The 288,358-nt window shown below is 42.4% G+C and overlaps 3 protein-coding genes and 1 pseudogene across 5 annotated transcripts; 3 read left to right on the top strand and 1 right to left on the bottom strand.

The window, feature by feature from the left end:
* Positions 1 to 45,108: 45,108 nt before the first annotated feature.
* SERPINB1 (serpin family B member 1) lies at positions 45,109 to 54,529 on the top strand. 2 transcript variants are annotated; one of them, XM_004476564.4, is made up of 7 exons: positions 45,109 to 45,210; positions 46,731 to 46,911; positions 49,550 to 49,687; positions 50,180 to 50,297; positions 51,290 to 51,432; positions 51,518 to 51,685; positions 53,180 to 54,529. In XM_004476564.4, exons 2-7 carry the CDS (start codon positions 46,744 to 46,746, stop codon positions 53,582 to 53,584), a joined length of 1,140 nt encoding a protein of 379 aa, XP_004476621.2. In that variant the 5' UTR covers positions 45,109 to 45,210; positions 46,731 to 46,743; the 3' UTR covers positions 53,585 to 54,529. The 2 variants fall into 2 exon arrangements, with proteins under 2 accessions (XP_004476621.2, XP_023439875.2); XM_023584107.3 differs by lacking the exon at positions 45,109 to 45,210 and adding an exon at positions 45,594 to 45,776.
* Positions 54,530 to 110,650: 56,121 nt separating this feature from the next.
* Positions 110,651 to 131,093, bottom strand: WRNIP1 (WRN helicase interacting protein 1). The gene is made up of 7 exons (XM_004469796.5): positions 130,165 to 131,093; positions 127,726 to 127,917; positions 126,266 to 126,507; positions 117,223 to 117,440; positions 112,753 to 112,908; positions 111,991 to 112,070; positions 110,651 to 111,403 (listed from the first exon to the last, which is right to left on the bottom strand). Exons 1-7 carry the CDS (start codon positions 130,963 to 130,965, stop codon positions 111,128 to 111,130), a joined length of 1,965 nt encoding a protein of 654 aa, XP_004469853.1. The 5' UTR covers positions 130,966 to 131,093; the 3' UTR covers positions 110,651 to 111,127.
* A 15,615-nt stretch (positions 131,094 to 146,708) lies between these two features.
* On the top strand, positions 146,709 to 146,856 carry LOC111766892 (U1 spliceosomal RNA; annotated as a pseudogene).
* Positions 146,857 to 156,092: 9,236 nt separating this feature from the next.
* MYLK4 (myosin light chain kinase family member 4) lies at positions 156,093 to 260,946 on the top strand. Of its 2 annotated transcripts, none has more exons than XM_058285170.2 (12): positions 156,093 to 156,329; positions 233,208 to 233,286; positions 236,589 to 236,694; positions 239,308 to 239,401; positions 239,479 to 239,588; positions 240,547 to 240,688; positions 243,476 to 243,546; positions 244,488 to 244,616; positions 246,412 to 246,564; positions 249,797 to 249,875; positions 254,011 to 254,083; positions 256,704 to 260,946. In XM_058285170.2, the coding sequence occupies exons 1-11, from the start codon at positions 156,096 to 156,098 to the stop codon at positions 254,056 to 254,058; spliced, it is 1,245 nt and encodes a 414-aa protein (XP_058141153.1). In that variant the 5' UTR covers positions 156,093 to 156,095; the 3' UTR covers positions 254,059 to 254,083; positions 256,704 to 260,946. The 2 variants fall into 2 exon arrangements, with proteins under 2 accessions (XP_058141153.1, XP_058141152.1); XM_058285169.1 differs by lacking the exon at positions 156,093 to 156,329 and adding an exon at positions 165,695 to 166,190.
* Positions 260,947 to 288,358: the final 27,412 nt, after the last annotated feature.

Raw genomic sequence — 288,358 nt, 5'->3', positions numbered from 1 at the left:
CAATTAGTGTAATACACCACATTAATAAATTGAGGGAAAAAAAATACATGATCATCTCAATCAATGCAGAAAAAGCATTTAATAAAATCCAGCATCCTTTCTTGATGAAAACACTTCAAAAGATAGGAATAGAAGGAAAATTCCTTAGCGTGATAAAAGGCATACATGAAAAACCCACAGCCAACATTGTACTCAATGGGGAAAGGTTGAAAGCTTTTTCCCTCTAAGATCAGGAAAAAGACAAGGATGCCCACTGTCACCATTTGTATTAAACATTTTGCTAGATGTACTAGCTAGAGCGATTAGACAAGAAAAAAAAATAAAAGGCTTCCAAATTGGAAAAGAGGAAGTAAAATTCTCACTATTCGCAAATGACATCATCCTATATTTAGAAAACTCTGAAATGTCTACAACAAAGTTATTGACTAAATAAACGAGTTCAGCAAAGTGGCTGGATACAAGATCAACATGCAAAAATCTGTAATGTTTCTGAACACTAGTACTGGACAATCTGAGGAGGAAATCAGGGAAAAATTCCATTTACAATAGCAACAAAAAACCTGAAATACCTAGGAATCAATTTAACTAAAGAAGTACAGGACCTATATTCAGAAAACTACAAAACAATGCTAAAAGAAATCAATGAAGACCTAAACAGATGGAAAGACATTCTGTGTTTATGGATTGGAAGACTAAATATTTTGAGGATGCCAATCCTACCCAAACTGATTTATAGATTCAATGCAATACCAACCAAAAGTCCAACAACCTACTTTACAGAAATAGAAAAGGCAATTACCAAATTCATTTGGAATGGAAAGTACACCCAAATAGCCAAAAGCATTCTAAAAAGGAAGAGTGATAAGGGAGGAATTTCACTGCCTGACCTTGAAATATATTACAACGCTACAGTGGTCAAAACAGCATGGTATTTGCATAAAGATAGACATATTGATCAGTGGAACAGAACTTAGAGTTCAGAAATAAACCCTTACCTCTATAGGCAACTGATTTTCAACAAGTCTACCAAAGCCATGCTAACAGGACAAAACAGTCTCTTCAACAAATGGTGTTGGGAGAACTGCATAGCCATGACCAAAAGAATGTAAGAGGGCCCCCACCTTGCTCCCTGTACAAGAATCAACTGCAAATGCTTCAAAGACCTAAATTGGTCTTTGGGACCTATAAAACTATTAGAAGTAAATGTAGGGAAACCTTCTAAAGAACTTGTTGTAGGTAGTGGTTTCTTGGACCTTTCACCCAAAACACAAGTAACAAAATAAAAAATAGATAAATGGGACCTCCTCAAAATGAAACCCTCTTGCACCTCAAAGGCTTTCTGAAAAAGCAAGTGACTTTATGGGAGAAAATATTTGGAAATCACATATCTGATAAAGGTTTAAAATTCATGATATAGAAAAAGATGCTACAACTCAACAATAAAAAGACAAATGACCCGATTTAAAAATGGGCAAAAGACTTGAACAGACATTTGTCCAAAGAAGAAATACAAATTTCCAAAAAACACATGAAAAAATGTTCAACATCACTAGCAATTAGGGAACTCCAAATCAAAGCTATAGTGACATATCATTTCACCCCTATTAGAATGGCCACTATAAAAAAGACAACAGAACTACAAGTGCTGGAGAGAATATGGAGAGATAGGAACATTTATTCATTGTTGGTAGGAATGTAGAATGGTACAGCCACAGTGAAGGGCTCTTTGGCACTTCCTAAAGAAGTTGAATATAGATTTGTCATGTGATGCAGCAATAGCACTACTAGGCATATACCCAGAAGAACTGAGAACAGTGACATGAACAGACATCTGCACACTGATTTTAATAGTGGCATTATTCACGATTGCCAACAGTTGGAAATAACCCAGGTGTCCATCAACCAATAAATGGATAAACAAACTGTGATGTATTCACATGATGGAATATTATGCATCTGTAAGAAGAAATGAAATTGTAAGGCATATGGCAACATGGATGAACCTGGAGGACATTATGTTGAATGAAGCATGCCAGGCACAAAAGCACAAATACTCTATATGCTACTATGAATTAAATATATTATATACTTTCATGGAGTTAATAACTTGAATTTAGGTCACCAGAAAATAAAATGAGGTTAGAGAATGGAAAGTTGAGGGCTGACTTGTGCAGAACTGGTGAAAAGGGTATGTGTTAATCTTTGGAAATGAATAGAAAAGGTGAAAGCCCAACATAGTGTTTGTAACTAGCAGTACTATTATGTGGGTATGAAAGGAGTTTAAAGGGAAAGTCTAAGGTCATGTATATTACTAAAAGGAAAGCTGAAAAATGTAACGTGGGACTGTATAGTATAGTAAAACCACATGTGAAATATGAGTATGGGTAAAATAGCATATATAAGACTGTTTTTTTTTGAAACTGAACAAATGTATGTCAATACTATAAGATGTTAATAGCAAGCAAAGAAAAAAAACCCCATTATGCTAAGTGAAAGAAACCAACACAAAGTGCTACATATTGCATGATTCCATTTATATAACATATAAATATAAATAAATTTATAAAGATGAAATTAGATTAATGGTTATGTAGGGCTGGGGAAGATCTGCTAAGGGGTGTGGATTTTTTATTTTTGGAGTAACTAAATTGTTCTAAAACTTTTTGTGATGATGAATGCACAATATTGTGATTATACTAAAAGCCAATGATTATACACTTTGGATAGATTGTATGGTATATGAATATATCTCAATGAAACTGCTTTATATATATATATATATAACTGTGCAAGGATAGCCAGAAATAGAGGTTATGTACAGCAAAGGAAGCATAGAGAGATTGAGAGGTGAAGAATTTTCTTGTTGTTTGTTTTTTGTTTATTATCATTACTGAAATAATGGAAATGCTCTAATAATGATTGAACTGATGAATAGACAACTCTGTGATTATACCAAATACCACTGACTGTACACTTCAGATAAACTGTATGCTTTATTAATATGTATCAGTAAAACTGATTTGTTTTTAAAAAGTCAGTTGACTCTATCTGTGTGGGTCTACTTGTGGGTTTTTATTCGGTTCCATTGATCTCTTTGTCTATTCTTTCACCAATACGGTACTGTCTTGTTCCAGCCCAGTTCCTAGAGGACATGGGTTGTGGCAACTGCAAGACCAAAGAACTCACTTGGTACAGTGTCAGGCATAAGCTTTATTGGGACAGGAGAGATTCTCTCTGGTGGCGACAGTCCAGAGACTGAAGATAGTGCTTTGCGAAGAGGCGGGAAAATGAGAGGAAATATATAAGGTCTTAGAACAAAGACATTTCACAGCAGAGTTTCTGCTAGGGTCACATGAAGCACAAGAGTGGGGTATAGTGATGTTACTGTAGGACGGACGTGTACAGCCTGGAGAAAATGACATTCTAAGATACCATCTGTACATTGTTTCCCTTTGGGGAGGTCTGTTACATTTTAACTTGTGTCCTGGGGCTCTACTTGCTGTGGGCTGAGTTTCCCTTAGGGAGCGGGAGCCAAGCCTCGGGACCCCCTGGACTCCTACAATCTAGATCACCACAGTTTTACAATAAGTCTTGAAGTTGGGTTGTTCCAGTCCCCCAGCTTTGTTCTTCTTCAGTATTATGTTGCCTCTTCTGGATCATTTGCCTTTCCATCAAAAATTTAGAAGCAATTTGCCAATATCCACAAAATAACCTGATGGGAATTATGTTGAATTTACATACAAATTTGAGAAAACCTGATATCTTAATAATATTGCATCTTTCTATCCATGAGCATTGAATATCTCTCCATTTATGAAAATATTCTTTAATTTCTTTCATCAGTTTTGAGTTTTTCTCAAGTAGACCTTTGAAAAAAATTTTATGTATTTATTTTTCCCTCTATTTTTAAACAAATGTTACATTAAAAAAATATGAGGTCCCCATATACCCCACATCAACAACCTATTTCATCATCATGGGACATTCATTGCATTTGGGGAATACATTTTGGAGCACTGCTGCACCACATGAATAGTGGTTTACATTGTAGTTTACACTCTCCCCCAGTCCACCCCGTGGGCCTTGGCAGGACATACAATGTCTAGCATCTGTCCCTGCAGTACCACCCAGGACGACTCCAAGTCCTGAAAATGCCCCCACATCACATCTCTTCTTCCCTCTCCCTACCCTCTGCATTTACTGTGGCCACTTTCTCCACATCAATGCTACAATTTCTTCCATTACTAATCACAATAGTTCCATAGTAGAGTATCAGTAAGTCCACTCTAATCCATACGCTATTACTCCATCCTGTGGACCCTGGGATGGTGATGTCCACTCCCCTTCTACATCAAGAGGGAGCTTAGATTCCACATGAGTGATGGATGCAATTCTTCTGCTTGCAGTTGTAGGTACTCTTCTCATGTAGACCTTGTTACATAATTTGTTAGATTTATACCTAAGTATTTCTATTTTCTGCTAAAGTAAATGGTGTTGAGTTGTAAAGTACAAATACCAATTGCTCATTGCTGGTATATAGGAAAGCAACTGACTTTTGTATATTAACCTTGTTTCCTACAACCTTGCTATAACCACTTTGTAATTTCAGAATTTTTTTTTGTGCTGTCTTTGGGATCTTCTGCATAAGCTGTCATATCATCTGTGAATAAAGGCAGTTTTATGTCTTCCTTCACAGTCTGTATATCTTTGTCTCCTTTTCTTGTATAATTGGGTTAGCTTGAACTTTCAGCACAATGTAAAAGGCATAGGGATTGGGGACAGTCCTGCCTTGTTCCCAGTCTTATGTGGGAAAGCATGTAGTTTCTCACCATTAAGTGTGATGGTGGTTGTAAGTGTTTTTGTAGATGTTCTTTATCAAGTTGAGGGAGTACCTCTCTATTGCTAGTTATAATCAAGAATGGTTTTTATTGGAGTGTTTTTGTACCATGAATGGATTTGGAATTTTGATCCATGCTTTTTTATGCACCTATTGATATAATCACATGAGTTTTCTTCTTTAGCCTGTTGATGTGGTGGATTACATTTAGTAATTTTTGTTTTTGAGGTACCAGGGCTGGGGATTAAACCCAGGACCTGATATGCAGGAAGCCGGTGCTCAAATACTGAGCCACATCAGTTCCTCTGAGTTGGTTTTTCCATTTGTTTGCTTGTTGTTTGTTTTCTTTGTTTTTAAGAGGCACCAGGAACTGAATCTGGGAACTTCCCATGTGGGAAGTAGGTGTTCAATCGCTTGAGCCACACCCACTACCTCATTTACTGATTTTTGATTGTTTGAATCAACCTTGCATGCCTGAAATAAATTCCACTTGGTTATTATGTATCATTCTTTGTGTATATTGTTGGATTTGATTTGCTAATATTTTGTTGGGGATTTTCACATCTATGTTCATGAGAGATATTGGTCTGTAATATTCTTTCTTGTAATTTTGAAATGTCTTTATCTGATTTGGTTGTTAGGGTAATGCTGGCCTCATAAAATGAGTTAGGAAGTGGTCCCTCTGCTTTACTTTTCTGGAAGAAATTGTAAAGAATGGATATAGTTTCTTCCTTAAATGTTCGATAGAATTCACCAGTGAAATCATCAGGGCCTGGTGCTTTTATGTTTTGGAAGATTATAATTGTTGATTTAATTTCTTTAATAGAAATAAGCCTATTCAGATGACCTATTTCTTCTGGTATGAATTTTGGTAGTTTGTGTCCTTCATGGAATTTGTTCATTTCATCTAAGTTATCACACTTGTGGGTATATACTTCTTCATAATATATATATTTTTTCATAAGGTAATGTCAAAAATTTTGATTTTTAAAATTCCACCAGCAACATGTAAAATATTTTGTGAATCTACATCAACATCTTATCTACATCTTATCTAACGTTTGGTATTATTAGTCTATTTAATTTTGCCATGTGTTCTTGATTTGCATTTTCCAGATCAAACATGTTGAATATCTCTTCATATATTTATTAGTCATTTGTAATTTACTTTTCTGTAAAATACCTCTTCATTTCTCTTGACTTTTCTATTGGGTTGTTTGTGCTTTTCTAATGATTTTTAGAAGTTCTTTATATGTTCTTGATGTTATTTCTTTGTCATTTTCGAGAATTGTGAAGAGTCTAATTTGTCCTTTCACTTGCCTTAAAGTGTCTGTTGGTGAGCAAAAGTTCTTAATTTTAATAAGTCCTATGAATTTTTTTGTATTCTCGGAAGTTAATAATCATCTCCTTTTTGTTGTTAGATTTGCTAACTTTTCAACGAACACATGGCTAATTAAATCCAAATCCTTCCGAACCTGTGCAAATTTTCTCTTGAGCTACTCAAATTAGGTATTCTATCAAATTCATCTTCCTGAAGAAATCCATCCTGGATCCTTCTGACCTGCTCTATCTGGGATACGTTGCTCTCGAGACATTGCTGTCACCTTGAGGTCTTCCTTCACCCTGATCTGGGGATTCCCCTTGGCTCGCTGTTTCTTGGACCTCAGGTCTTCCTCCTTCTTGCCTTGCTTCCTCTGGAGCATTCCTCCTGTAGCTTCCTTCCCACAGTGTCTAGAGGAAGAGTGCAGCATGCCATTCCTACTCCACCCATAACATTTTCTATTTCCTTTAAAAAACACTTTTAATTTTGAAACAGGCAGTTACAAAAAGAATACAAGCCCCATGCAGAAAGCTCTAATGCACACCCAGACACCTAGATCCACCAATTTTTACATTTTGCCACATGCCATACCATTCTATCTATATATCATCCATCCATCCATCCATCCATTCTATCTATCATCTTTTATCATCTATCTCTATCATCTACTTATGTATGTCTATATATGTATGTCTATATATATACATAATATATATGTCTATATATTATGTATGTCTATGTATCTATTTATCTATCATCTACCTATTAATCATCTATCATCTATCTGTATCATCTGCCTACCTCTGTCTATTTATCTATCTATCATCTATCAATCATCCATCTATCATACATCTATATCTATCATCTACGTATGTCTCTCTATCCATTTTTTGAGCACTTTGAGTAGACTGTATACATCGTGTTCTTCCTTGAATACTTAATACTATGTACATTTCGTAAGCACCAAGTTATTGAGTCATGTAACCACCTTAAGTGTAGTTATCAAGTTCAAGAAACTTAAAATTGTTATAAATCTTAAGTCTATATTCCAACCTTTTCATATATCACAATAATGTCCTTTTAGCCATTTCTCCTTCCTTGCTAGATCCCATTCAGGAAATTGCAGAATTGTGGTACCCTCACCACATTCTGTTACTGAAACTAATGACTGAAACTATTACTAAAGCAATCGCCTTTGCTTTGATACCAACTTAACTTCAACAGTATTCACAAACTATATTCCTATACCCCTCTGTCCCTGCACCTTATGTAGTTCTTGTCACAAATTACATGTTTATACATTATGAGTCTAAAACCATGGATTTATCATTATCTTTGATGCATTTGCATTTTAGGATGTACAAAGTGTAGTCACAAACTAAATATACAGTAGTGTCAGCATTTATATTTACCCATGTCGTTACCCTCACAAGAAATGTTTATTTCTTTAGGCTGCTTCCTTCTATTGTCTATTGTCCTTTCCTTTCAACCTGCAGAATTCTCTTTAGCATCTCTTGTAAGGTCAGTCTAGTGCTGATGAACTCACTCAGCTTTTGTTTATTTGCAAATGTCTTAATTGCTCCCTCAGTTTTTCTTTTTTTGAGGTATTGAGGGTCAGGGATTGAACCCGGGACCTTGTATGTGGAAAGTTGGCACTCATCCATTCAGCACATTGGCTTCCCTGAGTTGTTTTTTGTTTGTTTGTTTTGCTTGTTGTTTATTTTTGTTTGTTTTTTCAGGAGGCACCAGGAACCAAACCTGGGACCTCCCATGTGGGAGGCAGGAGCTCAAGCACTTGAGCCACACCCATTCCTCCCTCATTTTTGAAAGACAGTTTTACTGGCTATAGAATTCTTGATTGGCAGTTTTTCCTTTCAGCTCCTCAAATATGCCTCCATGATTTCCAATGAGAAATCAACACTTAATCTTACTGAGGTTTCTTTGTGTGTGACACGTGGCTTCTCTCGCTAGAGAAGTTTTCAAAATTCTTTCTTTGTCTTTGACATTCAAGAGTTTGAACACTGTGTAAGTCTATTTGGGTTTATTCTGTCTGGAGATCATTGAGTATCTTGGGCATGTATATTCATGTCTCTTGTTGGATTTGGAAAGTTTTCAGCCATTATTTCTTTGTGTATTCTCTCTGTCCTATCTCTCTGTCTTCTCCTTCTGGAACTCCTACAATATGTATATTGGTACACTTGATGCCCCAGAGTTCCTCAAACGCTGTTCACTTTTCTTCACGTGTTTCTTCTTTATACTCTTCAGACTGATGGATTTCAACTGTCTTAACTTCAAATTCTCTGATTCTTCTGTCAGCTCCAATCTGCTGTTGAAGCCCTCTAGGGAATTTTTGACTTACTGTTACTGTGATCTTCAGCTCTATTTGGTTCCTTTTCATAATTTCCATCTCTTGGTTGATAATCTCTTTGTGTTCATCTATCATTTTCCCTAATTCCTTTCATTCTTTGTCCATGCTTTCCTTTAGCTCTTTGGGCATATTTAGGACTTCTTTTTAAGTCTTCATCTGGTATGTCATAAGTCTGGTCATCCAAATTGATGATTTCTGTTGCCTTAATCATCTCCTTTGCCTGTGCCATTGCTTCCTTTGTCTTTTAGACTTGTAGAAGTCTAAAAATGCCTGGGGAGAGGGGATGGGTAGCTCTCTGAAGACTAGTTAACCTATGAAGATAATTTAGCTCACTGAAGGAATTCCCACTTTGCATATACCAGGACCCTGATTTGATTCCTGAGTTGGTCAGGAATGTGATCCACTATTTCCAACTTTTTATTGAAACCTGAGCATTTTGATATTTTAATGTGCTATTGTTGGAATTTAGACTCTGAATCTTAAGATTGTATCCAGCTAGTATTATGTCAGAGCTTTCCTTGGATGCCAGGAGCTAACCAAAAAATAAAACACCTTTCCCAAACTTTGCAGATTGATCTATGTGACTTCTTTCCTTCAGGGCTTATTCATGCAGTGAGTTTCGAGATTAGCTCCAGGCTTAGGGACCTCCCTGACCCTTTCTGTGCTTGCATCTTGTCTTGAGCATCCATGTATGGCCCTAGGAATTCCTCTGTTTACATGATTCTAAATGACCCCTCTTTCCTAAGAAACAATTTCTTCATCGTCCAGGGCACTATACCGTATGTCCTACAGCCAGCAATTCCTTGCCCCAGGTAGCACAATTTGGCGGCTCTCCTGCAGTGGTCTGTGGGAGAGCTCTGTGAACTGCCCTCTACAGGCAGGGCAAGTTCTGGGGTGGCAAGTCCCTAAGGCCACCACTAGACACATTGGAGCAGACACACATGCTCCCAGTATGTGCATGAGGATTACTCCGCTCCCTCCCGATGTGGGACCAGGATTCACACTGGGAGTGAGGGCCAGCTCTGCACCAAGCTGGCAAGGGGTGAGGGAGGAGCCAACCAGGGCGCCATGGGACCCTACCATTTTTAAGTAGCCTTTTCTTGATTTGGCACACTTCCTGTTACTGTAGTCTTTTAACTGTTTTCTTGAGCTCTGAGAAAGATGTTTCATCAAGTTCTTGCTGGTTGTTCACAGCTTCTGCAGGGGGAAGTCGAGCCCCAGAGTGTCTCACTCCACCATCTTGATCTCCTTTATAGTCTTTTAATATCCATGGGACCAGTGTGATGGTCTCTCATTTCTGATACTAGTCATGTGTGTCTTCCATTTTTCTTTGTTAGCCTGGCTAGAAGTTTGTTGATTTTATTAAATTTTCAAAGAACTACCTTTGCTTTCATTGATTTTTTTCTGTTGTTTCCCTGTTTTCAGTTTCCTCCCTCCCTCCATTCCTTCCTTTCTTCCCCATCCCTCCCCCTCTCACATTTTCCCCTATTAACAACATCTTACATTAGTGTGGGACATTTGTTACAGCTGATGTAAAAATAGTGAAGCATTGATACCAACCATGGTTTATAGTTTACTTTATGTTTTACACTTTGCACCAGACAGTTTTATAGGTTTTGACAAAATGTATAATGGCCTGTATCTGTCACTGAGATATCATGCAAAACAATTCCAGTGCCCTAAAACTGCACCATGTTCCAACTATTCTTCCCTTCCCCTTCCCTGAGAATCTCTGGTAACCACTATCTTTATATCAATGTTGCAAGTTCTTCTCTTACAACAATAATAATATGTCTGCCTTGGTCCATGGTTGCAGTCCCCTTAGGTTTTGTTCCATGGTTGCAGTGCCCCCTTATGTTTTGCTCATTCCTCAATCTTGAAGATTTTGGCATGAGATGCCTGCTCTCTTTCAGATTGAGTAGGGGCTTAGGTTTTATGAGGCAGATGGAAGGAACTGTTTTGCTTGCAGTTGTAGATACTCTTTGCTTTTTGGGATGGGGTTGTCCATCATCCTTTTGTTGGTTGTCCTGGGCGAGTTTATCTTTACGTATTTTAAGCATTTTGCTAGGTGCACACACATTAAGGATTGTTACATATTCTTGGAGAATTGACTTCTGCATCATTATTTTATATCTTTATCTCTGATCATTTCCCATCCTCAGAAATTAATATAGGTACTCCACCTTTCTTTTGATTACTGCCCCTTTACTTTTTTCCCCCACTCCCCCTTCATTGTTTGCACTCGCTGTCTGCTTTCCGTGTCTGTTTGTTTGTGTGTCTTCTATTAGGAGGCACCAGGAACCAAGCCTGGGACCTCCAGGTAGGAGGGAGGCACCCAGTAGCTTGAGCTACCTCCTCTCCCACTTGTTTCTCTCATCGTGTTTTCTCATTGTCTCTTCATTGTGTCATTTCGCTGCATTATCTTGTTGCTTCAGCTCGCTGCACCAGCTCATCCTGCTGGCCTGCTGTCTTGCTTATCTTCTTTAGGAGGTACTGGAACAGAATCCAGGACCTCATGTGTTAGTTAGGTGCCCAACTGCTTGAGCCACATCCACTTCCCACCCCTTTACTTTTTAAAAATTTTAATTTAATATTATTTTATTTTTTCTCCCCTTCCCCTGCCCTCCTGTTTTTGCTGTTTGTGCCCATTTGCTGTGTGATCTTCTGTATCTATTTCTCTTTTTGTCTTCTCTTCTCATTGTTCTCCTCTAGGATTCACTGGAATTCGATCCTGGAGACCTCTGTTTTGGAGAGTAGTTCCCTGTCAGTTGCGCCACCTCAGTTCTGGTTTCTGCTGCGCTTCTCCTTGACTCTCCCCTTCATCTCTCTTTTGTTGCATCATCATCTTGCTGCATGACTCACTTGCGCAGGCACCAGCTCACTGTGCGGGCACTCGCTTGCTGCACAGGCACTTGGTTCACCACGTGGGCACTGGTTTGCCACGTGGACGCTGGCTCACCAGGCAGGCACTCACGTGGGCACTTGGCTCACCATGCAGGCACTTGGATCGCCATGTGGCACTCGAGTGGGTACTCTGCTCACCTTGTGAGCACTGGCTCAGAGTGTGGGCACTGGCTCACCATGTGGGCACTCAGCTCATCACACTGCCACACGAACACTTGGCTCACCATGTGGTCACTTCTGTGGGCGCTCAGCTCACCATGTGGGCACTGGGCTCACTGTGTGGGCACTCGGCTTACCGCGTGGACACATTGCTCACCACACAGGCACTCAGCTTGCCGCGTGGGCACTGGCTCATCATGCAGGCAGGCTTTCTCTTCTTTTTCACCAGGAGGCCCCAGGGATCTAACCTGGGTCCTCCCATATGGTAGGCAGCTACCTTATCACTTGAGCCACACCTGCTTCCCTCCCTTTACTTTTTTTTAAAGTTTATTTAAAAGACTTATTTATTATTTATTTTCCCCTTTCCCCTCCTCCCACCCTGCTGATTTTGCTGTCTTGTGTTGTCTTCTTTTCTCATTTTCTCTCCTCTAGAATTCACCAGGATTCGATTCCGGAGACCCCTAATGTGGAGAGAGGTTCCCTGTCAATTGTGCCACCTCAGCTCCTGGTTTCTGCTGCGCGTCACCTTGACTCTCCTCCATCTCTCTTTTGATGCGTCATCATCTTGCTGTGTGACTCACTTGCGCAGGCACTGGCTCGCTGTGTGGGCACGCTTTCTCTTCTTCTTTTTCACCAGAAGACCCCAGGGATCAAACCCGGGTCCTCCCATATGGTAGGTGGAAGCTCCATCACCGGAGCCACATCCGCCTCTCCCCCACCTTTAGTTTAAATCTATGTGTGTCTTTATGTTTAAGTGGTTTCTTCTAGACAATTTATAGTTTGATCTTGTTTTTAAGCTACTCTGTTTGTCTATCTTTTAATATGTGTATTTAGTCCATTCATATTTAAGGTGAATTGCTTATATAGTTGGATTAGTATCTACCAAATTTGTAACTGTTTTCTCTTCCTTGCCTTTGTTCTTGATTTCTTTCTTTATTCCCTTTTGTCTTCTCTTCCCTTTCTGCCCTCTTTAGTATTATAATATATATGAAATAGAATTATAATACTGGGTATTATAATTCCATTTTCTCTCCCCTCTTAAGATATCAATTATACTTCTTTTAAAAATTCTTCTAGTGGTTTCCCTGGGAGTTGGCAATATACATTTACAGTGAATCTAAGTCCACTTTTCAAATACTGATTTACAGGTGCAAGTACCTTATAACAGAGTATTCTCAATTTCTCCCTCCCATACCCTGTAGCACTGCTGTCATTCATTTCACTTATCCATAACCTATAATCAAGCAATTTGTTGTTGCTAATGTTTCGAGAAAAAAAAACTTATTTTTTGGATTAGGTAATCATGAAAAAGCAAAAGATTTTATTTTACCCTCAATTATTCCTTCTCAAACACCCTTCCTTTCCTTATGTAGATCCAGATTTTTTAACTATAATTTAACTTCTCTCTGAAGAATTTCTTTTAACATTTCTTACCAGGCAGATTTAGAGGCAAGAAATCCCCTCAATTGCTGTTTGTCTGAGAAAGTCTTTATGTCTCCTTCACTTTTGAGTGATAATTTCACTGGGTAATGAATTCTATGTTAGTGGCTTTTTTCTTTCAACAATTTAAATATTTTACTCCACACTCTTCTTGCTTGCATGGCTTCTGAAGAAGTCCAAAGTAATTGTTATCCTTAGGTAAGGTGTTTTTCCCTCTGGATTTATTCAAGATTTTCACTTTGATTTTGATTTTCTGAAGTGTGAATATGAAATGCCTAGCTGTGGATTTTTTGGTATTTATTCTGCTTAGTGTTCTCTGAATTTCCTGAATCTCTGGTTTGGTATCTGTCAACAATTTTGGAAAATCCTCAGCCATAATTACTTCTATTATTATTTTTTGTTCTCTTCCCTTTTTTCAAAAGATACATAGATCACTCAAAATGTTACATTAAAAAAATTGTACTACCAACACCCTCCACTCCTCCCACATCAACAACTTCTTTCATTAGTGTGGCACATTCATTGCATTTGGTGAATACCTTTTGGAGCACTGCTGCACCACATGGATTATAGTTTACATTGTAGTTTACACTCTCCCCCAGTCCATTCAGTGGGTTATGGCAAGATATATAATGTCCTGCATCTGTCCCTGCAATATTCAGGACAACTCCAAATCCTGAAAATACTCCCATATCACACCTCTTTTTCCCTCTCCCTGCCCTCAGCAACTCCTGTGGCCACTGTGTCCTCATCAATGATATAATTTTTCATTGCTAGAGTCACAATTATTCTATAGTAGAATACCAGTAAGTCCACTCTCCATCCTGAGGACCCTGGGATGGCAATGCACCTCTAAACTGACAGGGGGCTTAGATCCCACATGGCTGATGGATGGGAATCTCCTGCTTGCAGTTGTAGACTCTCTCAGTTTCTTGGTGTGGTGGTTGATCATCCTCACCTCTCTGTTTGCTGACCTGGGTGAATCCAATGAACCGGAGAGTAGGTATTGCAACTCTGCTGAGGCTCAGGGCCCAGCTGGCACATGGAAAGTCCAGAGATTCAATTCTCCAGGGCATACACCAACCCCAGCAACAACCACAGGTTCAGTAAATGTGACGGAAGAAGCATGTGTACAGAGGTCATGTCTGAGTCCAACTCCATCAGATTCAGGAGCACAAATTCCAAAGTAGGGCCCACTGGCAAGGCACTGAACTCCAGAGCCATCTGTCATGACTGTAGAACCTGCGTGTCTCTGTAGCTCTCAGGAGCACCACTACCTGGGGTTGTATCTACTTTGGCTGTCTCTGAGATCCTGCTGAGATGTGCATAAGCACCATCCCTCTGATGACCTCCTACTCATTTTGAAGTCTCTTAGTCATATAAACTCATTTGTCTTTACCATTTCCCACTTTTATTCAAGGTCTTTTTCTAGTTGAGAGTGCCACATTTTTTAACAGCAGGAAAGAAAAGAAAAAGGAAGGAAGGAAGGAAAGAAGGAAGGAAGGAAATGAAGTGGAATTAATCCAATTTTTTTCCTCATTAGGGGGAGAATTTGATCCATTTATATTATAGAATACTATATGTGATGGTTTGACACTGTATGGAACCCAGAAAATTATCTTCTTAAAGTTCATCCATTCCTGTGGGTGTTGATGCATTGTAAGTAGGATCATTTGATAAGCAGGATCTTAAGTTAAGATGTGGACCACCTCATATAGACCCACTTTGTCTGACAAAAAGAGAAAAGGCCATGGAAGCAAGAAGCTGAAAGCAATGAAATCTGGAGGAAAAGAGAGAGACCAGCAGATGCTGCCATGTGCCTTGCCACGTGGCAGGGAATTCCAGGATTGTCAGCGGCTGGTCTTCAGGAAGAAAGCATTGCCTTGATGCTGCCTTGATTTGGACATTTTTCTCAGCCTCAAAACTGTAAACCTGTAAGTTAATGAACTCCTGTTTTTCAAAGCCAATCCATTTTATGGTGTCTCCATTTCGGCAGCCTAGCAAAATAGAATAGATTTTTGTACCAGAAGAGTGGGGTGTTGCTACTGCAAATACCAAAATATTCAAACAACTTTGTAATTAGCTAATGAGTAGAAGCAGGAAGAATTGAGAGATGCTTGATGGAAAAGGCCTACATTCCTTTGAAGAGACTCTAGGTAGAAATATGGATGCTAAAGGTATTTCTGTTGAGACCTTAGAAATGATAAATGTATCCTTGCAAGCTTGAAGGAAGGTGACCTTTGTTTTAAAGTGTCACAAAATTTGGCAAAATTGAAGTCCCGGTGTCATACGGAAGGCAGAATTTGAAACTGACAAGCTTGGATATTTAGAACAATTTTTAAAATTTATGATAGGTCTATATGTACTTACTCTAAAAGATCGGAAGGCAAATTAAGTGAAAAATATAACTTGTGATACAATGAATATAATATGATCTCATTTCTGTAAACAACAACCCCGTCCATGTATTTGTTAACTCATGCATGTGATTTCATGAAAAAAGGTTTAAAAGTTAACTGCTAACAAAAGTTATCTCTGGATAGGTATGGGGAAGAGCATATAGGAGGAAAACTTCCACAATATTAAAATATTTAAAATTTTAAAAAGAAAAATCTAATCATGTAATCTGCACACAACTTAAAGGAAGTTCAGGACACGACCCTATGTATAATACAGAGTGACATGGCATTGAAATAGAAATAAAATTCACATGAACAGGTTTAAAAATATATGAGCTTTAAATGAAAATAGCAGTTGAAAAGCTTCTCTTTTTATGAGTAAGTTATGTTTCCATCTTTTCCTATGTTCAGGAGCCATTGGTATTTCCTTTTCTGTGAACTGACTTCATATACTTTGCTCAAAGTGTTTCCAAGGTTGTAGATAAATTTACACATGGATGGGTAGGAACATTTTATATATTAAATAAATCAGCCATCAGCCCTTTATCCATGAATGAATTGTAAATATGTTCCTGGTTGGTTATTTGTCTTTTATTTTGCTAATGGTGTTTTCATCATGTAAAACTAAAAAGATTTTTAAGGTAGCCAAATTTATCAGTCTTTTAGCTTCCACATTTTGTGAATGCTTAGATCTATCTCTCCCTTTCAGTATTTTAATTTGATTTTAGTTTTTCAAGATTAAATCTTTATTCTCACTGGGGATAAATTTTGGTAAAAATTGCGAGATAAAGAGCCAACATTTCCTGCAGAGGGCTACCTAGTAAGAGGAAAGATTCTTAAAATATTTTCCTAGACAGTCTTTCTCCATTTCCTCACCAATGACTCTTTACTGATCCAACTCTAATCTGATTTGTGCTCTTGCAATTGCACTAAAGGGCAACCCACACTCTCCTTATTCTTAAATTCAGGACATCCATGGTCTTGGCGATATTTGACAGCACTGAAGACTTCCTCTCTAAAGTACTTTTTGCCTTGGTCATGCTTTCCTTTCTACATTCCTGGCCTCTTTTGCTTAGTCTCATTTTCTGACTCTTTCCTCTGCCCATTCCTTACTGGGCATGATGTCTTGTGAGCTCTTTCAGCCTCTTTCTCCCAGGCTGATGACACTCACTCCAGTAGGCTAATTGTCAGCCCCGAGCTTACAGTGGCAGGTCTGTATGTTTAGCTTGGCACACTACTGAGGTCCAGACCCACATCTCCGGCTTCCCATTTGGTCTTTTTTAAATTTTTAAATTTTTTTAAATTTCTTGTCTTTATTTGTTTTAATATTACATTAAAAAAATATGAGGTCCCCATGTACCCCCACCCCCTTCACCCCACTCCAACCCCCATAGCAACAACCTCTTCCATCATCATGAGACATTCACTGCATTTGGTGAATACATCTCTGAGCACTGCTGCACCTCATGGTCAATGGTCCACATCATAGCCCACACTCTCCCATGTTCCACCCAGTGGGCCATTTGGTCTTTTCATTTGGACACCCAACTAGTACTTCTATCTCAGTTTATCCTAGAAAGTTTATTGCCTTCCTTCCCATCCTGCCCCATTCTTTATTTTCCAGCTCTGGGAATGGTTAGGCTGTAAGATCCATGAGGGCAGGACTCAGATTTGCTTCGTCAAACTCTACATACTCAGCACCAAGCCCAGTGTCTGGTACTCTTCACTAAATATCAGTTGGGTTAACCGAAAGTCAAGATAATCTACCCATTACCCAAACCAGACAACATGACATCTTCTCTTTGCCAATCCAAATGCAAATTTAGACATCTTTCTGACGCTACCATTATTGCTCACCTGATTCCTGCGAAAGCATCCTCACTTGTCTTCCTTCCATTTCTTCTCTCCTCCAAACCTTCACCTCTTCACAGGCAGGGAGATCTTGGCCTTGGAAGGAAGTATATCATTGATGTGGAGACAGTGGCGACTGGAGGTGCCGAAGGCAGGGAGAGGGACAAAGAGGTGTGATACGGGGCATTTTTGGGACTTGGAGTTGTCCTGAATGACACTGAAATGACAGATATAGGCAATTATATATCCTGCCATAACCCACTGAATGGGCTGGGAGAGAGTGTTAACTACAATGTAAACTATAATCCATGCTTTGTGGCAATGCTCCAAATGTGTTAATCAATTGCATGAATGGCCCACACTAATGAAAGAAGTTGTTAATGTGGGGAAGGGTGGGAGGTATGGGGAGTGGGGCATATGGGAATCCCTTATATTTTTTGTGTAACATTTTGTATAATCGAAGTATCTTTTAAAAAAATAAAAAACATAAATAAATAGATTAGATTTTATATATTTTATATTGTATTATATATATTTTATATATATTATAATATATAAATATATTAAGTTAAATATATATATATTAAAAAGAATTTTAAAAAATAAGTAAATCTAGTGTGCACCAGTGTTGAGTGGCATTATTCACAATAGCCAAAACCAAATAGCAAACCAAATATCTATCAACAGATGAACTGGATGAACAAAGTGTGGTATATCCATACAATGGAATGCTATTCAGCCATAAAAAGAAACAAAGTTCTGATATATGCTACAACATGGATCAACCTTGAAGACATCATGTTGAGTGAAATGTCAGACACAAAAGGCCAGATAGTATATGATTCCACTTATATGAAATAACTAGAATATGCAAATTTATAGAGACAGATAGTAGAATAAGGGTACCTGGGGTAGGGGAGAGTGGAAAGAGGGAAGAGGGAGTTAATGCATAATGAGTATAGGGTTTCTGATTGGGTGGTGGAAAGTTTTGGTAATGGATGGTGGTGACTGTAGCACAATATTGTGAATATAGTTAATCTCACTGAATGGTAAGCTCAGGAGTGGTTGAGATGAGAAATTTTATTTTGTATATATGTTGCCACAATTTTTAAAAACAGAGTGAGAGATACTAAGGAGACAATGACAGTTAAATGCAACACAAATCCTGGACTGGATATAGTAATGAAAGAGAATATGCCCCAAAAGACATTATAGGGACAATTTAAAGAAATGGATATAGACTCTATGCTTTATATCAATGTTAACTTTCTTGACCTTCATAGCGGTACTTAACATGGTAAATAAGTGAATATCTTACTCTTAGGAAGCATATATTGAAATATTATGTGTTCAAGGAGCATGATGTATGCAACCTACTTTCAACAGTTTAGAAAATAAATAGATGTAGCTATACATAGATGATAGACAGACGATAGTGTGTGTTTGCCCTGTGTTATTAGAATTCTCTAATTATCCCATATACAGATTTCCTTTTTTTCCTGATTATTAGGATAATATATGCATAGAGTAGAAAATCTTGGAAGCTTCAGAAATGTATGAGGAATAAGTAAACTCAACTGTAATTCCCTAGTCAGAGGGAATAGTTAATAGTTTGTTGCATTCCCTCCCTGTCTTTAAAAATGTTTATATATACTTTAAAATATCTTCTGAACTCCAAAATTCTCAATAGGAACTAAGAAAAACACGAGACTGTGCAGTAAGAATTAGAGGACATAAGGCATAAGAATGTGCCAAGCATATATCTCCCCCAGGACAAATGTTAACTTTCCTCCCCCTTTCCAGTTACTTTCACCCTTTCCTGCTGCACCAACAACATCCAGCAGCAAGCATTTATTGAGTGGCTGCTATGTGCCAGCTGCTGTGCTGAGCAGGCCAGTTTCAAGGGAGTGCAACCTGTGCTGTCACTAAAGGTCCCACGCTCAGAAGGGCCCTGGACCTAATCTAAGTTTCTCTTGTCACCTGACCTGAAGTTTGAACAAGGATCTCCCATTTTCATTTTGCACTGGGTTTCATAAATTATGTAGCTAGTCCTGGGGCTCTAACGGTGGGGAACGCCTGCCCAACGGGCACTTCAGTGGATGAGCAGCTGATTTTAATTCAGTGTAATAAAAACTGAAGATTTACTAGAATTAAACACAGAGAAGGAGTATTTAGCCCTGCCAGCGATTAGTGAGGCTTGGCTAGGTGATGCAGGGTATGGGGCTGCAGAAGGCTGGTGGAGAGGGAAAGAGAAAGAGTTTTCTAGGTAGAGGTGGGAAGTGCGAATAGCCAGAGCACATGGAATATTCGGGAAACTGCTAATAGTAAAACAAGGCTGGAGTTAAGCGCTGCTGTGGAGAAATGGCAAAATGAGAGGTGAATGGGCTACATCAGGAAGGATTTGTTAGTGCTATGAAGGAGTTTTGTTTTGTTTTTTAATTTATTGAAATATATCACTCATACATAAACATACATAAACAATAAGTGTATAATAGTTGTGAACTTACAAAACAAATATAACATCAAACAAACATATATAACATCTCAACCTACCACCAACAACTTGCATTGTTTTTAAAACTTTTTACCTAATGATTGTCAAAATATACTGCTAAACAAAGCATTTTCCCCTAACCAATCTGATAATTATTATCTTCATAGCATTTATATATGAACATACATAAGCAATTAAGTGTACAATGAAAGTTGTGAACTTACGAAGCAAACATGCATAACATCATACAGGGGTCCCGTACATCAACCCTCCACCAACACCTTGCATTGTCATGAGATGTTTGTTACAAACTATGAAAGAACACTGTCAAAATCTTACTACTAGTCATAGTTCTTATCTTACATTTGGTGTGTTTTTTCCCCAACCTACCCGATTATTGTTTTTTAATATATTTTTTCATGACAGAAGTTGAAAACTTATAAACCAATCAGGCACACGTGCAGAATTCCCAAACAACACCCCTCCATCAACACACCACAATGTGGTGTGTCATTTGCTACAGATAAAATAATGTCATCTGATTGTTACCATGTCCTTAGTGTACATTTGGCTCACATTTTCCATACTGCCTCAGTATCAACACATCTTTTGCATAGATGCAAGAATATTATTTTATTACTACTAACCACAGTCCATAGGTCACTCCAGCTGTATTTTTCCCATGCTTCACCACATTCTCAATATCCTGTAGTAGTGATATACATTTGTTCTAGCTAACAAAGGACACTCTTGCATCTGTACCTTCAACCACAATTCTCACCTACCTCTTGGTTTACTGTGCTATCCAGTCCCTAGATTATTCTCAAGCATTTTGTCAGTTGGCATTTATATAACAAGACTACCATTTTCAGTCACAATATAAACTAGCTGTTACTCACTGTGTATTACCATCCACTCTATACATTTCCATGATTTTACAGTAAAGCTAATTAAAACTTCTACATACATTAAACATCAGTAGTCCACTCAGTCCTTCTCTTATCTCCTTTAAGAATCCATCACCTACCACCAGGTCTTAAAGATATTTTCCAATAATTTCTTCTAGAAATTTTAAGGTTCTTGCTTTTATTTTTGTTTTTTTAATCCATTTTGAGTTAATTTTCAGATAACATGTGCGATAGGGGTCCTCTTTCCTTCTTTCAGCTATGGATGTCCAATTCTTTCAGCACCATTTGTTGAGCGGATTGTTCTGCCCGAGCTGTGTGAGTTTGACAGGCTTGTCAAAAATCACTTGACCATACCTGTGAGGGTCTGTTTCTGTACCATAAATTTGGTTCCATTGGCCTATTGTACCTGTCTTTAGGCTAGTACCAAGCTATTTTTACCACTGTAGGTAGGTATTGTGATTTAAAGTCTCGAGATGAGGGTTCACTTTTGCTTTTTATGATGTTTCTGGCTATTCAGGACTCCTTACTCTTCCAAATAAATTTAATGATCGTGTTTTCAATTTTTTCTTTAATGCTGGTGGAATTTTTATCGGGATTGTGTTAAATCTGTATGTCAATTTGAATAGAATTGACATCTTTTTTTTTTTTTAAGATTTATTTATTTCTCTCCCCTTTCCCCCCCACCCCAGTTGTCTGTCTCTGTGTCTATTTGCTGCATCTTCTTTGTCTACTTCTGTTGTTGTCAGCTGCATTGGGAATCTGTGTTTCTTTTTGTTGCGTCATCTTGTTGTGTCAGTTTTCCATGTGTGCGGCACCATTCCTTTGCAGGCTGCACTTTCTTTCATGCTGGGCGACTCTCCTTACAGGGCGCACTCTTTGCACATGGGGCTCCCCTGTGCAGGGGACACCCCTGTGTGGCAGGGCACTCCTTGCGTGCATCAGCACTGCACATGGGCCAGCTCCACACGGGTCAAGGAGGCCCAGGGTTTGAACCGCGGACCTCCCATGTGGTAGACGGACGCCATCCCATGTGGTACACTGAGCCAAGTCCGCCGCTAGAATTGACATCTTGATGATATTTAGTCTTCCAGTCCATGAGCACAGAATGTTCCTCCAGTTATTTAGGACTTTTAAAATTTGTTTTAACATTGAGTTGCAGTTTTCTGATACAAGTGCTTTACATCATTGGTTAAATTTATTCCTATTTGAGTTTCATCTGTCATATTTTATTTTCACCACTCTTTTGATACTTTTAGTTACTTTTATTGATATAACCTTCATTTCTAGGACCCTCTTCCAGGCCCCTCTCTCCTGTCTTTTCTTTCCAGGCTCTAGCACACTCTTTAGTATTTCCTGAAATTCTGGTCTCTTGCTTAGCAATTCTCTCAGTTTCTGTTTATCTGTGAATATTCTAATTTCGCCATCAGTTTTGAAAGACAGTCTTGCTGGATATAAGATTCTTGGCTGGAAGTTTTTCTCTTGTGGTATCTTAAATATATCAGACCACCGTCTTCTTGCCTCCATGGTTTCTGGTGAGAAATCAGCACTTAATCTTATTGGATAGCACTTATATGTTATGCATTGCTTTTCTCTTGCTGCTCTCAGAATTCTCTCTTTATCTTTGGCCTTTGACATTCTGATGAGTATGTGTGTTGGAGTTGGTCTATTTGGATCTTTTGGATGGAAGTGCATTGTGCTTCTTGGACAGGGATATCTATGTCCTTCAATAGGGTGGGGAAATTTTCTACCATTATTTCTTTAAATATTCCTTCTGCCCCTTTTCCCTTTTCTTCTCCTTCTGGGACACCCATGACATGTATGTTTGCATGCCTTTTGCTGTCATTTAGTTCCCTGAGACCTTGTTCAAATTTTTCCATTCTTTTCTTCATCTCTTCTTTTATATGTTCACTTTCAGAGACCATTTCTTCAAGCTCACCCATCCTTTATTTTTTTAATTTCATTGATTGCACCTTTCATTCCCATAAGATCTGCTATATTTCTATGTATGCTTTCAAATTCTTCTTTGTGCTCATCCAGTGTCTTCTTAATATCCTTAATCTCTTTAGCCATCTCATTGAATTTATTAAGGAGATTTGTTTGAACATCCAAAATTAGCTGTCTCAACTCCTTTATGTCATCTGGAGGCTTATCTTGTTCCCTTAACTGGGCCATAGCTTCCTGTTTCTTGGTGTGGATTTTAATTTTTGGTTCATGTCTTCACATCTGGCTTACTAGAGTATTTTTTCTGGGTGCAGTTTTTCTCTCTAGTTTAGGGCTTCCTATCTTTTCTCCCTTGCTGGTTGTGCAGTAGGAGCCAAGCATGTAGTTGGTGCTGTAAGCTGTGGAGGCTCAAGCTGACCTCATTGCACCAGGGACCAATGAAGCTTCTCCCAACTTTCTCCTTTGCCAGGGGTAGGGACAGAGTCACAGCTATGTGGAATAATCCAAGTGCAGGCCTAGACTGTAGTTGCCCAGAGAGACTTGTGATGAAACTTCCCATCCCTTTCTCCCCTGCCTGGGGCTTGGATGGAGCTGTAGGTGTGGGCAGCAATCTATGCAGTGCAGGTATTAAGATGACTGCAGTTGCCCTGGCAGACTTCTGATTTTCAGACTATGCCAGCCAAAGTTCCCTGCAGTTACCTGTACAGGCTGGTGCAGGGCTCCTCAGCCTCCTCCCCTCCAGAGGAGGGGCTGAAGCCTAGGCGGGCTACAGGCTGATCTGTGTGAAAGAAACTGGTTCCTGCAGACACTGAGAGTTTCAGTCAGCCCAGCTTCCCCTCAGGCTGGGGGCAGAGTCAGAATGGTGGCTATTGGCCTCTTTCTCACTTGGGCTGGTTCACACCCCAGCTGTTCCCAGGGTTATCTCTTAGCCAGCCAAGTCTCCCAATCAGTAGCTGAAATCAGCAGCCAACTGTCTTCTCCTCCCCTGTTTCTGGGAAATGGAGCTTCCAATTCCGGTCACAGAGCAGCTCCTGGGGTGGCTTGTGCTGCCAGAGTAGGATGATCACTGGCCTCCACGGCTTGGCCGGTAATTTCCCAGAGAGGCTGGCGCAGGTTCCCACAGCTTCCTCCCTGCTGGAGGTTGTTGGAAACTGAGGCACAGTGGTCTCATAAGGAGAGACGTGCTGTCTCCATGGCTACACTTGCGACATAAGGAATGCAAGGGTTGAATGCTTGATGGCTATCAGGATGCTGCCACAGGCGGAGATAAAAATGAGCACATAGGGAAACGGACTTTGGCCCAGTGGTTAGGGCGTCCGTCTACCATATGGGAGGTCCGCGGTTCAAACCCCGGGCCTCCTCGACCCGTGTGGAGCTGGCCCATGCGCAGTGCTGATGCGCGCAAGGAGTGCCCTGCCACGCAGGGGTGTCCCCCGCGTGGGGGAGCCCCCCCCCGCGCAAGGAGTGCGCCTGTGAGGAAAGCCGCCCAGCGTGAAAAGAAAGTGCAGCCTGCCCAGGAATGGCGCCGCCCACACTTCCTGTGCCGCTGATGACAACAGAAGCGGACAAAGAAACAAAAGCAGACAAAGAAACAAGACGCAACAAATAGACACCAAGAACAGACAACCAGGGGAGGGGGGGAAATTAAATAAATAAATAAATCTTTAAAAAAAAAAAATGAGCACATGTATTTTATGGTAAATAGAACACTTAGACTTTGCACCTTGAGATAAGATTTTTTGAATTCCTTAGATCATGAGTAATAGTACTAGTTAATTGCAAGTTGCGCTAGAGCTGCAATCTGACCTGGAAGGAAAGAAGCTGGTCTCCCCCAGCACTGGGGTTTTCAGACCACCCCGCTTCCCCTCGTGCCAGGCACAGAGTTAAGATGGCACCTCCCAGCCTTTTTCTGGCTTGGACAGGCTCAAACTTCAGCTGTTCTCAGGATTATACTGTAGCCCACGGAATTTACTCTTCAATAGCTGAAACTGGTGCCCAACCGTCTCTTCCTCCCCCGTTTTGGGGAAGTGGAGCTTTCAATTCCAGCCGCGGAACAGCTCCCGAGGCAGCCTGTGGCTCCAGTGAAGGATGGGCACTGGCCTCCGGGGCGTGGAATCTCTCTTGCAAATCTTCTCTGCAGACGGGCAGTCTCCTTCTTCCACTCCCTCAAGGATGTTGCAGGATGCCCTTCTGGCTCCTGGAGCCCCCAGACAGGTGCTTCAGCTAGCTCCAGAGAGCTCTGGGTGTTTGCTGACTGCCCTGTAGCAGGAGCTGATTCTAGGAGCTCCTTCCTCCGCTGCCATCTTGCTGGTTCCTCTATTAAGGCGTTTAATCATTATCCTGAAAGCAGTGGGCAACTAAGCGCTGACACCAAACTTGAGTGCTCTCCTACTTGGGCACACAACTGGACACATTCTTAGGTTCCTTTGCTCCTAAGTGTGGGCAGAAGCCTGAGTCACTTTATTAGTCAGCCAAAGGGGAACTGATGCAAAATACCAGGAACCCGCTGGCTTTTATAAAGGGTATTTATTGGGGGTAGAAGCTTACAGTTTCCAGGCCATAAAGCATAGGTTACTTCCCTTATCAAAGTCTATTTTCACATGTTGGAGCAAGATGGCTGCCGATGGCTGCCAGGGCTCAGGCTTCCTGGGCTCCTCTCTTCCCAGGGCTTGTTTCTCTTCTGCCTCAGCACCTCTGCTCTCTCCATAAGACCAGCCGTAGACTATCAGGCAAATTGCTCATCTCTCTTCCCATGGCCCCTGCCTGTGTCTAATGGAGCCTTCTCTCCTTCCTTACTTCTCTGCTTCTCTGTGTGTTCACTTCCTGGGGCTCCAGGATTAAAACTCTCACTCCCTTCTCTGCTGTGTGGTTTCTCTGTGAGTCCCCTCCCCCTTGGTCCTACCGATGTGGCCCAATCAATGCCTTAATCGTTATTTAATCAGGTAAAAGTGAACCCTCTGAATCCAGTATAATCTAATATGCCTGGAGGAACAGAGCAGTTTACAAACATAACCCTATATCTATTTTTGGATTCATAAACAATACCAAACTGCTACAGTCACACCCACAAGATGTAGGTGGCGTGACATGTGGGGTCTCGCACCCTCTCAATGCTCCTCCTCCTTCCACAGTGACTGTAAAGCCAGGTGTTCCACTTTAGGTCTCTGAGTTGCTCCCAGGAACAAGCAGCTTTGATTCTATGTGAACAAGGACTAGATTTCTGTTGTATTAAGTGACTGAGAGCCTGCAGATTTATGTTGTCACACGCCATGGTTTTAGTAGGCAGGGAGGGGGAGAGAGGGATGGATGGGGATGGAGAAAGAGAGAAAATAAAGAAGGGGAGAAGGGGAGGAAGAGAGGATGGGGAAGGTAGAGAGGATAGGGAGATAAGGAAAATGAGGGAGAGAGAAAAAAGAGAAGAGAAAGGGAGGGAAGAGGGAGAGAGAGGGAGGGGAGAGAGAGAGAAAGAAAATGAGGAAAAGAGTGACTGAGGGAAAGACCATCAGTGAGCTCGACTCGTGCATCCTGGATATGTGGACCTTGGGACACTGCCCAAAGGAAACATCCAGGGAGCTCAAATATTGATCCCAAAGGACCAACCCTGTGAACTGTCAGTAGTTTCATGGGTTTACATTCCATTTAGGGATACTGCAAATAGTTCTCCATAGTGCCCACTTTCGCTAAACCTCACAATGCTGCAATCTGTAACATCTTAGCACAGAGCTGGTGGAGGTTTTTGGTGGACTGAAGATCACTGAGGGCTCCTGTACCCTCTCGCAGCCCACTGGCCCCTGCATTTTGGCGTCCACAGCCCCGAGCCGGAGCCCCGAGTTGCTCCTGTGCAATTGGGGTCCTGGTGCCCTTCTTTTTTTTTTTAAAAGATTTATTTATTTATTTAATTTCCCCCCCTCCCCTGGTTGTCTGTTCTTGGTGTCTATTTGTTGCGTCTTGTTTCTTTGTCTGCTTTTGTTTCTTTGTCCGCTTCTGTTGTCGTCAGTGGCACAGGAAGTGTGGGCGGCGCCATTCCTGGGCAGGCTGCTCTTTCTTTTCACGCTGGGCGGCTTTCCTCACGGGTGCACTCCTTGCGCGTGGGGCTCCCCCACGCGGGGGACACCCTTGCGTGGCACAGCACTCCTTGCGCGCATCAGCACTGCGCATGGCCAGCTCCACACGGGTCGAGGAGGCCCGGGGTTTGAACCGCGGACCTCCCATATGGTAGACGGACGCCCTAACCACTGGGCCAAAGTCCGTTTCCCCCTGGTGCCCTTCTGATCCCCGAATTTGCTGCTCAGTGGCCTCTGTGTTTGCACAAGGCTCAGAGTTGCCATCTTGAAAGCTTGTCTGTCACTAAATCTACTTAGCTTCTTCTCCTTCTCATTTCCCAGATCGGACACCTGAAAAAATTTCCAAAGGAAAGCTTACTCACAGGTCCCCAGGCCGGGCCTGCCTGTGAGTGGAAATGAAAATCCTATCACGCTAGTACCTTCATTCAGTCTTGTTGATCAGATTAGATGTGATTTGTTGACAATGCGTGTGTAGTAAATATTTTTTAAAAATAAGTGGATTGGGGAGTAAATGAGGCTCAAGCAGTTGATAGCCTGCCTCCCATATGGGAGGTTCCTGATGACTCCTAAAGAAGACAAACAAACAATGAGCAGATGAGCAGACATCAAGCAAAACCAATGAGCAGACAATGCACAAAAACTGAGCAAAACAATGAGCAGACAATGTTCAAAAATAAAAACAAGCAGGGAGCAGTTGTAACTCAAGCAATTGAGTGCCTGTCTCCCACATGGGAAGCTCTGGGTTCAGTTCTGGTGTCTCCTAAAGAAAAAAAACCAAACAGACAACAAGCAGACAATGAGCAAAAACAATGAGCAAACAATGAATGCAAACAATGAGCAAAAACGATGAGCAAACAATGAATGCAAACAAGGAACAAAAACAATGAGCAAACAGACAAGGGAGCCATGATAGGGGAAGTAAATTAAAAGTACTAAAAATAAAAGTGGATTTCATCGAAAATAAAACACTTAGCAAATTCATAACTCTTGTATAACTAATATCTGTAGGAAAGAGGTAGAATACACCGGAAACAGCATCATGTAGAAACCAATGTTACTCACACAGAGACCACACTTTGAGAACCAATGGACTAAACCCATAGTTTTCAACCCTGGTAGTACGTTGCTACCACTTGTGGAGGTTCTAAACACTACCAATGCTCAACTGTCAACCAGAACAATTAAGTTGATGTGGCCCAACTCCTCGTCCACAGGTGGAGGTGCACCAGAAGCTCAGGAGAATAAACAAGTTCATGTCACTTCTAGTTCTAGCCAAGATGGCATGACAAGTATTGGACTAACCCTCCTATTATAATTAACCATAAAATTGGGCAAGATTTATGAATTGGGCAGACAGTGAAGAGCTATGCTCTTTGAGAGAAGCAAAACATAAGAGATGAGTGCCACATTCTGCCTGAGTGCACTTTCCAACCTGAAGCACAGGGAAAGGAGCCTAAGCAGAAAGGAGCAGTCTCACCAGGCAGAACATACAGAGATTGGAGTTCAGGATTGCTGAGGCAACTAGTATTTGCAGGTCATGGTGTCACAGAAGAGGGAGCAATACAGAAAAGTGGCTCCAGAAATATGCCTAGGTGCTTTCTTTAGTCTTTGACTGAGTTCTAAATTGTGAAAACCCAGGATGAGATTTTGTGAGACCTGGCAGAGAAAGTCTACTGGGCCATAAGGGCTGAACTGAGATTCCAGGTTGCATAAGACTGGACAATGTTAGAAATCTTGCTTAGCAACTTGGCATTTAGTCGAGAGTCCAGAAAGTCCACGCCATAGGAGTAGGGCTAGTCTAGCCCTAGAATAAAGACTACCCTAGAGTCTCCCTAAGAAAACCAAACCTCAATAGGATCAAGCTCAGGCACCATGTTAGAACAAAACCCAAAACCATTTAAAGAATGTCAGCATAATCGACAATGCCCAGCATATAGTAAAAAGTTACTAAACATACAAAATGCAAGTAAATATAATCACAACCAGGAAAAAAAGCAGGCAATAGAAACAGACATTCAAATGACACAAATGTTTTTGTGGGATTAATGCAAGTTGCTGCACATGTCAGCAGTTTGTTCCTTTTATTACTGAATAGTGTTTTATTGTATAAAACAACAATGTATGTCCATTCTTTTGTTCATGGACATTTGGTACTCCAGTTTGGTACTATTATAAGTAAAGCTGTTGTGAATGTCCTTGTGTTAATAGTTTTGTGGAGATACATTTTTTTCTTGGGTAAATATTTAGGAGTGGAATTGTTGGATCATGGTGTACATGCTGTTTAACTTTATAAAGCCACCATCTGACAGTGTCATAAAATGGTTAAACCATTTTGTTTCTCACCAGAAATATGGGAGGTTTCTAGTTGCTCTACATTCTTCCTGACATTTGGTGGTGTCAATCTTTTTTCCAATTTAGCCATAAATGAGTATGCAGTGGTTTTAATTTAAAAATTTTTTTAAAATTGTGATTTCTCTTAGGATTTCCCTGATGACTAATGGGGTTGGGCACTCTTTAAATGTGCTTATTGGCTTTTTACATACTTCTTTTGTGAAGTGGTTTTTTCAATCTTTTGCTATTTTTAAAAATTGGGCTGTTTGTCCTTTTTTTTGAGTTTTGGGAGTTCTGTATTTTTCTGGAAAAGTCTTGTCACATATTAAAGTGTTTTCTCTGTCCAGTCTTTCTCTTCTTTCCCTGTGGGTCTCCAATCACACTTATGTTAGACAGCTTGATATTGCCCCAATGGTTCGTTGAAGCTTGTTTTCATTTACTCTTTGATCTTTTTTCTATCTGTGCATTAGTTTGGACAATTTTTATTAACTTGATTTCAAAATTGACTGATTTTAAAATGCAATGTTCAATCCAATTTTAAGCCCATCTAGTAAATTTTCATTTCAGATGTTTTATTATCCATTTCTAAGTTTTCCATTTTTTAAAGTTTCTATTGAATTTCCCCATTTCTTTAAATCCTTTAACATATTTGTACAAATGATTTTTTGCCATTTCATCATAGCACAAATTTTTTTTGAGGTACTAGGGCCAGAGGTTGAACCCGGACCTCGTGTGTGGAGGCCGGCGCTCAACTACTGAACTACACTGGCTCCCCTGATTTGTTTTTTTCACTAGTTTGTTTATTTGTTTTGTTTTTAGGAGATGCTGGGAATCGAACCCAGGTCCTCATACATGGAAATCAGGCGCTCAACCACTTGAGCTATATGGAAGAAAATATGCCAAGAACAGTCTCCTGGCACCTCAAAATTACTCAAATTTCAGGTACAAAACTACAGAGGAGACCAAAGATTTGTGTTAAATGCTTTGCCAATAAGTTGAGAGACTATCCACTGTCAGCTGTAAAGTGTTACAGGAGAAGATTGAAAGTAATCAGCAGTAAATTAAAAAATGGAACCAGTTATTAACTAGTAAGAAATCAATCATTTGAAACCAACTCGAACCTCATCTGAAACCAGCTGTTGGGTAGAGGACACTGGAATATTTTGGAACTTCAACTCCATTTTGACTGGTGGCTTACAATGCTATAAACACCTCCCACAGAGCACAGGTGAGAGATGGGGACTTGTGTCAGGTCCCTTGGTGACCCAATTCAGTGTCCAGGCTCTGAAACCAGGCAAAGGGCCGGTGGCTGGGGACCACTTATCTTGGTCCTCAAAAAGGGCCTCAAAATTAGACCATTGAAATTTTTCCCAGTGGGGTCGATAAACTAAAAAGATGGATAGATAGAAGAAAAGAGAAAGATATACTTTTAAAAAATGGCAGAAAATACTTTAATTACAAATTTTAAAGTCATATTCCATTAGTGAAACTATATAAGATATTTTAGAAATCCAATGGTTAGCTTGGGGATAGCACAATTATATTGTCTTTCATTTTTAAAAGCATCTGTTTGAAACTGCCTGAAACCTGGTACCTACTCTTCAACACCTCCTCAGCTTCTTCACCATTTGAGCTTGTTTTGCAAGCAATGTGCAAAATTCAATTAGTAACAGCTTTTTCTCCTTTTGATGTTTTGCAAGCTGATGTAACCTGAGTATGTGCAGAAACCCAGACTGGCATCCTTAGAGGATTTCTCAGACCCTAGGAAAATCTAACATGAAGGGTCCCTCATCAAAGAAAATCCAGTGGAAAGCCTGCCTTACCATATATGGTAAATCTATTCCCAGCCAATCAAACCATACCAATACCCACTTTCCATCCCCATAAAAACATCCTAAGCCCTCAGGTTGCAGAGATAGATTTGAGCCTTGCCTCCTGTCTCCTTGCTGATTGATCTTGCAATAAATCTCTTTATTTTCTCAAAATTCTAATGTCATAGAATTGGCTCCTGTTTGCTTCTACATAGCCCTTTTGTTAAATAGAAGGTTTAAAAACATACCACAATGGCTGGTATATTTCTTCATTAAAAAAAAAAATTAAACCAAGAGACTCCAAAAAAGCTAAAGGCCTGGGCTTTTATGAACCTCCGTGAGGTCCTTCCTCACAGAAAGAGTACTTTTATGCACAGCCCTGGTGGTTTCTGGGAGAGTGGTGAAATTTGAGTGGTTGGACTACTTTGGGATCCTGTTTGGGTCATAGGGCTCTTCCCTCTTCTTCCAGGAAGGAAAAGAGTTTACCTACGAAAAACACAGTGAAAAGACAAAGCCAGGTGTAGTGGGCAATAAAGACATAGAAGTCTCCTTTCCCAGATTTAAAATTGGAAGAAAACTACAAATTGGAGTCTGTTCTCTGCAGTTTGGGAATGACCAATGGCATGGGCAAAGTCAAGACTGACTCTCCAGACTATCATCCTGGAGAGATGTGTTTCTGCCCAAGGTTGTGCATTCATCCTTGTGGACGTTAACGAAGAGGGCATGAAGGCAGCAGCTGTGACCCGGTTGGTCTTGGGGGGCAGTAGCTGGAAACTAACAGAAAGATTTAAGGCAGATCACCCCTTCATGTTCTTTATCCAGTACCACAGCAGTTGACCGTGCCGTGCAGCAGAGAGAACTGGCAAATAAAGGAGGTCATTTGAAATGCTGAGCTCAGACTTACATCTTTAATGCTGTGTGCACTTTCATTTTATGCTGCAGTTTTGAAGCAACCTTACAATGCTCTGGGGTATATTGGAAACTAGAGCAGAGATGGACTGTTATTTGGAATTAGAAAGAAAATGCCCATTATGGATTTGGAGGAGCAAATGGCAGTTCACAAACTCTGTTCTCAAACTTTGTCTCCAAATATCTCACTCCCACTACCAGGGCTGTCCCCTGCTTAGCACTCACACCTGGACATGTGAGGAAGGCTGGGAGGAAGATCAATGGTTTAGGTGTTGGCAGTGTAGCAGGGTGTCCGCAGGAACTGGGCCTTCCCTTCATTCAGGGGGCTCTGGGCCTGTTTCAAGTCTTGGAAATGATCGAGGGGCTGTGACACTCTATTTTTATGATTCAACTTAGACTTGTGTTCACTTGACCTAGAACTCTTCTGCTTATACAGATCAAGTAAGAATTTAGTAGACTTGCCATCTCTTTCACTTTTAGGTACCTCGCAATCAACTAGCTAATACCATAGGTCTCTGCAAGTCAGATTATTCTGATTACTGCTTCGACGCTGCTGTCCATTACAATATACACATCCACCTTGTCTTTGGTGATTAAGTGCCACCACGTGGCTCTTGCCAACCCTGGATCCAATAATTTAGAGATTAAGTATGGTTTAAAGGGATGTGTGTAGGTGCCATGTTGAGACCTGAACTTAAACCATCACAAGGCTGTTTGAAAGGATTGGACATCACAGCATCTTCATCTGGGCTCTCTAGAAAGCAGGAGACAGAAAGCTGTCACTAGAGAGAGGAGGAGGTGTGTGGTTTAAAATGGTCCTAGGCTCAGTCCCCAGTCCAGGTACCTCAAAAAATTTTTTTAAAAACCAATACTGCATTCCTGGAGGGATTGAGAGATTAGTGCTACCATCAAGGACTTGAATGATGCAGAGGCAGTGATTCCCACCACATCCCTACTCAACTTGCCCGTTTGACCTATGCAGATTGTCTTAAACTTCACCGTGTGTTGACTCCAATTGCAGTTGCAGTTCCAGATGGAGTATCATTGCTTGAGCAAATCAGCGTATTCCCTGGTGCTTGGGATGCCCCTACTGACCTGGCAAATATTTATTTCTTGAAACCTGTTAGTAAAGTCCAGCAGAAATAGTTTGCTTTCATTTGGTAAAGCCAGGTCTATACCTCCACTGTCCTACTGCGGGAGTCTATCAACTCTCTAGCCCTATGTCATAATCTAGTCCACAGTGACCTTGAATGCATTCCCCTCTCATAAGATCACACGGGTCCATTCCCTGATGACATTATGCTGAGTGGACCTAGAGAGCAAGAAGTAGCGACTACCTTCCTTTTGAGAAACAGACAGCTTTTGGCCTGCTACTGGGCCTTAGCAGAGACCTGACACTTAACCATGGGCCACCAAGTTACTATGAAAGCTGAGTTGCCTGTCATGAGCTGGGACTTGTCTGTCCCTCTAAACCATAAAGTTGGGTGTGCGCAGCAGCACTCCATCATAAAATGGAAGTAGTATGCATGAGATTGGGCTCAAGCATGCCCTGAAGGCACAAGTAAGTTACATGAGGAAGTGGCCCCAATTCCCATGGCCCCCACTCCTGCCACATTATCTTTTCTTTCCCAACCCACAGCTTTGGCCTCTTGGGGAAGTCCTTACAGTCAATTGACTAAGAGAAAATTCACGCCTGTTTTCCAGATGATTCTGAATGACATGCAGGTGCCACCCAAAAGTGGACATTTACAGCAAGGCAGCCCATTTCTAGGACATCCGTGAAGGACAGTGGTGAGGGGAAATCCTGCCAGTGGCAGCAACTTGAGCAGTGCATCTCGTTCTTCACTTTTCTTGGAAGGAGAAATGACTGGACATGTGTTTGTATATTGATTCATGAGTTGTGGTCAATGGTTTGGCTGAATGGTAAGGAATTGGAACACGATTGGAAAATTGGTGACAAATAGGTCTAGAGGGGAGGTATGTGGATAGACCTTCCTATGTGGGCAATAAACATGAAGATACTAATGTTCCATATGAATGCTTACCAGAGAATGACGTCATCAGAGAAATATTTTAATATTCAGGTGGATAGGATGACTTTTTCTGTGGCTACCAGTCAGCTTCTTTCTCCAGCCATTGCTGTCACAACCCAAGGAGCTCATAACAAAGTGGCCATGGTGGTTGAGATGTATGGGCTGTGACATAAGCAACAAGGCTTGCAACATAGACTTGCACTCACAACATATACCTGGCTAGAGTCACTACTGAATGCCCAACCAGCCAGCAGCAGAGACCAACACTCAGTCCCCAGTAAGGCACCACTCCCTGAGATGACTGGCCTGGTACCTGGTGGCAGGTTATTGCATTGGACCACTTACACCATAGAGAGTGCGGAGTTTTGTTTTAATTGGAATAGACACATTCTCTGGATTTGGGTTTTTTTTCCATGCACACACAAAATGCTTCTTCCAAAACCACCATCTGTGGACTTAAAGAATGCCTCATCCACCATCGTGTTATTCCACATAGCACTGTTTCTGATCAAGGAATCCACTTCACTGCAAATGAAATTCAGGAATTGGCATATGCTCATGGAATTCACTGGTCTTACCAAATTGTTCCCCACCATCCTGAATCAGCTGGGCTGATAGACTGGGGGAATGGCCTTTTGAAGGCACAATTATAGCACCAATTAGGTGGAAGCACCTTGCAGGGCTAGGGGAACGTTCTCCAGAAGATTTCTGTCTGTTTCCCAGAGCTGCTCTACATCAGCATCCACACTATGGTGCTGTTTCTTCCATAGTCAAGATTTGCAGGTCCAGGAATCAAGAGGTTATAAACCAGAGAGGCACCACTTGCTATTTCCCCTAGTGATCCACTAGAAAACACGTTGCTTCCTGTTCCTGTGACCATATGCCTTGTGGGTCTAAAGGTCTCAGTTCAAAAGTGTGGAGTGCTTCCACCAGGAGGCACAAGAACAATTTACTGAACTGGCAGACTGTCACTCAGCCAGTTCGTGCTCCTCAGGACTTAGAATCAACAGGCAAGGAAGGGGATTACAGTACTGGCTGAGGTGACTCATCCTAATTATAAGGGGAAATAGGACTGCAACAACACAGTGGAGTGAAAGAATAATTTTTCTGGAATGCAGGAGATCCCTTACACATCTCTTAGTACTACCACGCCCTTGATTAAAGTCCATGGAAAACTGCAATGACCCAACCCAGGCAGGATTACCAATGGCCCCGAAACCTCAGGAATGAAGGTATGGGTCACTCCATCAGGCCAGGAACCACAGCAGCTGAGGTGCTTGCTGAAGGTAAAGGAAAGATGAGATGTGTAGTGGAAGAATGTTGTTATAAATATGAACTACAACCATGTGACCAATAACAGAAATAAGGACTATAATAGTCACGAGTATTTCTTCCTTGTTTTCTTTATAATATGGTTGTATATGTAAATAAAATAAATATCTCTGTTTTCTTCCCTGTCTTATTCACATACCATATAACATAATTGTATTGGCTTTATGTCATCTTATTTAGGTTACTGGACATCAAGTTTAAGAGTGAATATTGGGGGAAGCAGACTTGGCCCAGTGGATAGGGTGTCCGCCTACCACATGGGAGGTCCGTGGTTCAAACCCCTTAACCTGTGTGGAGCTGGCCCACGTGCAGTGCTGATGCGCGCAAGGAGTGACTGTGCCACTCAGGGGTGTCCCCGCGTAGGGGAGCCCCATGTGCAAGGAGTGCGCCCTGTAAGGAGAGCCACCCAGCGTGAAAGTGCAGGCTGCCCAGGAATGGCACTGCACACATGGAGCGCTGACACAACAAGATGACGCAACAAAAACAAAAACACAGATTCCCGGTGCCGCTGATAAGGATAGAAGCGGTCACAGAGGAACACACAGTGAATGGACACAGAGAGCAGACAACAGGGGGAGGGGGGGAGGGGATAGAAATTTTTAAAAAATAATAAATAAATCTTTAAAAAAAAAAGAGTGAATATTGGAATTCTGTGAAGATGGAGAATTAGAGAGACACAGGGCTCACTTCTTTCCCAGAAAAATAGTTAGAGGACAGGCTGAAATGGCCTGGAAAAAAACGTTCTAGTGTTAAGGGCACCAGGGGAAGGCTGGACACCACCCAAAGGAAAAGAATCTGTACAGGACAACTCTGTAAGTAAAAGCTGCCACTGCAGCGGCTGGTGCCCATCCCTCCACTCTCAGAAGAGACGGCTTTGAATTCTCCATTCTCTGGTTGGTGGCTGTGGACACAGCAGGCTGCAGGGGTTCATCTCCCCAGGAAAAAGGAGAGAGAGGGATGTAGTCTAAGGCTGATTCAGCTTTTGGCCAACAAAATTGGTCTGCTGTGTCCATAATCTCTTCTTGGCCATATGTGTCTATGCCATTGTTTGCCCTAGGAAATGGCATGGGACAAAAGAGAAACACTCTTCCTACTGAAGGGACTGGTGGTTGAGGATGCAGAGGACAGTGGAATTATTTCCTACCTAGGAAAAAGGAGGGGGCTGCCAACAAAGGTTGGAGAACCGCCTCTGAGAAAGTTTGACTTGCCAGGTTCTGAATAGCCCTGAGGCAAGATATTCTGTCACATTGTTCCGGTCAGGGTGGCAGCGAGCACATTTCCATCAGAGTTTGAATTGAGAGGTCTGCCAAAGAGTGCCATCTGCTGGCAGACCAAGGAAGTGCATATGAGAAAATTAAAAGCAAATAGATGAGATGTATTGTTGGGCCTTTACTGCCTCCCTCCCACGGCCCTTGAAAGTAGGTCTAAAACACATTACTGGGTCCATGGCCTGGATTTGAGCAACTACACAGGGATAATCCTAAAGAGCTAGAACACATTGAACCAAGAATCAAAGAACAACAGTAACACACTGTCTCCCACCACTAAATCCCTATGCAAGAGAGCAAAGGTGAGCATCAGAGTAAACTCACCATCATACTCAGATCCCTAGGCATCAGCAAAAAATTACAAACCATTCTAAGGAAATGGAAGATATGGCCCAAGCAAAGAAATACATTGAAGCCCCGGATGAGATTCAGGATTTGAGACAACTAATCAATGAGGTTCATAAAAACCTTCTAAGTCAAACCAATGAGTTGAAAGACAATATGGCTAAAGAGATAAATACATCAAGAGGACACTGGGCAACTTCAGTGCCATGCCAGTTGGCCCTACTCTGGAGTTTGTGTTCCTGTGATGGAGTTGGACTCAGATGTGACCTTTGTTCACAAGTCTCTCCTGTTACTTTTACTGGACCTGTGGTTGGTGCTGGGGTTTAGTGTATACTCAGGGGACCTGAATCTCTGGACTGTCCATGTGATAGCCAGGCCCTGAGCCTCAACAGACTTGCAACTCCTATCCTCTGGTTTATTGGACTTACCTTAGCCAGCTAACAGAGAGGTGAAGAAGGTCAACCACCACACCAGGGAGCCAAGAGTGCCTACAACTGCAAACAGGAGAATTGCATCCATCATACAAGTGGAATCTAAGCACCCTCTTGACATAACCCTCCCAGGGTCCACAGAAGGGAGGAATAGAGTATGGACTAGAGTGGACTTATTGATATTCTAGTCTGGAACTATTGTGATTAATAATGGAAGTAAATGTAGCACTGAGAAGGAGAAAGTGGCCATGGTAGCTGCTGAGGGTGGGGAGTGGGAAGAAGAGATGTGATGTGGGGGCATTTTCAGGACTTGGAGTTGTCCTGGGTGGTACTGCAGGGACAGTTACTGGACATTGTATGTCCTCCCATGGCCCACTGGGTGGACTGGGGGAGAGTGTAAACTATAATGTGGACCATTGACCATTTGGTGCAGCAGTGCTCAGAGATATATTCACCAAGTGCAATGAATGTCCCATGATGATGGAGGAGGTTGTTGTTATGGGAGGAGTGGGATGAGGGGGGTGGGGGGTATATGGGGACCTTATTTTTTTTTAATGTAACATTAAAAAAAATAAATAAAAAATCTAGGAAAAAAAGAAACAAGAAAAGAGTGCATGTCCTAGACATAGACTGCAGGAAAAAAAAAAAAAGGGGGGGGGGGGGGAACGACACGATTGAGCACAAAGAATTTGAAAACCTGAATAGAAAAGTAACAAAGCTTATGGGAATGAAAGACTTGGTGAGATTAAAGGCACATTAAAGGCATACATCAGAAGATTCAAAATGATAGAAGAAAAAATAAGTTATGCAGAAGACAGAACAGCTCAAATTGAAGAGAGAGAAGAACACAGAGAGAAAAGAATGGAAAATCTTGAACAGGGGCTCAGGGAATTAAATGGTAGAATGAAGCACACCAACATACATGTTATGAGAGTTCCAGAAGGTGAAGAGAAGGGAAAAGGGGTCCCCCTCTCCAAGACCCTTGGAAACTACCCTGTATCCCATTACTGGTGCAATCCTAATATCTAGAACAAGTTGAACCATGTCTCACCTAAAACCCTCAAGGCCATTTATAAGGAAACATTTATAGGAAACATTTAAAAACATTTAGAGGGAAAGCAGATGTGGCTCAAGTGATAAGGCCTCTGCCTAACATATGGAAGGACCTGGGTTCGATCCCTGGGGCCTCCTGGTGAAAATGAAGAAGAGAAAGTGCACCTGCACAGCAAGCCAGTGCCCGCTTGGTGAGTCAAGTACCCATGTGGGTGCCCACGCAGTGAGCTGAGTGCTCATATGGTGAGCCCAGTGCCCACGCAAGTCCCCATGTGGAGAGCCAAGTGCCCATGTGGTGAGCCAGGAACACACAGTGAGACAATGCCCATGTGGCAAGCTGAGTGCCTGCACAAAAAGCTGAGTGTCCATGCAGTGAACCAGTGCCCACGCAAGTGAGTCATGCTGCAAGATGATGACACAATCAAAGAAAGATGAAGGGGAGAGTCAAGAAGAAGTGCAGCAGAGACCAGGAACTGAAGTGGCAGAATTGACAGGGAACCTCTCTCCATTTCAGAGGGCCCCAGGATCGAATCCCGGTGAACCCTAGAGGAGAAAGATGAAAAGACAAAAAGAGAAATAGATACAGAAGATTACATGGCAAGTGGACACAGACAGCAAAAACAGCAGGGTGGAGGTGGGGGCGTGGGAGGGGAAGAAAAAAAAAGACATTTAGAGGAGAATCACTCTGTAGAATGATTTTGAGTCATTTTTCTTTTTCTTTTTTTTTTTTTTAAAGATTTATTTATTTATTTAATTCCCCACCCTCCCCCGGTTGTCTGTTCTCTGTGTCTATTTGCTGCGTCTTATTTCTTTGTCCGCTTCTGTTGTCGTCAGCGGCATGGGAATTGTGGGCGGTGCCATTCCTGGGCAGGCTGCACTTTCTTTCGTGCTGGGCGGCTCTCATTACAGAGCACACTCCTTGCGCGTGGGGGGGACACCCCTGCGTGGGGCAGGCACTCCTTGCGCGCATCAGCATTGCGCATGGGCCAGCTCCACAGGAGTCAAGGAGACCTGGAGTTTGAACCGCGGACCTCCCATGTGGTAGACGGACGCCCTAACCACTGGGCCAAGTCCGTTTCCCCATTTTTCTTATTGCCTTAACAAGTTTCACAGAGGTGGCCCCTCTGATCACAGTACTCTGTGTGTTTTTGTTTTTCTCATCTTTTATTCTTTTTAAAATTCATGTTTAACTATTATGGTAGAGAATAACTGTAAACACCTTTAATTAAGAACTACTTTCTTACACTCCACTTTATGCTTTTGGTATTGTTTATCTTAAAAAATTAAATGGTCTTTGATAATGGTTCTATTTTGTACTCCCTTATTAAGAATGAAGACTTCTTGTCATTTCATTCTTTATCATCTCCTTTCATGCAATTGTTTTCTTTAATTAAAACTTTTGTAAACATTAAAAAAAGTTTTTTAAAAACAAGTTTAAAAGGGACAGCCATCAAGATAGCTGCAGAATATGGAGCTCCTAGAATGAACTCATGCTATAGGGCAGTTAGTAATCACCCAAGCTATCTGCAGCACCTGTTTTGGGGCTCCAGGAGGCCAGAAGAATCCTCAACCTTCTTGAAGGAATGGAAGGAGGAGGCTGCCCATCTGCAGAAGAGATTTCTTAAGTAGAGCTCTGCATGCCATTAGGGCCAGTGCCCATCCTCCGCTGGAGGCAAACAAGCCATCTCAGGAGCTGTTCCGTGGTTGGAATTGGAAGCACCGCTTGCCAAAAACAGGAGAGGAAGAAACAGTTGGGCACCAACTTCAGCTACTGATTAGTAGACTTGGTGGGCTAAAGTATAATCCTAAGTACAGATAAAGTTTGAACCTGTACAAGTCAGAAAGAGGATGGTAGCCACCATTTTGACTCTATCATCGGCATGATGGGAATCAGGGTGGAATGAAAATCACAGTGATGGTAGGAACTCATTTCTTTCACCCAGATCTGCCTGTAGCCCTAGACTAGGCTTTAGCCCCCACTCCAGTGGGAAGGAGGCTGGCAGGCCCAGGACCAGTCTATCCAGGTAACTGCAGGTACCTTTGGCTGGCATGGAGTGAATAATCGGAAGTCTACTGAGGCAACTATGGTCATTTTGGACCTGTACTTCAAAGATTGCTGCCCATACCTGCAGCTTCATCCCTGCCCCAAGCAGGGGAGAAAGGGGCATCAAGATTCACGAGTCTCTGTGGGCAAATGCAGTCTAGGCATATGTGACTTGGATTATTCCACACAGCTGTGACTCTGTCCCTACCTCTGGTGAAGGAGAAAGTTTGGAGAAACTTCCTTGGTCCCTGGGGCAATGAGGGCAGCTTGAGCTTTCACAACTTATAGCACCAACTACATCCTTGGCTCCTAGTGCACAACCAACAAGAAAGAAAGGGCAGGAAACCCTAAACTAAAGAGAGAAACTGCACTCAGAATAAATGCTCTAGTAAGCCAGCTGCCAAGACACCAACAAAAAATTACAATCCCCACACCAAGAAACAGGAAGATATGGCCCAGTTAAAGGGACAATATAAGCCTCCACATGACATCAGGGAGTTGAGACAACTAATCACAAATATTCAAACAAATCTCCTTAATAAATTCCATAAGATGGCTAAAGAGATTAAGGATATTAAGAAACAATGGATGCACAAAGAAGAATTTGAAAGCATACACAGAAAAATAGCAGATCTTAGGGGAATGAAAGGATCAATAAATGAAATTTAAAATACATTGGAATCATACAACAGCATATTTGAGGAGGCAGAAGAAAGGATTGGTGAGCTTGGAGAATGGCCTCTGGAAGTGAATATACAGAACAGATGAAGAAAAGAATGGAAAAAATTGAACAAAATTTCAGGGAACTAAATGACAGCAAGAGACATGCAAACATATGTGTCATGGGTGTCCCAGAAGGAGAAGAAGAGGGAAAAGGGGCAGAAGGAATATTTAAAGAAATAATGGTAGAATATTTCCCCACCCTATTAAAGGACATAGATATCCATGTCCAAGAAGCACAACGTACTCCCATCCAAAAAATTCTGAATAGACCAACTCCGAGACCTATACTAATCAGACTGTCAAATGCCAAAGTCAAGGAGAATTCTGAGAACAGCAAGAGAAAAGTAGTGGATAACAAATAAGGGATACCCAATAAGATTACGTGCTGATTTCTCACCAGAAACCATGGAGGCAAGAAGACAGTGGTCTGATATATTTAAGATACTACAAGAGAAAAACTTCCAGCTAAGAATCTTATATCTGGCAAGATTATCTTTCAAAAATGAGGGCGAGTTTAGAATATTCACAGATAAACAGAAATTTCTAACCAAGAGACCAGATTTTCAGGAAATACTAAAGGGTCTGCTAGAGCATGAAAAGAAAAGATAGGAGAAGCCTGGAGGAGGGTCTTGAAATGAACATTATATCAATAAAAGTAACTAAAATTGTCAAAAGAGTGGTGAAAATAAATTATGGCAGATAAAACCCAAATATTCAGGAATAAACTTAACCAACAATGTAAAGCACTTGTATTCAGAAAACTACAACTCAAAGTTAAAAGAAATTCTAAAAAGGCCTACGTAATTGGAAGAGTATTCTATGCTCATGGATTGGAAGACTAAATATCATTAAGATGTTAGTTCTACTCAAATTGATAGACAGATTCAATGCATTCCTGACAAAAATTCCACCAGCATTTTAAAAATAAATGGAAAACACAGTTATTAAATTTATTTGGAAGGGTAAGGGGTCCTGAATAGCCAGAAACATCTTAAAAAGAAAAAGTGAAGTTGGAGCACTCTCATCTCTGGACTTTAAACCATATAACCTAGCTACAGTGGCAAAAACAGCCTGGTACTGCCATAAAGTCAGACACACAGAGCAATGGAATGAAACTGATAGTCCAGAAACAAACCCTCACATGTACAGTCAAGAGAATTTTGACTAGCCTGTCAACCCCACCCAGTTTGGGTAGAACAGTCCATTCAACAAAAGGTGCCGAGAGAACTGGATATCCATAGCCAAAAGAAGGCAAGAGGACCCCCATCACACTTTATCCAAAAATTAACTCAAAATGGATCAAAAACCTAAATATAAAAGCAAGAACCATAAAGCTTCTAGAAGAAAACGTAGGTAAATATCTTCAATTCCTGGTGGTAGGGGGTAGATTCTTAAAGGAGATAAGAGGAGGACTGAGATGGGCTACTGATATTTAATGCAGGTAGAAGTTTTACTTAGCTTTTCTGTAAAAGTGTGGAAATGTATACTGTAGATGGTAACAGACAGTGAGTAACAGCTAGTTTATAAATAGGGGTGTGGCTGAAAATGGTAGTCTAGAGATATAAATGCCAATTGATGGAATGCTAGAGAATAATCTAGGAATTGAATAGCACAGTAAACCAAGAGGTGGATGAGAATTGTGGTTGATGGTACAGATACAAGAGTGTCCTTTGTCAGCTAGAGCAAATGTATATCACTGTTGCAGGGTGATGGGAATGTGGAGAAGCATAGAAAAATACAGCTAGAGTGACCTACGGACTGCGGTTAGCAGTAATAATGTAATATTCCTACATCTATGCCAAGGATCTATTGTGTTGATAATGGGGCAGTATGTAAATGTGTGTAAAATGTACACTATCAACATGGTAACAACTGGATGATGTTATCTTATATTCTGTAACAAATGTTGCACCACAGTGTTGTGTGTTGATAGAGGGGTGTTGTTTGGGAATTCTTCACATGTTTGTGTTTGTTTTGTAAGTTTACAACTCCTGTCATAAAAATATATTTAAAAAATAATAATAGGGCGGGTTGGGGGGAAAATACACCAATATGCTTTCATAATTTGTAACAAATGTCTCATAACAATGGCAGGTGTTGGGACCCGTGTATGATGCTATGCATGTTTGCTTTGTAAGTTAACAACTTTTACTATACACTTATTGTTTATTTATGTTCATATATAAATGATATAAAATAATAATAATAGGGTGGGTAGGGGGAAACACTTTGGTTATTAGTAATATTTTGACAATGCTATTTAATCACTAGTGAAAAATGTTTAACAACAGCACAAGGTATTGCTGGTAGTAGGGTGAGGTATCAGAGTCCTGTATGATATGTTTGATTTGTAAGTTCACATCTATTACTACGCACTGATTGTTTATGTATATGTATGAGTGATATACTTCAATTACAAAAAACTTCATACATTACTGAATATTTTGTTAATATCCACTTTGGCATTTTGGATCTATGTTATATAAGTGTTTGGCCATGTGGTGGAGAGTTGAGAGGGCCTCCTGGGAAGCCACAACCCCAGCTGAGCTAACAGCCAGCGCCACCTACCAGCCAGTTCTAACACACACGTTTAAGACTATAAACTACCTTCTAGGTAGTGATTTAGCTGCATTCACAAGATCAGATATGCAATAGTTAAATCACCACTGATTTTTAAACATGCAGGGTCATTTCCTTTGTGCATGCTTAATTTCAGTTGATACTAATAATTTATCAATAACTTAATTGCTGAGTGATAACTTAATTTCCAGCTCATGAGCAATTTCTAATTGTTGTCGTATTATTGATTTCTAGGCTAACTATTGTGATTTGAGAAAATTATCTATATTATTTCAGACTTCAGAAAGGTACTGGGACTTGCTTACTGGCCCAGAAGACAGTCAACTTTTGTAAGTGCTCCAAGGGGGCCGGAAGAAAAAATACATTCTCAGTCTGCTAAGAGCGATGCTGGTCAGAAGGAGAGACACCGAACACACCAATAAGGCATCCAGTTGCCTGCAGAAGCCTGCCTCCCACGGGCTCTGGTGGAAAGAAGCTTTACTCACATGGAGAAGAGAGGGGCAAGGTCAGCTGGACTCGTGGGCATATAGGAGAGCCCCTCAGAGCCCTCTGTGTGGCCATTACTGTTTAAAGCCTCAGGCGGGACGCGCTGTGGTGTTTTGTCCCACCTGAGAAGGTACCTATGCCTGCAGAAGTCGAGAGAAGTTCAATGATTTGCGTATAGAAAGGCCAGGACTCAGGAATAATTTTGGGAAGGAAAAAAAGATTTATTTATGACCGGCCGGGCTCGGAGCTTCTCATTCAAACCCCAAGCCCTGGAACAAGAGTTTTGAGTTCTCTTTATCCAGGGGAAGGGCCAAGGTTCTTAGTTTCAGTTCTCAATAAGCTTGAATTAGCTTATCTCTTCCACATCTTAGGTCAGCTTTCAGCCTGGACTTCATACATTCCAGATAAGCTTTTAGCACATTTGGTTTGCATTTTCCTTGAATATATTTAAAGTTTATAGAATTTGCACTGCTAAACTGTTCTTGGGACTGGAGTTGTTGTCGTGGTGACCAAGGGCAGGGCTGCAGTTCTCCCTGTCCCAAGCGCACAGCTCAGGACACAGCTCTAGGAGGAGATGACCAGCGCCCCACCCATAGCCCACATCACCTATATTCTCGGATGACTGAGATAGGAAGGTCGATTGGCCTCGGCCTTTTGGGAGTTGATTCTGCCCCTCGTCACCCTCCCAGGGAAGAGTCAGGAGATGGAAGACAGTGACAGGAATGAGATTTGGAGCTCATTCTATTTTGAGCCCCTCTTTTCCCCTATTCAAGGGGCCCCAAATTTGCTCGCCCCTCCCCCACGAAACCCACCAACAAAAATACAACAGAATTTGGAGTGAATGGATGGAATTCCAAAGAGAATAGTTTGCCCTCCAAGATGTGACACCGGCGGTCTTCTCGGTCACTTCCACCTCAGGGAGAAGTCGCTGCTCAGCTCCCACAGCTTAGGGGAGGCACGCACCCAGAGGAGCGCCCGGCGCGGGGTACGCGCGCTCAGCTTGGCCAACGCCCGCAGCTCCGACCGAGAGGAAGTCACCGCGAGGCGGGCGGCCCGCCCAGCGCCACAGCACCCTCCTCTTCCCCCGCCCAGCTCCACGGCACCCTATAAGACGCTGCTCGGGCGCTCGGCCCTCTCCAGGAGCTGAGGCCGGCGGCGGATCCAGCTAGGGCGCGCGGGTAAGGGCCGGGCCGGGGGCTCCCAGGAGAGGAGGGCGCGGGCGGGGCGGGACCTCCACGGCGCCCCGGGCCAGGGCGGGCCGGGTACCCGCCTCCGGGCCGTGGAGAGGAGGGAGCGAGAGCCGGCGGGGCGCCCGGGGAAAGCGCCCCGGACCCTGGCGGCCGCGGAGAGCCCCTGTGCGCTGACGCCGCTCGCTCCGGGAGGCTCGTGGTTTCCCGGCGACGCGGGGCGTTCCGGCTGCGCCGGGGACGGCGGAGGCCAGGCGGGGCGGGCGAGGGACGAGCGCTACGAGTCACCCGGCGTAGGACTCATGATCGAGGCGGCCGGCTCAACTCTTAGGCCTGGGGACACTAAGCTCCCGCGCTCGGAAGGGGGCGGCGGCGCCAGGCTCCCACCCGCGCCTTTCTCCCCCGATCTGATGGCCGAGGCCCCGGCAGGCGCCACTCACCTGCAGGAGGAACCCGGAGGGGGCGCGTCCGCGTCCCCGGGCCGCCACCTTCCAAGGCTTTCCAGCTCTCCGCTCCCGCCCCAGCTCCGAGACTTTGGGCGCTTCACCTCTCCAACGGTAGTGCCTGAATCCCCCAAACGAGCACCATCCTATTATCCTGGAATGCACAGTGGGGAGCTTAGCTGCGCTCTTCAAATGAACATGTTCCTATTTCTGGAAAATTGGGGGCAGTGGAGTCAGAGAATTGAACCACGGGGACAGCAATGTGCGTGCCGCCAGGCGCAGGAGCTTGGAGGCCTCCAGGGCTGGGGCTGGTCAACGTCCTTCATTATTATCATTATTTTTAAAGTGAACTTTATTTCAACTTCAAAAAAAAAAATAAAATAAAATCACAGAGAAAAGGCAGCTTAAGTTATGAAAGCATTACTTTAAAAAATTCAGGCTGGGCACATTTATTTTATTTCATCTTAAAAAAACAGTTGTTTCTCCAGTGCTTGAAAGATACAGCAATGAGCAGAGATTGGTTAAATGACATGACCAGGGTCTATTTGCTAATGAAGAAAATGAAAAAAAAAAATTACTTCATGATATTCATTGCTCATAAAACTAAATTCCATATTCTTTTTATTTTTACCTTTAGTACTGATATACCTTCTTGCCTTTTGCCACAAGAATATACTATTACTGTTCAACTGCAGCCTATGTTACATTAGTTGTAATTTTTGCACTTCTCACCATACTCTTAATAGAGTATGTAATAGAGGAACATTCCTGTATTCATGTTATTAACCACAGCCCTCACCCGCCACCCAAGCCCTGTGATTTACAAGGTCCTTTCGAGCACATCCGGTCCTGGGTGTACGCCCCTCTGAGTCCTCGGCTCGCCATACCTGTCGGCTCGCTGCACCTGTCGGCTCACCGCACCTGTCGGCTCGCTTGGGGGATAGGGAAAGATTGGGTGGGGTCCTGCCCTCCTGGCTAACGGCGGGGGGCAGCAGGCAGAGCGGGGCTCAGGCGCTGCCTGGCTGGCCGGGGGTCCGTGGGCAGCCCGTGGTCTCTGGTCTCTCGTAGGAAGTCCTTCACCATGGAGCCGCTGAGCGCCGCCAACACCCATTTCGCCTTGGACCTGTTCCAGACCTTGAACAAAACCAAGCCGACTGCGAACGTCTTCTTCTCGCCCTTCAATGTCTCGTCTGCCCTGGCCATGATTTTTCTCGGGGTCAAGGGCAACACCGCGGCCCAGCTCTCGAAGGTCAGCAAAACAGTGCCCCCCTCCCTGCTGTCTTCCGTACCAATTTCAGGTTCAAAAGCTGTGCCTTTTTAGCTCTCACGGGGTGTTAAAAAACGAAGCCCTATTTCTCTGTTCGCCAGCTGTAAGCGATGAGGTCAGACTTGCTTGAGAAAGCCTGAAGGATATTCCATTCCTACACAGGATTTCGTTCATGGCCAGTTTCTTAAGGATTTGGGCACTGACGGTATGGCAGTGACAGAGCCGACGAGAGCCCCTGCCCCTCAGCCGTGAAGCTCATAGATGAGTGGGGGAATTTGACAAAGCTTTCCCCAAAGCCCCGGCCTCTTCTCTTGGGCTAGGGTTTCCAGGTTTCTCTCTGCATGGGATGGCATTCTATAGAGGCATCTTCTTTGGGCTGGGGTCTCCCAGGTTCTCATTGCGAGGGATGACTTTCTAAAAATCCCTGTCCCCTCACCTGCTCCCTTTGAGTACCATATACACCGCTGTCGTTTTCTCTCTTCCTTTGTGGCTTTCACCCAGCATACCTACCAGGCATCCACAATCTTTTCTAAATGTGTAGGTTCCGTTTGGATGTTAGAAAGAGGTTTCTAGTCCCAAGAACAAGACTTAGGAAATGCTGCATGATGGAGAAGTCTGCCATGTGGCCTTCTATTTATTATTTATTTATTTTTAAAGGATTTATTTATTTATTTATTTCTCTCCCCTTCCCCCCCCACCCTGGTTGTCTGTTCTCTGTGTCTATTTGCTGCGTCTTCTTTGTCCGCTTCTGTTGTTGTCAGCGGCACGGGAATCTGTGTTTCTTATGGTCCCGTCATCTTGTGTCAGCTCTCCGTGTGTGCGGCACCATTCCTGGGCAGGCTGCACTTTCTTTCGCACTGGGCGGCTCTCCTTACGGGGCGCACTCCTTGCGCGTGGGGCTCCCCAGCGCGGGGCCGTGTGGCCTTTTAGAGGGGTCAAGGGCAGAGGTGATCCCATTGGTTTCCGGGTTCCTGGAGCCTCGCCCCAAGCCTGGCCCTGAGTGTGGCTCACTGGGTTGGGTCGTCTGAACTAGCCTTGTGTGGAGTTCCCAGGAGAGAGCGGCTGCCTGAGCAGGGCGTGTGCTCAGTGAGGAGGCGTCCTTAGCAAAAGAGAAGGGGCGGTGATGCCCAGCTCTTCCTCTCCATTCCGTGCCAGTTACTTTTCAATTCTGAGCAGGAAAGTCTGGTTTTCCTTGAATCTTCGGGAAAGGATTGGCACAAGTGAAGGTGTTTAAACACCTGCCCACAGGTAGCTAGGAAAGGTGTTAGCTCTAGAATCCCATCTGCAGACCTGTTCTAGCTGCAAAGCTTTTATTTCTGTGATTTATGGAAAACCCTCTGTCGTCATAATAAGGAAGCTTTTTAAAGTTTAAGACAACCTCACATTTTTACCACCTGGAACTGATTGTTAGTTGCTTCTTGCAGGGTTATATTAGTGTCGATTTTGAGACTTTCCAGCAAACATATAGCCTTAGGAAACAAGTTTTGAAGGATTTCCCTCCTGCCCCCATTTCCAGTAAAGCAGTGTAAGTGCTGCTGTTTTGGCCCTATTAATTATGCATATGCTCCATATCTCCATGAATAAAGTGGACTTTGTACAGCCACGTGGTTTTGTTCTTCATATCTTAAAAGAAAGGAACCAGCCCAGGCATCATAAAACCATCAGCGGCCTCTTGATTTCTAACTGCCAGGTGGGAAATGAAGCTTTTGCTAGAAATCTAAGTTTAAAAAAGCTGTTTTTAAATTAGGGAGTTACTGATGATAATAAGATCATCAAAGAAAAAAAACCTCGATGTGCAATTTTTTGTGTTCCTGCATAGGTAATGATTCTTTTATTTTTTTATTCCTGAGAACTCTCAAGAAAATTTTATTTGATGTGTAATCGAATCATGGGCATAGTATTTATGTTTTTCTTTGGGAAGAAAGCACAGTTATATAAAGAGTTGTTCATCACTTCTTTGTGGGACATCATTATAACAAGAGATGTAGGGAAGCGGACTTGGCCCAGTGGTTAGGGCATCCATCTACCACATGGGAGGTCCACGGTTCAAACCCCGGGCCTCCTTGACCCATGTGGAGCTGGCCCATGCGCAGTGCTGATGTGCGCAAGGAGTGCCCTGCCACGCAGGGGTGTCCCCGCATAGAGGAGCCCCACGCACAAAGAGTGCGCCCCCTAAGTAGAGCGGCCCAGCATGAAAGAAAGTGCAGCCGGCCCAGGAATGGCGCTGCACACACAGAGAGCTGACACAACAAGATGATGACGCAGCAAAAAGAGACAGAGATTCCCATGCTGCTGACAACAGCAGAAGCGGACAAAGAAGAACACGCAGCAAATGGACCCAGAGAACAGACAACTGGGGTGGGTGGGGGAAGGGGAGAGAAATTTAAAAAAAAAAAAAAGAGCTGTAAAAGCAGTTTCTAATGTTGTAATTATGAAGTCTCATAAAGCTATAAATTTTGGATTCTCTATTGTTTGCTGTCCACTGAAAAATTAAAAGTATTGGGCTGCGGATCATCAATAAAAGAAATTGAAAACCAGATTTTGATTGAAGCCAACACCAAAGAATAATGCTGTCATTTCAAAAATAAATGATTATAACAAGAATGGTTCTTTGTTTTAGGCTCTTCATTTCGATACAGTGGAGGAGATTCATTCAAAATTTCAGAGCCTGAATACTAGTCTCAACAAACGTGGAGCTTCTTACATTCTGAAATTTGCTAATCGATTATTTGGCGAGAAAACATATGATTTCCTCCCTGTAAGTACTTTGTGCTTCATCTTCTAAAACTGCGACCAGACTGTACAGATTTTTCCAGCATAGAAGTCGGTTTTAATATTTATAAACGTTCATTTGCAATATCATCTTGGATTGTTTGTGATTTATGGAATTAGAACTTGCAGAAAAGTGATTCAGAATGAAAACACACGAGCAACAATATTCCCATTGAATGATTTGGTGGCTCCATGTCACAATTTCTGTAGTGAAGCGGCTGCCCTGGTTGTTTTGTTAAAGGAAGAGTGAATTCCGTGAGTGGCTTTGCAGATGGGGACAGTCTGTATTTGTTCATTTATGAAATTACTAGTCAGAGGTCGTTATGAAAAGAATTGGTCCAAAGTAAAAGGGTTTAAATGGAAGTGAGCCTTTTTGGATGATTTCTGTTGCTTTTAAGAATTTGGGGAAAGCTTTTCTGAAAGCAATAGGAGTTATTCACCACGTTTCCTCCCCCCACCTCCTCTTTTTTAAAAACAGGAGTTCTTGGCTTCGACTCAGAAAATGTATGGGGCCGAGTTGGCCAGCATGGATTTTCAACATGCCTTCGAAGATGCGAGGAAGGAAATAAACCAGTGGGTCAAAGGGCAGACGGAAGGTAAGAGAAAATGTCGTTGTTGTGAACAGGTCTTTCTTTCTCTCCCTTCCACTATCTCCCGCTGTGTTTTATCTGCTCTCTCTTTTCCACTCCCCACCGGACCTCCTGACCCATAAGCTTTTACAATCAGATGGTGCTGTGTATATAGAATTCCGCAGTGCTGCTTTTGCCAGGTAGCTTTCAGATGTTCAACATTCACAAAAGTAACAATTTAAACATGATTTCACTGGAGTAGCGCAAGACTTGTTTTCCCACAAGTTCCCCAGACTACATTTAAAGTTTCAGACTAATATTAGGTAGAGAATAAAAAGGAAGAGAATTTTGAGAAAAATCCAACCTGCTCAAATGTGCTTAATACCCATAAGGAAAGGAATACTGTGATACATGAAACCAACATCCCGAAAGCACTGTGGTCATAAATGCCTTTTGCCCATACCTTGCCACGTAAATCAGGCTCTTTGGGGGTGGGGATGGTGTCCTTCAGGCTGTTTATCTATTTAATAAACCTCTCTTCTAACTTAGACAGCATATGAGTTAATGCCCCTACAGAGCTCCTGACTTCCATGGAAGGATTTCTTCTTGGTCACGCACGTGACCCATTGCTGGATGGAGCCTGTGTTTAATGGAATGGCTGTCCTACCTTTGGGACAGTTGATGAAATCTTTTTTTGTGAGCGTAGGCTTCTACGTGGCAGATTTGAAGAAGTGGTGAGGGAATTTTTTTTCCCTGAGAAATAAGGTCTATTCACAAAGTAAGGATCATTGTTTATTACCCAATCAAGGAATTTTTCGTCTTTTAGCGATTTTGCTTCTTAACTAACCCTCCATTGAGGTAGTTTGTGTTTGGTCTCTTTCCTAACTTGATACCATGTTAAAGGGAATTCAAGGAGAAAGCACACATTTGAATTGCACGTGAGTGTTAATAAAATGTCAGTTCGATTTTGGGATTCTAGTATGTGGATTTTTAAGAACTGTCTCACTCTATCTATTTAGGGAAAATTCCAGAACTGTTGGCCTCGGGTTTGCTTGATAGCATGACAAAGCTTGTGCTCGTGAGCGCCATCTATTTCAAAGGAACCTGGGAGGACCAGTTCGCCAAGGAGGCCACGACCGACGCGCCGTTCAGGTTGAATAAGGTGAGGTGACGTCCCTGCCCAACCTTAATTTCTGCTCTAAAATAATACAGATGATAATTTGAGTGATATGTTCCCACCTGTTCAGAAAGATAAAAAAACAGTGAAAATGATGTATCTGAAGAAGAAATTTCCATATGGCTACATCCAGGAAATTAAATGCCGTGTGCTAGAACTTCCTTATAAAGGCAAGGAGCTGAGCATGATTATCCTGTTGCCCGATGACATTGAAGATGATTCCACGGGTCTGAAAAAGGTAACCAGCTCCTGAGCTCCAGGGTTCACTTTTGCTTTTGACATACTGATTTTCCCAGTGTATGTGGTAGGTGCTTAACAAGTGTATACTGATATTATTGGACTTTTCTTTCCAATTCTTTCTAATTCCTTTCTCAAGTAGCCTATCAACATTGACTACTCTAAAGCCTTAGGTTTACATTTTAAAGAAAGATGTAAAATAATAGTGATCAGGGCTTGTGGCAAATACCTAAAGAGCTACTGAATGTAACATTCATTATTGGCGACTAATGGAAACTCTGCTCTTGGATTAACTTTAGAGTTAGCAAGATGAGGATTGCTTTACAGAAGGAAAAAGAAAAAAAGCCCAAAACACTAGAGTCGATAGCTTCATTGCATACTATAAAATTCGATTACACTGCTCATTATTATTACAAATCATAGAGGTGATTAATGAATTTCCAAATGTGACATGTTAGCTTGGGAGTTAGTCCAATTTCCTGGTATGAACTTGGTATGAGGTGTCCGTTCCATTTCATTCAAAGGCTGCGACATTTCTTACCAGGGCTAGAACTAGGCAAAATTGTGAAGATTACAGTGTTTCTTCAGCGTGCCTAGCTTATGGTAAGATTTTTCTCTACATCCTTCCTAACCAAACTTGCCATCAGGAAGGGGTCTAATATTAGTCATTTGTCTTTATGGAGTATGTGTTGCTCCTTTTCTATTGTATTTCCATGTTAGTCTTTTCTCTGATGGTCAAAAGCAAAGTCCTTAGCTTCATGAAAGGAATGATCAGTATCAGTAGAACAAGTGGAATGATGCTTTTATTATCACCCACTAGCAATAATAATAATGATAATGGTAATAATAATAGCTAGGTGCCGAGCACTTTAGATATGCTAACACTCACACAATGCTCACAAAAATACTGGAAGTAACACTATTATTATCCCCATTTGAGATGAGAACTAAGTCCAGTGTCTTGCCTGCCTTTTAAATTTTTATCAAGGAGCTAAAATTACTAGATTTAACTCAGGTCCACAGATCACCCCAGTTTCAGCGGGGCTCAGAATAAATAGAAGAAACGTTTAAAATTTTCCCTTGTACCACACTAATGATTAGGGTAATAACATAGCCATCCCTGCCACAATGATCCTTCGGTGGTAGAGGGTTAATAAGTGCTGGGTGGATGGACAGGCAGAAGGATGGACTGATGGCAGATAGAAGGATGGATGGATGGATGATGGCTCATGGTGGATGGACAGATAGATGAATGGATGATGGACTCATGTCCAAAGTCATTGGGTCCTAGATGACTCAGAGCTCAGCACAGAACAGAAATTAATGAAATCCTCCAGACGGAATCTGTTTTGGCAGAAAGCATGAAAGAAACTAATAGACAACTGGTATTCAGATCCCTTCATTTAAATGCTAGTGTCAATAGTGCTTTATTACTTCACATATTAGTATTGTTTAACATTGATTTCACCTATCTTTCTCTTCATTTTAATTCCAGATTGAAAAAGAATTGACTTTGGAGAAATTGAATGATTGGACCAAACCTGAGAATCTGGAGAGCATGGAAGTCAATGTCAGCTTGCCTCGGTTCAAGCTGGAAGAGAGCTACGACCTCAACGACCCCCTGGCCCAGCTCGGGGTGCAGGATCTCTTTAGTAGTAGCAAGGCTGATCTTTCTGGTATGTCAGGAGGCAGAGATCTTTTCATATCAAAAATTGTCCACAAGTCCTTTGTGGAAGTGAACGAAGAGGGCACCGAGGCAGCCGCTGCCACGGCCGGCATTGCTACCTTCGCTATGTTGTTACCGGAGGAAACTTTCAACGCCAACCACCCATTCCTTTTCTTCATTCGGCACAATAGCACAAAAGGTCTGCTTTTCTTCGGTAGAGTTACTTCTCCTTAGAGACAGCAGAAATAAAGAATAAAGCCTAGGGCTTTATTTATCTGAGTTTTTAATGGTCAAAATTTTCATATATTTTTAACAATAAAACTACCACCTAACAAATCTTTAACTTCCTTTTGAAGTACAACTCTTTTGGCTTTTTATACCCATTACCTTTAGCTTTGGTTTCTATTTTTCTTTTTTTTACATGGAATAGCTCTGGTGCTTGATCTTTATGTTAGAATGCATTAAGTTTTAAAAACAGAAGAAGAATGAATCAGATTCTTGACTATGGAGTAAGCTGTGAAATTGCTGTATTTTTCTAATTGTGATGGGAGGACATGCTAGTATGGTACCTTCCTTCACAGATAGAATTTTGAAAGCCATAGTACAGAGATGCCCTGAATGTTGAAGGGAGGCTTCAAAACTGATATTTAATTGAAATGTAGGAAAGTACCCCATTTAACGGACAGGATTAGGAAGACAAACTTGTGTGGCTGCTGTTTTTGTCTCTTTGATTAGTATTAAGATGAGGATTCTATTACAGCCCTCTATTTTGTAAACTATTGTATTAAAGAGCCCCTTGGTGATAGACTGCAGTTTCTCTTTGGCTCACCTTTATTCTCCCTGATATGCAGAGTTTGTATGGGATCAGTGGAGTCAAGAAATGGGTATCTTATGATGAGATACCTAGAGACTAGAAAAGTAAAAATATAGGAAGAGAGACTGCTCAGCAATAAGGCTTGCAAAGATCTTTCTATGAAACCAGCTTCTCTTGTGTTTTCTGATAAAGGCTCTTGACTTCCATGATATGACAGGCTGTTGTGACAGTGGGAGGGCTTTATGCAGTGCTGTACTTTGTCAAATGTACTCCTTTGTGTGGGGCTTGAAATCCTGCATTTTCTTGCTCCCACAAAGCTTGTGGACATCGTGAGTTAATAAACTTTCCTAAGATTCTATAAGCCAGATGGATGTCAGTCTTCTTATTTCTCCCCCATCTCAGCCAAGCCACTTCTACAAGCCCAGCAGTACAGATGTTCATTATGGAAGTGAGTGAATCCACAGAGTGAAAAACAAAGTTCTAGCAAATCTCTTATTAACAAGCTTTTCTTCCTGCTTTTTTCTTAAACTATTTATTAAAACCTACCACATTTCAGGTTCTCTTAGCAATAGGATAAAAAGACAAGGAAGCAATAGTCACTGCTTTCTATAATTCTTCCCTTTTGACTCTTTACCCTAAAATCCACTCTGTGATTTAAAGTAAATTGTGCTAATCACAAACAAACTGAATTGCAGGGGCCTAACATCTAGCTCGAATCCTTCTTTTTACATATGAAGAAATAGGCCCATAAACTAAATTAATGAGCAGAGACTTGATTCAATTCGTATTTCATATGAAAAATTTCCAATGCTTGTAATGGTGAACTAAGCAACTCAGACCCCTGAAGGCAAATAGAAAAATGAAGCAAACAAACAAAAGAAGCATCAGCCCCAAAGCAAGGGAGAGTTAACTGAATAGTGAAGCATTACTGGGCCCAGATCCAGAAAAAAATTGGAACTCTAGAGAGTAAATCTGGAAATTGGGACCACTTTAGCCTCAGGGGCATTTGTCAGTATAGAAGAGGTAAGTGAGAACCTAAGCAGGGATTCTGGGGTGGCTCAAGTCTAGGTAGACAAACAGAGTTTGGGCCCATCAAAAGCAGGGTTCCCATTTTGCCTTTGTTTCATAGTTACAACATTGGGGTATGAGTGGAAGACCTCAGGATGCATACCTGCCGTGTTGCTGAATAGCCCAGGAAATCCTAATCCCTGAAATTCAAGTATAATCATTTTGGTTTGATATTACCCATTAGCACGTGGTAGAAGCAAATAAAAATTATCTCTGGGAGAAGATGGCCCTAAAATATCAAATTATTCTTACAGTCAGATCTTCAAATACAATATCCAGCATACAATCAAAGATAACAAGGTAAGTGAGAAGCTAAGACACCCTAAAATAAAACCAGCAGAAACAACAAATAATAGAAACTGGTACAGAGGTGCCAAATACTGGAATTAACACATACAAATTAAAAAATAATTTCCATGTTCAAGATGATAAAAGAGAGGTTAAAAATTTCAATAGAGACTTGGAAAATTAAACAAGGCACTGTATATTTGAATAATAATTACATGGAAATTCTAGAACTCAAAAATACAATAACAAACTAAGAACTCAATATATATAATATGACAGCAAATCAGAGATAGCTAAAGAGAGAAATTTTGAATGGTTAGTTTTGAAGAAATTATCCAAAATGAAGCCCAGAATGACAAAAGGTTGGAAAATACAAATGGCAAGACAAGAGACATAAACGATTCAGTAAAAAGATGCTTAACAGGAGAAGAGAGGAGAAGAGATGATATGGGGCAGAATAATATTAAAAGAACTAATATTCAAAATTTTTATTCTAAAATTGATTTTTATAAAAAGATAGCAACCCACAGATCTGAGAAATCCTACTTAAATCCCAAGCAGGATAATACCAAAAAAAATCTGTCCTTAGACATATCATGGTGAATTGCAGAGATCAAAAACATTAAGAGAAGATGTAAAAGTAACCAGATGCAAGCAATTAAAGAAAAGACAAAGTCCCCTCAAAGGTGCAACTGCTAGAATAAAAACACATATATTAGCAAAAGAAAGACAAAAAATCATAGAATTATTCCTTTAATTTTCTGGGAACAAAAAGCAACAAAACTCTGCATATTAGTCAGCTAAAGGGGTGCTGATGCAAAATACCAGAAACCTGTTGGCTTTTTTAAAGGTTATTTATTTGGGGTAGAAGCTTACAGTTACCAGGCCATAAAGCATGTTACTTGCCTCACCAAAGTCTGTTGCCACATGTTGGAGCAGATGCCAACATCTGCCAAGAGTTCAGGCTTCCTGGCTTCCTTTCTTCCCAGGACTCATTTCTTTCCAGGCTCAGCTGCCCTGCTCTCTCCACAAGGCCAGCTGTAGACTATCAGGCAACTGGCTCTGTCTTTCTCCCCAGGGCTCGATTCTCTCTGGATTCAGCTGTTCTGCTCCTCTGTGTTCTTATTTCCCAGGCTCTAGCCAAAACTCTCTGTGTCCTCCTTCTCCATGTCTTTCCTTCCCCAGGCTCCACATCAAAACTCCAGCATCAAAATTCCAAGCTCCCTTCTCTTCTGTGCAGTTTCTCTGTGAGTCCCTGCCCCCCAAGGGGGTGGAGACTCAATGTCCTCCTGACACGGCCCAATCACAGCCTTAATCATTATTTATTCAAGTAAAAGGAAAACCTCTGAATCCAATACACTTGAATTCACCCAGAGGGAAAGACCAGTTTACAAACATAATCCAATATTTCTTTTTGGAAATCATCAATAATATCAAATTGCTGCATCTGCCAACCTAGAATTACTACATATCCAGAAAAAATATCTTTCAAAATATTTTCATACAAACAAAAACTAGAAAGTTCACCATCATCAACTTCTCCTGGAAAACAAATTCTAGGAAATATTCTTTATATAGAAGGAAAGTCAGATGTATAAGAAAGAATACTATAAGGGGAAGAAGTAGTGTAAATATGATAAATCTAAATGAGTATTGACTATATAAAATAATAATGTCTTTAGAATTGCAAATATAAAAAGAATTAAAACAAAATGATAGCAAAGAAGTTGGGAAAGGAAATGGCGTTAAAAGTTCTTCAAAGGTCCTGGTGCTATCTAGGACAAGAGTAAAAGTACAAATTTACATTAGATTTTGATATATCAAGTACGTAAGTTGTAATATCTAGGGTAAATTACAAGAATAGTAACAAGGCTTATCTTTTAGCTAAAAGAAGATACCATGAAATGGGTTGGCTTAACAATGGGAATTTATTAGCTTACAGCTTTGAGGCTGAGAAAAATGTCCAAATTAAGGCAGCATCAAGGTGATGTTTTCTTCCGAAAGACTTGGCTGCCAAGATCCTTGACTCTTCTGCCAGATGGCTGGGACCATGGTGGCATCAGCTGGTCTTTTGCCTTTCTTTTGGGTTTTGTTGCTTTCAGCTTCTTGCTTCTGTCGTTTTCTCTCTCTATATTCATCTGTTTATAAACGACTCCAGTAAGAAAATTAAGACCCATCCTTATGATGTGGGTCAACCCTTAACTGAAGTAGCCTCATCAAAAGATCCTATTTACAATGGGTCCACACCCACAGGAATGGGTTGACTTTAAGCACATGCTTTCCTGGGGTACATACAGTTTCAAACCACCATACCTTACAATTTCCAAACTAAAGAAAAAGAAAAAAAGGAATAATAAAAAAATATGCAATCCAAATAAAGGAAAGGAAGAAGAAAAAAAGATGCATAGAATAGGCATGACAAATACCAAGATGGGAAATTAAGCTCCAAATATTTAAGCACTTACTTAAAATGTAAACTGACTAAATACTCCAATTAAAAGAAAAAGACTGGGTTGAAAAAAACACCATATGGTATTTAAAAGAAACATTAATAAAATTTAAGAACAGTAAGTGATCCAAGATGGTGTCAGAGTAGCTCAGGAGAGGCACAGCTCTCTTGCAAAATAGAGGAGAAGGCATAGAAATAATCCAAAGGAGCTGCTTTGGGGACCCCTGCAGACCAGGAGAGTGCTGCACACATCATCTGGGAAAGACTGGGGATGGAGAGATGGAGAGGCCAAAGTGAAACCTGTGAGTTGATACCCCACAGATGGGAATGCTGCCCATTCCCCATCCCCAAGGGGAATAGCCTTGATAAAATGTCAGGGGAAAGGACAGATTCCTCCCAGGAAAGAGGTAAGGTGCAGTGGAGGGCTGAGTGTGTTTCTCTTTGGGGAATGTAACTACTCACTGGCTCAAAAGAGCTCTTGGAAATTGAAGGCATCATCTCCATGGAAATGTTTCCCAAGGACCACCATTTGCTGACCAACTGGGAAAGGGAAGAATCCTGGTTTCTCAGAATTCTTTCCCGGGCATGGTAGACCTGGTTGGGCCCCATTAGTGGCTCCCTGCCCCTGTTTTTGATAAAATAAAAGAGGAGGTATAAAATAAAACTGCTAAGCAAGAGAGATAAATTGATCAACAGAACAAAGTCAACAACATAAACACATGCCTGGGTATCAACAAAAGATAACAACCCACACTAAGAAACAGGAAGATTGTAGCCCAGTCAAAGAAATGAACCAAGAATCCCAATGAGACGCAGGATTTAAAACAACTAATTGATGTGCATACGAACTTCCTTAATTTAAGAAGATGAGGGAAAATATGATTAAAAAGATAAAAGGTATTAAGGTGACACTGTGTAAGCATAAAGAAAAAATTGAAAGCCTGCAAAAAAAGTAACAGAGCTTTTGGGTATAAAAGATACAATGGATGAGATTAAAAATATATTAGATACATATGAAAGTAGATTTGAAATGCTAGAAGATCGAATAAGTGAATTCTAAGCCAGAACACTTGAGATTGTAAAGATAGGAGGACAGAGAAAAGAATGCAAAAAATTGAACAGAGTCTCAGGGAACTGAATGAAAACATGAAATGCACAAACCTACATATTATAGATGTCCCAGAAGGAGAAGAGAACAGAAAAGGGGTAGAAAAGAATATTTGAGGAAATACTGATTTAAAATGTTTTAACCCTTATGAAAGACATGACTATCAATATTCAAGAAGGACAACATGCCCCAAACAAAATAAATCCAAATAGACCTTCTCTGAGACATCTACTATTCAGATTGTAAAGGCCAACTATAAAGAGAGGATTTTGAGAGCAGCAACAGTATAGCAATGTATCACTTACAAGGGAACCTCAGTAAGGCTAAGTGCCAATTTCTCATCAGAAACCATGGAGGTGAGAAGGCAATGGTATGATATATTTAAGATACTGAAAGAGAAAACCTGCCAGCCAAGAACAAACTATCTGTCAAAAATGGACGTGAATTAAAGTCGTTACAGACAAAAACTGAGAGAGTATATTACCAAGAGACTGAATCTACACGAGATATTAAAGAGTGTGCTACAAACTGAAAGACTGTAGAGTCAAGAGCCCTGGAGTAGAGTATAGAACTGAAGAACAAGTGTAAGAGAAACTGAAAGGGTTAAAAGACAGACGATAATAGAAATGACAACAGAAAGCCAGGGGATCAAGTGGACGAAGTAAGTGATGTCTTTATAGTAGTAACATTGAATGTTAATGGATTGAACACCCTAATTAAAAGACATGAGAGTGGGGTGAGGGGGGTGGGGGGTATATAGGGACCTCATATTTTTTTTAATGTAACATTAAAAAAATAAATAAAGACAAAATTTTTAAAAAACACAAAGCATTTATAAAGCCATTAAAAAAAAGACATAGACTATTAAAATGGATTAAAAGAAAAAACATGAGCCATCTATTTGTTGTCTACAAGAGACTTACCTTAGATGCAAGGACACTCAGGCTGAAAGTGAAAGGTTGGGAAAGATATTCCATATTAGTAACAATTTAAAAAGAGCAGGTGGGGAGCAGATGTAGTTCAGTGGTTTGAGGACCTGCCTTCCATGTGTGAGGTCCCAGGTTCAATCCTGGGTACCTCCTAAGAAAAAAAAAAGAAAGCTGATGTGGGTCAAGCGATTGAGCTCCAACCTATCACATGGGAGGTTCCAGGTTTGGTTCCTGGTGCCTCCTGGAGAAGATGAGCAAGACGGCAGGCTTGGCGAGCTGATGCAACAAGACAAGACAACAAAGAATCACAAAGAGGAAAGATAATGAGAGACACAACAAAGCAGGTTGTGAGGTGACTCAAGGGATTGAGTGCTTCTCTCCCACACAGGAATTCCCAGGTTCAGTTCCTGGTGCCTCTTACAGAGAAGATGAGCACACAGTGAATGGACACAAAGAGCAGACAGCGTGTGCAAACTATGGCGGTGATGGTGGGGATTAAATAAATAAAATAAATCTTAAAAAAAAGAGCAGGTGTAGCAATACTAATATTGGATAAAATAGATTTTAACTGCAAAGGTGTTATAAGAGGTGAAAGAGGTTACTATATATTAATAAAAGGGGCAATTCACCAAGAAGAAATAACATAAATAAATATTTATGCACCTAATGTAGATATCCCAAAATACATGACATGCACACTGGCAAAACTGAAGGAAGAAATAGATGTCTCTACAATAATAATTGGAGACTTCAACACTCCACTTTCAGCATGAGATAGAACATTTGGACAGAGAATAAGTAAGAAAACCAATATGATAAATTAACTAGACCTAATAAACATTTATAGAGCACTGCACCACAAAATAAACATTTATAGAGTACTGCACCACAAAATAGCAAGATATACATTCTTTTCAAGTGCTCATGGATCTTTCTCCAGGATACATCATAAGCTGGAACATAAGTCAGAACTCAGTAAATTAAAAAATATTGAAATTATACGAAATACTTTCTATGATCATAATGGAATAAAGTTGGAAATTAATGACAGGAGGAAAAAAGGAAAATTTACAAATATATGGAGATTCAACAATATACTCTTAAATAGTCAGTGGGTCAAAGAAGAACTTGCAAGTGAAATCAGTAAATACCTCAAGACAAATGAAAATGAGAACACAACATATCAAAACTTACGTGACAGAGCAAAGCTAGTGCTGAGAAGGAAAGTTATAGCCTTCAATGCTTATATTAACAAAGAAGAAAGACCTAAGTCAAAGACCTAATGAACACTTGGATGAACTAGAGAAAGAACAGCAAATCAATTCCAAAGAAAGCAGAAGGAAAGAAATGATAAAGATTGGAGCAGAAATAAATGAAAGAGAGAATTTAAAAAATAGAGGAAATCAACAGAACTAAAAGTGGGTTCTTTGAGAGGATCAACAGATCAACAAGATCGATAAACCCTTAGCTAGATTAACAAAGAAAGAAAGAGAGAAGATGCAAATAAATCAGAAATGAGAGGAGCAACATTACCACTGACCCAGCAGAAATAAAAGAGATCATAAGAGGATATTATGCATCAACGGTGACTCATGAAGAAATGAAAAATCATGCAGACTGGGGTTCAGGGGATCAGAGCAAATGCTACTGACAAGTTTATTGTACAAAGCCATAGTATTTGTACAATTCCAAACAATGTTCTATTTTGCAAAAAGGCCCTTGCAAAGTTATTATTAATAACTTGGCAAACACTATGTACATTGACCTTAACATGTACCCATACAATGAGGAACAAGAAGCCACCATCTCCTTTCACTGACTTCTTTCTGAGCCATTTATTTCCATGCCAAACAGGCACACGTTTCTATTTAAAGCAGTCATTTCAAGTACCGCAGCATGCTTTATGCTGGCTAATACTCCAAGGACTATGAACAACGGTATGCTGATGAACTAAACAATGTTGGTGAAATGGACATATTTCTGGAAACACATGAACAAACCACGGTGACCCTAGGAAAAATAGAGGATCTCAACAAACCAATCACAAGTAAAGAAATTGAAACAGTTATCAAGAACCTCTCCCAAATGAAAAGTCCAGGACCAGGTGGCTTCACAACCATTTAAAAAAGATCTAATAACAATCTTGCTCAAATTCTTTAAAAAATGTGAACAGGGAAGAATGTTATCAGACTCATTCTATGAAGCCAACATTACCTTAATATCAAAGCCAAATAAAGATATTATGAAAAAAGAAAATTACAGACCGTATTCTTTAATGAACGTAGATGCAAAAATCTTCAGCAAAGGAAGAAGATTTGGCCCAATGGATAGGGCATCCGTCTACCACATGGGAGGTCCAGGGTTCAAACCCCGGGCCTCCTTTACCCCTGTGGAGCTGGCCCATGCTCAGTGTTGATGCACACAAGGAGTGCCCTGCCACACAGGGGTGTCCCCCACATAGGGGAGCCCCACGTGCAAGGAGTGCGCCCCGTAAGGAGAGCTGCCCAGCGCGAAAGAGCTGCCCAGCAGCTTGCCCAAGAATGGCACTGCACACACGGAGAACTGACGCAGCAAGATGACGCAACAAAAAGAGACTCAGATTCCCATACTGCTGACAATAACACAAGCAGACAAAAGAAGAAGATGCAGCAAATGGACACAGAGAACAGACAACTTGGGGGGGGGCAGATGGGAGAGAAATAAATAAAAATAAATCTTAAAAAAAAAAACCTTCAGCAAAATACTTGCTAACCAAATCCAAAAACACATTAAAAAATTATATATCATGATTAAGTGGGCTTTATGCCAGGTATGCAAGGGTGGTTCAACGTAAGAAAACCCATCAGTGTGATACACTATATTAATAAATTAATAAATTGAAGAAGAAAAATCACATGAGGCTTTTACAAAATATGATATCCTTTCTTGATTAAAAAAAAAACATTCCAAAAGATAAGAATAGAAGGGAAATTTCTCAATATGATAAAGTGCATATATGGAAAACCCACAGCTAGCATTGTACTCAAGGGTGAAGGACTGAGAGCTTTCCCACTGAGATTGGGAACAAGGCAAGGATGCCCACTCTCTTCCCTGTTTTTCAATATAATGCTAGAAGTTCTAGCTAGAGCAATTAGGCAAGAAAAAGTAATCAAAGTTACCTCTATAGGAGAGGAAAAGTCAAACTTTGTTATTCGCTGATGATATGATCTTACACTTAGAAAATCCCAAAACATCCACACTAAAACTATTAGAACTTAGAGACAATTTCAGCAAAGTGGCAGGATACAAGATTAATATGCAAAAATCAATAGTGTTTCTATACACTACTAATGAGTAAACTGAGGAGGAAATCAGATAAAAGTTTTCATTTACAATAGCGACTAAAAAAAAATCAAACATTTAGGAATAAATTTAAGCAAGAACCTAAAGGATCTGTATTCAGAAAACTATAAAACATTGCTAAAAAAAAAACAACTCCAGATGATCTAAATAAATGGAAGGACATTCCTTGTTCATGGGTTGGAAGACTGAATATCATTAAATGTTAATTCTACCCAAATTGATCTACAGATTTAAAGCAATCCCAATAAATATTCCAAAATCCTTCTTTGTAGAATTGGAAAAGCCAATTATCAAATTTTACCTGGAAAGGTAAGGGCTCCTGAATAGTCAAAATTATCTTAAATAAGAGAGCAAATTTGAGGACTCTTACTTCCTGACTTTAAAGCATGCTATCTAGCTACAGTGGTAAAAACAAACAAACAAACAAAAAACACAGCATGGTATTGGCATAAAGACAGACAGACTGACCAATGGAATTGAATCGAGAGTTCAGAAATAGACCATGGTCAACTCCATGGTCAGATGATTTTTTGACAGGGCTTTCAAACCCACAGTTGTGTCAGAGCAGTCTGTTCAGTAAATGGTTCTTACAAAACCTGATATCCGTATTTAAAGAAAGAAACAGTTCCCTTATTTCACACCTTATACAAAAATTAATACAAAATGGATTAAGGACCTAAATATAAAAACTAGGACAAGAAAAGTACTAAAAGAAAATGTAGGGAACCATCTTCAAGATCTTGTGGTTGGTGGTGGTTTCTTGGACATTACACCCAAAGCATGAGCGAAGAAAGAAAAAAAAAATAGATAAATAGGAGTGCCTCGAAATTAAACATTTGCATTTCAAATGATTTTGTTAAGAAAGTGGAAAGACAGCCAATTCAATAGGGGAAAAAAATCTTCAGACACCATATACCCGATAAGGGATTGACCACGTTATATAAAGAAATCAAACAACATAACAACAAAATGACAAGCAACCGAATTAAAAAATGGGCAAAAGAACTGAATAGACATTTTCCCAGCTGGCAATGCAAATAGCCAAAGGACACGTGAAAAAATGTTCAACATCACTAGCTCTTAGGGAAATGTGGATTAAAAATACAATGAGATATCATCTCAAACCACACAGAACAGTCACTTCAAATAAAACAAAAACGGAAAACTACAAGTGCAGGAGAGGATGTGGAGAAATAGGAACACCCCTTCACTGTTGGTGGGATTGTAAAACAGTGCAGCCTCTGTGGAAGATGATTTGGCAGTTCTTCAGGAAACTAAATATAGAACTGCCATATGATCTGGCAATCCCACTACTAGGAATATATTCAGCAGAACTGAAAGTTGGATGCGAACAGATATTTGCACAAAGAATATTCATAGTGTCATTATTCACAATTGCTAAAAGATGGAAAGAACCTAAGTGTCCAGATATGGTGTATTCATGTGACGGAATATTATTTAGGTGTAAGAAGAAATCAATTTGGAAAGCACATGACAACATGGAGGCACCTTGAGGATATTATCTTTAATGAAATAAGCTAGACACGAAAGGATGAATATTGTAAGGTCTCACTGTTATGAACCACATATAGTGAGTGGACTTAGGAATTGGACTGCGAAGTATAGGGTGGTGGGAGATGGAATGTGGGATGGAAAGGGGGAGATGATGCTGGATGTATGAGAATGTTTAATAAGGTCAAGTGTAAATATGTGGTAATGGATGGAATTGATGGTAACACACTATAATGAATATAACAAACACTCTTTTTTTTGTATTTATTTATTTATTTATTTATTTTTTACAGACGACATTTTTTTAAATTCATTTTTTAAAACAAACACTCTTGATTTATGGATGTGATTGTGGTTGAAACGAGTAGACTAGAGAAATTACTATTATTTGGAAGACAGCTGGAAGGTAATGTGTAAATATAGGAATGTTCTTCTACAAGGTGTTAAGAATGTGGTATTACATGGGAAAAATATAACTAATGTAATTTATAGACTATAGTTAACAACCATCTTGTAATGTTCTTGTAGCAAAAGCAAGCTGGTACTTTATTAATGCTTAAAGTAAAAAAAGAATATGGGGTTTGGTATTGTGAGATGAATATGATTGCACTTTTTTTTCTCTAATTTTTTTATTTGTAAGGAGACCTTGACTATGTAATTTAACTAATTTGTGTTCATCTGTGTATCTTTCTGAACACTGGAGGAACAATTGAGTTAGTGGTTGGAATTACTGCCTGGACAGAACATTTCAGTAGTAATGCTTCCATAACATGTTGAACTGTTTTTTTTCTGTTATTTTATTTTTTTGAATTTGAAATGAAATTATTTTAAAAACTTAAGAATAGAGAGAGTTTAAAAGAAAAAGTCTGTTCTTTTCCATTAAAAATATCATGTAAACACTAACTGTAAAAGTAGGTATAGTTATATTAATATAAGGCAAATATTTAGATCCTAGATATAAAGAAAAACAGATGAGAATTTATGTAGAACAACACCCCCAAAGAGAAGTGATATCTAAACAGTGGTCAGAGAGAATGTTGCCAGATATATAATGAAGGCATCCAGAAAGCTCAGTGAAGGCATCATCAGAAAGCCAAAGAGAACTGTGGCCAACCCCAACGAAGGAAAAGAAGGGAAATCTGGTATCATAATACAAAATTGAGAATGCTTTAAAATCATCAAAGATAACTGTGTCATGTGATTTCTACCTTGGTCTGTTTCTTTAAACAGATTACTGCCATTTCTTTACCATTCTAAAGTCTTCCTTATTCAGAAAAAGTCATATCATTGTAACCTAGAATTCTCATCTGACCATCACTGTTCTTCCAGCTTAAGGCAAACAAAACTCCCTAACATTTAAGGAGGAACAATGTGAGGTGAGCCCTGTGCTCAGTTGGTGGCCTTGGTCTTTTCACTGACTATCAATACCAGCCTCATGAGGTAGGCATTATTGTCCTCATCCTCCAGATGAAAATACACTACCTGTTTGTTATCTCAGAACAGAAATGGGGTTGAGCCACAAAGATGCATTTTCCTCCTCTGTGGAGGGTAGAGCTCATCTTGATAAATCATTACATGAATACCCTGATTTTTGCCATAGAGTCTCATCCAGAAGGACAAGAAGTACATTATAACCTATTGCAAGAGATTCTTGGGCTGAAATATTGATGTTATGCTATTGCTTTCAGCTGTGGATCCTACCCATTCAATTAAAATTAAATCATCAAGAATTCTACAATCTCAGGTAAACTTCTCCAGACAAGGCAGAATATACCTGGAAATTGCTTCAGAATAGGAGGTAGATGGCATTTTGGTTGAACCTGCTGAGTTGTCATTTTTCCTTGCATTTTCCAACCCCCTCCAATGTCACTGCTAAGAGCAAAGATTGGCTGCAAAAATGGTAAATTTGGCTGACATGAGAGTTTGGAGATTTTTGAACTCCAGAAAAGATCATGTACTTGGAGCTAATCTGTTCCTGTGAATGTCGGACCCTTTGATTGAATTGGATTCAGTTGGGGAACTTTGATTGGGTTGCATCAGTGAGGCATGACCCAGGGTGGGTCTTAGTCCTCTTGCTGGAATCCTTTATAAATGGAGGACTGAAACCAGAGACAAACAGAGAAAAAGTGGCAGAGATAGAGAAACCCTGAGAGGCTGGAAGAGACAAGACCTGGAGGAGAGAAGAGAGACAAGCCATATGCCTGATCACCCACAGTTGAGCTCAGGAAATAAGCCTGGTGGCGGGGGCAGAGACCTAGGGTGGCAGAATCACCATTGTGTCTTGCCATTAGCAGGAGCCCAGGATCTCCAGCAACTGCCCTTCAGCAAGACAACCTTGATGATGATGCCTTGATTTGGACACTTCCACAGTCTCAGAACTGTAAGCTTTTAACCTAATAAATTCTCATTATAAAAGTCAACTCATTTCTGGTATATTGCTTCCAGCAGCATTTAGCAAACTAAGACAGTTAGGGATATAATTTGTCATCATAAAAACTATTCAACATGAAGGGAGGGTCTGTGTTACTTCATCCTTCAAGAGGTTGATGGTTCCTAAACACCTACAAGATTATAAAATATGAAAGCATTTCTTCAACTAAACTCTCAGGGTACTAACTATGTATATTTAAAGTGACAGAATTGTGATGTCAGAGAGATTTTATGATCTGAAAAAGCTGTCAACAGTAGCTGTGGCAGTCACCCAATCTGCAAGGTGTGGATAGAGTAGTGTGGAGTAAATAAATCAATCCAGAATTACTCCTAATTTAAGTGAGAAATTTCATATGCTTCATGGAACAAAGGTGCTCTTTTAATATACAAGAGAGACAATTAAAAAACAAAATAAAAACAACCACAGAACAGGAGCAAGCGGATGTCACCAAAAGAGGTTTCCAAAGGTTTCTTACACCAGTTCTTCCTTAATTTCGTAAATACTGTTACATCAAACTCTGCTGAGATATTTTGGCTCTGTGGAAATGCAAGCACTTCCTAGTAAATTATAATTTTAAATATTTCATCATGACACAATATTTTAATGGTCAAATTTAAAAGAATGCATATGCATTGCAAATTTTTTATTTATATGCAAAATTTTATACATTAAGATTGGAAGATGGCAGAGTGAGACACTTTAGGGCTCAGTTTTCCCACAGAACCATCAAGAAATGGCAGAAGCCTCTTTCTCAAAGCTTCAGAAAACAGCTGAAGGACTGCAGTAACAGGGGAAATGCTGAATTAAGAAAAGGGCAACTTCAAAAAGCTCGTGGTGTCCTGGCTCGCCCCTCCTCTGCTTCTCACTCACTTGCAGTTGAGCTGGTACAACCCTGTGCAGGTCCCTGGTCCTGGTTCCAGAGGCAGCAGAGTAACCCTCGTGTATGTACTTGGACCATATATGTCTGGCTCAATATCTCTGGTGATAGCCCAAGGGACTGAACCAGGACCCTTATTGCAGGCTCTCCATCCCAGAACTTGCCCTTCATGTAGAAGGTGGCTCACAGTGTTCCTACAGGACACTGTGGGGCAGCAGTGAAGTCATGCTGCCTGGGGCAAGGGAATGTTGGCTTTGGACATACAGTGCAATACCCAGGACTATGCAAAACTGTTTCTTAAGGAAGAAGGGACATTCCAGTCTATGTAAACTGGGGGATTTTTAATGCCACAAGTACATGTCTAAGACAAGACATGTTCACAGAAAGGATCAGAAAGGCACCTATGCAGTGGCATAGAGCTATTCTCCAAACTCATTGTATGGGTAAGCCCTAAAGAAGACCACTTGCACAGGTCAATCTGCAAAGACTAGGAAAGGTGTTTAGATGTTTTCTTTTTGCCCCCCCCCCTTTTTTTTTTTTTTTTTGGTTATTTGTTAGCTCCAAGGTAAGTGTGATCATAACACTAGCTGGATACAAGATTAAGAAGCAGATGTCTGAGCATCTAAATTCCAGTGATAACACATTAAAATATCAAAACATCCATGTTTCAACAAAAGATTACAAAACATAAAAAGAAACAGGATGTGATGGCCCAGACAAAGGAGAAGATTAAAGTATTAGAAACTACCAATGGAAAGCATCAGATGGGGAACATTCTGGACAAAGATTTTTTTTAAAAATGGTCTTAAATATGCTGAAAGAGCTGAAGGAAAACATAGACAAAAAACCTAAAGGAAATTGGGACAACAATAGATGGACACAAAGAGAATAGCAAAAGATAGATGGAAATTATGGAAAGGAACCAAATAGCAGAAGACCACAGTAATAGAAATTTAAAATTCCCTAGAGGGACTCAACAGCAGATTGGAGCTGGCAGAAGAAAGAGTCAGTGCACTTGAAGATAAGACAATTGAAATAATTAGGTCTGAGAAGCAGAAAGAAGAAAGACTGAAAGTGAACAGAGCTTGAGGAACCTGTGGGATCCCATCAAGCATATCAACATAGGCATTGTGGGAGTTCCAAAAGGAGAAGAAAGAGAGAAAGGGGCAGAAAGAATATTCATAGAAATAATGGCTGAAAATATCCCAAATTTAACAAATGACATAAATATATATATCCACGATGTTCAACAAACTCCAAACAGGATAAACCCAAATACATCCATACCACATCATGTTGTAGTCAAACTGCCAAATGCAAACGATAGAGAGAATTCTGAAAATCACAAAAGAGAGGCAATATTTTGCATATAAGAGAACCTCAATGAGATTAAGTTCTGATTTCTCACCAGAACTTACAGAGGCAAGAAGGCAGTGGGCAGACATATTTCAAGTGCTGAAAGCAAAAATACTGCCAACCAAGAATTCTATATCTGGTAAAACTGTCTTTCAAAAATGAGGGTGGGATTAAGACATTCTTAGACAAACAAAAGCTGAGGGACTTTGTTACCACTAGACTGGCCCTACAAGAGAAACTAACGGGAGTTCTGCAGATTGAAAGGAAAGTACAATGGACAATTAACTGAAGCTATATGAAGAAAGAAAGACTTATGGTAAAGACGAAGATGTGGGTAAATATAAATACCAGTACTATCGTATTTCTGGTTTGTAACTCTACTTTTTACTTCTTACATGATCTAAAAAGCAAATGCATAAAATGCAAGGATAAGTCAATGGTTTTGGACTAATAATGTATAAATACATAATTTGCAACAAGAACTACATAAAGGTGGAGAGATGGAAGGTATAGTTGAAAAATATAAATATAGTTTATATATGGTATTGAATTAAGTGAGTATCAAAGCAAACGAGATTGTTATAGATTTAGGATGTAGCCACAAAGAAAACATCAGAGAATATGCAGACTCATAGAGACAGAAAGTAGAGTACAAGTTACTGGAGGTGAAGGAGGGGGCAAAGGGGAGTTAATGCAAAATGAGCATAGGGTTTCTGTTTGGGGTGAAGGGAACGTTACTAGTAATGGATGACAGGAAACTACTGCAACATTGTGAATATGATTAATCTCATGACAGTATGCTAGGGAGGGGTTGGGATGGGAAAATCTACATTGTATATATGTTTATACAATTAAAAAATTAAGAAAAATGAACTAAAGAGAAAATGACAGTTAAATGCAGTACATGATGCTAGATGAGATCTAAGAATGGAGGTGAAAAGGCTCAAACAAAATTTTTGGGACATAAGAAAAACTGGAATATAGAAGAGTAGCTTTACATCAGTGTTAAATTTCTTGAACTTAACTGTCCTTAATGTGATTACATAAGTGAAAATCCTTGTTTGTAGGGAATGTACATGGATGTATTATGTATCCAAAGAGCCTGATGTTTGCAACCTGTTCTCAAATGTTCAGAAAATAGATAAGATAGATAGATATAGATAGACAGATAAATAGATAGATGAAAGGGAGAGAGGAAGGAAGGGGAAGAGAAAGAAAGAAAGAAAGAAAGAAAGAAAGAAAGAAAGAAAGAAAGAAAGAAAGAAAGAAAGAAAGAAAGAAAGAAAGAAAGAAAGAAAGAAAGAAAGAAAGAAAGAAAGAAAGAAAGAAAGAAAGAAAGAAAGAAAGAAAGAGAGGACAAAGGAGACAGAGAGGACAAAGGAGACAAAATGTTAAAACTGGTGGATCTGGGTATCTAGGGGTGGGATATGTTAGCGTTCTCTGTAGGGTTTGCATTATTTTTGCAACTGTCCAGTAAGTTTGAAATTCTTCAAAATAAATAGTTAAAAAAATTGATATATTAAGTTGAAATATTTAGGATATCCGGTAATATTTTTTCCCCATTTTCAGGTAAACCCAGACGTTTTCTATCAGGATGAAACAGTAGATATTTATATTTTTCAACTGATTTCACGTGACAAATTTATATTAATAGAATATATGTGCTTTTAAAACTCATTAATTTTTTTGCTATACCTTGTGCCCTACTTACTTGCAATAGTTTCTTGCTAAATGAATTTTCAATCCATGTTTTTCAATAAGATGAATTAACTCCAGAAATAGTGTTAATTTACAACAGGTGAGGCTTTCCACATTTAAGGTAAACAATTTTCCACTGAACCTCAACTCTGCATGAAATATCTCTTAAGATTGCCTCAATAAATTCTCTTCGTTCTAATTTCAAATCCATTCATTTGTTTAATGAATATTCATCTACTGTTTAGTATGTGCTAGCCTCCATTCCAGACCCTAAAATTGTATCTGTGAACCAAACAAGACCCCTGCTCTCTGGGAGCTTCTGTATAATTCACAAAACAGTTCCCCAGTAACTGATCTGGTTAATTGATGCCACTGGTGAGCAGTTGTACTGATCCAGTAACTCTTAATTTGAGATCAGCAAAGGGGTGTCTTCAATGTTGAGTGTTAGTGTTGTGGGATGCCTACATGATTTAAGTAAGAGGCATTGTGGATGGTGAGCTGGTCTCTAGTTGCTGTATCTGTTGTATGGTATATTCTGATATATCCTCCCTTCTGAATATATTTACCCTTAAGTGTACTGATAAAATAGAATTGTGGATCTCCAAGACTCAGACAAGTCAAGAGCAGCTAGGTGTTCACTCTGTCTACAGCAGAGGGAAGAGTAGTACAAAGGCTCGGAGGTGAGAAACTACAAACAGGGCAGCGTGTGATTGCAGAAGAGCAAGGAGGATGTAGTTAGGGCGTGCAGATAGACCGGGTCAGGTCAGAATTAGGGATTTTAATATTAAGTGCAATTTCTTAATTCATCCTACTGTTTTACATTCTGAAAGTATAGCAGTCAAAAAAATAATAATAATAAGGAAAAAAGCCATGGGCGCTACTGAGATGCTTTAAGCTAGAGAGTGACATGGACAAATTTACTATTTACGTTTGCCTGCAACATGAAGAATGGATTGGAGGGTAGCCAGAAGGGGAGGTTGGAGGACTGAAGCAGTGAGAGAGGAGAATGGTTTTTTTTTTTTTTTTAGTCTTCAATTTATCAATATGGTTTATTTTTGTTTGTTTGTTTTTTTATTTTATTTTGGAATAATTGTAAATTTACAATAAAGTTCCATAAATTGATCCCCCTAATGTTAATACCTTACATCGCCATGGTACATTTGTCAAACTAAGAGACACACTTGAGAGTGGCACATAGCTGGGGTAAGTTGTAGAGGATGCGAGGCAATGACCCGCCAAGGTTTTTTCCCAGGTTCCCAGCACCTGGGTAAATGGCATGCTCCTGCCGAGGTGAGAGGACTGCGGGATCAACGGGTCTGGGGAGAAGGTCAGGAGTTCAGTCACAAGCATGTGAGTTCTCCAGAAACATCAAGTGGGAGTTGCCTGGAGCTCAGAAGAGGGGTCTGGGTGGAAGTTGAAATATGGCTGTAGACAGCATCCAAAAGATGAGCTGCTGAAGGAGCGGGGGAGAGTACCCGGACGAGAGTGACAAAGAGGAGGAGGGGAAAGCCTTGGAGAGAACCCTGAGCTTGGGACACCGTCCTTCATGGTTAGTGACTAGGACGAACAGCAGGCACCCAAGAGGAGCTGCCTGCGAGACCAGACAGAACCATGAGACAGAGGGTTCCACGGCCAAAGGACGGGAGTATTTCAAGAAGACATGTGGATAAACTGCATCAAATTCTACTGAGAGATCAACTCAAGGGAGGTCTAAAACTGTTGTTTGAATTAGCAACATGGAGGTTATCTGTGACTTTAGCCAGAGAAATGTCTACATAGTGGTAAGGACGGAAGCCAAATTGAAGTGGCTTATTCAAGAGTAAATACCACAACTGCTGGCTGCAAAACTGTGGCAATAGCATAGTTTTTTTTTTATTGATCAACTTTATTGAGGTGTAGTTTACATGTAATCATTCTTTTTTAAACATACAGTTCAATGAGTTTTGACTGTATATACCTGTGAAATCACCACCCCAAATAAATACATAGAATATGTCCTTCACCCCAAGCATCCACTGACGTTTTTTCTGTCACTATAGATTATTTTTGCTTGTACTAGAATGTTAAATAGATGGAATCATACAATACGTACTTTCTGTGTTTGGCTTCTTCCACTCAGTATGGTTTTGAGACTTATTCATACTGATGCACACATCACAATAAAAGAAGAAATACAGTGGTCCTGTGGTTCTACAGTGCCAAGGCAGGCCCCTGGCCAGGACCCAGGTGGAAAGCCCCCTGGCCCACTCCTCCACTCAATGAAGGTTAAACAAGCGTTTATGTGCCTTTTGTTGCCCTAGATGCTGAAGAGAATCCAAATAAGACAGGAAGTGGACTTGGCCCAAAGGAAAGGGCGTCCGCCCACCACATAGGAGGTCTGCGGTTCAAACCCCTTGACCGGTGTGGAGCTGGCCCATGCGCAGTGTTGATGTGCACAAGGTGTCCCCGCAGAGGGTAGCCCCATGCGCAAGGAGTGCGCCCTGTAGGGAGAGCCGCCTAGCACGAAAGAAAGTGCAACTTGCCCAAGAATGGCGCCGCACACCAGAGAGCTGACACAACAAGATGACACAACAAAAAGAAACACAGATTCCTGGTGCTGCTGATAAGGATAGAAGTGGTCACAGAAGAACACACAGTGAATGGACACAGAGAGCAGACAAGTGGGGGCAAGAGGAGAGGAATAAATTTTTTTTTTTAAATCTTAAAAAAAAAAAGACAAGATGATTCCCTACAAAGGTGGCCATCTATTTGGGAAGACAAATACCATAAGCAAATTTTATGATTAAGGAAACAGAGGCAGGGGCCAGATGTTTAGCAGCCCAAAGGGAGAAGGGGCTAATTTTGTCTTGGGGAGTCTGTTAAACCTGTAATTAGGTGGCCCTCCCCGCATTCAGACCTCTTTGCTGCTTTTTGATGGTTTTGCTTTGATTAATGATTGCAATTGCCAGTTTTTCTAACCAGGGATTGGCTTTCTCTGACTTTATATTCTAAGTGACATTAGTTAATTTATTTAGTACCTTCAATATCTTTATATAGTGCAGTTAAAAATTTTTTCATAAAATGAACACACTCATATATTCAGCTTCCAGATCAAGAAAAGGGATTCTAGCAGCACCCCAGATGCCCCCCTCGTGCCCCTCCCAAGTACACAGTCCTGCCAAGGTAATCTCTACTCTACCTTCTCAAGACCATAGGAGAGTTTTGCCTATCTAGTCTCCTAATTTCTGAATGTCGTATGTTGTGTATACACATGTATGGAGCCCATGACAAATCAATTTTGAACTTGTGAAGAAGACAACATCTTTTAGTGCTGAAGATCTGTGTTTGGCTTTTATCTAGAAAAATGCCCAACCTATTAGGTCTCTCTTCCTCATCGGGCTCTTTTTTCTTGGGTGTTAAGAAACCTTTCTAAACATGAGCAATTCTGTTGCCAGTTAAGCAGGAAACCTTTCTCTTCCTGAGCAGTTGAACCACAGTTTTGTTACCACAAGAGATCCAACTCTAGAGAAGGCTTCTTTGCCTGTTATTTTGTAGATGTAAATCAAAATCAGCATTAACATGGAAAATTCCAGAGAAGAAAAGCCAAATAAATTGCCTGTTTTTTTATTGCTAAGCATAACCAATCCAGTGGATTACATAAGTAAGTAAAAACCCCAAAGAAAAGGGAAAATTCTTGGCCTCCCACCACCACCTCCCCAAAACTCTGTCACCTACCCATACACTTTGGCATCGGTGCTGAACAGAACCTTTGCAAGTTCTAATCCTTGACACTAGGGAGACTTTGCTTTGACATAGTTGATGATAGTGACATAAATCAAACTTTAAAAGGAAGACAATAGCTCACACTTCTGTATATATCAGGAACATTTCTAAATTCTGCATGAACTCATTTAATATTCTCAACAATCTGATGAGGTAGGTATGTCCAATAACCTCATTTTATAGGTGGTGATTTGATATAGAATTACAGACATACCTTGGAAATACTATGAGTTCAGTTCCAGACCACAGCAATAAAGCTAATAAATGTTGCAATAAAAGGAGTCACACACACTTTTTGGTTTCACAGTGTATATAAAAGTTATGTTTATGCTATCCTGGAGTCTATTAAGTGTGCATCAGCATTATGTTTCACAAAAACAATATACATACCTTCATTAAAATGCAACACAGAGAACAACCAGCAAAATGGCAGCAGAGTAAGGAGCTCCTAGAGTCAGCTCCTGGTACAGGACAGTTAGTAAACACCCAGAGCTCTCTGAAGCACCTGTCTGAAGGCTCCAGGAGACCAGAAGAGCATCCTGCAACATCCTTGAAGGAATGGAAGGAGGAGACTGCCCATCTCCAGAGAAGATTCGTAAGTAGAGTGCTCCATGTCATGAAGGTCACTGCCCATGCTCCACTGGAGGCACAAGCCACCTCAGTAGCTGTTCTGTGGCTGGAATTGGAAGCTCCACTACCCAAAAATGGGGGAGGAAGAGATGGTTGGGCACCACCTTCAGCTACTTACTAGTAGACTTGGCGGGCTAAAGTATAATCCTAAGAACAGCTAAAGTTTGAAACTGTACAAGTGAGAAAGAGGCCAGTAGCCACCATTTTTACTCCACCCCCAGCATGAGGGGAAGCCAGGCTGACTGAAAATCACTGTAACAGTAGAGACCAGTTTCTTTCACCCAGATCAGCCTGCAGCCCTAGTCTAGGCTCCAGCCCCACCTCTGGTGGGGAGGAGGCTGGCACGCCCTGCACCAGCCTATCCAGGTACCTGCAGTTACCTTTGGCTGACACAGACTGAATAATCGAAAGTCTACTGGGGCAACTGTGGTCATCTTGGACCCACACTACATAAATTGCTGCCCACTCCTGCAGCTCCATCCCCACCACAGGCAGAGGAGAAAGGGGTGTAAAGCTTTATCAGTCTCTCTGGGAAGCTACAGTCTAAGCCTGCATGACTAGAATTATTCCACACAGCTGTGACTCTGTCCCTACCTCTTGCAAAGGAGAAAGTTGGGAGAAGCTTCATTGGTCCCTGGGGCAATTAGGGCAGCTTGAGCCTTGACAGCTTATAGCATCAACTATATCCTTGGCTCCTAGTGCACAGCTAGCAAGGGAGAAAGGGCAGGAAGTCCTAAACTAAAGAGAAAAACTGCTTCCAGAATAAATACTCTAGTAAGCCAGCTGCCAAGACACCAACAAAAAATTATAGTCTATACCAAGAAACAGGAAGATATGTCCCAGTTAAAAAACAAGGTAAGGGTAGTAGCTGTGGCTCAATCAGTTGGGCTCCTGCTTACCATGTGGGAGGACCTGGGTTCGTGTCCCGGTGTCTCCTTGTGAAGGCAGGCTCGCCCGCACACTGTGGAGAGCTGCCCAGCCCGCAGGCACCGTGGAGTGCTGCCCGTGCCATGGAATGCTGCCTGGTCCACAAGCGCTGTGGAGCGCTGAATCAGCAAGGTGATGCAACAAAAAGAGAGACAAGCAACAATGCAGGAGAACGCACAGCGAATGGACACAGAGAACAGACAGCACAGTAAAAAGCCACAAGGGGGGGGATAAAAAAAAAAAAGAACAAAACAAGCCTCCAGATGACATAAGTGTGTTGAGACAACTAATCATAGATGTTCAAACAAATCTCCTTAATAAATTCAATGAGATGGCTAAAGAGATTAAGGATATTAGGAAGACATTGGATGAGCATGGAGAAGAATTTGAACGCACACACAGAAAAATAGCAGATCTTATGGGAATGAATGGTGCAATAAATGACATTTGAAAACCATTGGAATCATATAATAGCAGATTTGAGGATTAGTGGAATTTAAGAAATGGCCTCTGAAAGTGAACATACAAAAGAACAGATGAAGAAGAGAATGGAAAAAATTGAACAAGGTCTCAGGGAACTAAATGACAGCAAGAGACATGCAAACATATGTGTCATGGGGGTCCCAGAAGGGGAAGAAGAGAGAAAAGGGGCAGAAGGAATATTTAAAGAAATAATGGTAGAATATTTCCCCCATCCTATTGAAGGACATAGATATCCATGTCCAAGAAGTACAACATACTCCCATCTGAAAAAATCCAAACAGACCAACTCTGAGACACATACTAATCAGAATGTCAAATGCCAAAGACAAAGAGAGAATTCTGAGAACAGCAACAGAAAAGCAATGCACAACATATAAGGGATATCCTATAAGATTAAGTGCTGATTTCTCACCAGAAACCATGGAGGCAAGAAGACAGTGGTATGCTATATTTAAGATACTACAAGAGAAAAATTTCCAGCTATCAGGCAAGACTATCTTTCAAAAATGAGGATGAGTTTAGAATATTCACAGATAAACAGAAACTGAGAGAATTTCTAATCCAGAGACTGGATTTTCAGGAAATACTAAAGGTTTTTTCTAGAGTTTGAAAATAAATGACAGGAGAAAGAAGTTTGAAAGAGAATCTAGAAATGAAGATTATATCAATAAAAGTAACTAAAAGTGTCAAAAGAGTGGTGAAAATAAAATATAACAGATAGAACCTAAATACTCAGGGATAAACTTAACCAACAATGTAAAGCACTTGTATTCAGAAAACTACAGCTCAATGTTAAGAGAAATTTTAAAAACCTAAATAATTGGAAGAACACCCCATATTCACGGATTGGAAGATTATCATTAAGATGTCAATTCTACTCAAATTGATATACAGATTCAATGCAATCCTGATAAAAATTCCACTAGCATTTTAAAAATAAATTGAAAACACAATTATCAAATTTATTTGGAAGGGTAAAGGGCCCTGAATAGCCAGAAACATCTTAAAAAGGAAAAGTGAAGCTGGAGGACTCTCATCTCCAGACTTTAAATCATATACCTAGCTACAGTGCTAAAAACAGCATGATACTGGCATAAAGTCAGACACAAAGACCTATGGAACCAAACTGATGGTTTAGAAACAGACCCTCACATCTATTGTCAAATAATGTTTGACTACCCTGTCAAACCCACCCTGCTCAGGCAGAACAGTCCATTCAACAAATGGTGGTGAGAGAACTGTATAGCCATAGCCAAACGGTGGAAAAGGACACCTATATCACACCTTGTCCAAAAAGTAACTCAAAATGGATAAAAAACCTAAGTTTAAAAGCAAGATCATAAGACTTCTAGAAGAAAATGTAGGTAAATATCTTCAAGACCACCTGGTGGTAGGTGCTGGATTGTTAAAGGAAAAAAGAGGAGAACTGAGATGGACTAATGATGTTTAATGTATGTAGAAGTTTTAATTAGCTTTACTGCAAAAGTGTGGACGTGTATAGAGTGGATTGTAACACATAGTGAGGAACAGCCAGTTTATAAATGGAGATGTGGTTGAAAATGGTAGTCCAGGGATGTAAATGCCAAGTGACAGAATGCTAGAGAATAATCTAGGAACTAAATAGCACAGTGAACCCAGAGGTGGATGAGAATTGTGGTTGATGTTACAGATGCAAGAGTGTCCTTTGTGAGCTAGCGCAAATGTCCATCACTATTGCAGGGTGGTGGAGAAACAGGAAAAATACAACTGGAATGACCTATGGACTGTGGTTAGCAGTAATAATGTAATATTCTTGCATCTATGCCAAAGATGTACTGTGTTGATAATGGGGCAGTATGTAAATATATGCCAAATGTACACTATCAACGTGGTAACAATTGGAAGATGTTATCTTATAATCTGTAACAAATGTTGCACCACAGTGTGGTGTGTTGATAGAGAGGTATTGTTTGGGAATTCTTCACATGTGCATGATTGTTTTGTAAGTTTACAATTTCTGTCGTAAAAATATATTTTAAAAATAATGATAGGGTGGGTTGGGGGAAAATCCACCAAATGTAAGATAAGGACTATAATTAGTAGTAAGATTTCGACAATATTCTTTCATAATTTATAAGAAATGTTCACAACAATGCAAGGGGTTGTTGGGAGGTCAATGTATGGAACCCCTGTATGATGCTATGCATGTTTGCTTTGTAAGTTCACAACTTTTACTATACACTTATTGTTTATGTACATTCATATATAAATGATATAAAGATAATAATAATAATGTGGGTTTGGGGAAAATACTCTGATTAGCAGTAATATTTTGATGAAGCTCTTTAATCATTAGTTAAAAATGTTTAATAACAATGCAAGTTATTGGTGGTAGGGTGAGGTATGAGAGTCCTTGTATGATGTTATATATGTTTGTTTTATAAGTTTGCAACTATTACTATACATTTATTGTTTATGAGTATTTATGTATGAGTGAAAAACTTCAAGAAATTTTTAAAAATATTTTTTTAAAAAGTGACACAGAGCCATGAAATGAGCTTGTACTGTTGGAAAAATGGTACCCATAGACTTGCTTGACTCGGGTGGCCACAAATTTTCAATTTGTAAAAAATGCAGCATCTGCACAGCACAATAAAACAAGGAATGCCTTTATTAGGTAAGTTGTCTAGGGTCACAAACCAGTTTAACCATGGTTCTCTGCTCAGTATAATATTGGGACTCGGGGAGGGGGTTTCATTTGCTAATATGTTGAACGTGTGTTATCACTGGCTGGTATCATGGGCTAGGACTTACTATTTCACCATGTAAGTATTAAATATAACATGTGCTAGAAGCTGTGCTATTTGCCAAGGACCAGTAATGAGTTACAGCAAACTTCTTGCTGTCAAAGACTCCTTGAACAGGAAAAAGCGAGGAAGAGCTCAGCAGCAGAGGACTCTGGCCATAAAAAACAGGTTCTATTCAGAATGGTAGATTCAAAGCCCAAAGGAGATGGGCATTAGGATCGCAATCATTAAGCCATTAATAGCTCCATGTGTGCAAATGAAGCATTTGAGCTTAAGGTACTGTAAGGCTCCTTGAAGCCTTGATGTCCTAAAACCTTTGCTGGTTCTGTTTATGAACAGGACCTTCAGGCCAAATGTTGGTCCTCAAGCAAGCAAAACTGCCAGGCTTGCAAAATAGATATGTGGCCCCGCTGTGGTGCATCCTGTGACCACAGTACATTGTGCCGAGTCAAAATATTACACACTGGTGGGGATATAACCATAGAAAATACAGGCCACCATATGTTCCAGTTACCAAGGAGACGAAGCTCCTCAAGTACATAGGTCCTTCGTGCCTTACACTTTCAGGAATCACACGGTGCATATTTAGGGAATGGAATAGGAGAGTAGGATGTTTTGGTTCTTAGGGTTAGTGTTTGCGTAAACCTATTATGACATAGGCATTTTCTTCCTCAGAGATTGAGAGCTGTTATCAAAGATTGCTCGTGGGTTATTATTGAAGACTGCTCTACCTCTTTGATAACCCAGGGTGTTGCCTGGCAATGATTTCCTGGTTGATTTCATATCTCCGCTTATCATATTTTATATAACCTCAGCCAATTCGCCCCCATTCTGTTTCCTCCCACAAGGGATAAAGTCCCCTTATGTTCCTATAAAGCAGAAAGGAAGTGACACATTCATCAAGCTCAATTATAAGATAAGAGGCTAGGTTCCACACTGGCAGAATTGCAGTCTCAACTTTCCTTTGAATTTGAACACTGCAGGACAAAATTCCAGTTGACTTAAAACTACCTCTGTAGAGTCTGGAAGATGGTGGAAAGGGAGTAGGGAGTGGTGAGCTGACGCTCAATCGGGGCAGAACCTATGATAAGGTGGATGGTGGTGGTTTGGCAGTGGACAGGGTAATGGGAGGGCAGCAGTGTGAGTGGGGTTTATGGTGCTGGAATGTGAGTGTGAGCGAGTTGGGGAGAGAGGTTGGACCATTTACGGAACCGGGGGAAGGGCTGGAGGAAGGAACAGGTGAACGATGAGGATGTGGTTGAGAACATAACTGTGGGAGTGTTCCTTGGGTGTCTATGGCCGGGGCAGGTTACTGGTGCGGGGGGTCAGTGACGAGGGGATGTGTGTGGAGGGGTACACGAGGGTCATGGGACTATGGACTATGAATGTGCTTGTGTTGTCATGGAGTGTCATCTCAGTGGGTGGAGAAGCAGAATCGGATAGAACGGAAAGGAGAAAAAGATAAGCCTACTATTAGACTCAGAGTTTGTGGCACCCCTCTCTCGATAATTAGTAAAAGAAGTAGACAGAAAATCAGGAAAGACATAGAAGAGTTGAGCAACATTATCAACCAAATTAAGCTAATTGACATTTATAGAGTATTCCACCCAACAACAGCAGAATACATATTATTTTCAAGGCATATGAACCATAAAACAAATCTTGATACATTTAAAATGATAGGAAATATATAAAGTTCATTCTATGACCACCAAGCATTAAATGAGAAATCCTTGTGAAATCTCTAAAATTTGAAATGAAATAATGCACTCTAAATACCCATTGGTCAAAGAAGAAATAAAAAAGGAAATTAAAGTATTTTTTGAATGGAATTAAAATGAAAAAAAAAAGAAATACTAAAATGTGTGGTTGCAGTTAACACAATACTTAGAAGGAAATTAATAGCACCAAACAACTATCATGGAAAATAAGAAAGGCCTTATATCAATGAGCTAAGCATTCACCTTTAGAAATCAGAAAAGGGAAAGCCTAAAATAAACCTAGAGTAAGCTGAAGAAAGAAAACAATAAACATAAGAGAAGAAATCAGTCAAATAGAAAACAGAAGGAAATAAATAGAGAAAATCATGGAAGTCAAAGGCTGGTTCTTTGAGAATACAAATATAATTGATAAACCTCTAGCCAGACTGACCAGGAGCTAAAAAGAGAAGATGAAAATTACTAATATGAGGAATGAGAGTGAGGACATCACAACAGATCTTATAGACAATAAAGAAATATTATGAAAGCATTTTCATACATTGAACAACTTTGAGGAAGTGAATAAATTTCTGGAAAGACATCAAAACTCGCCAGGAACAAACTGATAACCTGATTATCCTATGACAATGAAAGGAATTTAATTTGTAGTTAAACACCTTCCCACAAAGAAAACTCCAGGCACTGATGGCTTTCAATATGAAACTCTAACAAATATTTAAGGAGGAAATAATAGTAATTCTACACAAACTTTCCCAGAAAATTGGAGAGAATGAAACACTTCCCACTAATTCTATGAAGGTAGCATTATGTTGATACCCAAACAAGTCAAAGATATTAGAGGAAAAGAAAACTAGAGACCAATATCCCTCACGATTTTCGATCATAAACAAATTCTAGCAAATGTAGTCCAGCAATATATACAAAAACAATTATCAACAAGAGAGAAGAGAACTTCTTCAACCTGTAAAAGGGATCTTCAAAAAACCTACAGCTAAGCAGGTGTAGACTTGGCCCAGTGGTTAGGGCATCCATCTACCACATGGGAGGTCCATGGTTCAAACCCCAGGCCTCCTTGACCCATGTGGAGCTGGCCCATGTGCAGTGCTGATGCGTGCAAGGAGTGCCCTGCCATGCGACACCCCTGTGTAGGGGAGCCCCATGCGCAAGGAGTGCGCCCCATAAGGAGAGCCGCCCAGCGTGAAAGAAAGTGCAGCCTTGCCCAGGAACGGCGCCACACACGTGGAGAGCTGACACAACAAGATGACACAACAAAAAGAGACACAGATCCCATGCCGCTGACAACAGAAGCGGACAAAAAAGAAGATGCAGCAAATAAACACAGAGAACAGACAACCGGGGCGGGGAAGGAGAGAGAAATAAATAAATCTTAAAAAAAAACAAAACCTACAGCTAACATGTTTAATGGTGAAAATGCTTTCATCCAAAGACTGAGAATAAGGCAAGGATGCCTGCTCTCACCCCTTCTATTCATTATTGTACTGAAGGTTCTAACCAGTACAATCAGGCAAATAAAATAAAATAAAATAGACATTCAGACTGGAAAGAAAGAATTAAAACTGTCTTTATATTTTACCTGTTTTTCCCTTTCCCTTCCCTCAGAACCTCTGGTGGCCTCTGCCTTTATATCAATGATAGAAGTTCTTCCATTGCTAGAATAATAAGTCTATAGAAAAATAATAATAAGTCTACTTTAGTCCATTGTTCATTCCCCAATCTTGAGGATTTGGGGATGGTGATGTCCACTCTGCTTCTAATTGAGAGGGGCTTAGATCCCATAGGGCAGATGGATAGAACTACCTTGCTTGCAGTTGTAGACATTCTCTGTTCCTTGGATTAGACATTGTCCATTATCATCTCCTTGTTAGTTGTCCTGGGTGAGTCCAATGAACTGGAGAGTAGGTGTGCAACTCTGCTGAGATTCAGGGCTCAACTGGCTCATGGACAGACCAAAGAATAAGTCTCTGGGACACATATTTAACAATAATAGTGCTAAGTATAGGTTCAAGTAAATGGGGCGGAAGAGCCGTGTATAGGGAACCTATAAATGAGTCTAACTGTTACACTGGGGAGCATAAACTCCAAAGCAAGGCCCACTGACAGCGTGCTGAACTCCTGAGCTGCCCGCTCTGCTTACAGTGTCTGGATGTCTCTAGGACCCTCAGGAGTCCCGCTATTTGAGACGCTATTTACTCTGGCAGTCAGGGAAGTCCTGCTGGGATGTACGTAAGTGTAAGGACATTGGAATTGCCCTGCATGACATTGCAATGACTGATTCAGGCCATTATATATTTTGTCATAACCTACAAAATTGTTTAGGACAGAGTGTAAACTATAATGTAAACTATAGTCCATGGTTAGTGGCAATGCTTCAGCATGTGTTCATCAATTATAACAAATGCACCACACTGATGAAGGATGTTGTTAAATGGGAAAGTGGGGGAGTGGGAGGGTGGGGGGACATGTGGGAATCCCCATTATTTTTTTATGTAACATTTATGTAATCTAAAACTTCTTTAAAAATAAAAAATAATTTAAAACAACGAAACTGTCTTTATTTAAAGACAACATGACCATGGATGGCAGGGGTTCTTAACCTTTTTTGTTCCACAGACCCTTTGCCAATCAGGTGAAAGCTACGGATTCCTTACTAAGTCCACGCCATACTGTGTATTATTTAATAAATATATCACACCTGCACCAACATATACCCAAACGAATAATGTTTTTTCTTGAATTTTGATTCAAGCCCATGGACCCCTTGTTAAAAACCCCTTTTTCTATGGAGAAATCCTAAGGAATTTACCAAAAACTACTAGAACTAATATGTGATTTAAGTGAAGTTTTGAGATACAAGGGCAATATACAAAAATCATTGCATTTCTATAGACTAACACTGAACAATCAGAAAATGAAATTTAAAACTCCTATGTCATCTATGATAGCATCAAATGGAATACCTAGGATAAATTTGGCAGAAGATTTGTAAGAACTCAACACTGAAAACTACATACCATGGCTGATAGGAATATAGAAAACCCAAATAAATGATAATATCTGTTGTGCTCATGGATTCAATATTGTTAAGATGTCAATTATCCTTGTGGTGATTTGGAACTGTATGTACTGCAGAAAGTCATGTTCTTAAAGGTAATCCAGTCTTGCTGGTGTAAATCTATTATAAGCAAGACCTTTTGATAAAGTTACTTCAGTTAAGGCATGGTCCAGGATGGGTCCTAATCCTCTTTCTGAAGTCCTTTATAAGAGAATGAAAGTCAGACAAAGAGATAGAAAGCCATGGAAGCAAGGAGGTGAAAGCAAGGAAAGAGAAGGGAGAGATCAGTAGATGCCGCCATGTACCTTCCCACATGTCAGAGGAGTCAAGTATCGCGGGCAGCTGATCTTCAGGAAGAAAGCATTGCCTTGATGATGCCTTGATTTAGACATTTTTTCAGCCTCAAAACTGTAAGCTAATAAATTCGCATTGTTAAGCCAACCCATTTCATTGTATCTGTTTTCAGCCTAGCAAAAAAAAAAAAAAACCCCAAATTGATCTATTGATTTAATGCATTCTCAATCAAAATCCCAGCAGGTTTCTTTGTAGAATTTGAAAAGCTGTTTCTAAAAGTTATATGAACATGCTAAGAACCTAGACTATGCAAAACAACTTTGAAAAAGGACTCAAAGTTGGGGAATTAAAATACCTTATTTTAAGGCTTATAAAGCTCTAATAATCATGGTAGTGTGATATTCAGGTTAAGGGTGAAAAAAAGAAAAATATATACAGACACATCATATTTTCATATGAAACAGAATAGCAAGCCCAGAAATGGACTCACACATATTTTGTCAATTGATTTTCTTTTTTTTTTAAATATTTTTAAAGATTTACTTATTTATTTATTTCTCTTCCCTTTCCCCCCACCCAGTTGTCTGTTCTTTGTGTCTTTGTGTCTATTTCCTGCATCTCCTTTGTCCGCTTCTGTTGTCATCAGCGGCATGGGAATCTGTGTTTCTTTTGGTTGTGTCATTTTGTGTCAGCTTTCCATGTGGGCGGCGCCATTCCTGGGCAGGCTGCACTTTCTTCCGCGCTGGGCGGCTCTCCTTACGGGGCGCACTCCTTGTGCGTGGGGCTCCCTTCCGCGGGGGACACCCCGGCGTGGCAGGGCACTCCTTGAGCGCATCAGCGCTGCACATGGGCCAGCTCCACACAGAGGCCCGGGGTTTGAACCGCGGACCTCCCATGTGGTAGACGGACGCCCTAACCACTGGGCCAAATCCGCCGCCCTGGTCAATTGATTTTCAACAAAGGTGCTAAGGCAATTCCAGAAGGAACATACAATCTCTTCAACAAATGGTATTAGAACAATTTGACAGTAATATGCAATATACATCAATCACTACCCTTATTTTTATACATACCTTTAATATACATAAAAATAACTAATAAAGGCATTATTGACCCAAGGATAAGAGTTAAAAGTATAAAACATCTAGAATGAAAGATAAAACTTTAGCGACATTTGGTTGTCTTAAATATGACAGAAAAAGATTATACTTTAAAAGAAAAACATCAATAAATTGGATTTCATTAAAAGTTTTTAAAATTTGCTTTTCTAAAACATGCCGTAGACCTGGAGAAAATATTTACAAACATGCACTTGACAAAGCACTTTATCCATACTATATAAAGAACACTTACTATGGAATAAGAAGACAAACAGCCCAATTAAAATACGGACAAAAGATTTGAACTAAGCGTTGGGGAAGATGTGGAGCAAGTGGAACCTCCACACTCTGCCGGCTGAGGTGTGTTTTTGTGTGTAGACACCACTGTCTTAGGTTCCAGGCTGTTATGAAAAATACCAAACAATGGGTTGGATTATCAGCAGGAATTTGTTGGCTCGTGGTTTTGATACTAAGAGAAGTCCAAAGCTGAGGTGTCAGTGAGGATTTCCTTTCTCCCTGAAGACCGTGGAGTTCTCACGCTCACTGCTGGCAATCTTCAGGTTCCTTTACTCTAATTCTTGGAATTCCCTCTGCCTTTCTCCTTACTGAATCTCATACCTCCCACTCTTATGAATTTTTTCCTTGGTTGGTGGACACACCACAGCCTTTTATCAGGGCGAGGAGAGGAAACAAGTCCAGAGGGTGTAGTGATGAGAGTTCAACATGCTGTGTCTGGGTAGCACTGCCCATTCTGGATTGCTTGCCCTCCATCATACCTAACACCTCTGCCATTCCATAATCTTTGATCATCTGAAGACTTTCATCATCCTGGATATTTTCTTTGCTTTTCTTCTCTGTTGGATTTCCTGTTTTCTATATCCCATGCCTTCTCTTTTCTTTTTTGGGATGGAAGGCATCTTCCAATAACCTCCACAGAAAGGATGCAGGGGAGGTAATTTTTTAAAAAGAATTTGCATATTTGCAAATGTTTTATCCTGCCTTCAGATTTGATTGATAGCTGTGGTTTGAATTCTCTTCGGGAAATCATTTTTCTTATGAATTTTGAAGTCAATACTCCATTGTCTATCTTCCAGTATTATTAATAATAGTGAGATGTCCCTGATCTTTTGTGACTTTTCTCTCTGAAAAATTGAAGATCTTCTTTTGTCTTCAATGCTCTGAAATTTCTATTTGATGGCATGTCCTGTAGTTGTTGGTTATCTTATGATTAAAGGTGGAGGACTAGGGGAGAGAGGATACGGCTTAAGTGATAGAGCTTCTGCCTACCATATAGGAGGGCCTGGGTTTTATCCCTGGGTCCTCCTGGTGAAAAAGAAGAAAAAATGTACCTGTATGCAAGTCAGTGCCCACGTGAGTGCCCGCATGGTGGGCCAGTGTCCCACGCAAGTGAGTCACGCAGCAAGATGATGACGCATCAAAAGAGAGACAAGGGGAGAGTCAAGGTGAAGTGCAGCAGAGACCAGGAACTGAGGTGGCACAATTGACAGGGAACCTCTCTCCATAGCAAAGGTCTCCAGGATCAAATCCCAGCGAATCCTAGAGGAGAAAGATGAGAAGAGAAGACAACACAAGACAGCAAAAACAGCAGGTGGGAGGAGGGGAAGGGGGGAAATAAATAAATAAATAAATCTTTAAAAAAAAGTGAGGGACTAGAAAACTGAACATGAGCTCTGAGTACACGGGTTGGCATTGTCAACTTTAAGCTTACTTGAGACAAGTGGTTGTCAGTATTTTTAGGTATTTCCACTCACACTGGTTAGAATCCCAGCAAAGACTTCCAATCTCCTGCCTGATGTTAAGGGTCTGGCTGCTAATGTTTTGGGCAGCAAGTGGGGGAAGAAGGAAGTGGGCTTCTGCATTGGCACTTGGTATGTAAATGGTAATTTAATCCCGCATTTGGGATAAGGCACCTTGACCAACAAGGCAAGGACCACCTGTTCTACTCTTGCCAGAGATAAAACTCCAGATATCTGCTCAGATCAGAGGGAGAAAATCATATAGAGGCTTGGGGTAATAGAAAGGATCTAAGAATGTAACTGCTACTCCAGTTACCTTTTCCAAAATGTCCTTCTGTGAGCCTCCTCCCTCCATTTGTAGTTCCAGAGGTACCTAGTGCTGTCTGATTCTGAGACTTTTTCTTTTCTGGTAGCAGGAGAATTTCATGCAAAGTGACGGCTATGCAGGCGTGCTCGTTCGAGTTGCATGCGTCTTGTCTTCTAGGTATTCTGGTTTTATTAAGACTGGGCTCCTCTCTTCTTCCCCCTCCATGTAAATTAGAACTTGAAAGCCCCAACATTCGCATTGGTTTAGCCTTATGCAAAAGAGGGATTGAGAACTACAACATTTTACTGGCTCCATATTCCTCGGAATGGGTACGGTCCAGGGGAGAGGTCGGTGAAGCATGTGGTGGCCAGGTGATAGGTGGGCCTTTTGTCTTCTTCTGGTATCTTCTGGTGTTAGACCTCGGGCGGGTGATCTTCCATTGTGGTTAGGTATTATTTGATGGTGATCTATCTTTGGTCCTCCTCCTTTGAGGATTTATCTTTCGTCGACCTTTCCCTGACTCATTCCCTCCTCAGATAATTCCAACCCTTATTCTTAAGGGTGATGAAGGAGGATGATCTGTCTTCCGTAATTACTTCATGCTGTCATTGGGATGTTGTCCCTGCCTATCACGGAGTGGAAATCTCTGACTACTAACTTGAAAGATCCCAAGGGAAGATTGACTGGTAGGTTTTCAGTTGGGTCTGGACAAAATCCTTGCATGACCATCATCCTAAAGTGGAACTGCTGATGTCTGGAAGATACAAATTTAACCAGTGAATAAGCAGGACCTGAAGATTAAATGTACAATGACCAGAACTGATGGTTCAAGGAGGAGAAGGAACCAAGTGAGGGAGGGGAGAATAGATTTTTTAAAAAGATTTTTATTTATTTCCCCTCCCCCCATTGTCTGCTCTCTGTGTCCATTCACTGTGCATTCTTCTGTGTCTGCTTATATTCTCATTAGGTGGCTCCAGGAACCGATTCTGGGACCTTCTGGAGTGGGAAAGAGGTGATCATTCTCTTGCCTCACCTCAGCTTCTTAGTTTGTTGCATTTCTTATTGTCTCTTCTCTGTGTCTCTTTTTTGTTGTTGTTGCATCATCTTGCTGTGTCAGCTCTCTGTGTGGGTGGCACTCCTGGGCAGGCTGTACTCCTGCGCAGGGCGAGCACTCCTTGCACGGGGGGCACCCCTGCGCGGGGCGGCAGTCCTTGTGCAGTACTCGACACGGGCCAGTTCACCACATGGGTCAGGAGGTCCTGGGTATCGAACCCTGGACTTCCTCTATGGTAGACGGGAGCCCAATTACTTGAGCCACATCCATTTCCCAGGGACAGTAGATTTTATGGCCTCCCAGATGGACGAGGAATCAAGTCCTACTTTATTAGTATTTGGCTATTTCTGTACTGCCAGTAGCAATGATAGCAAAACAAGGTTTCAGCAGTTACCTCTTTAGAGGAAGTACTGAGAGAAGGACGTGTATCCAGAAAGAAACAGGGTACACCAGGGGCTGAATAATTATTAGGGGTACGTGAATGGACACGTGTGTGGGAGCCATCACTTCTACCCACGTGGAAGTGCTTGTTAAGATGGTACCAACAGGGACATTACCAGTGAGGTGAAGGTTGGTATGGAATAGCCAACAGTCCAGCTGGTCATGGGATGTTGCTACAGTGGCCGCCCAGTCAAGGAAGACACTAGAAGCAGCCTGTGAATCTGGAAAAGAAGCCAAGGGGCACGGCACAACTGTTTAGTAGGTGCCCAGAGGGGGAGGTTTCTCCAGGAAAATAACAGTGGAACTTTCTTCCACAGGCCCTAGGACATTGGCTTAGAGTTGGCGCGACCCAGGCTTACACTACCACACAAGCCCACCCTCCATAGCAGCGGGCTGTAATGGCAACTGCATTTCTTTAGGCTCTCCTCACAGCGCCCTGGCAAGTACTGCCCCTTTGGTATGTCTATCGTGCAGGTGACGTACTGTGGTGCCATCAGGAAAGGTTGGCTCCATGTTCCACAGGCCTGTTGTTTAGCACCCTCCCGCACTACGAAGCAGAGCCAGTCTGGAGGCAGGATCCACGGCAGGGCTAAGGAGACCGAGCCCTCACTGGCTGGCAAAGCCACAGGAGTCCAGCAGCAGCGTGCTTCCGTCCACTCTGGGGACTTGGCCAGGCGACGTAGTCCATGCCTTTATTGTTTTATGGGCCGTACCAACTGGCCATGCCAATAACTCAAATGGAGAGATGCCACGTGCAGTTGTCAGGGCCTGGTCTACAAGCACGAAACTGTTTTGCCAGTTCCTGACGGGTGTGCTGGTTTTGTGTACATGCCCGCTGCTGTAAGGCACTGAACTTGGCTGGAGTCATTAACGGGCCTCACAACCTCGTATCATTTGAACTAGGTTAGAATATTTAATGGGGGTGTCTAGTGCCTTAGCCAGGGACCCACCCCGTGGCAGCTCCTCTAGGACCACTTTTTTGGTGTAGCCATAGGGCGGCTTCTTCATCATTTTTAGAGCTGGCTAACTTTAAGGCTGGGTCCGGGTGTCACACAGGTACTTAAAAACTCTCAGGAGCTATTAGGAGACACACAAATGGCAGAGCATCTCAGGATTTAGAAATAACAATAAGAGATCAGAGCCCAAGAATAAATGTGACCACTGCAAGTGCTTACTATCTAGTTCCTAATTTCCTTAAATAAAGCTGGTCATTGACTACAGTTTATACAAGAAGTTTTGCTTTGTTTTACTTTTACACTTTTACCAAGATTATGTTAATCAACAGGTAAAACATAACTTTAATTTGCCTTGCTTCTCCTCCAAGTCCCTTTTTGCTGAAGATGAGCTGCTGCATGTTCTTTTAGAGAAGCATCAGAGCAGAAAAGCGTAACTGAGATTTTGGTTGTTTTCACAACATCACATTTTTTTAAGAATAACTAAAACTATAACCAACAATATTATTATGCTGATCAGTAATATGATAGATTAGATGTGAGAACTTTAAGTCTTTAAAAATTTTACATACTCCCCAAATATATAAGTAAATTACACATTTAATCTCTCCTTCATGTTTTCTTTTTTAGAAAGATACTGTTTATCACAAAGAAACTTCAGCAGTACCAGAGAAAACTTAATTTCTAGTAAATTTAACAAGGACCTAAGATTCCCAATGGAATCAAGATTATCTTCCTATTATCATTTTATAAATAATATTTCCCTTAGTAGTAAACATATGTCACACAGTATTTTATGACAAGCCAGTTTAAGAAAAAACAAAAACAGAAGTTTTAACACCTTGATAAAAATTCTGATCAGAATAAAATATGACTAAAATTTAAAACATTGTCTAAATAACATCCCATTTAAACTTTCCCATAGTTCATGCAAGTATTGTATTTTTCACTTTTGGAATATATTTTACATTGTGAATTAAAATATAAATATCTTGATAACGTTAAAGTGAAAGAACAAAGTAAAGATATCTTTAAGGGTTTTATTAACGTATTAAAGATGGTCAGGCCTGAACATTATATTTAAACAGGCTTCTGTTTATCATGGTGACAAATAAGTAAGTAAAATAGTTTGGAAAAGACTCAATTTCCAAAATAGTAGCAGCTAATTTTTTTTTAATCATTAAGGATATGATGAGGCCATCCTGATAAAGCACAGGTTCTTTGTTCTTTATATATATATATATAACTTCAAAAAGACTTTTATATCCTTCCACTGAAAACAGACCAACCATTTAAGAAAACTGTATTACTTTAACAGAAAGAGAAAGTCAAATTTTAGTTTTGCATCAGTACACTATCTGGTAAACAAATCTTAGCATAGATCATAACAGATTGAGATGACATCTAACAGGTTTTTCTGCTATAAAACTACTTTTTGTGATCAATATCAATGTATAGGTTTCTTACTTAAAATTTGGCAATTGGATTATTAATTACTCTCATCCCAATTCCCCATTTTTCTTCATTTCCAGGCCCAGCAGACAGAGTTTTAAGCTGAACGCAAGTGCCCCTTTTTTATTGCACCTACTAGGCCTTCCCCCTTCAAAGAGAAGGCCCTGTGGAGGCACCTCGGAAAAACCTCGCCCCGCCCCACCAATCGCTTCTATATGACCTTTTTATCCTGCCTGGCTTTTCCAGAAGGGTATGAGCCTAACATAAAGGGCAGGTCCCTTGGGAGTCAGGTCTGAGCATAAGGCACCGCAGTCCTTTTTCCCTGTCGCTTACAGAAAAGGTAACTGGAGTAGGGTATTGTAATTAACAGTTCCATTTTCAGGTTATTTTTCTCCTTCCTCCAACTTATACTGGGGTAATACAGAAAAAGATGAACTTTTTCTGTTTTAGGCCATCCAGTTGGCAAGCGCTCCAATGTTTTAAGAGGTACCCAAGTGGGGAGTCTGTGGCTATCGAGGGAGAGCTACCCACATCCTGGTCTTCAGCTGGGCCAGCGTTGACCGATGCAAAAGGAGGATAAGAAAGGAGAGCTATAGTGGGTCCTCGTGGAGCATGGGGTCCCTAGGAGGGCTCCCCCTCTACTTCCTGGGTTCCAGCTTGAGACTGGCATCCTGGATCCTTACTGGCCAGGGACGCCCAGGTGTCGCTGGGGCCCGATGACTGCTCCTGGGGCTGAGAGAGAGACTTGACAATGCTGTGGGTAAGTTGGGTTGGTTCTTGGCCTATTTTGGCATTAGCTTTCTTGGATCAGCCAAGTTGGGTGCACCTCATCTGCTTTCCACACTTGCATTGCTCTGGTCCTCTCGCCTACTCTTCCCATCCTTGTGGGTTCAAGTGAGTTGTGGGAAACCTGGTCCCTATTTGTTGCACTTGCCCCCAATTATTGTAGATGTTGCCATGCTGATGAGGAAACAGCTGCCTTTGAGTTCTTAATAAATATGAACTCAGTTCCAGAAGCTGTCAGCCCCCGGTGCCATCTTTATCTCCTCTCTTGTGTCTCTCTCTCTGACCTTTATTTCGTAAAGTTCTGTGTTGCCTTCCCTTCAAGCCAACCTGTCACTGAGCTGATCTCAGCACAAGTGTTTTAAATCGTTCTTTTATTATATTTGCAGTTATGTTCTGGGAGAAAGTGAAATTATGATGTATATGTTTATTCTGATGTCATAGCCTGGATGTTGTCTCTCGTTCATTTTTGTATCCCCAATACTTACTAATAAATCTTTGCTAAATGAGTAAGGAAGGGAAGCAGACGTGGCTCAATTGATAGAGCATCACCTATCATAGGGAGGGTCCAGGGTTCAAACCCCGGGCCTCCTGACCCTTGTGGAGCTGGCCCACGCACAGTGCTGATGCGCGCAGGGAGTGCCGTACCACGCAGGGGCGTCCCTGTGTAGGGGAGCCCCACGCTCAAGGAGTATGCCCTGCAAGGAGAGCTGCCCCACATGAAAAAAAGTGCAGCCTTCCCAGAGGTGGCGCTGCACACACAGACAACTGACTCAGCAAGATGATGCAACAAAAAGAGATGCAGTTTCCCGGTGCCACCTGATAATGCAAGTGGACGCAGAAGAACACACAGTGAATGGACACAGAAAGCAGACAATGGGGGGAAAGGGGAGAGAAAGAAATAAAATAAGTCTTCAAAAAAAAATGAATAAGGGAGGAGATGAATGAATGAATGAATGAATGAATGAATGAATGAATGAGGAAACCCTGTCTAGTGAACCAAGCAGGGATTTAAACTGGACCTTGTGCTGTGTGGTGAAATGACAGCTGATCCCACACTTTTTTCTTCTACACTTGATCCCAAGGAAGTCTTTCTATACCATTCTCCAGTGAACTTCAAGCATATATAGATGGTGAGGGAATTCAGTTGAATGTCATGGGAATTTGATTAAATGCATAGAGCTAGTAGAAGAATTACCGTTGTTGATCACATACTTACTGAAAGGAATAAGGTCTCAAAATAAATGCTCCACAGCCATAATCCACTGTTAGTATTTTTTTTTTAATGTGATTTTTTTTTTTTGTTTGCAGGCAGAAGTATTATCAAGATGGTTAGGTTGGGGAGTGGTATTTACTAGTTATATTAGTGGAAAAAGTTATGCTCAAGCAAATTATCTCTCAAAATGACTATCATTTTGATCTTTTCTTTTCCAAGCATGGACAAGTTGCTGTCACAGGGACAGTGACTGATGCACGATTAGGGGAGGGAATGGATGAAATGACTCATATGTTCCCGTCTAGTTTTATGACACCACATGAGTCAGTACTGGTTATCTATAAGCCACTGACTCTTAGGGCTAACACACAGATTGTCATCTGGCTCTGTTTGTTTTTGTTTGACCAAAACAAGAGAAAGGACACACAGAAGGAAATCATGGAATGAATGTCTGGCACACCTGGCTTCATAGGTTGAAGGATGAGTCTTCTCTGGACAGGCCCCAGCATGGTGAAACACAATTGGCCACCCCAGACAATACCCATGGTCAGAGACAAAGGGTCTTTACACTATAAAGGGTTATTACATAAGGCACTTTCAAGATCTGTAACAAAAGGCACAGTTTAGGGGCCAGGCATTTTATGTTTATTATTTTGACCCCTCTCTAACCCTACAACTAGGTGTTATTAACCCAGTTTTATAAATGAAGGGACAGAAGCTCAGAGTCTAGATGTAATGAGCCGGGATTCAAGCATGGGTTTGACTCTAAAGCCCCTGATCTCTCACCACTCCTCTCCTGACTGTGGTATCAGAGGATGGGGCCATGACCAAGGACGGGTGTGGAGGGAAGAGGGGCAGTCGTAAGAGAGGGGCAGCAGCCAACTCTAGGGCTGCTTTTGCTTGGCTCAAAAAAATTCCAGAAGAGAAGGCTCCTTCCATCAGACTTTTACAGTTCTTGGAGAGCTGTCAAACTAAGTGTGAAACATGGTTTTGATAGGAAATCAGAATTTCCAACTTACCCATCAACAAAGCTGTCCCAGTGAGTGGGAGGTTGTGAGGGCCGCCATGTGTTTCCTTACCTACGTCACCCTGGGCAGGGCACAGTCGCTGACAGGGCACTGAACCATGATTTACCCCGCTTAGGTAAACTCTACCTTTCCCAGGTCCCACCCTCACTTTAGTCCTTGCTGGTGATTAGTCAGAACTTTTGGCTGCAAATTACTGAAACCCGGTTTAAAATGGATTAAGCAGAAAGAAAGGAGGGGATTATTGTCAGTTTCGAGCTCCCACAAAAATGGCAGGGGTGCATCTGGCCTCATAAATATCTGTAGCTAGGAGCTCCAGTGCCCCAGGCTCTCTCCTACTGGATGACTTCTCTCCATGGGCCAGCTTTATTTGCTCTTAGTGGTTTTCTTCACAGAGTGGGAAACACATCTTCAAGCTTCATGACCAAAGAAACATCAAGACTTGCTCTCTCGGGAAACGGACTTTGGCCCAGTGGTTAGGGCGTCCGTCTACCACATGGGAAGCCCGCGGTTCAAACCCCGGGCCTCCTTGACCCGCATGTGCAACTGGCCCACGCGCAGTGCTGATGCGCGCAAGGAGTGCCCTGCCACACAGGGGTGTCCCCCGCGTAGGGGAGCCCCACGCGCAAGGAGTGCACCCGTAAGGAGAGCCGCCCAGCGCGAAGGAGGGAGCAGCCTGCCGAGGAATGGCGCCGCCCACATTTCCCGTGCCGCTGACGACAACAGAAGCGGACAAAGAAACAAGACGCAGCAAAAAGACACAGAAAACAGACAACTGGTGGAGGGGAGGGGAATTAAATAAATAAAAATAAATCTAAAAAAAAAAAAAAAGACTTGCTCTCTCTGGCCCTTGGTTCAAATACTCCCAGGAAGAACTTGGTTCAAGTGCCTGTACTTGGTCCAAGAAACTGAGGTCTGAAGATGGGCACCCAAAGAAGCTGATTTGAGAAATAACTATCACTGGGCCAGGGGGGTGGGTGGCCTGAATCTGCAAGAGGGTTACAACTCCCATTTGTACCTCATGCTTATAGCAGAGGGAGTGGTAAAGAAATGGGTTGGTATTATGGCTCCACAAAATCATAGATGTGATCCCTAGCTGTCCAAAAAAGTCTACAAAAATGAATTCCTGCCCACTGCTAGGGAGAGGGGTCCAGTTATTGGAAATTTATTTATTATTTATTTTTAATAAAACTTTTAAAATCAAAGTTAATAGATCACATAGAACATTACATTAAAAAAACATAAGAGGTTCCCATATAACCCACACCCCACTCCCCCACCCCCATCATTTTTGTAAATTGTATCTTTTTGAAGATACATACATCACAAGAAAGGGTTACATTATAAAAAATATAAGAGGTTCCCATATACCCCCATCCCCCCACCCCACTCCTTCCACACCAACATCCTCCATCAGTTATTGGAAATCAAGCCAGTAGTTATCCATACAGCATCATGTTTATAAGTAAGGATTGTCCCCTGAGTGCAATGGCTAAGACCAATAAGGAAGGGTGGTCCAACAATGAGCCCTTGATGCTAATGACTATGCTTGTAAGCCTGTGTGCCTGAAATAAGAAGTAGGCCTAGAGCTGCAGGGTGCCCAAGAGTTACCTTCTGGGAGCCTCCATTTTGCTCAAATGTGGCCAGTCTCAAAGCCAAACTCAGCATGTAAATACATTGCCTTCCCCCCAGCGTGGGATATGACTCCTGGGGATAAGCCTCCCTGGCACCGAGGGATTACTACTAAGTACCAGCTGACGATGTGGCTGGAGAATAACCTTGAATTAAAGGGTCAACTCAGACCAGCATGTAATAACAGCCTACATGTAATACCGGGAGTTAAAAATGCTTTTTGACCTTGAATAAAAGGGGGAAATGGAAAGGACAAATGAGTTTATATGGCTATGAGTCTCCAAAAAAGAGCTGGGAGGTTATCAGAGGGGTTGCCCTTATACACACCTCAACAGAATCCCAGAGACAGCTAAAGTAGATACAACCCCAGGTATTGGTTCTTCTGAGGGCTACAGAGACCCACAGGTTCTATGGTCATGGCAGATGGAGTTCAGTGCCATGTCAGTTGGCCCTACTTTGGAGTTTGTGTTCCTGAGTGATGGAGTTGGACTCAGATGTGATCTTTGTTCACAAGTCTCTCCTGTTACTTTTACTGGACCTGTGGTTGGAGCTGGGGTATAGTGTATACTCAGGGGACCTGAATCTCTGGACTGTCCATGTGATAGCCAGGCCCTGAGCCTCAACAGACTTGCAACTCCTATCCTCTGGTTTATTGGACTTACCCCAGTCAGCTAACAGGGAGGTGAAGAAGGTCAACCACCACACCAGGGAGCCAAGAGTGCCTACAACTGCAAACAGGAGAACTGCATCCATCATCCAAGTGGAATCTAAGCACCCTGTTGATACAGAGGTAGAGTGGACATAGCCATCCCAGGGTCCACAGAATGGAGGAGTATGGACTGGAGTGGACTTGCTGATGCTCTATTCTGGAATTGGTGTGATTAGTGATGGAAGTAAATGTGGCGTTGAGGTGGAGAAAGTGGCCATGATGGCTGCTGGGGGTGGGGTGTGGGAAGAAGAGATGTGATGTGGGGGCATTTTCAGGACTTGGAGTTGTCCTGGGTGGTACTGTGGGGACAGTTACTGGACATTGTGTGGCCTCCCAGGGCCCACTGGTGGACTGGGGGAGAGTGTAAACTTAAATGTGGACCATTGACTATGTGGTGCAGCAGTGCTCAGAGATGTGTTCACCAAGTGCAGTGAATGTCCCTTGATGTTGGAGGAGGCTGTTGTTGTGGGAGGAGTGGGGTGAGGGGGGTGGGGGAGTATATGGGGACCTCATAGTTTTTTAATGTAACATTAAAAATAAATAAATAAAGGCAAAAAAAAAGGAAACGTATAGGATGCTGGAAATGCTCTAATTTTGAAGTGAGTGGCAATTATGTGGGTGTTTACACATGTAAATATTGACTGAGCTATATGTGTTAGATCTGTGCACTATATGCTATTCTTCAATTTAAATAACAGCAACAATAATAAAATAATCTGCAAAAAGAAAAAAAAAAAGTAAGCATTGTGTGACAGTTTGAATTTGGTGAATCCCAAAGATTATGTTTGAACTAATACATTCCTGTGGGTGTGAGACCCTTTGGTAGCACTAGATTTGGTGAAGGGACTTTGATTAGATCACTTGATTAGATCGCTTTTGTTTGGACAACATCTATGAGGCATGACTCAGGTTGGGTCTCCGCCATTTTGCTGGGTCTTGTATAAACTGAGAACACACACAGAGAAAGACACACAGAAAAGGGAACTCTGCCATTCTGACCCAGCCATGTGAGAGAGAGGACTAGAGGCTGGGCCTGTGGAACAGCTCAAGGCTGAAGAGAAGAGCCATATGCCTGATTGTCCACACTGAGCTCCTGGAGAAGCATACATTGAAGGAAAGGCAGGGACCTCGGCAGACAGAGGCTGCTGTCTTGCCTTGCCATGTGGCAGGACGCCAGGATCAGCAATAGCTGACTTCAGTGAGAAAACATCTCTGTGCCATGATTTGGACATTTCATGGCCTCAGAACTGTAAGAGTTTCCCCCAATAAAATTTCCATTATAAAAGTCAACCCATTTCTGGTACTTTGCATTGGAAGCACTGTGGCAAATTAATAAAGATCGTAATCCCAGAGAGGACTTTAGATGAATTTTATGTTTAAAATATTATCCAATTCAAAGTTACAATCACTGCCTTCTAAGTATCTTAACAAGTGTTTTTCCAAAAGTATCTTTTTGATGCTGAAAAAATTGGGGAACTATGGCATTTAAACAAATTTCACGTGGAGAAGAGGAAGAATTCATTTGAAGAAAGTTCAATGTGGTAGCCTGAAGTCACAGTGGAATCTGACTTTAAAGTGTTAGAATCATCTCTCCACTTAGAACCACCCAAAGCAACGTGAAGGATGAGAACTAGAGACAACATCCCATCTTTGATGACATTAGGTGATGACTGAAGCACATGCCATGGTTTTCAAATTAGCGCCTTCTTTGGTTTTATAGGTTAGCGTGGTTTGTGTTACTGAAGACTCGGTCCTGTTCCCTTGACTTCTAGCTGGCTTTCCAGAGTGGACTTCAGCCCATGTGTGGAAGCACTTCATGTGCCATCTGTCCTGACCAGGTTTAGCTGGGGTGAGCGGAAGGGAAGGGTGCTGCTGGGGACACATTTATTCTGGCTTCAACCTCAGGTTTCAGGACAGGTCTTATCTCACTCCACTGCTGGGGCCAGTCCTCTTCTTTCCAACACTCACTAGCTTACTGTGTGTGTGAGATGAGGTGGGGAGTGCTTCTTTCATTTAGAATTCAAACTCCTGGATGAAAGGAGCTAGGGAAGGAGGTGAAACATGGTTCTGGAGAGCTGAAAGAATGGATTTACTGTTCATCTACTGGGCCATAGAGTCCCAGAGTCGACCCTGGTGTTCTAGTTTGCTGGGCTGCTGAAGAAAGAAATACCAGGATGACCCATGAAAGGGACTGGCTTTTAACAGTGGGATTAATTAATCTATAGGTTTACAGTTTTGAGGCTGAGAAAAATGTCCGGATCAAGGCATCGTCAGGTGATGCTTTCTTCCCAAAGGCCAGTTGCTGGCAGTCCTGGGCTCCTCTGCTCAAAGGCAAGGCACCCAGCAGTGTCTGCTGGTCTCTCCCTTCTCTTCCAGGTTTCACCTTCTTGCTTCCATGCCTTTCTCTCTCCTTGTCAGTATTTCACTCTCTTATAAAGTAAGAGAATCCAGTAAGAGGATTAAGACCCACCCTGGATGAGGTGGGTCACATTTTAAGTTAGGCTCCTACCCTCTAAAAGGAGATCCTACTTACACTGGGTCCATACCACAAGAATGAATTAACTTTAAAGACGCACTTTACTATTCCATACAGCCTCAACCCATCATACCTGGGCAGCTTCTGTTCCCTCCTTTCTCTGCTGCTGAGTCCTCACCACTGACTGCGTCCCACTGTCCTTCTCTTCCCTTGCTCCTGCCCTTGCAGCAGACCCCAGGGTGCCCGAGGCTGCCTCTCACAGCTCCTCCCACCTCCAGGGCCCTGCTTGGGCATCTCCACCAGAGTCCAGAAGGAACGGGCAGATCAAGAGTAGATTATTAGAAAGGCTGGCTTTGGACATAGGAACAATAGAGTTAACTAAGAGTCTCTCAGTTGAAGGACAGCCAGCCTTACAGTCTCCTGGCTGGAACTTTCCTTATGGGAAGAGACTTGAAGTTGATGAGAAATAGGGAAAAGGGAGGGTTTGCTCTCTTAGAGACCAGCTTTTTGGCTGGAGGTTTGAGGTGGGAATAGGAGTCATCTACCTTTTCCTTCCTCCTGCCCTTTACACATCCAGGGCTGCCCTGCAAACTTTCTGGAACTGCAGGGAGATGAGTTGGCCCTAACAGTCTCTGCCTTGCAGGTAAAAGGGAAGGGAAGTCCCACTGATGCACCCGAGAAGAAAGAGAAGATTCCGGGGAAGCTCAGCAGCCACTGGGAGATTATCTGGCTATTACTGAACCAGGGTCCATCTCTCCGGTATTAAGACACCAAAATGCCTTAGAATAACTTAAAACAATGTTTTGAAAATTTAGTGGGTGCAAAGGTCACTTGGAGGCCTTGTTAAAACACGGATTCCTAAGCCCCACCCTTTAAAAATTCTGACTGAGGTACTCTGGGGTTGGGTATCCCCTTTATTTTTAACCAACTCCCAGGCAATGCTGCTGCTGGCCTGGAAACCCCACTCTGAGTGGCACCAACTTAGAAGATGTGGCTGGTTTCCTGCAGAATCCTGTCAAGCAATAGTCCTAGTGCAAGCAGGACTGAGGAAAACTTTTGCAAAGATTGCATAAGCCTCATTGTTGCAATATCTTCTCTATCCTCTTCTCAGTTCTGCTCTTCATGTCACTTGACAAGACGTACAACACAAGAAAGTAGAAAAGAACTTATTGATGTGGACTGGCTTGAGGCCTATCATGAGAAATACTGGTAGCCAAAATAATAATAATCCATTACTTTTATGAAGCATCTGATAGTTGATAAAGTAACTTTGCCTATCTTGATTCTCCTATGAAACTTCCCACGTAAAAGTGGGGTTGGCAGCCATGTCTTTCCCAGGTCTGGAACTGAGAAAGTCCAAGCCCAAATGAACGAGGTGGCTTGCCAGTGATTGGACAATGGCTTAGTTTTCACAACGTTGAAGATTGCTGGAAGGATGTAAAAATGTCTTAATTTAATGACTCATCAGCAATATAGGGAGTTTCCTTTACGGTGTGGATACCAGCTATGCACCTTCAAACTGCCTGAGTCTTCGGAGACTATTGTAATCTACCGTCCTGTTAGGGGGTGAGGAGGCTGGGACTTCAGAGGCCACTGGTCTATGATGCTAGTTGATGTCGATTCCATCTCTATCCTACTTCATTGAAACCTCATAGGAAGGTAAAGAAACAATAAATTTGCACTCAGTTTATTGTTTAAGGAAAGATACTGCAAAAGGGAGGTGGATCTTGTATTCAGTGCAGAAATAGAGATCTCATAGCATCTTCTACACTGTCCCAAACACTCCCAGGCAATCCACGGGAGCTCAGAGCCCACACCGTGGGAGATGACGTCAAGAGATACCTAAGCCCTTGCCCTGAGTGACGGGAAAGTCCCCATACCTACGCCCTCTGCAACCGGGAGCTGCCCATCCTCAAATATCTCCATCTTGTCTAGCAAGTAAAGGCAGTTGTACAAATACTTGTTGAAAACCTCCTAGGGGCCAGGCATCATGGGGTCACCACGGTTACTATTCTGCCCTTAGAAGGCTTAAAGCCAGTGCAAGGAGATAGAATTTATGCAGTGTCAACCCGCCAGGAGTGACGTGAGCAGAGGAAGGAGCTTATTCCAACTGGATAGCAGAGTGAAGATGCCACATTTTGGATGGACCTTAGGGCAGATTTCTTTTTAAAATGGGGAAGAGAAGACTCGTGGGATTCCAACGCAAATAATTTCTGCTTCAGGATACGGTGCAGTGGTTGTGCAGTTGCCAGTTGGTTGTGAAACTTCCAGAGTAAAGAAACACCAACCCGGGGACCTGGCAGGTTGCTGAAACTGATGAAGGTGCTGGCTTCCTCGGAGCTGGTTTCAACCAGAGCACAACCATTTGTTTGTAACAGGAGACCCTCCCCACGAGCACCCGTGACTTAAGTTTTGATACTCACGGGGTGGTGTGCTTTCTCACACTTGGCCCCAGAAGAGGCTCTTCCTTTTCAACGTGCTTGTTCTGTTGGCATGAGGAAGTGGTGAGGCAAGCTGAGAATTGGCAGGTTGCACAATTAGGTCCATATATTTTATTCCTGTAAGGGGCCAAGGTGAGTAAGAAGTTCTGTTTGCACTGGAAGTGGAAAGTTTCTTCAAAGAGGCCAGATGCATGGAAATCAACATGCTCAACGATCCTCTTTCCTCAGGGCCCGGCCGGCCAGGAGGTGCCTTTGCGAGAACGAGACACTCCAGCCTCGGGATCCCAGCCTGTGCACACCCAGAACCTGCTCCCAGGGCGCCGATGGCAGATGTGGTTCCCGGGTTCTCAGAGGGGCTTCAGCATCAGCCCCGACCACAGACCTGACTGAATGAGAAACTCCGGGGTGAGGACCAGTCCTCGGGTCTTAACAAGTCTCCCAGGTGGTCCCGGCATCCCAGCTCTACCTTCACTGGCAGTGCCACCCTCAGGAAGGGACTCAACCTTCCCAAGCCCCCGAGTCCTCCTCTCCACACCAGATAGAGATAATCACAGCACTAGCCCCTGCAGTTTGGAAATGAGCTAATAAACGTAAAAACACTGTGAACGGTGCCCGCTGGTTAGTAGGCAGTATATAAAGGTTTGCAATTACAGATGCCAGCGAACATTACAGTGCCAAGTTTACTTGGAAGACTGCGATGCTCCCTTCTTCCCAGGTTGGCCTTTCCAGTCCTGGCACGGCCCCCAGAGAAGGAAAGGAGAAAGGATGAGAGAGGAGCTGGCTTGGTCCTTGTCCTGCCACCTTGCTCATCCATTCCCCTTGACTTACTAGTCCTCCTGGGGTCAGACGTGTGGGTGGTAGCGTGGGGGGGACAGGCTGGGTTGTGGGCTCCCAGGCTCCCAGTCCAGGGGGATAGATCATTTTCCAGCCAGGAATCACCTGGGTCTGTGTAAACCTTACAACTGCCATAACAGCAAAAATGCACGGGGCTGAGGGACCTGGCTGGAGTGGGACCCCAGTCTGAGGGTCGGAGAGCAGCTGAAGCTGAGATTGGAAGGACTGGTGATGGTGATAGCTTCTGAAGAGCACTCGCTGTGTGCCAGGTATTATTTTAAGCAATTACATATTTGAAATCATCCATTGCCATTTTAAGTAACATATTGATCCCATTTTACAGATGAGGAAAGTAAGTTCAGAGATGGTGGCCATGGCCAAGGTCACACAGCTTGAGTGAACCCCAGTGGACAGGCCCCCGTTGCTCACTCTTCCCCATGCACAGTTGGCAGAAGAGCTGGAAGGAGCCCCGGGTGGCTGGAGGGTATTGAGGATGGCGGAGAGTGGGGTGAAATGATGTGGAGAAATGGAGGGACTAAACCATACAAGACTTGAGGCCAAAATTCAGGATTTTCATTTCGTCCTGAGAGCAACTGAAGGTTTAGGCAGAGGAGGAGCAGGGGTGGAAGGCGCAAGATCAGATATACACTCTCCCTGCAACCTGAAATATGGAGATTGGGTTGTAGGGAGGTAGGAAGGGGTGTGCAGAAACCCAAGTAAGAGGTGAAAGACATAGTCAAAAGTGATGGCAAAGGTCATGGAAGGAAGTGGGTGGATTTGTTTTGATGCCCTCAGAATGCAGTCCCCATTTCTCTAGCAGTTACTAAATTCAGTTCTGAAGTGCCCTCCATATACGGCAGACCTGGTGTTGTACAGCTAGATCTGTGAGTCCATACACAGCCATTAAAAATCATACAGTAAGGGACTAATTGTGACATGAAAAATCACATGGCGAGGTAAAGAAAAACAAGTTGTAAAGCTGATGCTATATTGTATGCTTCCAGTTTTAACATACACACACAGTTTAAAAAATGCCCAAAAGGACATATATTAAAATGTTAATACTGGTTATCTTTGGGAGGAAATATTAAAGTTGATTTTTTTCATCTCCCCCTTTCTTTGCAGGGATCGCATTATTTCTGTAATCAGAAAAATAAGGGAGCTCTATTTTAAAGACTATTGATCTATGAGGCTAAGCGCAAATACTGAAACTCAAATTCGGCCTGTGTTTGGCCTTCTGTAGCAGGTACAAGAGCTCAAACATTGGCTCGACTCCATCGTGGCTTAAGTCTGACTCCTGGTGGACAGAAACATTTAGGACCTACTCCTATTTTAAGCCAGCTATATAAATATCACCGTGTGAGTTTATTTATTCACTCAGTTTGTCATTCAACAAATATTTACTACTACAGGGTAAACTATTATCTATGCAGGGCAGCAGTGCTCCAAAATGTGTCCACCGAGCGTGAGGAGTGTGCCACACTGATGGGGGAGGCTGTTGGTGTGGGGGGGTGGGGGGTAAACGGGAACCTCCTATATTTTTTAATGTAACATTGTGTTTTTTAATGTATATACCTTAAAAAAAATACAATTTACAAAAATGGTGGGGTTGGGGGGGTGGGGAGTGGGGTATATGGGAACCTCTTGTTTTTTATTTTTTTAAATGTTTTTTAATGTAACATTCTTTGTGATCTATTAACTTTAATTTAAAAAAGTGTAAAAAAATAAAAATAAAAGCAACCATAACAAAAACCAAACAAACATTTACTGGTCACATTCTCTGTGCCCAGCATGATAGGATTATAAAAATAAATCCGAGGTCGTACCTGCTTAGGAACATGGTTTATCTCTATTTTTGTTCAAGTTCTCATCTTTCTTCCAATCATCTGGTAGTCTTCTTTCATACAGCTCAGTCACGGTCAAATTTGCTTGTAGGCTGCTCTTAAGAATGGGATCTTTCTCTTGGTACATTTTCTGATTCCCATCAGTTCAGAAGCTACTAATTGTTGTATATTGTTTACACATGGTCTATCCGAACTCCACTGTTGGTTTTTCAGACTGTTCTCTTTGGTTCTCAAAGCACACAGTCCTGTGGAAGGGATTCTGTTCCTTCTGAAATACAGTAGTTACTTCTCATTTCAGAGATGTGCCCGCGTGTACCGGGAATCCTGCACTTTCTTCAGATCCACTGCCCACCCTCCTCCCTCCTGCCGTTTGTTTAGCCAAGGAAATTCCTGGTTGGTTCTGCCAAAGGGAGGCACCAGCAGGTCAGAGGGCAGGAGAGCAGGTGGGCTATTTCCTTTCCCTCCCCCTCTCCTTGACTGGCAGTAGCTGCTTTCTTCTGCCCCTATTTGAGGCTGTCTGGGCCAGAAGGTCCTGGGCCCGCCTCCTTCCCCACACCCCCTCAGGCCTAGGCAGAGCTGCTGACGTCACCATCTCTTGTTGGCACCCTTAACCCTTCCCACGGCTTTGTCAATAGTCTCTTGGTCAAAGGCTTTTCAGTTATCCCTTTGAGAGTGCCACCTGGTCCGACCAGGAGCCTGGACTAAGCACCCAGCCCTGTATCAGTGAGATAGCAGGCATCATATTTCATCTTTCTGATTTTAATAGGACTGTTTTTCAGTTGCTGTAAAACATTTAGCTTTAACATGATTGCTTTTAAGAAAATTTGTGGTTAAGCCTACTCTTAAAAATTTACTTCTGCCTGGTTTCTGTTTCAGCCTCTGAAGGCTAGAACTACCTAGAATACATTTATGAATGTACCCAGTGCCTCCACACTGCAGCTGCCACACAAATGCTAATTCATAAAAAACTCACAACGAGAGTACGGGAAATTGAGGCTTTCTAATATAACATCAAAATCCAAAGGTAGGTTCTCATTTGAAATTGATACCAATGTCTAGGTTTGGAGATGTGTTTCAGAAAAGATGAGAAAAACTTGGTATTGTACCAACTGGAACAATTTCCTGCAAGTCACTATTAATATTATTAAATTCAGAAGTGCAGTTTTATGAAATAATCAAAATTACAAAGATGAACCTGGAACGCAAGAATGTGAAGTGTGTTTTGATTGCTTTTTCAGAATCAGTGAATGATTTGTAAGCTATGCGGGTGGGTGACATCCAGAAGGGCCACCAACTTGTAGTGAATTCCACTGCAGAAGGCAGCGGTCTGACTCCTTCTCTGAGAAGCTCTGGTTTACTTCAACAATTTCTCCTAAGTTTCACACACAGGCTTCTTAGTGCATGTGGTACGTTTCAGGCAGAGATGTTCTTGCTTTAAACTTGAAGAATCTGCTTTCACATTTCAAGATTTGTCGAAACAAAATCGTTTTCTAACTTTCAAGCTTGATTTTGCAATTACAGTAAGGTGGCTGTCAAACATGTCCTAATTTATCACTGGAATGTACTTTAATCTCTCCCCAATATTATAAACTCTGTGAGAATGGACACTACTTTTGTCTCCTTACACTATAACATTCAGGGCCACATGTCTCATAGAACAAATGGCCCCCAGTGGCTCTCCTTACTTGCCAGTTGGAATTACAGTGCTTATTGCCGACCCAAGGTGACGCTCCTGTTTTTACCACCACCTGACTCTCCTGGCCTCTCAGGAAACAAGCAAGAGCGAACCTGTCCTGGGATTCAAGAGGATTGTTTTACTTGCCCCTCTAGGTTACATCAGAAGGCCACTTCTTACCCAGAAGTGAATCCACACCTTAACAGAAAGTTTATTTTTGAAGAATCAAAACTAAAGAAAATTTGAGATATTCCTTAATGAAATATTAATAAAGACGATAGATTGAACCAACATCTAATATCACTCCTCCCCCAAAATTACAGGGAAGGAATTTTTAAGACAATAACCCCCAAGAATGGGGAGAATGAGTGAGATTATGGCAACAGGATTTTGGAGACTGGAAAAATGGACGAGTGACAACTGACTTGGCAAATTCCAGTGGGGAAAGCCAAGAACCAGCCTGAGCCCCAGGGCAGACCTCACCAACGCTCCGAAGGTGGCAGCAGGTAGGGGAGTTGCTTAAGGATGGGTTCTCAGGCACCATCTCCTACTCCATGCATTGGGCAATTCCCCTGCCCACGCCAGCATGAGGGGATGTTTATTCTCCAGAGAAAGTAAGAGAACCTCTGAACTAGACGACAGCAGATACAGTGAGGGCATGCAGACCAAGTCATGATCCAAAGATCAAGAGCCTGTGCACGTCAGCTGTTGCGTGATCAGTGCCCTCTTTCCCCATATCGCTCCCAGAATGCAGAGAGCAAGACCTTTATCTGTTAGGCAGGAGAAGGGAAGAGTTCCTCCTGGGTGCTAACCAACCCAAAAGACCCTGACTTCCAAGGGACCCAAGAGATAGCTCAGCAAGGATCAAAGCCAACAAGCTCCACCCATATGCTCGGAACTTGCCACCTGCTTTTCAGTTCTGCACACCTAAATGTAAGCACACCATCCAGGGTTACCGGACATCTGAGGAACAACCGATATAAAAGACAGAGACCAAGACAAACGGAGGAGACCTGAGAAAAAACTATGTAGGGAGGAGAAAATTTAAAAATAAATTAATATTTTCAGAAAGCTAAGATACATAGCTACCATTAACTACATATATACACACAAGCTACTACAAAAAATGAATGTTAAGAAAACAAAACTGAGCTCTTGGAAATTTAGAAACATGACAAAACAAAGGGATGAAAACAGAGTTGAGGAAATCTCCCAGAAAGTTGTAAAAGACAAAAGGATGGGAAATAAGAGGGGGAAAATAAGCATATACAAAGACCAGTTCAAGAGAGCCAAACATGCACACTAGAAGTTCCAGAAAGATGGCTCAGAGAACATGGAAGGTACAGGGTCTCTGCAGGTGAGACACAGGCTCTGCATCCGACTATCTAGGCTCAAACCCTGGACTTATCACTCATTAGCTGTGTGGTCTTGAGCAAATTACTAAATCTTTCTCTGCCCAGTCTCCTTATCTCTAAACTGCAAATAACGGTACTTGGCCTACTGAGGACTAAAGAACTGGTCTGTGCAAAGCTTCTCTGCTTCTTTCACATGCATACACTACATGCAATGTTAACAAATTTTACTGGCTCTCCCTTAAAAAGTTGTTCATAGTTCACTTCCCGCCATCTCCACTGATCTGTCATCATCTCTCCAGGGATACTGCAAATTCTCCTCTTGCCCTCGCTACCATCTATTCTCAGCACTGCAGCAAAAGTGATTCTTACAAAATGAAGTCTGATCACACCACTCTTGCTGGAAACCCTGAGTAAAAGCAAAGAGATTACTATGATAGAAAATGTCCCACATGTTCTAAAACCCCATTCTCACTCACCTCAGTTTCTACTACTTCATTTTCTCTACTCGTTGGCCTCCTTGCTGAACACCAAATCTGCCAAGTATGCTCCTCCCTCAGGCTTACCACCTCTGCACTTGCTCTTCTCCCTGCCTGGGATGATCTCTTCCCAGATACTTGAGGGGCACACTCTCATGCTTCCTTGAAGTCTTTATTCCCAGAACTGAAAGACACGAGTTTTCCAGATTGAAAAGGCCCATAGAGTACCTGGTAAAATCACTGTGAACATTCAGGACGCCGGGAACAAAGAGAAGATTCTATATAAGCTTGCTGAGGCCACAGACAAAAGATCACAAATCAGAATGTCTTCATACTTTTTGACAGCATTGTGAGAAAGCAGAAGATACTGGACAAATAATTTCCAACCTAGAGTTTATTCCCAGCCAAACAAGTCTGAACGGAGGCTGAAAGCATTTGTTAACACTCAAAAATTTTTGCCTCCCCTGTGCTGCAGAATCTGTTCCACTTAAGCAAGAGTGTGTCTTAGGATCTGATAAAGGTGTGAGGCCATGGAACTCTCCAGGATGATAATGAAGGTTCACCGGGAAACTGCACTAAAGCACACCAGGCCAGACTCAACTGGTGAGACTCAAAAGCCAGGAGCTTCGGGCGGGCATGACTAAGCCTTCTGCAGTAGTATTCTCTCCGTAACCTAAGACTACCAGAGGATGTGCTGCAACAACATAATGGAATAAACCAAGACAGCAGGATAGCACATGCACCACAAAGGCATCCTGTCAGGAGAATGGCAAAGGAAGGCCCAGGACCGCTGTGCTGCATCCCAGACAGAAATGGCAGTCCTCAGGAGGATCCAGCAACCAGAGGGAACGGGACGGGTCACCTGATGGCCTCATCCTGGTGGAAATCTGTACAAAACGGCCATGAAAGGGTTTGGAAGAATTAGCATTAGGTACAAAGGAAACCAAGCCAAACGAGTGGGGGCACAATTTAAATTCAGGAAACACAAGTGAGCTAGGAATATATTATTCCTGCAAAAGGACAGTGGGGGAAGTGGTGAGGAGTGGGACAGGGAATGACTGGGTTCTCTCATAGAAAACATTTACCGGGAAGCGGCTGTGGCTCAATCAATTGGGCTCCCGTCTACCATATGGGAGGGTTCACGTCCCAGGGCCTCCTTGTGAAGGCAAAGCTGGTCCATGCGCCACGGAGAGCTGACGGCCTGTGCACTGTGGAGAGTTGGCGCAGCAAGATGACCCAACAAAAGGGAGACAAGCAAATAGAGAAAAAAGGTACAGTGAATGGACACAGAGAAGAGACAGCAAAAGAAAAGGAATAAGCCGCAAGGGGGGAACAAAATAAATAAGCTTCTAAAAAAAAGACGTTTACAACTATGTGTATGTATTGCTTTAATAAAATACAAATAACATTTAAAAAAGACATAATGACTTCTTAGGAAAATGTGGCTCAAACAGTTGAATCTCTGCCTACCACATGGGAGGTCCTGGGTTTGGTTCCCAGTACCTCCTGGAAAAGGCAAGGAACCATCTGGGGGAGGCAGGGAATAAATAAAAAGAGTAAATAAATAAATCTAAAAAAGAAAAGGATAGGGAAACGGACTTGGGCCAGTGGATAGGGCAGCCGTCTACCATGAGAGGTCCACAGTTCAACCCCGGGCCTCCCTGACCCGTGTGGAGCTGGCCCACACATAGTGCTGGTGTATGCAAGGAGTGCCGTGCCACGCAGGGGTGTCCCTGCATAGGGGAGCCCCACGCGCAAGGAGTGCGCCCCGTATGGAGAGCCGCCCAGCGCAAAAGAAAGTTCAGCCTGTCCAGGAATGGTGCCGCACACACACAGGAGAACTGACACAACAAGATAACGCAACAAAAAGAAACACAGATTCCCGTGCCGCTGACAATAACAGAAACGAACAAAGAACACGCAGAAAAATGAACACAGAGAACAGACAACTGGGGTGGGGGTGGGGGGAGAGGGGAAATAAATTAATAAAATTTTTTAAAAAAGCATGGTACTGACATAAAGACAGACACATAGACCAACGGAACCAAATTAAAAAGAAAAAAAAAAAGGATATAGTGCTGTATCTATGTAGACATAGAGCTTTTTGCTAAGCTCTCTGATCTCCTCACCTAGAATTTCTCTCTCACAGTATTTTGTTACCAATGATGGGGACATGTTGGTAGGTCCCAGGCCAGGCAGGAGAAACATAAAGAATTGAAGAGTACTTTGAAATAGTTTTATTGGTTCATAAGACCTTTGCATATAAAAAAAATACCCAAAACACTATGCAGTATTAAATCACAATTACTTTTTTTTTTTACCAGTTGAAACTACCCAGAGTATACATTTTTTAAAGAAAAAAAAAAATCCTACAGAACTGAATTCTGAAATGACATTATGACTTAAATACTATGACAAAATAGATAATTCCTTATAACATTTATTCATTGCACAAAGCTGCCAGATATTTTCATAAGCATAACCATTGCACAGAGTGCAAATGAACACAATTTCAATGTTACACATTTAGTTGAAGTAGCTGTGCCTCCACCTAAGAACTCTTAAAAGTCTGGCACACAATGTTGGCCTGTTTTAACTCTCCTCCAGGCAACCAACTTCACAATCCAGTTACTCTTTCTTCCTGGCCCTCCCTAAAAAAACAAAAAAACCCATCCTTCTGCTGTCATAGCCGGAACAAGTCAGCAACGCCTTTGCTTAAAGAAATCTGCGCCTCTCAACTCTTCGGGCAGGTATTCCTGATCCACAGGCTCGCTGTACATGGGGTTGTACTTGTAGCCCTTGCCATAGCCCAGCTCCTTCATCAGCCTGGTGGGCGCGTTCCTCAAGTGCAGGGGCACAGGGGGGAGGGGCCCCTGGTGGGTTCTCAAGCATGCTTTGACATTGTTGTAGGCACTGTACACCTCAATAGACTTTGGGGCTCGGGCAAAATAGACTACACACTGGGCCAGAAGCACCTAGAACATAAAAAGGGAACATTTCATTATCAAGGTGCCAGCAAGATTCTGTTTTGCAGATGCCACCAGCTAATTTAAATGATTCCCACCCTGCCTTCATGATCCCCCTTTCTGTCCATAGTCTGGACACCCGCCTGTCAGAGGGAGAAGAAATTCCGACACGAGGGGAGATGCTGAACAAGACTAGCAGTTGAATTTTTTTTTAACTCAAGAACTTTATATTAAATGAATTTTTTCTTAAAACCCTAATATATAAAACAGACAAATAGGAAGCTGTTTTCTTTGGGTGTGAACTTCCAGAGACTTCCTGTTCAGCTTCCACAATACCTCTGTCACCAGGAACCCGGAAGTACTTCCTGTGAACCCCAGGGCCCCTAAAAAGTAATTTGAAAACACGGCCTCGCTGACACCGAGGGTCCCAGCTTTGTCTAGGAGCCCAGGGTTCTAAAACGGGAGCTGAAAAGCTAAGCACCTATGACTGAGCGGGTCCATACAGCAAAGATAAAGGCAGAGCATATTCAAATCCACAAAGGGACAGAACACAAGAGAAAAGAACTGATTTGCAAAGAGCGGAGCTGGTACTTTACCTCACACTCCGGCATGCCTATAAAATGACAGCCTTGGTAGGCAGCGACTGCTTGTGTCAGTGCAGATGGGTCTGCGAGACCTGCCACACAGAGAGACAAAGGAGAGCTTGTGTCACCACAAACCACATTACAGCCCGGGCACAAGTGGCATGACCTGATAACCATGGTGTGGAGGCCTACTGGATCAAAACAAAGAAAAACCACCACCAAACCCATTCCACTGAGAAAGCAGACTGACTTTTCTGACTGCATTCATTGTTCAAGAAGTAATTACTGCACAGTTCCTGGCAGGGGTCAAGAATGCAGTCCTTGTGGGTAAGCACTCTTCAGCACACGCAGGGGCCATCCCAGCAGCAGGGGTCCTGAAGACACTCACAGTACCGCACACGATGGGAAAAAACGTTTACTAAGACCAGAGAGGAGGGAGGCTTTTCCTTTAACATGTGTCCAGAATCTCCCACTTTCATCTTGGGATTTGCTCAAAAAGAGAATCTGAACACCTGATTGCAAAGAATATTTAAAAATATTTCTTTTACTTCATACTCTGAGTAGTAAAAACATTACTGAAAAGGAAAAAGAGGGGACTTTAAGAACACAAATGCTCAAAAGCATACACATATATCAAGAAACAACCTTTTCAGTTTCCACTTCGAGTCTCGTCTTCTCCTTGCCTGCTCCACATGGTACCAAGAAATCCTGAGGCCACAGAGGCAGGGTTCAGCCCACACCCCCAGCGACAGCAGGCGCCTTTCCACCACTCACCTATGTCCTCACTGGCAAATCGCACAAGACGCCTGGCCACGTACAGCGGGTCTTCTCCTCCTTCCAGCATTCGAGCCAGCCAGTAGAGGGAGGCGTTCTGGTCCGAGCCACGCATGGACTTGTGAAGTGCAGAAATGCAGTTGTAATGCTCTTCTCCTAGACACCACACAAAACACCCCCTCAAACACTGGCAGGCGAGAATCCACAAGGCTCACAGGGGTCTCAGGTCCCTGTATTTCAACTGGCTGATTTTAAGGAATTCTGTAGTAACAAGTACCCCAGGAAAGCTTAAGGAGAATAAGGGTCAACAGCTGTTCTCAAACTGTGCTAGGCAGGAGGTATGAATACCACTGGTGTGGAATGCCGGCCACACCTCGGAACACGCACCTTTGGAAAACCCCTTCCTAGTCAAGGAGCACTGTGCGGCTGGAGATGGCTGCCTGGCCATTCAAGTGCAGGAACAAGGAAGGAGAGGTGAGGGGCTGCTTCAAAGCGCGGTCCTCCTAGGACCACGATGGGTCTGCTACAGAGGGGTGAGGGGCCAGCTGTTCCGATGATCTGGTCCCAGGGCCTGCCCCCCTGAAGACAGAGCCTGGACCTATTGGAGCCGTTGTGCATGTGGCAAGAGCAGCTGCCCCAGCCCACCTGTTCCCTGGTGTCATTTCCAGTTGCACTTTTCTGGTATCCAAAGTCCAGCAGGGGTCATTTAAACGTCCCCCCACGCTGGGGTGGGGAAACCTGTGGGGCAAGATCCCAGGGGGCTAATGACGCTGCCGGAGTGCATCTAGCACCTCTTGCTCATCCCTGGGTCTCACCCCATTTCTTGCCCCAGATTCATGTGGAAACAAATCATGTGAAAAGTGTTCTAGAAAGAAAACATACCTAAGGGCAGAAAATTATAGCTACACCACTCTCATGTAAATAAACAGTAGCACCTGCACGGCCTTTCTCTCTCTTCTGACCATCTACTCTCACTCGTGTCCAAGGAGTTCCATTGTCCCTGTGTTCCCCTCCTCCCCTCCAAGACACTTGGGGCATGATTTTATTAGTGGCTGTCCTTTAAGTTACTTGGTCTGGGCTCATCATAAAGACAATGTCAGCAGTAAGACTGTGACCCACTTCCCACAGGAAACAAATCCTGGCACTGAGTGCCCCTCGTAAGATGACACCCGCTCCTCGTGGTGAAAAGGAGACCTGCCAGCCCCAATGGACAGACCTGAAATGCTGCCTGCGGGGCCTGAGGATCGCTTGACTTCAGAGGCCACAGAGCAGCCACAGGGCTTCTCCCAGCCATGGGGTTTCTGTGAAGAGGCCGAGCTTGTTCCCAGGGCTTCCTCCGCTAATGCACGATGCCAGGAGAAATGGCGGTGAGGGCCCGGGGTGAGTCTATGGGGCTCTGGGCCCACCCTCCTAGCTGACAGCCAGGAAACCCCGTTCTGTGCTGTCCTCCCTCCAGGCCTGAGCCGGGGATGGGAGGACCAGAGTCCCAGGTGGGCCTTCACCCCCGGGCCCGGAGGTAACACAACCAACCACCTCTGTTCTGCTCTTGTCAGGTTTATCCTAGGAGACGGCAACAGGTCTCCCAACAGTCCTTTCTCAGACCTTTCCTGGTCACATTTCAGGTCACGTGGTGAACGGGGGAAGAGCGTGGCTCTAGGGCTGGGCGGCCAGGACCTGAACCCCACACCGACCAACTATGGGCCGCTGGCGGGTTCTTCTTTCTGTGCTCCTGGCTTCTCGTCTGTAAATGGGGATGATCAAAGGACCTGCATCCCAGGGCCGTGAGCCTTAAATGAAAAACCACTGCTGGACACAAGGCCAGCACTGGTATCTCTGCTACCTCCCCTTTTTGCTTTTATTATATTCTGCTATGTAATCTGAAATTTCACATGATTTCTGTCAAAACCCTGACTTCAATGCATGGCAGAGAACTTGTGCTCATCTGGAAATCTCTTCACTGAGGCAGAAATATCTGTGGCTGGGTATTGGGTCCCAAAGAAATCATAAAAGTCCTGGGCATCTTTGTCTCACCAGAGCGTCATGGGTTTCCAGGGCAAAGCTCCTATCACGCCTATTTATGGAACAAAGCTTGTAAGAGAACAATTCTCTGGGACCTGCATTTTAGTTGTGGGTGCCTGCAGGCTGCCATGTGCAGACATGCTGTGGGGCTGGGGTCATACCACCTACGGTGGAGACCTGCAGAATGGAGGAGTCTCTGGGCTCGTGGCACCAGGCAGCCCCTCAGCCCCCAGCTCTTCCTGGATCCAGCACAGAGCTAGAGAAGGGATCCCCACTGGGCAAGGCCCCCCGATGGAACATGATCATTAAACAGGACTGGGGGGTGGGTCCCACTTGGTGCAGTGCTTTGAGGCCGGCTCAGCCCAGAGGGACCAGCTGCCTTGCCAGCAGCACAGGTTTGTGGACACGGATGGATCCTTGAGACCAGTCAGACCTGGCTGGGAGGGTCAGTTCTACCACTTGTTCTGTGAACACAGGTGAGTTTTCTCATCAGTAAAATGGGGAAACTAATCATAGCTACCTCATAAGATTATATGAAATATTCGACAATTAAATGTTAGCTAATATTACGTCACATAGTAGCTTTTGGGATTTGAACTGACAGTCTGCTAAAAGGTGAGAGAACAGCTCCAGATGGTCTCATCAAAAGGAAGAGCATCTTCTTTGGGATACCTAAAGGAAGAGAGCAAGGCTGCTATTGCTGGAACCCCCAGATGCAACAGAGAATCCAGTCTGTGGGAATTTTTGTGCCTCTTCAAAATTTAATTTTGTTCAAATCTCCAATCCTTGCATTTAATCCAAAGTACCTCCAGAATGGTTTATAAAGCAGGGCTCCACCTCCAGAATGGTCTGTTTTCAGCCTTCCAAGCCTTTTTTTAGAGTTCAGGAGCACAGAAGTAGCTGCCACCTGAGACCCATGAGGCCCCTGCTGCAGGGCACAGTCACATCAGGATGAGGTGACCCACCCCTCCAATGTGCCCACAGTCTCACCCCACTATGCCCCACGAGCTTCAGGCCCTTTTCCTGGGGAATGCAGTGCCCGCTCACTAAGAGACAGTGCCCTGAACCAAAGCCGCTTTCTGGGGACTGAATGTATCCCCCACAAAGACACGTTCCAGGCCTAACCCCCAGGCTAGTGCGTGTGACCCCACTGAAACGAGGGCCTGTGAAGATGTTATAATAGTTAGGGCGTAGATAAACTTGTGAACAGGACCTTTAAATGACCTACATAGGAGGTCAAATGGAGTCAGGGTGGGCCTGTACGTTAGACTGGAGTCTGAACAAACAGGAAATCTGGATGTGGTCAGTCAGAAGGCAGAAGAGGGAAAGACCACCATGTGACAGAGGACAGCCATAACTGGAACGTTGGAGACTTCAGAGAAAGCAAATTCTGGCTGACCCCTTGATTTTGGACTTTTAGCCTCCATACTTCTACTCAGTCAATAAACTCCAGTTGCTTAAGCCAACTTCTGTGTGTTGTCAGTCTTAGCAGCCCTGGCAAAGTGAGACCAAATCCTTAAGCCCTCCACCTCCTCCTCTAGTTGCAAGTACTCTCTGTCATCCAGAAGAAGTATTTGGAAAGTGTAGACATGGTACAGCCTACATGATGGGCCGGGATGTTCAGCTGGTGCTTCCTTTCCTGGCACAGCTTTGAAAGGGGTGGAAATTCTATTCCACAGTAACTGCAATGGGAGTCAATCCACAATCACACAAATCCTCAGGCACTACAAGTCCAGCCTAATCTCCAGTACGCGATCTTCATCACCCACCTCTTTTATAAAAAGATAAAATGTGCTGTGCTTATGACATTTAATGCCGCCAGGTCATGGATTTAATAAGAGCTGTTGCCAAACCTGGCCTGTGTAGATGCCACTCTAGGTCAACAGATAGGTGCACACTGTAAAATCAAATTTTCAAAAAGACTATTAAAATATAAAAGCATCAAGATCTACAAAGTTAATTTGTAGCTTAGACTCCAGAAATTAAAAATGTTAACTCTCAAAATTAAAATTAATAAAAATCAGTCACTTACTGCAAAAGTCCCACCGCTGCCTCCTTCTTATAAACAATCCCAAGTGTTATTTGCTGTTAACTGATCACAGGCTTTCAATGATGCCTGTGTTCTAGAAGTGCTAGCAGAGAGTAACTGAAAAATATCTAACTACCTTAAAAGATAAATTTGAAGCCTCCCATCTCAAACCCCAAGACTCCTCTTAATTTTTGTCAGTGCAACTTCTGCTTCAGGCTTTTCTTAAGAAATGCCTGGAAGCGAGGTCTTTGAAACAGGCTTCTGTGTAGGGGGGTTTAATGCTATCAGCAAAATGGAGATCCAACTGAGGATCATGTTCATTCTCTGGACTCTGCTGAAAGTCAGAGGCTTGCAAATGAGGATGTAAGTGTCCACTGTATACTTCATTACAGTTTCACTCTTTTCACATTTCAACTACTTACCTGCTCGGTCATATAAAATGTGGGATCGCTGCAGCCCTTCCTTCACATCATTTTCAGTGATCAGAACTCTACTTTGCCCACTTTTCTTACAAAACATCTTCCTAGAGCTTAGCCTGGCCAGAACAGCCAACTGCAGTCCATTCAATCCGGCTCTGGCATCGCCGTCGCTGAGATATGCCAGAGTATCCACGGCTTTGTCTTCGATGAACACCGAGGGCCTGCAACACACCAGTGTTAGTAACTCCCTCGCGGTGCCTCTGCTCACTCTGCACACGGCTCATGGAGCGCAGACCTTTCCCAGCGAGGTCATGAGAGCCACCCCCTTACTCTTAACTCATATTTTTAATGTGGTTAAGAGTCATTGAGAACTGCCCTGACCTGAGGAATCAAAGAGGGTATTTCACTGATAAACCAGGCATACACTGCAGTGTTTCTGCGCCTTCTACTGAAAACTTCTGTTTTAGAGATGTGGCACCTCCTTACAGTGTGAAGAAAACATGTGCTTCCACTCTGATGCCTGGGCTGTCTTCTGAACTGCAGTGGACTGCTTCACAGTGGACAGTTACCACGTGACACTGGCAGAGAGGAACAGGGAGGTCACCGGCCTGGGAAGGGATCCAAAGACTCTGCCCAATCTTAGCTGCGAGACCTTGAGTTAAGTCGCCTGACCTGTCTCTGGCCATCAGGACTAAAATTCTATCATCACATTTCTAAATTTGGACCTTCATAAAGAAGGTCTAACTATGATTAGTCTTCAAGTCCTAATGAGCAATATTTTCTGGGTCTAGTTAGACCAGGTATCTAAACATTTAGCTATTTAGAGGGGCCTTAATTCCTGGCTGAGCTGCTAGCTATACTCTTTCAGAGCTGCAGCTCAACCCTATCACTGAACCTGCAGCTGAAATACCCAGGGTAATTAATAAGCATGGCGGTCAGCTGCTGGGAAACAACACACAGTGACTGCCCTGGCTGAGGACGGAGTCAGGAGGGGTGCACGTCTCATCTCCACGTCAGTACAGAGCTCCTGGTGTCACCACCCTTCTTCCCTGCACTGGTTTGCATCTCACTCACTTAAACATCCATTTAAGTGAGTCATCACAGAACCTGGCTCATCTCACTCCCCATTTGCCCAGGGCCAAGGTTCCAGTTACACCAGCCGCCTCCTGCAGCGCCATGGCTTTCTGACAGACAGCTCTATCATCAGAATCACGGCAACTGCACGGCCCAGAGGGAGGCTACAGCCCAGAAACAGATTATCTTGCAGCCTCCCAAGGGTGGCTTCAGCTCAGCAGAGATGCAACCAGAGAACTCTAAAAAGGTGCCGAGGCCATGGCTTGGGCACTTTCTAAAGCTTCTGGACCACCTCTCAACCAGGAATTGTTTAGCAGATTCTCTGAAAGACGATTTACAAGAAAATGATGTAGAAAACACATCTGAAAGAAAATGTGCAATGGGGGGACTAGCATCAGAGGCAACTCTGCCAGCACATGAAGGGGCAGAAAAGGAATAGCTGGTTCATGGCTCAGTTGTCTTTTATCTGTGGAGAGGCGGAGGTAGGAAGACCCAAAATGGCCTGAAAACCTCCTTGCAGCCTCGGAACTAATAAAAGCAAAGCCTTCCATCCCTTTCGACAGCTTCCTAGCAACAAAAGGCCTTACAGGACAATTTGCAGGAAGAAATAAAGCAGGAGCCCTGATCAATCCTAACTTAATAACCGACTGAGCCATCACAGAGCTGGGTTGTTGATGGCATTTGTCATCTCTCTATCCCCACAAAATACTGAGCTCCTCTACCACAGGAATCATGTTTTATTTGTTCTCTGTGTCCCCAGTGCCTGGGAGGTAATAAGCATTTGCTATCTGTACAATGAATGGACTCACTTCAATTTTCCCACAATTTCCAAGTGAAAGTTATATATTATAACATATGGAAAGTATAAACGCAAAGAAACATTCACATTTCCACCACCTAGAAGTAACAGCTCCACCCACACAACCCTTCTCCTTACTTTCAATTTTTTAAACAAAATTGGGGTCATATTTTGTATAGTTTCACATCCTGCTGTTTTTTTTTTTCCCTAAAAACAAGCCACTCAGAACTCTGAGCATTCCTTTTAAAAGATGCATATTATCTTAAATTTAAAAGTAGAGACAAAGTGGGCAGAGTCGCCTATTGCCACACTTAGTACTGTGGTGTCTCTCGTCTACGGATTTGCCCTTTGTAAATATTCAGAGGCACACAGTGCTCTTGGGGCATTTACCAGATGGGTAGTCTTATCTACCCGGGGACTTACTATACTACCCTCGTTTCCATTAGTCTTTAGATAAAGTCAGGGAGTGGGCCTTCACTAGTTAGAAGGAAAGCCAATGAGCAGGCTGCGCCACAGATTTAGAAAAAGCACACTGTGAATAAGCCTTCCAAAAACAGGCAACGGTGTTCACGTGGTGGGCAAGAGGGTCCTTCCTTTAGTGTGAAGGTGTTCTCAGTTGTCCTTTCAGCAGGCTGTGAGGAGCCCGGCTGTGAGGAAGCTCTTGGGGAACAGGAGTGCTACCACAATCGGGCCAGAGTGGTGTGCTTTTGGCCAGGACCCCAGTGCTCCATCTTGCTCCCTCCTCTCTGCTAGGACCCACATTCCAAGTATCACCCCTGTCCAAAAGGCACTGGTATTTTTAATCATGAATCAATTTGCCAACAACTCTGTTCAAGAAAAGGGGCTGCTGAAGGCAGTCATAATGGTCACAAAATAAAATTACAAATGGAAAGCTGCTGTTAAGAACACCAGGCAAGATGTTCAAAGGTTCTACATACCACTCAAAAACATATCCAGAACCCGCTTAATCTACCTAAGATTGTGAAGAGCATTAAAATAAGATGTGCTAAAATCTCTTGAGATCTCTAGAGAGGGAGACAGATGAAGGTACTCATGCCAAGAATAAGGAAATAAGAGGTATTTGTACTGATGTCTACAAAACTCATCGGCAAACTATTACACAAGTCATCTTCTAAGAGTATCCAAAGACTTGAGAATTTAGCATTATTTTTAATTTAAGCATAAAGTTATAAAATGTCTTCCATTTGGAAATAACCTCTTAAAGGCAGAAAAGCATTAAATAAGGTAAAATCTACTTTGGGGATAGACTGTCTGAAACTTAGTAGTATCCTAAGGAAAAAGGCCAAGATGGTAAACTATGCTATTATAATGTAATTTAAAAAACATTCCATAAGTAAAAAAAATTGGTTAAAATAAGGGCATCGGAGAAGGTCATGTATCTGACCAGCAAACCCTAGAGATAAAACGGATTTCGAGAGCCTCACTTCTCCAACTGCAGGGAAATGCTTTAATCTCAACAGAGGAATACGGGGGTGTTCTGTACAGACAGCTCCACCCCTTTCTTTTCTCTTCTGGGGCCTGAATCTTTCTGTACTTTATTTCTCTGGTGGATGATATTGGGATGTGGAGGATTCTATTTACAGGGCTGGAGAAGGAGTAAAGTGAGTGAAAATGTACCTAATATTTCATGGCAGAACAAAAAAATATTTATGGCTTGGTTAAACTCGCTCCCTAAACTGTAGAATACTCTGTGAATCTCTTTCACTAGAGAAAAGGAACATTATGGGGTCACAGAAACAGCTGTGGTGCAATGGCTCCCAACCTGGGATGTGTCTCAGATTAGAGAACTGTCCTAAGACACCGGCCCACAGATTTACTGACTCTGCAGTCCCCAGGGGGAGACCCTGGGCACCAACATTTCCAAAGGTCTCCCGGCTAAGTGTGAGGTACAGCCCTGTAAAAAGGCCTTCCTACTACAGTGCAGGCAGGAAGCTTCGGTCTCCCATCTTTACAAGCCATCTGGATACAAGGAAACTTAGAGCAGAAGGAGCTAGAGTGTTAGCGTTCACCCTGGTTTTGACTTGGTGCCTAAGGCCCTTTGACAACTGAGAGAGCCTAGCAGACAGAACAGTCCATCACTTTCAAAATGTGATCTTGGGCAAGTTACTCAACCCTTTTGTGCCTCAGTGTCCTCATCTATAAAAAGAAGCTGAATACCCACCATCAGAGTTGTACTGAGGATAAACAACACACTGCATGTAAAATGCTTAGAGTGGTGCCTGGCACATGATGAGCACTCAATACATGTTAGATATTTTTTATAAATGTTAGATATGTTTATTATTAATGATGAGAATAATTCTAATTCTACTGTCCAGGAGCATACTCTCCCAAATTGCAAATATTCAAGGCAGATCCCAAACTCTTCCATGTCCATGGTAACCAGCATGAAAAGTAAAATAAAATAAAACTTCCTTTCTCCATAAAGAGAGAACCTAAATCTCACAGCTGACATCACCCTCCTCATGCAGACATGCTTTCCTATTCCCACTACACCGCATACCTGGAAGGGTTTGTAGTGGATTGAATAATGGCCCCAAAAGAAATGTCCAAGTCCTAACCCCTGAATACCCGTGTATGGGACCTTATTTGAAAACGAGGTCTTTGCAGAATTAAGTTAAAGATCTCAAAATGAGATCAATCCTACATTTAGGGTGGCCCCTAAATCCAATGACAACTGTCCCTGGAAAGGGAGAGAAAGCAGAGGGGAGAAGATCCACTGAAGATGGAGGTAGAGACACAGGTGACGCAGCTACAAGCCAAGAAAAGGGAGGGCCACCAGAAGCCAGGAGGTTGGGAAGGTCCTGCCCTGGGGCCTGAGGAAGGTGGGTGGGCCAACCTGAATCCCGAGCGGGTGGTGGCCCTGGAGCCCAGGCGGGAAGGCAGCCCTGGGGCCTGAGGCGGGCAGGAGGACGGCCCTGCGCCCGAGGGAGGCATGTGGCCCTGCCGACAGTTGGACTCCAGACTGCTGGCATCGAGAGCCGTGGGCCGGGTTCACTGCGTGGTTGAAGCCACTGAGTTTGTGGTAATGTGCTATGGCAGCCGCGGGAAAGGATGACGAAACCTTAAGGAATCTCTGCTTCTCGCTGCCAGGGTACTTATGTCATTTTAATATTAATGCACCAGCTTTTCTCTCACAGTAAAACATTATTAAAAGAAGTCATCAAAATCCATTCTATACCCACAGCTCATTCTGGCCAGTACCTTTTGTCTTTGTAGGCCACAATCTCTCTTTCTATTCTGTGTTAGAAATTAATTTTGAGAGGCAAACAGTTCAAACTTTTTAATCAAGGACAATGAAAGAAAACAAAAATAGCCATCTTTCTTGGGGCTCCCCTCTCAAGATGATCAGAGACACACCCCCGTCTCAGGGCTAAGCCACAGCACCACAGGGACAGAAGCTGCGTCAGCTCTTTCAACTGGGTCTTGGAATGCTGCTGAGTTAGGCAGTAGCAGGCAACTGCAGCTTCTCTCATTCTTCATCTCCACAAACATGCACTGCATCTGGCTTATAAACAGCTGATGGTTAGGGGTGCTTTTTAATAGGCATGTGCCCTCTCATCTTGGAATCTGCAAGTCTTCAAAGTAGCAAGTAGTGCAGGCAGATTAAACGCTAGTTTACTTTTTCCTTTTCAGTAGTACAAGCTCATCTTACAACAGACTCACATGGATTTTTTTCCTGGCCTCCAAATTAATCTAGCACATGGAAAGCATGTGGTACTGTTTGTACCATGTGACCAGAATGCTTAGAAAGCAAAATATTTGAAAACGGTTGATTATTTAATGCAAACCAAAGGAACTACGGCATAGATAATTTGATGTTAATTTACCAGCTTACCTCTAGCTCTATCTTCACAACCAAATTGCTGAAAACATGAGTCTATACTTGCTACCTCCTTCTTCCCCTCCAGTCATGCCTTACCACCTGAAAGTGGATGCTATTCCCACCACTCCCCTAGCACTGTTGCAAAGACGTCAGTGGACAAATGTCAAATCCAATGAATGCTCTTCTCTACCTTATTTGATCTATCTGAAGCATCTGATTGTTGTGGGAGAGACTGCCAGTTACCCAGCCCAAGCCATTCTCCCTTTTCTTTCAGTGTTTTCCACATCAATGTCTTACCTTGGAACATAAGCTCTTCCATCACCCGGCCCCTGCCGGCCTCTCTGGCCTCATCAGCCATCACCTCCCCATGCTTACCCTTCCATCCATCTTGTTTTTCACAGGATGTTCATCCTTGACCAAATGAGCTTTCTACTCCATCCTGTTAAACTCTGCTTATCCTTCAAGACAGCATCACCTCCTCTTGGAGGTAAAATGTTTGATATCGTACATTCTAGATGCCTGTTCTCTGCACCCCAGTGCTCCCTGTGGGTAGTTAGGCCCATCAGAGAACGCTACTAAGAGGACTTGGTCATCTATCCCTTTTATCATACTGTAAGCTCTCTACAGGCATAGGAATATGCTCTTTCCAACGTTCAGCCAATGCCTACGTATGTAGGGCCTTCAATTTCTAGTGAAGGAATAAATGTGAAAGGAAAAGAAAACCACTTACTTTACTTTAAAGGGAATTTATCTTGTACATGTGTATACTGGATAAGAACCCTAATTCCTCAGGTACAGTCAAGATGCTGAACATCAGCTTGATGAGTTTCTGAATCCAGTCCCTCTACTCAACACTTTCACGCACAGCCTTACACAGTCGGCTTTCTCTGTGCAAGTACTAACTGCTCTCTAAGGCACAGGAACACTAACGCAGCCTCATCCCCTCCCAGAGAAGAAACGCCATTATTTGGGGCTAAAACTACTTTCTTCCAGCTAGGTTGTACAGCCAAATCTGATTTATGTCCACAAAAACTGAGGCCAGTTAACAGGAATTTGAAAGCTACATTTTTACCCAAAAGAACAGAAAGAAAACACAATCTACTCTTAATTATCCCTGGTCATCAGAGTGGCAGGTATTTTTATTAGGAAGTGACATACAGGGATTCATTCTTTCTGTGGTCTATATGATGTCTCCCAATGAATGGTACCAAGCACCCAACTAATAGATGTAAATTGCTTAGTCTTTAATTTCATTCTGCTTGCTGCTGATGAAAAGGGCAATAGCATTAAAGAGAAAAGGTCTTGATATCTGGGCATTGAGGCAATCATTCCTTAGGCTGAACTATTATCCTCTTCCCTAAGCTAAATAAAATTATTTCTATCATACTGAAAATGAGGATTTGCTCATGCAATAACAACCCTTTCTTAAGCACATACCATATGCCAGACAGTGTACTGGAGAACAGTTGGTGTCCTCACCAAGTTCACAGTGGGGCAGCGGTATTAGTGTTGAGGATGCAAGTTTAGGGATGGTAGGGAGAAAGAATGAAAGGAAATCCTAATTAGGACCAGTTGTAAACTACTGCTACTAGGGGTGGAGAGAATAAACATACGCTCTGTTGGATAAGGGAGGTTTCCTCTGACTGAAACTCAATTGTAGCAGATTAAGAATCACTGCTTCACTTTGTATCAAGTTTCAGTATCTAAAAGAAATCTTAATTCTTTGACTAGATCCTCTCAAACTTTGATGTGCACCCAAATCACCAGGGTCCTACTGAACTGAAGAACTCCTTTTTACAAGGATAATAAGCTCCATGGTGCTAAAACCCAGACCCTTGCAAAGGTCTTTAAACTAGGGGTAACAGTGAGTGGAGAGAGGGAAAACAACCTGAGGGTATCTGAATACCTTAACCCTATGAAATATTGACATGAAGCAAAGAAAAATCACCCTGGAAAAATAAAAATGCAGGACATAGAAGTTGTAGATGTATTAGAATAACCAGTACCCAGGAAAAAAAAAAAAACGAGGAAAAATGTTAGAAGAAAATACAACAAAATGTTAACAGCGGTTGTGTTGAGAATTAGGGATTTCTCCCCCTTTCTCTTACAATTTTTCCTTATCACTTGGCTATATAAGATTTCCAATGAAATCTTATCCCCCCCATCCCCACCCCACCCAAGGCCCGTAGGCATTACCATGCTCTCTGCACGCCACAATCGGGATGGGCAGCCTGCCACAACTCTAGGCCAAAATGAAGCTGCCTCACCTGCCTGGGATCGGCTGACAAATGTTCCCAGGCTTTCAGGAGGCCCAGCACAGTTCTTCCTGTCTCTGAGACAGCAAGTGGGAGCCGGCAGACGCCTGGGGAGACCGTTGAAATCTAAATCCTGAGCCTACAACTATGCCTTGTACTTTAATCCCCACAGAAAAATGTCTCCAGAACTTAGCCTCGAGGCAGGCACCGGCAGCTGTGGGGGACAGAGCACGCAAGGGAAGAGGGCATCAGCCTCTCTTCCCACCAGATTATGTTCCACTACATTATTTCAGATAGTGGGTAAGTGACATGTGAAAAACATATTTTGTTTTAAATAAAGGAAAACCTTCCAACCCAAGTCACTGATTGTTCCTGATACATACCCTGTGTATTAAGGAACTCATATGTCAATCAAGATGAAAAAACAGATCATCAAAAAGGAAAGAACGGCCTCTAGTGTGTCGTTTTTGGCTAAAATTCCTTTACTTTTATATAGAGAGTAGGCAAAAAATCATTCTAAAACTGTTCAAAGAACTTGAAGTTAGTGATTACGTTAGATTTTACATGATCTTTTTAAAAAGTATACCTGAGTGCAGGAATAAAGAAATTGGAATCTGGGTACATATCTTAAAAGATTTCTAAGTTAACTCTGAAAGTATATATCTATTTGTATGTTCTATTCCATGAAGGAAAATAATCAACAAGGCTTCACAAAGTCTTCCAAGCTTTTAAAAAGTGTGCTAGGAAAAACACCAAATCCCGAAACACAAAAACATCCAAGAATGAAAATAATAGGCAAAGCAATATTCAAGACTGAAGAATTATGGAGAAACTCCTTCTAGGACCAGGCTATAAAACTGCATCTTAAATGAAAATAAGGGAAACTTTTGCAGAGATACACTTGTTGGTATGATTTAGCACTTTGCTTCCCTTACATTTTCATTATTGGCAGATCAACACTTTCTTCTCTCTGTCCCTACCCTCCTGCCTGCCTTCCAGTCCTTTTTGGCCCTAGGCCAAGAAATTCTTTGGGAGGTGTGTGCAATCCTGTCACTGCATACACTGACTTACTCAGAACTGCTGTTGCTGCTGTGGCTCAGAGGGTCAGCGGGACGGCTAGAGTCTAGGACGTGGACTCCCAGTGAGTTGATCGCTCGCATTAAAATAGTCACCATTGCTTCTACTGGAAGCTTCTCAAGAACAATAACCCGACAGCGGCTCAGAAGAGCAGCGTTGACCTGGAAGGAAGGATTTTCAGTGGTTGCCCCAATCAAAGTAATCGTCCCACATTCCACGTGAGGAAGGAAAGTGTCCTAAACATGGGAGGAAAAGAGAAGAAATTGATTCCAGTTAACAACAGCCTGCAGACTCCTATGTAAGTTGGCTATCAATTCCTTCCTTTTCCTGATTTTTATCTTTAGTGTTCAGGAATAGCAACTTTGTATACACTGAATATGGATGCAACATTTGGAGAGTGTAACATTTGCTTTGGAAGTTCAAAGCAATGTCTAAGTGTGATCTCCTGCTGGTGGTCTAACTGCTGTAAGCAGAATTCTAATTTAGTTCCAAATAAATTGCTTTCTTAGAAAACTATCTTCTATCCCAGGGTTGAAAGGGCACATAACTGAAACATAGCAGCTACTTATTTGCAGAGCAAAGAGTCTGAAAAAATACAAAAAACAATCAACATTTCCAAAATCTTCTTCTACTGAAAATACTCATAGTTATTTTTCCTAACCAGCCTGGCAACTACACAGGCTTCGAAGCTGTCTCTCATGGGGAAAAAATGCTCAGATTAGCCAGTGGTCCCCTGTTTAATCCAGACTGCTAACATACAGTCAGAACTTCAAAGAGCATGTTTATTCAAAAAGATTCAAATAAGGGAAAAAAAGCTTATTCGAATTTTGTGAAATATTTCTATGACTACAAAGCTGCAACAAAATATAAATATCAAAGAAAATATATCGGAAAAAAACTTTTGTCTATTTAGGAAGAATCAAAAAGTAAAAATAAATTGCCCTTTTATTTTTATTTCAGAACGCCAGATAAAACAGAAACCATTAGATCTTGTAATATTCACCTTGATGAGGCTTAAGTCATAGAAAATAGGTTCTTTTAATTTTGAAAATAAAAAGTAATCCTCTATAGGAGAAATAAAAAATTTAAATTATTCCCTTAAAGACAAGTTCAACTGTTCACTGTGACTACTAATACATTAAAACATTTCTAAAACTCAGAAATTTGATTCAAAGCAATTTTTCTGACACATATCACAGGTATATATATATATACCAATCATTTCATTTATCAGAAAAAGCATTTTTTCCCCATCAAAGAATACTAAGAGGCAGTGTGGGCAAAAGAGGCTCAAAGGAGATGTGTTGACAAGTCTATTTCTTTGCAGACTATTTACCATGACTATGGCAGTACCTAACACCTGGAAAATGCTTTATAGTTTTCAATGTGATTTCAAAAATTTACATTCTATTTGATGTTAACGATGACCAAAAGGTGGAAGAAAGTTAATATACCTGCTGAGATTTATTGAACCGATGAATCTCATCAATAAAAAGAATGGTTTTCCTTTTGAAAAAGCTTTTTTCATTCTGAGCTTGTTTTATGACATCTCGCACATCAGTTGTCTTGGCATTTGTTGCAGACAATGTCACAAACCTTATGCTATGTTTCTTGCTGTTGTTGGCTATGATGTGAGCCAAAGTGGTCTAGAAAAGATGACAGATTTTACAAAGCTGATCTGACACAGAAAGAAATACCCAAGAGCATTAATACAAGCAGAATCAGATTATTTAACCAGCAACTTGAAATCTGAGGGCTGCTTAGCAGCACAGATATGATCCGAAATACAACGCATTTTTAAAAATTAAAAAAAAAATAAAATAAAACAGGAAAACTTCTAGACCTTAGGTCAATCTTGACTTTTTCTCCTTTGTACCTCATCCCTTTTGATTCTTCTGAGAGCTTTGGAATCCCATTTAAAAGAATGGCTGTCTTGATTTAGCAGATCCTGGGTGACAGCTGCGACCTCTCAACAAAGGGAAAGAAAATTTCCCTCCTCCAGTCAAGAAAGCACTGACTGCTGAAATCTAGGCATGGAACTGCATCACAGAACCACAGCTTCATTCCCTGCCCCTTATAGTAAAGGAAAATGAATAAGCCTTTGAGTTGAAAGATCAATGATAACTTCTAGCATTCAAGAGGACTGCAAGGCAATTCTTTAGAAGTAGATGAAATAATGGCACTTGGATCAAGTACTTGGCAGAAAACAAAGATCCAAATAAAGTACTGCTCAGTGGCTGGCACTTAATGGGTGCTCAATAAATACACATATGCAGGTGCGGATGTGGTTCATACAGTTGAGCGCCTGCTTCCCACATGGGAGGTCCTGAATTTGGTTCCCCAGTCCTTCCTAAAAAAACAAACAACAAAGAAACAAACAGAAAAACCAACTCAGGGGAGCTGATGGGGCTCAGGGAAGCGCTGGCTTCCCACATATGAGGTCCTGGGTTCAATCCCTCGCCCCCAATACGTTTAAAAAAAAAAATGTAAACACACATATGCTGTTATTAGCTGTAAAGTATAGCAGCAAGGACAGAAATTCAGAGAAAGGGAAGGCTGTTTAGGGGGACAAATATGCTCCTGAATATAAGGGTGGCACTTAATTTTTTTGAAGTTGCAAAGCACTATTAGATATTACCAAACCCTAGCCTACCACCTTTTGGAGCCAGGCTCCCAAGGCACACATGCCGTAACCAGTCTTATGATATCAAGGAGAGAATTCAAGGGCAATCACTAAGAATGCCACTACTCAACACCTTAAATGGGGTAACAAACTAATCCATACTCCTCTACCTTGGAATAAAGTTATTTGGGACAGATCTGAACTGTTCTCCACCAAAGAGAAAGCATGAGTGCAAACAAGAAGGCATAAAAGAGCAAGATGGAGTCCTACAACTGGAATAAAGGGAGGGGTGGTGAAGAGGTAGGAGAGGGAGCTGGGAATAAAAATAGGAGCAAAATCCTAAAAGCCCTTACCTGCTAAGGAATCTGAACCTCAAAGCTATGAGAGCTCTGATGCTGAATTTTGCCCTTCTCTTGCTGGTGTTCATTCTGCTCCCACTTCCTTTGAAGAAATACATACTCGAACAGCTCTTACCTTTCTCTTTTTTTCAGGCTCCCCGAGTTTTTTCCAAGTGTTTTTCCAATGACATGTTTTCTACAACCACAACATCCTAACATCCTCCTGTGGACTTGTACTGATTTCTAACTAAGGCATGCAGAACTGGACACCAAAATATACTGATGCTTCTTCCTCTAAAGTACAAGGCATTATGGGAAAAGTTGTTAAAATGCTAGTTGAAAATGATGTGCAAAAGAAGAGAGTTTGCATCTTAGTTCTGGTAAATATAGTCACGGATAAAAAAGAAATCAATCTTTAAAAATAAACCAACAGCTAGAGGGAGGGAGAGGAAGCACAACAGGAGGCATTTTTTATTTTCTTTTCCAAGCCGAACCCATACACATACACATGGAATATACAAACGTCGCTCTGATTTTTGTAGCATGCTGTTTCCTGACGAAATGGGTCACTAAAAGGGGGGTGGGGGTGGACACGAACGGCACACAAAGGTGGGCCGAATCTAAGATTCCATATATTCATGTCAACCTATCGATTCAAAGCCACGTTAATTTTGAAGATGACCAAAAACGCAGGCAGGTGTGCCTTTTTCACACACGTCGCGGACGACCGATGGACCGAGCACTGCCCCAGCTCAGGTGCCAACTTTTAGATCGTAATTATCCTGGGGAGCCCGGCAAAATTCTTGGGGGAATCAATCTCAACACGCCATCTGTTAAGAACCCGAACACCTCGGGCCGTTAGATCCGCCCCCGAGTTTCTCAGGCCTCCGGAGACCAGCAGCCGGCAGCCCCTCGGCCAGGGCGGCACTCACCTTGCCACAGCCCGGCGGCCCCCACAGGATGAGGGAGGGGATTTCGTTGGTCTCCAGGAGCGAGCGGAGCAAGGTCTCCTGGCCCACGGCTCGGCTCTGCCCGATGTAGTCCTGCAGCGTGTCGGGACGCATCTTATCCGCGAGAGGCTTGCCCTCCAGCATCTGCCTGACCTCCTCGGCCGCCAGCGCCCGCGCATGCTGGCGCCCCCCGCCGGCGCCCGCGAAGCCCGCGGGGTCGGCGTCCCAGGCGCCCTGGTCGTCCTCGCCGTCCCCGTCCGCGTCGCCATCGGCCCCCGCCTCCTCCTCCTCCTGCGCCTCCGCCTCGTCCCAGCTCCGCGGGGACGCGCTCCCCGCCGCGGCGGCCGCGGCCGCCGGCCTCTTGCCCGAGCCCTTCCTGCCGGGGCTGCTGGAGCGCGCCACGGGGAAGTCGGGGATGAGGCGGGCGCCGCTGGGCGTGGGCGGCGCGTCGTAGCTCTCGCGGCTCTCGGTCTCGCCGCCGTCGTCGGCCTCCTCGCCCTCGCCCTCGCTGCTCTCGGCCGCCGTCGGGGTGGCGGGCTGCTTCAGGGCCGAGCTCTCCGACAGCCGCCTCCGCTTGGAGCGCGGCGGCGAGGGCGCCTTGGCCGCGTCCCCCGCGCCGTGCGGCCCGGCCCCGGGCTCCGCGTGCCCCGCGGGGTTGAGCAGCAAGCAGCGGTCCAGGTGCGAGTTGATGTGCGCGGCGGGCATCATCTGCTGACACACGGGGCACTGCACCTGGTGCAGCTGCGACAGGAAGGGGTCGTCCTCCGGCCCGCTCACCTCCATGGCGGCCGCCCGCCCTCGCCGGCGCCCGGGCGCGGCCGCAGCAGCCCCCTCCTCGCGCCGAGGCCTCACGACCCCCGCCTCGCAGGCCCCGCGCCGCGCGCCCCTCGGCCAGGCGGCAGGACGCGCACGGGCCGGCGGAGGGCGCTTCGCATGCCTCACGCCCAGAGCCTCCCGCGTCGGCCCGCCCCGCGGCACCCTGGGAAGTGTAGTCCGCGCCCGCGCGCGCGGGGACTTCCGGGCGTCCATTTCCTGCGGCGCGCGTCCACTTCCGCCCCCGCGGGCGCGGGGCGGTGGCCTTGTGCGAGGTCGGGGGCGCTGCGCTTGCGCGCGGGGTGGTGCGCTGGAGGAGGCGTGGTCCTCGCTCCCACCCGGGGAAGTAGCCATAGAGACGCGGCTAGCGACAGGGGCTCCTCGCACCCGGCGGCCAGAACCGGCGCGGTGGGGGAGGAGGGGGATGGCCACGGAGGTCGTTTGTCATTGAAGAGCACCGGAAAAACAAAACGCTCAGAAAGAGAACTGGCTAAGCGTCTGAACAAAAGAGAAAATACAAGCCGTTTAACCTGAGGAAGAAATGTTCACACCTTTGTAGTGCTCAAAGAAACGCTACTGGATTTCTTTGCCCTTTTTTTTTTTTGGTCCTTTTACCCCAGGGCTGCCCTAGGGAGATGCTTATCTCGCCTCCTCTACAGAACAGCTGAAATTTCTAAGTAGGGGACTGGTCAAATTAGGGCCTCCTATTTATAAGATAATGTTCTATAACCATTTAAAGTTACCTTGTGGACCAAAAGGGAGAGAAAATACCCCCCGTGGTGGGGGAGGGATGATCTAATTGAAGTGTAACACGTGTGTATTCCACGTAATTAAATATTAGGATTGCCAGTGATTTTATTTTCTTTTTCCTGTAAATCTGCCCTTTGAAAAAATGTATCTTAGACGTTTTGGGTGATAGTGTTGGAGCAAAGCCAGGAGTTCTGACTGAGAAACCCAAAATGACACTTGGAGATGCGGAGGAACAGATTACGCGCACGCTCAGAGGAGAGTCGATCTCCAAATTCTGAGCCCCGTTTTTAAGTTTTCATATTGGTTTATATAGGATTTTATGTGGGCTCAGCATGACCTTTGCTCATTGGCTAACGCGTTGCTAGGGGAAATTTTGCAAGTGGGGTTACAGAAGCAGAATGCCAAGTGCAAGGCCGTGCTTTTGCAGGCTGATTTACAGAAGGGGGCGTGGGCAGGAGTGGTTTGTTGACTTATAGAAGGGGGGCAGGAGTGATTTGTTAGACTACAGAAGGGGGAGGGGCAGGCGTTTGTTTGATATTCTGCGAGGGCTCTGTTCTCACAGGCTGATTGATTTACAGAAGAGGGGGCAGGAGTGGCTCAGATATTTTTGCAAGGTTAAGCTTTTTATTTCTCAACAAAAGGAGGAAGGAAATGAAACAGGGAGAATGAAGACTTCTGAAATTTAACAAAAATGGGATTTTTGTTTTGAAAGTTTTTGCTTTGTTTGAAAGGTAATCCATTTCTTGGGGAGGTCATCCCAGGGAATGGTGGTGGGGGGGAGTAGAGAAGGAGATGGGGAAGGGGAGAGAGCCGGTAGGGGTGTGGAATTAACAGCCCTGGGCTAGTGAGGCTGTGAGCCCTTCCCTGCAAGGGACCAGGCAGCGGGGATGTTTGTCTCCTGGTGCACACCATTGAAGACTGTCAATTACTATTTGCATACTTCTGGATGGCCACGCCCACACCTGGGCACCCGGGCAGGCGCTGGAACCCAGGGGTTAGCTGGCACTCCCTGAAGTGCAGGGGGTTGGCAAGGAAAAAAAAACCTCTGAGACTGGAATGGATGAGTCAGTCAATCATTTTAGAAAGCATTCTAAAAAGCCCTCTAGGGCAGCGGGGGGAAGAGGAGCCCGCTTTGGAGGTAAGAGGGTTTTTTCCTATAACTCAGTGCAAGTCCGTTTTCAGTCAGGCCAATTCCAGTCTGCAGAGATGGGCCTCCCTGTCCTTCGCGCATGTGCCACAGTGGGGCCTCTGGGCATCCACCTGAGCCTGGTACTGGGGCTCAGAGGCCGTGGAGCTCCAGTTAGGATCTGGAGCAGGGCCAGGGCATCCGAATGCCTTCTTGGCCTGCCCAGAGCTGCCCTGGCCATGCCTGCCAGCTGGCCCTACTAAAGTCGCTCTTCTCTTTCCTTTCTGAAAATGGCTCCAAGCCAATTTGAAACCAGCGTTCCTTAAAAATGTTTCATGTGATAAAAACAAAGCAAGCACCATCTTTTTATCTGCGACTTCTTAAGAGCCATTAGAGTAAGCAGAAACCTCCTTCAGCCTCAGGGTCACAGGCCTGCTTCCAGTCATCCCAGACGATACGCGGCATTTGTCTGGATTTCCGCTTTTCCATGGGGAAGGTGTTACAGCAGAAAGGAGAGGGCATATTTGCAAGTGGCCGGAATACTCAGTGGTCTAGGGGCTTCCTCCCAGTGCAGCGGGCCATGAGATCAGCCCCATCTAATAGAATCTTCTGCAAGGATGGAAACTCGGTCACCACAATATGCTGGAGCGTTTGACAAGTGGTCAGAGTGCCTGGGGAACTGGATTTCCTTTTTTTTGAGCAAATGTACAAAATAAAAGTTTCTGAAGGCATCGATTGACACCTGGCAACAAAGTACAGTGATCTCACAAATGTGGCAGAAAATACGGAGAGTGCTACAGTTGGCCAATATTACCGAATGGCTGTTAGCGCCCTAGCTGAGGGACTCAGGAAGCAAAGCTTGGGGCAGCTCACCCTGGGTGTCCCTCCTCCTTACGCTCCGGCTCACTGCACAGGTGAGACACCTTGTTACAGTTTCCTGGGTCACCTCACCTCCTTGTCTTTGTAATTGGACAAGTTGTAGGTTTACAGGAAAATCAGGCAGAAAATACAGAGTCCGTATCTCCCCCCATACACATAGTTTTTTCTTTTTTTAAATTTTATTTTATTTATTCATTTTTTAAAAAATATTACATTCAAAAAATATGAGGTCCCCATTCACCCCCACCGCCCCCACCCCACCACTCCCCCCACAGTAACACTCTCCCCCATCATCATGACACATCCATTGCATCTGGTGAGTACATCTCCGGGTATCGCTGCACCCCATGGCCTGTGGTCCACACCGTAGCCCACACTCTCCCACGTTCCATCTAGTGGGCCATGGCAGGACATACAATGACTGGCAATTGTTCCTGCAGCACCACTCATGACAACTCCAAGTCCCGAAAATGCCTCCACATTTCATCTCTTCCTCCTATTCCCCGCACCCAGCAGCCACCATGGCCACTTTTTCCACACCAATGCCGCATTTTTCTCGATTATTAACTGCAGTAGTTCATGAATAGAATATCATTAAGTCCACTCTAATCCTTACTGTATTACTCCTTCCTGTGGACCTTGGCTTGGTTGTGTCCATTCCACATCTATGTCAAGAGGGGGATTAGATTCCACGTGGATACTGGATGCAATCCTCCTGCTTTCAGTTGTAGGCACTCTAGGCTCCATGGTGTGGTGGTTGACATTCTTCAACTCCATGTTAGCTGAGTGGGGTAAGTCCAATAAATCAGAGTGTAGGAGCTGAAGTCTGTTTAGGCTCAGGGCCTGGCTATCATATTGTCAGTCCAGAGATTCAAATCCCCTAGATATATCTTAAACCCCAGCACCAACTACAATTCCAGTAAAGTAGCATGAAAGGCTTGTGAAAAGAGATCCCATCTGAGTCCAGCTCCATCACGCAGAAACACCAGCTCCAAAGAAGGGCCAACTGGCATGGCAGTGAACTCCATCTGCCATGACCATAGTTTTTTCTTATTATGAACACTTTGCATTATGTGGTACCTTTGTGATGCAATAGTATAATTACAATTATATCATTAACTGTAGTCTGTGGTTTATATTAGTGTTTGCTCTTTGTGTTGTACGGTTCTATGGTTTTTTAAAAACAACAGTTTTATGCTAGTAACATAAGTAAGCTAAAATTTCCCTTTGCTACCCCATTCAAATATAAAATTCAGTAGTGTTAATTACATTCTTAAGGTTGTGCTACCATCGCCACCATTCATTACCAAGACAATTTCCATCCCCCCCAATCAGAAGCATTGTACCAATTAAGCATTAACTCCCCATTCCTTACTGCAATTCTGGCCCCTAGTAAACTGTATGCTAGTTTCTGACTCTATGGATGTACTTACTCCAATGATTTTGTATCAGTGAGCTCATACACTATTTGTCCCTTTGTGTCTGGCTTATTTCACTCTACATGATGTCTTCAATATTCATCCATGTTGCATATATTATCAGAACTTTTTTTATGGCAACTAATATTCTATTTTATAGATATACCACATTTTATTTATTCCTCTGTTGGGTTGCTTCCATCTTTGGGCAATTATGAATAATGTGGCAATGAACAGTGGCATGCAAATATCTGTCCAATTTTTTCATGCTTTAATTCTTTTGGGTATATACCTAGAAGTGGGATTGCCAAATCATATGGTAGTTTTGTACTTTAGCTTTCCGAGGAACCACCAAACTGTCTTCTACAGTGGCTTTACCATTTTAAGTATTACCAAAAATGAGTGTTCCTTTTCTCCTACATCCTCTCCAAAACTTGCTATTTTCTGGTTGTTTAATAGTAACCATTCTAGTCGATGTGAATGGAATTGATGGTGGTTTTGATTTGCATTCCCCTAATGGCTAATGGTTTTTAACATCTTTTCATGTGCTTTTTGGTTATTTCTCTATCTCTTTGAAGATATGTCTATTCAAATCATTTCCCCATTTTAATATTGGGTTGTTTGTTTTTTTATTGTTGAGTTGTAGGATTTCTTTATATTTCTATATAATCTGGATAGTAAACCCTTACCGGATATGAGGTTTCTAATAATTTTCCCATATTCTGTTGGTTGTCTTTTTATTTTCATGATAAAGTCCTTTGATACATAACAACTTTTAATTTTGACACAGTATTGTTTATTTTTTTCTTTTATTGTTCATGCTTTTGTGTAAAGTTTAAGAGAACATTGCCTAACACAAGGTCCTGAATATGTTTCCCTGCGTTTTCTTCCAGAAGTTTTATAGTGTTGGTTCTTATATTTAGGTCTTTGATCCATTTTGAATTAATGTTTGTATAAGGTGGAGGCAGGAGTCTGTAATCATCTTTTGAATATGAATATCCAGTTTTCCAGCAACATTTATTGAAGAGACTATTCATTCCCCACTTAGGCTATTCTTTTCCCCTTGTCAAAAATCAGCTGGTCATAGAGGTAACAGTTTCTGAATTCTCATTTGGGTTCCATTGGTCTATATGTCCATCCTTGTGCCAGTACCATACCATTTTGATTATTCTATTTGTAATAGGTTTCAACATTGGGAAGTGTGAGTTCTCCAACTTTGTGCTTCATTTTCAAGATGGTTTTGTTGCTTGGGGTGCCTTACCCTTCCACATAAATTTGATGATTGGTTTTTCCATTTCTGTGAAGGGGCTGTTGGAATTTTGATGGGGATTGTGTTGAATCTGTTAATCACTTTGGGAAAAATTGATGTCTTAACAAAATGTAGACTTCCAATTCATGAAGGTGAAAGGTCCTTCCATTTATTTAGCTATTCTTTTGATTTCTTTTAGCAAAGTTTTGTAGTTATCAGCATGCAAGTTCCCTTATATCCTTGGTTAGATTTATTTCTGTTAATAGATATTGATTCTTTTATTGGCTATTGTAAATGGATTTTTTTTCTTCTTTTCCTCTTCAGATCATTTGTTCATTACTGGTGTATAGAAACTTGACTGATTTTTGCATGTTGACCTTATGCCCAGCACTGAACTCATTTATTAGCTCTAGTAGCTTTTTTTGTAGATTATTCAAGATAGTCTATATATGGGATCATGTCATCTTCAAATAGGGAAAGTTTTACTTCCTCCTTTCCAATTTGGATGCCTTTTATTTCTTTTTCTTGCCTCATTTCTCTGGCTAGAATCTCTAGTCAGTCTAGTACAATGTTGAATAACAGTGGTGACAGTGGGCATCCTTGTCTTGTTCCTGATCTTGAAGGAAAAGCTTTCAGTCAGAACTGTGGACTATGATGTTAACTGTGAATTTTTCACATAAGCCTTTTATCATGTTGAGGAAGTTTCCTTCTCTTCCTAGTTTTCTAAATGTTTTTATTAAGAAGGGTGCTGGATTATGTCAGATGCCTTTCCTGTATCAATTGAGATGATCATGTGGCTTTTCTGCTTTAAATATACTGTATTTATATTAATTGATTTTTCTTATGTAGAGTGACCCTTGCCTACCTGGGACAAATCCCACTATATCATGGTGTATAATTCTTTAAAGGCACTGTTGGATTTGGATTGGTAGCATTTTGTTGAGAATTTTTACATCTATATTCATAAGGGATATTGGTCTGTAATTTTCCTTTCTTGTGGTACCTTTATCTGGTTTGGTATGAGGATGATGTTAGGTAGTGTTCCCTTCTCCAATTTTCTGGATGAAAAATTTAGCAGGATTAGTGTTACCAGGGAAGCCATCTAATCTTGGCTTTTGTTGGGAGGTTTTTGATGACTAATTCAGTCTCTTAAGTTGTTATTCATCTGTTGAGATCTTCTATATCTTCATCAGTCAGTGTAGGTAGTTTGTGTATTTCTAGGTATTTGTCCATTTCATCTAGGTTCTCTTAATTTGTTGGCCTACAGTTGCTCACAATATCCTCTCATAATTCTTTGTTTCTGTGGGGTTGATAATATTGTCTCCCCTTTCTTTATTTACTTTAGTTATTTGCATGTACTCTATTTTTTTCTGTCAGTCTAGCTAAAGGTTTGTCAATTTTACTGCTCTTTCCAAAGAACCTACTTTCGATTTGGTTTATTCTCTCTATTTGTTGACTGGTCTTTTTCCAGGTCTTCCAGTTGTGAGATTAGGGCTCTGCTTTTAGATCTTTCTTCTTTTTAAATGTAAGCATTTAGAGCTATATGCTTACCTCTTAGCATTGTTTTTGTTGTGTTCTGTGAGTTTTGGTATGTTGTGTTTTTGTTTTCATTCAGCTCAAGATATTTTCTAATTTCCCTTGTGATTTCTTCTTTGATACATTGCCTTTTTAGATTACATTTTCAGTTTTTCACATACTTGTGAATGTTCTAGCTATTGTTTTCTTGTTGAATTGATCCCTTTATCAGTATTTAGAGACTTTGTCCTCAAAATAGTTTTTTACTTAAAATTTATTTTATCTGATTATTATAGGCACTCCAGCTAACTTTTGATTACTATTTTCATGGTATATTTTTTCCAACCTTTCAGTTTCAACCTTCTTGTATCTTTGAATTTAAGGAGAGTCTCTTGTCAACAGCATATAGTTGAGCAATGCTTTTTTATCCATTTTGCCAACCCCTGCCTTTAAACTGGCGTGTTTACACCATTTACATTTAAAGTAACTGATAGTGTCAGGACTTTCTTCTGTCATTTTGTTGTTTTGCTTTGTAGTTCTTATATCTCTTTTGACCTTCCATTCTTCTGTTGATTCCTACTTTTGTATTTACTTGATTTTTTCTATCATACCGTTTGAGTCCCTTCTCATTTCTTTCTGTATATATTTTTCTTATGTTTTCTTTGTGATTATAATGAGGCTAAAATTTAGCATCCTAATCTATAACAATAACATTTGGTTTAATACCAACTTAACTTTATACCATACACATGCACTGTTCCTCTGTCCCTATACCTTTTTGTTGTACTTTTTACAAATTATAACTTTATACCTGGTGAGTCCAAAACTATAGATTTATCATTACATTTTATGACTTTGCATTTTAGAATTCATAGGAAGTAAAAAGTGGAGTTATATACAAAAAAATACAATGCAATACAGTAGTACTGGCATTTATAATTACCCACATTGTTACCTTTAGTGGAGATCTTTATTTCTTAGTGCCACTTTGATCCACTGTCTATTGTCCTTTCCTTTTACACTTTAGCATTGCTTATAGAGCAGGTCTAGTGTTGATGAACTCCCTCAGCTTTTGTTTATCTAGGAATGTCTTAATCTCTTCCTTATTTTTTAAAGAAAATCTTGCCCTTGAATGTGCATATTCATGTCTTTCTTTAAATTTGGGGATTTTCTGCCATTTTTTCCTTTAATATTCCTTCTTCCCCTTTCTCTCTCTTCTTCTGGGATTCCCATAGTGCATATATTCATATGTTTGATTGTATTTACAGGTCTCCTAGACTCTGTTCACTTTTTAAAATTCTTTTTTTCTTTCTGCTCCTCAATCTTGAATGATTTCAGTTGTTTTGTCTTTGAGTTCACTGAATCTCTCTTCTGCCTTCTCCAATCTATCGTTGAAATCTTCTAGGGAATTTTTCATTTTAGTTATTGTGGACTTCAACTCTAGTAGTACTTTTTGGTTCCTTTTAAAATTTCTATCTTGGCTCTCTCTTTGTCAGGAGGAGTCCTCATCCACATCTTGGATGTGTACTTCTTGTTCTTTGGTCTCATTTCTCAATAAACTCTTTTTAATGGCCTAACTAAACTGGCATGTTCTTAAATTCTTTTATAAAACATCAAAAGGCCTCACTATTGGTCCCCTGAGAGCTAGCAGGTAGAACAACCAATTAGAACAATAAATAGCTGGGGCCTCCCCCCAGCATTAGGAAAGGGGAGGAGGAAAAGTCTTTAAAAAAACCTAACCCAGGGCCCCACGTGCATGTCTTACCCTGTAGCACACCTACACCCATGTCCGGGGTTGCATTCACTTTTTCTTTTCTTGTTTCTTAGTAAACTCTTTAATCCCTTGCACAAAATAATATAAAGTAAAATAAAGTAAAGTAAAATTTCTATATATTGTTGAGATTCCCATATTATTCTTTGATTGTTTTTCTCATATCCTTTATTTCTTTCTCCATGCTTTTCTTTATATTCTTGACCATTTTGAGGACTGTATTTTTTAAGTCTTTGTCTGGTATGTACAAAGTCTGGTCTTCTTCACTGATGTTTCTGGATATTTATCTTATTCCTTTGGATAGGCTATCATTTCCTGTTTCTTTGTTTGTTTTCTAATATTTTGTTTCACACTGTTAATTTTAACGTTTTGAACTTTTTACTCTGGGATTTAGTCCCTGAGGTTCTATTCTAAGTTTATATGCAGCTAGCTGATATGACAGATTTCCTTGAGTGCCAGGAGCCAACAAAAACAAACCAACCAAAGCAAAAAGCACCTTTCACATTCTTTGCAAATTGCTGTGCTTCGGTTGGTGGTTTCCTTCAGAGCTTAGCCCTCCTATCAAGAAGATCAGCCCAAGGTGAGTAAGCGCAGAGTCCTTCCTGCCTGGAACCTGCTTCTTGTCCCAGGCTTGTGCTTGCTGGTGGCCTTAGGAATCCCCCCATTTTTGAATGCCTCATCTACTGTCTTTGAAATAGACATTTACCCCCTCCTGGTGCTCAGTATTGTGTGTCTTAATGTAAGTAGTCCTTTGCCCCAAGCTGCTTCAACTAAATTATTTCTTACATTGCTTTGGCTTATCTGCGAGCTGCTTCTCTGCCTGCAGGACAAATTCTGGGAGGGTCACTGGGAGACAAGTTTCCTGGCTCAGACTTTCAGGCTTCTACAAGATTTATACTGGCATATAGGCACCCAATTATGAACAGTGGGATTACTCTGCTCCTTCTGGAACAGGGCCAGGGGCCCCCAGTGGAGCACAGACTGGCTCCGAAGCATGCTGGGGAACCCTGGGGGGAGGGGCGAGCAGGAGCACTGCAAGCTTTGCCTACTGTTTTCCAAATGCTCTTTCTTAATTTCGCCTTTGCCCAGCTACTACAGCCCCTTAATTATTTAGGAGTTTTGAGGAAGATGTTTCTGCCAACTTTTGCTAGTTGTTCAAAGGTTTTGTAGGGGGATGGCCCCTTAGAGTGTTTTATGCCACCCTCTTGGGTGACCTGTGGTGTTGAAAGCTACCTTTTCTTGATTCAGCACTCACCCATTTCTGCAACCCTTTAATTGTTTTCAGAGTTCTGAGGAAGATGACTTTGCCAGTTTTTGCTACTTGTTCAAAGACTCTGGAGGAATGTCACCCAGAAGCATCTTATGTCACCATCTTGGTTGACCAGAAGCCAAAAATGGAATTTTTATGTAATCTTCTACGCCAGGGCATCATGTTAAAGTTATTTAAAACAAAACCTCTAATGAGTTTCTGAGCCTATTGTTATGAGATGATTTTACAAAAGTAGGAATGACTTAAAAGAAGTAGAATTAGATAAAAGATAGTATTAAAAAAATGGAGAGAGCAAGCACAGGAGGCATTTTTTTTTCCAGTTAGTACTAGCTTTAAGGTATGTGTCCCTGGCAATTTTAAGAGGAATGAAACCTGATATTTTGATGGTTAAGCTCTTTTTCTAACTAGAAATGTTAGTCTCCAAAATAAGATTAATAGAAAAGCTAAAGAAAACTGCTTTAAGTAAAGTATCTTTATTCTTTGAGTGTCATATAATTTGAAATGTGCAAAAAAAATTGAGGATCATTAACTTTTATGGCCTTTAATTATCTGCCAGAGCAACCATCACAGGGTTTTTCATATAGCTCTACAAGGTCTTCTTTGAAAAGAGGTTGTATAGCTTCCCTCAAAATAGGTTTTAAGGAAAGTGTTAAGATTTGAAAATGTACTAAATTATATTTTTTCAAATCCAGCCCCCTGATGGCTCACTCATCTGTTTACGCATTGTTTTTGCTCATTGTTGTTTACTCTTTGTCTGCTCATTGTTGGTTTATTTTTTCTCTAGGAGGATCTGGGATCTGAGCCCAGGACTTTGCATGTGGGAGGCACTCAACTACTGAGCACAGCCACTCCCTGCCCATTATTTTTTGTTCATTATCTGATCATTGGTTTTTCTCATTGTCTGCTCTTTGTTTTTACTCCTTGTCTGCTCTTTTTTTTTTTCTTGATGTTTGCTCATTGTCTGCTCATTGTTTGTCTTCTTTAGGAGGCACCAGGAACCGAACCCAAGACCTCACATGTGGGAGGTGGGTGTTCAACTGCATGAGCTACATCCACCCCCCTACCTTATTTTTGTACACTTGTAGAAATATATGTACAGTAGTCACTCTTAACACATGCAAAAAATGTTTAATGACAACAAACTAGACAACAACTGAAGTTTCTTGAATGTCCTCTTTTTTAAAAAAATATGTTAGGCTTAATCTTTTTTTAGAAACAATTTGTGCTTATTATGGAGTATCTACTCATAGACAGTTATTGTTAATATTTTAGCACCTTTTCCAAGTCTTTTAAACCGTATTTCAAGGTTACACTGTATATTTATATGTAATTCCATATTTGCCCTTATTGTTATGGTTTATGTGTTTTCAAAAATATTTTTTGTTATGGGAAAGTATTCATTACGTAATATGGAATAAAAATGAAAGGATACAAAACATATGTATGGTATAATCCTATTTCTTTTTAATACATGTGCTTTTTAAAAAACATATTCTAAGTTGAATAAAAGGAAAAAGAAAAAGAAAAGGCAAAATTCTTCATATATGTATGTATGTTTTACTTCTATGGTCACATATATGAATAGAGTTGAGCTATTAGTATGTAACGTTATGTGAAAATGGCACTTGGACTTGGACTTCAAGAGTCTTGGTTTTGAGTTGGCCACAGTGTGACCTTGGGGAAGCTAATTAATTCCTCAGACTTAGTTTCCAAATCTGAAAGATAAATAATAATGCCTGCCTCACAGTTGGTTGTGAGACTTAAGTAAACTTAGAATGTGAAAATGTTTCATTGAGTGCCTGGCATACAGTAGGCCCTCGTGTTCTTTTTTTCCTCTTGAGTCCTAGCTCAGGGAACGTCTATCTGAAGTTCAAACTTTTCTCCACTAGATGGTGATGGTAGAAAAAGAAAGAAACAAACCATACCTTTCAAAATTCACCCCTCCTCTTATTTAGTGTTACTAACGAAATTTAAGCTTCCTCTTTTTATTTTTTTAAAATGTGTTTTATTAGAGCAGTTATAGGTTTACAGAAAATAGAGTTCTCTCCACACAGTTTTTCCTATTATTTACATTTTGCATTTGTTTGGTACCTTTGTTACAATTTTTGAAACAATGTAATTGCAGTTATTAACTACAGCCCGTAGATTAGTAGGGTTTGCTCTTTGTGTTATATAGATTTATGGATTTAAAAAAAATTTTTGTTATGGTAACATGTATACAAACTAAAATTTCCCATTTTAACTATTTTCAAGCTGTGATGTTCATTACAGTCATATTGTGCCACAATCACCACTATCCATTACCAAAACTTTTCCATCACCTCAAACAGAAACTCTATACCCATTAAGCATTAATTCCCCCATTCCTCACCCACTGCCCCCAGCAAATCGTATTCTAATTTCTGGCTCTGTGAATTAGCATTTTCTATTATTTCATATAAGTGTGTTCATACAGTATTTTCCTTAGCTTTCTTTTCAAATTGTCATAAATACTAATGATCTCTTTTATAAGGTCACAGGAAATGAGATCCCTGTAAAGCAATGAAACCTTTTTTCATACCTCACTGCTCAGTTGTTTTTAACAGACATTGGTTTACTTTGTACTTTGTAGCCATCTTCTCTATCCTTCTTCCCCAGGGTCAAAGTGGGGACAATATAGTTGGTAGATGACTCCTGTAGACTCTCTGTTCAATGACCCCAACTAGAAACTCAGTGTCTAAGCCCAGATTGTTGCCTCCTGGTATTATCAAACCTCTTGGCATCATCTTGCATCCTCACTAAAGCAATTTCATCCCTGAAGCTTTGTTGGACATTTGGGGTCCAGTTAATCCCATCATGACGTACATCCCTCCCTTCCTTAGTCACCATCCTAAAAGTTAGCCTCTAAGGTCATCTGTTTTGACTACTCCCCTTTCCCCTAACCCTTTCTTTTCCTGATTTGCCCTAGATCCTCTGGAATTTATGCCACATTTCTTATTAAGTTTATTCTAATACATTTTATATGTATTCTTGCTATTGTAAGGTGGATCATTTTATTATTCTATTTTCTTACTGGTGTTTAGTGGTATATAAGAAATGCATCAATTTTTGTAAAGTTACTCCATATTTGGTCTTTTTAATGAATTCTTTAGTTCTAAGAGATTTTCAAAGGATAATTTTGCCTCTTCCTTTCAAAACTACTGTTTTGTTTTCTTTCTGAATTGCATCGGCAAGTACTAGGTATTGATAAGTTATCAGAGAAAGCAAACCATTTTATCTTATGAAGTGAAATGTGAGATGGCACTAATGGCATTTAATATAATTCTACTTCAATCCCTGATTGAAAAACAACAATTCTCTGGTAAAATAGAGAAGTGTACCTCCTCAACATGATGTTTTTGTTTTGATTTGCTTTCTGTTTTTCCTCAAACCAGCAGCCATTGTTATGTTTCATGGTAAAAAGAAACTAGAGATGTTCTTCATTTTTTCTCTCATCCCCTGCCCCTGCACATCCTTCTCACCCTGGCGTAACTTTCCAGCCCCTGCAAGGTCTGGGCAACTGTTTACCCTTCAGCTTGGATACGACCTTGTTAGTGGTCCCTGAACCTCTGGCTGGCTTGGTGTCTTTTGCCATATGTGTATCTGACAGCCTGTCTATCCTTTGTTACGGTTGTCTTGAAGTATTGTAATTGCCAGTTGACTTGTCTGTTTCTACCCCTCCCTCCAAACGCTGCTAGAGCTTAGCATTTTTCCACCTTGTATCCCAGTGCCGAGCACCCCACCTGACATGTAATGGGCACTAAGGATGTGATAAAATGGAATCAGTTTGTGAAAACAGGCAGGCAGGCTTATAAGGCAGGCTTAATTATTATCTTCTAAGGTTCGTAATTTGGAGTCTTCTCTTTCTTCTTGAAAGACCACCCAAATGGGGCTTTTAGTTATGAAAATATTAGGTAAAACTTTTTCTTGACATGGAGATATTTAGATAACCCTTCTAAAAATGAAACAAACAAAACACTTTTTTTTTTTTGTAGAAGAAAGTAAAATTATTATTATGGATTGAACAGTGTTCCTTAAAAAGACATTTTCAATTCCTAACCTCAGGTCCAGTGAGTGTGACCCAATTTGGAAAAAGGATCTTTGAAGATGTTATTTGATAAGATGAGACCAAACTGGATCAGGGTAAACCCTAATCCAATATGACTGGTGTCCTTATAAGATGAGGAAATTCTACAGTAGAATACCAGTAAGTCCACTCTAATCCATATTTTATTCCTCCATCCCATGGACCCTGGGATGGTGATGTCCAATCCACCTATAAATCAGAGGGGCCTTAGATCCCACATGGTTGATGGATGCAATTCTCCTGCTTGCAGTTGTAGGCACTCTCGTTTCCCTGGTGTGGTGGTTGACCATCTTCACCTCCCTGTTAGCTGACCTGGGTAAGTCCAACAAACCGAGAGTAGGTGTTGCAACTCTGCTGAGGCTCAGGGCCCAACTGGCACATGGCCAGTCCAGAGATTCAAGTTTCCTGAGTATACACCAACCCCAGAGCCAACCACAGGTTCAGTAAAAGTGACAGAAGAGGCATGCGTAGTGAGGTCACATATGAGTCCAACTCTATCACACTTAGGAGCATAAATTCCAAATGTGATGTGGGGGCATTTTTGGGACTTAGAGTTGTCCTAACTGATATTGCAGGGACAGATGCTGGACATTATATATCCTGCCATAACCCATTGAATGGACTGGGAAAGAGTGTGAACTACAACGTAAACTATAATCCATGTGGTGCAGCAGTGCTCCAAAATTTATTCACTAAATGCAATGAATGTGCCACAATGATGAAAGAGGTTGTTGATGTGGGAGGAGTGGGGGTGTGGGGGGTGGTGTAGATGGAAATCTCTTATATTTTTCAATGTAACATTTTTTGTGATCTATGTATCTTTTAAAAAAACCCAGACAATTAAAAGAAAAAAAAAGATGAGGAAATTAGACACAGCGAAGACGGCCAGGTGACCGAGGCAGAGGTTGAGTTATGCCAGGAACCAGCTCATGGATCACAGCCACCACCAGAACCCCACAGACCTCTGAGGCAGCACGGCCTTGTTAACACCTTGATGTGGACCTCACCTGAGCTGTGTGACAATACATCTCTGCTGTTTCCAGCCCCCACTTCATTGCACTGTGTTACAGAGCCCCAGGAACCCGAGACAATAGTTAACCTGGCAGACTGGAGAGTTGCCCCTGCAAAGACGGACTCGGTTGCTGCGGGGAGAAAGGGGTTTTCACTTGAGGAAAGAAGAGAGCACGGGGGGCATGTCATGGTGTCTATTTCCTCTCTTCTCCATTGAACTAGACTTCAGCCCGTGACTAGGGAGCTGAAGTTCAGATGGTGAACATGGAGCACCGAGTAGAGAGGAGGCCAGAGTCCCTGGCTCTGCTCTGGCACCTGCGGATGGGCAGCTGAGGAGAGACACCTGCGATGGCACAGACCGTGGTCGGCGTCTTCAAGAAGGTCTGGAGCTGAGAACTTTACTAACGAGGGACAACAGGACCCTGAAGACGCAGCATGCTGACTGCTGCCAATGGAATGGTTCACAGCACATTTAAGCAACTCCGTGAGAACTTTGCAGAAATGCATAGGGAACACATTGGTTGCTGCTAGGGGACTGCTTGGAAGGTAGAATGGGAGCAGTGTGAGGGAGAATCTCAGAAACTTTGTTTAAAAAAAAAGGTATTAAAAATTAATGTGAATACTTGCCTGGCAGGGAAAATACCGTAATCATGAAGGTGGTTTTCCCATGGCGAGACTTACCCATTGCACTCCTGTGATTCCCCAAATGTGGGAAACTGGACGGTATAATTTGTGGGAGTGGTGGACTACGTTTGCACTTTCCCCTATAAGATAATAAAAATAATAATAATGTGAAGATCAACATTATTACTTTTCTTAAAAGATTTATTTTTTATTTCTCTCCCCTTCTCCGTCCCCCCTCCAGGTGACTGCTGTCCGTGTCCATTCGCTGTGTGTTCTTCTGTGTTTGCTTGTATTCTTGTCAGCAGCACTGGGAATCTGTGTTTCTTTTTGCTGTGTCATCCTGTTGTGTCAGTTCTCCGTGTGTGCGGCACTATTCCTGGGCAGGCTGCACTTTCTTTTGCGCTGGGCGGCTCTCCTTACGGGTGCACTCCTTGTGTGTGGGGCTCCCCTACGCGGGGGACACCCCTGCGTGGCACAGCACTCCTTGTGCACATCAGCACTGCGCATGGGCCAGCTCACCTCATGGGTCAGGAGGCCCTGGGTTTGAACCCTGGACCTCCCATGTGGTAGGCGGACGCTCTATCAGTTGAGCCAAATCTGCTTCCCAACATTATTAATTAATGAGAAGAGTTGTCAAAAATTAACTCTCCAAAAGAGAAAAAAAATGAAACTTGGCTTCTACCTTATACCACAGGCAAAAATTAATTCAATATAACTCGTCAGTCTCATTGTGAAAGTTAAAGCCATAAAGTGCCTCACAAGCCACATAGAAGAATATTTTCATGACTTTAGGATAGATGAAGGTTCCTTGGAGAGGCACAACAAGCACTACCATAAAAAAAAAAAGAGAAGATAAATTGGACTCCATCAAAACTTAAAGCTCTATTCGAAAGACATCTTTAGGAGCATGGAAAGACAAGCTAGAGAGCAATTTAAACCCCAACCAGAAGTATGAGAGAGTACCCCTCACGGGACTGTGCACGGGCTTCATTTACACTGAGATGTTCTCCATGTAAGCTGGGACTTAGAGTGTTTTTCACCGTTTTACAAGTTGCAATGGTCCTTTGGCACCAAACATTTTTCGAAACTTTTGAACATATAGGAGAAAACCTAACAACCTATTATGAGCCATTACAATTATTTTCTACCTAGAAAAATACAATTCTTTACCTTCCCTAGGAAGTCACACATCCCTGAAAGTTTGTGGAGTTTTCACCCATCTCCCTGTGAGTGGTTAACATGCTCCCAACTGCAGTTTTTTTCCCCTGTGGAAAAGTTTTCTCCTGAACCTTACCCTCTTGAAAAAAGCAAGCCAACTCTTGGTCAGAAGAGCATGACTTGGACTTGGCGCTTCTGTAATTTCATGCCTTGTTACTATCATCAGCTTCTTCTAGCTCCTGAAATTCACGTCCAGTTTTGAAGGTAGAAAAACATTCCCAGGAATATAATTATACATATACTCTGTCTCCATTTCTTAAAACTAGAAAATGATCATTCATCCTGTAGAATGGTACTTTTAAAAATTGGGCATGGATGGATGCTCTTAGACTTTCCCAATTGTTTAGAATGGATGCTCACAACAGTACCATAAATTTTACCTTGTAGGAAGCATACTGGGTTTTATTTCACATTTAGGATTCATTCAGTAAAGGATTGCTGAGTTCATACTGATACTAAAAGGGGGAGCAGTCAGCATGGGGATGGAGAGCTCTTCTTAATAGAAAAATAGAAATAAATGTAGATGAAATGATAGAATTAGAAAAGTCATCATTTAACCATCACTGTTGTAATAATTGATTCAGGCAAGAATGGATACGAAAACATGGGGTAATGGATTTTTGGGAGACAGGCTACCCAAAAATTACTTAGTAATTACTAAGAGAGAAAGGATAACTTAATGGAAGAGAAAGCAGGCAGACAGCACTTTAATTAGATCATTAAACTTACAATCTCTATTAATGACACAAACTTACATCATGTGTCTCCTGCTGTGATGTTCTGAGAAAGACACATCATTTATGCAGTTTTAAAAAATATATTTATTTATTTTTACAAGATACATAGACCACACAACACTTACGTAGTTTTCATGCCCAAGTGTTTTAACCTGATTCCAAGTATGAAGAAACAAACAGGCATTCAAATTGAGAGACGTTTTATAAGACAATCGGTCTGGACCCTTCAAAAATATCAATATCATGAAGGATTAAAAAAAAAAAGGCTACTATCCCCCAAATATTTAAAAGGAGACTAAAAAGATATGATAACTAACTGCAATTTGTGATTGTTGATTGGATCCTGCCATGTAAGGAGACTTGTGCTAATGGTTGCAGAGTAAAGTTTCATGATATCTGGAACTTACTTTCAGAAATGAGAGAAAGACAGCAAATGTGGAAAGTGTTAACATTTGGTGTAACTTGGTGAAGGATATATGGATATTCATTATACATATACAAACTTTGGAAATTTATTTGTGAATAGGATTTGCATAATGTACTTTGTTGACATTGAAAGAGTACAGGTGCTGGGGGTTTTTGGTCTTTTTTTGCCCGTTTTCTGCTTGTTTTTTCTTTAGGAGCCACCAGGAACTGCACTGGGAACCCTCATGTGAGAGACAGGTGCTCAACTGCTTGAGCCACATCCATTCGCCCTGCAGATGCTGTTTTCTAAACAATTCCTTAACTCTCATATGGATTTACATTTTATATGAAAGCATAAAAGGAAGCAATTATATGAATCATTTGTGCCACCGTTATAGAAGTAATGAACTGAAACATTATTCAATATTTCTGAAAGAGATTAATTTTTAAGTGATCCTATCCATATTTTTACCTTGTTTTTAAGCCCTTTTTTGTTTGTTGTTTAATTTTTATTTTTAAGTAATTTCAAACTTACAGGAAAGTTGCAAAAATAATACGAAACCAATACAGAGAACTAAAATATACCCCCTACCCAGATACTCAGATTTATCAGGTTTTAATATTTGGCCACATTTGTTATGATATAACATATCATTCTCTCTCTCTCTCTGATTTCTAAACATTTCTGAGTAGGTTCATGATGCTTGAACACTTAATACTTCCATGTATTATTTCCTAAGAACAAGGATATGCACTTATATAACCCTATTAAGTACTGTTATCAAGTTCAAAAATTAAATATTGATATAAAGCTTACTTCAAGTTTTTCATATATCCCAATAATTTCCTTTTGGTTAAGCACTTTTATTTTAGTTTTAATTTTATCCTACAAAATTTGGCTAGTTATTCGCTGTCACTTGGAAATTTTGAGAGGCTGTTATCAAACTGGATCATAAACAAGTCGGGACATTTTGTAACATTATTATCCATTCATCCAGAGTATACACTCAGTGGCTCTAACTTTCATCACATAGTTGTGCAGTGATTGCCTTAGTAAAATTTTGGACATTGTCCTTAGTCCCAAAGAAAAAAATCCCATATCCCCCCTATTATTGACCCTTAGCATTGATATAGTACTTTCTTGGTATTGATGCAAGAATATTACAATACTGCTGTTAACTGTAGTCCATAAGTTACAGTAATTGTATTTTTTCCATGCATAGCCATATTCTTACCATTTTGTATTAGTGACGTTCATTTGTTCTTGTTCCTAGAAGAACATTCTTCTATTTGTACTATTAACCGCAGTCCTCATCCACCACCAGGTTCGCTGTGCTATTCAGTCCCTAGATTATTCTCCAGCCTTCTTTTTAACATGCTTATTTTTATTAATCATATTATTGGATTTTCTTTGTTTAATGCTTTATTGAAGTATACTTCATATATCCTAAAATTCATCCATTTTCAGTAACCTTTAGTAAATTTAATAAGATGTACTTCCATCAGCAATCCGGTTTTGAACATTCTCATTACCCCTGCTCCCAGCCTCAGGCAACCACTAATCTATTTGCTGTCTGTATAGATTTGTCTTTTCTGGCTATTTCATATAAATGGATTTATACAGTATGTGGCCTAATGCCCTAAATAATTTTCTTTTTTCCCCCCGCTTAGCATAACTTTTCTGCTTATCCATGTTGTTACAGACATTGGATTTTCATTCCTTTTTGTTGCTATTATCCCATTTTTATGGGAATATCACATTATGGTTTTCCATGCACCAAACCAATTGATGGACATTTGAGTTGTTTCCAGTTTAGGGTATTGTGAGTAATATTATGAAATGTGCAAAACTTTGTGTGTACATCTATTCTCATGTGAGTTGATATCTAGGGAAGAATTGCTAGGTCAGGTAGGAAATTTATATTCAACCTTTTTAAGAAAAATATTTAATATTTTATTAACCAAAAAAGAAGCCAGGAGAGAAGAATCAGAATTTTAAAAATACATGAAATAAATTTAAAATAACACATAAATAATGATTTTCAATATAACAGGACCAAATACTCCCATTTAAAACCATGGTACTTAAAAACATTAAAACATAAGACCCAACTATATGATACATATAAGAAATAGGTGAATAAGAAAGGATGTGCAAATATAATGTACCTGTAAATATAAGCCTTTAAATACTACTGTGCAAAGTGATACTATTAGGAATAGTAGACTTCCGTGTCCAGAGATATGAAGGAAAGTATAAAATAAAAATAGAGCTAATTTTTAAAAAATTTTTAAAAAAAATTTAAAAATCATGAACAGTTTCAAAACATATAAAACAATTTGACAGAATCTAATGGACTAATCATTTCAAATAATAATTACATTAATATAATTGTCAGGGATAATGTTATAATTTTGTTGAGCTATAGGACAAAGTAGTCCTGTTTCCTTTCTGTGTCTTACTCCTGACCTTCTATATATTTAACTTTTTAAGACACTGCCAAATTGTTTTCCAAATCATTTGCACCATTTTACATTCCTATCAACAGTGTATGATGAAGACTTTAGTTTTTCTACATCCTCACCAAACTTTGTAATTGCTTATCTTTTTGATTTGAGTGGGCATGGAATGCTATTGTGATTTTAACTGACATTTCCTTAGTGAATTGTTTTGAGCATTTCTATATGCTCATTAGCCATTTGTATATCTTCTTTGATGAGATGTCTACTCAAATCATTCATCCATTTAAAAAAATTGAATTGTTTGCCATCATATTACTGAGCTGTAAGAGTTTATTTTACATTTTGGATACAAGTCCTTTATCAAATATGTGATTGAAGGTATCGTCTTCTAGTCTGTAGCCTGTCTTTTCTTTTTCTGGATGGTGTCTTTTGAGGAGCAAAACTTCTAAATTTTGATGAAGTATAATTTACCCATATATGCTTTTATGAATCATACCCAGTAGTGCTTTTTGAAAGGGAGAAAATTCAGTTGTGATGTGGATATCAAAGAAGCAGTAGCCTTTAGTTTTCATCTTCATATTTGTAAAGGTTGCTCAACTTTTGTACACAAACGTTCAAGAGGCCATGTTGTTCTGGAAATGTTCAGAATGCTGTGTACCCAGAGAAGCTATCAGTGTTATCCAAGCTGGCTTGCTGGGGGAACCAGTAGACGACGTTTTGGCAATGCATGCTTTGTGTAGTTGTTCTGACAGCACAGCCTCAAACTCAGCTAACGGAAATAGGCCTTGAAATGAATTACAATTTCCATGGCTCTGTGGAATGCTGCTTTCCTGAGATCAGTATTATTATTTTTTAAGATGTGTAACTCCAAAATATCAGGGAAGTCTTGGAAATGTAAAGCTCGTCCTGCTTCTAACCTCCCTGCAAAATTTTCTAGGCATAAAGGCCTCTCTCTTTAAGAGTGTGGACTGAGGGAGTATGTATGCATTACCTATTTTTGTGGTTAAGTGGTAAACCTGGCTCCTTGTCCTCTATACCATCAGAAACTGTGTGACGTAGCATGTCAACTGTGTGACAACTGGACTGCTCTGGTTACCTAATTTTAGAAGATGTAGCATGGGTTCTTTTTATTGGCTTTTCTTTTTAGGACAAAGGTCATTCTCTCTAGAAATTAATCAACAAATATTTTTTGAATCCATATTGTTTGTGGAAGTATCTATATGATCTCCAATCCGGATTTCTCTCCTGAACTCCAGATTTCTATATCCACTACCTATTTAACTTGAATGACTGATGGACTTGTCAAAACTGAGCTCCTGACCTTCCTCCCTCCAATTTTCTCCATCTCAATTAACATCAACTCTGTCGTTCAAGTGCTGGGGAGAAAAGATTAAAGACTACCATTTTTATTTTACACCCATATCCAACCCACCAACAAATCCTATTGACTTTAAATGTAATTGGAAATCCTGGAACAGGAAAATGACTTTAGGGGAAAACTAGTGAAATTCAAGTAAATTATGGAGTTTTGTTAATAATGATGGATCAATATATGTTCATTATTTGTGACAAATGTACCGCTACTAATGTAAGATATTAATAATAGGGGAAACTGAGTGTGGGGTATATGGGAACTCTGTACTATCTTTGTACCTTTTCTGTAAATCTAAAACTACTACTCTAAAATACAAATTTTATTTTAAAAAATAAGCACAGGAGCAGCTCATGCTAGTCTCTGTTTCCAAGGCCTGTGGTTGGTTTCTTGGAGCAGACAGGATGGAAAGTCTGATTTTGTTGTTTTGGTAGTATGGGTAAAGGATGTGGTCGAGTCCACAGAGGGCCATACACATTGTTTTTATTTGGAGGGGACATTTGTCATCTTATCAATAATTTTTCACTATTTGCATGAAGAAAAATTGGTAACCTCCAAGCAGTTCAGTCTTTTCAAAATAATTTTGTCAGAAAACTTACCTTTAACAAATACATAGTTTTGCTTAGTTACTCATCCTGAAGAACAGAGTTCTCTAATCCTAGAAAAATATCAGTTCAGTTTTTTAAGATTGTTCTGTAGTTCTTTATGTGCTACTTAAAATGGGGGAAAAAATGGATTTAAAAAATTTAAATGGAATACATGCATTTGAATAAAAAGATAAGTACTTTGTTTTCTGAAAAAAGCAAGAAAGCACTAAAAGCTGGGGTTGGGGTGGGGAGTATGGGGTTCAGCAAAGGCTCCAAAGAAAACTTGAAAATTGGATGGGGCTTTGAAATATTATAGGATTGCCTATAATATCACTTACCTGTTGCCGGGCAATCAAGTTTTCATGCCACTGAAATAAACCTAGGAATATCCTTCTATTACAATCAGGCAGGCAGATTGTTTCCACAGTCTCTTTCGTTGGTCTGTGGCAGAAAGCTAGAAGGAAATTCACTGTATTGCTTGTAAGGAGAGCTTATGAAAACTCATCCCTGCTCTTTGTACCTCTTTGGATGCCTGTGTCTTCCACATTTAAACAGAGACATCGCAGATGCCTTCAAGGATTGAGAAAATCAAAACACAATTGCTTCAGTGCTTTTAAAAGACCTCTCACATTCCAACTGGATCTCTTCAAAGCATAAGATGGGCAAATGAGGGTGGCTGAGGGGTTCCCATCCCCATACTTCTCCTTGATGGGAACGAGCCCTTAATTAATCATTAATTTGAAAGACCGGAGGAGAGCTAGGTATCAGGACATGAAAGACAAATCTGCCTTTGAATTCTGAGATGGCTGCCATACTGATGAGAGGGAAAGGTGGAGGCAGTATTTCATCCAAAATTCTCTAGTTATTCCTCTCCTTACCTGACCTCTGAAATGGAGCCATTGGCCTTGAAAAGCCTAGTGTCTAAAATTAATATTCTTCCCCATCTGACTAAGAAGGAACAGCTGAGCAACATGAGACCAAGGACCATATTAGTTTAAACAGGGGCTCAAAGAGGCATTTGAGAGAGAGACTTCTTTTCGTAACGGGGACATGTCTTTTCAGAAGACTTCTACTTGACTGAGAGCAAAGACTTTTACCAGAGAATTCTGTAGTCATTTTGAATTCTGCAAAATTTCCCTTTATCCGTGGAAGGTATATTCTACACAAACTCTATGATGTCCTCCTATAAATGGTAATTACTCTATTTTTTTTATTGTTATAACCTCTCAAGTCTCCTCTTTCTCTGTGTTGCCTTAAATTAGAAAGTTGTGCCAAACTTCAGACAGAATTTAACATTCAGTATTTATTTGCAGAGTTATTAGAGCTTAGACCTAAACGTTTGTTTTAAATTGTTAATTTTTACCTGACTTCCTAATACAATTTGAGGACTATCTGCCATTAGATATTATATTTTAGTCATAGTTTGCCTTAGAAATAGCCATGCCTCTGTTTCCTTATTTTAATAAAGATTTTTTTTTCCAGGGCAATTTGAAAGAATGGTAAGCCATAGAGCTCTGGTTGATAAAAGTCGATTTTGGTTTGTTAGAGTCCAAGCTTTTTGTGTGGCTAGGTAGAATTTCGTAGAGCATTGGATTTTAAACACTTTGGACTCAAGAGTATCCTTTTACTCCGTACGAGTTGAGAAAACCTGGTGGAGCTTTTTAAGTGGAGAAAAAACTGGAAGAAGTGATTTTTAGAAAACCTCCAGCAGGGGGCCTCAGGACTCGTCCTTGGGAACACAGGTTTAAATCTCTCTCCCTCTCCCTCTTTCTCTCTTCCCCTTTCCCCATCTGCTACCTCTTTTCCTCTCTCCTATGTGATCAAGTGATGTGTAGATACCTCCATATACGTCTCTAGTACCAGAGCCTTCTCTAATTTGTGGGGAAAGCGTTTCAAAGAAAGCACAAGAACTCTCAACTACTCACCACCCAGGCTTTAACGAAAGCACAGAGAAGGGTGTTTGGGCACATTTTCTAGGTGAGAGGGCTGTCAGGAAACACATTTCTTTTCTAAAATAAAAGCCAAGCATTTTAAGGTAAAGGCAGAGAAGAGCTCTGGAACCATTTGGTGAGACAACTCCCAAGAGGGAGGCAAAATTCCAAGGGGCAGCAGGTGAGACCCTTGCCCAGCGAGCCCCTCCCTCTGTGTCCGCAAGCGCATTCCTCAGAGACGCCTGTGCCTCTGCGTGGAGCAAACCCTGTAATCCCAACTAAACTCAAATAAGCTTTCCATCCTACATTAAAACTGGCCGCACACATAAATCTTGTTTTGTGAAATGAAGGACATATTTATTAATAGTTGCTGAATGAAACTTAAGATTGCTTCTTACCATCTGCTTTTGTAGGAATAAAAAAAAAAAAATGAAACAAGGAAACACCTTTTTTCCTTGGAAAGTTCCAGGATTTGAAACTGGATATTAATATTCTTGTATTTCTTGTCCTAATTTTTCATTCTTTCACCAGTTTAAATGAAAGAGACTCCAAAATTCTCATTGGTCCTTTTCCCCCAAAAGTCAAATATGTAAACAAGTGACAAGTCCTTTTTTTGTTTCCTTTTTTTCCAGCCAAGGGAAGGGGGCACTCAAAAGTCACAGTTGCATCATGATTTACAAATCAGAGGCAGAGAGAGGCGAAAGCCACGCTCCAGACAGTAACTTAATCGGACTCGCCACCAAGATGCTGAAAGTGAATAGGTTGGGAGAAATAAACACGCGGTACAGCGGTAACCGGATGGAGGAAATGGCCTTTTTCCAGTGTATGGAAAAGGTCGAGAAAATGAAGTGTTTTCTGGAAGAAAACTCTGGTGAACAGGATTCAGGATCTGGAAGCAATGAGGTAATTATGTGCTAATTTAGTCTCCTAGAAAGTACTGCATTATCTCTTCTTTTACTGTGCAGCCATTTATTAGTCTCTTTTCAAATGCTATTTCGTCAAGGAAGTATTTTTTACTCCTTGATATTTTTCCTTAATAAGAGCTCTGTTTTATTAAGGAAAGTTTATGAAGAGGAAAATGTCCATTTTGTTTCCCTTAAAAGCTGTGTAAAGTCTGCAGCTGAGTTCGGTGAATCAGTAGGCCTTTGATTAGGGACTGAGAACTGATGAAAGCGAACGCCTGCAGGCTCACCTTTAAAGAGAATCATTTAAAATGATGGATTTGGTCTTGAAAGTCCAAGAGGTGTGGCGAGGGGCAAAATTTTGCTGCAGAAGAAGTTTCTAATTTTCTCCAGACCTTGAGCTCTGTGAGGGGCCGTTGGCAGGGTTGTTAACCGAGAAGCCCGTGTGGAGAAGGGTCGTAATGGCACTAGTGGGCACAGGGGCCCCGAGTCTGGTTCTAGCTCCCGGGGCTTGGGACGATAGTAGCGCCTGCCTCCTAGGGTTGCTGTGGAAATTAAGTGATTTTGTGCATAAAGCTCCTGGCATAGTGACTGCCGCATCATGAGCAGGTAAGGGCAAGCCATTGTCGTCAGTCTTCATCCACTGAGCCCCTGCCTTAGCTCGGTTTATCTCCACTCACCCGTCTGTGGAAGGGGAGCTCCTGGCCCAGTGTTGGGCCCTGCAGCATTTTGTCCCTGCCTTTATTCTAGCACACGTCACGTCCTGTCTGTCACCTTTGCCTGGACAGTGGTCCTCAGGAGAGACCCCAGGCAACCCACCCAAGCCTTGTCAGTTGCTTTCCCAGGCGCTGGCACCTCCAGAGGTACCAGAAATGCTTGTTGAAGGAGCAGATCTGTTTAAGGGAGTGGAAAGATCTCTTTAAGGTCTAGTTGAGAGAAAGATAGGAGATTGATTTTCGTGTGCAGACATTTCTATCTCACGAATTTCTACAAGTTTCCAGGAAAAAATAAGTTAACAGTGAGTTCCAACTGTAGGTATAAAGAAAGCATCTAGGGTGCAGCCCCGGCCGAAGCCCCAGCCTTTGCGTCGCTGTCCTGCTCTATTTGGATTCTCAAGTCATTGTCAACATAAAGACAGTCATGCTAGTAATAACAATGAAAAGCAATAAATGGCAATACAATAGAAAATATATTTTATAATAAAATAATAGACACATTTATTAAATGTTATTTATATTATATTCATGTAACAACATTTATACATTATTTTTAATAAATATTAAATATAGTATACTGAAAAAATAAAGGTAATGAAACCAAAACTTGTTTGCCCCTGTGTAATATCTGTAATTGTATCCAGGGCTTTTGCTAACTCTTTTTAAGCCTTTTGACATGTTACAATAGGATAATATTCCTAACGTTTTCTCCTTTTTCAGATGTAGGAGTATAAAAGATGCAGTGGTTGCACATATCCCCACTTAAAAGCCAGGAAATCCTCATGAGAAAAGATTTACAGTAGAAGATTACCAAATTTTGATGCTAATTATTGTGCCTATAGTTTGCTTTCTGAGTGTCAGCTTCATAACTTTTCACATACAACGGAATTGGGCCATCTCCCTATTTGGGATAAACACTGTTTTTAGCATCATTTTACATTCTTGTCCTCCTTCTTTATACTGGTTTCGAGCTTGATTTAAATGAAAAGAAAAATCTAGTGACTTCTACTAAAATAACTTCTAAAGGAAACCCACATTAAAGAAAAAAAAGGAAGCCGAGCATATAAACCGAAACTTAGCTTGGCTTTCGGTTTCTGCTTTTTGTCCTAGTATAAGTAATGATAGTGCCCCCTTGTAGTCCCAAAATATTCAGGTTAATATGACAAATTACAGGGCTGCTCTGCTAAAGCCATGTAACATTCCCATTTCAAGATTGCCATCAGGAAAAGAAACGATGAGAAGAAGGCGAAAGCCTTGTAAGAGGGTGATCAGGTTGAAAACCCACTGAGCAGCCCCAGGGGATCTCTGCAGTTCCCGGACCAGGAGAAGGCTCCGCAACGTGGACAGGAGAAGCACAGCCCCAGCCAAGCAGGAGCTGTGGCTAATTCCATCCAAACTGCTCGTCACACAGGATCATCTTTGCCGGGTTCAGGAGGGACGTAGAAGCAGAAAAGGAAAGAAAAACAGATGTGATTATGGTTCCTTTCCTAACTAGAATTACGTTTTTGTCTGAGCCACGAAATTAAATGCTTTATGAAGAATGAGGAGAAAAGCTGTGTTGCTCTCACGACAGCCAAGCAGAAGGTGAGCTCAGCGGAACAAGGATGAAATAAAACTGGGGGCTCCAGAGCATTCTTTCTGGGTGCCTCGGTCCTGTGCGAGCCCTTGAAGGGTCTCAGGAAGAGAGCTGGTGGGAGCAAGGGGGTGACTCCACTACCTGTGGCAGAAATCCCCCCTCAGCTGTGCATTTTCCAGGTTAATTTGTACCATGGGCTCCAAAGGGAAAGCTGTGCTCCTTTCCCTCTCCTTAAATATTGCTCCTTCCTTCCTTCCTTCCTTCCTTCCTTCCTTCCTTCCTTCCTTCCTTCCTTCCTTCCTTCCTTCCTTCCTTCCTTCCTTCCTTCCTTCCTTCCTTCCTTCCTTCCTTCCTTCCTTCCTTCCTTCCTTCCTTCCTTCCTTCCTTCCTTCCTTCCTTCCTTCCTTCCTTCCTTCCTTCCTTCCTTCCTCCCTCCCTCCCTCCCTCCCTCCCTCCCTCCCTCCCTCCCTCCCTCCTTTTTCTTTTACTTTCTCTTTTTTTTGTGTGAAGGTTTTTTAACAATTAAACTTTTAAATGTTTTAGTAGTGTTAATGCATACCCACTGATAAAAGATTTCATGCAGTTTAGGACCTCACAGTTTTACTGAGCGACACCTACATTTGGCAGCGTCCTCTTCAGAAAGTAGAAGGGAGCGCCACCAAGAGGATGGGCAAGGGGCAGTTCTGACAGCGCCACTGGGGAGGCAAGTGAGGAAATGTTGCGATTGGCTGACACTGTTTCCATTTTACAGAGGAGGTCTTACCAAGTGGGGAGCAGATGTACCTCGCTTAGTACGGTAGGCTTGTCCGTTCATATAAGCTCTCCCATCTGGACTGAAACTAGTTCTAGCACCAGATGTCGCTTATGAGTGATCCTGTAGTGTGTGTTCCTTTTTTTTTTTTTTCCGGAAACCCCCACAGGCCGTTATTTTTAACCTCTGGAAAAGCCTTCTCCAAAAGGGGTCTTCTCCAGGCAATGCCCAATGTAGGGGGCCATTTTATTTTACTTTCCACTATATATAAAAACGGGCATCCCCCACCAACTCCTCACAGCCCACCTTTCTGGGGATTAGCCAGGTGGATCTACTTTTTTTTTTTTTAAGATTTATTTTTTTATTTATTCCTCCCCTCCCCCCCCCCCCCCAGTTGTCTGCTCTCTGTGTTCATCGCTGTGTGTTCTTCTGTGTCCGCTTGCATTCTTGTCAGCAGCATCGGGAATCTGTGTCTCTTTTTTGTTGTGTCAGCTTGCTGTGTCTCCTCTCCATATGTGTGGCTCCACTCCTGGCTGGGCTGCGCTTTTTTTCACATGGGGCGCACTCCTTGCATGTGGGGCTCCCCTATGTGGGGGACACCCCTGCATGGCAGGGCACTCCTTGTGAGCATCAGCACTGTGCGTGGGCCAGCTCACCACATGGGTCAGGAGACCCTAGGGTTTGAACCCTGGACTTCCCATGCGATAGGCAGATGCTCTATCAATTGAGCCAAATCTGCTTCCCAGGTGGATCTACTTTAAATGCGACTTTTTAGTTAAACAAGGGTTTGTGTGGACTGACGAAATTATGCCACAGATAATCCAGTAGATAATCAAGCCCATCCTCTGTTGGTTCTGATTCTTGTCAAGGGCTGGGAAACATTATTTTTAATAACCAGAACAAGGGATTCTTATTAGGCAAGTCTGGGAGACATCCTTCTTTCCAGCTACTGTTCTGAAAACCAGCATTCCTAGAGGAGGGGCATTTCTGACAATGGAACAGACAATGGATTAGGGGTAATGGATATAAAGGGCAGAGGAGTTGTTTTGTTGAAAGTGAATAAGGAATGATGGGAGCGATAAAATGTGCTGGAGAGAAGAAATGAAGTAGGTCGGAACTTGAATTTCTTTTGAGATCTCCATTTTCCCAATGGGTTCATATGGTCTTTTTTAAAAAAGATTTATTTTATTTATCCCCACCCCCTCCCCCCTCGTTGTTTTGCGCTTGCTGTCTGCTCTCTGCATCTGTTTGTTGTGTGCTCATCTTCTTTCCAGGAGACACAAGGAACCAAACCTGGGACCTCCCATGTGTTAGGCGGGTGTCCAATGGCTTGAGCCGCATCCACTTCCCTCATACCTTCTTCAGCAATAGACCAGGAAGAAATTTCAGAGGCGCAATTTCAGTCAGAAATGAAAGGAGTAACTGAAAGTGTTCTGAGGAGATTTTCCTGTTCATTGATTTCCAGAGGACCCAGAAGACGAAATGCTTTTCCTGGGTAAATTTGAAGCCATCAGCTGACTATAATAGTTTCCGTGAATTTGATTATTTTTCACATACCTTTTTTCATCAAGTTTTGTGAAATAATTTTTGTAAGCAGACAGTGTCTTTAAGGCTGAAATAGTGCAAGGTTGGAACACCAACATTTTTAGGAAGAATGACTTTCTTGGTAACAAACTGCTCCACAGTGTTAGAAACTGGATGTTTCAGGAGTTAAGTATTGTTAGGATATTTTGAGCAAAAGACTGAGAATATTGTGTCTACGTAAGCTCCCAAAGAGCACCCTTCGCAATAGGTCTAGGCTCCGTTTTGAAAGCCGGGGTCTCTGGCTTCAGTTCTGCAGGCTGGCCGAGCGGCGTGACAGGCAGTGCCATACATCTCATTCGGCTTTTTATTTGTAAATGGGGAAAGGCCCAGAGGTGTCAGCGATAAATTCCCGCCTCTCTCCTTCCCTGTGGTGCAGGGACACCTGCAAAGCTCTTGGCCATGGGCCAAGGCCCTGGTGTGGGAGCCCTTCTTTCCCCGGGTAGTGAGTGCCAGGGGAGCCGGCCACTTGGCTGTGGGGGACGAGAGTCCCTTCCAGCAGCTCGGATGTCTTCGGGTATGCAGACAGAGCTAGAGTAAAGCGTCTCCATCTTCTGCTTGGCCCGCAGCAATCTTTCCAATGTCACTCTCTTCTCTCCAGGGACTGGGGGAAAATGCTCATCTTCATTTTCTCCACTTATTCCCTTTTCTCTCTTATCCTTGTCTCTCGTGAGAGCCTTAGCACTGCTATTCATAGTAGAAACACTCACTGCAGGGCACTGAAAGGAATTTACTCTGAATTTTAGACCCTCTGGTGACCTATCAGCTTTGCTTGAGAAGCTTGAAGTATGGTTCCTTGGTGGAAGAGCCTTTAACTGCTACCGGGGGCGGGGGAGTGGGCTGGGGTAGGAGGTACTTGTATTTGTTAAACTAAATTTGGTAAAGCTCAGATTCTCTTTCTTTTCCTGCCCTTCACCAAGTTTTTCTGTTTCATTTATTTTTCCCTCCTCTGAATTTATTCCTTTCACTGAATTTGTTTTTTTAACTATCTTCTTTCTTTTCCTGTACTTAATTTTTTTCTTGAATTTATTCAATGTCACATATTTATTTTTCTTATTTATTTAATGTCCACCTTTCAAATTTTTCTATGATTCTTTTTATTCTGTTTTCTAACCATGTTTCTCCTCTTGTATTCTTTTTTTAAAAATTCTATTGTATTCTAAAGGGTATTCAAAATCACCTAACTAGTATAGAATTTTAAGTTTTAAGCAGATAACCATATACCATAGTAAACTAAATCTAAACATATGAAATTTAGTGCTGAAATCCGCTAAAAATTAAAATTTAATCTGACTCATGTGTGCTGAGCCCCATGGCTACTGTGCATATACCATTATGTTATAAATGATAAACAGCTCTCATAAGTATAATTAGTTTTTTCTTCTGCTGGTTCTTTAGTCCTTGTATAAATAGCCCTAGTGTCGTGTTTCCCTCAGCTCTCATTTACTGTTTAATAAATCACCCACCCACACACACAACACATGGCTACTTGCTTTAATGAAAGACGAACGTGCCACCTGATGTTCAAGACAGCCAGAGTTCCATTCTCCATTCAGTTCTGCCTGTCTGCTCTTCCCCGCTTACTAGTATACACATCCCTACTTTTCATGGCCCAAGATTACTGTTCCCTCTCAGTTTTCTCCACCCCGTGATAGTTGTCCCTTATCCACAAGGGACAGTCCCAAGTGTAAAAGAATGTGGGTGAAAATATGTCAACATCTGCCACTACGACATAGCAAGGCTTATAAGACCTCTTGTACGTGAATTCTTGCTGAATTTACCCTAAACCTCTTTGACTTATGTTCAAAAGTCCTTTTTAGCAGTTTAAAAAAAAACAAACTTCATTTTTAGAGCAGTTTTAGAGCAATTTTTCTGTTTAATAAATGCGCAGAAAGCAGAGTTCCCATATACCTCTCTCCGGGACACACAGTTCCCCTATTATTGACATCTTCCATTAGTGTGGTACAGTTGTTACAATTGATGAACCAATGTTGATACGTTATTAATAACTGAAGCCCATCGCTTACAGTAGGGTTCACTCTTCATGTTCTGCCGTCCTATGGGATTTGGTAAATGCATAATGTTGTATATCCACCATTCCAGTATCGTACAGAATAGTTTCACTGCCCAAAGAATCTCCTGTGCTCCACCTCCTCCTCCTTCTCCCTGACTCTCAAGCCGTGACAACCACTGGTCTTTTTACTGTCTCTATATATAGTTTTGTCTTTTTCACAAGTCATTACTAGGCTAATCTCCTAGTATTAGCCTTTTCAGACTGGCTTCTTTCGCTTAGCAATGTGCATTTAAGGTTTCTCCATGTTTTTTTTTTTTCATGGTTTGATAGCTCATTTCTTGTTATGGCTAAATAATATCCATTGTATGGTTGTGCCACAGTTTGTTTATCCATTCACCCATGGAAGGGCATCTTGGTTCCTTCCAATTTTTGGTGATTATGAATTGAGCTATTATATACATTCATGTGCAGATTTTTGCGTGGACGTAAGTTTTCAACACCTTTGAGTGAATACCTAGGAGCACGATTGCTGGTTCACATGGTAAGACTATGTTTAGCTTTGTAAGAAATGGATGAACTGCTTTCCAAAGTGGCTGCACGGTTTTGCATTCCCACTAGTAATGAGCGAGAATTCCTGTTGTTCCACTTCCTTGCCAAGATTTGACATTGTCAATGTTCTGGATTTTAGCCATTCTAATAGGTGTTTAGTGGAATCTCGTTGTTTTATTTTGCCTTTCCCTAATGACAAATGATGTTGAGAATCTTTTTATATGCTCATTTAAAAAAAAAAAAAGATTTATTTTGTTTCTCTCCCCATTCCCCCCTGTTGTCCGCTCTCTGTCTCCATTTGCTCTGTGTTCTTTTGCGTCTGCTTGCTTTCTTGTCAGCAGCACCAGGAATCTGTGTCCTTTTTTTGTTGCATCATCTTGCTGCAGCAACTCACCGTGTATGTGGTGCCACTCCTGGGTGGGCTGCACTTTTTTTGCATGGGGTGGCTCTCCTTGTGGGGTGCACTCCTTGCGTGTGGGCTCCCCATGCAGGGGGCACCCCTGTGTGGCACGGCACTCCTTCCACATGACAGCACTGTGCATGGGACAGGAGGTCCTGGGCATCAAACCCTGGACCCTCCATATGGTAGGTGGACGCTCTATCAGTTGAGCCACGTCCGCTTCCCTCATAGGCTCATTTGACATCTGTATACCTTCTTTGGTAAAGTGTCTATTTAGATATTTAGATCTACTGCTCAATTTTTAATTGGTTTCTCTTCTTATAATTGAGTTTTAAGAGTTCCTTGGATATTTTATATACAAGTCCTTTGTCAGATATGTTTTGCAGTTGTTCCCTCCCAATCTGTGACTTGTCTTTTCATTCTTTAATAATATCCTTAGCAAAGCTAAAGTTGTACATTTTAATGAAGTCCAACTTATTAATTTTTTCTTTCCTGGATGTGAAAGCAAGGCTTTTGGAATTGTATGTAAGAAGTCATTGCCAAACCCTAAGGTCACCTAGACTTTTTTATCTTGTAGAAATTTTATAGTTTCGTGTTTTGCGTTTAGGTCTAGGATCCATATTGAGTTGATTTTTGTGAAAAGTTTAAGGGCTGTGTCTACCTGCACTTTTTTTGTATGTGAATGTCTATTTGCTCCAACACTATTTGTTAAAAGACTATCCTTTCTCCATTGGATTGCCTTTGCTCCTTTGTTAAAGATCAGTTGATTGTCATTGTGTGGGTCTATTTCTGGACTCTGTTCTATTCCATTGTTCTATTTGTGGATTTTTTTTCCCCCCAATACCACACTGTTTTGATCACTGTGGCTTTAGAGTAAGTCTTGAAGTCAGGTGGTGTGAGTCCTTTTCAGTATTCTGTTGGCTGTTCTGGGTGTTTTGCTTTTTTATGTAAATGTTGGAATCAATCATTGGTTGATTGATCCACAAAATAACTCACTGGGGTTCTATCTAGAATTGTGTTGGATCTACATATCACATTGGGAAGAAATGGCATCTGAATAAGTTGATCTTCCTATCCATGAACATGGACTATTTCTCCATTTATTTATTTCTTTCATCAGTTTTCTTCATATAGATCTTGTATGTATCTTGTTAGACATAGCTAAGTATTTAATTTTTCTGGTGCTAATGTGAATCGTGATGTGTTTTTTAACCTCAAATTCCAATTACTCATTTCTAGTATATAGGAAAGCAGTTGCTTTTGTGTATTAACCTTACCACCACTAACATCTACCACTAGTGTAGATCAATGCTCATAAGACTTCTTATAAGTGAATTATTTCTAAATTCATCTTAAAAGTCCTCCTTAGTAGAGATTATTTTTAAGAACCAGATTTAGATCCTTCCATTTCCCAGCCAGGGGAGTAAGGCGAGGCTGCTGCAGTGCAGTGTAAGGACGGCCCTGCCAGAGCGTGGAGCCTGAGGACCCCTGGAAAGTTGTAACCCCCTGGTATAAATACCCCACAGACCGAACAAAACATTTAGTAAATGGATGCGTGGTAGGATAGAGTAAGTTGGAGCCGTAGTAGAGCCAGAATCTCCCTGTTTTGATTGCAGATGGTGCACGTATAGGAGGTGGCATTTCCTGACCGATTGCTGTGAAATTGTACCACCGGTGGTGGACTTGACAACTGTAACTTAGACCTCAAAATAGCATCGCTGAGGGTGGAGGCTGGGTGAGCTTGCACATTGCGCTCCGCACCCCCGCCTGTGTCTCCTCAGTGGGTCAGGGCAGGAGAAGCTCCTGGCTGGGGCGCAGCGCTCTGCGGCCAGCCCCGGCGCTAACCGTCCTTGAACCGGTGACAAGCGCACTCGCTTGGTGTAAATCACCTCGGGCAGGTCGCCCTCGGGTCTCTGCACCTGTTTCAAATCCGTCACGCCCCGCCATCCTCTTTTCCTTTTAAAGCGGCAGATTATCTGTTGATCGTGTAACTGGAAACGTCCGTCGCGGGACCCTGCAATTCCGCGCAGCCGCCTCCTCCGAGGGGAGCGGAGGCCGGGGCTTGGAAAAGAACTTCTAGATCAGGGGAGGCAGGACCTGCGAGCCAGGCGGCCCCCGCAGCCGCCCCCAGAGCATGGACTTGTCGCTTAGAAGAAAAGATGTTTGGATCGTGGGTAGCTTGTGCCTCCTGTCGTCTCCGCTCCTCTGGCGCGCGTTCCGGTCCGTGGTGACGCCGGCGCGTCCCAGACAGGCTCCCGCTCTGCAGGATGCACAGGTAGCAACCGCGCTTTTAATCCGGACAGGTGCATTTTACAGGCCTGTTCTGCGTGCATCCGGGGAGCGGAGCTCGCCGAGGGAAATGGAGCGCCCGCCCCGGCTTAACCCCGCCGGGGACTGCAGGTCTCAGGAGGGGTGGGGGTGGGGGGGCTAATTTTGGCAGGTGGGCATTTCAGCGTGTCAGGCAGTTGCATCAACTTCAGGGGAACCTCCTGGCCACTGGCGGTGGCTCCTGGAGTTGGCGTCCTATTTTGTGTGCCAGAGCTAAAATTAAGGTCCGCGTCTCTTTATTCTCCTTCTTATCCACTGTTTCATTCCGAAGCTAAAACAAAAGCAGTAACTTCCCTTCCCCGTATGAATACACTTGTTGCAGGAACACATGCCTGAGGAGTGGTCCCCTTTTCTGAGGAAACTATCTGGCACTCCCTTCTGAGATTTTTCCCTTGGACGGTTGCCCAGTAATGCTTCCCACGTGGTACCGTCGCTATTACAGGAACGGAATTCAGTCAGGAAACAGGAGGATTCTGAAAGAAGAGAAATAATTCAGACTCTAAGTATTTTGGTACTTTCCAAATGAGGGTTTTCTTATCTGGGGGGAAAAAAGTTCTTTCCACGTATTTCGTTCTTTCATCAATTAGCATGTGATCAATTATTTTTAAAACAACATAATATAGTTTAGAAAATATTACAGAAAGCATTTGGAATCATTGTTCCTATAGGAAAGTGGGTTTACATCAATTTTTCATAATTTTGTTTCCTTATCATCTCCCCCTCCCTAGGAGGCTTTTTAGACTTTTTCTCCAAGTTGTCGCCCATTCCCACCTCCAAGAAATTTTAATACCACAGATAGGCTGTCTATTTTTTATGTGCTGTATGTGCACTTGCACCTCATACATAAAATGAGTAATTTTTTTTACCCACTCCCCGAGAACCAATTTTCACCCCCTGGAGGTGATATCACATAATCCTAGGCCTGTGTATAAATGCCGTGTTTATTTCTTACTCAACACGACACCACCCGCTCGGCATCTTGGTGAGTTCCGAAGATGGAGAGCCGCAGATCCAGCCCCCAAAGCTTCCCTGGGCTCTCCTTGGGGCGGATACATGGCACAGTTAGTGCTGAGGCATTGCTGTGGCTCTCAAGTTCACGTTCAGAGCAAGTGCCAAAGCTTGGCATGGTCTATCATCGATCTATCTTAGTTGAGGACCAGGTGAAAGAAATGTGAGTAAGTCGGATGTCTTAAAGCATTGTAATCCTCTTTAAGTCTGAGCTGACATGCATGGTCAAGTTGGCCTTTTCAGACTTGCTCACCATTGCCCAAGCATTTTTAGTTGTGCACATCTCTCTTCTGGAAAAGAATGTGTTATTCATCCAAACTATGAAAATGATATTTCCCAATGAGAAGGTCAACGAGATACATGGACTAATTAGGAGTGTTTGTGTATTTTTAAAAGTGTTTGTAATTTTGTAACCATAAAGAAAGTGTCACTTCCATTTTCCCATTGCTAATGATTATTTAGAAACGTGGTCAATCTGTTATCTTAGAAATCTCTACAAGCACAGTAACCTTAGGAACTGCATTTTATAGAGACATCAGAGAATCCTATTTGCAATCATTAATGAGCTCTCTCTCCATGTAGGATATAAAGCAATCAAAAGGGTTTCTGATATATGCATATAAATCCCTGCCCATGGGAATTCTTGGGTGTCCTTAACCAAACACAAAGATGAGTCATTTTTTATATTTATGTCATTTCAAATTCTCAGAATAATTAGAATTATGATAGCTTTAAGCCATTTGTTATTGGGTGTAATATGAAATATCTTTTTATTTTCTCTCTAAATGTTAAAGCAAAATAGTCAAAAATATAAATGCCGTAAATCAAGTCTGTGTTCCTGAACAAGAAAATGGCTAACATACTTGAAAACTAAACTCCCAAACATGTTTGGCCAAACTCTGTCCCTCAACCATCTTCTCAGAACATTAGAGTTATAAAATACATATTTATCTATTAGTGTTTCCCAGACTTTGATTTTTCATGTACCACCTTTGTCATTTTTGCTGTATCTACCTACTACCTTTAATTCTATTTCTTTAATATTTTTCATATATCAATTCACTTAAAAAATTTTTCAAAAGCAATAGTAGAGTGACACCATATGTTGTTTTTTTAAAAAATTTCTCTCCCCTTCTCTCCCCTCTCTCCCATTGTCTGCTCTCTGTGTCCATTTGCTGTGTGTTCTTCTGTGTCCACTTGCATTCTTGTTGGTGGCACCAGGAATCTGTGTTTCTTTTTGTTGCGTCATCTTGCTGCGTCAGCTCTCCATGTGTGCGGTGCCAGCTCCTGGGCAGGCTGCGCTTTTATCGTGATGGGCGCCTCTCCTTACAGGGCTCCTCTGTGCGGGGGATACCCCTGCGTGGCAGGGCACTCCTTGCTTGCATCTGCCATGCTGCCATGGGCCAGCTGATCACATGGGTCAGGAGGCCCTGGGTTTGAACCCTGGACCTCCCATGTGGTAGGCGGATGCTCTACCCATTGAGCCAAATCCACTTCCTACCATATGGTTTTGATATGTTAAGGATAGTTTCTAATCTGTAGATTTTCAATAACCTATGCATACACACATACATTTTAAAAGTGGTTTGTCAGGATCCTACCTAAAATCACCCTGAAATCCCTAGTGGTTTACCTACCATATGTTTGAAAACTGTATTAATAAGACTGAGATAGCAAAGGTGTGACAATGATTGTGTGTGAAGTGTATGTGTCTGTGAGCTGTGTGTTTGTATGAGTTGTGTGTGGGTGTGGATGTGATAGGGAAGGGGGCTGAGAGAGTGCATGGAGAGAGCCCCAAGGGGGCTGCTTCTGCCTGTGAATCCTTCCCTACGACCAGGCCCGGAATGGGGCACGGCCCAGAGAGGACCGTCAACTTCCTCTGCTCTCCCGCGTGCAGTTAAGGAAATGGGGCCAATAGCAGAGCCCCAATTTAGAAGGGATGGTGGCTGCTGGCAAGTAGAATTTTCTCACTGAAGCACTGGGATGGAAATAGGAAGTTTTTCAGTAATCCAAGAATCACATTCAATGCTTTGATTATGTAACTGCCAATTGTGAATGCCCAAGAATATTTCAGGCGAATATATTTAGTCTTTGTTTCAAGAAACATCTAGTCCCAATGATTCTGGTTTGGTTTTCTTTGCCTTTGTACTTTCTTTGTACAGACCACAGCCCTGTAAATAATCAACCATCAGTAAAGTTGAAAGATCAGTCTTCAATGGGGCCTTTCTCCTGCAAGTTTAGATAAGTTAGCCAAAGTGAGAGTCAGAAGGAAATATGGTCATTGTATTAGTCAGCCAAAGGGGTGCTGATGCAAAAATACCAGAAATCTGTTGTTTATTTGGGGTAGAAGCTTATAGTTTCCAGGCCATAAAGCATAAGTTGCTTCCCTCACCAAAGTCTGTTGCCACGTGTTGGAGCAAGATGGCTGCCGACACCTGCCAGGGTTCAGGCTTCTCCCTCTTAAGCCTCTGTGATCCCAGCTTCTTCCAATATCAGCTCTAGGCTGGGATAAGTCTCATCTCTCCTGGGGCTTGTTCCTCTCCAGGCTCAGCTGCTCTGCTCGCTCCACAAGGTCAGCTGTAAACTATCAGGCAAATGGCTCATCTCTCTTCCTGGCACCTCTAATGGAGCCTTCTCTCTTTCTTCACATCTCCACATATCCACATATCCATTTCTCTGTGTATTCACTTCCTGAGGCTCCAGGATCAAAACTCCAACTTTCTTTCTGCCATGTCATTTTCTCTCTGAGTCCCCACCCACCAAGGGGGCAGGGACTCAACGTCCTATGGATGTGGCCCAATCAAACCCTTAATCATTATTTACTCAAGTGAAAGTGAATCCAATCCAATCCAATCTAAAATGCCCAGAGGAACAGACCAGTTCACAAACAGAATCCAATATATGTTTTTGGAATTCATAAACAATATCAAACTGCTACAGTCATTTAGAGATACTTTCTGGAAAGCATTCTTTGCAGGCCATTGTCCCCCTTTCCTTGGGAATTGGATAAACTAGAGAGGGGTCAGAGAGAGGGGTTGGCCTACCCTGGAGGACTTGTTTCTGAGATCTTGGGTCTTTCCACTTTCTGGGTCCCTTAAGGCCTTCTGGGGCCATTTGGGAAGGACCAGCCCTTGTGGTTGTTGTGCTCTCTGATACATTAAGGACTCCCTGTAAGTAAGTTTGAGACCTTTGTAGACACCAACCTGTTGGGTATCTTCAGCTATTCCTGTATTTACCAAATGCCACTAGTTTCCAAATCTATCTGACTTCTTTTAAAGTGAGATCTCCCGTCGCCACAACTTTGAGAGCTTAGCCGCTTGTTCTCGGTTCCTTGTCACTGTTTTATTAACCCTGGTTTATTGTCTTATTCCAAATGTAGTGAGAGTTTATGTCCTGCTTTTGGGAATTTTTAGACTTTAACATTTTCTTTTTTTTTTTCCATGTTAAAAGCAAGTTATTGAAGTACATCATTCCTACATGTACTTATATACATGTACTTATATACAATAAGTATATAAGTACTTATATACAATAAGTATATTGTACTTATATACAATAAGTATATAGTAAAAGTTGTGAACTTACAAAACAAACATGTATAACATTACACAGGGATCCCATACATTACCCCACCACAAATACCTTGCATTGTTGTGAAACGTTTGTAATAAATTATGAAAGAGCATTGTCGGAGTATTATTGCTAACAATAGTCCATATTTTACCTTGGTGTATTTCTCCCAATCCACCCTATTATTATTTTTTAAAAATCATAGACCACACAGTTTATCTAAAGTGTATAATCAATGGCATTTGATATAATCACTGAGCTGTGCATTCACTACTTCAATCAATATTAGATTATTTTTTAAGTAATTTTTTTTTATTTTTAAGGAAGCTTTAGATTACATAAATGTTACATAAAAATATAGAGATTCCCATATGTTCCACCCCTTCCCCCTCACACACTTTCCTACATTAACAACATCCTTTGTTAGTGTGGTACATTTGTTACAATTGATGAACACATGTTGAAGCATTGCTACTAACTGTGGAGTATAGTTTACGTTATAGTTTACACTCTGTCTGGCACAATTTTGTAGGTTATGACAAAGTATATAAAGACCTGTCACTCTCATTGCAGTATCATGCAGGACAATTCCAATGTCCTGAAAATGCCTCTGTATTACACCTGTTCTTCTCCCTTCCTCCCCTCAGAACTTCTGGTGGCCACTGCCTTTATATCAATGATGAAAATTCTTCCATTGCTTGAATAATAATAAGCCTATAATAGAATAATGATGTCTACTTTAGTGCATTGTTCATTCCCCAATCTTGAGGATTTTGGGGTATTGATGCCCACTTGATTTTTAATTGAGAAGGGACTTGGATCCCATGGGGCAGATGGATGGAACTATCTAGCTTGCAGTTGTAGACACTCTGTTCCTCGGGATGGGCGTTGTCCATTATCACCTCCTTGTTAGTTGTCCCAGGTGAGTCCAGTGAACTGGAAAATAGGTTATACAACTCTTCTGAGATTCAGGGCTCAACTGGCACATGATTGGACTGACAATTTAAGTATCTGGAACATATATTTAACAGGTTTAGTGCTAATTATAGGTTTAAATAAGAGGGGCAGAAGAGCCATGTGCAGGGAAATTATAAATGATTCTAACTCTGTCACACTGGGAGTATTAATTCCAAAGTAAGGCCCATTAACAGGGTGCTGAATTCCTGAGCTTGTCTGCTCTGCTTATAGTGTCTGGATGTCTCTAGAGCCTTTAGGAGTCCTGCTATTTGAGGCACTATTTATTGTGGCAGTCAATGAGATCCTGCTGAGATGTGCATAAGTATAGCCTCTGGAATAATCTCCCAACTTACTTTGAAATTTCTTAGCCATAAAAACCGAGTTGTCTTTACCCTTTCCCCCTTTTGATCGAGGTCTTTTTCCAGATGCAGTGCTAATTGGCACTTGGAAATAATCTGTCTATGCCAGAGAGGCTCATCCCCAGGAGTCATGTCCTCCACCAAGGGGAAGGTAGTGCATTTATGTGCTGTTTGGCTTCGAGAGAGGCCACATTTGAGCAACAAGGAGGCTTTCAGGAGGTAACTCTTAGGCAATATTTAATACTAGGCTAAGTTTCGATTTAATAAGAAAAGGTTCATAAATACAGTCATCAATATCAAAGGCCTGGAGCAATGGTCTGTTTTCCTTCACTAGGCACTGCCCTTGTACTTGGGGTAATCTTGCCATCCTATTAGAGAGTGTAGCAGAACTCCCCAGGATGGTAATTCAATATTCTTTCGGTTATTGTGTTGGTCTCCACACACTGAAACAATGTCCCATGGGCACTTGAACATATTCATATGCCTTAGAGGCATGCCCCAGGTGAATCCCTCACCATGTATGCTCCCATCACTGACACCCCACACCAGTGATCCTCTCCTGCTACAGTTGTGACACTTCTGTGATCTAAAACCTCTCCAAAAACAAGGTCAACAAAATAACCAAATAAAATTAATTTTAAAATGAAATCATAGTAATAGTTTAAAATGAACAAATGAAACACATACACACAAATTAAAAATTTTAAAAATTTTGAAATAATAAAATTTTTTTAGACATTGTATCTTTCATCACTGTACAATCTGTTGTATTATATGTACAGTGACATTTTCTACTGTATATCCCTGCATGGTCTTATTTTTTCCATTTTATCTTCAAAGAATCTTTAGGTTACAGAAAAGTCACATAGAGAATTTAGGGGATTCCCATATACCCCAAACCCTCCCCCTTTTTTGCTCTCCCCTATTAATAACATTTTACATGTGGGCGGTACATTTGTTACAAGTGACATACAGATATTGAAGCATTGCTACTAACCATGGTCAGTGGTTTACATTATGGTTTACATGTGGACCATACACTTTTATAGGTTTTGATGACCCGGTTTTTTTTTTAATATATATATATATTTTTATAGGTTTAAAATGGCCCGGATCCATAATTTTAAGTTCATGCAGAACAATTCTAATGCCCTAAAATGCCCTGTGTTTCATCTATTCTATTCTTCCCTCCACCTCCCCTTGGAACCTATGGTAACCACTAAGTTTCAATTTTTGAAGAATAAGATTCATAGTTACTTGCAATAATATTGAGGACTTGGCATATTGGTCTGTTTTCTTTTATTAGCCACTGCCTTTGTTCTCGAGGGATTCTTGTCCCTCTAACTGAGAACATAGCAGGACTTCCCAGGAAGGGAGTTTAATGTTTTCTTGTTTATTCTGTGGGTCTCTACCCACTGATATAACACACTATGATAAGATGAACACTTATATTAATATATTCCATAGAAGTCTAGAGCATTTTCATTACTTAAAAAATAACAAAAATCAAACCACTATCATACCCACATGTTAGTGCTACTGATTACAAATCCTATGATTGCTTTCACCATTTCTATTCATTTCCAAACAACTTTTTACCCATTCTGTGTGGATTAAACCTCAGCTTTCCATCCTCTAACCACATTCTTTTCTCTGGTGACTAGTCTAGCTCTTAACCCATGAGTTTGCTCATGATATTTAGTTCATAACAGTGAAATCATTCAATATTTGTCCTTTTGTTCCTGGCTTGCTTCATTCAACATAATGTCCTCCAGGTTCATCCACATTGTCATATACTTCACGACTTCATTTCTTCTTATAGGTGAATAATATTCCATTGTGTGTATATACCACTTGATCCCTTCTTCAGTGGATGGGCACCTGGGTTGTTTCCATCTTTTGGCAATTGTGAATAATATCTCTATGAACATTGGTGTGCAGACGTCTGTTTCTTTCACTGTTCTCAATTCTTCTGGGTATATACTTAGTAACAGTTTCTGGGTCACATGGTAGATCTATATCTAACTTCCTTAGGAACTGACAAACAGACTTCCACAGTGGCTGTACAATTCTTCATTCCCAACAGCAGTGAATAAATGTTCTTATCTCTCCACATTCTCTCCAACCTTTGTAGTTTTCTGTCTTTTTAATAGTGGCCATTCTAGTAGGCATGAAATGATACCTTATTGTAGTTTTGATTTATTTCCCTAATAGCCAGTGATGCTGAGAATTTTTTTATGTGTTTTTTTGCCATGTGTATTTCCTCTTTAGAAAAATGTCTATTCAGGTCTTTTGCCCACTTTTTAATTGGGTCATTTGTCATTTTGTTGCTGAACTACAGGATCTCTTCATATATCATGATATTAGACCCTTGTCGGATGTGTGATTTCTAAATAAATTCTCCCATTGAGTAGGCTGCCATTTTACCCTCTTCACAGAGTCCTTTGAGATGCAGAAGTGTTGAATTTTGAGGAGGTCCCATTTATCTATTTTTCCTTTTGTTGCTTGTGCTTTGGGTGTCAGGTTTAAAAGAGACCCCCATCTATTATACTACAAGGTCTTGTAGATGTTTCTCTATGTTATCTTCTAGGAGTTTTATGGTCTTGGCCTTTTATGTTTAAGTCTTTAATCCATTTTGAGTCAATTCTTGTATAGGGAGTGAGATAGGGGTCCTCTTTCATTTCTTTGGTTATGTATCTCCAGTTCTCCCAGCGCCATTTATTGAAACACTATTCTGTCCCAGAAAAGTGGACTTGGTAGGCTTATCACAAATCAATTGACCATAGAGGTGAGGATCTATTTCTTAACTCTCAATTCCATTCCATTGATCAATGTGTCTATCTTTATGCCAATACCATGCTGTTTTGACCACTGTAGCTTTATAATGCACTTCGAGTTCAAGAAGCATGAGTCCTCCAACTTCACTTTTCTTTTTTAGGGTGTTTTTTTTTTTTTCTCTCTTCAGGACCCCTTTCCCTTCCAAATAAATTTGGTAATTGGTTTTTCTACTTCTGTAAAGTAGGCTGTTGGAATTTTGTTTGGTATTGAATTGAATCTGCATATCAAAGCAAAATTACATTCATTCCAATTGTCAAAGCCAAGATGCTGAATGCTAAAGATTTAAATGTAACTTTTTTGAATAAGGAAAGCAGAAAAGTCCTGAAAAGTTTTGTTTCTAAATTAAAAACAGTGCTCCAAGATTAGATACTGTGATTATACAAAAGGCACATTAAGGGACAACTCCCGACTGCTGGTCATCCGACTTGCCCTTTGCTTTTCTGTACGACATGTTAGAAGGTAATCTGGTTTTCCTTGAAGGAGAGATGACACAAAGGACACCTGCAGTTTGATGGATGTGCTTTGGAGGCACAGGGACCTTGGGCAGGCAGCCAGCCAGGACCTTGCCCTCCCCTCTGCCCGCACCACTGGCCCACACAGACCTTCTCAGCATCTTCCACCTTCTCATCTTCTCTGAGTCCCCCTTTTCTTTCACCTCTTATTTGAATTCCAGGCTGAGTGACCAGAACAATAGTGTTGATTTTCAGGATTCCAGGGCTGGTTCTGACACTAGAAAAAGGGTGTCCTACTCTTTCATATTTGGGTCTTCATACATGCATGCAGACAGCTAGTGGAAAGCAGCTATAACAGTACATAGTAACAAGAGGACTGTGATGGTTCAGTTCATGTGTCTATTTCACCAGGTTATGGAGTCCAGTTGTTGAGTCAAGTGAGCACTGGCCTGATACTGTTACTGTGGGGGTATTTTGTGGATTTAATCATGAGTCAGTTGATGGCATCTATGGCTGATTGCATCTACCAGCAACAAAAGAGACTGCCTTCAGCAATGAAAGGAGTCTCACCCAATCAGTTGAAGACCTTAAAGGGAGACCTGAAGATTTCAGCATTCAGAAGTCAGTGAGCTTCTCCTGGGGAGTTCACTGAAAACCTTCATCAGAGTTACCAACCTGCAGCCTGCCCTGTAGAATTTGGGTTTGCCAATTCCCACAGTCACACGAGCCAATTCTTATAAAAAATCTCTTAGTATTTACATATATATTTATAATGATCTCTATCTATCTATCTATCTATCTATCTATCTATCTATCTATCTATCTACCTACCTATTTACCTGCCGACCTACCTGTCATCTATCGTCTTTCATCTCCTGTCAGTTCTATTTCTTTGGAGAGCCATGACTAATACAAGCATTATAAAATATTTCCATCATGTAACGGGCTTTTGCTCCCTGACCATCTGGGATGCAGCTGAAAAGTCCTATTGATAATCTACTTTTATTCCATTAACAATGATCTTTGGAAAAAAGGATGTGTTGCTGCTAATGCCTTGCTATCTAAATCACTTGTTGGGTATACATTTAAGTAGAAACCATTTGGATCTTTTCAAATGACTAGATTACTTTCAAAGTCCCCAGGACTCCTTAATGTATGTCTTTTGGACAGTAACTGACCTGGCATCACAGGAGACACCCCGGCTTCCCTGCCAAGAATCCTAAGCCCCAGCGATGAGGTGGTCCCCAACCAGCCTCTGGATACCTGGACTCAGGGAACTATGCCCAAGGACCTTTGCCCCCTCAGATTGGGCACTTTCAACTCTATTTCTCATTTTCTGCCTGCCAGGCAGTAACCCTAACCAAGATGAGGGAGGATAAGAAGACAGAAGTGGGGGAAAGAGAGGGGCACCATCTTCACTGGCAGATATGCAGAAAATGGCTCATAGGGCATGTGTCTCTCGTGCTCGTTATGTCCTTGGCAGCATGCTATGTTCATTTCATAATGCTGCTCCCACATTCACCCCAGAAAGGTGAGTCAGCGACATGGACACTGTTGCAGGTAGTTCATTTTGGGAAATGACTCCACGGAAGGAGAGAGAACCCAACCTGGGTGCCTTTCTGAGCTGGTCACTGTGGGACCTTTCGAAGAACCACAGAGAATGCATCTAGAGCCTTCCACCGTGAGATGAAAGGGAGCAATAAACCCTCTGGCTGCCCTCCAGCTGGTCAAGGGCTGTTCCCCCTGGCATTTTCCATCATGTGTGCGTAAATGCTGGTTCCCAGAAGAGCCCTGCCAGCAATGCAGGAAAACCCTGGAAGGAAAGCCGTGCATGGTGGCCAGTATGGAGGGGGGAACAAGGCTCAGACCACACCTGCAGGGGGCTGACTGCCACACAACAGCCAAGCGGAAAGTGTGCCAGTGGAAGGCAGGGCACACAAAGAGTTGCCTAATACTTAGCCTCTGTTTCATTTAAAATCTTACGGTTATCCAACGAGGTGGGTGTCTCCATTCACCAGGTTCAGGAAGGCGCTGCCAGGCTCCTTTGGTAAGAATCACATGTGGTAAGTGGGGGAGCTGGCTTTGAAGCCAGAGGGTTCTGCCCTGAGCTTGGTCTCTAAACCAGACCCGAGGCTGTTGCTTGTTGTGATGGTTTAAAGGTGTATGGACCCCAGAAAATCACATTCGTAAAGCCAGTCCATTCCTGTAGGTGTGAACCTGTTGTAGGTGGGGCCTTTTGATTAGGTTACTTCAATTAAGGCGTGGTCCAGGGTGGGTCTTAGTCCTCTCACTGAGTCCTTTATAAGAGAATGAAATTCAGGAGGAGAGAAAAAGCTATGGAAGCCAGAAGCTGAAAGCAAAAAACCCAGAAGAAAAAGGAGACACCAGCAGATGCCACCATGTGCATCACCATATGACAGAGTCCAGAATTGCTGGCAGCTGGGAGAAAGCATCGCCTGATGATACCTCGGTTTGGACATTTTCATGGCCTCAGAATTGTAAGCTTACAAGCTAATCAGTCCCCATTGTAAGTCAACCCATTTCTGGTATATTGCCTTTGGCAGCTTTAGCAGATTAGAATGCTTGCCACATTTAATTTAGTGCTAAACAGTTACATGCACTGTTGAAGATATTCATCAGGAGTTGCCTGAAGCCCCCCGTAAGGTACAGAGACCCCCGAGGTAGGAGAGGCAGGTTCTATCTTTAACTCCTCTTGCTCAGGAAAGTTGTTTAAGGCCTTTGCCTAACAGTTTGTGCACGTCAATTTCTATAGCCCCAAGATACCTCACAAGGTGGTTGTAAGGGCCAAATAAAATACCGTGTGTATGTGTGTGAAAGTACTGTGCATTATGACTAATCTTGGTAAATTTTCCTTTGATGTATTAAAGGGAAGCTGTCTGTGCTCAGGTAGCATGTGGAGAAACACCTATGTGGTGCCTTCGTGCATTTCTATTAAGTCAAGTAATTCTTTCTGCTTCATTTATGAGTTTTAGTTAGGGGAAGGTGTCTGACTTGATAATGCACCGATGGTGTTAAACTGATAGGTGCTCATTTAGATACCAGCACAAATCTGTCGTATACCCCGTGGCTCCTTGTGGCTCCATCCACTTGGGAGTTCTGATGAGGGCAGGCTGCTGTGGCATTTTCTCAATGAACAAAAAGCTGTGACTTAAAGATCAGGGACCTCCCTGGCAGAAATCTTGAGGGTCCCTGGAGGTCAGTTAAGCCAGATCCTTCTTTGAAGGAGGAAATAATAAAGCAAAGTCCAATAGAGGTTCAATGACTTGCCCAAGATGCATTATGTGCAGAGGTTTCCCTTTTCTAAAATCAGAATTTTCTTCCCCCAATGCCAGCCTGCCGCACTGCTGTTTGGTCAGTGGGTTTTGTCGAGGAGCCTTCTTCGTGGAGGGCCTGGAACCGTGTGCTGCCGTTTGGCCCTTCCTTACTCCTTCTGATGTGAGCTCTGGGGCCATCCTAGAGGCCAGAGGAGGCTATGACCCCTGCACAGCCTGCTCTGATCCAGTGGTGATTGCCCACCCAGGCCCACCGCGTTTGGCTATGTTCCCGGGGCCCTGTTTCTCACCTTCTTGTCTCTTTTTTTTTTTCTAAACATTCTTTTTCTTTTTTTAAAAAGATTAATTAATTAATTAATTAATCTCCCCTCCCCCCCGCCCCATCCCGGTTGTCTGTTCTCTGTCTATTTGCTGCGTCTTCTTCTTTGTGCACTTCTGTTGTTGTCAGCGGCACAGGAATCTGTTTTTCTTTTTGTTGCGTCATATTTCTTGTCAGCTCTCCATGTGTGCGGCACCATTCCTGGGCAGGCTGGGCAGGCTGCACTTTCTTTCACGCTGGGCAGCTCTCCTTATGGGGTGCACTCCTTGCACATGGGGCTCCCCTACGCGGGGGACACCCCTGCGTGGCAGGGCACTCCTTGAGCACATCAGCACTGCACACGGGCCAGCTCCACACGGGCCAGGGAGGCCCGGGGTTTGAACTGCGGACCTCCCATGTGGTAGGCGGACACCCTAACCACTGGGCCAAGTCCGCCGCCACCTTCTTGTGTCTTAGGCACCTCCTCTGAGACATGCTGTGCCCCAAACAATTGCCCAAAGGCCTTATTTGGGAGCTGGATTGGGTCTAATTTCATAAAGATAAGATTTTAATTCACAAATGTATTTAATCCAACTATATGGAAGTAGAGTAAGTAGATTCCTTATTAATATACTCAACAAATAATTCCTGGGCCCCCAACTATATGGAAGACATTGTGTTAGTCTTGTTGGGACCCTCCCCAGGAAATTCAAATCCAATAATTGTTGCCAAATTTAACTGGCTTGGGGGGCAAATGCTTGAAAACCGGTGATGCAGGCATTTTCACTTCCTGGGGTTACTGGTGGTCTCAAAAACAGGCAGAACCTGGTGGTAAAGGTTGTTTATATAAGGGGTAAATGCTAGGTAAATATTTACTTTACAGCTTGCTCTTTTCCTTTCCATCTGATCTCAGCATATTTGTACAGAGATGCCTCCCCTTAGGGTTTCCCTTCAGAATGCTTGGCATCCACTAGTTACTTAAAAACTTGAAAGCTGATAATGACGAGCGGTAGTTTTCCTTTCTTCCTGGCCTTGTAGAATGAGCGTGTTGAATTAACCTGACAAGACAAGTACATTTTTACATTCCTAAGGCTGTTTGCATTTTACCCATTTGGGATTTATGCTTTTAACTTGGGCCTATCTGTTTACTTATTTACTGAACACGCAAATAACCCTCACTCTGTGCCAAACCTGTTCTGAGCGCTCTATAAATAGGAACCCACTTAAACCTGTCACAACCTCCAGGGGTAGGTGCTACCCTGATTACTTCTGTGAATATTGGAGTGATCACTAAGAGTTACGCTGGGTTCTGTGGTAGACTGAGTCTTTTGTGGGCCCCAGGAAATTACGTTCTTAAGCCAGTCCATTTCCGTGGGTGGGAACATATTGTTGATGGGTTCTTCCTTTTGATTAGATCCCATCCGTAGGGCACGACCCAGGGTGGATCTTAGTCCTCTGACTGGAGTCCTTTATAAATTGGATGAATACGGAGAGGGGGAGCTGCAGAGAGTGAGAGAGAGACAGAGAGACAGAGAGAAATACTCCCAGAAGCTGAAATCAATGGAACCTGGGAAAGAGAAAGCCACAGGAGCAGTGAGAAAGATGGAGGAAGCCAGAAGCTGAAAGCAATGGAGCCTGGAGAAGGCACAGAGCAGCAGATGCCACCCCTGTGCCCTGCCATGTGGCAGGAGCCTGGAGAAGGCACAGAGCAGCAGATGCCACCCCTGTGCCCTGCCATGTGGCAGGAGCCTGGAGAAGGCACAGAGCAGCAGATGCCACCCCTGTGCCCTGCCATGTGACAGGAGTGCAGGATTGTGGGCGGCCAGGCTTCAGGGGGACAACTTTGCCTCAAGCCCTGATTTGGACACTTTTCTCAGCCTTGGAACGCTAAGTTTGTAAGTAAATAAATCCCAATTGGAAAAGCCAACCCATATCTGGTCTATTGCCTTGACAGCCTTTTGCAAACTAAAACAGGTTCATTGTGTGCCAGGCACTGTGCTGAGTCCTCTACAGGCAGTTCCTAATTGACCCTCACAAAGGCCCAACGAGTGGGGACAGCTAGGACCTGTTTTACAGGTAAGTAAACTGAGGCTTAGTGAGGTTAGGAACTTGCCCAGACTTATGCAACTCTATGCCATGATATCTTTCTCTTTTTGTTTTTAAAGATTTATTTATTTATTTCTCTCCCCTTCCCACCCCCCACAGCTGTCTGATCTCTGTGTTCATTCACTGTGTTTTCTTCTGTGTCTATTTGTATTCTCGGCAGCACCAGGAATCTGTGTTTCTTTTTGTTGCGTCATCTTGCTGAATCAGTTCTCCGTGTGTGCGGCGCCATTCCTGGGAAGGCTGCACTTTCTTTTGCACTGGGTGGCTCTCCTTACGGGGCGCACTCCTTGCACGTGGGGCTCCCCTACGCGGGGGACATCCCTGCGTGGCAGGGCACTCCTTGTGCACATCAGCACTGCACATGGGCCAGCTCCACACGGGTCAAGGAGGCCTGGGGTTTGAACTGCGGACCTCCCATGTGGTAGGCGGATGCCCTATCAGGTGAGCTGAGTCCACTTTCCATGACATCTCTTTTTGAATGGATTAGTGTTTCCAACATATGAAACAGAGGAAATAGATAAGTTTATTTGTAGAATGTATAACTAGAATTTATTTAAAATTAAGCATTAAGTCTTTGAAAACAGGTCTTTTTCACTGATGACTTTCCTAAGGACAGTTTGTTTTAGCTTCACCTGAGCGAAATATGGTTCAAATTTGATGATTTCTTAAATGTTTGTTCAATTTCTTTCTACAAATTCAGCCATACTTGATACATAAAAATATCAGTTCCTTTGCCAAGGCAGGTTGAGGTTCTTCTCTGAAAGTGCGATATAAGAGTGACCTCTAGTGGTGAGAAATTGCAACTGTTACTGTGGCTGCACAGTGTTTACTTTCTAAACTGTCAAAACCAACGTCCTGGGGCTGCACAGTCAGTCCCTTCTCAGCCCTTGGTGCATGGATGCAGGGGAAACCAGGATTCCCTCCAGCCTATAGAAGGGTTGAAGATGATAAACCAAACACTGTTTGCCGGTATGCTATTAAACACTAATTTTTCATTATACAATGCATTAATAGTTTCTACATTCTTTGCCCTTTATTAATCATAATATTGACTATTGAATGGAATTGACTTCCCCCTAAAGCTAGATCAGGAAGGTATTAAAGGTTATTTTGTTGAGCTTTTGGTAGTATCACTTGATATTTTTGCAGGTTTGTCCACTCAAATGTTTTACCTAGTGACGGGAAGTTATACTGGAATACATTTTGATTGTATAATTGAGAATAGTATGAGACCACAAACTTGAACTTCCTTCCTGCCTCTTGTACCTGCATGACACCGAGCATGTTATTTAACCTTATTTCCTCATTTGGGGCTTATGATAATAATAATAACGAGTAGGGTTGTTGCATAAAATATTCAACACAGTGTTTGTCATGGAGAAAGTGCTTAGTGAATAAGACAATAAGATTGATTCCTAATGCGAGCTAAACCTTTACAGAGCACTGGACATCTCTTTCTGTTTCCTGACCCTTCTTCTGCTTTGACTCCCACATAGCTAGCTTCCTGAAGAACACTTGTCTCTTAATGTCTTCCCACTCCTGATTTCCTGCGTGGGTGGGTTTTGCCACTGTTTCCCAGACATCTGCGTGGGGACCTTGATGCCTCACTGTGCTATGGGAACGACCTTCCCCTGTCACATCTCGTGAGACTCAGATTCTGTAAGTGATTTCTTGGAACGCTTCTTACACCTCTCCTTTTCATTTGCATGGAAAGGATGGCAAGATGGGTTGGTATAATTCCCCCCCCATGGTCATCTAAGGATGTGTGAGATGGGATGAGTTAGAATCAGAGACTCTTAAGAGGGGTAAAGGGATTCCATCTATCCAGCATAAACTCTCTCCCGGAGGCCTGGCTACGAACAGGATCACAGATGTGAGCATGCCTGGGAAAATCGAAAGCGTTATGTAAACGCCTGACCGTGGGTCCCTATTATCTGATATGCAGACGTGGCCAACATGTTAACAGAACATGAGAGGAGACAGAGATTATTATTTTATGGGACACACACTGCCCAGTAGGTCGTGGGAGCCAGGCAACACATGGCTAGCTCAAGCCTGATGCAGGGAGAGAGAGTTTACACAGATGTATAAACTCTTAAATCACAGTAATTAATATCCATATAGCAAAAGGGCAGGAGAGATTCTTTTGGTATCTCATACAGAGCCCTTTCCCCTTGATATTTCAAATGGTGAGTGACCAGTCCAAAGTGACCCAGCTGTTAGATGCCAGTGGACAGGGGGAGGCAGGGAGAGGGGGTGCTTGGGGTAAAAATAGGGTGAATGTTATGTAATGGGAATTATATCTCAATAAGGATGTTTAAAAAGAAAACCCATCAGAACTCCTTTTAACCATGCACATGGTAAACTCGCAATACCTGTTTGTTCATATTTGCAGTATGATTAGCTGTTGTTATTATTTCCTCTCTGGTTGCGTCATCATCTTTCTGGTGCCTCCTTTGCCGTGCCTGGGCCTCTTGGCGCTGCGCGGGGATTAGCTCTATTTATTTGACCACTGGATTCTTCTATTCCCTAACTCCTGTTAGCAGCTTCCAGAGCCGTAAGATATATGTAAGGAATGCTGGTTTAGGTGGACTCATCGTTGACCTTGGTAGCACGTCGACCAGACTCAGATTCCAGCGGGCTCACTCACCAGCCGTGAGCCCTCGGTCATTTGACCTGCCTGGGGCTCCGGCCTTTGTCAAAATGAGCTAATGGTGCCAACCTCACGGGATTACTGGGAGGATTAACTTAGGTCAGTTGCTTTGTTAGCAGGTGTGTCAGCCCCTGGCTCGCAGGTTAATTTCTGTTCCCGCTTCTTTTCTCCCCCTCCCCGTGGTTCCTCATCTCTCTCCTCTTTGAGATCCTTGCATGGCCAGATTCGAGCCCCACCCTGATTCAGACCTGACCTCCCCAGTTTGCGTTGGTTCTTTCTTCCTTTAAATTCATTGTTTAAATAGACTGTGCCGTTCATGTGGATGGTTTTGCTGTCCTTTCTGGTAATTAGTGTTTCATGGGTTAGGGGCCTCCAATTCTACAAAACGTTGAGCTCCTTCCAATGGGGAGAGTTCCCTATAGATCTTTGTATCTTTCACAGCAACTGCATATGCATATTAACTTTCATATATAAAGTCTTTTTTTTTCCTAAAGATTTATTTATTTATTTATCTCCCCTTTCCCCTCACCCCGGTTGTCTGTTCTCTGTGTCTACTTGCTGTGTCTTCTTCTTTGTCTGCCTCTGCTGTTGTCAGTGGCACAGGAATCTGTGTTTCTTTCTGTTGCATCATCTTGTGTCAGCTCTCCGTGTGTGCGGCACCATTCTTGGGCAGGCTGCACTTTCTTTCATGCTGGGCTGCTCTCCTCATGGGGCGCACTCCTTGCACGTGGGACTCCCCTACGTGGGGGACAACCCTGCGTGGAACGGCACTCCTTGCGCGCCATCAGCACTGCGCATGGGCCAGCTCCACACGGGTCAAGGAGGCCCGGGGTTTGAACCGTGGACCTCCCATGGGGTAGGCGGACGCCCTAACCACCAGACCAAGTCCGCTGCCTATAAAGTCTTATAAGTAGGATAATTTTAAGTAGATTTATTTTAGGTATTTAAACAAAGCACTGAGTAGACCCAATATCCAAAGAACAGACTATTTGGAATAGTGTTGCTGTTGTAAATTTTTTTCCAGGAGTTTTCCAGAAGATGCACTTAAGGGAAATTTTAATCTTTTCTAGCCTGGCAGCATTGGTTTTAAGGTGAGTTGATCTGATTCTCCCCTGCTTCCTTCATTTGCCCTCAGGGTATCATCAATAGTGCAAAAATACCTGCAGTTCTGGGTGTATTCTGTCGAAATTTGTCTAACTTTTACTCTGAAACATCTCACTTACAGGGAAAATTGTTTTTAATTATTGCTGAGAGAGGCATTGCACAAATTCCAAAATTTCTTTTCTATATTCTATATTCTATATTCTGCTTGTTATGTGATGTAAATGCCCATTCACCACAAACTAGGATCTTCTTACTCAAAGATGGTCCAGGACTCAGCAGCCTTGGATCGCCAGGGTGCTTGTTGGAAATTCAGAATCTCAGGCCCGAGCCTGGACCTACTGAATAGAAACCTGCATTTGAGCAAGGTGCCTGGGTGATTCAAGTGCACGTTAAAGTTTGAAAAACTAGGACATTTGTTATCTCTTGCAATTGAAAAATGAAGGGATAATTAAAGTTGATCGTAAAAAAAAGTTACTGGAAGAAAATGAGGTTAACATTTACTATCTCAGTTGAGAATATATGTTTACCTAAGTTACAGACACACATACATATGCACATTTTATATGTCTGTTCCATATTTTGTATATATCCCAGAATATGTATCAATATACACACACATAGATATATATATATGTATGTATGTCATCAGTATATATATTTAGGGGTATATATGTGTATATATATATTTTCCCAGGGGTCTGCAGGCTGTTCCTTGGGAACCAGGCAATATCCTTTTTTGAACATTCTAAGAACATATTTTCCTTGATAAAACAAATACATCTAATAATAGTTCTTTCTGTTAGATTTCCCAGGCAGACAAAACACAGAACTTGTACTGCAGCCAGTGCGATAAGCTGGGGTGAGAGGACGTGAGGTGGCAGGCAGGTCTCTCCTTCTCTGGGAGGGTCACCCCAGTTGTCCCAGAGGTGTGACATCCACATCAGGTTACTGGCCCATTAAAAGGTAGCAGCACTGGGACAGGACCCTGGCAGGCCTTTGCATCGTGGAAATTCCCTCATCCGCACTTGTTAGAGGGGCAGCAGACGATTTAACTGAAAGCCATGTATGTGCTGGGTGAAGACTATTCTTCATGACTCCTAGGTACTTTTTTCCCCCATTTTTTATTATCTTTTTTAAAAAAAGATACATAAATCACACAAAATGTTACAATGAAAAATATAAGAGGTTCCCATATGCCCCACTCCCCAGACCCCCGACTCCTCCCACGTCAACAGCCTCTTTCATTAGTGTGGCACATTCATTGCATTTGATGAGTACATTTTGGAGCACTGCTATACCATGTACATTATAGTTTCCATTGTAGTTTACACTCTCCCCCAGTCCATTCAGTGGGTTATGGCAGGATATATAATGTCCTGCACCTGTCCCTGCAATATCATTCCGGACAACTCCGAGTCCCAAAATGCCCCAATATCAGGTGAACACGGGAGATGATCAGAGGTGCTTTTGTAAACAGGAGTGGCACGGCAAGTAGCAGCTCACTCTGCCTGCATCCACGGTCGCTGCGGTTTTAGGATGGCTCTTGGTTTAGAAGCCCCAGGGTCGAGGGGAAGCATCACTGGCATCTGGAGTCTGTGGGTCCGTTTGGGCTTTGCCATGCATGCTAGTTAAGTGAGCTTGACTTTGAGAAGGTGATGTTACTCTGATACTTATTTATCAGGGATGGGAACCGCTGTCCTAAGGCAGTGCTCCTCCAACCCTCCTGGCACTGAGCATCGCCACGGGTGCTGGGTAAATACAGAGATGCCCAGGCCCCACCGAGAGCCCCCGAGGCAGGGTGCCTGTGGTGGGGCCTGGGACTCCGAGTGCTGAACGACCCTCCAGGAGATTCTTCTGAGAAATTGGTTAGCACTGTCTGGGGAAGCCCTTTGGTTACTCTACTACTCACTTTCCTTCTTCTTCTCCTCTAAATGGGCAACTCCAGACATGGGCAAGCAGGCAACTAAGAACTGATACTGGGTCATTGACGGGGGTTGGATAAACTCTAAAAAATACATTAAACTTTGAAATATTTGACCTCTTTCTGGCTGAGTACCCACCATCCCTACATCTTACTGACAGGTTAGCCTTGTGGCCATCTTTCATTTCTTCCTCCCACCACTCTTCTCCCTCAATAGGACAGAACCTAGTGCATCTTCTCTATGTCTTGTGAAGGCAAAATCACTAGAGCTGGATGAGTTGGGATCAAGGGCCCAGGGCCAGGCACAGCTCCTTCCACTAGCCATCTCCTTGGACTGCTCCAGGGGCATGTGAAGGAGTTAAAAGATGGACCTTTAAAAAAAAACAGGTATAGAAGGGGCCAGAGGAGGTTATGGTAACCCCACACTTGACCTCTAAGTGGAGCGAGTATAGACCAGTGTTTTGGAAAGGCTACACCCGCTGCTTACATCTCTGCCGCTTATGAAACCACATGACCATGGCCAATATTTAACCTCTCCGTGCCTCAGTTTCCCATCCTGTAGAATGAAGGTGATTGTAATATGGACCTCTCAGGTGGTTCTTTGTGCTAAGTAAATGCTCCGTGGTTGCTGGCTTGACTGAGTTTCTTGCTTCTCTTATTGCTCGTTTGGTCTCTGGGGATTATGTATTCAGGAAAAATTGTGGGCACCATAGTTTTTATTACATGTTTCATTTCCATTATGCCTCTTTTATCTTTGTATCAGTTGTATCAAGACTAAAATAAGAAATGTTTTGTCAGGTTAAAAACATGGTTCTTTCATACCTGGTAGACTCAGAAACCTTTCTTTGAGAAAAGACGGTCTTCTTTCACAGTTTGGTATAAGTGATATAATCTTCAGTTGAGATAGCAAAGAAAGGTTTATGCTGGATGAAGCCAACAGGTTAAAAATCATTTAAAAGGAAGGCCGTAAGATGAAGGTTTAAAGAGCGACTGAGTAGAGAATCATCTTGGACTCTGAGTAATCAAGTGGAAAGGACTTTGTCTGTGAATGATGATAATAAAAATAAACCTTCCTTGAGTCTACTTGAGAAATGGCATGAAATCCAACCCGAGTGTTAATTAACCCATCCACAAATAGACGGAGGGAGCAGATGGGGACAGCGGGTTAGGGGAGAGTACCCGTGAGGACAGACCGGTGGGGAGGAGGGGAGCCCAGCCTTTCTGCAAAGTGGGGTCCCCCTCAGCAGAAGCAGGTCCAGCCCAGCCCCTAGGCCTTTCCTGCAAAACCCACTAGATCTTCAGTTCCGTGGCCCTAGAGGAGGATTTGGCAAACCTTGCAGCGGGTGCAGGCCGGGTCTTCCCAGAACCCTTCTGCTCTGCAGGGCTAAAGCTTCCCTCACGTGATCTGGCACCGTGTGGCATCTGGTGTCACGGCAGAGGTGGCCCCGGAGCTCTGTCTCACGGAGGTCCTAGGAGGGACAGACTGTAACCCAAAATGTAAGCACCTCGGCCATTCTGCTCAGGCCTAGACAGAAGGGTCTCTAAACGGCTCCCGAGGGCCAGAGCTCCGCAAGCGTGGATAAGGGGTGCCAGAGAAAGGGAATTTCCAATCCCCGTCATTACTAGCTGCTTAAACTACATGGAATCCTTTCGCTTGCGGAGTCAGTTTTTGAAATAGGGGGTTAAAAATATGGCTCTTCTCCAGAGCTGTTGTGCAAAATAAATAGGTACTGTGATTAAAAGGATGAGCACGTGGTGTGGTCCAAAGTGGGCACTCAATCAATGATAAAAAGCACTTTTTTTTTAGGAGGCACTGGGAACCTAACCTGGACCTCCGATGTGGTAGGCAGGAGCTCAATCACTCGAGCCACATCCGCTTCCCTCAATGGTAAAAATCTTATGAAAACTATTGCTGTTGTTATTCTAGAAGTTGGCCGTTGGGTTAGAATTGACACGTCTGACTCTGTGAATCAGGAAGAAAACAAGACTGGACAAATTCAAGCATGGGTTGGTGGGACTGTCCTTTCCCAGATGCAGCGGGGCAGGCTGGTCCAGACTGACTCCTGGGACAGGCCTGCTGGGTCCTGCTTTTTAGGGCTCTCTCCCCCTCCCTGAATTTATGCGAAGTGGGATCATCCCATCTGCCTGTGTAAAAGGGATGATGTTAGGGCCAGCCATAAAATTTTTTTTCGTTCGAGGTACTGGGGGCTGGGAATTGAACCCAGGACTTCATGTGTGGGAAGCTGGTGCTCAACCACTGAGCCTCATCAGCTCCCCTGAGTTGGTCCCTTCGTTTGTTTTGCTTGTGCTTTGTGTTTTTTGTTTTCAGGAGGCACAGGGAACCGAACCTGGGACCTCCCATGTGGGAGGCAGGCGCTTAACTGCTTGAGCCACATCCACTCCCCAGGGCCATCTATTTTAGTAGTTACCGTCTCCTTGCTGCCTCTTTCTTTTCTCCACCAACCCCCTTAAAACTCCAACTTTGGAACCATCTCCAAGTCCTTTCAAAACAAATTTTTATTTTGGTAATATACATAACAAAATTTGTGACTGTAACGATTTTAAGTGCCCAGTTCAGTGGCATTAATGACCTTCACAATATTGGGCTGCCATCACCACCGTCCATTGCCGACACTTCTTCACCACCCAAGCAGAAGCTCTGTCCCCATCAGGCACTCACTCCCCTTCCCTCTCCACCCCCCCAGCCCCTGGGAACCCTAATCCCCTGTCTGTTGCTATGGATTTCCCCAATCTACACATTTCGTAATAATGAAATCGTACAGTATTTGTCCTTCTGGGTCTGGCTTAATTCTCTCAACGTTACGTTTCTGTACGATGACGTGAACCAGGTCTTCGTTCCCTTTTACGGCTGAATAACTCCCCACCGCATGGACACCCCACAGTTTGGGTACCCACTCATCTGCTGGACAGGTGGGCCGTTTGCACCTGCCACCTGCTGTGAAGAGGGCCGCTGTGGACGTCGGCGCACAGGGGTTCGCTCGCGTCCCTGCTCTCCGTTCTCCCGGGTGTAGACCTAGGACTGGGACCGCTGGGCCACGTGGCGAGTCTCTGTTTAACCTCGCGAGGACCCACCACGCTGCTCTCCGCGGCGGCTGCTCGGCTCTGCATTCCCGCCATCCGCGTCCTGTAGGCATACGGATGACACGGGCCTGTGCGGCTGGAATCACGGGCCTGGCGTTCACCCATCTCACCCGTATTTACGGAGCACCCAGTGGGTGCCCTTGGGGGTGCCAGGCTCTGTGCTGGTGGGGGGGGGCTTGAATACAGGCAGGGGTGAACACAAGCAACGACCCACCCCGGCGATCCTACCGAAAAAGACGGGGGAGTCTGACCTGCTCTGGGGGATTAACAAAGGCCTCTCTGAGGAAGGGATGGCTCAGGGCCGGGGCAGCATACAGCAGGCGCTCAATAAAGGCTCACTAGGGGAGTGAACGAAGGAGGCAAGGCAGAGCGGGAGGTGGAGAAGGGCCTTTCAGGTTCGCCTAACTGGAGTCTAAGGAGAGAGGAGCCCCTTGGCGGGCCCAGAACACAGACCAGCGCCGCCCCTTCCAGACTTGCCACGGGTTTGATTTCCTGCTTATTTTCCTACCCTTTTTTTGTCACCCTTAAAAGTCCGTTCCAGCCACTCCAGAGCTTATTCCTGGGACTTCTTAGAAATGAAATTATGCTTGATGCCATTTCCCTTCCTTCTGAAATTACGGTGGCCTTATTTTTAGTGTGTTTGGGGAGGGGGGAAGGAAAAGCATTACTTACCTCCAGTTTTCCATATAACCACTTCTGATGACTATCCCTTTTAAACCGTTTTTTTTCCCCCAAGCTTTGCAGCCTGAATTAACTTTCCTGTAAGGAAAGGTCTTTCGTGGTTTATAAATTTTAATGCAGGATGCTAACTGCCAGGATACTTTTGGGCCACGACCAGGGATTTTATCCAGCCGCCTCAGCAGATGAAATGAGGCACAGCCTCTTTCGCACCTGGGTACAGTGGCCCTTTCATTTTTCAGTTTCAAAGTTACGACACCTCCTGCTTTAACCCCAGGACGTCAAGAATTTTCTCTTAAAACCTGTTTCCTGGAAATAGGTCTTTGCTGTGCTAATGGATAATTTTTCACTTCATATATTTTTTTTAAGGAGTATGAATTCTATTTTTTTCCTCTTACAAATAAGAAAAAAAAAAGGGTGTGTGGGCCGTGGCAAGCTCCTCGTCTATGATAAATGGTACAGACCCGCGCCATCCTGGATTCTTAAATGCTTCATGAGCAACAAGGGATTCCTACCTGCCCTCTTCACTCCCTGTTCCTCCACAGACAGGGGACTGATTCTCGGGACTGCAAGTGCCGAGTTCGAGAACGGCACCTGGAAACCAGCCTCTTAGGCAAACGCCAGCGCCTTGGACCACGCGAGGCCTGCTCCTGCGGGGGGCTAGAGGCCCTGGGCACCACCTGGAAGGGAAACTGAGCTCTGGAGACGTGGCTCCTACCCACGCTTTCTGCATCATTTCTTCCCTTCTGCCAGGCAGTTCTCCTGGAAGGAAGCGTCACCCCACGCCGACCAAATGCCCTTCTGCAAAGTTACAACACGTGGTCCCGCTGGGGCAGGGGCTGGAAAAGTTGCCACCCTGGGCGGGCCGACGCTGCGCTGGGGAGAAGAGGCGTCATCTCTTCCTTGCGTAGCCAAGGGAGTGCAGCTAGGCTCAGCCCCAGCTGCCTCCGTGAGGGACTGTCCTTCCTGCAGCGAGGGAACCTCCCAGGGCACGCGGGGGTCTTGCAGGGATGCCTCCCCAGAACTCTGTTCTCAGAGAGCTGTCCTTTTGTGCCGGTGGAGCTGCTCTTTCGCCAGGAAGACCCAAATGGTGCGTTTGTGGAGGAAGGGTAGTGGGTTTCCTGTGAAGGCCGTGCTCTAGGGGCTTTCCTTCCAAGACTGCCCGCTGCTGTTCTGTCTGGATGGAGGTAAAAAACGTTTCCTTGGGTCCAGCTGTCCTACGGGAGGAATTACTTAAATGACCCTTCTTGGTGATGAAACTTCTCCCCACCACTGCCTCAGGGATAGGTTCCAAAAAGGGTATCTAGTTTGCCAGAAACCTCTCTTTTTTGGTAGATTGAAAAATGCCCTGTGGGAAGCAGATTTGGCTCAACTGATAGAGCGTTCACCTACCACATGGGAGGTCCAGGGTTCAAACCCAGGGCCTGCTGACCTGTGTGGTGAGCTGGCTCATGCGCAGTGCTGCCGCGCGCAAGGAGTTCCGTGGCGTGCGGGGGTGCCCCCGCGTAGGGATGCCCCATGTGCAAGGCGCGTCCTGCAAGGAGAGCTGCCCCCCATGTGAAAAAAGCGCAGCTTGCCCAGGAGTGGCATTGGAAGCACGGAGAGCTGACGCAGCAAGATGATGCAACAAAAAGACACACAGATTCCGGGTGCCACCAACAAGAATATAAGCGGACACAGAAGAACACACAGCAAACGGACACAGAGAGCAGACAACGGGGGGCGGGGAGGAAAGGGAGAGAAATAAATAAAAAAATAAACCTTAAAAAAAAATGCCCTGGGGAGGAACCGTCTAGAAAGATGCAAAATGAGACCATCTCCCTTACCCAGAGAACTTCAGAGTGACTTGAGCACACCTGCTAAACTGAAGACTGCAGTCTGGAAAGGTTCCCAAGAGCCCAAAGAGACTGGGGTTCAGAGTCCACCCGTTGCAGGTCTGGGGTTGGGGTGCCACAAAAAATACCCCAGCCCCAGGTCAGTCTGGTTGTCAGATACACACCCATAGTTCTTGGCATAAGCGTGCCCTGGCGATGGGCGGGGCGCAGGCATGCTAAACCGCTCCCCGCTGGCGTTCGGGAGTTGGCATTCTTGGGGCCCTTCCTTCTCGCTGGCTCAGCCTGGCGTTCCCTCTGTAGGAGGAGATTCCCGGGCGGGGGCCGCGGCTGGCGCCCCGCGGGCTTGCTGCGCGGCGTGCGCGGGCGGGAGGCAGGTGGCTGGCGGGGGCTGCGGCGGCAGCGGGGCCCAACGACGCCTCGTGTCGCGCACCCGATGTCGGCTTTATCCCAGCGTTGGGCCAGGCCCACCCGGGAGTGAGGCCGGGAGGCGGCGAGGGAGGAAGGACCCGGGCCTGCGGGGGCGCCTGGCCGCAGGACCCGCTTCCTGGGATTCCAAGGTGGTGGAGAAGCCCGCCGGGGGCCACTGTGAGAACCAGATCCGCAGAGAAAGCCAGGCCCGTCCCTCTTCCTCTCGTTGTTCCACCCCCAGCCTCGGCTGGCGGCCCAGCCCAGCTCAGCACGACTGGGGAACCGGAGGGGTGGACGGGGCAGCGGAGAGGAGGATGGGCGCGGATGCGGAAACACCTCAAAGAGCAGGGCAAGCAGAACGGGCTCCAGGGCAAGGCGGAAGCGGCAGACCTGGGGGACAGCTGGCAGGCTCAAGGCCAGAGAGCCTCGTCAAAGAACTTGAGTGTCCCGAAGGCTGCTCTCTAACCAAGCTTTTTTTTTTTTTTAATTCCAACATTTTTTTAATTATCATTTTTTTTACAGATACATAGATCACACAAAATGTTACATTAAAAAATATATGAGGTTCCCATATACCCCACTCCCCGCACCCCCCACTCCTCCCACATCATAACTTCTTTCATTAGTGTGGTACATTCATTGCATTTGTTGAGTACATTTTGGAGCTACATAGCCTGGATTATAGTCTATGTAGTAGTTTACAGTCTCAGTCCATTCAGTGGGTTATGGCAGGATATATAATGTCCTGCATCTGTCCCTGCAATATCATTTTAAAGCCCTTTCTTCAAACAATACCCGATGAATTAAATAAAAGCCTCCCCCCACCCCGCATTCAAGAGAAAACAGGAAAACAGCAAATTTTCGCTCCACTGCCTACGTCTTACATAGGAAAAACACCTGAGCACGAATATGAAGAAACAAAATGCACCTGCATCAGAAATCACTGTCCAGGGTCTGTTGCCCCTTGCTGGGATTTTGTTTTTCAAACTGTGGTCCTTGGATCGCCTCAGGATAGCCTGAGCTATTTTTTTTTAGAGGAGGTACTAGGGATAGCACCAGGTCCTTGTATATGGGAAAGGGTTGCTCAAACCACTGAGCTATGCATGCTCCCTGACCTGAGCTGTTTAAACGTCGAGATCAGCTCTGCTTCTCATTACTCCAGGTAACCTTGGACTCATTCTTAACCGTTCTGTGCCCCAATTTACTTGTCTGTAAAATGGAGGAAATTTCCCACCCAAAAAGGTTGATGTGAGGATGATACATAAGGGCAGTGCCAGGTCTCTTGTCAGCCCACCACAAATAATAGGTCATGATAATAGCAACAACAATAATAATGAGATAGGAACCAACCACGTTATTACTGTTGTTTTTATTTCTGAACCCCACCCCAGACCTACTAAATCAAAATCTCGGAGCCTCAGGTTGAAGTACAACCCTCAGGGCTTCTTAGGCATGCTACAATTGTAGCAGCAAAGTTAAAAAATTTAACTTTATTTGGAAAGAAGATTTAGATTACAGAAAAGTTACATTGAAAATATAGGGGATTCCCATATACCCCACCCCACCCCCTTCTCACACTTCCCCCTATTAAAAACATATTACTTTAGTGTGAGACATTTGTTACAATTGATGAACAAATATGGAAGCATTGTTACTAACCGTGGTCTCTAGTTTTCATTATAGTTGATACTTTGCACAGTATAATTTTATACATTTTGACAAAATATGCAATGGCCTGTATCTGTCATTGAGAGATCATGCTGAACAATTCCAATGCCCCATGTTATACCTCTTCTTCCCTCCCTTCTCCTCGGAACCTCTGGTGACCACTGCCTTGAAATCAATGTCACACGTTCTTTCATTGCTAGAGTAATAATAAGTCTGCTTTGGTCCGTGGCTGCATTTCCCCCTTATGTCTGTTCATTCCTATCTTGAGGGTTTGGGGATGGTGATGACTATTCAGATTGAGAGGGGCTTGGATCGTATGGGGCAGATGGAAGGAACTGCTCTGCTTGCAGCTGAGGATCCTCTTTGCTTTTTGGGGTGGGCGTTGTCTTTTGCTTTCTGTTGCAGCCTGGCTGCCTGGAGGTGCCTTCGAGCAGCTTATGCTGGGCTGCGCCTCGGGACTTGCTGTGCCAGAGAGGCTTCCTCCAGCTCTGCCAGCTCTAGCCAGCCTTGGTCCTGGCCGGGCTCCCACCCTTTTCAATCTCAGTGTTCACGTGAAAGCATTTTGAGGCTTTCCTGTTTTCAAGTCCTCCCTTTTGGTCACCGTGTTAGGGTACAAGAGTCCAAATGTTTTCCTCTTGAGGCCAAGCAGGCCTTAACTTTGTTTCAAAGGGCGGCCGCCTTTGAACTTGATTTGGGTAAGGGAGCCAGTTCTTTGGATTCCGGATGTCTGACAGAGAGCCCGGGAACGAGCGATTCCCCACCCCTCCCAGCCCCACCAGCTCCCCCTGCATTGGCACCCAGAAACTGGCCAGCCGCCGTGACTCCGCCGCATTTCAGATAATCACGGCACCCGGCCCACAGTTATAATGTCCAAGGATTACGTATATCGAAATTGGCCTTTCCTGTAGTAAGGTGAGAACAGCAGTTTTATATATTAACAGAGACGTCTGTTGTAGTCTGAGTTATCATTTGGCTCATCAGACAGTAGGCAAAGCTGAGGATTTGGGGGGCTAAGGTGGTCTGCGATTCCTTGGAACGAGCAGTGCTTTCCACTGTGCTTTCTCATTTTGTGTGATGAGACAGCAGTTCTGGGCACGGTTTCCGTCTCCACTAAGTAGGAATGAGAGATTTCCTCAATGGCTGAGAGGAGAGCGCCTCAAGGATGGAATGTGCCTGTGCTGACACAGAACACGGAAATCTGGCTTCAAACAAAGTGCAGTCTAAAAACACTGAAAACCATTTCCTGGCGAAATGGCTCTGGCTTTCCGTGCCCTGCGCGCCTTCCTTCTTCTCACCTACTCCATCTTCTCTGCTTTTTATTACATCTGTCTGTAACCTTACACATCTTACTTTTGCAATTCTGCAGTTACAAAGTCTCAACCCCATTTTTGGATTTTAATAAGCCAGGTACATTTTCTAAATATATTCGATAGGCTGATTAGTCCTGAAACCTTTTAGAAATGTTTTAATGCCCCTTAACTCTGTGAAATGTTTGGTGATGTATGCAACTGATGATAAGAGAAGTCAGCCAAGCACCAGTAGCCACTGCTTGCTCCTTGGAAAACTCCTCAATGTCAGAATTCTAAATATAAGGGACAGGAGTGCTGACCTTGGTTAATTCAGTAAGAGAAGAGGCTGCGGGATGACCATTAGTCAGGGCTATTATAACATGCACCTTCAAACTTAAAGACTCTGAGTTTTTTAAAAAAAAATTGAATCCTGATATGCATGGAACCCTGATATCCCCAAGGCCATGAGAGACAACTTTTAAAATGTTCTGTGTATCAAGATTTAATTGAAAAGATGTTATGTCCATCCTGCTACTTATCTATAACCTATTCTTAATTATATGCAGTTTTAATATGCTTGAGTTGTTGGAGCTTTAACTTAGGAAATCATTTCTCTTGAGTTAAAAGAATATGTCTTTTCATATAGGGATGTCCATGTCAGCAGGTCTTCACCATCGTCAAGCCGATTGCTATTTTTAAAATTTGTGTGGTGCTGTGCTACCTGCAGTGTTTAGAGATACAGACCGTGTTATAGTTTACGTTACCCCATTATGATGAAACGGATTCCCTCAAGATATCCAGGAAATAATAGGCTTTGGAGTAGGGCCAAATGTCCTGGGCTGTTTAGCATCTGGCCATAAAATCTAAGGGCTAAATTTCTGTAGTATGATTTTCCACTTGGCCAACCATGACGACGACGACGACGAGAGGCTTTATTCTTTTCTCCTTGATTTCCCCTAGGGCTCTCCCTGATCTTTCACTTCTTTTCCCCAGCCCGGGTGCATGCAGCATCTCTGGAAGCCTTCCTACGGGTGCTAGGGTTTGGTTTCTCCCCAGCTGGTTCCAAGTCAGAGCAGCCCTCTCACAGCTCCTATAAATCCAAAAACTCTGGGATTCCTGTTGTTATCCCGTAACATACCCCCGCCCAGAGCAACCCCCTACCAGAAGGTTAGGAGGAAGAACACTGGAGATGATGCAGGTGCTGGGCGAAGAGAAGACGAATCTACCTTGGCTCCAGGAAGACCAAAGGAGTACAAAGTGACCGACCAGCAGGGCAGGGCGAAGGGGTCAGGAGCAGACGAAACAGCTTTCGGTAGAGGACAGCCAACCACGTTGTCTTAGGGCCCAGAGACAGCTGGGCTCCTAGGAGCGCTGATGACCCATCAGGGGCACCTAGCCAGGGGCGGCTCGAGCCAGAGTGTCCCACAGTCCAGCCACTTGCACTTGAGCTCTTATTTAGAATGCTGAAAGCCAAACGCCGTCCCTTTATGAGGTGCTCTGACCGGGCTCTGTGAAGAAGAAAAATACAAAAAAACTGACTCTAAATGAGAGAACAAACATAGACCCTGGAAACCCAGTGAGGGGGAGAAGCTCAAGTGGCTGAGGGCATGGGCCAGCACCCAGTCACCGAGGGTCTTGAGAGGGCATCGCATTGCTTGTATTGTCCAAGAGTTGAATGCTGGAATGCCTGAGCCAATTTCAGTTTAGAGCGTCAAAATAGAAATCTCCTTGATGCTCCACAGGCATGGGAAACAGAAAGGTTGCTTTCAAACCTTAATCATCTTAATAAAAAATTGTCAGAACTCACATAGCTTTTTTTGGAAAGAAGCTAAAACATGAGGTGCTATTGTATAATTGAAAAAAAAATGTTAGTAAATGGAAAGCTAAATTACTAAGTTCATGCAATAGGGCTTCAAATTGCCATATTGAAAATTGGGGCAGTCCTCTTATAATTAAAACAGTATATAAAATATAATTACATAAAATCTTTATTTTTTTCCTGCAAATTTTCATATTGTTATGCATCCACATAATTTAAAGTCATATAGTTCTACAAAGCCTGTGGTGGGCTATAGCAGTCCCTACAATTTCCCCCTTACTAGAAGTAAACATTGTCATTCGTTTCAGCTGATTCTGTTATTTCCCTCCCTATGTCTAAATAACTGCATATGTTCTGTTTGATTTTCATATTTAGGGTTTTTAAAGTGGACTTCTCTAGAGAGCAGTATGAGGATTGGCTCTCTTTCCTCTTCTGGCTCCAGCACACACACATGCATGTGCCTTTTATATCCTGCTCCTCCTGTCCACCCCCATTCTCCCAACGTAGTCATAATTTTTGGTTCAAGAAAAATTCAGTGTTTAAATTATTGTGATCAATGTAGAGCACTGTTGTGAATTTTCATTTCTTGCTCAGCTTTTTCTTTTCCCTGGAGTTACTGGCTGCCTAGATTTTTAAATTTGTCTTTTAAAGCACATCACTAATTCAATGCCAAAATAGCTACCAATTATCTAAATCTTCTTTACATACTTTCAGATGTATTAGATGGCTTATCAACTCTATCTTGTTGAAGAAACTGCTCCCAGAGACTTCTGACTGATTAGCCAGTGACTGCCCTCTGAGCCTAAAGCACAACTGCTACCCTAGGATCACCACTCACTGCCAATCCGGAGAGATCCTTTTTCTCTCCTGTGTTAGAGAGTCTCTACTGGATAAACTGTACTTTGGTTTGTTTTACCTCTTTGTTAGGTGGAGTGTATCATCCTATAATTTCTTGAGAAATGTTAGAGGGATATACTATTTTGAGACCATACATGTCTGAAATTGTCTTTATTGTACATGTGCACTTAGAGAATAGTTTATCTGGTGGGGTAGCTGTGTGTACTCCAGAAAAACATGTTCTTAAATTTAATCTATTCCTGTGGGTGTAAACTCAATATAAGCACCTTTGGATGAGGATACTTCAGTTAAAGTGTGGCCCACCTCAATCAGAATACATCTTAATCCTATTACTGGAGTCCTTTACAAAAGAATGAAATTCACACAAAAAGAGACAAAGCCACAGGAAGCAAGAAGCTGGAACTGAATCTGGAAGAGAAGGAAAAGAGCAGGAGATGTGGCCTTGTGCCTTGCCATGTGCCAAGCTAAGGGACAAGGGTCACCAGTAGCCAGCCCTGGACTGCCACAGTCTGTGGGAAGAAAGCACCTCCTCGACGACACCTTGATTTGGACATTTTCCCATCCTCAAAACCATGAGCAAAATAAATCCCATTGTTTAAGCTCACCCATTTCATGGCATTTGCTTAAGCAGCCCAGGAAACGAAAACATCTGGGTGTACAACTCTAGGCTGGAATTTCTTTTCAGAATTGTGACGACATTGTATCATTATCTTCTAACTTTCATATTACTCTTGAGTAGTCCTAATAAGTTTAGATTCCTGATCCTTTGTATGTAGCCTATATATACATTCTCTCTAGCAGCTTGTGAGACCTCCTACTTGTCCCCGATATTCTGAAGTTTTGCAGGTGCTTTCATCCACTGTGCTGGACTTTTGCTGGGCTCTCACATCCTTCAGTCTGGGAAACTTTCTCAGACAATTTCATTTTTCCTTGTTCTTATTTGGGAACGCCTATTTTTTTGAATGTTGGATCTCCTAGTGTACCCTAATAAATTTTTTCACTCCTACTCTTCTTCTCAATTTCTCTTTTTTTAAAAAGATTTATTTATTTATTTCTCTCCCCTCCCCACCCCACCCCAGTTGTCTGTTCTCTGTGTCTCTTTGCTTTGTCTTCTTCTTTGTCCGCTTCTGTTGTTGTCAGCGGCACGGGAATCTGTGTTTCTTTTTCTGTTGCATCATCTTGTTGTGTCAGCTCTCCATGTGTATGGCGCCATTCCTGGGCAGGCTGCACTTTCTTTCTCACTGGGTGGCTCTCCTTATGGGGCACACTCCTTGTTTGTGGGACTCCCCTACGCAGGGGACACCCCTGTGTGGCACGGCACTCTTGCGCACATTAACACTGTGCATGGGCCAGCTCCACACGGGTCAAGGAGGCCTGGGGTTTGAACCGTGGACCTCCCATGTGGTAGACGGACGCCCTAACCACTGGGCCAAGTCCGCTTCCCTCTATATCTTTTTTCTTCACTTTCAGGAAGACTTCTTTACTCTATCATGGAAGTGTTTTTTGTTTTTTATTTTTTAGCTTACTTTTTTTATGATCATACTCTTAATTTCAAAAAATTCTTTTATCCTCTGAATATTCCTTTTTTTTTTTTTTTTTAATGAATCCTGTTCTTGTTACATAGAATTAGTGCATTTTCTTTTCTCCTTGGGGATATTCATGACTTTTTGTTTGTTTTACTCTTCTGCATTATTTCTGTTTCCTCCAACTTGCTTTGCTCTGATAATTTTAGTGTCTGCTTTTCATGTCAGGGCAGTTGTTCCCAAACTAGTTGGCTCATTAGGATAATATAAGGATCTTTACAAATTCCAAAGCCCAGGCCACACCCCAGGCCAATTAAATCATAATCTCTGGGAATGGGACAAAGTGTCAGTAGTTTTTAAGTCTTTCCAAGTGAATTTATGGGGGTCCTGTGGGAGTAATTCAAGTCACTTCTCAACTTTCTTCTCTGTTGTCTCAAGATCCAGCTATCATGGGTGTGCCTAATTGATGACAAATTATCCACTACCTTCCAGCTTCCACAAGTTTATTCCTGCTGTCTCTTCTCTTGTCTTTTTTGACCTTATGTGTGTGTGTGTTTGCCATTTCACACGTCCCTTTACCATTATTTCAGTGCCATTTAAAGAAGGACCAAGAGAGTGGATGAAAGCTGGGTAGGCAAGAATAGTCTGAGGCAGTGAGTTTTGAACTGGTGGAATCCTACTGACATATATATACAAATATATCAGCAGTAATTCAGACTTCTTTTTATTCAAAAACGGGTTTCTAGCTTAAGAACACATCAAATTTTCCTTAAATATGGGAGCACTGGTATCACAATCAGTTACACAGTAAAAGCTCATGTATTCAAACTTCATTAATTTGTACTTAGTGATAATATAGACTTGGTTAAAGTTTATCTTTTTTTATTTGGCAGGGAGGGGATCCAATAAAATAAAATTATCAGTGTAAACAAGACTGCAGATTGGTTGTTAACCTTCGTAAAAAAGAAAATATTCAAGGATATCATTAGCACTTATCTGCAGAAAAACAAACCAGTTCTTCCAATTACAAATGATGCTTAAGACATAAATTTGATAGGACATTCACTTGAACCACACTTTGTTAGCTATGGATTTGTATTACTGAATTAAAAGGACTGGAGTAAAAGTTGTGTTCCCTTTTTAGATGCATTTCCAGTCACTTTTTATGGACTGACGCCTTGCCATCTACCTGACCTTGGAATTGTTGGGGGCTTACTCTAGTGAAAATAACAGAAAAACAAATTGTGAAATAAAACGTGTCATTTATAATTTAATAAACCACTAACATGGGCAAAAGATTCAAGGATTATAAAATGCTGTCAATTTTCAGTCAGTTAATATAAATTGTTTGGCACAGTCAATTCTGTAGCTTGGTGAGAAATTACTGTATTTTAATTGTGTTCCATTTCAATTTCACAATTTTACTTTTGAAAGGGTGACCCTCTTTTGGGGACTATTATAAAACTTGGAGGAAACTGTGTCTTCTAATTTACTGAAGTGTTGCTGGGTTTTTTTTGAGGTCCCGGGGCCAACTGGGGACTACCTACATGAGTAGTGGGCGCTCAACCGCTGACTCAAATGGACACCCTGAGTTGGTTTTTTTGTTTGTTTTGTGTGTGTGTGTTTTGTTTTAGGAGGCACTGGGAACCAAACCCAGGATGTTCCATGCGGGAAGCAGGCTCTCAACCGCTCAAGCCAGCCCCATCCACTCTCCGTGTCATTTCTTTTTAATTTTACTCATTTGTCTAGTCCTCCCTCCCTTCCTTCCTTCCTCTCTCTTTCTCTTTCTTTCTTGCTCTCCTACTCTCTTTCTCTCCCTCTCCATCTCTATTTCTCTCTGATAAATACTCAATTTGCTAGTCTCTATGTCTGAAGCTGACTGGACTGATTTTTTTCCCCATATGGGGTGGATGTAACTCAAGATTTAGCTGCAAATCCTGCCCTTCGATGAAGTGGTTTTTTTTTTCTTTTAAAGAGTACTTGCTTTCCTTAAGAAGCCCTAGTACCTATGCTCAAAATTAGCAATGACTCCATTTTTTGCTTACTCTTTGTGAGTATGCCTACAGCAGCGATCCTAAATGAGGTCAGTGGAATGTGACCACATTGTGAATCCAGAGGATTGGACTTAGAAAGTCACTTTAAGGATCAACTGAGCTTAGTGACACCTAACCTTTAAGAAGAGGAAAAACCTTTTTATCATCAAAGAATAGAAATTCATAGACTATCTTATATAACAGCCGTACTTTTGTTTTTTGCTGTTGAGAAAGTACATGATGGATAGCTATTTATATTCAGCAATTCTTTCAAATCAGTTTGAATTTTACTTACCCCACCAGTATAAACAAACCATTGAACAACAGGCATGTATTGAGTACATACTGACATTGTCAGTGTGTCAATTAGGAATTCCATGTGCCTTCTAGAAACAGAGCTCTAGCTATTAAATACATAAAGATTTATACCTTCACAGTAACGAGGTCTGGAGTTATTGGTTTATAACCAAGGTCTTCGAAAATCTCTGGCTTTTCTCTCATGATCCCAAGATGGCTGCTGGAACTCCTGCCACCACATCTCCTATTCCTGCACCCCGAAGAAGGAAGGCTAATGGAAGGGCAAACAGTTTCCCCTGAAAGTGTTTCTGTTCTTTTATGCTTACATCTTAATGGCGCCCTTCAACAAAGGAAGCTGAAGAACGTGGTTTTACAGTACAGCACGTTACCCAGGCATCTGCTAGAAAGGATATTGGATAGGCGACCAGCAGTCTCTGGAACAGTCAGCCTGTAGACGATGCTGGGGGCTGTGTGGCTCGATGGGCAGGGCTGGGGTCTGCAGTGTGTGGGTTAGAGAAACCGCAGGGTGAGACTCCAGGCTTTCTCACAGTCCCCACTCTCCGCTAGACCATGAGGCTGGTTTTGGGGTGCTGAGTAAAGGCGTTTCTCAGAGTTCATGGCAGGCAGCAGTGAAAAGAGCACTGTGTGGAGAGCCAGAAGACCTGGCCCTAAAGCCTCATCTTTTTGTGACTATTTGGATCAAGCTGTATTTTTTTTTTTCATTTTCTTCATTAACGGGGAGACCCTTGTCATGCCATTTTACAATCTCTGCTCATTTATTCATCTATCGGAAGAACTGTCAAAATAATTGAGTTTCTCACAAACTCTTTGTCTTTGAGGCCTAACTCAAGCAGCAGGTCCACTCAAAGCCTTGATATAATAATGCCACAACCTGGCAGAAGTGATTTCTCCTTTCTCTGTGCCTTCTTAGGATCTGTAACTATTCTGAGTAAGTGGACCTATTGCTAACAATGCATTTATGTTTCCCTTATTAGGTTATAACATAAATGTGCCTGGACAGGATTTTTTATAAGTTGGGGAGAAGGCGTAGCTCAGTGGTTGAGCTCCTGCTTCTCATGTACAAGGTCCTAGGTTCAATCCCTGGTACTTTCTAAAAAAGAAAGCAGTGTTTCCATAATTTGTTAAGTTGCCTTTTGACTGTTTTTTTTTCTTTGAAGTTGAAATAAGGTTGTTTGTTTTTTTTTTTTTAATAGAAAAACTTCATCTTTTGACCAGGAACTTGGACAAATTACTTAACTGCCCAGGGGCTCAGCTTTTCTCCTTATTAGACGGAGTTAACTGATGTCTATCCGTAGGTTTGGTGTGAGGATTTGAGGAGCTAACGTTTGTGAACGTGCCGTAATGCCCAGCCTCAAATGTGCAGGCGCGGACTTACCGCGGCATCGCCCTGAAAATCCCGAGGTTAGGGTCTAACCTCATGTGGGGGCAAGAGCGGGCGGCCAGGGACGTGGGAGATGCTGGGCCTTTCCGTCTGAATCCCCCTGGGCGGTGCTGAGACGCACTCAGCCCTCTGGGGTGGGATGGCTGAGGCGCAGGCCAGCGGGCAGCTGCGTCTCTGTGCCCGGGAGGGCTGCCTAGGCTGCGCTTCCTAGTTCAGAATTTTCATCTTTAAAAAAAAAAAATACTAGCTCATTTACGGATGTTTGATCAGGTGTGAGCGTCTACCAAGAAGACTATTAAAAAAAAAAAAAAAGGAAATTTAACGAGTGAGTCTGAAACGCCGTAAGGAAGGGTCAGACTTTACACGAATTACGTATTGGAGTTTAAAATGAACAAAGTTGCTCTTTCTTCCTTGAGACGCTCCTGGAAAATGAGGTTCAGGAGTTCGCGTTATCCGCGCTGGGCTGCGGTACAGCCTTTTCGCGTGCTTTCCCCCTTTCCTGACGCGTCCTCTCCCTCCCCTGCCTGACCCCAGGCTCTTTGTCTTTAAGGCCCAACTCAGGCAGCAGGTCCACTTCAAAGCCTCGATGCCTCCACTGCCCTGCAGAAGCGAGTTAGTTCTCCTTCCTGCGTGCTGCTGTAGCATCACCAGCAGCTGGAACTCTGGCTAATAATGCGTTTATCAGTTTCCCTTATTCGGTCATGAGGAGTTTTCAGGCAGGGCCTCTGTCCTGTAACTGAGCATATCCAACTGTCTTAATTTGCCACGGGGCTGCCAACTGCAAAGTACCAGAAATGGGCTGGCTTTTACCAAGGGGGTTTCTGTAGGGGGAGGACCCCGGGACCTCTCCCAGCCTCCCCGGCTTCTCTGTGATCCGGAAGTCCTCTCTCTCCCGTGGCAGGATCAATACTGCTGCTTCCTTTCTCTGTGTCTTGCTTTGTGTCTCCATTCACAGAAGACCGGGCAGGGGGGCGGAGACTCCACCGGCACGCCTCCCCGACAGAGTCCAATCAAAAGGCTGCACATCCACAGGAAGAGGGTAGTGCAAAACATATTCCTTTTCTTTTTGGGATTCATGAAAGAACTTCTAACGGTCACACCAGCCTTTTATCTTGAATGAATATATACACACATACTAGCATCTAATAACAAATTCAAAAACGAAAAGTACTACTTTATGGTTTCATTGTTAATTGCTTCTTGCAATTTCTTCTAGATGTTTTTATGCATGTATCAGACAATGTGTATATGCTTCAAAAGATTTATCCAAATAGGATCACACAAGTACATCCGGTTCCTTGCTACTACATACAGGTCTAGCTGAGATTATTTTCAATCTATAAAAGAAGGAAAAAGAGTAGAAGGCATGACTCAAGATATTTTGATTAACTATGATACCTTGAAAGTTCTGTTGATTTTGCATCCATAAAATTTGCTGACCATTTGAGCTTAGCCTCACATCCAATTTAAAAATATTTTCTAGCCCTGTGAACTTAACCTCAAATCCTTTGTGGAGTAGAGGAAAAAGTGAGGGAAGAGATAATTACAAATCTTAACCAATGTGCTTGTCAACAGTGCTCACTCAGGGTCGTTTAGTTTCTGTTATTCTTCTGCCTTTACAAAGAGGCATTCACTGGGGGGTTGAAAGGAGAAGGGTGGTGGTGGGTGGGTGGATAGCAGGGAGATTTGACCATAGCATGAAGGCTCTAAGATCTATAACAGCTGCGATCTCGGTGGTGGGTGGTGGTGACGGAGAATGAATTATGGCTGCCTGGACCTGGGCAGAGAAGATTCCATAAATCTTGGATTTTTCCAAAGGACTCTCGTTTCACACACACTCTGAGTTCTTCTACTGTGCAAACATTTCATCTCATTCTCTGGCAGGGAAAACACTTTCATTTTCCATCTGGTATAAATATGTGCCTCTCTGAGTTGGGGAGAGAGCAAGACTTTCTTCAGCTGTGCATCTGAACAGAATATACTTGCTAGCAATTTTAGGTCCTCTGCAAAGTGGACCCTTGTAGGAGGACTTCTTGGCGGTCAGCAGGAAGTTTTGACTCAAATTCCCCTTAGGGATATACTCCTTTTCCCTTGATATCTAAAATTCCCTGGACTCAGGACTTCAGTGCCTGCAGGGAAATCTTAACACCACACTTTGCCCATATTTGTCTAGATTAGCCTGCTTTCTCCTCGGAGAGTTCCCAAACAGCAAAACTGGATGGGACCCGCTTTCATTACGTTTTACCCAATCCAAATCATTTCTCCTGCTGGGCTTCGGGTGGGAGTGGCTGTCGCTTCTTCTGTTTTGAGGAGGGAAAAAAAGGTCAAGTGTTGTATGAATGGTAGCTCAGGGCATGTTTGTCTTCCAGTCTCTGCCTGGGCCTGACTGTGGGATGTGACTTTATGGGGTGCTGGGTAGGAAACCTTGCACCTCCCGCTGATCCTCGGTGAGCTCCCTGGGAATTCCTGCTGTGAAACCATGTCCTCCTAACAAGGGGTGCCCCTGAGACCACCAGCGGCTTTGCAATACCTGTCACCGAGAGGGGAGAACGTTCTTCCAAGGGTCAGGGTCGTACATGGACGTGCGTGGACACTCCTTGTATTTCAACCAAGACTTGACACAGACACACACAGGCATGGCGCTTCCTTCATGCAGAACCTTTTCTTTTGGCAGGAGTGGAAGGGATTAAGTGCCCTGATCTGTTTGCTCAGGGCACTTGAGAATGCCCTTTGGATGAAGGACTGAATTGGGCTAGCGTTTATGTCGCTGTCTTGTTTTTCCGAAACGCTTTCACATCTGTTGCTGTGTTTTAGCCTCACAATGATCTTTGGAACTAGTGGAAATGTTACCCGTTTGACAGGGTGAAAACCAGATATTAAATGCCGTTCTCAAGGACGCACAGTCGGTTAGCAGAAATGGGACTGGAATCCCAGAATCCAGGCAGGCAGCCAATAGTTGGTCTGGATGGGGAGGATTACATTCTGGAGTTAAAGTTTCATGGATTTCAATAGGCTGTTTTCTTCAGGAATTTTTATGGCTGGAACCAAGGTATTCTGTTGAGCATGGCAGAAAGTATCATGTGTCTGGCTGTTTCTCCATGAAGTCTTGATGTGTTAATTCTCCAGGGCAGATGTCAGGTTAGGTGAAGGTTGGGCACATCTAAGCTGGACCGTCTTTAACCTCGGTGAGTACCACGTTGGTATTGCTCATGCTGCAAGAAACGTGGTTGGGTTAATTCTGCTTGGCTTGGGTTCAGGACTCTTGGCTTAGGTCTTCCATGACGATCAACATCAAGGTCTCAAAATATGAGCGTCTTACACTGATGAATTGTCTTTCTGTTGTCTTTGTTTGGCTTTGCTCAAGCAAGAAGACAACTTGAACTTTTACATTCCTGACAGTGTTCTTTGAATGGCTGTTGGCGTTTTACTGGATTTTCAAGTGGCCTGAAGTAGAAACACAGAACACAACAGGCTATTGGCAAATATGCAGGGCTCCCCGTAACAGCTCATCGGCTGGAATTTGCTAACTGGAGGCCTGTGTGTCAGGGGCCGTGTGGGTGTGGATTCACAACAGGGGAGAACTGTTGAGAGACAAAAGGGAGCCAGCTTAGATTTGTGGCTTCTGTCCCAGAGGTCATCCATCTGCTAAAAGTGAGCCAGAGCTTGAGTAAACTTGTTGCAGGGACAGTGGCATCAGTGCCCTTGGGTTTTAGATTATGGTAAGTATTAACTGGAAGATGGTCATCTTTCTTTAAATAAGCAGTGACAGTCCCTCTTCTGCTTTAAACAAAAGATGAGAAAAACTTACTTCCAATGACCAACTCTGAAATATAATTACCTGCATAATGTATACTTTTATTTTCATTGTTTATATCTTTACATGGCACCTTTTGTCAAGGACTGTATGATTGCAGGGAGGGGCCTGAGTTACTACGACAAATATTTCTCATCTGTATATTGCTCTTTGGAATGAAATCCTCAAAGCCTACTTTAAATTATATACCTTAATTTGCCTTGTTTCTTAAGCCCAAATACCCAACTATAACTTAAAATATAATGCTTCAAATGCTGGGTAACTTCATCTATTAAATACATGTCTCTGATGCCCTTCCAGAGCATCTCTGGATCTTACAGCTTCTCAGCTACTACCACCCTGTTAAACCTCCTCAATGGAAGACAGTGTTCTTTCCACGAGGGCTGACACCAAGCAAAATTCATGTGGGCTAACCAGAAAATTTTCTTCCCCTATCATTTTAAATCGAAGTTTGAAAATAAGAGTCTTTCTCCCATTTAATTTCCTCTTTACTGTGTCATGGGCAAGCACATTTATGAGGGGTTGGAAGCAACTGGTAGCTAAGAAAGTTTAGAAAATGGAACCACCTGAGACTGAAGGGGAGGCAACCATCACAGCAAAGACTGAGAAAGATTTTCATTTGTGTGTATCAAGAAAATGTCATACAAACCTGGTCTCGCTCCATGTTCTCCAGTATTACCAGGCTTACAGATGGGAGAGAATGTCTTGATTTGGATTAATTTCTGCGAATTAAGTTTTTCACCTTGTCCCATGGGAAGTTCAGAGATATGTAAACTGGATAACGGAGGGGCTGGGTGTCCGAGGGGTTAATTACAGAACGTACTCAGTACGTGGCCATCAGTGGATCGCTGGGAAGCCTGGCACCATGGTTCTTACAAGGCGAGCCCAGCTGGAGGGGGCCAGGCCAGCCCAGACTCCTGCCGTGGTTGTGTGCAGAGCTGCGCATGAGCCAGCATCTCGCACGCTTGCGTTGCTCCCCCACTCAGGAAGAGCACGCTAGTGAGAGACGTTATTGTAAGAATAAACTTGAAACCATTCTGACTTCGAAAAGCTCACAGCTTTCAGGACTTTGGCCCTTGTTAGTAACAGGTTGTTATTTTTGCCCCTATTAGATATGCTAAGACAGTCTCTGCTACGACAAAGCTTTGGTTCCTTGTTCAACAGTTTCAGCATCTTTAAAGAATACCCAAAGATAGATTCCTGATCTCTTAAGGAACCCCTGGCTCGAGAGCTTCTAACACCAGTCTGGGAAGCAGCCTGCAGGAGTGAGGCAAAATTCACAACAGGAAGCGACTTTCAATGCCAGAAAAGCTACAGATGCAGAAACGTTAGACCAGAATATGAGAATTGTTAGCTTTTAAGAATGTGTTCTTGATGCCTCTTTCTAAAGACGTTTTGTCTCGGTAAATCTCGTTCCAAGTGAAATTCTCTTGTACACAGAAATGTCAACATGGCTACTTACTATTTGGTTAATATCTTAACATTTTAAAAATAGCGATTTCTTGTTTTAATGAAATCCATGTTTCAGTGTGGACAATTTCACTTTCTTTCATCTCTAGACTTTTATGTCCAGTCCTCTGAGGGCAGGGACAGTGTTTATTTCTCTGTTGCCAGATCATACCACATGCCCCACACATACTATTAAAGTTTGTTGAATTAAACCCTAGTTAACCAAACTGAAAGATGAGTATTGGCTGGGCCTGGAGAATTCACTTTCCATTTAAGACAAACTTTGAAAATTAGAGGGATAGTTCTTTAGTGAGCTAACCCTAGGGCAATTGTTCTCAACCCTTGACTGCAGAGAAGAGTCACATAGGGTTGCCAGATAAAATATACAGGACACCAGTTAAAACTGAATTTCAGATAAACCATGAGGGATCTTTTAATCTAAGTATCATACTAATTATTGCATGGACATACTTAATACTGAAAAATTATTCATTGTTTATCAGAAATTTAAATTTAACTGGGGGTCCTGTGTTTTTATTTGCTAAATCTGACAACTCTACACCTTTAAAAAAAATACCAGAGTGCAGACCTCACTTTAGAAATTTGGATACAATCAGTCCGGGATGGGACACCAGTCTGGGTATTTTTCAAAAGCATTCTGGTGATTCTACTGTGCAGTTAGGGTTGAGAATCGCTGGCCTCTTACGTGCGTTTTGAATTAAACCTCATTTCTGTGACTTCCAAGGGTAAGGATCCAGTCCCTTTCCAAGATATCTTTTTGCCTTGGTTTCCCACAGGCCAATCTCAGTGGCCTCTAAATGGAGCAGGAAACATTTCAACATACTAGGCCTCTCCACCCTTCCTTACATAGTGGAGCTTCTATTTTTTGGAGATTTTGAAAGCTGAACTCTCAAAGCTTTAAGCCATTGAAGCCATTGCACAAAGCTTCAGCTGATCCTGGACCCTTCACGCCTCATAAGTGTGTAGTTTACCCTGTCACCATCCCAAATTCTCATATTGGGCCCCCTAGGCCTGACTTCCCACACCAGAGGACCCCATATCCCCCAAATGCCCCCACCTCTGGTTGTGTGTGTGTGTGAGAACTGAGTCTAGACCTTAGGGGACTGGAGCTCCATCCTCGGACCCCAGCTCCATCCCTGGGGCCTTACTAACCATGCGCAAATCTTCCAAAGTGGAATCTTCCTGGCTGGAGTTCAGAGCAGTATTTCTCTGGATTCCCATTTGTTGTGCTCTGCTCATTCATTGGGTTCCTGGTGCCATTCCAACACATAAGCCCTGCCTGGAGCTTGTTGCCGCCTTGGGCTCTAAGATGGGTGGATCTTCTTGGTTAAGTGTGCCCAATGGGAGGATGGGGATGTCTAACACAAGGCACAGATCAGGCCTGGCCTTGCCTAGAGCAGGATCCCATGCTGCGCTGACAGGTCCACCGATGAGACCCAAGTGTCATAGCACACTACTGGCAGAAATTGGGATAATGGCAAGGCAAGCCAATTTGGGGTATAAGATATTGAGTTTTATTTTAGAGATGATGAGCTTGAAGTTCTTACAGTAAGACCACATATTAAGATCTAGCAATCATTGGGGTTGTGGGACTAGAAATAGTATTTTGGAATCTTCTTTACAGAGTGTAGTTGAGAGGATTGTTGTATTCCAAGAGGAATAAATCTTGGTTCAGTGCTCATAGATGTCAACTAGACAAGTAGATGGGCATACCAGTAGTATGTTCTGAAGGACACAGTAGGAAGGAATTTCAGGAAGCTCTCAGTTTCTGATGAGGCATAAATAATAAGTGCTACTCATAAGATAAGGCCAGTGGCAGCTGTATTAGTCAGCCAAAGGGATGCTAATGCAAAATACCAAAAATCTGCTGGCTTTTATAAAGGGTATTTATTTGGGGTAGGAGCCTGCAGCTACCAGGCCATAAAGCATAAGTTACTTCCCTCACCAAAGTCTATTTCCATGTGTTGGAGCAAGATGGCTGCCGACATCTGCCAGGGTTCAGGCTTCCTGGGTTCCTCTCTTCCCAGGTCTTGCTTCTCTCCTGGCTCAGGGTTCCTCTCTTCCTCGGCTTACTTCTCTTTCCTCTGTGTCCTTACTTCTCAGGGCTCCAGCTTAAGAACTCCAACATCAAAACTCCAGCGTCAAAAAGCCTCCACCTCTGTCCTCTGCCATGCCTTTTATCTGTGAGTCCCCACCCACCAAGGGGTGAGAATGCAACACCCTACTGGCATGGCCCAATCAAAGCTCTAATCATAATTTAATCATGCCCAAGTGCAGACCAGTTTACAAACTTAATCCAGTATCTATTTTTGGAATGCATAACTATATCAAACTGCTACACTCCAACCTCTGAATTCCAAAAAGACATTACAATATTCAAGAAAACCTTAAACAGTAACCATGCAAGTACTAAATGATCACAATCAATTTAAAGAAATACGGTTTGTCTTGGGGCAAAGTCCCATCTACTATAGACCTCTGAAACTTACAAAACAAATTATCTGCTTCTAAGATACAAATGGACAAAGGATAAACATTTTCATTACAATAAAGAGAAATTGGGGAGCAAAACATGAGTTATGGATCCAGAAGAGTTCAGTAAACCTGCAGGGCATCCTCCATTCGATTTCAGAGTCTAAGAGTCATTCTTAAGACATGGTTTCTTCTCCTTGGTGTCTTATGGGAACCCACCCTTTCCACAGGCTTGCCCAATGGCCTTTTTTTTGGTTCCACCCTTATCAAGCATCTGGGTGTTGACCAAGCTTCAGACCTCACCCTCTGAGAGCACTGAGGTGATTGCCACACCTTACCCAATCTTTGGGTTAAGAGTCTTAACCCCCCTCTTATAGTGACATGAAGACAGCATTCCTCCTAACATTTAGCGTACAGGTTAAACCCTCTCAGAACAATGAGTTGACCACCTGGCCTTCCCTAACCTTTGGCGTACAGGCACAACCCTCTTAGAGCAATGAGTTGACCATCTGGCCTTCCCTAATCCATGGGGGATAGGTCCACACCTCTCAGCCCTGTGGGGTGCTGACCTTAATGGCCTTAATCCTTGGAAAATGTGCTCTACCCTCTCTGTACCATGGGGCAGCAAAAATTTCCCAGAACATTGGGCAGGAACATCCACCCTCTTCAACTGCTGGGCAAGCTCACCCACTGTGTACCTATGGGTGGGGTTCCTCTCTTGGCCCCAGGTTATGTCTTAATTCCAGATCTCAGCTTCCATGGTTTTCTTCTTGAAGTCATTTCCTCTTCAATCTCTCCTTTCCATGTCCCCTTTATTGCAGGCTGACAGTGGTTTTGTTCATACAGGTCTCTCAAAAAGTCTGTTGGTTTAACATGCAAGAAGCAGGGGTCCAAACCATCAGACCATAAAACTTTCCACAAGTCTTTCTGACATAACTGCATCTTCAATCCTGATTTACAAGCTCCAAGTTTAGTTAAGTCCCCCAGTGGGGAACTTTCATCTGGTAGCTTGATTTCCAGAGGCTTGGAATTTCCAGAATCAGTTTCTGTTTTCTTTGTGCCCGACAGTTCAGTCCTCAGCATATCTCTCTCATCTAGCATTTTGGTATAAGCTGCAAGCAGAAGCCAAGCTGCCTTCTCTGGGTTTACTTTGGAAATTTCTTCAGCTCCAGGTTTGCCATTTTCAAATTCTGCCTTCCATAAAACACTAGAAGTTAATCTTGCTGAGTTCTCTGCAAGTTTAAAACATGGATCGCCTTTCCTCCAGTTTCCAATAATAGTTTCATCATTTACTTCTAAGGCATCATAAAAAGTCTCTTTAGCATCCATATTGCTATCAACAGTCTCTTCAAAGCTCTGTAGGTCTTTTCTTCCAAGCATGTCACAATTCCTCGAAAAAATACCCCTTACCCATTTATAAAACCATTCCAGCATTTTGGTAATTGCAAAAGCATTTCCCCACTCCTCGGTTCCAAATTCTGTATTAGTTAGCCAAAGGGATGCTGATGCAAAATGCCAAAAATTGTTTGGTTTTATAAAGGGTATTTATTTGGGATATGAGCTTATAGATACCAGGCCATAAAGCATAAGTTACTTCCTTCACCAAAGTCTATTTGGAGCAAGATGGCTGCTGATGTCTGGGAGGGTTCAGGCTTCCTGGGTTCCTCTTTTCCCAGGGCTTGCTTCATTCTGGGCTCAGGGTTCCTCTCTTCCTGGGCTTGCTTCTCTTTCCTCTGTGTGCTTACTTCTCAGGGCTCCAGCTTAAGACTTCAGCATCAAACTCCAACATCAAAACTCCAGCATCAAAAAGCCTCCAACTCTGTCCTTTGCCAAGCCTTTTATCTGACATGGACCAATCAAAGCTCTAATCATAATTTAATCATGCCCAGGTCCAGACCAGCTTGCAAACATAATCTAATATCTGTTTTTGGAATGCATAACTATATCAAACTGCTACAGCACCCATAGTCAATTTTTTGTTATCAAGTTGAAGTCAAAGGATCTTCTAAGAGAATGAGGCCAATCTGAAATTTTGTAGGTGCATGGCTTGAAAAGGGAGGTTAAATTCTTAGATTAAAAAAAAATGCCTATCATAGTTGCTCATGTAGAAAGAAACCAGATAGTATTTTCAAGGATATGATTTATGCAGGAAAATAGATTGAGATATAGGAGCCAAAAGATAACCCAAGCCTTACTGGAGAATAAACATTTCTCTTTTGAAGAAATCTTGCAGGACAGAAATCAGATCTTTGAGTTATGAGCTGGAGTACAAAGTAACTAGCCCAAAGATTAGGTGGACTGGTATACAGAGTCTTGAGTAGACCAGAACAGTAACCCTTGGGGGAAGCTGAAAAATACCAGAGTCCCTGATTTACTTCAGGGCTGCCTGAGATCAATGATACCTTAGGTCAATGTAAATATACTTTTTTTTTTTAAAAAAAGGAGGTACTGGGGATTGAACCCATGGCCTCGTACATGGGAAGCAGGTGCTCAATTGCTAAGCTATAACTGCTCCCCTAAATATATTTTTTGATATTGGATAATTCTTTCTGCTTTGAGACTACATTGTATGATAAATCTGTTGAAGTTACACTTTGATAAGCAAAGATTAGCTCTTTGGTATCCTATGAAAAATGATTCACATAATGATTGAAGGAGAATGCAATAAGATATAATGTTTAAAGGCAAATTTTTAAGCTTGAGGTTTTCATCATATTACTCAGAAGCACAAGTATGTTTGTAAATGTACTGTTGGAAAGCAGATTTGGCTCAATGGACAGAGGATCCGCCTACCACATGGGAGGTCCAGGGTTCAAACCCAGGGCTTTCTGACCCTTGTGATGAGCTGGCCCACGCGCAGTGCTGATGCATGCAAGGAGTGCCATGCCATGCAGGTGTGTCCCCCACATAGGGGAGCCCCACACACAAGGAGTGAGCCCCCTAAGGAGAGCCAACCAGTGTGAAAAAAGCACAGCCTGCCCAGGAGTGGTGCCGCACACACAGAGAGCTGACGCAGCAAGATGTTGCAACAAAAAGAGACACAGATTCCCAGTGCTGCTGACAAGAATATAAGTGGACACAGAAGAATATGCAGTGAATGGACACAGAGAGCAGGCAACTGGGGGGGGGGGGTGAAGGGGAGAGAAATTTAAAAAAATGTACTGTCATCTTTTTTGACTTCTATTTTGGACTGGTATTCTTTGATTAGGACTTGAACTTAGTGAGGAAAGTTATTTTAACATTATTGATTATTAAAATAAAGCACTGTTTGGAGCAAGTATGTTTGAAACTAATATGATCAAAATTCCTACTTTTAAATATTAATAAAGATATTTGATCTTTTAGAGGAAAAAGGTTATGTACACCATGGACTTGAGTTTGGTTAAATCATTATCGATGGGAGCAATATGTAATAAAAATATAGATATGTATGAAATGCATATAAATGGTAAGCTGTTTCATTTAAAAATATATCCCTATTATATTATAAACTAGTCTTGTTTAATCACTTGAAAAAATACAGATCTTAGGATTAAATACATTTTTTTTATTAGAGGAGTTATGGGTTTACTGAACAGTCACGCATAAAATAAAGGATTCCCATACACTTCCCCAACACCAATACCTTGTATTGGTGTGGAACGTGTGTTACAATTGATAATAGCACTTTTTAATAAATGTACTATTGTTTTTAAGAGTTTACCTTTGTTTCAATGGATGAAAGATTATTAAAATATTACAATTAGCTATATCCATTGTTTACATTAGGTGTACTTTTTTCTCATATACCACCCTATTATTAACACCTTGTATTAGTATCATACATTTGTTATAATTCATGAAAGAACATTCTTACGCTTGTACTATTAACCATAGTCCATCATTTAAATAGGATTCACTGTGTTGTACAGTTCTATGCTTTATCTTTTAATTTTTATTCTAGTAACATATATGAAATAAAGTTCTCCCTGTTCACCACATTCGTCTATATAATTCAGTGCTGTTGATTACATCCACAATAATATGCTAACATCACCACCATTCATTTCCAAATCTTTAAAATCAATCTAAGTAGAAATTCTGTACAAATTAAGCATCTATTCCTCATTCTCTAACTCCAGTCTGTCCCCTGGTAGCCTATATTCTAGATTCTAACTCTACGGGTTTGCCTACTATAATTATTTCATATCGGTGAGATTATACTTTGTCCTTCATGTCTGGCTTATTTCACGCAGTATAATGTCCTCGAGGTTCATCCGCATTGTTGCTTGCATCAGGACTTCATTCTTTTTTATTCCAGTGTATGTTGTTTTGGTTTGCTAAAGACTGTCAAGGCAATATACCAGAAAGGGATTGGCTCTTACAATGGGGATTTTTAAAAAAACTTATAAGCTTAGAGTTCTGAGGCCATGAAAGTGTACAAATCAAGGCATCATCAGGAGATGCTTTATCCAAGAGCTGCAACTGTGGGTGCTCAGGCACATGGCCACATCTGCTCATCTCTCCCTTCTCCTCTGGACCTTGTTGCTTTCAGTTTCTGTGCTCCTCTCAGCTTCTGTGTTCAGTTGATTTCACCTTCTGGCTCCTGGGGACTTCTATCTCAGGTTCTGGGTGTTTCTTTCTGTTTCTGTGGCCTATTTTTGTCCAGTTTATAAGGGATCCCAGTAAAAGGATCAAGACCCACCCTTAGCTATGCCTCACTGAAGCACTCAATCAAATGGCCCTCAACCAAATCCAACTCAAATCAAAGGGTCCCATACCCACAGGAATGGACCAAATTAAGAACATAACTTTCTGGTGTTCACAAGAAACTCAAACTACTACATATATATATACTGAATTTGGCTTATCCATCAGTTGATGGATACTTGGGTTGCTTCCATCTTTTGGCAATTGTGGATAATACCACTATGAACATCAGTATGTAGATATCTGTTCAAGTCTCTGCTTTCAATTCTTCTGGGTATATACTTAGTAGCAGGGTTGCCAGATCATATGGTAATTCCATACTTAGCTTCCTGAAGAGGTGACAAACTATCTTCCACAGCAGCTGCCCCATTCTACATTCCCACCAGCAGTGGACAAGTGTTCCTATTTCTCTATATCCTCTACAATGCCTGTGGTTTTTAAAAATAGTAGCCATTTTAGTGAGTGTGAAGTGATAGCTCATTGTGGTTTTGATTTGCACTTACCCAAAAGCTACTTTTCATGTGCTTTTTAGTCATTTGTATAGCCTCTTCGGACAAATGTCTATTCATGTCTTTGCCCATTTTTTAAATTGGGTTGTTTGTCTTTTTATTATTGAGTTGTAGAATTTCTTTATATACTCTGGATATTAAACACTTATATCATATGTAGTTTCCAAATATTTTCTCCCATTAAGTAAGTTGTCTTTTTACTTTCACAACAAAGTCCTTTGATGAACAAATGTTTTAAATTTTGAGGTGGTCCAATTTATCTATGTTTTCTTCCATTGCTTGTACTTTGAGTGTAAAGTCTAAGAAGCCATTGCTGACTACAAGATCTTAAAGACTCTCCCCTACATTTTCTTCTAGGAGTTTTGTTGTCCTGGTTCTTATATTTAGGTCTTTGATCCATTTTGAGTTAATTTTTTTTATCTGGTATGAGATAAGATCTTAGGATTCTGAGTTGAGTATTTTTGCATCTGAGGTCTTTGCTTTATAGAATATGGGTTTTCATTAGAGTTATAGTCTTCATTTGGTTGATTTTTTTAAAAATTCAGAAGACAAGCTGCATTTGATTTCAATATCTCCCACTAATTGTCACAGTTTTCAGTAAAGTAAAATTGTGGAGTGATACTAACTAGAAGTAGAATTTATAAAATGTACTTCACGTTTTTTTATTACATCTACCTGGAAACTGAACTTACTTATTTCTAAGTAAATCTACTTTACTATTATAAGAAAAAGTTGGTGCCAATATGTGTAATGAACAACAGCAAAGTAATAGCATGTGAGAAATTTTCATCAAATTTGACTGATGTTGCTCTAGAAAGTTATATATTTGTTCCACCAATAATGAGATCAGTTTGAAAAATATATTGCTGCAGAAATGAGTTAAATCGAAATGAAAAATTTTTACAGTGATTGTTAAATGCCAAATTGAACTGATCTCATTAAAATTGAAATTCAAGTATATTTAGACTATCGCCTAAATTTTAATATATGAGAATAATGAGATATGACTAAAAAAGTTGGAAAAAGTTACTTTTTTTTTTTAAGCAGCTTTCTCATTTCAAAGTTTAGGTGTATTTTTTGAAAATTGATGAAAGAGCTTAGCACATGAGTAAGAGGTATATAGTACTCATTTAATGGAGGAAGCGCAAACGTGTATATCAGCCCATGTTTTATACAGGTATTTCGCTTATGATATTTACTTGAGGTTGTTACCTTGGTGTGTAAGTCAGCGTTCACAGAGAAGAAAACATTCAATTTTTGGGAAAGACACAGCTGAATGTAGTAAATATGGATGGAGCACAGTTTTATATGAGGTTCCTAACTGAAAATCACCTTTATGTCTGTTCGTGGAGTACCCTAACTGAACTTTCCTTCTGCACAGCTGTGTGTATCTGCTGCAGAATCCTGCTGTTACCACATTAGGGGCATTTGCTTACTCATTGCTGTTCGGCAAATGATCTCCATGAAGGTAGAGGAGCAAGTCTACAAGGCTTTTTGCTTCCTCTTAAAATGCATGATCTGTGTGACTGCTTCTCTCTCCTCTTACAGAGGGCAGCAAGTCAAGGACAGAGAGGCAGCCCTGCCAGTCCACATGCATTTACTAGCCTGAGGTTAAAGATTCTCTAAAGACCATGCAGGTGATAATATAAATTTCTTAATCCCATCCGTTATTTTGTCTTATCTGAGATGGATTTTTTCCTTCGAACAAAGCTACTCGCTTTTGTGTTAACTTGACCTCATTGTATATCTTGTAATACAGCAGCCTAATACCAAAAAAATAGATTACGTGCTTATGTTTATGCTAATACCGAACATATATTAATCAATACTTGCTTATTTCTTATGACATCATTTGGTGACAAATGAAATGTTAAGAATCGTGTACATTTGAAAAATGTATTGTGATGGGTGGGTGTTTAATGAAAAGATCATGTGCCACCATGTCCTATAAGATTTTTTAAGGATGAAAGAGCTGTGGAAAAAATGTCAATATTATCTACCACCATCCCTGTGAGCACAGGAATATTTTAAACATTATTAAAATCTCCTATAATTAGGTGAAATTGGGTTCAATCTCATTTTCTCATCTCTAGTTTAGCTCAATGGGCTACAGGTTCTTTAAGGTATTTTCAAATTCAAATGGATTTTATGATTTGAGAAGCTTTCTATCGGTTAAGATGGAAAATAAATAGCCAATTGATTTCCACCACAAAATATGGTTTTGGATTTTGTTCATTGTAACAGTAGTCTCTTGCATTGGAGAACAAGAGATTGTTATTTTTCTTTGAATCAGGAAATAAAGTTCCCTGTAAAACAGGGAGAATAGGGTCCTTGCCGTGGCTGACTGAGACCGTGAACTTGAATAGAACTGGAGATGCAGCCTTACAAGCTCAGTATGGGGTGTTGCCTGAGAGGAGACCCTAGAAGAACCCCAAGACTAGTCCAGTTACCTTGTAGAAAGGGGTGAATGGGGAATATTGTTGATAAAGTCCCCAGTAGAATTCCTTCCATATAAATGGAGCCTGTTGCAGGAGGAAGACCCAATTATTTGACAGACGCAGAGCCCTCACTTGCTGGATACAGTAATTGCTTCTGGAGAGTGGAAATGGGAGGTCAGGAGACAGGTTGAAGGACCTTAACTTTCTATTTATGCTCTTTATATATTTTATGTCTAAATGTACTGACATAGAAAGATTTCCCAGATATTTTCTTCAGTGCAGAAAACATTTATAAATGTCCCATTTATGAAAACAAATTATATGCATGTGTGTATATGTATATGAGAAGAAGAGGACGGAGAAGTTGATTTCTCATGGAAAAAAAAAACCTAATTATATAAAAAAAGAAAACATTTTATACAGTTGGTTGAAATGCTCAGTAAATACTGCCTGGCAGCAGTTGTTTTTCACTCATCGATCAATCAAAAGTGTTTGTCTCCTTTATGTTAGAAACATATGCTCAAGTTAGATTCTCAAGGCACCGAGATGTCTAGTTGGGGTCAGACATGCCAACAAATAAGTCCAGCACGAAAAATATACGTGATAGATGCATGACCAACAATAGCAGGGGAAAGGCTGACTCTTTTTTTAGGAGCAAGGATGTGGGAGGGGAGTGTTTCAAGGAAGAATTCACACAGGGGAATCTTCTTGAGTTGGGTCTTGAATAACGAGTGGAAATGCCCATAACTCTTCTTAAAGTATGACCCCTGGACCACTTCCAGAGTTTGCGAAAAATGTTCTTGGGCTCCAACCCAGACCTACTGATGAAGATGCTTTGGGCAGGAGCTTACTGGTCTTTCTCAGAACCACTGTCCCAAGGTCTATTGCCAGTGCTAATTCCCTTACCTCCTCTTCATCATCCACCTCCCTCTTGTTGACTGTCAAAACACAATTTTTGAGTTTCCTGCTAATAACTAATCTGTAGGCATAGTATAAATAAAATGAAAAACTTTTATTGAAAATCACATGGCTGATAACCTACTGTTCTGCTCGGTGGATTAATATGTACTCATGTTTCCTGGCACCACTTCATATGTGGACATTCATAGTCACTCATCTTCAGCATGGACAGCACTGGGCAGGGCCCTAGGGACCCTCGTGTGCCAGATGTTGACCTCTAGTGATTGAATGTTATGATGGTCTGAGGCTGGGTGGGGTGGACAGGATAGGAATGGGGGGGTACTTGGAGGTCTTATGAAATCCACTCTTTACCAACCAGTTGGGTGTATTTCCATATTTTAGTAACTGCTATGGTGACAGCATGCTAGCTGAATATTTTCCTGCATGTACATAATAAAACAAATGACAATGAGATAAAAACACCAAGAACTGAGTAAGGTATTCAAAAGTAAGGTAACTTTTCCGTAAGTTAGGGGCTCAGCATATTTTAGGATTAAAAGACACAGATAACTAGAAGGTATCAGAGGTATATATTATATACCTAAATTCATAGTAGCCAAATGTGATAGCTAATTTCTTGTGTCAATCTGGCACAAGCAAGCACTGACCTGATTGTTACTGGGAGGGTATTTCATAGATAGATTTGCATCTGTGTCTATAATCAGTTGATTGCATCTACAGCTGATTACATCTACAATCAACAAAGGAGACTGTATTCAGCAGTGGACAGCAACCAATTGGAGGTTTTAATGGTTTTAATGCCAGACCCGAGGATTTAAGAAGTCAGAAAGAAGAATTTCTGTTTTTACTTCAGCCAGCCAGCTTCTCCTGGGGAAGTCAGCCTCACCTTCATTGGAGTTTCCAACCTGCGGCCAGTTCCACAGATTTTGGACTTGCCAATTCCCACAGTCACACAAACCAATTCCTATAATAAATGCATTAATATTTACAAACATAGACACACACACACACATACATCCTGTCAGCTCTGTTCCTCTGGGGAACTCCAACTAATACACCAAGTTACAGCACTTGTATTACTCCTAGCCATATTCTTTGCATGTTGGAATTGATCAGAATATATTCATAATTATGTTGAGTTCACCTTTCACACAGATTCCATTTACCTTTAAACTTAACGTTGCTTTTCTCTGAGGCCTGAGTTCTGGCATTATGTAGAGATGAGAAATTGGTGGAAAGTTCTAGGCACATGATATCAAGTCACGTCTTCTTTTCTCTGAGCCCCTGCCATGGAGTCCTGGGTCACTGTCAGGACTCTGGACGTTCTGAGATGCTCACGGATATGCTCCATAGTGCTGGAAATGATGATTGGGTAGAAATCTACCCACAAATGCAGGTTCTGATTGGGTGGGAATCTACCCATCCCCACTATCTAACCAGTCAGAATCTGCATTTGTTTCAGTGGGTAGATTTCTACCCAATCAGAACCCACATTTGTTAGAGCAGGGGGCTAAGATTCTTCACTTCTAATAAGCTCCCATAGACCACACTTTGAAGGGACCAGCCCACTAACACTTTGAGAATGGATAGTAACAGCGGCTTAGTTGGCATTGGCAGAGTTGAATGACTTTTTACAATTCCAGAACTTTTTAAGAGCTTTGAAGCTTTTCAGAGATAGAGTTTAAAAATATGTACTTAAAAATTTTTAAAGATAATTAGATGATATAAATGTTACATAAAAAACTTAAAGGATTCCCATATGACCTGAACCCTACCCTTCCCACATTTTTCCACCTTAACAACATCCTTCATTACATGTGTGGTACATTTGTTACAATTGATGAACTCACCTTGGAGCATTGCTACTAAGTGTGGATTATAGTTTACATTGTATTTTACACTCTCCCCCACACAATTTTTTAAGTTATGACAAAACATATAATAGCCTGTATCTGTCATTGCAATGCCATTCCGGACAATTCCCAAGTTCCAAAAATGCCACATATTACACCTATTTTTCCCTCTCCCTGCCCTGAGAACCTCCATGGCCACTGCCTCCACATCAGTGATTTGATTTCTTCCATTGCTAGAATCACAATGAGTTTATAGTAGAACACCAGTAAGTCCACTCTAGTCCATCTCTGCTTTGTAATGTGCTTGCGGCATTTCCTCTAAGGCGGGGATGGGAGTGGGTACATGTGGAAAGGCAAACCTTTAGGAGGTTAAATATTTTGCTCAAGATCAGACAGAAAACCAGTAAATCTAGAACTCAAATCTCCGAACTTCCCTTACAAGCCAAGAGACCACACATCCCCCCACCCTAGGAAAAGGTGAGCTGCTGTGAGCCTCTGCCAGCGTGTCTCACCTCTGTGAGCCAGCCTGCTGGGAGAGACAGACTGAAATGCTAACTGCTTATGTTCAGATTAGAAGACAGGAGATAGAGCTATGAAAGAGAACCGAAAAAAAAAAAAAAAAGAAGTTAAAAAGCATGGCAAGAACACCATGTGAAATGAATGCTTATATATAAAACTGTCTACGGCAGGAAGAAATCAAAGAGCTTTATTGGGAGGTGAATAATCACTGTGAATTTCATGTGAAAACATTCTAAGGCTTGGTCTTGGGTAGTATAAAAGACGAATTTTATTAAGTAATACTCATTTTAATCAAGTCAACCTAAAGGTGCAATAATTCCATTTACATCTGTATTTGAATTGGGTTAACAAGCAAGTGGTTTCTCTCTCTCTTTCTCTTTTTCACATACAGGCAGTCTCTTAGTAACCTTGTTGCATATACATACAGTATATGTGTGTGTGTGTGTGTTTATTTGGTTTAAAGCAGGTCTGCTTAGATATTTTTTATTAGAGAAGTTGTGAGTTTTCAAAACAATCATGCATAAAATACAGGATTCTTGTGCATCACCCCTCCACCAACACCTTGCATTGGTGTGGAACATTTGTTACTACGTTGCACTTTAAAAACAATTGTACTTTTTAAAAAGACAGTTACCTTTGTTACAATTGATGAAAAATTATTAAAACAGTTCATTCTATTATCCCTTATTTCCATTAGGTTTATTTTCTCCCATATACTACCCTATTATTACCACCTTGTATTAGTAGCATACATTTGTTACAGTTCATGAAAGAACATTCTTATACTTGCACTATTAACTATTAACTATAGTTCATTGTCTGCAATGGGGTTCACTGTGTTGTAGTCCTATGTTTTATCTTTTAATTTTTATTCTAGTAATATACACAGCCTATATGTCCTCTTTTAACCACATTCACTTACATAGTTAAGTGCTGTTGATTACACTCACAATAATGTACAACCATCACTACCATCCATATCCAACCCTGTACAGTCAGCCTCAAAGAGAAATTCTGTGCCAGTTAAGCATCAACTCCCTATTCTCTAACCCCAATCTATCTAATTCTGTGAGTTTGCTTTGTTTTAAATTTTAAAAAAATTAATTGTTTAAAACGTCAATGCTACAAGTTACTCCATTAGCACAAGAGAATAAATGAATCTGATTTGGTCCATCGTTACATCCCCCCTTCTTATTTTTGTTCATTCCTCAATCATGAGGGATTGGGGATGATTCCACTTTGACTGCTTCAGGCTGAGAGAGATATTATAGGACAGAGGAAAGGAATTGTTATGCTTGCAGTTGAAGATACTACTTGTTTTTGGGATGGGACTGGTCCATCATTATAATTTTGTTTGTTGTCCAGGGAAAGTCTGAAAACTATAGAGTAGGAGCTAGCTGCAACTCTGCTGGGTTTTAGATCTCAACCAGCAAATGAACAATTTGAAGATTTAAGTCTATGAGAAATATATTTAACAGGCAAATAAAAAATTATAGGTTCAAATAAAAGAAGTAGAAGAATCATGATTAGGGGAATTATGAATTAGTATAACTATGTTATTTTGGGGAAATATATTCCCAGATAGGCCCTCCAAGGAGGTGTTGATTTTTTGAGGCTGTGTGGCTTGCCTATGGTGTCTGGACATCCCTGGGGTACTTGGGAGCACTTTTGTTTGAGGCTTTGTTTACTGTGGCATTTTGTGAAGTCTGGCTGAGACTTGCATAAGTGTAACCTCTGGAATGACCTCCTGGCTCACTTTGAAATCTCTTAGCCATAAAACTATATTTTATTTAATATTTCCTCCTTTTGGTCAAGGTCTTTTTTCAAGATAATGGCTGCTAATAATCCTTCAGTGCCAGCGAGGCTCATCTCTGGGAGTTGTGTCCCACATTGGGGGGAAGGTAGTGAGTTTATTTGCAGAGTTTGGACTAGAGAGAGGCCACATTTGCATTCATTATAATTAGACTTGCTTCATTATTACAGGAATAAGGCTCATAAGTGCAAGCATTAAGACTTGGCTTATTGACCTGTTTTCTTTTATTAGGTAAGGCTTATATATTCCAGAATTTTTTGGTCATATTATTTGAGAAAGTAGCAAGACTTACCTGGAGGGAAGCATAATATTTTGTTAGCTACTATGGGGGCTTCTATCTACCCAGAAAACATACCTTTGGCAACAAGGATACATTTATATCCCATAGAAGTATGCTTTAGGTGCATTTCCCCCCAATATATCACTCACTGTCAACACCCTATACCAGAGACATATCCTTGTTATAGATCCTGAAAAAACTTTTTTATATTTATTTCATTAACCACAATCCTTGGTCACCCCTGAGTTCATTGTGTTATACAGTCCCCTGTTTTCTCCTCTGGCTTTCCTTCTAGCAACGTATATGACTCTTAACTTCCCCTTTCAACCATGTTCACACACACACTTCAGTGCTGTTAGACCTACACCACTGTGCCCCCATCACCTCCATCCATTTCAAAACCATTACAATCAACCCAATTATAAATTCTACACAGATTAAGCATCAACTCCCCATTCTCTACCCCCATTCTATCTCCTGGTAACCTATCTTCCAGTTTCTATCTTCATGGGTCTGCTCATTTTACTTAGGTCATATCAGTGAGATCATGCAAGTTTTGTCCTTTTGTGTCTGGCTTATTTCACTCAACATAATGTCCTTGAGGTTCATCGATGTTGTCACATGTGTCAGTGCTTCATTACTTCTCACAGCTGAATAATATTCCATTGTATGGATATACCGCACTTTGTTTATTCATTCATTGGTTGATGGACACTTGGGTTGCTTCAATCTTTTGGAAATTGTGAAGAACACTGCACAGTTTTTGAGGTGTTCAGGTGTTATTCTGGTTACAGAATCCCAGGGATAGTGAATGCAGGCCACAAATGGTGGTTCTCTGATACACTTTTGTGTGATGTGCTCACATCAATTCTATTCCTTGTGTGGCAGTGCTTCTCAACGTTAGCCCGAGTCCTCCCCTCTTCAGCTCACCTCCATTTTAGAGGAGGGAATGAAATCACTTTCAATGATTAAAATTTGACCAGGAAGCAAGGCAGAAAAATTTCAGGCACACAAGGCATGCCTCTGTGGACTTCTTATTTGCTCTCACTCCCCGGATGTCCCATGGATGATGATATTTTGAGAGGAGGTTTTGTGGTTCCCGGAGCAATCTATGCCAAACTCATTTCCACACACACCTTGGGTGAAGTAGGAGGAAGAGGTAGTGGTTTGGGGACTAACTCACGATGGGCAGCATTAGTGAACAATACTGGCTGGATGGTGTTAAGAACACTGTGCTGCAGTTGTTTCTGTCATTCTAAAACGTGGCTGCAGCTAGGGTCAACAGAGCCGATGGAAACGGAGGCTTCCAATCCTTGCCGTGCAATAGCATTGCTGGGGAAGCTTGAAAAACACCAGGGCCCACCCGGGCTGCTCCAGACCAGCTTAATCAGAACCTCTAGGGGAAGGAGCCAGGCAGCGGTATTTTTTGACAGTCTCCCAGGCGGTATGAACATGGGGCAAGGGTTGAGGACCACAGAGAAAGAGCAAAGGAGAGTTTGGGGAGTTCAAGGCTGGGGAGGAAGTTGGGGTCCCACCATGCAGAGCCCCTCAGGCCAAGCCAAGCCACCTTGGTGTTGGAGTGAGTAAAAAGGATAGTTATAAGTCAGAGCTCTCAGTGTTCTCTGTTTGGGGAAGACAGGCAACGTAACGGGGAAAGAAATGAGAAAAAGTATGAATCAGTTATCTCTCAGTTAAGCTCATCTCTCGGTTATAAAATGAGAAGAAAATAAAATTTATATTATGTATACTTTTATCTAGAAGTACAACTTGTAATATTTTTCATTTATTTTAGAATTTATAAATATACCATGTGACTAACTATTTAGGTGAAGACTGAATTTGCTCAAAGTTCATTTTGACTGGTTCCTTAAAATCGGCAAAGACACGGCAGATACAAGGATAGAGGAAAGCACAGATGTTTCATAATTCGCAGTTTTGATCCATACCCTTGACTCTGGCGGGGAGGGGGCAGCCTGTCCACTCTGCCCCTCTGTCCTGGGCTGAATCCATCCACCCGGAATCCTCAGATGCAAACACAACCCCCACTTGGCTTTGCTATGACAAGGGGCTTATTGTGATAAGACAACTTGAAAGCATATATAGATTTTTAAAAGTTGAGTGTTCATAAATAGCAACCTAATAAATTGGACCATTACTGTGAATTCAGAATTTTCCTGCCAGAGGAGTCTGGTGAATGTGGTAGCCCAACCCATCCCCCGCCCCCCCCCCCCCCCCCGCCACTTTTTAAAATGGTAATACTTGTACATACCGTATTCGAATAGAAGTACAATTATCCATGTATCATCTTTTGGCAGCCCATTCAATGGGACTTTGCTGAATCAGTACCTTCCCTTTCAGGACCTTATCCTCAAGGAGACCTATTTACTTCTGAACGAAGCGCTGTTCATGCAATTGTGGATGCATCCAATGTCTTTAATTTTCCGGGCAGGGTTGTTTTCTCAGGTGACTGTTTGATTATACTCGATGCCATCGGCAGTCCAGGGAGGATCTGCTTACTGAGTTTCAAGGTCAAGGGCGACACATCCCCTTCCGGATTCCGTCAGCTTGATTGGGTCTGTTTTCCACCACGCCAATCCCCAAAGACCACACAACAGGTTCTGCTTTGTGAGAATTCCTTTCATCAGCCCAGGACTTTCTGACCTTTTCTCACTTAATGCCCAGAGTACGAAGAGAAATAGAGCTATTTTACAAAGGATTTCTACGGTCATCTTTTATGTTCAAGCAAGGAAATATAGTTTCAATATTTCTCCTGAAAAGTCTCTCTTTGCGCTCATTTAGGGTTTCTCTCTTTCTTTCTCCCATTAGGAGCCTAATCAAAATTTCACAAAATCAAAATAAGCCTCTTATAATTTCTTTTTTATATTTCTAAGCCTGAGGTTAAAATTCCTAAAAATAGCGTTCATCTTGGCATCTCCAGAAACAGAAATATGGAAAGAATTTAGCTCAGGGTACATAAGTAATTAGTCTCCTCATGTCCCATGTGCAATGCTAAGAAAGCAATTTTCTTCAGCAACTTTAATCCCAAAATGTGGGACTTCGGATGTCCAATAAAATGATGCAGAGAATCTGGGAATCAGTGATAAAGATGTATTTCAGAGAGAGTCCAGGTGGCCTGGTTTTTCCAATAGACTAATGAAAAAAATAGCCTCACCACGAAGGCACCATTCCTGAAAGCACTGGCTTTTCCATTCCCTCCTTTGCAAACATGTTCATGGAGCATTTCTAGAATCCTATGCTCCCTGCTTGGGGCTGGGGATACAAAGCCAAAGAGAAAACTCCACATTCAGTGGGGGCCCAGGCATGACAACCAATAGGACAATGACACAGAAAATGATTACAGGGTCGCATGGCCTCGCGGCAACACGTAAGCGAGTCTTTCTGTTCTTTTCACGTTAAATCCATTTCAGAATTGATTTTTTTTTTTCAGGAGGTGCCTGGGATTGAACCTGGGACGTCATACATGTGACGCACATGCTAAACCTCTGTGCTACACCCACTCCTCAGGATTGATTTTTAAAATGGATTTTTATTGAATGAGAATGAAAGAGGGCTAGTCAAAGTTGTCCAGTCGAACTCATTTCCCTTTAGGTTATTCCACTTTCAGGAAAGGTGGAAGGGATTTAGTGTAGTACTGGAAATGCCCTGTGAATGGGGCGGATGTGAGCACAGTTCCCAGGCGACTGGGCGCACACCCCGGGGCTGAGCTTGCACCCTTGCTAAATTCTTGATTCTATGGCAATGAGGGAAAGCTGCAAACACAGACAAGAGTAAAAAGTGCTTGCAAGTGGTTTAAATAGTCAAAATAGGCATCGGAGCAATGAATACTTGACCTCTTAAAAGTAGTACTCTGTAGGAAGAGAAAAAGAGTTTGTAAGAACTGAGATGATTGCTCTAAGAAGTCAGTTTTATGTACTTGCCTTTGAACCTACTATTTAGAATGATTTTTACCTCAAACACATAATTCAGAAAATGAGAATGTGAGAAATAACTAGATAAGAAGGGTCTCCAACCAATTTTTTAAAGATTTATTTATTTACTAGCTTCACACCCCACCCATCCCCATTGTTCGTGCTTGCTGTGTCTGTTCGTTGTGTGCTCATCTTCTTTTTGCAGGCATGGGAACTGAACCTGGGACCTCCCATGTGGAAGGGAGGCATCTAATCACTTGAGCCACCTCTGCTCCCTGCTTTGTTGTGTTTCTCATTATGTTTTCCTCCTTGTGTTTCTTTGTTGCATCATTTTGTTGCATCAGCTCACCCCACCATCCTGTCACATCAGCTCACCATCTTTCTTGTCTTCTTTAGGAGGCACAGGAAACCGAACCCAGGACTTCCCATGTAGTAGGCAGGAGCTCAATCGCTTGAGTCACATCTGCTTTCCTCCAAACAATTTTGATCTTGCATTGCTGCTCAGTAAAAGATTTTAAGCATTCCCACAATATACTTATTTATTTATAAATTATATACATTAATAACCGATTCAGGTATATTTAATTTTTTAAGTGCTCTTTAATATATTTTAGATACTTATAAATTTCATCATACTATTTTATGAATATGTGCATTTTAACATGAGTAAAATATACATTTAAAAAAATAGTATAACCACTTTTTTAAAAAAAGATTTATTTATTATTTCTCTCCCTTTCCCCCTCTCCCTCCCCCCGGGGGGGGGGGGCTGTTCTCTGTGTCTATTTGCTGCATCTTCTTTGTCCACTTCTGTTATTGTCAGTGGCACGGGAATCTGTGTTTTTTTTTGTTGCGTCATCTTGCTGTGTCAGCTCTCCGTGTGTGCGGCGCCATTCCTGGGCAGGCTGCACTTTCTTTCGCGCTGGGCGGCTCTCCTTACGGGGTGCACTCCTTGTGCGTGGGGCTCCCCTACGCCGGGACACCCCTGCGTGGCACGGCACTCCTTGCACACATCAGCACTGCGCATGGGCCAGCTCCACACGGGTCAAGGAGGCCCGGGGTTTGAACTGCGGACCTCCCATATGGTAGACGGACGCCCTAACTACTGGGCCAAGTCTGCTTCCCTAAAATATACATTTTTAAAAGAAAAAAAAAGAGTCCTAATATTTTCTTCATGCACCCTGAAGAACTACTGTGGGCAATAACTGGGTGCAGATGCCCACTAGGGGGGCGATCTAGAAAACTGGACACCGCAAGGAGAGGGGACTGTGTTTGAATACTTGGGAATCTGGCCAAGTCCTCTCCTTTTCCTGTATCATCCTAAACCCGTGGGTCTATTATAAATGAAATGGGTAAACTGTTACAAAAGGAATTTGTAAGCAAATATGTAAGTATTTGTTAAGTGAGTGAATAAATGGGTGAATTTGAATGAAATGCATCTCTTCCACTCCTCTTAGCCATCAGTGTGGATTCGGCAGAAGTGCATAATCTGTGAATGTCTTTTGTCCTGTAACGGCGAATGATGACAGGAACGCTTTCAGGAATATAATAACCACCAGCTTCACTCTGTCCTCCAGAGTCAGTGGAAAGCATGTTTCATTTTTGGACAACAAGCATGCTTTATCTGAAGACTTGTGTTTCCTATTTTTAAGGACTTCTACAGATAACTTGGAAATGCAAAGTAAAAATGCTTCTTGCTGGTGTTTATCAAGTTGCTGTTGAGAAATGGAAAAGGAGAAATACGACTTCTGTTTATTGGAAATTTCTTCTGTTCAAAGTTCCTCTAGATGTCAGTATTATATAGGGAAATAAAAGTGCAATAGCCTGTGGCATTATTTAAATGACAAAATGTGATATACTTGGCAAAATGAAAAAGGAGCTGCATTTGGAAGCTGCCTTCTTATGTTCCTCAGGATGGAAGACTTCTCCTGCCGGTCCGTTGTCACACCTGTACTCAAACAGCCTTAGAGACAAATGCTGCTAAATCAGCATGCTGAGGATTCTTACAACCCAATTTTCAGTTTTCAGTATCTTGATTGGCCAAAATTGACGCATCCATACCAGTTTTCATTCTAAATCCATGTATGTTTCATGCCTTTAAAAATACATCTGGAAGTACAGTTCCTATGCACCAAGAGTTTTCATTCCAAAAAGAGAAGAAACAAAAGACAAAATTTAAAAATGTCTTACACAATAGTTTATAAAATGTGCTTTTAAAAATGGTCTTATTTGACTAATTTGAATATATGCTTTGAAAATTGGACTTAAGTTCCTTTGTCCTCTTTTTCATGTACATTCTAATCTTTTGACCAACAAATATTTATTTTTTCACTCTGCTGATTTGATTTCAGTTTATGTCCTTCTCTCTTATCCCCTTTGTTGCTGGATGTCTAGTAAATACCCAATAAAAACCAACAACATACGTTTGCTATACTCCTTCTATCTCCTTTTCAAGTGTAATAGTAAAGAGTAGCGATTAAGAGCAAGTTGAAGTTGACAATTGGGTTAGAATCTTAGCTCTAACATTTCCATGCTACATAACCAATAGAGTTAATATCTACAAGGGATTGCTCAGAGGAGGAACTGAGTTGATATGTACAGTGTTTCCAGGAGTGCTTGGCCCATGGTCAGTGCTCAGTGCCTGTCACCCACCATCGCCCTCATAGTCATCAAAATCATTACTGCCATCATCGCTAAGACCATCATCCTCATCCCCATCATCCCCACCACCATGACCACCATCATAATCACCCTCATCACCATCAGCACAAGGACCACCATCATAAGTGCCATCATCACCTCACCATCACCATCATCACGGCCGTGGTCAACACTGCATTCATAAGCACCAACACCATCTCCCTCACTGCCACCATCACCACAACCATCACCATCACCATCATCACAGTCACCATCATCACTTTTGCCCTCATCATCACCACCACCATCCTTATCAACACCATTGTCAGCGTCACCATTGTTCCCATTTCACCATCATCAGTGTTGCCATCATCATGACCATCGTCACCGCCATCACTGCCATCACCATCATCATCACCAGCACAATCATCCTCATCTCCATCATCACCATCACCATCATCATTGTTGCCATCATCATGACCATCGTCACCACCATCACCGCCATCACCATCATCATCACCAGCACAATCATCCTCATCTCCGTCATCACCATCACCATCATCAGTGTTGCCATCATCATGACCATCGTCACCACCATCACCGCCATCACCAGCATCATCACCAACACAATCATCCTCATCTCTGTCATCACCATCACCATCACCATCATCATTGTTGCCATCATCATGACCATCGTCACCACCATCACCGCCATCACCATCATCATCACCAGCACAATCATCCTCATCTCCATCATCACCATCACCATCATCAGTGTTGCCATCATCATGACCATCGTCACCGCCATCACCATCATCATCACCAGCACAATCATCCTCATCTCCGTCATCACCATCACCATCATCATTGTTGCCATCATCATGACCATCGTCACCACCATCACCGCCATCACCAGCATCATCACCAACACAATCATCATCATCTCAATCGTCACCATCACCACTACCTGCTGGTCTCTGGGTTGAGCCTCAGCACTTCAAAAATGAACTGAGCAAACTAGTGTGAAATTGACAGGAAAAAAATTCAAAAAAGTGCTGTAGGGAGACCATAGGAAATGTACGCTGAGCGCTGGACAAGCAAAGACAGAGGAGCAGCTGGCTTTACCTGAGGAAGCTGAGGAGCATTTTCCCTGCAGAGGGAAAAGTATGCATATATCATCCCTGTGCCTTCAGGTAAAAAAGGAAGTTACAAACTCACGACTCTAATCTCTAATCTTGGTTTTGGCAGAGATTTACCCAAACATGCTTCTATTTTAAGGTCCTCATCTGAAAAATGGACATACTCTGAGCCTATGGAACTACTCTTCGAGTTATTTAAATACACATCTGCAATTTTTGTTGATAGCTGTGCTCTGCAATTACATGGGGTTTCATGCTTGCAAATTACCCTCAGGCAGATTTTGTTCTGTTTAAAAGAGGAGAAGGATGGATTCTTTGGATAGCCATATGATTTCATTAATTTATAATGCATAACTCTAGAATTTGTGATAATTTGAGTGGATTGGGCTAATGTTTACCTTTTACTTTGTATTTAAAAGGACTTGCTAAGCTAATTCCGAGTAGCGGGGATTGTGAAAAGAATGTTTATATCCTTAGGAAAGGGGCCATCTGTTTCTAAGCAATATGAAAGCTCCCATTTATAAAAGCTGATGCTAGTCTTCTTCCTTCTGGTTTACAAAAAGCATTCACGTATACCCTTTCATTTTTATTTGATTTACATGTAAACTGTATCAGGACAATATAAACAGAGGTCAAGGGTGACACCCAAATTATCAATATTCTTTAATCTATTCATTAAGATAGACCTTCTTCCACAAACAATGCCAGAGTTTTTGTATTTTTTCTATGCTTGAATCATGGAATATAGTGATTGTCTATCAGGGTTGATTTGCCCCAGGGGACATTTGACAATGTCTGGAGACGTTTTTTGGTTGTCACAGCCGGTGGTGGTGGGACGTTGCTTCTGACATCTAGAGAGTAGAAGCTAGGGTAGAAGCCAAACATCTTACAATGCACAGGCCAGTCCCCTGCAACAGAGAATTATCTGGTCCAAAATGCCAGTAATGCTGAGGTGGAGAAACTCTGCTGTAATATGCACCCTCGATTGCTCATTTGTGTATCCACAGGCTAAGGAGAATGTGTCATCGCACTCAGACCTGAAGGATACAGCACCTGTCAATCATGAAAGGATATCAGCTCTTACAGGTAACATCTTTTGAAGATGTTAGGTTCTTTATAACATAACAGGGGAGCTGTGTTATAAAAGTCTTTTTTATTGTCCTTGTTCTCATTCAGACATTCCTAAGCTCTGATGTAGGGAGATGCACTATTTGACAACTTGTATTTGATTGGCTTTGGGTCCTTGCCTATACAGAAAATCTTTCAGAATCTAATTATCAGTCCATTGATGACATTTACTTGCATTTTGCTTTCTGGAAGTGTGTATCTGCTGATAAAGAGAAACTTGAGATACCATTCTATGCTGTCCAAAGTATAGTGATCCACATGTGTTCTCCATTAAAATATTTTGTGTCCTGCGGTGGCTTCTAGAGAGATCTTCCTAGAAGAACTAGCTCTCCTCAGAGAAGGAAAAGGTCAATAAATTCCACGAGAAAAATGATGAGAAGACCAATGTGTCTCTAGTTGAGCAGAGTTTGGTCACTTTTCATACAGAAAGAAGACAAGATGAGATAGAAATTCCGTAGAGCCAAGAGGAAATATAGATGGGAGAGATATTTCATGCACAGAGAGACTCAACAGACAAGGAAATAATAGTTTTGGAGATGATAAACAGACCACTCTGGGCGAAAATGAAAGTTCAGTGTTCAAAGGAGAGAAAAACAGACTTCATGCTGAGGGAGGTCTAGTGGAAGAGAAGCTGAGAACAAGGAGGAGACACACCTGCAGATGAAGTTGTGCTGGACAAGTGTTCAAATAAAAAACTCTATGTTGATAAAACTACTGGGGATCAACTCGATGAAAGGTGGGGTTTGAGCATTACGCAACTACAACTGATTGGTTTTGCAGACCTATGTACCTTTGCAAGTTAAAACCAAACCAGAAAGATAACTGAGGCAAGTTTTTCCCCATGGCCACATTTCTTGCCATTATTTTTCCTTTTTGCCTGTGGCATTTTATAGTTTTCTAATGCTTCTACCAGTGGTAGACAAAGATGATGATGATTAGTTCTCTGATGGAGTAGTGTTTTTAAGAGGTAGTAAAAAAGTTTTCATTTTAGCAATAGGGAGCACATCCTTCTAAAGTTGATTTATCTGGAAGTTAAAAACCTGTATCTTAAAAGGTTGATCTACTTCACTTTTCCATGATTAATTGGCTGTTTCCCTTCCCAAAATATTGAGAGCATTAAGTCAGAAGTAGATTATTGAATAGCTTTCTTCCTCAGTTGCAAGATTTCACACATAAATTTGGGTAATTTTGTAGCCAATTAAAATTAATTACTCTGTGTTACAATGAACCAATAGTTTTCAAACAACTGTGGTCTTAAGATATAATAATAATATACAGTTCTTATTTCATTTAAAAAAATATGTTCGAAACCTAATCTTGGAGAAATTTAATTTTCCCAGAATTAAACATAAACAATAATGATTATAAAGAAAACCAATCACTGCAAAGATGTGCTTAATAAGATCAGGACTTACTAAACAACTGAAATTTAAGTAATTCTTTCACCAATAAAGACTTAGTCTCACTGCTGATACTATTCAGAGTGATTATTGCTTGTTTTGCTTATGTTTTAATAAGGAATGGAGATGGAAAAAATGAAGCTCAAATGAAGTGTTATCATAAAATGACTGCTTTTGTGAAGGGTCAGTGAGATAAGTTTAATGCTAGTTCTCTATCCCCAGCATCATGCCTCTGTAGATTTGGAGGGGAAGCACACTGCTCCACTTTGTCCCAAAAAGCTGAAATGGTCATCTCTCTATCTTGTAGCTTATGTCCTCCTCACAAAAATACCGTTTTAAGGAAGCTTCCCCTCTCAGAGTTTTGACCATCAGAAACATTTCTCCTTAAAAGGTTGAGAGTGGCAGTTAATTTTCCAGGTACATCGGCACTGTTAAGATCATTTCATCATTCAGGAATCCCTGGAAATCCAGCAACAAGACTTGTTTTCCTGAATGCTGAACAGAGTAGGCTGGTAGCATAAGTGTAGAGGGACAGACCAGTGCTCCATCAGTGAGGACAAGAAGAGGAGAACAGATGTAGTGGTGCGGGCAGAAAGCACTCATTTAAAAAGACCCGGGGAACCAGGCGAGCGGGGGGAAGCTTACAAGGCAAACCCAGCAGTCTTTTGGAACCAAGACCTCCAGAGAACAAGATCTGGTCACCCTATTGGGTAGGAAATGGCTTTTGTTTTGGCCATTTTCCAGCAAGCATTTCCAAATAAATTTCACTTAACTTAATAGCCTGAGGGAGACTCCAGTCATTCTGATGTCCTGTGTGTAACTCATTCTTTTATTTTTCTCATTTAATTGGAAGAGATGAATGCCTCCAAGAGAATTCTCTCATGACCTCTTTCTTTATTTCCAGCATATTTATGGTGTGAGAGGCAAATGTCCATATCAAATGGGAAAATCAGATTCCCAAGGTTTTATATTATCTGAATTTTAAAAAATATTAACACCTGGCAGAGTGCCTTGCACAAAATAAGTGCTCAAGAAACTTGTGGGGGACAAATGTAAATTTTCAAAAGCAAAAAAAAGTTTACATCTATTCACCTCCCTCTGTGTCCTCATTGTATGCATACAGTGGGTGCTTAAAAAATGAATAAAGGGGGAAATAAATAGGTTCATGTTAAATTTAATAGCAGTAGTCATGGAATGTAAAAAAGAATACTGGAAGGAATGTTATTGAGTAATTACACATTTTAGAACTGAAGCTGCACTGAAGTTTAAACACTGAAGATGGAAGGTAGAAAGTTAGAGAAAATTAGTAACTGGGTGTTTTATTTCCAGGCAGGAAAAATTCACCTTTGTTTCTTAATTAAAACTTAAAATATTTTGGAAAGTAATAGACCGTAACAAAAATTTCAGTGAAATGAAATTTTACATTTTTTTTCTCCCTGCTTTAATTAAAATGACAGGGATTTCAGTGGTCCTTTTTTTTTTTTTTTTAAAGGATCAAACAATGTCTCATGTTTGAATTAAAATTATCTCAGATTTGGAAGTCCAATGTGTTTGGACTATATTGAGTTTGGAGATTGTCAACTACTTTGATATTCTAAAATTGCTCCTGAAGATGTCATCCTAAATTGGTCCTGTTGTTTTTTCTCAAAGATGTCAAGTATCATGTGCATGAATCATAGATAAAATCTGCAGTATGAAATAATATGAAAGTGTACACTCCTGAATCATTAGGAATAAAACATATGTCCCATTGAACTTTATTATTAAATGAGCAAACTTTTCTTAGGAGACTCAATGCCAGGTGCCATGCAGAGGTCTGACTGGTTAATAGATGGCCCTCGTTTTCCTCTCACCTTCTAGATGATACTCCAGCTCCTCCAGCTCCATTCGATCATCGAATTGTGACAGCCAAACAAGCCACAGTCAACAGTTTTTATACCGTGAGCAGAACGGAAATTTTAGGAGGGTAAGGAATGCTCAATTTTAACAATCTTTTGCAGAAGAGAGCACTTTCAGAGGTAGAGCCTGCGGACTTCGTAAATGTTTGCTGGTCTCGACCTGAGAACTGGAAATGTTATGAACAAACATTTAAGAGATTTTTAATCATTTCTTAAAACCATCACCGATGCCAGAAAGGTTGGTGTGGTGACAGTAACAAACTCCAAATTTATTATCTGTTTCACTTCCCATGCGGTAATGTCTGAAAATGAGAGAAACCCAATGTGAGTCACCAGAAGATTTAGAAGTTGTCCAATACTTTGGCTTAAACACCAAGAAACACATGTGGAAATGAGCAAATGCTGTGCATTTCTTGAGACATGTTAGATATTTTTTATCATTGTTGTTGGTTTCCCATTTAGGTTGCTACTGTGTTGCTTACTATTATCCATTCCAGCTGATTACTTTCATCACTGAAGAACTTATTTGGGGGTCATCTAACTGCACTCCCTCCCCAAAGAAGGAAGTTTAAAGTGTATCAGGAACTAAATCCTGTCTAGGGAATGTTCTTTCCTCTTCTATATAGTCACAATTCCCCTAGGATATCTTGTAACTTAAAACCTAAACAATGACGTTAACTATCATTGTAAAATAGGAATGGGAAAGCAGAAAAGAAAAGAAAATTTGCATAGCTACTGCTGTAAGTTTCTGCAATGGGTCCTTAGGGTGCAGCTGCTATTTGCATTGCCCCTATTCCTTTTCCCAGTCCTTATTTTTTTCTACCCTCTGCCATGTGGAACCATCTGAACTTTTTCTTTCTCTGAACTCTGGGTGAGATTGTGGGGATGGGCTCAGGAGAAATGGCAATTCAGAAACTCAAAAAGGAGCAGTGGAAGTCTGAAGCATTACTGCACACTGCTTCCTTGATTGTATTTGGGAATTTCAGTGGCAAGCCAGGAACTTTCCCTCTAAAGGAGAGAGTCATTTGCAGAAGAGAGGGTGTGGCTTTGGGATCGTCACTAGGGTTTATGCTGTTTCCCTGGTCAAGATTTGTAAAAGGCTCCCTAAACGCTTCACTTTTGCCACTTGGGTCTTCTCTGTCGTGAGACCCAAGAGGCAGGGCAGACTGAACTGCAGTATGGACCAGCTGTTGGCCATCCCTCGTTCTGGACTCTACTCAAAGTTGGCCATCATCATTTATTCCGTATATAAGACAGCACGATCAAATGTGGTATTGTTGCCTTCAATACGCAAAGAGATCATCAAGTGCTGTACCTCCTTTTTTTAGGAACAGAAAGTTCAAGTGGCTGCTTAGCTTTTCCTTTGGGTGCAGATGTTGCTCATGGTGGCTGGCCCTAACTTTTCTTGGGATTCCTCTCCCACCCCGTGGACTCTAGGGATTTGTAAACCCTGCCCACCCTTGTCAATTGGCTTGAGGTTATCAGTAGGTGGACCACTATCAGTCCTGTGAGGTAGCCAAAAATACCAAGGCTCTTGCAGAAGAAACTGGGAGAGAACCAGAGGGTTAAGACTGTGCCAAAGTCAGACAATGACAGGCAATGCTGCTGGGCCAGGCTCTCCCGGTGGTCATTGTGAATTAGGAGAAAGAAAGCACTTTCTTCATCAACAGCCACATGTGGGGTTCCTGGAGCTGTGTCCATCATGCTCCTGTAAGAGATGCCACCTGGAATGGTGGTTGGGTTGGCGCTACCCCTTGGGTATGTTGATGACAACCCAATGTTGTTCTCCAAGCTCCATCTTCTTCTGTGCAGGGCATAGAGCTGAGTAAATTGGGCTGGGGGACAAGCACTACACCCTGCATCTTTCAAGGGCTTTTAGGACACCTGTCCTGCAATTCTCCCTGGGTCAGGTCTTGCTTTAGGTTTACTGTATCTCTAGGGAGGTTTTCTCTTTCCCTTCCTACCATGTAACCATCATTCTACTAGGCAGAGACATGTGTTACATCTTATTTTCCAAAATAATGATCAATGTAAGCAAACCAAAATTAAAAATTGTTCGAGTGTACGTTTCTGAATGTGAGCATATATGTAAGAAGCTATCTGAGTATATGTAGATTTCTATCCAAGCTACACTGTCAAAAATCTCATAGGTGATTAAGTAATATGTATTTTTGAAGATATGCATCTATTTATGAGATTGTGATTTCTCTTGTGTATTTCTATGCAACTTCCAAAAATAATTTGGTGTTCCTGACCCACAGATTGTATTGTTCATTGCTTACCAAGCCTATCTTATACATTCATATGTGTTCAGAAGGTTTCTATTTAATCTATAATGGAAATTCTCAGGTTGTATATGAATCACTTGTAGAACTTCATAAAAATGAGGATTCTGGGCCTCATCTTGGATACCTGCCTAAGTAGGTCTGGGCTAGGGCTCTGAAATCTGCATTTTAATATCCCCCCACCCCTCAAAATGATTCTGAGGCAGGTGATCCATGGACCGTACTTTGAAAAAGACTGTTCTATAAGTTTAATGGACATAGTAGGTGCCTTAACAGGTTTGCTCATTCAAACTCAAAAGAGAAATACCCATATAACTGCTGCCCCCGGAGCTAGAGCCACGGGCTCCTGACTGACCGTGGCGCCTCGTGCTTGTGTTGCCTCCTTTCCCTGTCCAGGGGTCGTTTTGGCCAGGTTCACAAGTGTGAAGAGAAAGCAACAGGCCTGCAACTGGCAGCTAAAATCATTAAGACCAGAGGCATGAAGGATAAGGTAAAGGCTGTGCGGGGTGGATTTCCCTCTTCCCAATCGGGCCTCACCACAGCGCAATGCCCTTTCCTTCCCTGCAGGATGAAGTGAAGAATGAAATCAGCGTGATGAACCAGCTGGACCACGTGAATCTCATTCAACTCTACGACGCCTTTGAGTCCAAGGATGACATTGTCCTGGTGATGGAATAGTACGTGTTCCTTCCGCCCTCCTCTGCATGTCCCCTCCCCCTCCACTGCCGAGCCCAGCATGCTGCGCAGACAGCGTCCCCAGAGCCAGGACAATCCAGCTGCAGGGGTGTTCTGCCTTCAGAGTGGCGAGAACTGAGTTTAGTGTATCCTGGATTCTGGCTTGCCTAAATCAGAAAATCCCATCAACTTCACAAAGGAGTTTTTTTTTTTTAGGAATATGCATTTCCGTAAGTGCTTTTATCTCTAAGAAGGAGCAAGACAAAGTAGATCTAGCTTTGTAATTAAGATGTGCTGTATCAAAAATCAAGCTTAAATATAACTATGGTTAACTTGGAGAAAAGTCATTTTTGAACTGCGTTTCCCTTTTGCATAAACTTTAATAGGAGATGTTGCAACTTAAGGTCATCTTCGTCAAAATGTACAACTGTTTACTCAGTTAAAAAATGAGCGGTCCCAACGAGGACTTAAAAAATGTGGTTCAGTTCATTTTTTTCCATTTTGTTTTTTACTTATTATCGCAAAAGAAGACATTTGGGACAATAAGGTATATGGCATCAGCCACACATAAGCACTTTATCACTGAAATGAGTCTGACACCTTAAAGGGTTGAGTTCCTGCCTGACCATCCCTTGCTGTCTGGAATTGCCCTTTCCTGTGTCTTTGTCTTCAGTATGTTAGAGACTGGCAGATGTGGACTTACCCAAGAGCTGTAACCGCTGGATGAAAGGGACTTTAAAGCTTTCCATTTATGAAATTGATGGTTTACAAAGTAAGGGCCATCGACATAAGAACCATTTGTGAAAGAAGAGAAAGAAAGAAGAGAAGGTAGAGAAGTAACTGTACCACCCAATTTTTAGAAGCGCTAGACAAGTGAGCTTGAACACCAAGTTGCTGCAAGAAGAACACGTGGCTATTAGGGATTCGTTACTAAGGATTTCACACCTCTTTCCTCTACAGCGTGGATGGAGGGGAGCTGTTTGACCGCATCATTGATGAAAACTGCAATTTGACCGAGTTTGATACTATCCTGTTCATCAAGCAGATATGCGAGGGGATAAGGCACATGCATCAGATGTACATTCTCCATTTGGACCTGAAGGTAGAGTGTGTTTCCTGTCATCTGAAAGGTCGCCCCTTCACAATCCCTCCCTTGTGCAGTGGGCTTGTCAGGTACTATATACCTGCTTGGGAAAGTCATACCGTCACTAGTTACATAAGCAGGAGTTAACACAAATTTGGTTTCTTATCCTCATCTCCCCATTCACAACTCCTGTTGCCCCCACATATCTGCACGTCCCTTCTCTAGGGACTATTGCTCAGATTCTTCAGACTTGCCTGCGTGTAGGGGCTCCACATGGGGGATGATTCACCTAAGGGTTTAGGGTTAAGTCCATGACGACAACGGTACCTGGGTCTGCCCCTCTCATGATCTGAATAAATAGATGCGAGGATTTTAGCTAACTCAGAATTCCCTAGTAGTAGCCAAACTTCCCGGCTCTCCAAGAATTGCCAGCACTCTCTAACATCTTTCAGGAAGCTCTGGATTTCAGGGATGTATTTCTCTATGGGCATGCTAGAGCGCCGAGCAGAAACCCATAGCAGAAGGGAACGCAAGACTGCCAGAGGGTGATGCTCACATATCAGGGAACAGAGAGGGGGGTAGGGTGGGATGGGGAACCCCCTGGATATAGGGGCAATATATGTGAGGTTGAGGGAGTCAAGATGCCTTCCTTTCTTCTCTTACTTATTGGCCCACCCTTTTTTTCACTCTCTCACTATGAAATCCCTAGAATCGAATTGTGTATAGTCCCAGTGTCAGCCAATAAAACAGTCTGGTTCAATAATCCTGATCAGCAATAATATCTGGGCTAAGTATCTTAAAGTGCGTCTTCTTGGGTGGCTCAATCCTTTTCTCATTTCCCCATTTGCACAGCGTGACAGTGAGATAAAATACATAGTATATGTAACATACCCCATTTTGCAAGTCACTAGGGACCGTAGAGCTAAATAAATTTAGCCTCCTTAAATAGGTTTCCATTCCACGGGCCTCTCTTCTTATAACTTGGCTTCCCTCAGTGTCTTGATTTATGTGCAATGCATCTCCCATTCACTTTTGGAAAGGAAGGCAAGCAGGAGGAGGTGTTCTGTAAAACGACAAAAGTCAGAGGTTAAAAATCATCAACAAAGCACTTGGCTATGAGCTGGGCTTGCCGATGCTTATTTCATGGAGCGTTTTCATTCAGCGTAGATGTCCTGTAGATATCCCTGAAGGGATTCGATTGGCAACTAGAAGTAGGAGTGGACCTATCATAAGTCAAATGATTCCATATGTGGCTTTATAATGTTTGTTGAATACTTGCAACCAGCAATTTTAGGGATGACTTTTAGGTAAAGATAATAATAAAGGTGAAAACTGGATGGATCATTAAAGACCAGTCATCCCTTCCAGAAAGCTCCCTAGGATGGAAAAAGACCGAAAATAATTAATAGTGCTTGTCACAAAAGTGGGAGGGAGATGATAGGTGAGCTAAAAATTTTTATCTTGATATTTGTCTGTGCTTTGCCAGTGTTAGTCAATGAGCATGCTTTAATGTCAGAATCAGAAAAAAAAGAGAACTTTTTTGACGTGCCCTCAAAGCTGTTTCTCTACATTTTGCAAATCTGTGTTTTCTATGCCATAGTATACTTTGACAATTGAGCAGCTTTATATATGACTCATCAGATTTTTAAGCATGGAACCAAATGACCTTCCTCAGCACCCACTTCTTTATAAAAAGCTTTTGCTCACAGAAATCTCTTTTAGAGATCTTTTAGAAAAGAGCTTCCAAATAGAAAAGAAAATACCCAACCGAATGAGCTATTGAACCTTAATAAGGAGGCCCTACATCATTTCATAAAGCACTTCTGAATTTTTATGCCATTTGAGCCTCTTCTCCACCCAGACAGAATGGGCTGGCATCATCCTACCAAAAGGATGGGGAAATGGAATCCAGTGGTTAAGGATTTGGCCAATGCCTCCCCGTCCCCCGCAACAGCTCTTAGGGCAGATTTGGGATTAGAATTTGAGATTTCTAAACTCTTCTTTGAAAACTTTATTACTCTATTGTGAATCACCTGGATTTAAAATCATATCCCACATTTTCCCCAGATCTCAGTTTTTCTACTGTAAGTGCACTTGAAAAACATTCTATAAATGCTAAGTAATAATGCAACTACCTTTATTACCCCAAAGACTGTCAAATTAGCAGTGTAAAGTCTTACCAGAATCAGCCTCCAGGAGAACACTTGGCCAAAGGTTTTAGGCATAAAGACCAAACTCAGCAAATCTTTGGAAGTGTGGAGAATGAAGAATGAGTTGGGGCAAAAGCTTTCCTTTCATGTAGGCCATTCCCATAGGCAAAGCGCAAAGAAAAAATCTAGAGGTCAGGAAACTTCTCATCCTATTGCATCTTCAGCGTGGCTTTTATAGTGAATCAGGCTCTTTCTCTTAGAACTCATAAATCTTTAGGAAAAAATATTCCCCCAAGAAGGGGAATTTCATACTTAATAATTTCAGGCTGAGACTGTTTCTCCCAGTTCCTTTGGAAAGTCCTGAGTTGCCTCCTTTTCTTTCTTCCCTCAAGGGGGCCTATGCCTGAACTTGACCATTACGGTAACTGAAAACCCACGAGGAGAGAAGGCAGGGTAATGCAAGGTTGGCAGGGCACCGCGACCTCATCCACCACATAATTAAAGGAGAAAATACCCACCCAGGCCAGCCAGCCCCCAAGTGCATGGCCCGATGTGTTTTTTTTTCTGAGCATCTCGTATTTTTAGTTGTGGTTCAAAGACAATTTGAGTGAATGATGGTTGTTTTCATTGCTAATGTGTCTCTTTCTCCTGGCAGCCTGAGAATATCCTGTGTGTGAATCGGGATACTAAACAAATAAAAATTATTGATTTTGGATTGGCCAGAAGGTAGGTCTATTTGGACATAGGTGTATGAGTGGTGTTGGGGCATGATGGGTGTTCTTTCTTTGCAAGGATAAATCCGATATACCCTTTGGCTTCCTGTCCACCCACGTTTAGAACTAATTTAACGAAAATTACACTCAGCCTTACAGAGCTGAATTTGGGATTTTGAATGTTTTAGGAGTTTCTACAGCGTATGCACAAAAACAATAGGAAACAAAACCTGACGCAGTAAAGTTTATTAAAGTAGAAGCCATTCATTTAGAATTTGTAAGCGTTTGTCTGTCTTTGATATTTATTCCATCTCACATGGAAAAGAAAGATTTACTCTTTAAAAAGTCATCGTGCTAACAAGAATGCAAAGGGTTCTGGCAACCCATAAGCTTCCTAAAGTTTACATGTACAGATTCCCTGTGCCGCTGATAAGAATAGACGCGGTCACAGAAGAACATACAGTGAATGGACACAGAGCAGACAACGGGGGGCGGGTTGGGGGGAGAAGGGGAGAGAAATAAATTAAAAAATAAAAATAAATAAATCTTTAAAAAATAATGCATATAAAACAGATATTATAAGTGATGCAGCATTTTCTTCACTTGTTAATGCAGGATTTTTTTCAAGCTATCTAGCATGTCAATGACTGTATCAGTTTTCCTTTGAACGTAGTCTGTAATTCAGATGTTCTAATTATTCTGGCTGCCTTTTCCCACAACTGCTGAGATTGTCAAGGTTTTATAGCACGACTACGGCCCTTAAACTCCTGCCCTTCTTTCCAAGTGTCTGGCACTGTTCCCTTAAGTATGTGATTTCCTATGAGTCCAATGTAGCTGAAGTTTGCCTATAGCTAAAGTTAATTTGTCGTATCAACTTCATCGTTTCGGTTGTCGAGATTTTTGATGATTTTTATTGACCCCTTCCTTCCCGCGACTTTTCCTCTTCCACTGCAGGTATAAACCCAGGGAGAAGCTGAGGGTGAACTTCGGAACGCCGGAATTTCTCGCCCCGGAGGTCGTGAACTACGATTTCGTCTCCTTCCCTACCGACATGTGGAGTGTGGGCATCATCGCGTACATGCTGTGAGCTCGCATCCAGGCTCCACTGGACCTTCTTTCTCCATCTCTAGGCGTATTCTATGAGGTTTTGCCCTTTTGAATAAAACCCCCAATTTAGGTCTTGCCAAAAAAAACACGGACTTCAGATACATGCAAACATTATGCCGCGGCAAAGAAGCCAGACACAAAAGGGCAATATCATATGATTCCAAGTTCCTGAAATATTTATGAGGCAAATTCACAGAGACAGAAAATAAATTAGCGGTTACCGAGGGCAAAGAGGAGGTGGAAGCAGTGATTCCTCAATGGGCGGCTTAGTTTGCCAGAGTTGCTGTAACAAATAGACCAGACTGGTTGATGTAAACCACAGGAATCAAGCATCCTTTCATAGTTTCGGGGACTAGAAGTCCAAAAGCATGGCACGGGCTGGATCACACATCTTCGGAAGTCTTTAGGCTTCTGGTGGCGACTTGCTGGAAATCCAAAACTCGGCGTCTGCCTCTGCACGTGGCTCTCTCTCCCCGTCTGTCGCCTCTGTCGTTTTGGATTGTGGCCAGCCACGGTGCAGTTTGGTCTCACCTTAGCTAATAACAGCTTCAAAGATCCTGTTTACAAATGCGTCACATTCCCAGGAGGGGAGGATGAGACTTGCGTGTGTCTTCGTGGGGGACAGGATTCGATCTGTAACACTGGGTACAGAATTTTTGTGCGGGGTGATGGAAAGGTCTTGGTCACGGATGGTATTGATGGAAGAAAACACTGTGTAGGGATGTCTGCCTCTGAAGTGTATCCTGAAAAGTGCCTGAACGGCACATTTCACATTATATACATGCTATCGCGATAAAACTGAAAACAAAATAAATAACGCTGCACCTTCTTCAGTTACTCTCTGGGCTCTGCTGAATCCCTGTGGGTGAAAGGAGTTAATTTTTTCCCTTGCACATCATCTGAAAAAGTGAATGCATGCCTCTTTCGCTGTAACAACTAGGGCTCTGTCTAATACCCTAAAAGTTATTGAAAACAACATCAACTTGTGTCTTGATCTCCTAAGTAAATAATGCCTGTATTTTTCCCCAGAGGTGACCCTCCTTGTGTTTGCCATCTGTCTGTGTGGCAGAACCTGGCTAGCTGCAAAAGGCTTTATAAAAGGAAGTTGTGCTATTGGTTACAGTCAAATTGTGTGAAACTGCTGCCTTCGCTGCTGCAGCTGTTTAATTAGGGGTGGGAGAGGTACCCATTTTCTTGATTGCAATAATAGAGTATGTCATGCTTAATTATTAGGTTATTTCCCCTCTCTCTCACATTTAAGTGACAGTACCAAACAAGCATTCTGAACTTTACAATGTTTGAAATTGGGAAGCAGATGTGGCTCAACTGATAGAGCATCCATCTATCATATAGAGGGTCCAGGGTTCAGTCCCCAGGGCCTCCTGACCTGTGTGGTGAGGTGACCCACGCGCAGTGCTGCTGTGTGTAGGAGTGCCCTGTCATGCAGGGGTGCCCCGGTATAGGGATGCCCCATGTGCAAGGAGTGCACCTGCAAGGAGAGCTGCCCCGCATGAAAACAGTGCAGCCTGCGCAGGAGTGGCACCGCACACACGGAGAGCTGACGCAGCGAGATGACACAACAAAAAGGAGACGTAGTTTCCCAGTGCAGCCGGATAATGCAAGCAGATGCAGAAGAACACACAGTGAATGGACACAGAGAGCAAAAACAGGGCGGGGGGTAGGAAGGGGCGAGAAATAAATTAAATAAATCTTTAAAAAAAAAGTTTGAAATTGTTTAAAACATACTCACCACGGGTTTTTTGTCTTCCAGACTGAGTGGTTTGTCCCCTTTTCTGGGTGATAATGATGCGGAGACACTGAGCAACATCCTGGCCTGCAGGTGGGACTTAGACGATGAAGAATTTCAGGATATTTCAGAGGAGGCCAGGGAGTTTATCTCTAAGCTTCTGATTAAGGAGAAGAGGTAACCCAAGTTCATTCTTTGCTCTGGAAGAAGTAGGGACAACCCACCATCAGGGGCCATTGCCCAACTCCCCTGGTGACATCTGAGAGGCTGAGCGCACAGTTGTGAATAGGAGTTTGACGGTGTTTACCCTGGGTCCTGGTTCTCTGAGCTCCGGGGATGCATTGGCTGTAAGGTTTGAATGGGATGCCCCAAGCACATCTCCCTGTCCCTCTCTCCGGGAGGTTCTAGCAGTCACGTGCACTCTCTGAGCCTCAGTTTACTCATCAGCCAAATGGGTTATTTCTACAATCCCTTTCACCACTACTAAGCATATAAAGGACCCTTGTGACTGTACACTTAGCTGCCATTTCATTTCAGAGCCCACGGTGTGCCTGACCTTGCCAAGTGCTTTGCAGACCTCATCTCTTTCTCCTTCTCTAACTCCGTGAGGTAGAACTTATTGCCATGTTATGGACGAAGCACAGAGACCCTAAGTAATTTTCCCACCATCTTATGGCTTGTGTCAGAACGTATAATCCAACACAAGCCTGCCTTCCTCCAAGCCTGTACCCTTAATAGTTACATTGCCTTCTATTTTCTGTCATGCTAATATCACATTAACTGAAAATTCAGCTGAAAAAATGCAAGCTCCTGCTTACTGAGAGGAGTGTGCATCACGATTAATCTGCGAAACACTTCTGTTTCAAAAGAGTTTCTACCTAAAACATGTATTGGTAGATAGTACTTAGGATTTTCAGGGCTAATAATACTTGCTTTATTGTTTTAAAATCTTTGTGGCTTTTAAGTCCATAATGAATGTGACCACAAGCCCACAGATAGGAGAATAGTGGCTACTGGACTAGTACCTAATATCTAGGAAGTTCATTCCTCCAAGCATTCAACTGGTTACCCACTACATGCCAGGAAATGTACCTGGGGCAGTAAAATAGGCATATAATGCTCAGTCCCTTCCTTTGGGGGAACTAATAGAAAAGTATTTTTAACAAGATATAAAAGTGTGGTTAATGCAAAGAGAGAGAACATTGACAAACACCAGAACTGAGTCTGAGATGGCAGGACAGACTTAGCCAACCGCTAAGAGAAGGGACAATGGACAGGTAGTGGTTTTCTGTTTTTTTTTTATTTTTATTTTTTTATTTATTTGTTTTTAAAGATACTTAGATTATACAAATGCCACATAAAAAACATAGGGGATTCCCATATGCCCCACTCCCCACACTGCCCACATTTCCCCACATTAACAACGTCCTTCATTGGTGATGTGCATTCATTGCGATTGAAGGACACCTTTTGGAGCATTGCCACTAAGTGTAGATTAAAGTTTACATTGTAGTTTACACTCTCTCCCACCCAATTCTGTAGGTAATGGCAAGATATATAATGCCTTGTATCTGTCATTGCAATGTCATTCGGGACAATTCCCAAGTCCCCAAAATGCCCCTGTAGTACACCTGTTTTTCCCTCCCTGCCTGTGGCACCTCCAGTGGCCACTGCCTCCACATCAATGATATAATTTCTTCCATTACTACAATCACCATAAGTCTACAGTAGAATACCAGTAAGTCTACTTTAGTCCCTCATTCATTCCCCAATCCTGAGGATTCTGGGATGGTGATGCCCACTCCACCTCCAATTGAGAGGGGGCTGTGTTCCCATAGGACCTATGGATGGGAACAGAGAGTGTTTTTTTTTTTTTGTCCTTAAAAGAAAAGCACAATAACAGTTGACACTGCTACTACTATTATCATTTGCATATGATTATACCCCAGGCAGTGTATAGATGGAAAATGTCAAACCTATAAAATCTTTGGAGAATGAGAAATCCACATTTACTGAGAACCTATTTTATGCAGATGCTTAATCTTCTGAATACTACTGCAGTGTATAGATATTATTCTGATGAGGAAACTGAGGTCAGGGCGTGACTCCTACACCTGGGTGCTGCCCGCCCCTCCAGGCTCAGGCTCCATTTATACCCGTGGGAGCTTCAGATACCCATGTGGGCAGAATGACAGCTAGCTAAGTACTCAAATTACTGCTTGGAAGAAACTAAAGCCAAAGCCAAATATCCCCTTCATAGAATAAAGTTCTGGGGTAGAAAAAAGCTTGAAAGTGTTTAAAAATTTTAATTATTAGTACAATTTTATTAACTTTTTTTTTTTAGGAAGTACTAGGGATTGAGCCCAGGAGCTCAGTCACTGAGTTATGTCCACTCCCTATGGTTAGCTTTTTAATAGTCAGATTTTAAAAGGTTAGCATCGTAGTGCAGGAAAAATAATTTTTCTGCACTGTCAGCTGTTAGAATGCTTCTGGGGTACAATACTGGAAATGTACAGCACTACACAGAATTCCCCTTTCAACTGAGATTGACGTAGGATCAAGAGTGTTTCTAATTACTGCCCCGTGATGGTCCACCTAAGAGTGATGCTGCTACCAAATGACTAAGCTTTCCTTCCTCTCTAATCTCAATTGCCTAAAGTTCAGACTTATGTCCTCTTCAGTTCTTATGCTTCAACATTTGCCTTCTGATGAAGCAATTTCATTCAAACAATCCTACAAACTGAAGTTTTATGGACAGCTTGAAGCTACTTTCTTGATAGTTTTCAGAAGTAGCCCTCAGATTGTTGTGCTCGCTTATAGTTTTTATTCTGAAAGTTAATTTAGTTTAATGTGGTAATGGTTAGTACACCAAACACATTTACAAAGTGTAGAATTAGGATACAAAATAACCTTTATTATTCTGCCTCATACTTTAAAAAATTGTATAAACCTATGTTAGCTCCGTAACATTTAACTAAGATGCTTTCTTAATGTTAGATTAGCTTCTCATCTATTTCCCTATTTAACTATTCAAAAGGTATTAATTAAAAAATTATTAATACACACTCAAAAAGTCTTAATATATAAATTGCTTTTGCAATCAATAATCATGGTAACAGTTTGTTCTTGCAATAATAAATACACATTGTTCTTCAACTGACTGAAGTTCAGTTTATGAAGCTCACTGTCTTGTTCATATTACTGCTGCTATTATTCTGATTAGATAGGACAGTAACCTTGGCTCATACAATCAGCAATAACACTCAGTTTCAAAGAAGGCAGGATTAGCGGTGAATTCGGCATTTGGCTAGGTGGTCCACCAAAGGCAGAGGCGCAAGCTGAGGTTGAAAAACAGGCTCAGGCCTCCTTTCAATGTGCCTCTGCTAATCATCTCTGGTTTCTCCTTTAGTTGGAGAATAAGTGCAAGTGAAGCTCTCAAACATCCTTGGTTGTCGGACCACAATCTCCACTCCAGACTCAACGCACAGGTGGCCTGTTTTGTTACTTTTCCTCTTCTTTTCAAGTATCCTTCAGTATTTGTTGAGTAGATGCTAGAGGCCTTCCTTCCTTCCTTCCTTCCTTCCTTCCTTCCTTCCTTCCTTCCTTCCTTCCTTCCTTCCTTCCTTCCTTCCTTCCTTCCTTCCTTCCTTCCTTCCCTCCTTCCTTCCTTCCCTCCTTCCTTCCTTCCCTCCTTCCTTCCTTTCTTCCCTCCTTCCTTCTTTCCTTCCTTCCTTCCTTCCTTCCTTCCTTCTTCGCTCCCTCCCTTACTTCTCCCCCTTGTGGCTTGCTTGCTGTCTGCTCTCTGGGTCCATTTGTTGCGTGTTCTTCTGTGTTTGCTTGTCTCCCTTTGTTGTGTCATCTTGCTGCGTCAGTTCTCCACAGGCATGGGCCATCAGCCCTCTGTGGGCGCAGGCCAGCCTGTCTTCACAAAGGAGGCCTCAGGAGGTGAACCCGGGGCCTCCTACATGGTAGACGGGAGTCCAAATGATTGAGCCACAGCCACTTCCCTAGAGGCATAGATATCTTTTTAATTCCTTTCCCCCAAATATTGTGCTAGTGTTGAATTGCTTGAATGCATTAATTGGGCATTTTGTATTTTTGAAAAATAAACGCTAGTTATATTGTCCAATAGTGTATTATTTACAGCATAATCATCGTATCCACCACTGTGCTATGCACACTAATGTACCCACACACAAATATGTAGCCTAGGATTTATCTAGATATCCAAGTACGTGTACGTGAAGGAGGCTCTTACAGAGACTAAAGAAAGCCGATGGATGTGTTTGTTGGGCCACACTCTGAAACAACTTCATACAATTAAATCCCTATCCACTTCCACTGCCTTTATTACCATTTATAATCAGACCCCTCTTCTGACTCTGGCACAGACGTCTTTTCTGAGTTTTAGATCCATATACCCAACTCTGCACTAGACATTCCTATTGGGACCTCCTTGGTCCTAAAACTGAGCACACCTCTGCCTCTTCATTTATCCCACACCATCCTCTACCTGTGCTCACTCTCTAAGTCAACACTCCCCATCTCATGTTTAACTTAATTCCAAGTTCTGTACATTTTATCCCCAACTACCTCTGGAATCGTCCAATCCTCTTTACCCCCAAGGTTACCCTGCACCAGGATATCCCCACAACTCCTCTCACCTGATGCTACACAGAAGCTTAACTGGCTTCTCTGCCTCCTCCAGTCTCCTTCATCCAAATAATTATGGGCTCTATGAGTCAAGCAGAACGGACGTGTGGCATTTCAATGACCTTGTTAAGCATTTAGGGTGCTCGACAGAGCTAGATGTGCACATTGGCCGCCAGCATCTGTGCTTCTTGCCTCTTCCCTTGGGCTCCCTGGGGACAGATTGGACACGCGTGTCGGTTGAGACGGCTGCTGTCACCTCTGGCACAGTACGTGTTCCATAAATTCTAATTTCCTTTGCCTGCGCTCCTCATCCTCCCACCCCACCCCCAGTGTTTTGGAATGAAGCTTTTTCACTGCCCAACAAATCTTCGAATGACTATGCTTCAGGTACTCATTTTTTTCGACATTCAATTTTTGTTGAAATTAACTTTACTTCTAAATTCAGCATCAATACTATGTTTTATTTGAGTGCTGAATATACCTTTCCTTGATAATTGGTACTGATGTCAAGTAAAAATAGACTTATTACCTAGCTGGTGCCTCACCCAGTTTACATAAGCTGCTTATTAGGCATACCAATCTGTTTTGAGCCAATTTTGCACCAATGTATTTTAATCCAGTTTATTGATGCCCAAATATACTTTGACATGATAGGACAATATAGACAGCAAAGCAGATGATTAATGACATTATGAAGTTTTAAAACGTGTTTTAAAATATTTTTAAAACCATGCAATAACAAAAATCACCTTTTTGGGGGAGCAGATGTAGCTCAAGTGTTTGAGCCCTGACTCCACAAACGAAGTCCTGGGTTCAATCCCGGGTCCCGGGGATTGAAACAAATCAAAACGAAACAAAATTCACCTCTGTGTTTTTCTATCCAATTGCTGATATGTGAGGCGAATACCTATTTCAAGAATAGTGAGCTTTTTTCCAAAGCCAGTTTGATTTTATGAATCTAAATAGTTCCCTTTAAAGCTGTAATTATATAGCACATTTATGCCAGGTAATTAATTCATTGACTTCTAATTAATCCATTTACTCCTCATACAAATCCTATAAAATCGGCATTATTATGAGCCCATTACATGGAGGAGGAGACTGAAGGCCGGGGTCTAAGGACTTACCCCAGGGCTCCACCAGCAAGCTACAGAATCAGCAGACCACCTCTAGATTCTAGAGCAGAGCTTCCCTACTTGTTGGATGGTTGGCTGCTAGGCAAAGGGGATCTGAAGGATGTTTCCAGAACTGTTCATGAACCTGACGCTTTAGGTGTTACTGAAATCCAATATTCAAATTTAATGTATTTAATTTTTCAGTGTACTATTGAGACGAAATTCTTCCACAAGTTTTATTTTTGAAATAACCTTGGTTCTGATATGGTCTGTAAAATCAGGAATTTAACTTTATGTTGAAAACGAAACTTTTGCCCTAAGCTATTTACCATTTAAACCTAAATTCTATTTTAAAAGTATTTTATGCATTTTCATGTACCTCTGCTAATTATCTCATGCTTAAAAGCAGTTACTATTTCTTAACCACTTAAGGTACCTATAATTGTTCACTAAGTTTAAGAAGAATTTGTTTTTTCCTTCGAAATTAAGGTCCTGAAACTTTCTGCCTTCTGCATTATGTTCAGGAGGATGTGTGGTGATTTTCAGCCTTTTTGTTTTTTGTCTCCAAACTATCCATATGAAACCCATATTCTATCAAAACCAGCTCTCAATCTAGGGTGGGGAAATGCAGTTGCCAAACTATGAGTTTATTAGAACTCAGTGAGCACTTTCTACAGATTTAATACAAGCTTTGGAGCATTCTCAACACATTTCCAATCTTAGGGCCACCATTCCCTCCACTTCTGCTCAAATCCTATTTATTATTGCCTAAGGTCTATTTTTTAAAAATATATTTTTGTTTATTTTAAAAATATACATAGATCACACAAAATGGTACATTAAAAAATATAGGAGGTTCCCATATGCCCCACTCCCCACACCTTCCACTTTTCCCACATCAACAACTTCTTTCATTAGTGTGGTACATTCACTGCATTTGATAAACACATTTTGGGGCACTGCTGCACTGCATGGATTTTAGTTTACATTGTAGTTTACACTCTCCCCCAGTCCATTCAGTGGGTCATGGCAGAATATATAATGTCCTGCATTTGTTCCTGCAATATCATTCAGGAAAACTCCAAGTCCTGAAAATGCCCCATATTACTTGTTTGTTTTCCTCTCCCTGCCTTCAGCAACTCCTGTGGCCATTTCTTCCACTGCTAGAGTCACAATAGTTTTATAGTAGAATACCAGTAAGTCCACTCTAATCCATTTAATTCCTCCATCCTGAGGACCCTGGGATGGCGACGCCCACCCCACCTCTAACTCAAGAGGAGCTAAGGCCTATTTTAAATGCCACCTCTTTTAAGATGTCTTTTCTCAGTCCTTAAAAGGGGGGTTTCTTTCTCTGTTCTCTTGACTTTCTCATGGCACTTACTTTCTGTGTGGCACTTAACTTTCATCTAGTAGATTTAAAACCTTTTGGAGGAGACAGTTTCTGTATCCGACTCATCTTCATTTTCTCTGCAGCCCTCGCATTGGTCTTGACTCTTATGCATCAAGTAAGGGTTTGTTGAAGTGAGTTTGGACAAAACACACATGTGAAAATTAAGTATAATGAGGTACTTAGCTGTTTGACCCTGACTGGGTGAAAAGGACAGGTAGTGGTGTCAGAGTTATAGGAGAAGCCGTGAGGATGACTGGGCATGTCCTTGAACTGGACCTTGAAGGCGAGTCCACCCAGTCAATGCATCTGTCAGGTTGCCATTGGCAATTAAGACTTCAAGACCTGCCCTTGAAGAGCATTCTTCTTTACAGTATCGAGTTCTTTACTCTTAGGTGTTCTAATACCACAAATCAGATACTGATGGACTAAGTTCTGACCCTTCCCAAAATTTCCTTTCTTTCCTAGAAGAAGAAGAATTACTGCCCTGAGGCTGAGGAGTGTGGGACCAAATAGTCTACAGAGGGGATCCCATTGACAGGTTGGTATAGGGGCTGCTTCTAAAGAGGTGGAGCCTTAAAAGAGAAGGACAAGAAGCAAGACTAGCATTTGCTGTGCCTTCTCTGTGGGAATCTGGATAGCACTGTGCCGGCGGGGAGGGCTCTTAAGTCAGATGAATCATGTTTGCGTCCTGGCTCTGCCATCTTCTAGCTGAGACACCGTGTTTTCCTGGTCTCTGTGTTGGGGATAAGACTGGGATGATTTCATAACGTGGTCGTGTGGCTCAGATGATATAATCCAAGCAAAGCCTGGGCCTGGCACATAGTAGGTGCTCGATAAACCTTCCGCTCTTCTTAGTAGGTGCTGGTCACTGAACATACACTATCCCATCTAGTCCTTTCAATTCTGTGAGAGCAGAAGCAGTAACACCTCTGTTACACAGTGTCCGAGATGCAAAGACTCGACCACGTGCCCAAGGCCTGCAGCCTGTCAACGGTGGAGCCTGGCGCCTCAGGTGTCTCCGATTCTAAAGCCGGTGCTTTTTCTTACCTTGAGCTGCCTCCTGATCTGGGTCCATTCACTGACCCCGAAGGAACCAATACACCACAAAAAGCTCAGATATAGGCGCTCCTTTCTCCTGATTAGAATATCATTGGAATTAGGAAGAGATAGGTTCACATATGAATATCATCCATGATAGGACTCAGCTAGCTCAATTTATGCACTAAAGAAGCCTCAGGAATAATGGTGTACTTACTATAGAGGACTTTCAGAAATCCCGACATTTACCCTTCACCAAGTTAGTGCCCTAATCTTTGGCCATTTTTGAAATTCTAGTTTAACAAGTGTGTGGGACCTGTATCTGTGAGTCTGTTTCTGCCACTCATTTTTTTATTCTGACTTGTATTTATTCTGGTCCTGAGATTTTCTGTATGTTTTATCGTATATATTCCTGCAAGCTTCCTTACGTCTTTTGAGGAGTCAGATAGAGTAGAAATAAATCAGTCAATTTTCACAAAGGCCACAAACAAACCAGTGTTAGGAGAGCATTTGGCCTTTGATCTAAGGGTGACTTACTTAGGAGTCTATCACTTATTTAGAAATCTCCGAAGAATCAAAAAGAAGGCTGGTGCTTTATTTCTATTTACAAAGACCATCCTGGTTTGTCGAAAACAGCAAGGGCATGGATGTCTTGGGAAGGCTGGAATGCAGTTTTGCTTCCTTTAACCTGTGGAGAAAGGAAGGGACTCCCACTGCCTGCCCCTGGAGCGTCTTGCCCCATGGGCACGCAACCCTGAGCTGCCAGCCTGGCGCCTGCCCTTTCTCTCCTGCCCCTTGCCCTCTCATCCAGAGCATTTTGAAGTCCACTGTCTCCAGCAGGCCCCAAGGGCTTGCCACAGACTCCGCCCCACTTCAGCCTGGGGCCACCCCGAGGCTGGTGGGAGGTTCACTGGGTGGCGGGGTGCCTGGGTAGGGGGTTAGGCAATTCCTCCACCCTATCGTGGCCCCAACGGGACGGATGACGGTCGCAGCCCAGCGGGTGGCAGCGCAGAGAGGACGGAGAAGGCGTTTGGGCAGGTTGCACGGGCGCAGTGGGCGTGGGCTCCGTGGCCCTCGCCTGATGAGACGCCCTCTTCAGCTTGGTTAAATCTGCCTCCTGAGAGCATGAGGGGCTGCCCGCCTTCTCGTCTGGGGTTCCTTGGGTCACACGCGGCCACAGAAATTCACCTTGGTCCCACCGCAGGCTCCGGACATCGTTTCAGATGCGTGCGTGTGGATCACGCCTACCCCTCTTAATCCATTCATTTATTTTTTAAAATTAAAACTTAAATTTAAGTACGAAGGCCAGGAGTGGCCTCATTTGAAAAGACAGTTAAAAATTCAGAAATAAAAAGGTCATTCTTCAGAATAATATTCCCTGGCAGGAGGGGGTGATTTTTTTTTTTTTTTTTTTTTTGGCAAGACGCATTATGAGTAAAACCAAATTTGAGATAATGTTGATTTTTAAAACATGGTGGTCGGGGATTATTCCCGTGGAGAAAGAAAAGGCTTCCAGCCCTTACAACTAAGGCATCCACGGTATCCGCAACGCCGATTGCGGCGTGGCACTCTCCTAAATTTGTTTGAGGTTTTTTTGATGTGTGGAGGAAACACCCCAAAAGTCAACCCAGCAGCCTTTCATTTCTTATCTTTATGGCATCTTTTAACAGTTTATGAGAAATAAATTTGGGATACCGCCTTAGATCCATCAGAATAATTGAGCCCAGTACAGGGCCTGGCCGGCCCCCGGCCAGCTATGGTTGTAACAGCAAATGGAAACACATACGATGTGCAATCTCACTTGGATGACTAGAACCAGGCCAACAAAATGAACGGGTGGGAAAAGCTTGGGGAGCTGGGTTTTCTTTAGATGAAACAAAGACGCCTTGTCCTTCAACACTGCAAAGTACTAAACTATCTTGCATAAACTAAAAAAAAAAAAAAAACTTTGGTAAGCAGTGGACTCCTTCAAGGATTTCTTTTTTTTTTTTTTCCCCTCACATACATATACATGTTATGAAAAAAAAAAATCTGTGGTTTTCCTAAAGGGCATAACCAACTAATTACAATTTTAAAAGCCCTGCTGAATGAACAAGATTCATATTTTGTTTGCTTTGCAGGAAAACTGCTGTGGTTGCTGCTGCTCTAAGAAGATTTTTTGGAAAAATCAGCAGTTCTGCTGCCTGTTTGGGAGTGGGCTGGGCTGCCGCGGGACCGCAAAGCCCCCCATTGTCAACCGGCTGCCTCTCGTCCTGCAGTGGGGGGGAGGCCAGGTCCGCAGCTCCCAGGAGAGAGGAGACAGCCCCATACCTCTTACCTCCCCTCCCCTGCTCCCACGGGGGTTCACGCTTGGGAAGATGCCTTGTAAACTTTTAAAACTCTTTTTGAAATGTTTTGGTCTTAGTCGCCGGGGAAGGGGTGCACCACGCCTGCCATATCTTGGCTTACTAGAGAAGTCACGCTTGAAATGTTGAAACCTGAGGATGCATTTAGAGGGAGAGAATCACCCTCTTGCCATTAAATGGTGCCTTTCAAAGTGGCGGTGATAGCCTCAGAAACAATTCTAAGTCTGGCACAGCCTCAAACATGCAGTTTCTCAGACTTTTTAAAGTCTGAGCCGGTCTGAAATCAGATGAAGTCCGTTGGTAAATAATTCGCTTTTGGGGGCATGAGGCTTCTTTGAATTCTGAGGCAAGAGGCCTCTGACTCCACACCTTCCATTCACTCTGAATTTTTCTCAAAGCCCACCCTTTTCTTCAAAGCAGCTGATTCTGCTTTCAAATGAGTAAAAGGCGTTTTCGTGATACACCCCCTGGTCTCATCCGACGGAAAGTTCATCCACAATTAACATGCTAACTTTAAGAAGCCATGCAAGAGACCTCTGCTTATCGTTAGTCTTTAAAATCACAACCTTTGGAAGAATGCAAGGGTGACAGGGGCTTTCCTCAAGTCCCACTGGTCAAGGAGCTGTGCACCCTGGCCAAGGACAAAGCTTTGCTTCCAAGGTGCAAGTGATTTGGGAACTAGCACTCATGCTTCTAGGCAAGCTCAAGCATTGAAGACCGATAATCTCACCTACTCACAAACTCAGCAGCTGCGAAGAGAGATTCCAGAAGCCAAACCAAAGAGGAACTCCTGTGTTGGTTTTGTGGGTATGAGAACGAGGTCCACTGAGACGCTTCTTCTAATATCCCTGCGTTATGGATACTTCTGATAAGGGGAATGAGCTCTACTGCTTGTGGCACATGCTTAGGCAAAAGGCGGGACACGGGGTCATTTCTTTGCAAAGAAGAGACCACGCAAAGTCCTCCTTAAGTCAACACCGAGCAAACCCTTTAGCTTTCTTCCCATTTCCCATTTCCAGGTAACTGCTGGGTTGAGATTAGCTATAACAGTGCCTTCACGTTTAGCCATCCTTCATCCTATGCAACAGTTGTCAAGACAGCAATTAAAGGTAACAGAAATAACTTGGTGGCCCCATGAGTGAAGGCAGATTAGATGTGCTTCGGCCTCTTCCCATTATTCCTCAGTTCTGCTCAGCGGAGCCTTTCAGCCGATGAATACGCTCCACGGTCTTATGCCCATGTTTGAGGCAAGAGGAAGTAGAGACGGAGGAAAATCTACCATTTAGTGGAGGCCACATGCCAGTTTAGCGGTCATCCTACCCATAAAACTGACTTCTTGCTAGCTGTTGCTCGTACGTTACGATGCATTTCTTTTTTTCCCTCTGGCCTGTGCATTTATCCAAGTTAACTTGTCCCTGTTCCTGTTATGTGACTATGCTTAAAATGTTTAATTTAGTTTCCTTAAAAAAAAAACAACAACGGCTGTGACTGCAGGGTTATATTACTGTGCTATCTTTAGCTGATGCTATTCACCGCGTCCGGAAAAACACAAGCCAGTGCCTGCATTAATGCTGTTACACCGCAGAGAGCTGGCGTTCACTCAAATGCTCAGAAGGACACAACGGTCTGATTTTTAAGCCCCTCCTGGGAAGGCACTTTCTGTCCTGTGTTGTGGGCTATCCAGCAGCTATATCGGGCGTTTTCTTGCACTTGGCACCATGCTGGCACATAACTTAGGTCAAATGGAGGAATAATTTCCTCACCAAATGAATCCACCGATGACCCCGTGGTCTGCTAGTGGGTGCGATTTATTATTATTTTTTTAGAATATAGAAAGGAGACTCTGCTTTGAAAATGGATCTTGTTTGAAGTGGTCGTTAAATTTCCATATTTGGATGGAGGCCTCCCGGCGCCAGGGGGGTTGTCTTTTTTCACACGAGCCGAGGAGAGTGCGTTTTGCAGACTTGGTGACCGAGGTCTAGGAGTACGGGGGAAGGGGAGATGATCAGCGTGGCTCACCCCGTTCCACTCCAACCATATCCTAACTGGGTCGATTCCCATTCGGGGGTGGGGAGTGGGGCTCTGCGAGGCAGAGAAGCGAAGCCAGCTGTGAGCGTGGTCCCCGGGAAGCTGAGTCTGCTCGGGTGGGGGCCACTGTGATCAATGTTTCCAAGAAGTCGTTGGAGAGGTGTGTCCCTCCTCCACCCTCTGAATGGAGGTTTCCTCCCTGCGCTGCACTTTGATATTTTCATGCTCTCTCACGAGTAGGCAGTTCTCATTTCTTTTAGCAAATGGAGGAAATTAAGCACTGATGTGGCACTTCCCACAGCCCGGAGAGAAATAAACCTCACAAATTATTAAGGAACGAGCATGCCCATGTTTACAGTGTGGACGATGCCAAGACTTGCCCAGAATCTGTAGCTATTTAAAAATCAGGGAGAAAAGGGCTCAGGCCTCAGTTGGTTACATAAAAAAAACTTTGGAATAGATTCTCACCTGAACTAACTTGGTGGAAAGCTTTCTAGGTTGAAATCGGGTAACACTTAGGTCTGTTGAGCTCCTTGAGTTTGCTTCTGGTTGCTTTTTGTCTGGCTTGAAATTAGTTTGTTTTCTTTCTCCACAAATGTAAATAGGCCAGCTGCCCAGGCCATAGTAAACTTTGATGTGAAAATGTTTTGAAAGATGTGTAAGTACTGACATTTTCATGAATTTTACAGAAATTCTTACAGCAAACTTTTTCCCCCCACTTTACAACCAAACTATGGAGTTTATACTAGAGAACTCAAACTATGGATTTTCTACTAAGAAAATGAGAGTCCAGCTCTTTATTTCTCTTCTGTTTTTGTCCCTTCTGCTCCCTCTACCCCAGCCATCAGGTAATGGAAAGCCCATACACATAAATGTGCTTTCAGGAACCACATTTGGAAAATTCCTTCATGAGAGTGTCACTAAGGAGAGGCAGATCACGTCGCAGGTGTAGCTGTCACACGTGGTTTGGCTCTCTGTTCCTTGCTATTCCATCACTTTGTACCATGAACTTTTTTTTTTTAAAGATTATTTTATTTATTTCTCTCCTCTTCCTCCCCGACCCCGGTTGTCTGTTCTCTGTGTCTATTTGCTGCGTCGTCTTCTTTGTCCGCTTCTGTTGTTGTCAGCGGCACGGGAATCTGTGTTTTTTTTGGTTGTGTCATCTTGTTGTGTCAGCTCTCCGTGTGTGTGGCACCATTCCTGGGCAGGCTGCACTTTCTTTCGCGCTCCTTGTGCGTGGGGCTCCCCTAGGCGGGGGACACCCCTGCATGGCAGACGACTCCTTGCATGCATCAACACTGCGCATGGGCCAGCTCCACACAGGTCAAGGAGGCCCGGGGTTTGAACTGCGGACCTCCCATGTGGTAGACGGACGCCCTAACCACTGGGCCAAGTCTGCCACCTGTACCATAATCTTGAGGCTCGGCGTCACTGAAGTTCACTTCTCCATCTCTTAGATGCTCCCAACTTTCCTTTTGCTCTTTTTTTTCACTTCTTTCTCATTTTTCTTTAATTGGAATCACAATCCATCTTCTTATCCATCACAACTCTCCCCTAAAGCCTTGAAGTGTTTTTTTTCTCAAATTAGAAGTGCTACCCGGTTCTCCTTTCTCCATTTTAGTGAAGCGTCTTTTATAAGTGGTCTTTATATAGGCAGTTTCACCTTCCATGAAGGTTTATACCTCAGCAGTTACCATCTATCCAAAAGAGCAGAAAACATCTGCTACCCCAGAGTGTGAATGTTGATTTATATGTATTTTGTAGTCATCCTAACCGATAGATGTCAATGAGTCCTTTTGATGAGGTTTATTAGTGAAGAGAGCAAATGAAAATGGATTTATAATGTGGTGCTCATTTATATCATGTGTATTTTTTATTTCTGAGCATAGTTTCATTCAGCTGTATCTCTTTGCCTTATGAAGATGTATAACAGTCATGTATATATACGTGTGTATCATATTGAAGAATAAACATGGACTTTATGCTTTGGTTAGTGAGCTAAATTATTCCAGGGGGGTGGGAGTTGGCAATTGCCATACAAACTCTCTCCTATAAGACCAGGTCTGACATAGCATGTCAAGGACTCCTGTGATGTTCAGAGTCCAGGGTCCTTAAAAGAGCGTCAGACTTACGGGGTTCCATATGCACCTGCAGGAGTATGGCTGGCCCCATGGGGAGAGAGCTCCCCCATTTGAAAACACGGTGGTTACAGTGTGCCAACAGGAGATTTGGGGTTTTTCCTATTAATACTTTTAAAGGGTCAGAACGGCAGTTAGTAAGTTAGTAAGCCCCCTCCAACTCACTCAGTTATTTCTAAAGGCCCCCAAAATGTTCTCACACAAGCTTAGGAGCCAGTGTGGCAGGGAGTGTCACCTCTTGGCAGGACCCCGCCTAAAGGCACCTCCGGCTGCTGCTCCAGCCCTTGCTGAGGGTGCTGCCTGCTGGGGTTCCTCGAGGCCGGCCCCCAAGGTGCCAGGCCCCTGCACGCCCTCCTGGGGTCCCGGTCTCACTAACACCAGTGCACAGCGCCCGCCCGAGCGTGGAGACTGCTCAACCCCTGTCTTTGCCTCAATCCATTCTTCAGACTCTAACCCACCTAAGGAGGCAAACTTGGCTGTCCCATTAGTAGAATCTTCTCCAGAGCTGTCAGAAGCTCCCAACAGTTAAGGATAAAGGGAGGGCAACAGGTGTCCTCCCCCATAACCTGTCTACAGGTGGCCTTTTGTACAATGAAAGCAAGGTCCAGGCTGAATCCAGCCCCACCTACAAATGAGGTTTAGCAAATAATCCTACAGTTATGCAAGTTGTGGGGTTAGCCCAAGGAAGCCCCCAGCCCACTGACCTTTGAGGCTCTCTGACAATGCCTTGCATGAAAGGCTCGATGAAGGCAGAGGGTAATATTCTGGTGGCACTACTTAGCTCACTCTCTGGTTGGATCAAATGACAGCAGCCTCTATAAGTGGCTGAACACAAGACCCAATGAAATTCTATGACCCAAGAGTGTAGGCTCCTTTTTTAGCCTCTGCATCCAAGAGTAGAAGTGTGCATAGCATTTCTAGCCAATCCACATATCTGAGACACTCGTTATTTCACCAGTTAAAAGTCATGTTTTAGTCTCAACTGTGGGTAACTTAAAATTCTCCTGATGTTGAATGGACACAGAATAGGGGAAGAGGTTGTAAAAACCAGCCTTCTTATTCTAATTTTACATGCTACCTACTCACCTCTGGAGTATATATTTTTGATACGTGTACTTCAAATATTAACTAACTTCTTTGCTAGTGTATTTAATAGTAAATTACAAACAAAATCATACTGCTTAATTGGAGCAGCTCACAATTCTTCCTGAGAAAATCTCTTTCAGCTTCAGCCCATGGTCCTGAAAAATGTGATTCCCCACGCATTGGGTCTGAATCTTCTCTGCTGTGAAGTCTTGTTCTGCTCCAAAATGCACATCTCACAAAACCCACCAGGCATGTCTGAATCCCTGCACCTCTGTCTTTTCCCTTTAGTGACATCTCTGCCTTATATAGTTGGCTAGCACGTCAGAATTATCACAGGGCTCTTAAATAAGAACACTTTCTGTTCCTTTTAACAGTCTTATGAAGTATGTCCCAAAATAGATGAGAAACAACAAAGATGGATCTTGCTGCTCAGGAGGACTCTAGGACCCCTCCATTTGGCTCACCACACCCCTTCTGCGGAATGAGTTTGTTCACAGTTCTCTTAAAACTAAAACCCTCCAATTTTCTCTGGCTAGTTGTACCAGTAATGAGCCAATAACCCCCGCTAAGCAACTATCTGCTTCCTACCTCTCCATTCCTCATCTTCAGTTTTGTTGGTGGAAACACTAGTATTCATAGAACCCATGTTACATAGATCTCACCAGATTTCCTAACTGTTCTCTTGAACTATAGTCTCTTCCTCCTCCACTCTTCCATATCGATGATATGCTTATTTCTAAAACACAAATCTCATCGTATCACTTTAATGTTTTAGAAACTTCAGCCTCAAAAAAACCTCAGACTCCTTAGGTGTTATGTCTAAGTTCCTCAATGTATTCATGCAGTCACCCTTACATTCCGACATCATTTGCAACATTTTCCCTATCCCTTTCTACTCAAAATGCTGAAGAACTATTTCCTAGGGTCATGATATGGCATCCCTGACCAAGGCAGACCTAGAGAGATGTGGTCATTTTGAACACCACATTTCCTAAAATTTTGAATTTGAATGCTTTTAGACCATTCAGGCAGTAATAAAGGTTTCAGACCATATGTAGTATTATTTCTGTTTATCACAGGTAACCAGGGCTGATCTTTCATGACTGGGGCTGGAGGATCCACCTCCAAGAGGGTTTACTTGCATGACCACTGGCAGGTGGCCCAGTTCCTTACCAGGTAGACCTCTCCATAGGGCTGCTTATGATAGTTCTCGGAGAGCAATCAAATAAAGAGCAAGATGAAAGCTTCTAAATTGTTCATGACCTCTCCTCTGCAATTTCCACAATGCCTTGCTGGGTGTGAAAGGGGATGGCACGGGAACACCAGGGGCCAAGAATCACTGGGGACTAATCTGGAAGCTGGCTACCATAGTCCATCCCATGGGTCCCCAATGATACATGTTGTTCCACATGCAAAACCCACTCACCCACTCCAAACACCCTTCCCAATTTATCGCATTAGTTCATCAGTTCAAAATCAAGACTCTCTTCTAAATCAAGTTGCGGATGAATCTTTCTGAGTGAAGTTCCTTAAATGTAGTTCCTTGAGTAGTTTCTCTTGGTCCAAAGACACATAAACTAAAAAGAAACATTATACACATGTAACCTACAATGGTGGGCCAGGCCACCATTCTTACTCAAAATATTCCTACTCAAAAAGAAGGAAAAGGGGAAACAATCACTGGTTCATAGCAATTCTGAAATTCACCAGGGCAAACACTGGAAATTCCTTGTTGAGGACTTAGGTTTACTCCTTCCCAGGAATGAGTTACCATGGCACTTGGCTCCACCCTCCGAGTCACTGTCTTTTTCATGAAGGCTAGTCTGTGTTTCCAGCTGTGTACATTTTCAGCCTACTTCCTATTAGAAGTTTGAGAGTGCAAAACCCTCTTTCATCTTTGTGCTCTCTGCCTATTCCAGTCTTGGTGCCATTAAACAAAGGCCATATCACAGATCTCTTTGAGATAAGCTCTAAGCTCTTCTCTACAGTGGACTTCTCCTAAGCCTACTGAGGCACAACACCATTAAACTTCCGAGAAGCCCTCCTGTTTGATGGAGTGACTCTCTGAGGCACTGCCTTGGCTATTTCTGAGGTTTTAAAATAAGAATTGTGAACCCTTGGCTTTATGTCTAGACCATGTTTCCTTCAGAGCACCCTGGATTTGATCTTTGTCTGGAAGCCATTTCTTGATTGTAGCATGTGGTAGATTGAATTATGTACCCCAGGGGAAAAACCAAACAAAACATGTTCTTAATCAATTTCTGTGGGTGTGCACCCCTTGTACATGGGCTCTCTTGAAGATATTGTTTTAGTTGTGTGGCCCAACTGAATGACAGTGGGTTTTATTTATTTATTTATTTTTATTCATTTTTTAAAAAAATATTACATTCAAAAAATATGAGGTCCCCATTCACCCCCACCGCCCCCACCCCACCACTCCCCCCACAGCCACACTCTCTCCCATCATCATGACACAGCCATTGCATTTGGTGAGTACATCTCTGGGCATTGCTGCACCTCATGGTCAATGGTCCACATCACAGCCCATTGAGAGTGGGTTTTAATCTGGATTACTGGGAGGCCTTTATAAGACTCCCAGAGGAGAAAAAAGGCATTGCCATGTACATTGTCATTTGACAAAAAAGCCAAGGGCCCAAGGATTGCAGGCGGCTAGCCCAGAACACAAAGCGTCCAGGGAGGAAGAAGCACCCTGCTGACATCTTGATTTTGGACTTCTCCTAGCCTCAAGACCATGATCGATAACTCCTTGTTATTTATGCCAATCCATTATACGGTATTTGTTTTAGCAGCTGGGAAACTAAGACAGAGCATTATTTGCTACCTGGAAAGGCTGGAGAATTTAAATTTCTTTTTGCTTAAAAGTCCTTCCTTTTGTTTGGCTCTCTCTTCTCATATTTATTATAAGCAGCAAGAATAAACCAGGTAGTACTTTCAGCACTCTTTTAAGAAATCTCATTAGTTAGATCACACAGTTCATTAGGTTAAGTTTTCTACATTCTCCATTATTTCATGTGACAGGGTTGCTAAATTTTCTGCTACTGTGTAATGGGTATCTCTTTCCTTGGGTTTGAAATAACGTTTTGATCACTTTCCTTTAAGCCCTCAATCACAGCCTCCTCAAAGGTCATTGGGATTTCATGAAACAATCTTCCAGGTCCTTTAAGCTTTCATTAACTCTCTTCTCAAAGACTTTCTAGCTTCTGCCACGGCCAGATTCCAAAGCCACTCCCACCTGGTCCTGGCAGGGCTCCTCAGCTTCTGACAGCTCCAATACAATAGGCTTGTTCATAATTCTGAAGCTTTATGCATCCTCTTCTCTCTGCCTGAGACGTTGTCTGCTACTCTTGTCCACCTGATAAACACCCAAATTCCATGTCCGTCTTTCCAACTCAGGGAGAAGTCCATATGTTCTCATTGCACTCTCTATATGTTTCTCTTACAGAATTTGTCACATTGTTTTCCAACCCTTCGCTAAAATAGTTTCCTTCCATACTGGGAGTTCCTTAAGCACAGGACCTTGAGTCTTATATTTGGCATATTTGCCCCCTTCACCCTCCCAAATCTCAACAGAGACACTCTTTGAGTGCATGAAACCTTACTGCTGGTTTTGGAATGAGAATATTTCAACACTATTAGCAAGAATTATTGAATAAACTTCCAAAAATATTTAGAATTAGTTTTTTCTTTCAGTTTAGGCTCGCTCTTGTTTTCCCTCCATCTCATAAGGGATTGATGGCAAAAGTACAGAATATTATGAATGAGTAAAATTTTATTTTCCATGTGTATTCATAATTTAAAATATATTTTCCTTATACATATGCTTAAAAATTCAACTCAAGAGAAAGCAGTCCAACAAGAATATTTGTAATTCTTGCTAATTAGTGTCTGAACTATTTTTCCCCTCAATTATTTCACACACCTGCTCACTGTAAATTTCCTCAGCAATTTTTATGCCATATTAATGTTGCACAGAACTTGGAAGCACACCTGAGGTTTTTCTGACTTTTAATTATTTTCAAATTAATTTTAATATTCTGAATAATTTCAAACCTACCCATATGTTTAATAAAGTCAAACTTTATATTTCAAAAATTATGAAGTTTTGCTAAGGTTTCAAAAGACAACATTATGGTCTGCTTTTATAAATTCTTTCACAGAAAATCTTATTTGCTCCAAAACTTATCATTCCGTGATTAACTTAGCAGCTTGTCTTGTGTGCAGTAGTTCACAGCTTTCCAAGGTGAAATATGGTTTTTGCTACTCTGCCAAGTCCACCTTCTATAATTTCCCTTAAGCAGGATTCTGTAGTTTTGGTCACTCTTTCTCCCTACCACAATTTTCACTTTTATTCTGCCACACTAAACAGTTCTTTTTCTCCATGTTGTGCTATCTTACAAATTTGGTTAACATTTAAATGTTTCTTAAAACATTAAATGTTGTTCGAGAAAGGTGTTTCACAACATTAAAACATTACTAATAATGTCAAGAGGGACAACTCAGGTAATGATTGTCTCTATTGTGACAATCTATTGACATTTGTATATTTCAAAAAATAGTCCGTGAAATATAGGATAAGAGGAGGTATTTTTCAAGGTAGGAAATGAACTCTCTGTTTGCTTAGAGTAAGCAGTAAACACTGTTTACTTTTTAGCCTTTATGTAATAACTTATACTGCAAAGTGTTTTTGTTTGTTATTAATAGTTATTGTGTGGTAACACTACAGAGTAAGCCAAGGAGACAAAATAAGCTTAGATGGGTATACATGGCACATGGACTTTCAGACTTCAAAAATAGTCTATCACATTTTATATGTGTACTTGTACACATAAGCACACATCCCTTGACTTATAAAAAGATGGTCCATTGTAAAAAACATTGGAGAAAAATAAGACAGAAACTCTTTTACTCAATATAAACTTGATCTAAAGGACCAAACTCATAGTCCAATTCTTGACTGCTCACCATTTCCAATTTCCCTCTATTGCAACAGATGCAGACATAATGACAACTACCTGGAAACAATGGGATACATCAAGTGATGAATGAAGTATTGAGGATAATTCCTTGAGAAAATGCTTAAACGTATACATTAGAATGACTGTTGTCCTCAAAGTGGTCATGCCCAATTTATTTATATTTTTATTTTTTTTAAGATTTATTGATTTATTTTTATTTATTTCTCTCCCCTCCTCCCCCATTTGTCTGCTCTCTGTGTCCATTTGCTGCGTGTTCTTCTGTGACCACTTCTGTCCTTATCAGCGGCACCAGGAATCTGTATTTCTTTTTGTTGCGTCATCTTGTTGTGTCAGCTCTCCATGTGTGTGGTGCCATTCTGTGTTTCTTTTTGTTACATCATCTTGTTGTGTCAACTCTCCATGTGGGTGGCACCATTCTTGGACAGGCTGCACTTTCTTTCACACTGGGCAGCTCTCCTTATGGGGTGCATTCCTTGCGCCTGGGGTTCCCCTATGTGGGGAGCACCCCTGCATGGCACGGCACTCCTTGCGCACATCAACACTGCACATGGGCCAGCTCCACATGGGTCAAGGAGGCCCTGAATTTGAACCGCGGACCTCCCATGTGGTAGGCAGACACCCTAACCACTGGGCCAAGTCCACTTCCCCCCAATTTAGATATACTTATTCCAGTACACTTTTCTCTACTTCAAGCATATTTGGGGTTCCTCTTCTGCAGCTGCCCCCTGGCCTCTTCTGCAAGTGCCTCCGTGGACGTCAGTATCATTTCTGTACGTGCCACCTAATATTCAGACCAACGATGGGATTTAGCCTCACCACTCATTCACCGATGTGGCTTGATGATTTCTGCTTTCAAAAATTTTATATAGGGAAGCGGACTTGGCCCAGTGGTTAGGGCGTCCGCCTACCACATGGGAGGTCCGCGGTTCAAATCCAGGGCCTCCTTGACCTGTGTGCAGCTGGCCCACGTGCAGTGCTGATGCGCGCAAGGAGTGCCGTGCCACACAGGGGTGTCCCCCGCGTAGGGGAGCCCCACGCGCAAGGAGTGCGCCCTGTAAGGAGAGCCGCCCAGCACGGAAGAAAGTGCAGCCTGCCCAGGAATGGCGCTGCACACACGGAGAGCTGACGCAACAAGATGACCCAACAAAAAGAAACACAGATTCCCGTGCCGCTGACAACAACAGAAGTGGACAAAGAAGCAGCCGCAAATAGACACAGAGAACAGACAACCGGGGTGGGGGGGAAGGGGAGAGAAATAAATAAATAAATAAATAAATCTTTAAAAAAAAAAACAAAAAACCAAAAAAAACAAAAATTTCATATAGCTTCCATATTAAAAATAAATGGCCATCATTGAAGATGTTTTAAAAACTAAAACAGGTACCCTAAAATTACTCCAGAGAAATTTGCAAATGGTTTTGAGGTATGGTGGCTCAACTGAACTGTGGCAACTTCTCTAGGTTATTTCCATGATGGTGACCACACCAATTTTTTAATACACGTATTTATAGATATAAATTTCCCTATAAGCACTGCTTCAGGCTATCTCCCATTAGTTTTGGAATGCTGTGCTCATGTTTTAATTCATCTGAAAGTATTTTCTAATTTTCCTTGTGATTCTTTCTTTGCCTCATTGGTGATTTAGAAATATGTTGCTTAATTTCTACTATTTGTGAGTTTCCAAATATTGCCTTCTGTTATTCGTTTTTAATTCCACTGTAGACATTGAGCGTACTGCACATGATTTTAATCCTTTTAAATTTATTGAGAATTGCTTTTTGTCTAACATATGGTCTATCCTGGAGAATGTACCCTGCTGTTTGTGGGTGGATTGTTCCATCGATATGTTAGGGGTAATGAGGTCAGAGCGTTTTTAAAGTCTTCTATTTCCATGTCAATCTTCTGCCTAGTTGTTCTATTAATACAAGTGGATTATCAAAGTCTTCAGCTGTTATGAACTATCTATTTCTCCCTTGAATTCTGTCAGGTTAGCTTCATGTATTTGGAGGCTCTGTTATACCTAATATGGCTTCCTGATGGATTGACATTTTGTCATTATAAAATGTCCTTCTTTGTTGCTGGTAACAAGTTTTATCTTACTATGTTTTGTCCATTAGTGCAGCCAGTCCTGTTCCTTTTCGCTTACTGTTTGTATGGTGTATCTTTTTCCATGCAAACTAGATCTGATCTAAAGTTAGATCATGTTTTTTGAATCCATTCTGCCTAACTCTGCCTTTTGATTGGAGTATTTAATCTGTTTCATTCAGTGTAATTACTAATAAGGTAGGATTTATGCCTGAAGCATTGCAATTTTTCCCATATGTATTCTCATATGTATTTCCCTTTTGTATTTCTCTATTCCTTTATTACTATCTTCTTCAGTGTGAAACATTTTCTAGTGTATCATTGAATTACCTTGCTGCTTCTTTTACTGTATTTTTAGTTATTTCTTAGTGGGTCTAGGGATTACAATAAACATGTTAATTTAAAGCAATCTAGTTTGGATCAATAATTTCAATTGTGTACAATACTTTGCTCCAAAATAACTCCATTCTAACTCTCTCTTTCATGCTTTTATCCTATACAAATTATACTTTATGTATTATAAGCCCATTAACACAGTTTTATAATTATTGCTTTATGTAATAGTCTTTTAAGTCATGTAGGAGATATCATATTTGCCTATCTACCTCCATTGGTATTATTTATTTGCTTATATAGGTTGGAGTTACTGTTTAGTGCCCTTTCATTTAAGCACAAAGGACTTTTTAGTATTTCTTGTCAGGCAGGTTGACTACCAATTAATTCAACTTTTATCTTGGAAGGTCCTAAATTCTTTATTTTTGAGGGATAGTTTTGCTGGATATAGAATTCTTGGCTGACAGTCTTTTGCCTTCAGAATTTTGAATATGTATCCCATTGTCTTCTGGTCACCATAGTTTCTGATAAAATCAGCTATTAATTTTATTGAGGATCATTTGCATGTGGTGAGTTGTTTTCTTTTGCTGCATTTAAAATTCTTTGTCTTTGATTTTTAGCAATTTGACTAAACTGTTTCTTGGCATAGATTTCTTGATTTTATCCTACATGGGGTCTGTTGGGTATTTTGATGCTTTTGTCAAATTTGGGAGGCTTTTGACCATTATTTCATCAACTATTCCCTCTGCCTCCCCCTTTCATCTCCTTCTGGGTCTTGCAGTAAGCAAATATTGGCATACCTATTTGTATCCCACAGGTATTTGAGCCTGTCCCCGTCTCCTTCCCGCCCAGTATTGGCAGCCGGCACTGCCCCTCCTTCTCCCCTTCTCCGTCTTCCACCTAGCCGTTATCTAGACAGCCCACACTTTCCCCTTCCCCTCCCTTGCTCCTAACCCCTTAGCCAGCTTACTGTCCAGTAACCGCCTACTGTCCAGTAACCGCTTACTGTCCAGTAACCGCCTACTGTCCAATAACCGCTTACTGTCCAGTAACCGCCTACTGTCCAGTAACCGCCTACTGTCCAGTAACCACCTACTGTCCAGTAACCGTCTATGCAAGCAACAGCACCCGCCGGCACCAATCAAGTCCCTTTACGTATCCCTAGACCCTATAAAACCATGTCCCCTTCTACAATAAAGCAGACTTGTGCCCAGACCTCGTCTCCGTGGTGTTCTTGCTTGACCGCGCGTCCCCCGTGCCTGAGCAGAGAGAGCGAGGGCCCAACGGCTTCGTGCCGACCCCCTTCCTCTCCTTCGACCGTGAGGCAGCCCCCGTCCGGAGAGCTCGCCCGGCCATCCGCGTCGACCCTCCCGGAGGCCCGCCGCTGCCCGCAGAGCCTTTGTTCATTTTTCTTCATTTGATTTCTTTCTTTCCTCAGACTGCATAATCTCAACGAACCTGGCTTCAAATTTGCTGATTCTTTATTCTGTCATACTTTCCTTTAAATCTTTAGGTATGATTTTCTTTATTTCTTTGAAGATATTTGCAATAGATATTTAAACATATGTCTAGTTAGTTTCCAATTTTGGGCTTCCTCATGGACAACTCTACTGATAACTTCTGTTCCTGTGTATGAGCTGTATTTTCCTTTTTCTTTCAAAATATCAATTTTATGCTGAAACCTGGACATTTTAAATAATATACCATAGTGATTCTGGAAATCATATTTTCTCTTCCCCAGGGTTGTTGTTGTTCCTATTCTGGTATTGTGATATCTGTTTGTTTAGGGACTTTCCTGGACTAATTCTGAAAAGTCTGTACTTCCTGTCATGTGCAGCCCCTGAAGCCTCTGCTCTGTTAGCTTAGTGGTCAATAATGATTTCCTTAAGTGCATAGATCAATAAGACTTCCACCCTTTCTTGAGGAACTCCTGTGTATGTTGGGACACACATTCAGTGCAACAACAGCTTAGAACTCTGCTTTTGCTTTTACTTCTTGCTTGTGCAGAGTTGAGAGATTAGGTCTCAACTTGGCATTTACGCAGCTCTGCACTTGTTCATGACTTGTTTGATCTCCAGGAATTTGTTGGAGTTTTTCACTACCCCCCAACCCCCCGAACATCTCATTTCTGGTCAGCCTCTTGTTTGCCCAAATAGGTAATGCCATGTCTGGCAGTTGAGCTGTTAAACAATTGCCATTGATTATTTTTGGCAAATGCCCAGGAAATAGGGCTTTTCCCACTGAGTAAGCTCTGAGTCAGGTCACATATCAAATCCTGCAAATGGGGCTTTTCCAGGAATTTGCTAGACAAGTCAAATACTGACAATGCCCTGGGAATGGAGCTTTACGAGGAGTTTCAAACCTGGTCCTCCCTTTGGTTTTTGGGGTTACCATGGAGCTTGGGAAAGAGGGATGGGAATGGGACAAGTAAAAGTGCCACAAAGCAAACCTTCTTACTGATATTCAGTCATTTTTCTTGAATAAACATTTTCTGGATTGTTGCAATCCTTTGATTAATGTCCATAGTTCTGAAATAGTAGATTCTGACAATTTTTGCCAGTGTTTTTTTATTTTTTAATGGGGTAATGGATTTTAAGTTTCCTTACTCTACCCTTCCAGACCACACGCACTTAGATGTGGTGATCTTCGATGTTGTGACAGGAGTTGGTTGCTCCTTTTCTTTCTCCAGACTCTCTTGCAGTTATAGAGAATGGTCAGGGAACCCAGTCTTGGCACATAGAGAAGAATTATGCTAGAGTGGTGTTTCTCAAATTCTAGGTCAGGAAACACCATGCTTTTGGTTTGTTTTAGTTTTCAATCTATTTCAAACTGATACCTTTGTGAAATACAATGAAAAATTAATGACTAGCAAAAAGAAAAAGAAAACAAAACATCCAAAATGCAAGGCTTAATTTTTTATAATTAGATTCAATAGACATAAAATTACATTTTAATGAATATAAACATAAAAAATAAAGTGGGGAAAAAGTTACAAAACATTGTACTCATTGTTAATTGAAAATGTGCCCATGGGTGATTCATATATAAAATAGACAATATACTCATAAATTTTATCAACTTTATTGAAACATAATTGACATATAATAAACTGCACACATTTAATTGCATAATTTGATAGGTTTCAACATGTATTTACCAGTGATTGAATACTAGAATCAAGATAATGAACATATCCATCACCCTCCAAAATTTCCTCTCGCCCCTTTGCAAACCTTTCTTCTTGCCCCTTCCTGCTCTCTTGCCCCATTCCTATGCAAACACTGATCTTCTTTCTGTCACTATGAACTGTTTGCTTTTTCTATACTTTCATATAAATGGAATCAAATATTATGTACTCCTTCTTTTGTCTGGCTTTTTCACTCAATACAATTATTTTGAGATTCATCCACCTTGTAATGCATATCATTAGGGTTTCTTTATATACTTCATACTAACCCGTTGGATGGAGATACCACATTTGTTTATCTATTTGCCTGTTGATGAGCATTTGGATTGTTTTCAAATTTGGGCTATCATAAAATAAACTTGCTATGAAAGTTTCTGTAAAAATCTTTGTATGGATGAAAGTTTCCATTTCTCTTGGATGAATAGCTAGGAGTGGAATGGCTGAATCATATGATAGATGAATATTTAACTTAAGAACCTGCAAAACTGTTTTCAATATTAGCTGTCCTATTTTACATTCCATCCATGTCCTTGCCAATACTTAGTATGTTCAGACTTTTTAGAGTTTAGTTTTTCTCTTTGCAGGCAAGACTGCATTAACTCTTTCATGGCTATATTCTCTTCAGAACAATCCATGATAGGTTAGAATTGCTGAATTTTATCCTCACATGTACCACATTAAAATGAAGTTCCAATGTGTTGCCCAGAGAGGCAGGCTAACCCCAAGACATAAACAAATCAAGAAGTTCCTCAAGCATTGATGCTTTCGTTGGTTCATGGAAAGTCAGCTGGTATACCATGTCCATAGTTTTCATCCTTAATTGAGTGGATACTTTGTGCTTGACACTGTGCTAAGAAATCTATCCTCATTGTCTAATTTAATCCTCATAGTATGTCCTATTATAATACCAACTTTCCAGATAAGGAAACTGAGTCTTCTGCAGCTTGGTAACTTGTTGAAGGCCATTCAGTTAGGAAGTGACCAAGCTGGGATTTTCCCTCAGGTCTTTTTGACCCCCCAACACCACTACCTCACATTGCTTCCAATGATTGTTTACAGGCATGTGAGCATGGCATCAAATCATTGGAGGTAGAGGAGGGACAGTGCCAAAGAGTGCATTTGAGAAACTTTGGCATTTTCTCCATTGCGAAATATAAAGACATATTTCAACTGCAACTTCCACAGGGGAGGTTCCTGAGGAGATGCACCTGGGTCGTCTCCACTTCCATTATTGCAGCAGGTAATAAAGAGAGCCAGCACCTGTGCGGCACGATGGCAGAAAGAAACTCTCTTCATGCTTATGTTCACTGGTTCTCCATGAACACACACATGCCCACACACGTGCACACACACAGTGGTTCAACCTCAGGGAAACCTTAAACAAAGGTCGAGATAGATGATCGTGTAAAGATTGATGAACATATTTAAAACATCAGAGTACAGTAAAGCTGGATGAAGAATGGAAATTTGTTTAAAAATACACCACCAGGGTTTCCTGCATGCTGCCTTGCATCTGCAGTGAAATTTAAATGTCAGACAAGGAAGCACATTTGGGATAATATGATATCCCAGTCTTTTTCCTGAGCCAGCTCAGTGTTTACCAGGTAATTATTCATTGTAAACATGTCCCTGAATTTGACTTATTAGATGCTCAGATCTATCATTTATATTTTTAATTCGATCTGTTCATTTAGAATGAAAGTGCTCCATTATGTCTCTACTTTTACTTCTAGTCCAAAGCTTTGTTCATATTTGTCAGCCATTCTGGAACTGTTTAAATTAGTGCACGTTTTTTATTGAGTGTCACACACGCTCTGGGGATAGACTGGCCTCACAGTTACCCAAAGTGTTCTGCCAGGTCTTGGAAATTTGGTGGACGATACAAGGAAATACCGTTGTTAATAAAGGGTTTTTGTTACTAAGAGCTTATCTGAATCCTTCTTCTTGCCCTCTCTTTTCCCTCTGTATGAGCTGCTTGGGGATTTGGTTCTCCTCCTTTGGGAGGGCAAGAGTTTTGTTTCAGGATGTGAGTTTCTCTGAGAATTAGAGATATTTCCTCAAAGGTCCAGGTTGAATGACCTCCATAGAGCAGGCTGGGCACATTCAGCTGATATGTCGAAAATGGCCAAAACCTGCTGATCATTTCTTGTTTCCAAAGAAAAATTCAAAAAACACAGGTCATCCCTCAGGCCATTTGGCAAGTGGACGGTGGCTTCGGAGCCCTCATTCCACACATGTGCATTATGCACATCTACCCTAGGAATAAGGCTGGGGTATCGGATTATCCCACTATTCCTTTGAGAGCTGGAGCCTTTCATTGCAGGTGCAAGGCAGAAGGGCAGGAAGTGTGCTCCCAGCTTGCCTTGGAGGAACTGGATAGCATTAAAGTGAAACCATTACACCTCCTCCCAGGCTTGTTTGTGCTAGGACTTAGTCTAAGTGTTAGGATAAGAGGCACCTGGTAATAATCTAGCACCTCTGGGAGGCAAGGAGACCCTTACCATCACAAAGGCCCAGAGTCAGGGAGCCAGTGTAGACTTAAAAATGTCTCCAAGCTCATCTTCCTCCCTCTGAGCAGCAACGAGGTGACACCCAAACCACCTCCCAGAGCAAACTGTCCAGCCCTCCTCTTTAACTTCCCTAGGACGATGAGTTGTGTTCTCTTTGATCCAAGAGACTGTGGCTGCCGGCTGCCCTCCTTTGGGACAGGTGTCACATCCATCAGCCTGTATCCTGATCTCCATGCACCTGCTGGGGACAGTGCCAGGCATGCTCAGATGGTCCTGCGCTCTCCTACCATAGCGCTTCAGCCTCAGCTGAGCACAGAAGGTCACTTAGCCCAGCTGCAAACAGCCATGGAGTAAACACCTCCAGGTGCTGCAACCAAAGGAGGATGGGAGTCAGTGGGAAATGCCCAGTTCCCTGCGTATTATGGATTGAATCACAAAGACTGGCTGAAGTCTTACCCTCTGATGTCATGGGTGTGAACCCATTTGTAAATAGGACCTTTGAAGATGTTACTTGTTAAGGCTAAGGAGAGACCAAACTGAATCAGGGTGGGCCTAATCCATTAGTACTGGAGGTCTGAAAAGCAGCAAAAATTTGGGCACAGTAGCAGGAGCAGTAGGAGACAGATGGCCATGAGACAGAGCAGAGATTGGATTACAGATTGATTGATGGCAAGCTTTGGAGAAAGCATGGCCCTGCTGACACCTCGATTTTGGACCTCTAGCCCTCAAAACTGAGACAATAAAAATCCTATTGCTTAAACCAACCAGCCTGTGCAATTAGTTATAGCAGCGCTGACAAACTGAGACGCTGTCCTTCACTGTCCTTGAGGCATAGTTCTCACCAGGCCTTAGAAGGTCCCTCGTGGAACCAAGCCCAGTTGCCTTTGCAGTAACCAGTCCCCAAACACAGTCTCTGTTGACTTTCCTCCTTTCTGGTCTTCCTCTCTCCATCCTGGGATCATTTTTCATAGAAACTACCTGCACCCAAATTCATGTCTTGAGCTCTGCTTTCAAGAGAACTTAAACTAAAACAGACACCATCCCGATGTCCTCAAGGTCGGGTCTACATAAACAAAATGACCCATTGGCCGGGTCATTTCAGCTAATTATGCCCCCATCAATAAGGTGGAGGAACGGGTCCGCCAAGGGTTATTTGAATGAACAATCAACTGGTTATTTGAAGGAATGATTGCTTTTGTGTATCTTCCAAGCAATGAGAGCATGAACGTTGCTTCCTAGAAATGGTTTTCCCGCTGCGTTTTCCCGTACTGCATTTGAGGCCTTCTCCAGCCCTCTCTCTTCCTCAGGACCTGCCCTTTTTATTCAGCTCAGTCCTTTCCTCCTGCAAAGCTCTGGTCATCCCACTTAGCTCCCAGAGCACCTTGAGAACAGGGAGGGGCGTCTGAAAGCCTCCTGCCAGCAGCCTTTGTTCTGAGCTCTGCCCCAAAGGGCAGCTCCACGTCTGCAGCCGTTTGGTTTTCCTACTACAAATAGAGGCTCTCGTGTGGCGCTGCTCCCCTGCCAGAGTAAGAAGGAACCATCACCTTAGGAAACCTGGAGAAACAGCCAAAACAGTTCCTTAAACTCAGCCAACTGCCCCACAAGTGGGAATTAGCGTGGGTGAAAATACTGCCTTTCTGAAGGACGGGGCCATAATGACACTATTAAAATGGATGTGGCATGGGGGATTAGTCATTAAAAGCTTCTTTCTTGCTTTATTGAAGCACTATTTACATAGAATAAAATTTAGCCAAGGGATCAGTGTACAGTTTGATGAATTCTGGACGTTTTATACAGCAGTGATCGCTATAATCAAGATATAGAATATTTCTATTACCAAAAAATTGCCCTTGTGTCCCCTTGTGGATCCCCTCTCCCGAACCCAGCCCTTGGAAACTTTCATATACACATAGTCAAACAGTGGGTAATCTTGAGCTTGACTTCCTTCACGTAAGAATGTGTTTGAGATCCATCCATGTCCTTGCTTGTGTTAATATTTTGTTCCTCTGTTATTGCCCAGCAGTTTTCCATTGTATGGCCATTGCACACTTTGTTTATTCACATAGCAGTTGACAGACACTTGGGTTGTATTCAGCTATCGGAATATTGCTGCTATAAATACTGGCATTCGCGTTTTTGTGTGGACAAATGTGCTCACGTGCCTTGGATAAATACCTATGAGTGAGTGGGATTGCTGGGTCATATGATAAGTACGTGTTTAACACACTGCCACACTATTTTCCAAAGTGGTTACACTGTATTGCATCCTGACCAACAGTGTGTAAGAGTTCCAGTTTGCTCACGTCCTTGCTTACACCTGGTATAGTCAATCTTTTTAACCCTAGCCATAGCAGGGAGAGTATAGTGCTAGCTCAGTGTGGTTTAAATTTGCATTTCTCTGATGAATAATGACGCTGAGCATCTTTTCATGTGCTTATTGTCCAGCTAGTATTGCTGCGAAGCAGTATGTTAAAATATTTTTCATGGATGTGCGAACCCCAAGGTCCATGGCATGATCTCTAATTTACAGGTAAAGATCTGAGAAGCGTAGTGGCTAAATGGCTGACCTAAGTGGGTTCTGGCAGAATTGGGGCTAGAGTTGAAGCTTCCTGGCCCAGTGTCTTTTCCAACTAGGCCACATGTTGTCAACTGCTTGGAGCAACTGTTCTTAAAGGGCCTCGGATTGGGACGTCTGGTGGCAAGCAGGGTCATGTTTTGACGTGAAGAGTCAAAACTCTTCGACATTTCCCAGTGTTTGCTCCTTTGAGCTGCTGGGCCTCTGTTTCTACCAGATCTAATAAATGGCATTGTCACACGCTTAAGCAGCTAGCACTGAGAGTTGTGTTGCTGTGAAGTATTCTCCGCCACACACTCGGCCCGTTTGGGGATTGCAGGAGGCACGCCTTCCAGTTTATCCTCCTGAGTCCTGGGGAACCCGTGGAAAAGAAGCCCCGTCACTCAACTCTCCCTTCCGTGTTAGCCGATGCCTAAAATGCTCTCTGAACTTGGGGGAGTCTTAGAGCCTTGTGAGGATAATATACCTTCCAGTAGAAATGCTAAAAATGGGGTCTTAGTAACATGAGGCCTCTAGGAGGGGGGCGAGGGGTGAACTTTACCCTCAGGAATATAACAAAAGACCTGGAGTCCCAGAGCTTTCCCGGCCAGTCACAGGGAAACACAAACAGCAACCAGAGGCAGGAAAATGTCCCAAATCTCCCAGAAAAGGCAATGAGGAAAGTTGAAAGCAGGTCCATGGTGAAAAGAAACTTCCGTATTTCCCGCTGCCCTGATTCTCCCCGTGCTTGTTATTGCTATGATTTTGTCCCTGTCTCTGTACGTTTTTCTTCTGGGGCTGCTGAGCCTGGACTGGGGGCCCCTGACCCAGCGCTCACCCCCCTGCCCGGGGCAGGTCTGTCGGCACAGGCAGGAAGCCGGGTGGCCCTCGGGAAGGACTGCTTTGGGGAGGGGCTGCCCCGCTCCCACGGCTGGCACGGCCCTGCGGCTGCCTGTCCCGGGCTCACCCTTGGCGGAGCTCAGCTGCTCCTCTGGATTCAGTCCACCCTCCCCATCGGCACTTCCTTGGACTTTATAAAGTAAAATTAACCAAAATGAAACGACTTAATTTCAGGAAAGGTGTAGGAAAGCGGCCCTGGGAAATAACTGATCTTAGGGAAAAGGGAATCCTAAGAAATAGCATAGTTAAGAAAAGGTTTTTTTTCCCCCCAAAGATTTATTTTCTATTTATTTCTCTCTCCTTCCCCCAGCTGTCTGCTCTCTGTGTCCATTCGTTGTGTGTTCTTCTGTGTCTGCTTGTATTCTTGTCAGCGGCACCGGGAATCCGTGTCTCTTTTTGTTGCGTCGTCTTGCTGTGTCAGCTCTCCGTGTGTGCGGCACCAGTCATGGGCAGGCTGTGCTTTTTTTCACATGGGGCGGCTCTCCTTATGGAGCACACTCCTTGCACATGGGGCTCCCCTACACGGGGGACACCCCTGCGTGGCAGGGCACTCCTTGCGTGCATCAGCACTGCACATGGGCCAGCTCCACACGGGTCAGGAGGCCTGAGGTTTGAACTGTGGACCTCCCATGTGGTAGGCAGACTCCCTATCTGTTGAGCCAAATCCACTTCCCAAGAAAAGGTTTTTTTTAAAGGAAAAAAGAAAACTAATTGTTGAGGACTTGAAGGAAGATGGAGATTCAATGACTATTGATTAGTGTAGGAGAGGGACCTACTGCTTTCATCTCTCTCTCTTCCTTTCTCCCTTTTTCTGTGTGTGTCTGTGTTGGGGGGTGTGGAAGAAGGGATCAAGTATGAATCCTTCAGGGCACGGTATTACTGTGGTTATCACTGGGAATTGTATCAATCAATGGTTTCCAAAGAAACCAACAGAATATAGACCTACCTACCTCTCTATATAATAGATCTACATAGAATATCTATATATAATAATCTATATTTATATCTCACCATCTATATCTTTACCTATCTGTAGTATCTACATATGTTAAGAGGTTTATTTTAAGGAATTGGCTCGTGATTGTGGGAAACTTGCAAATCTAAAATAATTTGGGTAGACCAGCAGGCTGGAAATAATAGCAGGGTGAAATAGCAGTTTTAAGTCTGACTTAGGTACAGGAGGACAGAAGGTGGGAAATTCAGAGGAGAGCCGATAGAATCTTGAGGCAGAATTTCTTCCTCTCCAGAAAACCTCAGTTTTTGCTTGTAAGGCCTCCAACTGATTAGATAAGGCCCCCTTGCATTATCAAGGGTAATCTCTTTTACCTAAAGTCAACTGACTATAGAATTTAGCCTCATCTACAAAATATTTCCACAGAAAAATCTAGCCTAGCATTTGACCCAACAGCTGTGTACTATAACCTAGCTAAACTGACACTTAAAATTAACCATCACAGCAATTTACTGTTGGGAGTGAATGAATTACATTCATAAACTGAGAGGAATGTTTAATGAGAATTAAGGAAGGATGTTACACATCCTGGGTCTTAAAGAAGAAGGTATCTGGGTAAAAAGGGTGTTCACAGATCTCTACTTTAAGTTTTCTTGCATTTGTTTATTTGTTTTACTTTAGAACTGCCCCCTAAAAGTCATGACTTCGTGTCTCATATAGCCACTACTCATTATCAGAACCCAAGGACTCTTTGATACATGATTTCCTTTTAAAATGTCTTACTGCATCAGTTGCTAGCATGCATGATCCAACTAACCCTGCATTTGCACTGTCCATCTGCAAGGCAGCTGCCTCCAACCTTGTTTGCCCATTAGAAGCCACCAGGGAGCTTTAAAAAATCCTGTAGCCAGGGTGTGCCCCCTAGAGACCCTGGTCTAGTGGATCTGGGACAGCCTGGGCAGAGGGCTTTCGAGATATCCCAGGGATTCGCATTTGCAGCCAAGGATGAATGCCATCCCTCTAAGAGAAGAAATGATGATAAAAGCAGAGTTTGCAGGATCCTAGAATAAAGAAGAACCAACTCTAAGGATGGGAAAGACGGCACTTCCGGTTTTCAAGGAAAAACTTAACACTACTTAATACTTGGGTTTTTTTCCACCAAGCCCAGGCTCCTGTTTTCAGATGGGAAAGCTCTGGCTACATCTGGAAATACACACCATCTCCAGGAAGCCGGTTCTCATGACTATGGGATGCTCAAGCTCACAGCACCCCCATTTATAGCCCTTTGAAATGGGCCCATAACTGAGGTTTATGGTTATAATTCTTTGGATGAATGAAGAGTTAACACAGACTTTCCAGTAGGAAACAGAGTAAATGAGTATGAAGATATGGCCTAGAGGCAATCACATCAGGTTCTTTTTTATCGTGTTGTAAATATTCAAATGCCCAAACAGGCAGATGAAAGTAAACTTTCCTGGGACGCTGTGCATATCTTCCAACCATAACAAGAATCTGCAATGACAAATCTCTGAAACCTACAATAAAATCATTTAGAATGAAATAAAAAGCTGGTGATAAAAATTGCCCATTTGGAACAATTGTGCTACGGTCACCGAGTCTCATGTAAACAGTGCCTGAGAAAAACAGGCTATATTTAGATGACTTCCCATCTCAACTCATTCCCAGACCCAGGCCAGGCCACAGCGGCTGCCCACGTGAGCACATTTGCCTACCAGCGTCTGTTCCCTTATAATCTGGGGTCGCTCCCTTTTCCCAGGCTCCCTTGGAAACCACTGTGTGGTTGTGCTCCGGGACACAGCCGCACCCACCCATCCAGGACAGCCCCAGACCCCGGGGGGCCGCTGGGCCAGGAGCCTGTGATTTTAGCATGTCTTCGCTGGGAGGGGCAGCAGCGAGGTCCGCTTTGGCCACTCCTCGCCCTCCAGATGCCACCCAAGCACAGGGCCACGTGGGCTCCACGCCTCCCCAAAGTCCTGGGTGTCCTCCTACCAACTCCCCACGTACAGGAAGGGGAGGGCAGGAGAAAGGAGTGCGGTGGGAGCGGAGAATCCACAGGCGCCCGGGAGTGGTCCTGCCCCAGTCCAGCAGTGAGTAGATCACGGCGAACTAGAGCCACTAGATTACTTTCTTCTCCCAGGGGGTCTTGGCACAGAAGTCACCAAGTTCTTTCAAACTCACAGCAGCAGAGGAGATAGTGACAGTCAAGAGACCGCGGCTTTATAGCCAGGAAAGTGTGAGAAGTGACCCCTGCTAGCAAGTGCGCCCGCCCAAAGGGGCCACCGCTGTGTCCAAGCGTGATGGATGGGCTTTCTCTCCCAGGGTGGGTCCTTAGTCAGCATCCCTCAGGGCTACCGTGGGAACAGTGGTCAGTTTGCTCAGCACACTTGGAACCCTTACATGTTGCCTTTTTTGTTTGCTTGAGTTTTATTTTTCCTTATACCTCCACTAGAAAACATCGCTTTCTTCAGATTGACACTTCTATTCATGAAACATTTATGCTCCATAAAACACGATGTACAATAAAGCCATTTCCATAGTTTCTGGAAAGTTACATTATTTTACTTTGGCATAGATTTGATATAAAGTGTTCAGAGCCTTTCCTACTTTTAAGTGTATACACACACACACACACACATACTCATTGTGTTAGTCAGCCAAAGGGGTGCGGACGTAAAGAACCAGATGTCTGTTGGCTTTTATAAAGGGTGTTTATTTGGGATAGAAGCTTACGGTTATAAGGCCCTAAGGAGTCCAACTCAAGGTTACTTTCTCACCAAAGTCAGTTGCCACATGTTGAAGGAAGATGGCCACTGCTATCAGGCAAATGGCTCATCTCCTCGGGTGGGAGGACCAAGCGTGACAGAGCTCGCTCTCTCTTCTTGTGTCTTCCTGAGTGAGTGTCCATTTATATAGGATCACTAAGGGAGGTCACGCCCTACTCACGTGGTTGAATCAAAGCCCTAATCTTAGCAGGTAATTTCATTAAGGGCCCCTCAACTGAATCCAATATAATCAAGGGCATCACACCCAGAACAGATTAGTTTACAAACATAATCTTTCCTTTTTTGGCTTTCATAAATAATCTCAAACTGCCACACATACATATATATATATATACACACACACACGTATTACTTTATTGAAGCTAACTTTCATAAAGCCTTGAAAGATACGCAAAGCACTTTATAAGCATCCACTTTATTAATCTTTCCCACACATTTTGACTCTTCCAGTTTATAAAGAAACAGATTTGAGACTTCAAGATTATGCAGCGAGGGAGTGGAAAATACCACAAGGAATATGCCTTCTTGGACTACAATACTCCACCACAACTTCCAAGAATGCTACAACATTTTCTCAGTCTAGACTGGAGATATTTACAGCAAGTGGTTTCAACTTTAATGAAATCCCTGTTAAAGATAGACTTCATCAAACATGGATAACATGTTCAACTCCAAGTATGCCAACCACACAGACCCTGGTTATGCTTCTCAACACACACACACATTATAGTAATCTGTCAAAGGGGTGCCCTAAAAGGTCTGAGCTTCTTTTGTGAGCTCTAAGTATTCAGAAATTCAGCTAGCTATCTGGGGACTAAAAACAAAAAAAAACAAAAACAGAACAACCTCTTGCAAAACAGGATTTTTGTTTGGATTTTTCTACTATGCGCCTTCCTAGCCTTAATGCTTCTTAAGGAATATTTTCATTGCTCAATTACGGTTTATATGGAATTAGTGGGAAACCCCTTTCTGCTTGCTTAGAAACCCAAAGCCGCCTTGCACGGTCTGAGGTCTGGCTCCGATCGGCCGCCGGAGGGCAGTGTTGTCATTCACCAGGGCCGAGGGCGGCCCGCGCTCCCGCGCCCTGGGGGATGCCAAAGTATTTACAGGCTCAAGTGCTCCGAGTCCACTCCGTTATTATTTTTTGATTTATAAAGCACCATTCCTCGGCGGATTCCCCACCCCCCGGCTGCTTCAGAGCCAGCTCGCAGAAGCATTACCGCGCGAGGCCAGCAGCCCCTGCACGGCGCGAGGGGGTCTGCAGCGCTGCTTCCGTCTGCGTGAAAAGCCCGCGCGTGGAGGTGCGGGGAAGACCCGCCCCGGGGCCCTGCGTGGGCAAAGGCCCGGCGGCGGGGAGCGGGCGGCGCGGGCCGCGCGGGCGCGCAGCAAGCCCGGGACACGGCTCTGTCAGTGGGACGCAGGCACGCATTTGTTCCCAGGGAAGAGAGGGAAGGCGAGTTTGGAAAGGAGCAACCAAACCTTCCAGGCTGAGGCTGCGGGGCCAGGGGCAGCCCGTGTGCTCGGCCAAGGCCGCGTGTGACCCGCTCTGCGAGCTGTGTCAGCCCGGGGAGCCAAGGAGCCCGCAGGGCAGGGAGTGGAGAGGGAGAGGGGAGGGCCGAGTCCAGATAGAGCCTTCTGGAAGGGGCAGAGGGGACAAGAGGGACATTTCTAACGACAGCTGGAAGATGTTATGAACGCGGGACCTTGGAAAGGGGCAAATCGTTACTGGGGGCGAAGGGTGGGGGTGGTGAGAGAATGACAGAAATAAAGAGGCGTGATAAAAATGACAGTTTGGAGTCAAAGGGAGAATATGAAACCATGAGAGTTGGCAGCTTCCTGGTCCACAAACCAGGAAAACTAGAGCCCGAGGTCCAGCTGGAACACAGCCTGTGCAGGGTTAACTTAGTTCTAAGTCTGTGGGATACCCGCCCTCTGCAGAGAGCCTACAGATGGTTTTAAGCCATTCTCCCAACAATGTAGCAAAGGAGGTCTTATTCCCACCGTTTGACAGGTGAAGAGATGGAAGGTCACACGTTCAAGATCCCACGGCCAAGGAGATAAACGCAAGGGCGGGAATTCCAACCCGAGGCTCTCCAGCATCCCCAGTTACACTTTTTATCAGCACCATGTGCCCGCACTGCTGCAGAGGAGGTTCACCTGTACCCCACACCTTTCCTCTCCAGCTGAAAGGAAGAGAAGGGCTGCCAGAGCCCACGGGCCTGCTGAGGTCCTCTCGCCCGGTGGTCGTGGGCAGTAGGGCCCCTGGTGACCCTTTATTTTGCTAGAGGAAGCTCTTGCCAAGAGGGGAGATGTGGACCTGGCTTGAAACCCGCGTCCAGGTGCTGGCGTGGACCAGCCTGTGTTAGAAGGGAGCCTGGGAAGAGGCCACAAGTCCACGGTCACGGACTTGCGCACCTTGTTGGAGAAAAGGCAAAGGTGGACGTGGAAAACGCTTCCCTCCCCATAGAGGACCCTGCTGGGACACGAGGGCCTGGGGCCAAACCCCGCAAAGTATCTTCATCATTCACTTTCTTTTCAACAAGACCCTCGTTCTGCTTTAGACGGAACGTCTCTCTGTGCTACAGAATGTGCGATCCCTGGGTAAAGGCCCTGAGGGGGGCTGATGTCACAATAAAACATTGCCGTTTTCATTACGGGGGTAGCACGGCGCGCGTCAGCTTGAAACAAGAAGGAAAAGCGGGCGGTCTCGGCAGGGGAAAGAAACCTGGCCACCTGGAGAAGCTGGAAGGACCCCGAGCCACCGGGTTGTATTCTCCAGCAGGCCAAAGAGGAGAGAGAGGGGAGGTGGGCGGCCGACGCAGACGCAGAGAATCTGGAGGATTTGCCAGTGAAAGAGATGAATGATCTGAAAGTAAATTACCAGTCCCCATGGGAAATTTACACGAAAAAGGGGAAAGACGGGAAAGCTAGCCTTGGGGATCTGTCTCTGGGTAACCTGTCAACTTTTGGGAAAAGATGGATCATGAAGAATGAAAAAGTGGGATGGGGGAGAAGAAGAGGAGAAAATCGAGGAGAAGCAGCTAATTAGTGGGGTGCATCCTTCTGTGCAGTGAGCGGATATCCCCCCCACCCTGGTTTCAGCCTTCACACAGCTCTCCCAGTCATCCCGCAGCAATGCTAGACCTGGCAGGGAAGGGCACGGCAGCCTCGTCTTGTCTCACACTTGTGTGCAGTCAGGAGTTCCAAGAGGCCGAGTTAAAATGGAGATGGATTTGAGAGCAAGTCCCTGCAACCTGGCGCTGAGCTCCTGTGGGGGCTGCCGGCGGGGTGGGGGTGGGGGCACAGGGGGTCTGCACAGCTGCTATGGACTTTTCTGGGATCCGAATCTCATCTTGGCTGTGATGGCTAAAAACCAAGTGGGTGAATACTGACGCTCCCCTCTCGCTCTAACACTAGCGTATATCACCGTGACCCTGGCTCACCCCCCTTCCCTGGCTATCAGTGCTATAAGGGGATGGGAAGGGGGGTGTAGAACATTCCCCACTTCAATTTTCCCTTGGGGGGAGACCAGTTGAGTAAGGGTCAGCCTCCAATAAAGGCAACACCTCACCGGAAAAATGATTTGCCCTGATGAGTTATTTTGGAATGTTGAAAAGGAAAAGGAAAAAAAAAACTTGAAAAATCATTACCACTTATGGAGGCCTCTTTTAGGTGTTTTGTAGCTCCTGAGTGATCTACTTTAAGCTTCAGATACTCCTAGGAGGGAGGTGGATGAGGAAATGGGCCTCTCAGTAATGATATGACTTGCCTAAGGCCTTAGCTAGACCTAGTAGGATTGAGATATGAACTCAAGTCTCTGGTTCAGAACCCAGGCACTTCCTCCTTATTTCCTTTTTGTTGTTGTTGTTATTGAAAATAGCTTTATTGTTTTGGAAAAGTGAAGTGTGAAAAATCACTCCATATACCATCATCCGGGAATAACCATTCACATTTGAATGAATACCCTACAAGACAACTCTCTTCTGCCTTTAACTTTATTCAATTTATTTATTTCTCTCCTCTTCCCCGCATCTGCTTTCTGTGTCCATTCACTGTGTGTTCTTTTGTGTCCGCTTGCATTCTTGTCATGCAGCACTGGGAAACTGTATTGCTTTTTTGTTGCATCATTTTGCTGCATCACCTCTCCGTGTGTGTGGCGCCACTCCTGGGCGGGCTGCACTTTTTCACGCTGGACGGCTGTCCTTGCAGGGTGCACTCCTTGCGCATGGGACACCCCTGCGTGGCACAGCACTCCTTGTGTGTGGCAGCACTGAGCATGGGCCAGCTCACCACACGGGTGAGGAGGACCTGGGTTTGAACTCTGGACCCTCCATGTGGTAGGCGGACGCTCTATCAGTTGGGCCACAACTGCTACCCTCTGCCTTAACTTCAGGGCCAGTTTGTCAATACCCAGGTTATTCCTATGAGAAAATTGGTCACAGCACCCTCAATTGGGTCAAAGCAGGTGGCTGTGTGGTCTTCAGACTTGCCTAACTGCTTGGCTTGGGTTTCTGTGAAGAAAGTGCCTCGCTTGCCCTTGTTCTCCTCACTCTTGCCCTGGTGTCTTCTCTTCTGTGTCAGCTGAGGTCTCGGCTCTGCTCTCTGTACCTCCAGGAAGGGCCTTACTAGCTCTTCCAAGCACCAGCTCCCAAGTCCCTGGAGACTAACTCAGCCGGCTCCCAAGATGGGGAATATTACACCTTCTGCCTCTAGGGGGCAGCATTCTAGGGAAGTTGTTGTGGAGATGGTGACCATGAACATTTTCCTCTTTCTTCCTTCATCAGTGGGGTAAGAGGCATCTGTAAGTTTCTTTCTGGGTTAGTAGGACGACAGTAAGAGCTACCACTTGATCTGGGCTCATTATTTGCCAGTCTTTCTGCTCAGGACTTTTCATACATTATCTCATTTAATAGTCATAACAACAGTGCCAGGTCATATTATAAGCCCATTTTCCAAATGAAGAAATCAAGGAAGTCAGTATCTTACTCAAGGACGCACAGCTAGGGAGCATCAGGACTTGAACCTGGGTCTCTTGGGTTTCAAAGCCTGGAACATGCATCACTATACATCACTGCTTCCTTAAAAGTCACATCTCTGTCACATACAAGACAGCTCCAAGTTTTGCGTGAGAAGAGTCTATAGGAAAACACCATTTTTAGTGAGGAAGAATTAAGATGGAGCATGACTTAATCAGCAATAACACACACACACACACACCCTGTGACCCATCCTTTCTTTTTGAATGTGTGTACATAAACAAAGCCTCTACCAGCCAGAACTCAAATTTGAGCGGTTTACCCATAATTGGCACCTTGACCAACCCACAAAAGCAGCTTTGTTTTTATTATACGGCAAAAGTGTTTTAACTGCAATGTGCTTTTTGGAGTCAATGAGAGAGATTAGTAAACTATCTGGTCATAAAATGACATTTGTTATATCCCAGGAAAAGGACCCAGAGACGACCTCATAAAGGACTATAAATTGATTTTAATGTATGTTTACTAATGGTTGCATAATTCTGAGAATTTGGACAGCAGACTATGTAAATGCTGATGTGCAAGAGGTCGGTGTATTGAATAATGAGACAGATGTTTCTAGCAGCTTGTCTTAGTCAAGAAAAACAGGCAGAAACAAACAAGCCCCAAAGTCTCAGTCTCTTAACTCAGTCAAAGTTTACTTCTTGTTCCTAATTGTCCTGGGCAGACAGCTGTCCAGGATACCTCTTTTCCCAGTGGTGAGCGGTGGTCCACTTCCATCTTGTAGCTGTTCCATTTGGAGCACGTGGTTTTTAAGACTGCCCCATTGAAGAAGAGTGGACCAGAGGGTCTGGTTGGAAATCTTTTAAGGCCACATTCA

Source organism: Dasypus novemcinctus, chromosome 22 (genome assembly GCF_030445035.2).
Source record: "Dasypus novemcinctus isolate mDasNov1 chromosome 22, mDasNov1.1.hap2, whole genome shotgun sequence".
Lineage (NCBI taxonomy): Eukaryota > Metazoa > Chordata > Mammalia > Cingulata > Dasypodidae > Dasypus > Dasypus novemcinctus.
Note: the sequence above shows the minus strand (reverse complement) of the source record. Positions and strands in the feature narration are given on the sequence as shown.

Coding starts and splice junctions, on each gene's coding strand:
- SERPINB1 (XM_004476564.4), top strand. CDS start 46,744: ATGGAGCCGCTGAGCGCCGCCAACACCCATTTCGCCTTGGACCTGTTC. Junction 46,912..49,549: donor CCGCGGCCCAGCTCTCGAAG/GTCAGCAAAACA, acceptor TCTTTGTTTTAG/GCTCTTCATTTCGATACAGT. Junction 50,298..51,289: donor GGTCAAAGGGCAGACGGAAG/GTAAGAGAAAAT, acceptor CTATCTATTTAG/GGAAAATTCCAGAACTGTTG.
- WRNIP1 (XM_004469796.5), bottom strand. CDS start 130,965: ATGGAGGTGAGCGGGCCGGAGGACGACCCCTTCCTGTCGCAGCTGCAC. Junction 127,918..130,164: donor GGCCGCCGGGCTGTGGCAAG/GTGAGTGCCGCC, acceptor CATCTTTTCTAG/ACCACTTTGGCTCACATCAT. Junction 112,909..117,222: donor CATTTTATATGACCGAGCAG/GTAAGTAGTTGA, acceptor TGTGGTGTCTAG/GAGAAGAGCATTACAACTGC.
- MYLK4 (XM_058285170.2), top strand. CDS start 156,096: ATGATTTACAAATCAGAGGCAGAGAGAGGCGAAAGCCACGCTCCAGAC. Junction 236,695..239,307: donor AGAACGGAAATTTTAGGAGG/GTAAGGAATGCT, acceptor TTCCCTGTCCAG/GGGTCGTTTTGGCCAGGTTC. Junction 239,402..239,478: donor CCAGAGGCATGAAGGATAAG/GTAAAGGCTGTG, acceptor CCTTCCCTGCAG/GATGAAGTGAAGAATGAAAT.